Source organism: Budorcas taxicolor, chromosome 19 (genome assembly GCF_023091745.1).
Source record: "Budorcas taxicolor isolate Tak-1 chromosome 19, Takin1.1, whole genome shotgun sequence".
NCBI classification, from domain to species: Eukaryota; Metazoa; Chordata; class Mammalia; order Artiodactyla; family Bovidae; genus Budorcas; species Budorcas taxicolor.
In genome coordinates, this window is record NC_068928.1 from 50,392,353 (window position 1) to 50,665,982 (window position 273,630).

Genomic DNA, 273,630 nt, shown 5'->3' on the forward strand with positions numbered 1-273,630 from the left:
TCATAACTTTCCTTCCAAGGAGTTTTAATTTCATGGCTGCAGTCATCATATACAGTTATTTTGGAGCCCAAAAAAACAAAGTCTGTCACTGTTTCCACTGTTTCCCCATCTGTTTGCCATCTATTTGCCATGAAGTGATGGGGCCAGATGCCATGATCTTCGTTTTCTGAATGTTGAGCTTTAAGCCGACTTTTTCACTCTCCTCTTTCACTTTCATCAAGAGGCTCTTCAGTTCTTCACTTTCTGCCATAAGGGTGATGTTATCTGCATATCTGAGGTTATTGATATTTCTCCCGGCAGTTTTGATTCCAGCTTGTGCTTCATCCAGTTCATTTCTCATGACGTACTCTGCATATAAGTTAAATAAGCAGGGTGACAATATAGTCAGATGTATAGAAAAGAAGTGATAACAAAGAATTCCTGGATTGTCACCCAGACCACCAGATGGAACCCTGCTCCTTGTCATTCTCTGTTTCTTCTGAACTGATAGAGAGTAAGTTGCAGCGTGGTGCCACTTGACCCCTAAATCCTTCCACACGTGTGTCTTTAAAAACAAAGGCATCATCTTCCATAATCAGACATGAACATTGATAACAATACCATTATCTGAACCATATTCTTATTCAAGTTTAGCCAGCTGTCCTAATAGGCTATGTTGTAAATGCTTTTCCCTGGCTACATGGGAAAGGAATGTCTGGACCACTGCCTTGAGCTAAGGATGTCTGGTCAGCTGCAACTGGTAGTGCTTTTAGCCTTTAAATGTCTTTCATGACCTTGGCACTTTGTGAAGGTCAGTCCCATTGGGGACTGTCTTGCTTCGTTAGGATTAGACCAAGGTTACCTACTCCAAGCAAAAATATCACTGAAAGGGTTTCCCATGGGGTACAGCATGGTGGGCTGTCTCTCTCATTACCCATCTTATAACCTTGCTCGCATGATTCAGTGGGAGCTGCCAGCTTTCTCCATAAAGAAGGCAGAGTTATCCTTCTCTCCTTTGTAATCTATAAATTTTTTTGAGAACTTTGAGACTAAGTGAATACTTATATATATATGTATACATATATATGTATATATAAAGACTTTCTGGCCCCAGAAGAGGCTCCAGGCTCACCTTCTATTCCCTGGCTCCTTTCGTGGAGACTAGTATTTAACAACAAAGATCTGGGTGTTGGGTGTGCTCATTGCTACTGGGTTGTTGTTGCTTCTGGGCCCTCTCAGGACAAAGCTAGGAAATATATATACTAATTCATGCATATATATCAATATTTATCTCTGTTTTTAGCTGTATGTGTGCATTTTTAAAAAAAAATGAGTTTTTACTGTTCTCTGATTCCAACTCAATTCCATAGGATTCATTCTCATCTCCCCTTATTTGTAAATTCTTTCCCTGGCAATAAGAAACCTGGCTCTCATTATCAACATGATATTTGCTTAAATGATGTCAGTCCTTTAAGTATTCACCTAGTCTGATTTTAGAGCTGCTAATATACACCCCTGTTAGAAGCATTTACTAACTCATGTACAGTATTGGGTTCATCCATGTGTTGAGCCATAGAGTACTGATTTCCAGTGAAAGTACCAGTTTCCAAAGTTGTTTAGCTAGCCCTTCTCTTCTACCCCCTTCAGAGTAATTTGTACTACAATTAGTTCCTTTTGCTACACTTTGTATTCTATTGTGCCTTTCCTACATATCCTGATTTTTTTTTTGTAATTTACATTTATTACTTGTTATGGAATTACATAGGACTGTGTAATTTTCATAAAAGTTTATATGGTTTACATTAATTACCTGTCATTATTAATGAGTCATTCTGGAATCAACTGACCATTTAGGGGAAAGTGGCAATAATGGTAAAGAACCCACCTGCCAATGCAAGAGATATAAGAGATGTAGGTTCGATCCCTGTGTCAGGAAGATACCATGGCTGCTGCTGCTGCTGCTAAGTCGCTTCAGTCGTGTCCGACTCTTAGCGACCCCATGGACTGCAGCCCACCAGGCTCCTCCGTCCATGGGATTTTCCAGGCTAGAGTACTGGAGTGGGGTGCCATTACCTTCTCCAAGATACCATGGAGGAAATGGCAACTCATTCCAGTATTCTTGCCTGAAGAATCCCATGGACAAAAGAGCCTGGTGGGCTACAGTCCATGAGGTTGCCCTGAGTCAGACACGACTGAAGTGATTTAGCATGTATGCAGCAATAAATAATATATACATCAATAAAGATTTAATGTGAAAATAAGCCATCAGAGTACTGGGAGATAATCTCATTAGTTTAAAATATCATCTTGTCTAAGTTATGCTAGGGTTAATTTTTATGTTATCTGTGCAGGTTGTAGAAACAAATTATACAATGTTTTAGCATGTTAACTAACTATAAATTAGTATCTATATAAAAGTCACCGTGAGCATTCCAGTTTTTTAAATGTACAAATCCATCATTAACAAGCCATTCAAATTACCATTAGTGTTTTCATAAAATTAATATTTTTTTATTTTTTTGGTCAAATAAATAAACATCCAAGAGTCCATAGTGATACTTTAAAAAAATCTACTGTTCACCTCTGGGGATTACTTGGGCACTAATTCATTCTAAAAATTGGCCAATAAAAGGAAAGAAGCAAATATTTTTTCTATACAAACTGTAGTTTGAAGGGATTAAGTAGCTGATGACTGGAGGTTTTTTAAAAAGAATTCCAGCTAAGGGACTTCCCTGATCGTCCAGTGGCTAACACTCTGGGCTCCCAAAGCACGGAGCCTGCCTGGGTTCCATCTCTGGTCAGGGACGTAGATCCCACGTACTGGAACTAAAGATTCTGCAGGACACAATGAAGATTGAAGGTCCCATGTGTTGCAGCTAAGATTGGGCGCAATCAAATAAATAAATATGAAAAAAAAATCCAGCTAAGAAACACAAAAGTGTTAGAAAAAAAAAATCACCATTTTGTGATGCCTAATAAAATGACGCGTGTTGGGAAGAGTCCTCAGCAGCTAATGTGACGATAGACAATAGTGGGCCAGGCAGTCCCAGAAGCCTACCATACCTCACTGCAGGTAGGACCAGCAGAGTGTCCCCTGAGATGAAGCACTGGGAAGCCCACAGCACTTCCTCAAACTGACCTGGAGCTCAAATCCCCTGAGATGTAAGGGGAACAGAAGACACACCACACTACATCACACCCGAGGATTCACCTGGCAAATCCACAAGTGCCCACGGGAACTTCTCACCACGGGTGTCCTGGCTTCCTCCCCACTGAAGTGCCACAAGCATAGAAAAGGAATCAAAAGTGAATGTGGTATAATAACTATATAAATTGATCTTTGTCCTTTGTTCCTAAATCCTTTGAGATTTCCTGAGTGATAGGATCATCTTTTGTTTTTCATAGCAAGGCCTTTTCAATTTATGTTAATGAATGACTCTTGGTGGGCCCCTATGCAGTTTTAGGGTGGGTGCTGGTTGACAGAGAGATGTAGGTTTGGAACTCTCAGCCCCACCCCCTACCCTCTGACCTCTGCAGAGGGGAGAGGGGATGGAGATTGAGTTAATCACCAGTGGCCAATGATTTAATCAATCATGCCTTGTACTGAAAAACCTCTAAACCATGGGGTTTAAAGAGCTTCCGGATTGGCGAACACATCATAATGCTGGGAGGATGGTGCACCTGGAGGCAGCACAGAAACGCCAGCAACGTCCCCACCCCATGCCTTGTCCTAAGCATCCCCTCCCTTTGGCTGTTCCTGAGTTGTATCATTTATAATAAATGGATACTTGGAAGTAAACTATTGAACCTGAGGAAGCAGTGAAGGGAACCTTTGAATTTGTAGTCTGCTGGCAAAAAATGTGGGTAACTCATGATTGGTGCCTGGAGCTGGGGCAGTCTTTGGAGTGAGCTCTCAGCCTGCAGGGTCACTCCAGTTAGCAGTCAGAATCTCACTGATGTGTGGCTTCAGACAGGTATGAGAATAAGCCTCTCAGTGGCACATCATCCAACTGTGTGGTGTGGCCTCCATCTGGATCCTGATGTGAATAAACCAACTGAAATGAGAGGGTTGTTTTTGTTTTTCCTTCTTAAGGTATTTTATTAAGTATAGTTGGTTTACAATGTTGTGTTAATTTCTGCTAAACAGCAAAATGATTCTGCTTTATATATGTATTGTTGTTGTGCCACAGGGCTTGTAGAATCTTAGTTCCCTGATCAAGGATTGAACCTGGGCCCTCAGCAGTGAAACTACAGTCTTGGGGGGCACAGTGGTAAAGAATCTGCCTGCTGATGTAGGGGACAGACACCAAAGACGTGGGTTCGATCCCTAGGTTGGGAAGATTCCCTGGAGTAGGAAATGGCAACCCACTCCAGTATTCTTGCCTGGAAAAATTCCATGGACAGAAGAGCCTGGCAGGCTACAGTCCATGGGGTTGCAAAGAACTGGATGTGACTGAGCAACTGAACATGCACAACCACTGGACTGCCAGGGATTTTCCTATATATTCTTTTTCATATTCTTTTCCATTATGGTTTATTATAGAATATCGAATATACTTCCTTGTGCTATACAGTATACAGAATGCTATTTACCCATTCTATCTGTAGTAGTTTGCATCTGTGAATCCCAAACTCCCAATCGACTCTCCTCGACTCCCCTGAGACAAGAGCTTTGAGATAGAAAAATTGAACATGACCTATTAGATAGTATTAGGAAAGCATTGTTAATTTTGTAAGCAAGTTAATGATACTGTTATGTTAAAAATAACATAAAAATTTCCCAGTGGTCCAGTGGTTAGGATTCCATGCTAATGCAGGGGTGTGGGTTCCATCCCTGGTAGGGGAACTAAGATCCTACATGCCACACAATGCACCAAAAAAAAAAAAGGCTTAGGAACAAATTTAACGATAAAAGTACAAGACCTGCACACAGGCACACTGAAAACTATGAAATTCTACAGAAAGAAACTAAAGATTAAATGGATGCCTGGGGTGGGATGGCGGAGGGATATAGCATGAAGTAAAGTGAAGTCACTCAGTCGTGGCTGACTCTTTGTGACCCCATGGACTGCAGCCCGCCAGGCTCTTCAGTCCCTGGCACTCTCCAGGCAAGAATACTAGAGTGGGTTGCCATTTCCTTCTCTAATGCATGAAAGTGAAAGTGAAGTCGCTCAGTCGTGTCCAGCTGTTAGCGACCCCATGGACTGCAGCCTACCGGGCTCCTCCGACCATGGGATTTGCCGGCAAGAGTACTGGAGTGGGTTGCCGTTGCCATTTCCTTCTCCGGGAATTAACCATAGTGGAAAAGAATATTATAAATAATATATATATATGCATACAACGCAGTCAAAGAGTCCCTGCTTCCACTACAGGGAGCACAGGTTCAATCCCTGGTCAAGGAACTAAGATCCAGTGTGCCATGCGGCTTGGTAAAAAAACAAAATTTTTTTTCTTTAAATAAATAAATACATGCATAGAAATCTCATGTTTTGGGTTGAAACATTTAATATTATTAAAATGGCAACTCTCCCCAAATTGCTCTATGCTGCTGCTAAGTCACTTCAGTCGTGTCCGACTCTGTGCAACTCCACAGACGGCAGCCCACCAGGCTCCACCGTCCCTGGGATTCTCCAGGCAAGAACACTGGAGTGGGTTGCCATTTCCTTCTCCAATGCATGAAAGTGAAAAGTGAAAGTGAAGTCGCTCAGTCGAGTCCGACCCTCAGCGACCCCATGGACTGCAGCCTTCCAGGCTCCTCCGTCCATGGGATTTTTCAGTGTAATGGAGCTTCCCAGGTGGCTCAGTGGTAAAGAATCCGCCTGCCAATGCAAGAGACACAGGTTGATTCCTGCCTTGGGAAGATCCGCTGGAGAAGGAAATGATAACCCATTCCAGTATTCTTGCCTGGTAAATAGCATGGACAGAGGAGCCTGGTGGGGCTATAGTCCATGGGGTCGCAAAAGAGTTGGACATGACTCAGCGACTAAACAACAATCCCTGCCAGTAAGTGCTTTTGTAGAAACTGAAAACAGATTGTAAGATTTATATGGAAATTCAAAGGACCTCGAATAGCCCAAAAGAATTTTGAAAAGAATAAAGTTGAGAACCTACACTGCCAGGTTTCAAAACTTACTACAAAGCTATGGTTATCAAGAGGTTGTGACATATAGGTTACAAAACAGAACTGAGTCTATAAATAAAGCCTTAAGTTTGTGAATAAAATTTCAACAAAGGTGCCAAGACAGTTCAGTGGGTGAAAACTATTAGTCTTTTCAACTCTTAACTCAATTATACACAAACATTAATTCAAGATAGAGTGTAGACTTAAATGGAAGCTGAAATTGTACATATAATAGAAGAAACTATAGGAGAAAACCTTCACAGTTTTGGCTTTGGCAAAGAGTTCTGAGACACAGCATCAAAAACATGAGCCATGAAAAAAAACTGATGTTAGAATTCACTAAAAGGTTGCCCCTTCAAATGATGTCATTAAGAAAAACAATGTTGGGCTTCCCTGGTGGTCCAGTGGTTAAGAATCCACTCTGCAGTGTAAGGAACCACAGTTCTATACCTGGGCAGAGAAGATCCCACATGTCATGGAGCATCTAAGCCAGTCTGCCGCAACTACTGAGCTCACGTGCTCCAACTGCTGAGGCCCTCGCGCCTAGAGCCCATGCCCCCCAACAAGAGAAGCCACTGCAATGAGAGGCCTGTGCACAACTAGAGAGTAGCTCACACTCACCACAAGTAGAGAAAGCCCGAGTGCAGCAACCAAGACCCACCACAGACAAGAATAATAATAAAAATAAAATAAATAAATATATCTTAAAAAGAAAACACAAAGAAAGACAATGTCAAGTAACAGAGATTCATCTGACAAAGGACTCCTATCCAGGACCCATTAGTGGCCTTACAACCAAATAGAACAATCAAATTTTTAAATGGACAAAAAACTTCAATTGATGTTGTACCAAAGAAGACTCTTCATCAAGGAAATGCAAATCAAAGCCACAAACATCATGTCCCACCCACTAGGACAGCTTTAATCAAAAACATAGACAATGCCAAGTGTTAGCCAGGGTGTGCCCAACTGGAACTTTCCCACACTGCTGTCAGGATTGTAAAATGGTACCTTCCTACCTTGGAAAAGGGCTTTCCAGTTGGCGCTAGGAGTGAAGAACCCGCTTGCCAATGCAGGAGACATAAGGGCACAGGTTCAATCCCTGGGTTGGGAAGATCCCCTGGAGGAGGGCCTGGCAGCCCACTCCAGTATTGTTGACTGGAGAATCGCATGGACAGAGGAGCCTGGTGGGCTATATAGTCCATAGGGTCACAAAGCGTTGGACACAACTGAAGCGACTTAGCACGCATGCACACACCTTGGAAAACATGGGGAAATCCACTCTTGGCAATCTACCCAAGATAACAAACAAACCAAACATTCATGCAAAAACAACTGCAAATGTTCATAACAGACAAAAAGGAAACCAAAAGTGCAGCAACTGACAAGTGAATACAAAACAAAACATGCTATACTTATACAACAAACAGGACAAAGTGCACATTCTACACTATGGATGGAGTGCGAAACCTTAGGTGAAATCACAAGACACCAGAAGGTTATGTCAGGCGAGTGTATGCTCCTGGGTTTTTGTCTCGGCACAACAAAGATTGGAGTGAGGGACATTAAAGCCCCCTCGGCGTGTCACAGCTCTCGGGTCTTGGACAGATCGTGTTATAGCTCTTAGACAAATCTGTTACAGCTCTATTTTATTTAGAAGATAGCAGGTGGATCCATCCTCGAAGAAGAGAAGAGGGTGGAGGAGAGTGCCACCGTGCATGCGGTGGGTGGGGGGGGCAGGGGTAGAGAAAGAGCGTGCACACCCATGAGAGAGAGAGAGAGAGAGAGAGAGAGAGAGAGAGAGAGAGAGCGAGAGCGAGAGCCCTTTGGCTCCTCTTTTTCTTTTTGTCTTTTTCTTCCCCCTGGGCCTGCCCTATGCAAATCGGGCTTAGTCTGGAGTGCTGTTCTCCCTGCAGTCCTCACTCCGGTCCTCGGACTGTCCTTTGACCTTCTTCTGTTCTCTCTTTGCGGGCTTTTCCCTTCCTTGTCTTTTAGCTGCCGCCATTTTGGGCTCCTTTTCCCTATTCTACCTGTCTAACAGTTATATTTTGTGTAATTCCACCAACATGAACGGTCCAGGGAAGACAAATGTACAGATGCAGAAAGCAGGACAGTGGTTGCCAGAGTCTGCGGGGAAAGAGGGCTTAGAGTAGGTGTCGACTACAAATAGTGCAAAGGAAACTTTCTTGGCCTGAGGGTTATGCCCTTCTACAAATTTACTAAAAAATAATTGAATTGTCAACTTTGAACTGATGGATTTTGTAAATTCTACCTCAGTAAAGCTGACTGTCTATGTCATTAAATATTTTCATTTGAATAATGTAAAAAGTTTAAATTAATCACAGATCTTTTAAATTAATACATTTTATTTATTACAGTGTAGATGCTCTGGGTCTGCTCAGTGATCTACTCTGCTTTTCAGATCCTTGTTATGAAAACGTTTGATACTGTGAAAATGCTGAAATAAATGTCCTTCTGTCTGGGACTTCCCTGGTGGTCCATTGGCTATAAGACTCCTTGCTCCCAATGCAAGGGGTCTGGGTTCAATTCTTGGTCAGGGAACTAGATCCCACAAGCCACATCTAAAAGAACCTGAACACTGCAAGGAAGATCAAAGATCCTGCAGGTCACAGCTAAGATCTGTCGCAGCCAAATAAATATTTTTTAAAGTCCTTGTAAGTAAATCTTTGCACACAGCCACAGTTCTTTCCTCAGAACACTGTTAGGGTTCAAGGTATACTTTCACAGCCCTCCCCAGCCTGGGTGCTCTGGGTATGGCCATGCCACGTCAGGTCACATCTCTTGAGATTCTTTGCTAATCTGACAAAAGGTTCAAAACAGTGTCATCCCTCTCCCCCCTAGAAATGTGTCACATTCCAAAAGGGTCCAGCTCCTGCCAGTCCAACCTGCACCTTCAGAAAGGATGGAGGGCAGGGACACAATGTCAGTACTGGGGGTTGTGCTGCCATCCAGAGACAGTTGTGGGAGACTCGAAGGACCAGTGACCCTGGTCTTTCAACAAGACACTGCAAGGAGCAGAGACGAGGATCCTATTATGAAGATATGAGCACAACTAACGCCATGGACAAAGCTCTCACCAAAAGTAAAATAATTCAGTACAGTCGAGGAAAATAATATTTATATCTTTAGTGATAAATTTGTTGGATTTCCCTGGTGGTACAGTGGATAGGAACCCCCCTGCCAATGTAGGGTACATGGGATCAATCCCTGGTGCGGGAAGATCCCACATGCTGGGGAGAAACTAAAGCCTGCGTGATGCAAGTACTGCAGACTGCACCTACAGCCTGTGCTCCCTAACAAGAGAAGGTGCCGCAGGGAGAGGCCCATGCATCACAACCAAGAGGAGCCCCTGCCTGCCACCAGAGAAAGCCCACAAGCAGCAATGAAGACCCCGTGCAAGCAAAACTAAATACATATAATTAAAAAAACCAGAATTTGTTAATTTTCTTGATTAGTATTCCAGGTACTTACTGCTCTATAAATTACTACAAAACTTGGTGTGAAACACACATTTTATTATGATCACAATTCTGATGGTCAGGGAGTGAGATGATATGTTTGCCTCCTGCCACAAAGCAGGTCTTCTGGGTCTTCAGCCCCCATTTTCAGATTGAGAAAAGCCACACCCCCAGATTCATCTTCACCTGAGTCCTGACTAGAAACCATGATGGGATGAGACTTTGAGGGGTCCTGGGAGGCAGTGCATGGTAGAAGGCCACACATCATGCTTTGCTTGTCTTCCCATTGAGAAGTAGGATCTAATCTGTTATGAAGTGATTTCTGTTATGATTCCTACTCACCTTGTATGAAACTCGTGGGATTTAAGCTATGTGAAGATACGTTAAGTAGTTAAAAATGGAGTCACACTGGCCAATGTGAACTTCTATGTTAGTTGTTTTGAAATGTCTGCTGTAGCACTGTATCTTAAGTGATAAACTAAGAGTATTACTTTAGATAAGAAGCTTGAAGGATGATGTATGTCACTTGAAGAAAAAGAACAACTGTTAAAGAGTCAAGACCCCTCCCCCTAGGGTTAACTGCTGCTCCTTAAGAGACCACTAAGCCCAGTGACTTTGAAAACTCTTCCCCGGAGGAACCTACTCCACACTCTTGAGAGCTGTTCCAGCTATTTCGGACACTGCCAGAGGCCCTGCTGGAGCAGAAGGCAACTTCCCATTCATGTTTGCCTTGAGACCTATGGCCCCGGGACCAAAGACGCTGCTCTTGCTGACAGGCCTCCATTTCAAGCTTCTCCCTGGAGTGGTTCATTACCCCTTTGTCCCTCCTTTGTAATTGTATGTAATAAACTGAGTGATTTGTGAACTGAATGTTGGCTACTGTTTCATATATCTCTATTCCTGATTCTCACCTGCTCTTACTGCTGGGCCCTGCCCTTCCTTCAGGCACAGAAAACAGGTTTCTTGGAACATTTGTTTTTGAAGTCCCAGTGGCCAAAATTCCACAGGAGCCGTGTGGGAAGTCCTTGGGTCAACAGCCCGGGCTGAGCGCTATGCAACGCGGTCATCTTTTTATTGTTGTTTTCATTTTATCACCTCAAGCAGCATATGGGATCTTAGTTCCCTGACCAGGAATTGAACCTGTTCCCCCTGTAGAATCTTAACCACTGGACCACCAAGGAAGTTCTGGAGTGATTTGTTACATACATGGGATGATGGTACCGCTGTTATTAACTCCCAAAGGACCTTTCTACTTAGAATATTGTGTGCAGAAATATTTATGGTAGAGGTAACATTTGAGATTTGCTTCAAACTTACTCCTCGTGGTAAGGAGATGAGGGCACACATGGCACAGGGTTGGAGACAAGCTGGAGGGCACCTGTAGACACTGATGGCAGATACTCTAGGCTTCATATTCCCATTCTTTCTGCCTCCATCCATGTGGTGGGCCACCTCCAAGACGGCTGAATGGCCCAGCTCATCTCCTTGTCCTCATGTTCCCATGCTCCCCTCCAGCACTGTACTGGGGAAGCTCCACATGCCCAGCAGAAGAGCAGAAGCAACGGCACCTCTGATACTAGGTTGTGAGGGGCACTGTGGCTTTGTTTTGCGCACTTGCTGTTTCCCTGGCTCGAATTCTCTTTCTGAGGCCTCACTCGGGGAAAGCCAGCTGCCTTACAGAGAAGCCAGAAGCTATGGGCAGCAGGGAACTAAATCCTCCAGCCAACAGCCTGTGAGGATCAGAGCCTCCTGCCCACAGCACGTGCATGAGCTTGGAATGCCTGCAGATCCTGAAACCAGGGCCCTGGCTCACAGTTCAACCACAACCTCACTAGACTGGAGCCAGAACCACCGAGCGGAGCTCTCCCTGATCCTGGGTAAAGACAGTGTATGTTGGTCGTTTCAAGCTGCTAAATTCCAGGGTTATGTTTTTACACAGCAATAGGTGACTAATATAACAGAGTTAGATAGTTTTCAAAAGGCACTTGGGTTATCGAAAAACAAACTTTTGCTCAGTCAGCGATTGGGCAATGTAGCAGGACGCAGGATGAGTGCGTCGGGGACTAGCCGGGCGGTTTTCAGGTGCGCCAACAGGAAGCCTCAAAAGTGCGTATGGAATAAATACAAGATTGGAATGCTCTGCCTTTGGCCAACTCAACTTTCTACATGTTAAGCTGACCATGGGACTCTTAATTACAGAAAACTCGCAAATATTCCCCCAAAGTTAAGACATTTCCAAAAGATACCAAGGTCAGTATTTCACATTAGGTTCTGTGACCTAAAACGCCCCCACCACGCGCAATCCAGGGGTGTGTGTTTGTGATGACTCGGGTGTGAAGCATTTGAGGTCTTGCACTCCGCGAGGAGGAGGCGAAGGAAGAAGAGATGCATGCTAGACTGGCGTTGGCAGCGCAGGCTCCGCCAGCCTGGCTACAAATCATAGGCCCGGCTTGGCGCTGCAAAATGCTCGCTGGTTGAAGGCGTGGGCATGTGTCCGATAGTCGCCACGCCTGGTGGCGTCTGGGCTAGGAGCTCCCAAAAGGGCGACCGCATGGTGACTTGGGCTGGAAGGGGAAAGGCCTGGAGAGAGCTATTCGGACACCTGTGGATGAACGTCCGACGATAACTTCCGGGAGGGCGGACATCGGCGAGTGGGCGCGAAGGCAGCCTAAGGCCGGACAGCTGCCACTCGCTGACCTCGGCTACTTGATGGGATCGGCTGTGCCGGCTCGTCCCCGCGGCGTGATGGCAGCGGGCCCTCGAAGGGAGAGATGCCCGCTGACGGAGACGCACCCGTGACACACGCGCGTCCCAGCACCTCGCAGAAATACCATGCCGCGCTCAGGTTTCCCGTGGCGCTCAGCGAGACCATCTCACTTCCCCGCCCCTTCAGCTTGCCGGCAGACTCCTGAGGATACCCGGGACTAAGAAAAGCCTGTGGCAAAGAGCACAGGAGCCCCAACCGGCCAAGTCTCCTCTGCCGCGCTGCCCAAACGGACGCGCCCACGAGGCCGGCCCGCAAGATGGCGGCGGCGCGCTGCCGGCAGCCCCTCGCACATGCGCTATCCGCGGCCCGCCTGGCGCGAGCGGAAGTCGCGTGACCCCGGAAGTGGCCGGCAGGGCGCGCGCGGGCTGGGCGGCGACGTTCGTCATTCTGTGCGGGAGGGAGCGCGAGAGCGGCGCGGACGATCCTCCGGTGAGTGCGGGCGGCGAGGCCAGCGAGCGCGGTGGGCACGGCGGGCGAGGCGGCCGCGGGGAAGGAGGCCGGGGCCGCGCCTTTGTTCTCGCTTCCCGCCCCGCCCGCCAGTCCCGCTGAGGGAATCTGCGCAGGGCGGGGGCGGCATTGACAGCGGGCGGCGCCCCGGGCGCAGGGCGGGCCCACGTGCGATCGGGGGCGCGGGGATCTGGAGGCGGGGGCGCGAGTGCCGCGGGCGGGAGCCGGGGTCTGTGCAGACCTCTTTTGTGGTCGCTGCTCGTACTCGGCAGCCCCCTGCTTGCTGGTGCGCGCGGACCAGGGCCAGGCGGGACGCCTCCTCCCCTGGGAGGTGAGGTCCCTGCGCCCCACCCTGCTTGCCGGGCCTCGCCTGGCCCAGATTGCAGGCCCTGCGGAAGTGCGGGCCTCGCCATCGCACTTAAATGATTTTGTCGCCTGCGGCCGCGCTTGAGTGACGTTAAGGCGTGAGCCTTCTAGAGGAATTTCAGAGGAAGCTGCAGGGAAGCTTGGAAAAAACGAGCCGGCCCCACCCTGCCTGTGGCGGCCGGGCGGTTCCGGGTCACCAGCGGCCCTTTGTAAGATCGGGTCCTCACGCACGTCCCGACATTGGCTGTCTTTACTGGCAACCGGTGGCCCTGACCCACCTCCCACACCGCCGGGTCTAGTCTGAGTCGCTTTCAGATACTCCTGAGGGATTCTACGGGGTGCGACGGTCATCCTTAGCGAAGGAAGTCCTGTGGCTGCCCCATCACTTCTCGCTTTGACAGCATTGCTCTGGGCTCTTCTGGGGCCCGGGCGGAAGGAGGATCTTGAGACTACCCATCACATGGCTGCAGTGGTTGTCAAATTCTAGGTCACAGACCCTCACAATTAGAGATTGGTTTGTCGGACAGGTAGGGTCTTTTAGGCCATTTTAGGACTTACCTGTGGGACTTAGGCTAGCCCCGTCATCTGAGCTCTAGGGGAGACCTGTGTTTGGGCTGGAGGGAGACATGACTGACCCATGTCCTGCACAAAGGCCTTGGTTTGTAGCTGGGGCGTTTTGAAGGAACAGGCTGGTCAGAGAGAACCCAGCAAGAGGGTTTCCTTGAGGAGAGGGCCTAGGCAGCTCAGAACAGGAAGCAGCACTTGGTCCTGGTGCTTCCTGGTTGGACCCAGGTGCTGCTGCTTCCTGGGCAGCAGGGAAGCTGTGCCTGCTTTCCTTTCATTTAGCTCTGGATGCTGGGGTGAGGTCCTGTGAGGTGGGCAGGGCGAGGAGGTGAGTGGCCCCTTTGGGCTTCAGGAGCCTGTGTCTGGGCCTTTTATGAAGTTCTGGCTGTCACTGCCTTCCTGTTAGAGAACGCGCACCTCCCCTTGGGCCCAGGTTGGGGGCTTGGCCACTTGCAGAGAGCCAGTGCAGACCACGTGCAGGTCCTGCAGAAGGGCAGGTGGGGACACACTGTGGGTCCCTCCAGGCTGCCGCAGCCCCTGCTACCCTGGTCACAGGTGTCTCACATCCAGCTAGAGGTGAGTATGGCTGAGCAGGAGCCCACAGCCGAGCAGTTGGCACAGATTGCGGCAGAGAACGAGGAGGACGAGCACTCGGTCAACTATAAGCCCCCGGCCCAGAAGAGCATCCAGGAGATCCAGGAGCTGGACAAGGACGACGAGAGTCTGCGCAAATACAAGGAGGCCCTCCTGGGCCGCGTGGCTGTGTCTGCTGGTAAGTGGGCCCCGGTGCGGTGTGTGGACACCTGTCGCTTTTCTGGGTGTCCGCCACTATTTCCCCTGCTGGCGGAGCTCTAACTTGCTGTCACTCTGCAGACCCCAATGTCCCCAATGTTGTGGTGACCCGACTGACCCTGGTGTGTAGCACTGCCCCGGGCCCCCTGGAGCTGGACCTGACAGGTGAGTGGCATCTCCAGGTTCCTTGCTGGGGCTGCCTGGCACCCTGCTAATTCCCCTAAAAATAATTTGTTGAGGTGCTGGCGCCCTCTTGTGGGGAGCCTAGGAAGTGCAACCAAGTGATTTTAATAAGGCTCTGGCTTTGGTGTAGCCTGGGATTGGAGGGTGGGGTGTGTGTGTGTGTTTTTGGTGTGGCCTGGGATGCCGGGGGGGTGTGTGTGTGTAGAGGGGCAGACGGGGCACCCCACCAGGGCCGGAGCGGCTTCCCCTACCTGAACCTCCTAGTGTGGCGTTCCTCTCAAACGCAGGTGATCTGGAGAGCTTCAAGAAGCAGTCTTTTGTGCTGAAGGAGGGTGTGGAATATCGGATAAAAATCTCCTTCCGGGTAAGGAGGAGGCTCGGGGGGATGCTGGGGGCTTGGACTGGAGAGTCTGGCTGAGCCCCGCTTGGGTGCCTCCTTGCAGGTGAACCGAGAGATTGTGTCCGGCATGAAGTACATCCAGCACACGTACAGGAAAGGCGTGAAGAGTGAGTGCGGGGGCACCAGGAGGGAGGTGGCCACTGGGGGCTCAAGGGGCGCCGGGAGGGAGCGGGGAAAGGCCCGCCTCAGCTCCCTGACGGACGCCCTCCCTGTGCCCGCAGTTGACAAGACTGACTACATGGTGGGGAGCTATGGGCCCCGGGCGGAGGAGTATGAGTTCCTGACGCCCATGGAGGAGGCGCCCAAGGGCATGCTGGCTCGAGGCAGCTACAACATCAAGTCCCGCTTCACAGACGACGACAGGACTGACCACCTGTCCTGGGAATGGAACCTCACCATCAAGAAGGAGTGGAAGGACTGAGCCGGGAGGCGGGCAGGGCGGGCGGACGGAAGGACGGACGCGCCCCACCCCACCACCCCATCCCCCCGACCCCAGACCAAAGTGCTGACAGGGCCCGCCCACGCTGCCACCACTGCCCCTGGGCTGCCTCCTGGCTGGCCTGTCCCTCCTCCACCCTTCCAGCCCGCTGGCCCCAGCCTCCTCGGTGGTCTAGTGTTGTTGCTGCTTCCGCCTGTGCTGTGGGGAGGGAGGCCTCGACCTCCCCTTCTGTATCCCTCAAGATTCCCCCACTGTCCTGACCCTACCTGAGTCCTTGGCATAGGAGTCAGGCATCGCAGTGGGGCTCAGGGTGCTCAGGTCCCCTGGGCCTTCTCTGGTATGTTACCTGGACTCCTGTCGCCCCCTTCCTGGTAGGGGTGGGGTGTACTGCGTGGGGCCTCGTGGGGCCAGTTGTCCTCCAGCTTTCACTTCTCCCCGGTCAGTCCATCCATCACTGTCAGTAACGGTCTAACCATGATGCCTTAACATGTGGAACGTGTGCTGTGGGGGCGTCACTAACCTCTAACCCTGTGTCTGCATGAGCATGTGGTGTCTCCCCCCCAATCCCTACCCCGTCTGTGATCCCCGTGGCCCGGGAAGGCTTCTGGGATGTGCTGGTCCCTAGTCTGCCCTGGCCTGTCCAGGCCCGCGGGGACAGCTCCAGGGGCTTGGGAAAAGCCAAATTGCCAAAACTCAAAAGCGGCCTCCAGTCCCACCTGGGAGGCTCGGTGTCTTCACGCCTCTGCCTTCTTTGTCCCAGTGGGCAGTGCCTAGAGCCCACGGCCCCAAGAGAGAGCCCTCGGCAGACAAAGCCAGTGGCCGAGCCTTACTTGTCCCTCCTGGCCTGCCGGCCTGGAGTTGTGTGCCTGGCCCGCCAGTATTTATTGCCTCCATATGTGCCGTCCTCTGGGCCCGCTGGCCTGCCCCTCTGCCCCTGGGCTCGGTGCCACCATCCCCAGCAGGCCCTCCCTGGACCCAGCCAGGACAACCGTGGGACCAAGCTTGCACCGCTGGAGCCGTCCCCTCTGCCCCCACCCCACCCGACCCCACCCTCCCTGGTCAGGCCCGGGCCTAGAATGCACAGGAGCCTGTCCCTGCTTCTCCTTTTCTGACCGGGAAATAAACTTCCCCCTAAGGAGCCAGGGTGTCTGCTGCTCATCTGGTGGGGAAGGGGAAATGGGGACCCTATTGCTCTGCTTCCCCGGGGCACTGCAGGAGGGCCAGGGGCCAGGCGCAGTCACCATTGTCTGAGGCTGGTGAAGGAGAAGGTTTACAGCCCTTACTCAGACACATCAGCCCACCAGGCTAGTGCTGTCCTTTTGGCTGGGTGGGTTCTGCCAGGGAAAGGGGGCAGGGACGGGTCCAGTGGGGCATCCAGTGTCCAGGTGACTCCTGCACGCCGCTTGTGGGCCCTGTCTGAGCCTCTGGGAGGGAATGGTTCCAACCTCAGAAAAGGGGAACCATGCGGAAGACTTGGGAACAAATAGAATGACTGGGTCCCAAGGAACCCAGAACAGGAACTCAACTGAATGGGAGGGTGGAGAAGTTGGCAGCAGGGCCAGTGGAGAGGGTGTCGTGGAAGACCAGAGGTCCAAAGGTGGGATTGCTGAGGTGGGGTGGATGGGGGGAGATGGGGACCCTTGCTGCACGGAGGCGCAGAAGAGTGCCTGGGGAGCCCTGAAGGACCGACTACCACCACTGCCAGTCCCACTACTTGGCAGGGTCTCTCCAGGACCTTGGGGTGGCAGGGATGGTGCTACCTCAGCATCACCCCCAAGGGCACCCAGGAACTGAGACACCCCTTACCGACTGAAGGAGAAGGCAAATAGGAAACCCCAGTTCCATCCAGATAGAAGGTTGAGTCCAGAAACCCTGTTTCAGGGCTCAGTGGCAAAACGTTTAGGGTGAAATCTCCCTTTGTGCTCAGCTGGTGAGAAGAGTGTGTGCCACACCTAGGCTGCTGCTGTCTGTGTGCCCGCCCTGGCCACGCCTCCCAGAGGCTGCCACTTTTCCCAGTTCTTAGCAGCAGGGTGAGCCCTTGAAGGATTTATTGCCAGCTGGAGCAGACCAGGAAGTACCCTTTCACTCCCACCCCCCAGCCAGTGACCACATGCCATGCCAGGATGGCTCCCACAGGGCTGGTTACTGCCTGGCTTTCCTTACCCCATGGCCCCTGTGGGCTTCTGGAGGTGGGCCCCTGTGCTGGGTACCAGCACAAACTGCCACTTTCTGCAGCAGCTGGCCCAAACACAAATCCAAGAGTCACAGCCACAGGGGACAAAGACCCTAACCAACCTCTCCTGGGACCACCAGCCTTAGGCAGGGTAAGACAGACTGCACAGCCCAGGGTCCCCAGGCCCAAGGCCTTTCTCACAAAACTCAGATGCCCCTACCTCTGAAACAGCCCTACCTTTGGATGTGAAAGGCTTCCAGGCAGCAGCTATAGTCTGAGCCAGCCAGAGGAGCCCCAGGGCCAGCCAGAGCCCCTCCAACTCTCCCAGTCCACTTCCTAAAATGTCCAGTGAAAATCTTCAAAGCTAGAGTTAACCTGTGCCGTCAGCAACTTGGTTTATTGGGCAAGGGCTTTCAGAGGCTCTGGCAGGCCAGAAGGGCTAGTAATACTGTCTTGACTTGGATTTTTCAAGCTTGATTTTGATTTGTGAACTCAGACCCCAAGTGCCAGGTTGGACAGGCACCCTGCCAGCAGCCAGGACTTTGTTCTTGTTCCTCCCCTGGTGAAGGCTAACATGAGGTGGCACCTGTAGGACCTGCATGACGTGTCTCTTGGGTCCCAAGTCTAACCTGATCCTCCTGGTTCCACCCCAAACCCGTTTGTACAGCTCAGTGCTCCTGAGCCTGGCCTCCCCGCCCTTATGAGCCAGCACGTGTGACCCTCTCCACTCCCTCCTGTCTATGGCACTCAGTCATCCCCAAGCTTTTGGCCCCTCAGCGATCCCCCACAGGGACCCTTTTTCCACTGAGGAGTGTGGCGACAGGCACCAGATCAGCGCCTTTCATGTGACTACTCACCAGTTATTGCAGCTTACTAGAATCTTCACACCCAGCACTGTCATGCTTTACAATCCAAGTCCGTTTCAGTCTACCACGGCCTCCCTCACCACTGCACCTGGTTCCTATGTCCCACCTGTGTCCCAGCTCACCTGTGTGCAAACCTTTGCAGCCCACAGCACAGCCCTCAGCCCCATGCTGCTGCTCCGTAGTAGAAATCTGCAAGTAAAGAGGATTCCTGGGTGTTAGTGAGCTTGCTGTTAACTCAGTACCTCCAGTTGGGTTGAAAAGGAGTTGTTTTATTCTGAGAATGCGCTTTTTTTCCCCCCCCACACCATGTGGAACGCAGCATCTTAGTTCCCTGACCAGAAATCCAGTCTGTGTCCCCTGCAGTAGAAGCCTGGTCTTAGCCACTGGATCACCAGGGAAGTCCAGAGAACTCTCTTTCTTTTTTTCTTTTTGGAGGGGGATATGCATTTATTTTTAATAATAAAAAAAATTTCCCCTAACAATTGAGGGCCATGACTCATTCTGTCAATTCTCACACGTGTAGCTGCCTGGACCTGGGGAGGAGGACTCACAACTTTCTCAGGACATGTTTCCTGTCCTCCCTCCACAGGGGACGTCAGCCTCCAAACCAAGGTCAGCCTGAGGTGTTTGTTTTTCTTCCAACTTCAAGGGCCAAAGCCAGAGAGAGCTCCTCCTAACTAAAGGAGGACCTTCAAATCCTTGAGAGGGTGTCTGAGTTCCGCATGGCCCTCCTGGACAGCAGGGGTGACCACGCCAGCATCACCACACCTGGCATGTCTGGATCACCTCCTTCAGAGCCTTCACCACCTCCATGCTCTTGTCCTTCATGTCCAGGGCGAGAACTCTCCAGCTTCTTGAAACACAAATGCCACCAGGTTCTTCGCGAAGACACGGATGAGAGGCTCATCCTTCCCGAAGAGGACTTCTGTGGTCAGCACAAGCTTGCCGACGTCACTGGTCACACTGCTGGGTTCCAGGGAGACCCATCTTCCCCAACTGGGTCACCACCACCAGGATGTGACTGCTAAACGCTGTGTAGACCCCCTGGGTGGGGACTCCACACACCATTGCAGTCTTCTGTTTGGATATCACCGATGGTTTACCTTCCATAGCTGAATCTGCTCAGTGGCACCCAGCTACCCGCCACACTGCCCGCGTCCACCTCGCCCAGAGAACTCAGAGTAGTCTTTATCAAAGCGCTTGATCACTCAGTTGTTTAACCAGTGAGCACCTTCTCTGGGTGTGAGACCCCTGGAGGTCATCCTGAGCTGACTGTGCTGGGTTCAGAGATGCCAGAGCCACAGCTACCAGGTGGGTAGGCTCTGCCCTCCAAGGACACACTTAGTTCGGGGCACTGGTATGAGTGACCATGGCTTCATCACCTCTTCCTAGAGTTGCCCTTGAAAGGCCTGTGAGTGGCCTTAGGAAAAGACACTAGCCCTTCCTTCAGGGCCAAGGCCTGCAAAGGTGTACACTGAACCTGGCCTATGTCCTGGGGGACAGGCTGCACCCCTGCACCTCACCCAGCTATTTACCAACCCCAGAAACGAGACTGGGGCTACCGCCATACCTGGCCTCCCTCCCACTTTGGGGGAACCCCACTTCCCTGCTCCTGTACAGGTCAGTGCACAGGCTGATTCATGATGGATAACTGTGCTTTGAGAAGGTACATCAACGCAGACAAAGTGTGGAAGTATCATGCCCCCGCCCACACCAGAGCCCTGGTGAGGCCCTGGTCCTCACCGAAGGATGACTTGGCTGTGTCCATCTGGCTGCAGAATAGTGGCCCTGTCATCACCTGCATCAAGATGGTTTTGACCGGGAAGTTCAAATTGAACCACAGTGAGGCTCAACCATCGCCAGCAGCTCAGATCCTTGCTCTTCTGCATCTGGTCTGTTCTTCCCTTGGTTCCAGTAGTCTCAACTATTTACCACATGCTATGAGGCCAAGCTCCCTCCAAACTGTCACCAAGTGTATCTTCATTCTGTTAGCTGAAAAAACTATAAAGTCCCCAAATTTAGGTATCTAAACTCAGATTTCATGAGTGCCTCTGAAATCGAGATGTGGTACAAAGATCCCTTGTCTCAGGCCCCAAATTGTGGTCTGTAAAACAGTCATGGCAATCACAAAAATGTGGGAAGATTGGGCAGGAGACATGAGACAGTTCCCACCGGTTCCCAGAGGGCAGAGCAGGCCTGTGATGCTTATTATGAGCCCTGCCTGCTGCTCAGTGGGCCAGCACCCAGGCCAGAACACGGAAGTGGGGTGGAGGCTGCAGACACATTATTCACAGCCTTTTGTTTTTGGAGGCCCAGCTCCTGTAAAGTACCCCCCAGGAGGTACAACCACTTCCTCCTGACTCTTGCTCTCTACTGGCACTGGGGGAGGGGCACAGAGAACCTGGTCTTGACCTTCCAAAATTCATATTCTAGAAGGAATACTACATAGGATGTGAGAACACATGCCCTCAGGAGCAAGGTGTCAACAAATGCAAACTCTATAAAGTACAAAAGCATTCTTTTTCTGCTTTACCATTTTTAAAACCAAGATGTTACTATAGCCAATGTGTACATTTAATGCAGCAGTGCCTCTCTCCTGCCAAGTTATTAAATTGATGATGAGTCTTAGTGGGGGTGGCATTTCACAACCGAAGAAGTGAACACAAATGGAGAGGAGAGCGTCCACGGGGTTGGGGGTTGGGCTTTGAGCCTTTGAGGGGAAGCCGCTGCTCCGTCCAGAATTGCGCCGCCGGACAGAAGCTAACATTCCGGCCACGTATGTTATTTGCTCTGAAGTCACATTAAAGAAAAAGAAATCTGAAATTTTAATACTTTCACTTAACCCAACAAAATATTCCAACGTATCCATACAAAAAGTCATCAAGGAAATATCGTACACTCCTCTTCCATCCTCAATCTGTGTGTTCACTGTGTGTTACACTCACTCCGGGTCACACTGCCCGGTCGCATTGTAGAGCTCGGTGATTGTGGTCGCTAGCCAACCCCGTGGCGGACGGCGCAGGTTTACCCGGTCGCCTGAAAGCTTCCTGGAGGCCGCTTCGTGGGAGGCAGCCGGTAGGGAGGAAGGGAGGTGCCCACACTGGACGGTGCCGGACCGGAGCCTCTCACCAGGCGAGTGGCCCCATTCCGGGCACAGCTCCGGTGGACCTTGCTGGCTCCTACATCGCATTCCGCCTGGGGCCGTCCCCGGCCCCCCGCGCGCTGCCCCTGCGACTCGCTCTGCCGCCACCGAGTAGCGCCCTGGCCACTCAGGGAGGTCACCCCGGCTACGCCTGCACAAGAGATCAGCCGCCACGGCAGGCGCCGCACGGGCCTCACGCGCGCCGGAAGCGCGTCAACCCAGCTTCCGGCCTGCAGAGCTGGGGGGGCGGTGTCAGGTGGGGATACGCGGTCCAGTCAGAAAGCAACACGAGGGGTTTCGGAGGCGCAAGCGTGGCTCCGCCCCTCAGCTGAGAAATCCTCCCCACTGCCACGTTCGACAAAGGATCGCGCGGGGAGCGCGCACGTCTTGGCCAATCAGGAGCCACAGAACCCGGGTCCCCGAAGGTAGCAGCCATTCCAGGCCCGGGGAAGGTGTATGAGAAAACCACCAGTCACAAGTCGAGAGAGAGAAAGTTCTTCTCCAGGAGCCAATGAGATGCCGGGAGAGAGTGCGAGCGCGAGCTCCTCGACCAATCCCGTGCGAGGGCGAGGGAGGTACTTGTAGCAATTCCGAATCCGGGGCCGTGACTTGTGTGGGCCCCCAATGCGAGTGCAGCGGAGGCGGACTCCGGACCCCCCAGGCCAATCGGAGGCGGGCAGGGCGGGGGCGCGCGCGGCGGCCGGACTTATAAGAGCGGGACGGGCGGCGCGCGCTCTCGTGGCCTGCTGTCCTGGCGGCGCCAACTGAAGCGCCGCGCCTGTGCCGACATGCTGCGCCGCGCTCTGCTCTGCCTGGCCCTGACCGCGCTATTCCGCGCGGGTGCCGGCGCCCCCGACGAGGAGGACCACGTCCTGGTGCTCCATAAGGGCAACTTCGACGAGGCCCTGGCGGCCCACAAGTACCTGCTGGTGGAGTTCTGTGAGTGCCTCCAGCTCGTCCATCCGTCCGGGCCGGGCCTCGCGGCCACTCGCGGGATGGAAACGAAGCAGGGACAGAGGAGGGGCCAGGGGCACCAGGGTGGACTAGGGGACGGAGGGGGGCTGGAGGATGGGGGACCTGGGCGCCCTTCCCCACGCTTCCTTCCCTGGCGCCGCCAGAGATGGGTTGGAGTCTAAAGGGGTGTCAGCGGGCCACCCCTAGACAGGCTGACTTCTATCCCCTGGAGAGGCCCATCTGTAAGCGGAAACAGCTCACAGACCTGCTGTCAGCGTCCTTACGCAGCCCGCGTCCTGGGGGCATCCCTCGTGCCCAGCTGGACCTTGATGACCGAGGGCAGACATCCTGCCTGACGTCCACATGGCAGGATCCCTCTGTTCGCCTAAAAAAAGTAGGGTCGACTCTATGAACTGCCACAAATACGAAGGACTATGCAAGGGGTAGCCTCTGAATTGCTCACCTGGACCAGTTCCTGGAGAGCCCTACCCCTGCCCACACCACCGTTCACCAGGGACAGCTGTCTTCTGATGAACAGTGTTGCCCACCAGAATTCAAAACCTTTGTGTTCGTAAGTGTATGAGCCCTGACTATCTCAGGTGGAAATCACAGCTGCTAACCTGAGTTGAGAGAGAATCTAAAGAACTTGTGTTAGATGTGAGTCTCTGGCTGGTGTGCACAGATGTGTGTCTCACAGTTATGACTTGTCAGTAAATATACAGCAGCCATGGCTTTAGCTTTAGCTTCTTAATTTCTCTGGTTCCGAAAGGGAAATTATGGGACCCAACTGCGTTAACTGCCTGCAGGTAGTAGGAAGTTATTAACCATCGAAGATGAGGGAGAGTCGGAACTAATGGTTTGCCTTTCATGCCCCCTATCCGATACTGCTCAAGAGTATCCACAGCCCCTGCATTCTGAGGGGTTATCTTGGTACAGAAATAAAGATTTCATGGAGGGAGGTACCAAAGGAAAAAGGAAGGGAGGCAGTGGAGTGGGTCAGTGCTGCTTTCTAGGTCTTGCTTTCTCTCCCAGACGCCCCGTGGTGTGGCCACTGCAAGGCTCTGGCCCCGGAGTATGCCAAAGCAGCTGGGAAGCTGAAGGCCGAAGGTTCTGAGATCAGACTGGCCAAGGTGGATGCCACTGAAGAGTCTGACCTGGCCCAGCAGTATGGTGTCCGAGGCTACCCCACCATCAAGTTCTTCAAGAATGGAGACACAGCTTCCCCCAAAGAGTACACAGGTGAGAACGTGGCACCGTCCTTTCTTTCCCGGTAGACAGGATCTTGGAAGATAACAGGCATGGAGAAGAAGTTGTTCTCTGACTGGGTTCTAGGGTCTAGTTCAGCCTCATGGTTGTATGAGGAACATTTTCTCATGTGGAGAGGGTCATCTCACAAGGTGCCTAGCCGGCTGAAGCTGGTCCTCAGGTTGACCAGTATGGGGGTGAGGGGAGGCTGAGCAAGTGGAGCAACACGTTTCAGCCTTTGTTCACTCTCTTGCCTGCCACCACGGCAAGTGTGAGGGCCTTTCACAGAGGAGGGGCAGACAGAGATCAGCAGGTACCAAGCTGGGGCTTGTGGCAGTTGTATTAGAGCTCAAATCCAAGCCCAGCTGCACTGGCCCCTCCCTCAGTCGCTGCTCAGCCGCCTCCCCTGTGTAGCCCAGTCGGTACTGGTGACAAAAGGGGATTCTTTGTCTGTGAAACTGGTTCCGTGGCTTATCCGCCCGAATCCTTTCAAGCAGCCCGTCCTGTTCATTCTGACGTCAGCTCTGATCTCAGGCTGCTGTTCTGTTGCTCCCACTTTTGCTTGTGTTCACTTTTGGAATGGGAGTGCCATATGCAGAGTAACCACAACCCTGTCACTAACACTGAGGTCTTGTAGATGAGAAAATCCTTTCGGACTCCCCCGTAACTGATAGCACAGCTTTTATTAATTCTAGGCAGAGTCCTTTTAAATGTGAGATTTGGCAACCCTATTCTAGGTCAGACTATGTAGTCACACGAGGGGATAAAGGGCAACTGGTCTCAGTCTTGGGAGGAGCAGATTTTTTCCTTCTCATTTGATCTGCCGTGATGGTGTGCATCGGCTGATCTCTTCCTCCTGCCGGTCCAGGAGGTGTGTAGGTTGAGGACACCTGACCAGTCCGGGTGCACGAGGCAGTAGAGCCCAACCTGCTTTTTCAGGGGGAAGCTGGTCTCGAGGCTGTCTTGCTAAGCAGCCCTTTCTTCCAACCCTACCACATCGCTAAATGAGACAAAGCCTAGTGTGAGACCACTGAGGGGGAAGTATGCGTGTGTTTAGTGAATTTAAATATCAAGGAAAATTTACAAGATGCAAAAGTGTTAGAGGGGAAAAAAAGGTGATTTATGATCTGTTATCCAGAGGTCACTGCTGCCTTCCCCTTCTTTAAACATATTCACGATTTGCCATATACACATACAAGCCTTTTTAACTTTGGAATTCAGGTAGGTATGTAGAGAAGATGCCTTTCCTATGGCAAGGTGGTGTTTTGCTCTGGTTTTGGCAGAGAGCTCGAATAAGGATAGGTGGGGAGGGTGGGTGCATCCCTGATATCAAGTGGACCCTGCCTGTGTTTGGGCGCAGCCGGCCGAGAAGCCGATGATATCGTGAACTGGCTGAAGAAGCGCACGGGCCCTGCCGCCAGCACGCTGTCCGATGGGGCTGCTGCAGAGGCCTTGGTGGAGTCCAGTGAGGTGGCCGTCATCGGCTTCTTCAAGGTAGAGGCTCGTTAACTTCACCCTGGGTCTTCTTCCCACCGCCGTGACCTGGGCACTGGGGTGTCCCCCATTGCTAACCAGGGCAGGGGTCCTCAGGGTTGGGACGGTGGCCACCTCTGCTTCTCTCCAGGACGTGGAATCGGACTCCGCAAAGCAGTTCTTGTTGGCAGCAGAGGCCATTGATGACATCCCGTTTGGGATCACATCTAACAGTGACGTGTTCTCCAAATACCAGCTGGACAAGGATGGGGTTGTCCTCTTTAAGAAGGTGAGTGCGCTACCACCGCCCCCGCCCCCCCACCCCGGGGTGGGGAGTTGAAGTTCCGGCTGGTGTCGCCTTTGAGGACCTTGCCCAGGTGGCGCTGGCTGCTGGACTGCGGCCCGCCTGTTATCAGGGCCCGTTTTGCAACGTCAGGTAGTAGGAGCCTCTTAGACTGTGGCCTTCAGCCCTTCAGCTGTGGGCCCTATGTCCAGCTTCTGTGTTGGCCCCATTGCGATGTTTTATGCAAGCCAAGTAGCTTCAGAGGGTTAGCCTTTTAAAGGAAAGCTGTGGTGAGACAGACGTGATGAAGTTTAGCATTTTAACCACTTTTAAGTTTTCGGCGGCATTCATTACATTTGCGGTACCGTGCGGCTGTCACTTTTGTTTGCTTCCACGGTGGGGTATTAGTGGCATGTGTTCCCACTCTGTTGCAAACTGGGCCTCAGGGCTCCTTTGGGCTTCCGCAGGCTCCCCTGGCCCCATGTCTGTTACGCTTGGTCATGAAGGGGCCGTGTGTCTCTTGACTTCTCCACACTCTTGCTGGGACACAGCTGGGATTGGTGTGTGTGCACAGCAGTTGGTGGGTGATCGGGGTCTCTTTTTTATCTTAGCCACCAGATAGTGTGTCTGGGGCTGGCCAAGCATGCATGGCCACCCTTGGGACACAGCTATCCCCGGATTGGGTACAGAGTGGAGGAGGAGGGAAGGCTATAACGGGGGGAGCTGGCGCTGGAGGTATATCTTCAGGGAGAGGGGCTAGACCTTGGACTCCTGTCCTGTTTTGTTCCCAGGGTTAGAAGGTAGTTGTAGCATTACAGCAAAGTGGTAAACTGAGTGATGAGAAAGGATACAGTGTTTGGGAGGCCCAGTCCCCCCGCTGTGTGCACTCCTGGATGGGGTACTGCTGAGCCTCTAGCACCTGGGGGTAGGGAGGGCAGCCCTCCCAGGTGCACTGGGTTCTGGGGTAGCTTGCGTTCAACTATTTCTGAAGTCCTTTCCTCGTCCTCAAAACAAGAGGTATTATATACATTCTCTTTATCCTCACCCCATGCCTTAAAGGGAACAGAATTGCTGAATTAGTTAATTGCCTTCCCAAAGGTACCCAGGAAACTGTTATTAACAGCTGATTAGCAGAAGACCCAGCCAAATTGGATGGAGTTGAGTGGAATGAAGGTCCTGGGGGCCTTGAATAGAAAGTCTTGTGTGCGTCCTGCAGTTCTGGGTGAAGGATGGGGAGATTCAGGCCTGTGGTGCTTGCAAACCCCTTTTCATCAGCTTGATCCACACCGTCCTTTTCCATTACTCTTGAGATCTGGAGTGGCACTTGTCACACTGGATTGATGCTGGTTCTGGTGATCACATGTCCTTGGAGGTTAAGAAGGATGATTCTTTGTTCTACAAAGACTGTAGTCATGGTTGCTCGTCTCTTCTCGGCCTCAAGTCTCTGGTATCTACGCAGGGAGAAGCGAGACAGTGAGGGGGGCTTCCTTCTCCCACTTGCTGGCTTCTGGCAGCCATGCTGGAATGTCATGCTCCCTTGAGCAGTTGTGAGCAGGAGCCTGGCAGAGCCCACGGGCTTTGTGCTGAGGCGTCAGTTGGGGTCACAGCTGCAGTTGGGCAGACAGCTCTGTGGATGAGAGGAAGAAAGTGCAGATTCCCCACTGGCCCACTGGCCCCATTCTCTGCCTTTACTTGCTCCTTCAGGCTGTTGCCTAGTTCCTCAGTGTGAGCAGGGTCTTCTGTGTGGGCAGCCTTGAGAGATGGGACTCCCAAGAATGGCCAGCTGCCATGTGCAGCTCTGAGTCCGAGTCTCAGCTTGGGTCTGTTTGGACCACTGGTTTGAGAGCTGATCGTCCTGTGTCTTTGTTTGGTGTTTACTTTATTTTTCTCTTTCATCTTTCAAGCCAGGGGCTTAAGAGTCGGGGTGGGACCTTATTTTTGTGACATATTCATTGCAGCCTGGTGGGGTGGCTTCTGCCCAGGGCCCCAAGACCTCCTGCAGCTGTCCCCAGATAAACAAGGGCTGTTTTTCACCAGAGGAGACACTGAACACAGTGTAAGGTGCACCGTTAACCTCGACCAAGGTTGTGTCCCAATAGAGACATGGCGGTTTTGGAGGAGCGGGGATGGCTGTCTGTTAGCCTCTTAACAGGAGATCCTCTTTATGCCTGATGGAGCCTGGCCATGGCCAGCCTCTTGCCTCCATGTCCTTGTCTCTCTGCACCTTCCCATCACGGGTGTGGGGAAGGCAGAGCCAGCTTCAGCTCTTTATAAGGGGGTGGGGATGGGAAGTGGCTAGTTACTTTGGGAAAATGCAGAGGGAAATGGCCAGGCAGGGAACGTGAGTGGTTTCTCACTACAGGTCCCATCTGAGTTCACACAGGTGACGGGAGGCCCAGGCTGACCAGCTGCACAGGCTGAGGCACCGCTCAGCTTCCTTGAAGGGAGCTGTGTCTGCCCACCCATCCGGAGCTGGGGCCACACCTCTTAGCTCTGTGGCCTCAGCCTTCGCTTTTTGTGGCTCTGGGACTTTGAAACTCTTTTTAAATAGATTATTGAAGTTGCCAGAAACCTTTTTTTTGGTGTGGAATGCCTACCCATTTTTATTGTGTTAGACGTGTTAGAACTGAGAAATTTAAAAAAAAATCCTGTTCGTTCTAAGATGACAATAATAAATATTACATGTTACCAATAGAGACGTTTTTTGGGGGAATTCCCTGATGGTCCAAGGTTAGGAATCCATCTGGGATTCAATCCCTGGTCGGGGAACTAAGACCCCACAAGCTGCATGGTGTGGCCAAAAATAATAATAAACATTTTTATGAAAATTAATTTTTTCCCAGACGATGTTTTCGTGGTTAGGGTAGTGTTTTAGATTTCTGCTGGTCTCTAACGTCTGTCCGAACAGAAGACAGCTGGGTTCTCCTGTTTGCCTTCACTCTGACGCAGTGTCACACGCCGTACTGCATACTCTGGGGGGGAATGCATGACACGGCACCTGCCGTCTGAACGTGGTTGTGAAAATCAGTCTGACCTTGCGGCCGCCCTGGAAGGGCCTTGGGTCCACAGGGCTGAGGCCCACATTTGGAGGGCTGCAGGTTTAGGGACTTGGCAATGAGGGAGTTCTCTGGCACCCCACCCAGGACGTGGGCTCTCATGGCTTGTCAGGAACGTGCCGGGGCAGGGTCTGAGCCAGCTGCTGCAGTCTCAGCCTGTGGGAGGCTGCCTGCTGGTGTTCATGGGGAGCCTCCTCCTGGTGGTTCGCGGTTCGTGGGGAGCCACTCCTGGTGACCTCACTCTTGCCTGGTGCCCAGAGGATGTGTTCAGGCAGCCATCACCTGGTTTTTGCTTTGGATGGAGACGTATGTGTCCTGCCGGCATCCCCCCACACTGCTGTCACAACCCATACAGGAAAATGAGGGCGTAGACTGCCTTCCTGGCCATGGTCAGCTGGCTAGGGCCACAGGGGGCTTTGTGGAGAGCCTTGGCACCCACGCCTTTTTCTGTCCACAGTTTGACGAAGGCCGGAACAACTTTGAGGGGGAGGTCACCAAGGAGAAGCTTCTGGACTTCATCAAGCACAACCAGTTGCCCCTGGTCATCGAGTTCACCGAGCAGGTGTGTCTGTGTTGCTGATTTTGCCCCGGTTGGGGAGGGTCCTGACGTTTGGTCCTGGGGACCCTGACTTACAGAGACCAGGTGTGTGGTGGCCAGGTGTTTGGTGGCCTGGGGGCCAAGGAGAGAATAGCCCGTGTTGATAGCTTGGTCTGTGTCTCAGACCAAGTAACCTGTGTTTCCAATGTAGACAGCCCCAAAGATCTTCGGAGGGGAAATCAAGACTCACATCCTGCTGTTCCTGCCGAAAAGCGTGTCTGACTATGAGGGCAAGCTGAGCAACTTCAAAAAAGCGGCTGAGAGCTTCAAGGGCAAGGTGTGTGCTCCCTGTGGTCCGCAAGCAGCTCGGCACCCCCAGGTCAAAGGCTGATCGGAGGGTTCCTTCCGCCTTGGGACAGCCTGTTTTAGTGTGGGGTCCTGGTTGTTGGGGAGTGGGCGGCAGGGAAGTATAGGGAGCCCTCATTGCGCAGTGCCATCAACGTGCCTTTTCTCTCCCAAGATCCTGTTTATCTTCATCGACAGCGACCACACTGACAACCAGCGCATCCTGGAATTCTTCGGCCTGAAGAAAGAGGAGTGCCCGGCCGTGCGCCTCATCACGCTGGAGGAGGAGATGACCAAATATAAGCCAGAGTCAGATGAGCTGACGGCAGAGAAGATCACCGAGTTCTGCCACCGCTTCCTGGAGGGCAAGATTAAGGTGCACACCTTGTCTGGGTTGGGGCACATAGAGCAACTAGGTGGCAGAGGGGTCCCCAGGCAACTGCGCGTGCCTGACTCTTCTCTACTCGCCCTCCAGCCCCACCTGATGAGCCAGGAGCTGCCTGACGACTGGGACAAGCAGCCTGTCAAAGTGCTGGTTGGAAAGAACTTTGAAGAGGTTGCTTTTGATGAGAAAAAGAACGTCTTCGTAGAGTTCTGTAAGTGAGGCCCTCCACTCCTCTGGGCTTGCTGGGGCGGGGCACTTCCCGGCCCAGCGAGACGCAGAACGGCTTTCTTTCAGATGCCCCGTGGTGCGGTCACTGCAAGCAGCTGGCCCCCATCTGGGATAAGCTGGGAGAGACGTACAAGGACCACGAGAACATAGTCATCGCCAAGATGGACTCCACGGCCAACGAGGTGGAGGCGGTGAAAGTGCACAGCTTCCCCACGCTCAAGTTCTTCCCCGCCAGCGCTGACAGGACGGTGCGCCCACTACTGAGGGGAGTGCAGAGGCGTGGGGGGGCTGTCGGGGACCGCATCTCAGATTTCATCTCCCCTTCTTGCAGGTCATCGACTACAACGGGGAGCGGACACTGGACGGTTTTAAGAAGTTCCTGGAGAGTGGTGGCCAGGATGGGGCCGGAGATGATGACGTAAGTAGTCATTGGACCTGGCGGGCTGTGGGGCGTGCTGCCACGCAGTGCTGCACGGGGTGGGGGGCGGGGTTGGAAGGGTCTTTAGGCGCCACTGTTGGCTCAGGAATCTTCGCAGACACATCCAGCACGTTCTCTGTCGGCTGAGGTGCTCTGCTCGGCGTGAGCTCGGTCCTCTCCACATCAGCTGGGGGGAGTGGAGGGGATGGCAGAAGTGCGCCTGAGCCAAGAGGGTGGGGCTGGGTCAGGTGGTGGAGGGAATGGTCAGTTCAGGCCACAGGGTCCACCCAGAAGTGCAGGGATGTGGGACGAGGGGCAGACCTGGCTGCAGGGCACACTGGGGGCAGTGAGGACCGCCAGGGCGGCGTGCGCTCCTGTGATTGGTGGGCTGTCACCAGCCCCTTGAGCTCCAGGACTTGAGGGGTGGACATGACACACCAGTGGCTCTCTGCTCAGTCTTCATCCTTGTGCCATGGATGGAGTAGGTCCAAGCACTCACCCGCTCGACAGCATGGGGTGAACTCCCAGGGCACCAGTTCTGCTTCTACCCTATATTGTGGGCAGGAGCCCCCATACCTCGCTGTCGTCCGGAAGCCCACCCCACACATCCACGCATCTGCTCATAGAGACCACAGTTGGCTGCTTGTGTCTGAGTGCCAGACTGGTCCCTCGTGTCCTCACTGTGGGCTGGAGGCCTCAGCAAGCTGGCCGGGCCTGGACTTCTCACATCCCTTCCTTGCCATCATATGTCCCAGGATCTAGAAGATCTCGAAGAAGCAGAAGAGCCTGATCTGGAGGAAGATGATGATCAAAAAGCTGTGAAAGATGAACTGTAACGCAGAGAGCCAGACCTGGGCACCGAACCCGGCACCTCCCAGTGGGCTGCACACCCAGCAGCACAGCCTCCGGACGCCCGCAGACCCTCCCGGTGAGGGAGCGTCAATTGGAAATGCAGGGAACTTTTCTGAAGCCACACTTCACTCTAACACACGTGCAAATCTAAACCCGTCTTCCTTTGCTTTTCAACTTTTGGAAAGGGGTTTATTTCCAGGCCAGCCCAGCCCATCTTGATGGGCCTTTTTTTTTAAATCGTGATGTACTTTTTTTGTACACGGTTTTGTCCAGAGTGCTCGCTAAAATGTTTTGGAATCTCACGCTGGCAATGTCTCTCATTCCTGTTAGGTTTATACTATCACTTTAAGAAAATTCCGTCTGTGGGATTTTTAGACATTTTTGGACGTCAGGGTGTGTGCTCCACCTTGGCCAGGCCTCCCTGGGACTCCTGCCCTCTGTGGGGCAGAACCAGGCAAGGCTGGACGGGTCCCTCACCTCATGCGGTATTGCCATGGTGGAGCGTGGCTCCTGCATCGTTTGATTAAATGGAGACTCCAGTCTCTGTTGCAGGCCATTCCCCCCACCATGAGCAGAGGGTGTGGCTGGGCCCAGGACAAGCCCAACAGCCCCCTCCGTCCCCAAGCCAGGGTCCTTATTGCTCTGTGATGTCCAGGGTGGCCTGAGGCCTGCACCAGGCAGAACTGGGACCCTTCGTTTCCAGGCTGGGAGACAGCCAAGGATGCTTGAGCTGAATCACATGTTGACAGTTCTTCAGGCATTTCTACCACAATATTGGAATTGGACACATTGGCCAAATAAAGTTAAAATTTTCTGCCTTTTGTCGTCTCTGCCTTACAACTTCTAGGTACGGGGATGGGGGTTGGAATTCCGACATTCTAGGGAGAGGAGGTGAGCTTGGGGCTGCTCTTGTTGAGCCATCTTTTGGAGCGTGGCAGACACTCAGAAGCATGTACACATCCCATGGGCGTGGAGCTGACACCACGAGTCACCTAGTGCATGTGGTCGGGGTAGGGGGAGGGCTGCCTCCTGGCCCTGCTCCTATGCTGTCCCGCTGGCTCACCTGTGATGGGGGTCTGCAGCTGTACCTGCTGTGGGCACCCAATGGTCAAAGCATGGATTCTGCTGACATGCTGTGTCAGGACACGACAGCAAGGGGAGCACAGGTCTGTTGTGCAAGAGTACCCCCTGCCCCCGCAGCCTAGAACCACTGCAGCTTTGGATGAGAAATTGGGGCTGTTCAGACTTCAAGAATGCTGTACTCAGAGACTTCCCTGGTGGTCCAGTGGCTAAGACTCCGAGCTCCCAATGCAGGCAGCTTGGGTTTGATCCCTGGGGAGGGAACTAGATCCCACAAGCCACAACTAAGAGATCCTGCCTGCTCCAACTAGGGTCCAGCATAGCTGGAGTAAATAAAAAATTTTTAAGTGCTGCTTATCACTAGACCTTTGTGTAAAAAAGAATCTGATGTTAAGAGAGCCAATCTCTTAGTTTTTAAAATGTAATTTGACTCCTTAGAGCCTCTGGTTATGCATAATTTGTATAAGGAAGAGTAGTTCAGCTGACCTTTCCTTCCCCCTGCACCCCCCAGACTAAAACAAAATTCAAAAACCATGACTCAAAGCTGTAATCCTGGCTACAGTGGCTCATGGCACCTGAACCTGGCCTGGGGACACCTCTTGGGCCTTGGGGTTCCACGAGGGCTCTGAGTGGGACATCCACAGGGGCCAGCAGGGCTCGGGTGGGCATCAGTCCCCAGCCAGGGGACCTCTGCCCAGGGCAGGGTTTCCTGTCTGTTCTGTGCACATGTCTGTAGGCACAGTGGGACACTGATGTCATTCTTGGAGGGAACGGGTGGAGACCCAGCCCACTTTGGGAGGTCAAGAACAGCAAATGTGGCTAGGTCTCCAAGAAGCCCAGGCTGTCACTCCACATGCTCCCATCAGTCCCTCTAACATGCTGCCCAAGTAGGAAGGATGCATGCCTTACCCGATTTGCAGCCTCTAGTTCTGATGCTGCCAGGGCCTTGGAGATGGCTGGGGCATGTCTGGCAGATGTGACTGTGAGACTTGCTATGAATGTGGTTCCCTCGGTGGTCTCAGTCTGCGGGGAGGTGTGTGTGTGTTATTTCCCCCACGACCACAGCTATGTTCCAGCCAAAGGCCTGTGTGTCTGCTCTGTGCCCTCAAATCCCAGGGCTGCTCTCTTCTCCCACCTGGGCATGTGATATACAGCTGGCGTTCAGCAACAACCTGATGTTAGCACCTTGGGCAGCAGCAGCTAAGCCCCAGCTTGTCCACACACTCCTGTCATCCGAGTACTGCTCCCCAGCTCAGCCCACAGCGGGGCTCCCTTCCCTGGTTCTCAGGTGGCCTGTGCTGGGGCTGTTCCAGGGTCTGTGTGTGTTGTGCCTCGGTCCGGTCCTGCTAACACGGTGAGACATGTATTCGCAAAGTAGTGAGCTCGGGCACTTGGAGGTTCTGTGGGAGATTTCCGGGGAGATGTTAGCCCTGCTCTCCAAAATGGGAGAGGGTTCCCAGAGGTACACGTATGGATTCCCGAGAAGGGGATCCAGGATGGGCTGAGAGCCGGGCTGTCCGGAGTCCCAGCTGCGAGGGGTGGGCTATGCCTAGTGATGGACGCTGGTGACCCCGCTGACCAGCTCTGCAGAGCCTGGCCTCCGCGCAGAAAGTTTGGGAGCAGGCACTGCTGCCCAGAGCACGTCGTCATGTCATGTGCTCCTAGCAGGGGGAGTGAGTCACCGATACCTTTCCCCTTTTGCCCAGGCAGCTGATTAGCACATTCCTGGGTCTGGGATTGCTGGGAGGCGGCGTTGGAGTCCCAGACCAGGCAGGGCTGGTGGATTAGCAAGGTAACTTTGTGGGCTCTGGGGTAGGCAGTCAGGGCTTAACAGCCTAGGGCGTCCCAATCTCTCTTCCTCTCTCCAGGTGGTAGGAAGCGATTGGCCTGGAACCTAAAAAGCAGCTGCTGGGCCTGTGTACTGGACCCCGAAGGTCTGGCTTTGGCATCTGCCGGGAGGCGGCCGAATGGGCCCGCACAGACTCCCCTCCAGGCCCCTGGCTTGCTTTCTACTGGAGGCAGACCTCTGCTAGTTGAGTTTCCTCGGACTTTTCAAAGTGAGCGTTTTCCATTAACTGTTTCGGTTTGCATCAGTTCTCCTGAAAGCAGAATGTTCAAGTTGTGCAAACCAGGTCACTTGACAAGTTCACATGGGCAGAGGCTCAGGGACAAAGCTGTGTAAATACAGGTTTGGTGCTGGTGTGGCTGTGAGAATAGCAGGTTAGACTGCTCACAGCTGGCTTCTGCCAAAAGTTGCTACAGGCTGTGTCCATGGCTTTGAGGACATGTTTCCCAAGTTGTCACCAGAATGCCTTTCAGGCATCTGTGCCTTCTCTGATCCAAATATCCAAACAGAAACCCCACAGCCCAGATTCTGAGCTCTCTCAGCTCACCTCTAGCAGGATAGAGTGGGAGGGTCCTTCTTGGGGTCACTAGTAGGCCCACCCTGGTTGGGCCTATGGTTTGGCCTATCTGGCCTGAAGCCTGTCACTGGTGGGAAAAACCAGGCTGTTGGTGGCAGCTTCTTCATCCAGAGTTCTTTCATTTGATCCTCTGAGCATGGCAGGCAGACAGAACTTTCCACAACAGCAGAAAAGGCAATCTTCACATCAAAGGAAAGTTCTGTCTCTGTGTACAGCATGGTATTCTGTCTCTGGGCTTCGTGTAAACACGCTGATAGAAACTGTAGCTGCTCATAAGTGACACAAGTGACCAAGAGTTAGGATCGCCCAGCACTACACTCTGAGCCCGAAATGCAGGAGCCCTGGGAACCACCCCTCCCTTGGGGCCCCGCAGGGCCTGGGCCTGGGCCTGGCGGAGTTTCCCAGGGAACATCAGCAGCAGAGGCAGGAAGAGAAACCCCATCAGGGCAGTGCAGTGTTCTCGGCAGCATTTGGCCCAGGGCTTTGCACCTGGAGTGTTGATGAATTTGTTGATTTTGTTGGAACGAGATCAACATGGAGGGGCAAGGGCTTCTTATAACCAAGTTCCTGTCCCCTACTACAGACTGCTGGCCCATCTCCAGCATCCAGGTCTCTTGCCAGCATTAGGGGCCAAACTGCGCCCCTCAATATTTATACGCTGAAGTGTTAACTCCGGTACTCCAGCATGTGACCTTATTTGGAAATGGAATCGCTGCAGATGTCACTGGTTAAGATGAGGTCAAACTGGAGTAGGGTGGACCCTACTCCCTGGACACCAGTAGGCTGGTGTCCTTATTAAAAAGAGAAATTTGGACTTCCCTGGTGGCCCAGTGGTTAAGAAACTGCCTCCCAATGCAGGAGACACAGGTTCAACCCCTGCTCTGGGAAGATTTCACACGCAGAGGGGCAAATAAGCCCCGTGAGCCACAACTATCGAGCCTATGTGTTCTAGAGCTCATGCTCTGCAACAAGAAGCCTCTGCAATGAGAAGCCTGTACACCACAATGAACAGTAGCCGTCGCTCACCACAACTAGAGAAAGCCAGCGAGCAGCAACAGAGACCCAGTGAAGCCAAAAATACATAAATAAAACTTAAAAAAAAATTTTAATAATATTTGGTTGCACCGGGTCTTCGTTGTGGCATGTGGTATCTTCTATTTCCTTGCAGCATGCAGGATCTTTCCTCATGGCATGTGGGATCTAGTTCCCTGACTAGGGATAAACCCAGCCACCTGCATTGGGAGCAGGGAGTCTTAGCCACGGGACCACCAGGGAAGTTCTGCACTTTGATTCTAATCCGGGAGGTTTCCAAGCAGAAGGGCAGGGCCACTGAAGCCCATGTTTTGGGAAAACTGCCCTGAGAGTGATACAAGCCATGATAGAAAGTGACAAATGACAGGGAGATGGGTTGGGCTGGGCCTTCTGTACAGCTTCTCTGTGTTCCCTCAGGTGTGGGGAAGCATCCCCTTGCCTTCCCAGTGGGCAGAGGTAGCTGTGCTTATCACATATCATGCCCTTCTCCTCAAGTTCTCGATACGGAGGGAGACCCTGGTCCTCAATGACCTTGGTTATCTGTCTGCCTTGCTTATGGGCCTTGCCCTTCTAGTGCTTCTCCTGCCCTCTGTCAAGCACCTTCGAGGTCCAGTTGTGGGGCAGGGAGCAGTGGCCAGGAAGGATCTGACCCCTTTGGCCAGGCACAGCGACAGGTGGGCTGAAAGATGAACCACTAAACATGATCCTGAGGGCAGGGCTGGAGCGGCTCAGTTTCAGCCCCTCGGGTGCGAGCATGACTGCGCAGCTTTATATAGCTCTGCCGGTCCTATATAAGAAGAAGGTGCCCTGGCCAACGGGAGCACGGAGAGCATTGTGGCAGCGGTGCTAGAGGTCACTGTCAGTCAGAAGAGCCTGCACACAGTTCGGGTCCGTGCACCTTCCTTCCCCGAGCAGGAGGGTCCCCACAGGGGTGGCCCAAACCATAGCTGCCAGGATGCCCAGCAGAACAGCCCGCTATGCCCGCTACAGCCCAAGGCAGCGGCGCCGGAGGCTCCTGGCTGATCGCAGCGTGCACTTCCCTAATGACGTCCTGTTCTTGGACCACATCCGCCAAGGCGACCTGGAGCAGGTGGGGCGCTTCATCCGGACTCGGAAAGTCTCCCTGGACACCATCTACCCCTCGGGTGAGTGCCTGCGGGGCCAGTGAGGCTCTGTGGGGTGGCAGGGGAAGGCCTGAGCCTTGACCCCTCCTGTCCTGTCCAGGCCTGGCTGCCCTTCATGAAGCGGTGCTTTCTGGAAACCTTGAGTGCGTGAAGCTGCTAGTCAAATACGGGGCAGACATTCATCAGCGAGACGAGACAGGCTGGACACCCCTGCACATCGCCTGCAGTGACGGATACCCTGATATAGCCAGGTGAGAGGGTGGCCTCAAGGATGTAGTCCCCCCAAAGGTGGCCCTGCTAGTGTAGCTAAAAACCCTAAGGGCTTCTGTAATCTCCTTTCTGCCCTGTTGCCTCCCAAGAGCAAACTGCAAAAGTTAGCGAAACTTCCAAAGGGTCGGTTTCTTTCTCCTCACCTCACCTGGAAAGAGAAAAAACAGGTAGATCTCAGAACCGCAGGCTGCTACCTTCAGGCAGAGGTGCGCATTCTCCGGGCCACATTCCCTCCTCAACCAGGGCTGCCCTTTGCACCCAGGTACCTCATTTCCCTGGGGGCGGACAGAGAAGCGGCGAACGACGATGGAGATCTGCCTTCAGACCTCATTGACCCGGAATTCAAGGACTTGGTGGAGCTATTCAAAGGGACTAAGATGGACTGAGCCCAGCCCTGCCCTCCCAGGGCGCTAGCTCTGCCTGGAGAAGTCAGGTGCCCATCTCCCCCGGAAGCCAGGAGTGCCCCACCAGCTGGGCTATGGGCCGGCCAGACTGGCCGGGACCCCACACAGGGGCAAAAGCCCTCCCCTCTCCCAACCGCGGCCTGGGTTTTTCTTCGGGTGAATTTTTTTTTTATTGCTATACTTTTTACTTTTTCAATAAACGTGATTCCTAAGCCCGTGGTGATGGCCTGATTACTGGAGATCGTCCTGTCCCAGTCCTTCGGCTCCGCTTGCTCTGGTGGTCAGCGGACAACCGCCGTCCACTCTGGTCTGGGGATCCTGCAGCGCCGGAGCAAGAAGCTAGAGTCTCGCGGCTCCCGACCGCCGGTCCCTGCCGTCCATCGATCCCGCTACCCCCAGGCCCTGTCTGTCCCAGAACTCCGACCCCGCTGGCCCAGGAGACTGGCCTCGACATCCCTCATCCCGGGCTGGCAGGAACTCCAGGAACCCCAGACCCCAGCCTCTCGGCCCCAGCCCCTCGGCCCCGGCCCTCAGTCTCCGCCCCTCCGCGCGCCGGCGGTCACGTGACCTGCGCCAGTGCGCGTGCGCGGCGGCGACGCATCACTTCCGGCCGGGCCCCTGGCAGCGGCGGCGGCGGCCGAGAGGGCGAGGTGAGGCGGTAGCGGCGGGGGCGGGGCGGGCGCGGCCCGGACCCGCCCTGGCGCGGCGGCCGCGAGGGGAGGGCCCCGGGCTGGGTCGCGGGGTTCCCGGCCCGCCGCGGCGGAGGCTAGGGAGGGGCGCGGCGAGGCGGGGCGGGCCCGCGGGGCAAGGGGCTCAGAGGGAGTAGCGGGCCGCCGTTCTCCGTCCCTGAAGCTGCCGCCTCCTCGTCGCCCGGGGAGCAACCCTGACGATGCTTCCTGACTGCGAAGCGCGGCCGGCCGGGTTCCCGCGGTTCGCCCTCCGCCGCCGTCCCGCGTATCCCACGCTCCTGATCTCCGAGCCGGGCGAGGCAGTGTCAGGGCAGGGAAGGGGATAAAAGGCTGCCAGTCCTCGGGGAGCTCACCGGAACCCCGGGGGATGCCGGGGTGGGCGGGGACCGCCATGGGAAGGCCGCGAACGAAGCAACCCAGGTTTGTGAGAAACTTCAGGTAACGCGGAGGCGCACAAGTCGTATCCCCCACCTGCCTCCTAGGAAGACTTCCCAGAGAAGATGGTCTTGAGCCGGGCCCCCAGGGCCAGGGCGATGATTTTGGGCAGATGGGACATTTTGAGCAAAAGCCTTTGAGGTGTCAGGGGGAGTGTCCGGAGCTTTTAGAAAGCAGTGCGGGTAGGGAGGGAAGGGTCAGGCGCCAAGTCTTGAAGGAGAAGGTTTGATTTGGGTTGAGTGGAAGGGCTGGCGAGATTGCCAAGTGAGGAAGAAGGGGAATGCATACATTGGGGTTTGTTGCTTGGGAGGGAAGCTGCTGCTGTCACCAAGGAAAGAGGGAGAGGGGTGGTGCAGTGCTTAGAGGCTTCACCTGGGTCTCTTCAAGGGTCGCCAGGCCCATTTGGTGTCTAAAACAGCAGTGTCCTGCTGGTACTTGCTTGAGTGGTTGATTGCCTTCTAAAAGTCTCATTGGTAGAAACTGGGCTGTTGAGAGCCCCAGAGACACAGAATATGAAGGGGAAGTGGAGCCTTGAGAAAATTTGAGTACCTATCAAAATTTTTAAAGTAACACAGAGTGGCTGCAGTTGCATCATTGATTCTAACTCCGGAATATCCATTGTCACTTTTCCAAACAGCAGAATATCATCTCACCTCCTGCCTTTAGACATATGGCTGTGTGTGGGGAAAGAGTTCAAGACTGGCAGTCTGGAGACTGGGCTTTGGGCTCCCTTTCCCGCATTCCTCCTCCCTGGCGGTCTCTGAAGCCCTTTTTTCCCCATGAAAGAGCAAGGTGCTATATAGATCCATCCAGGAAGAGTCCCTCCCTGTCTCTAAGCAGAACCACATTGGTGCCAGGGGTCTGGAACCTGCCAGGGGTACAAGCAAAGGCAGAGGCAGTCTCTGGGGTGCTCAGGGCAGCTCAGCCATCCTAGCCTAGCCCTGATTTCTGTGGCCTGGGAGGCTGAGAGGTTGGGAGTCTCTTGGGGCCCAGACCCCTCTCTGCTGAGTGGCAGGTTGCTTCATCCGCTAAACCTCCAAAGTGGGGTTTATTGGTGTTCTCCCTGGCTCGGTGCACTGGCTGCGCCACAGTTGGCCCTTGGCTGCTGCCTCTTCACAGTGTCTCATGTTTGTGGGTCTACACCATGCCTGAGGAAACTCTGCATTCAGTTTGCCCAAGGCTGTCCTGGCTCACACTTCATAATCAAGAGCAGCCCTTTTACGCTCAAAAATGCCCAGTTGCATGATACATTCCTTCTATGATTGCCCTATCCACTGTCTCGTTGGATAAGCAGCCAGAGAGATTTTGTTTGAGGTTGTGGCCTCATGTGGCTGTACTTGGGTCCCTTTGAGCAGGAAGGCCTGGTGAACCTTTTTGGGGGTTGTTTTGGCTCAGATGGGGATTCCATGGCCCATAGAGGGAAGAGACCTGCCCAGGGGTGACAGAGCAGCGATGGATGACCCCCAGTCACGGAGTGGTTCTGGACCCTGCCGGGTGCTGAGCATGTAGCCCACTGGCTGCTATGGTCTAGGCTGTCGTGGACAACAGTCAGGGCCTGTGGAGTACACCAGGGGACTTTGTGTGGTTCTCTGTGACTCTGGCAGCAGCAGAGGTGACTCTGTGGCTCAGACTGGGTTTGGGATGGGCTGGGAGCCCAGTAGCTGGTGACACCCACACCTGGTGAATTAGATTATGGCCAGACTGAGGGCTTGATGGCAGTAGAAGGCCCTGGTAGTGTCCGAGTGGGGAGTGACGTGGGTGGGGGCAGGTTTTGGGAAGATCACGCTGGCATCACGTGTACTAGGGATGGAGAAGGGTGGTGCAGGGTGCTGTCCCGACATGAACTGGAGAGTGAGCAGTGGATGTCGGATGGGTGGGAATGGGAAGAAGCAACTGAAGAGCACATACACGTAGGTGGAGGCTTGGGGTCTGTGGGCTGAGGGGAACCTCTCTGCATCATCAGATCTGAGACCTCAGTAGTGTGAGCTGGGCCTCACAAGCTCCACCGAGCATGAAAAAACGGTGCTAACCTTTGTGCTGGCAGTTGCCAGATACAACCTGATTTCAAAGCTATTAAAAGGGTAAAAAAGTTTTTCAGAGTTGATGGGATGTAGTATATGTAGTGAGGTTTTGAGCTCCAGTCTTCAGGAAATAATTGCCCCTGATAATCATGGTAAACAAAAGTCGGAAAGCAAACAAGAGGAGGGAGATGTTTGCAGAAGTAGATACTCCCTCCCCACTGGCCAGATGGACTGGAAACTCCAACCTCAGGGGACTCTCGTGGCCTACTGGGCCTTGTTAGGTGTCCCTGGCGCTTTTCCAGGCGTGCCATTCTCCCCAGCCTGCTGGTTGCCTGGCTCCTCTGCAGTCACCTCTGTAGAGGCCCTGCTCAGCACTTTGCTCAGACAGTAAATGTGCTCGAGTTTCCTTTTGCTTCACGACACACAACCACTGTCAGCCCAGGCCTCACGCCTCTCTTCACAACCAGTTGTCAGGGACGGGCAGTCTTGGCTGAAGGTCCACTTCCTCCCCTTGCTCCGCTGAGCCCCTTCATGCTAGGTCATTGGAGATTTTGTCATGGTGGCTCAGCGGTCACCTCTCTGCCCTGGCCTTCCTTGAGTCCAACTGCCCTCTTAGACATCTCCTCCCTGACCTTGTTTGGTCTCCCTTGTCCACGCCTTTGCGGCTCGGCCCTCTCCACTGGACAGCCGTGTGTCCCCAGGCTTCTGTTTTTAGCATCAGTGGTATGATTTGCCCGCCGTTGCCATGGCTCATACTTAGAACTGTCACCTCCCAGGGCGGAAACAGGCCCAGTGTATATGGGCCCCTTTCAGTGGTTCTTCCCTCGGCCCAGACAAGTGCTGTTTCTCTGGTTGCTCCTGTGGACCTCTCGGTAGCCACCAGGCCCTTTCCTTTGGGTACATCCTGGAACTGGAATAGCTGTCACGGGGCTTGCATATTTGTTAGATTTTTCCAGGAAATTTCCTTTGGGGTCAGCATGGGGGGCCCAACTCCTTGGAGGAGGTGATGAAGGTGAGCGAGTGCAGCTCACTGTCCCTCTGTCTTCAGGGGAGCAGCAGGCCCTGGCCTCACGGGAAGCTGCTGGTACACTCAGGTGAAGCCCTTGGTGTCCCTGCATCCTGCAGGAAGCAGGGTATCCCTGTGGGCGGGGCGGGGCCAGCCTGAGGTCCTAAGGAGAAAGGCCCCTGGAGGGAGGCCGAGCTGCTGGGAGAAGACGGAGGACTCGGGGGTTCCTCATGAGTAGGAACCAGCTGGTAGGATGGTAGGACACAGGCCATTAAAGACAGACCTGGTTGGGTGTGACCTCCCCCATGGAGAGGAGGCAGACAATTACTCCTTTTTAAAAAGTCCTTTTACTCATTCTTCAAGTCCCAAGGACATGAGAGCCTGCGGGTGTTTTGCCCCTGGCCAAGGTACTTCCTGGCCGCTCTGTCCAGGGCACCAGAAACCTCGTTAACTCAAGTAGCACATCTGTGTGGACAGGTGCCCGATGACAGGTACATAGCTCCACGGCTCGTGGGGCATTCTAGCCTCTGGTCAGGAAGCACAGCCGGTGGGGGCAGCAAGGGGTGGGTTCCCACTGTGGAGACCGAACGCTCCAGGGGCCTGGGGCCCAGGCCTTGGGAATGCGGAGACCAAGGGAAGCAGGTGAGGCACTCAGAGAACCCCAGAGCCATGTGTGCGTGTGTGTGTGTGCAATCAGGGCAACAGGAGCTGGAAGGGGCTGGCCTCTGAGTTAGGCCTGAGACTGAACGGGGGCCCTGGACCAAAGTCAGGCACCCGTAAAGGCCAGGCAGCCCTCAGGCTGTGACCAGAGGAGGCCAAGGCCGAGGCTGCCCTGGAAAGAAGAAGCCCTGGAGTTGGGCAAAGCTGGGAAGGCAGGTACCCTGAAGAAGTGGCCCCCGAGGTCTGAGAGCACAGACTGCAGGAGGGATGAGGGGGCCTGGGCAGGAGGGGCCAGCCTGGGTTGGGCGGGGGCTGGCTGATCCTCCAGGCGCCTCCCTCCTGTTGCTTAATTGAAGCCTCCCACCTCGTTGTACTGCCAACAGCCCCTTGAGACGTGAGTGTTCTTGAGCCCCTTCAGTGTCCCCAGGGCACCCTCAGGCCAGAGAAGGCTTTCCCTCTGTGCTCTGGTGTCTGTGGGACTGGCGCCTGGACAGGAGAATCATAGGCAGTGAGATCCCTCGAGTCCAAGAAGGGAGAAGTCCCTTTGTGAGGAGCGGGGCCCCTCTCCTGGGAGGGCGTAGGCTTCTATGTGCCCCCTGGGAAGCTGGCTTTATGCTTTGTCGTTACTACCTCAACTTGTAGGCTGTTTTACCTGTGCAGATTTTTTTCCCCAGCTGGGCTGTGCAGCATGTGTGATCTCAGTTCCCTACCAGGGATCGACCTTATGGCTCCTGCAATGAGAGCACAGTGTCTTAACCCCTGGACTGCTAGGGAAGTCCCCCTGTGCGGGTGTTTAGATGCCAAAGGAGCCAGAGAGCAAGTATCCACTGGGTCTCATCTTCCAGGCTCTTCAGGAGGGGCTGTGGCTACATGCTCTGAGCATTCTGGGGCCCCCAGACTCCAGGGCTGGGGAGGGGTGGCACTTGTGCTCACAGGCCCTTCCCAGGCTTCCCCCATCCCCAGCACCTGGGGTTGGCCTACTCTGGGGCAAGGCCAGGCCTGGGACTAGCCCTGTGCAACTGGCTTCCTCACCCTGCGGTGTGTGTCCTCACCCAGAGAGGGGACTTTGTCCAATTGGGCAGTTTTGAGAGTGAGTCTAAAAATAGACCCCCATCCAGGGCTGTCTGGTTCCTGGGCTAAAAGAGCCTGTAAACAGGACACACCCCAGAGTCTCAGTCACTAGGATTGGCCTGATGGCTTCCTCCAGGCTCACAGCCCTCCCTCAGCCCTCCTGTCACACCCTGGGGACCAGGAACCCGGGCAGGCACTTTTCCCATTGGGAAGCATATCCCCATTTTACAGATAGGAAACTGAGGCTCAGTGGAAGCAAGCTACTAGGTCCTGTAGGCCGTGAGGGCACTGGACGACCGCAGGCCTTTCCTGCAGCCCCGCGCTCTATCAGGAGTGGTGTTCGGAGACTTGAACTGGGAATATCAACAGGGCTTCCCGACCCTGGGGTAGATGTGTTCCCTGGGCCGCGGTGGTCTAAGCACGGGGTCCACTTGGAGCTCAAGCTGCTGACTCGGGCCTGTTGGTGGCCCCTGGCTGCATTTGGCTAACGGTACTGTACCCTTAGCCAGCTGGATTGTGGCTCGACCCTATCTCCTGGAAGGCAGGGAGATCACAGTTAAAGGGAAGAGGCAAATGCCCCCACGCCCTTCCCATCCCTGGACCTTTCTGGAGAGGGTGGCAGGGTGGCCTCTATCCCACTCCTATGTCATGGGGCTTCCCTTCCAGAGGCCGAGGGGATCCGGCAGTGGAGTGCGAGGACCAGACACCCCAGCGATGACCAGGTGGGTCTTAGGTAGTGGAGTGACCTCCAGGTGTGGGGGGGTCCTGCCCTGTAGCCCCTCCTCACGGGCCGGGCTCCCCCCAGTTCCCCCGTCTCCAGAGTTGTCTACAACGGCAAGAGGAACAGTAGCCCCCGCTCTCCCCCCAACAGCAGTGAGATCTTCACCCCAGCCCACGAGGAGAATGTGCGCTTCATTTACGAAGGTACACGGGGTGTCCGCAGCCAGCCCCCCTGAGCCCCTCCGCCCCCTGTACTCCTGTGGGGTGTGGAGACCCAGTTCTGGTCATGGGTGTGCATGGTTAGCACTATGGTGTTCCTGAACGGCAACACCCCAGAAGAGGCAATGTGAGGAGTCAGTGGTGTTTGCTTGGGAAGAGGGGTGCCATGGAAGATGGCGCACCCTGGGGAACCTGGGGTGTCTTGGAGGTGGTGTGGTGGAGGTGTGAGCACATGTGCACAGCATTTGTGCTGGGAGGTGGGGGACGGAGGACGTGGGAAAGATGGGGTGCCCACCTGGAGGAAGTGCTGTACCCTAGTGGGTCTCAGAAGCCTCTGTGACTGCAGCTCTGGTCATGGTACCATGAGGCCGAAAGGGGCATGGCTTGGGCAGGGCTCCTTGAGGGAGCAGGGTTTGTTGAGGACAACTTCAGGTTAGGAGCAGGCTGGACTTGGGGGCCAGAAACTGTTGAAGTGGGAGTTTGGGCTCGGGGGGCCTGCGGGGCCACTTGGAGGGGAGGGACAGGGCAGGAGCGGGTGCCATCCGCTTGGACACTGACGGGGCTGGATGGCAGGCCCAGGGGTAGGGGCTCTGACCGCCCCTGCTTCCTGCAGCCTGGCAGGGTGTGGAGCGGGACCTGCGCAGCCAGATGTCGGGCAGCGAGCGGGGCCTGGTGGAGGAGTACGTGGAGAAGGTCCCTAACCCCAGCCTGAAGAGTAAGTGGGGCTGCCCTAGGCGGGAGGGGCCGACCAGGAGGGCAGGAACGCCCACCCACCGGCTGCTTCCAAGACAGCCTGGTGGGGTGGCCTGGATCCCAGGGCTTTCAGAGGCAAGGGCAGGACAAGGGACAGACCCTGCCTCTCCACCTGCACCTACCACTGACCATCTTGTCCCTCGGCAGCCTTCAAGCCCATCGACCTGAGCGACCTGAAGCGCCGGAACACGCAGGACGCCAAGAAGTCCTAAGGCGCGCCAGTGCCCCTCCCCCGGCCTCCGGGAGATCTGGGTGCAGCCTGCCGCTGGCCACCGCCTCTCCTGTGGGCTCAGCTCCTGGGAGGGGGAGGGGGCCTTGCTCCCAGTGGGCCGAAAATCCCAGGACCAGGACAGGCATGATTGATGGCCAAGGCCTGCCCCTCCTCCCCGAGCCTTTCCTTTCCTCTCGGGGTATCTCAGGTTACCCCTGTCCCTAGGAGGGCCTTGGCCCTGCCAGCCCATGCCTGCCCCCCCGCCCCCGGGGGCCTGGCTGGACCTTTGGAGCTGCTGGTCCTGCCTGCCCCCAGGGCCTCGACCCTGATTCTTGTCACCTTCTCCTGCCTCCACCCCTGACCCCTGGCCACTTCCAGGATCAGGAGGGAGATGAGGGGCCTCCTTGTTGTCTCCTGTGCTGTGGGACTGGGCTGGTTTTGTCCTGAAGTGGCCAGGAGCCAGGACAGGGTGGTCCCACCCACACCCAGCATGGGTCCCTCACCGACCCCTGCTGGATCTGTGGCTGTGGCATGGGGAGCATCTGACCCCCCACCCCACTGTCCATCCTGGCCCCTTCCTTGTCAGCTTCAGGATGACACCAGCTCTCCGGGCCTGGCACATTGCTGGGTGTCCCCTCCAAAGGTTCTAGGCAGCCAGGTCTGGCCCGCCCTTGGGAAGGGGCGTGGGGCTGGGCTGAGCTGATGAGGCTACCCAGTGGGTCCTGCTCTGTGTGGTGAGTTGGGAGGGTCTTCAGGGCCATTTTTTTTCTTCCTGTGCCCTGCAGATCCAGGTGTCTGACTGGAACCTGAGGACCAGTAAATAAAGGCGGGGTGGCATTGGCTTGGCAACTTGGTCTCTGAGGCCCCTGTCTTGGCTGCCCACACGGGGCTGGAAGTCCAAGGCCCAGAAGTTCCGTCTGATCCCTGGGCTCCACCAGGGGGCTTGGGCTTCTGGAGGGCAGTGGGAGGTGGAGGTGGGGGCCCTGGAGGTAACACATCCCTCAGCAGCACTGGGTCCTCGGGGGGTGGCCTGTCTGCTGTCCAGGGAGGGTGGCTGCTGGACTTGGAGAGCCCCAGTGCACTTGATCTTCAGACCTGGATGTAGCCCTGGCAGACAAGCCAAACCGGAATTTATTTCGGGAACAGCCTTTCCTGTTAGAGTATTCTGGGGCCCCGGCGGCCCCACAGGTGGCTCTGGGATACGTCTTCTCCTGGAGGGGGTTCCCCAGGGATGAGGGCACAGGAAGGATGGTTCATGCAATAAGCAGCAGCCAGTGAGCGTTGGCTGGTGCCAGGCCCTGAGCCAAGTTCCTGTAACCACACAGGCCTGCTTGCTCCCCAGGGACCTATGGGGCATCCTGCCAAGGGTTTGAGTGCCTGCTGGGCTGGGTCACCCACACAGCCCCCGTGCCTGTGGCTGGAAGGAGGTGGGTGTGGCCTGGCTGGGGTTCAGGGCCCTGTGGCCAGAGGCTGAGTGGGCGCACGGGCACATGTACCCTCCACCCAGCATGTCCAAGACCACTGAGGATGGGGTGATGGTCAGCCAGCAGAGATCCCCCGTTGGGGAAGGGGAGGAGTGGGCCTGAACCCAGCCAAGCCACTGCTGCACGTGTGGCATTGAGCAAGCTGCTGAGTCTCGAAGCCTCAGTTTTCTGAAGTGGAGGTTAGCGCCTTCCTCTGGGTGGCTGCTGAGTGTGAGGGCCTGCTGCCACGATAGTCACCTCATGGATGCTCTTGACAGGGCCCTTGGCCCACGAGACTGCGGGGGCCTGGACGTCTGCCCTCCTGCAGCCACGGACCTGGCCATGCTGTGACTCCGGGACATGTAACACTGCTGTGCTGCCTGTTTCCTGTTTAAAGTGGGGATTTGGGCTGTGGCGACTGGAAGGCCTCCCCCTGAAGGGGTGTTCAGGCCCCCTGGCAGCACACTGGAAACATCTAATACGTTGCGTTGGTTAAAAATCGACCCGACCTTGCTCCCAGCCCTCTCTGGGTCATCATCCGTCCTGTGGGGTTGGAAAGTGGGAATGGTGGCACCCCGGGCCCCCAGCCTCTGGGCCTCCGCTGTCTATAGCCACCCTCCCCGGCCTCGCCTGCCAGCACTGATGCTTTGCCCCTGTGTGGGTGGGCCCATGGGACAAGCCTCAAGGCCTTTTCATTCCTGCTGTCCCTGCCAACTTAAGGTTTTCTGAGAAAGAGGCCCAGGCCTGGAGTCTTCAGAGGTGGGAATGTGGTTAATGGGCCATGCCAGGGTTGCGGGGGACGGGTGTTGAACTCCGGGGCAGTGGTAATAGAATCCTCACCAGCACGGTGGGCTGCCTGGTCGACCCTGAGTGGCTGGAGACACCTCCCCTACCATCAGACAGTGAGGGCAGAGGAGATGAGGGAGTGTCCTGGTGGATGGGTTACCCACATCTGCATCACGTTCTACCCTTGGCAGTGCCACACACATCTCTCTCTGCTTTTATTCTGTGCTGGCAACTTGGTCGGGGATGGGGTTATTACCATGAAACCTCAGGGAGGGGGCGATTTTATTGCCCTGATCGTCCATATGAGGGAATGGTGACCTGCTGTAGGAGACTGGCCATTATCTGATTTTTAAGCTTGTTTATCGAAATCTGAGTTTAGCACGTACTTGCTGAGCCATGTACTCTGAGCATGTTCGTGTGTATTGAGCATAAACAATTCTCCAGTGTCAGGTAATACCCAGTCCATAGTCCCCTACTGTCGACAATAATGTATTCCTCGAGGGTTATAGACTCAGAAAGGCCAAGTGCCTCAGCTGCATCAGCCTGATGGATCCCTTCAGTCTGTCTTAGTCACAGTACTGCCTCCTACATTTTCCCTCCGTTTATGATTGAAGACTCCTTGGATACCTGATGTTGGAGTTTCCCAAATTCCGGTTTTGGCTGGTTGCATCATTGTAGTGTTAACAGGCTCCTCTGTTCCCTGGGTTTCTGTAAACTGAGGTGAGACAGACATGATGGGATTCATTGGAGCAGACTTCGGGTGTAAAGGGATTGCTCTGACTGCTGTTGAGAACAGGCCATAAGACTCAGGGTAGAAGTGGGGAGACCTGTTAGGAGGGCTACCTCTGGTGAATTGGAGGAGGAAGCAGCTGGGTAAGGGGGCAGGTAAGGAGCGTAACGTGGGCAGTGGAATTCGAGATGCCATTGGATGTCTTATGTAGAGGTGCCAAGTGGGAAGTTGAGTCTAGTGTGGATCTGGAGGGGCCACAGGTTGGAGATAATAGTTGGGAGTAATTTTAATGTTGATGAAGAAGGGAGAAGGGTAGGACCTGATACCGAGTCCCTGCGTTCAGGGAAGGGAGGAGGAAGCAGGATAGGGGACTGAGAGCAGTGGAGAGCAAGGTAAGAGAAAGGGCGGCCAGGGGAGGGCCCAGGACTGAAGGCTGCTGCAGTGTCCTGGAGGAGGCCCAGGCAGGCAGAGAGTTTGGCCAGGTGCAGCCCTCAGACCTCTGACTCACCTAGAGGCAACCACTTCCAACTTTTCTGCTGATACTTTTGTATTTCTGTTTTTCAATATCATACATGAACTGTGCTTCTTGGTTCTCCCCTTTGCTTCTTACCCCCAGCCCAACTCATTTGCATGCGTGCATGGACTGTAGCCCCGTCCTCTGTCCATGGGATTCTCCAGGCAGGAATACTGGAGTGGATTGCCATTTCCTTCTCCAGGGGATCTTCCCGACTCCAGGGATCAAACCCACTTCTCTTACGTTTCTTGAATTGGCAGGAGGATTCTTTACCACTGGCACTACACACGCTTTTACCATCCACTGTCCTCCCTAGATAGTTTTTTTTTTCTCTCATAACTTTGGTTACATCAGTGTTGAGTATTTAAATTATGATGTCTATGTGTTCAGAGCTGAGCCATGTGGTAAACTGTTATTTCTGCTCAGCTTTCTGTTCTTGAAGTTATTAATTGCCGCCTTTTTTCATTTGCTTAGTTTTCTGTGTACTAACACTAAAGACCTGAACTCTCCACCAGGTTATCTAAATCTCTTCTCAGTGTGTTCAGTCACTTTAATCCCCTTGAGGTGTCTCTCCTGTAAACTTGGCCCTGCTTAAGGCGGCCTCCCCCAGTGACCCACTCTGCCTAGCACACTAGTGCCATCCTGGGGGTGCCCATCACTCCCTTAGGTGTGATCTTTATTGTAGTCCCTCGGAGTGCTACACACACACACACACACAAACACACACACACACACATGCTGGGTAGTTCCCATGCTTTTTTGGGGGGGAAGGACGTGAGATGAAGGGCTCGGGTGGAGGTGGGAAGGGAAACAGAAATGGCGAAGGGGCAGAGAGCCTGGAATGTTCATCTTCCTGAATGCAGGGTGATGCTGTGTGGGTGCTGGGCCCTGCTTTGGAAAGTGGGTTCCCCCACTGGTAGCCCCTCCACCCCGTCTGCAGGGCAGCCTGGTCAGAATCGATGTTTATTGGCTGGATGAGTCCAGCCCCTGCCCGGCCTCCACCCCATCTCCACCCTTGACTTCACCAGCCTGTTCCAGTTCCCTTGGGGACAGGGACAAGGTGAAGGAGGACAAGGGCAGAGGGAGTCAGGATGGGGAGGGCTGTCAGGAGGCCCCTGGGTGAGTGGCACACCCCTAGGGCAGTCACCAGCCCTGAGCTCAGCTGGCGTGAAGGAGAACTTGTGCCCTCCCTGTGCTAGCTTGTGCCCACAAGGCTTCTGGGCATGGAGGACGGGTAGGGGCGCCCCCGTGGACAGGGGCTCAGAGGCATGCTAGAGGTTGGGGAGCCTGGGACAAGCAGTAGTTGAAGCCTCAAGGTCAGGGGTCTCAGGTCCTCAGAGGTGCAGCCAGCCACGCTGCCCTGCAGCCCCCACCAATCACAGCAACGTCTCATCCCACCTGGGCCACAGGAGAGCCCAGTCCACTGCAACGCACTTTCTGCCCTTCCCTCCCTGCAATATCCCGTGGCAGGAGGTCAGGGTCCCCCTCAGGAGGGCCCCAGTGCCTGGGAGGTGAGTAATTCTATTTACCTTTCCTGAGAGGCCTCCTGTCCTTTCATTTGCCCCAATTAACCCAGCTTTGCCTGAGCAGCTCCAGCCCACGTGTCTGGGCGGGGACTGTGAACACCCCCTCCCCCAGGTACCAGCAGTCACTTCCCACCAGCTCCTAGAAGCAGGGCCACCTGGCTGGCACATTTGGCTTCTGCTCTTGGCTCCTGCTGCCCATTCCTCTCTTGACAGCACCCCTGCTCCTCCCTTCTCCACACCTCCCTGCACTGGGCATCATGGCGCCAGCCACAGGGGCAGCTCGTGAGGCATGACCATAGTCCTGATGCTCCTGCATTTGCCGCTACCCTCTGCATCAGGTGCACTGTGCCCCAGGGGTCCACAGCTTGCACTCAGGGCGTGCCCATCTTGACTCTGCATGAAGATCAGCCCTCACTGACTACCAAGCAGCGTGCCCACCCACCACACGACAGACAACACCCTCGTGCACAGCTGTCCTGGAGCAGCAAGGACTGCAGGGACTTCCAGTGAATTGACTGTTGTGTTGTGCCACAGTCAGGAAAACAGCAGTGTCTGCACTTGGATGGTCTCAATTTGGGGCATTCATCTCTCCCTGCTTCAGCTGGCAAGGTGGACTGCGATGCTGGGGTGGAAGCAGAGACCAGTAGAGGACATCCAGTTCTGGCCTGTCCAGTGATGCCCTCACTGGACCTGAGTCCAGCCCTGGCTGCGGCTCCAGCAGGGAGCCAAGATGTATTCATGTGGGGTTGGTAGGACTGTGATGTCAGTGGCTCACCCCTAGGCCGTCAACTGCCTTCATTTCTCTCTGCAGGCGAATGGTGACCCTCCAAGGGTGGGGGAGCCAAGACTGAATGGGCACTGTCCACTCTGGCTGGGGGTGGGGGTAAGCCTACCTAAAGTGGACTGGGGGCAGCACATGCAGGTGGGGCACTTCCAGCCACCACTCACATCCTCAGGGGTTCCAGCTCCAATTCACCGGTATGATGGGGTATCGAGGAAAAGTCTAGAGGGGGTGAGCCCATACGGGCTGTCCATGGCCACTCCCTTCTCATGGGGAAGCCCTGGGCTCAGCCGGCCCTTCTCCAGCCCAGCTCTCTACCCAGGGTGTACACAGAGCTCTTTATTGTTGGAGGACACATTTCCTTGAACGTGGGCACGCTGACACCCAGGATGACAAAGGGGCCCATGTTCGCAGAGGAGCTTTCCCACCACACGCCATCCCCCACCCCTGGGCACAGAGCAGGTGCCCCTCAGACCACGACACTGGGGAATGTGTGGACAGGGGTGCTGTCTTGCTTCCACACTCTAGCCTCCGTTGGACATCAGTTCCAGATTTCTGGTGATGGCCTCTCTGGGCCTCTGAGTCCAGCCCCAGCTGGAGTTCTGGGGGCTTCACTGGGGGTTTTCGGCCGATCCGGGAAGGCCACCAGCCAAGTGGGTCTCGGTAGAGGGGTCCTGGCTAGTCCCATTGCTGCCACTGCCCCTTGCAAGCAGCAGCTTCTCACTGGGGGGGCCCCCGAGGGGCCTGGTCGTGTGGCTACCAGCATGGCGCTCCTCCTGCAGTGCTTTGCCCTCACGCCAGCGATGCCAACGCCGCAGCAGCTCTGACTGCACCTGGGGTGGGCAGGTGGGTCGGGCCATACCCAGGGCCTGCCCCTGCCACCCTCCCAGGATCCCCAAGCTGCCAGCTTTGAAGGGCAGTGTGGTGCCCTGGGTATATAACCAGACAGGCTCTGTCCCCACAGAAAACAGGACATCTGGGAGCCTCTCCCTCTCTAGGTACAGGGCTGAGGCTGACCCAACTTGGCAGGCCTGACACCCAGCATCCCAGCAGCTGAGCCCAGTGAGTGCAAGTGGACACAAGGGGCTTGCACACCTGAGGGGTAGGGTGAGGGTGTCTACACTCCCCCTGACACCGCCCCCACCTCGCCCCCCGCCACCTACCTCCTTGTTGAGGAAACAGTAGAGAATGGCCACCAGCAGACCCTGGGGAGAGGGGTGGGGTCAGGGCCGCTCAGGGCCTGGGCTTTGGGCGGTTATGGGGCAGGAAGGCACCTGGAAGGAGCTGAGGAAGAGGTCGAAGAAGAGCTTGGCGGAGCGCAGGGTGCCCTGGGCGTGCTCATCGGTCACAAAGGCGAACACCACCTCGTGGACTCCCAGCAGGGGGATGAGGGTCAGTGTGGACTTCGCCAGCCTGTGGGGGTGGAACCTGAGCCACCTGGCCCAGGCCCTCACCAGGGCTCTGGTGCCCCACACCCACCTATACCCCCTCTGGCCCCCAGGGGTGTCCGGGTCTGTAAGCCGCCTACCCCCCCACAACCCCACACCCACCGGAATTTGTAGTCAGTATAACGCATCTGGTGGGCTCGCAGCTTGGCCACCAGGAGGTGAAGGATACGGATGAAGATGAAGAAGTTGATCTGTGTGTGGGGGACACAGCTCAGGACAGCCCCTGGCCCTGACCTATCCCTCCTGGAGGTGGGCTGGGCAGCCAGCCAGGCCCTGGCTTCCGGGGCCTAGGGCTGTGGGCACCCACTCAAGGATGAGAAGCCTGGCCCGAGGCACAGGGCGCCGGCCAGTGTCCTGGCAGAGTGCCAGGTCTCCCTCCCTGCCCACCCAGGCAGGGTGCCGTCTGTATCCTTGGGCTGTTGCAGGCCGATGGAGGAAGCGGGAGGCTGGCGGCGGGGGGCGGGGGGGGGGGGGCAACTCCAGCAGCCTCTCAGCCCTCCCTGTGGTGCCAGCAGGTGCCCTGTTTCCTCACCACGATGGCCAGGAAGACAGGGAAGCGCAGAATCCACCAGAAGGCCATGTTGTCATTGCTAGTCCAACACCTACAAGGCAGGGACTGCTTGTGTCCTGGCAGCCTCCCAGTGCACCACCCCCCGCTCCCCGCCCCCGCCATCCCATAGATTCTGTGGGATCTAATTAGTGCCTCAGGAAAAGAAGGGAGATAATGACCAATGACCTCTACCAGGGGCGCCAGGTTTGCTTACCACCCCCCACCGATGCTGGCCAGAGGCCCCCGAGCCGCTTTCACACCCTGAAGCCACATGGCCATTCCCCGCGGGGCTGGGCTCACCTCCCAGCCAGCAGAGGTGAGCCCCTCTCCAGCCCACCCTCAGTCAGCCGATACTCACTGGATGTTCTCAAACAGACACTTCACCACGGCCCAGGGGATGACGAACAGCATGGGGGCACCTGTGGCGGGGAAAGAACAGCTCTGGTCCCGGGGCCCTGCCTGCCCTCACCCCTGACCCGCGCACACCAGCCCACTCACCCCAGCCGATGCCCAGGTAGAGGGGGAAGCAGCTCCTCTCGGGGACGGCGGCGAGGCTCAGCAGGCTGTGCAGGTACACGCCCTCCACCAGCAGCCAGCAGTAGTTGGCCACTACGCCATACTGCATGAACACCGCGGCCACCCGGCAGCCGGCCACTGCCTGGCCGCGGGGGCAGCGTGAGCACAGGCCTCCCAGCCACCTACCACCCCGGAGCCCAGAGGCCAAGAAACCGGGCCCAGGCACTCACCCCATCACTCAGCCAGACGCTCACGCTGATGTCGTCCCCGATCCTCTGGCTGTAGCGCGTCTTGAGCAGCGTGTCGATGACCAGCACGGAGCTGGCCTTGAGCATGAAGGACACGAACAGGTTCATGTGGATGTAGTTGCGGGTGCAGTGCAGCTTACTGCGGGCACGGCGAGTTAGTCCCTGCCCCCTGCCCACTGTGGCCCCGCCCCCCCACCCCCGTGCGGGTCAGTGGGTGTACCTGAGGCCCAACAGGGTGGCGAGGGCCAGGAGCAGAGCCCCCAGGGACAGGGAGTAGCCCACCGTGTACATCACCTGGAAACTGCTGTACATCTTGGCTACCTCCTTCTGCAAATGGCAGTGGCCAGTCGGGGCTGGAGAGGGCCGCCTCGCCCGACCCCAAACCCCACCCCCACGCCGTGGCACCCACCGCGGACTGACCTGGACTTCAAGCTCCTCATCGTCCATCTGGCACTGGGAGGCATCTCGCCACGGCTGCCCCCGAGGACCACGCACCCACTGCCCATCGGGCCCGCACCTCTTGAAGACGAGGTGGTGCTGCACTGGGAGGGGCAGGCTCTGGTCAGCGCCCCGCCCCCACGCTCGACCCCCTCGGCCGACCCCCCACATCCCTCCTGCGGTTACCTTTGTGGTACCAGGGCAGGTACCAGGGGCAGGAGATGTTGGCCGTGGTGTTGGGAGGGGCATCCGGCCAGCAGGAATATTTGTCAAAGGTTCTGTTACAGACAAGCTCTGCAGAGGCAGGGCCGGGTTACTCCTCAGCAGGGCCTGGCACCCACGGCCCCTGTGGCACGCTCTCTGCTCCCTCCAGTGCATGCTGACCATCCTGCCTGCCCCGGACGCCTCTGTCCAGCCCGGTCCTAAGCTCCAGCTGTGCCTGGCCACCTCCCCTTGGATGCCCCGCCTCTCACCCTGGGAGTCTCCCCTTCCTAGTGCCCCTCTGGCAGTACTACTGTCCCTGGAGGCTGAACCCCAATTCTGTTGCCATCCTTCTGGGCCCAACACCAGCCCCCTTCCTTGTCCAGACAATGGCTTGGCTTCCCAGGCCGCTTCTCCTGCCCTAGTCTCTCTCTGCACCCGAGTGATCTTCAGAACTTGTCCAGAACACTGGTGCTGGGTCTGCCTGAGCACTCTAAATAATGGCCCATCTCCCTGCGCGTCACCAGGCCTGATGCCCTCTGCCTGCCCCTCCCGGTTCACTTCCCCCACACACTGCCTCCATGGGAGCGAAAACTGTCCAGGCCTCAGGCGTGGAGGGCTGGTGCCCAGCAGCAGAGGAGGGTGGTGAAGCACCCCAGTTCTGGGGCAGTTCTTCCATTTCTTAGACACCCTGATCTGTAGCCCTGGGCTAGTCACTAGCTCCTCTGTGGCTCAGTTTCCTCACTTGTAAATGGGTGGGTGGGGGTTGGGGGCACAGGGCTTTCCCATGAGGAGGGCACTGGACTCGGGCCGAAGACAGGGCTCACCAGTCGGCGGGGGCAGCAGGCTCAGGTTGTGGAGACACTGGTCACCATAGAGTTTCCACTTCTCAAACAGGAAATCCATCACCTGAGCGGAGGGGGTCTCTGGCTGCGGGGGTGGGTGGGGAACAAATGGATGGACAGAGCTGACAGACTGGCATCAGCACAGGGAGCAGGCAGCCTGGTGGGGGTCTGGGGCTGGGTGGGGGACGGGCAGTGCTCACCTGGCAGGCCAGCAGCAGCAGCAGGAAGAGGTGGGGGTAGCGTGGCTGGAGGGGGGGCATGCCTCTGGGCAGCTGCCCCCCACATCTGGCTGGGGTTGCACAGCTGGGACAAAGAGGTCCTCACGGGTGCACGCTCCTCTGGGGTTGCGAGTATCAGAGCAGCAGGGTCTGTGCGGTGGGGGGCAGGCTCTGGTGTGAAGAGGCGCAGCTGGTTTCTCTCGTGATCAGCAGGGTGTCCTGCTTGCCTAAAACCACCCCTCCCTCAGAGTCTCCAAATCCTACTGATGGAGTGGGAGCTGGGAGGGAAGTGATGCAAGAAGTGGTCACTCTGCCACTTGGGGGTTGGGGTCTGGCCCCGTGCCTGGGGGTTTGGCGCCATCCCCCAAGGGGAGCTGCTTTCTCACGGCCCGTGACTGTCTGTCTGGAGGCTGGGCCGGCCCCAGAGCCCCTCCCCTCCATGCTAGCTAAGTGATCGCAGTCCTGCCTGGTACCAAAGACGTCAGGAGGGGAAGCAGCCTCCCTAACTGCCCACCTCCTCCTTCAGCCCTTGCTATCCTTCCCACTATTCTTAGCCCCTGGGAAAGTCAGTTTGGCAGGCCCGGGTAGGGTGCCGGGACCATCCATCATCACTTAGTCCCCAGGGATGTGGTTACTGAGGTGGCTCTGGGCCAGGTTCCAGCCTTGCCAGGAGCCAGAAGTGCCAGGCATATGCTTAAGGTGGTCCCTGGCACAGGCATACTCCCTTGCCCAGGACTGGGGTGTCTAGGGGCTTCCTTGGACCCCACCTAGGACTCAAGACGGGCTTCCTGGGTTCCCTGGGCCATAGCATGCAGGCAGCCGCAGTGTGTTCCTTTAAGATGAGCACTGCCGGGCTGCTGGGGGCTCAGACGCAGGACCGCTGCCCTCATGATTCCTGCAGTGGGGGGCCCGAGGTGCCTGGTCCTGGCCAGAGCCACGCTTGAGGCATCAGCAGCCCCATCAGGCATTGTGTCACTGCTTCCAGAATCCGTTTTCTGCTCTACTGAATTCCACAAGGGCAAAGCGAGAGGCTCCCTTACGCGAGCCCCTCTAGGGCTGTGGATGGGCCCCTCCCACCAGGTACCCTGCCACAGAGTGAGCATGTGGTGGACCGATGGATGGACAGATGGACGAAACTGGCTGGCTGTAAGGCAGTGCCTGGGAGAAGCCAGGGAGGAGGTAGGGAGGAGGGGCGCAGGCTACGACCGAAGGTGGCGGGTTCCCGGACAACCCTGGATCTCAGTCTCCTCCCATTGGAGTCCAGATGGGCCCTCAGGGGGCCAGTTCACGTGGACTCTCCTGTGATTCACTCCTCACCCTGCATGGGACGCCATGTGGTGGGTCCACACAGACTGCCGTGGGGCTCCTCACCCTTGGGCCAGGGTGTGGGTCAGGCCTGGTGAGGGAGGGCCCAGGAGTCGCTGGTCTGCAGGTCCTGGTCTAGGTGAGGAGCCAAGGTTTAGGGCTGCTCTGGAGGAGCTGGACCAGAGGGCTATCCCAGGGAGCAGCCCCCCAGGCGGGTGGAAGACGAGGGGCGGTTCAGGTGTCCCTAGCCCAAGGGGCCTTATCTCCTGATTCTTATCAAACAGCCTGCTGCCCTGCCCTTGCCCACCCAGGCCACAGAGCCTGCTGTGTGAGGCCCTGCTGCGGGAGAAGGGGAGATGGGTGGGCCGGCCCAGGGAAACAGAGGCAGCCTGGATAACTAGAGGTTGGAGTGGCGGGGGAGGCAGAGAGTGACAAAGGATGGCTGGGGCGGAGCGGGAGGTGCACAGCAAGCAGGGGACAAGGGGAGAAAAGATACCGCCCGATAAGCTGTCCCAGCCCAGAGGCCCTGCCTCCGGTGGTGACGGGAGGGCAATACGGCCGGACTCGTCCAGTGAGGAGCTCCAAAGCAAGATGTTGGCCCCATCAGAGCCCAGCTTGAGGGTGGGGGGTGGCCCAGCTGTGCCTTGACTTTCCCATCTGAAAAGTCAAAGTTCACCTTGCTGACTTCCTAGGGCTGTTAGGAGAGCTCAAGGTGGGCAGGGCAACAGCTGGGCCAGTCTGCCTTCCAGGTAGGAGTCAGTCTGGGAACCACAGAGAGAAGCAGAGCCCCAGGGTAGAGGGCAGGGAAGGATGGGCTGCCCTGGGGCCCCAGCCAGAGCAGGGGAGGGCGGAGGGTGATTCTCCATACCCTTTACTGTGGTCTAGCACATGGGGCTGGGAATCCTTGAAGATTCATGCCACACAATTCAGTACCTACAGATCCCAGGCTGGGTAACCAGTTCAAGGCACCCAGGCCCCAGGGCCCTAGGGATCAGGGCATCAGCACCCCGCCACCAATTTAAGAGGAGGATGACCGCTGTCATTAAGACTCTGATAGAAACACAAGAAGCGGCAGAAACGGATGAGGCCCCTCATGCCTTTCAGGGGGAGTACGGGCAAGATTTCAAGGCACCTCTCTGCATGAGGGCTGGGTACGGGATGACTTTCAGCTGTGTGCAAGGCTGAGGTCCTGAGGTCCCTGCCCTGAGCGCCCAGGTGTAAGGCTGACCCCACAGGAGAGGGGGACACTGCGGGGCCCAGTTCTGGTCCTGGGACCAAGGGCAAATATCAATAATTGAACTTTTCAGAGCCTCGGATTCCTATTTGTAAAATCCTTGGCTCTGCATCACCAGAGTAAATGAGCTTTGCCACTTGAAGAGGAGGACAGAGTATCAGGTCCAGGCCCCCTCCCTACCGTGGGGGGCACTGCAACCCCAGAGGCAGCCTGCCAGGCCCAGGGATAAATATTTGTTGAATGAATGAGGACTGACACCTGGATGCAGAGGTGCCCCTCCATGCCTCCCATTGGCTGTGGCATCAGGCAGGGCTGCTGTCTTCCACCTTATTACTCTCCTGGCACGGCCCGGGAGCCAGTGGGGGGTGGGGGACTAACGGCAAGGGACCAAGCCTTCTCCCTTCACCGACCTGGAGGCCCGGCTCCCTCTCTGGCCCTGGACTGCACCTGCCCAGCACAGGTAGCTCAGGATTAGACACTGATGAGGTGGGACGGAAGGCCAGGTTTCTCCCAGCCCCAGCTCACCCCCTCCTCTGTTTCCCAGCCTCCCCCACTCCACAGGCTGAGGGGGGGGCATGTGTTCTGCCCCCTGCTTGGCAGAATGCACCACTCCTGGGGGCTCAAAGCTCAGCCGTTTCCCCAGTTTCCCTTGGGGATGTCCCAGACTCCAGACCTGGAAGTGGGGAAAACACCACCCCCCCACAGAATGGCTGGGCTCCATGAGGTGGGCACTGGTCACCCCAGCTTCTGAATGGGGCCTGCCAGCTTCTGATGAGAATGGGCTTGGTGGGTGTTTGTGAAACCAGAGCAAGTGGCAGAAGGTCATGGCCCCAGGGTGAGATCAGATCACCGGCCACAGGTTGTTGACAAAGCCTGATTCCTGCGTCCTCTCCCACTCAGTGGGGGCAGGGCGGGCCTGGAAGTGGGCCAGGGTGCTACTGTCCCACCAACCCTCATCCCCCAGCACAGAAGGGTGGACAACATCCCGAGGGGTCCCTGGAGAATGCAGGTGCTCAGACATCAGGAGTCAGTGGGTTCCTGGTAGGGGCAGAAACCCTGTGGCCCTTCCTGTGCGTGGGGGCTGCCCAGTGAGGAAAGGGGAGATTGGGCAGTGCCCTACCCTCTCTGCGGATCAGAGTGAAAAGTGTAGGCTCCGCAGATGAATGTGTCAGGCTGGGTGCTGTCGCACCTCGGCCCCTCCGGGGAAACCCGGGTAACCAAGACACTGCTGGGCAGTTTTGGGGAGCAGCCGCTGCTGGAGTGAAGCAGGGCTGCCCAGCGCCCGTCCCCACGCCTTTGGGGGTGTCTCCGGGGTTCTGTGTATGCGCAAGGAGGGGAAAAGAGGGGTGCTGGAGGGAGGAATCGGGAATGGAGGGAGGCAGCAGGACACAGCGCCCGGCGGCCACAGACACCCCACTCTTTTCCCCCACCCCGGGACGCGCTCCCCGGGGGAGGAGAGGACGGAGGAAGCGCTGAGACCCTCAGCCCTCCGGGTAGTTCGGAACCAGGTTGACCCGTCCGAGCTGGAAGGGCGCATCCTGGGGTTGGGAAGGGGGTGTCCGACGGATGAGGAGGGCGATACCCGGGACTCGAGACCGCCCACCCACGAGAGGGGTGCGCGCCAGCCAGTCCCGCGCTCCAGCCTTCGGCCCCTGGCCGGGAACTTGCCCTCGGGCCCGTCCCAGGTGCTCACCGCGGGCCGCTCCAGCCTCTCCGCGCTCTCCGCCGTCCTCCGCGCGCACGGGTCGGGGGCCCGCAGCCGCTCGGCCCCGCAGCGCTGCCTGATCAGGGTCAGCGCCGGCTCCGCGCCCGCGCCCGCGCCCCGCGCCAGCCGCACGCTAACTTTCCGGCGGCGGCGACGCTGGGCGGCGGCGGAGGGGGAGGGAGGGGCGGGGGCAGGAGCAGCCGGCAGGTGGAGCGGCGGCCGAGGGTCCCTCCCTGCCGCTCCGAGCCCCTGCCCGCGCCTCCGCGCTCCTGCCGCGGCCGCGGGAAGCGACTCGCCGCCCCGGAGCCCCTGCCCGACAGACCCCTCCCTGCGCGCCGGTGCCGGCACCTGCCTCTCGGACTCCTATACTGCGGGACTTTCCCCGAGGACGCCGCCCCGCAGACCTCCCCACCCAGAGCTCAGTGGCGAGACCCCCGCCCGGGGAACCCGGGCGGGCCGATTGCAGCTCCCAGCCGGGAATGGAGCGGTGGACGAACAGGTGGGATGCGTGGTAGGCGCGCGACCAGAGATGGGGGCTGTGGCCCCCTGCCCCTTCCTCTCACTTCCTCCGCATTCTGGGCCCTCGCCGCTTCTTTCCCGGGTGCTGATTGCGGGAAGGACTGATGCTCCACTTAGCCCTCAACGTGGCTCCTAGGTGACCCTTCCAGCGCCCAGAGCAAGCTGGATTGTAGCGGGGGCCAAGGCCCTCCACGGCCCGAGCCCACGCCAGGCGGGGAAGGGTGGCCCCTGGGATGCTTCTTTAAGCCGGGTGTCCCGAGTCTTCTCCCTTAAGCCCCCTCCAGCGCAGTTCATCCAACAGCCCCCAACCCCACCCTCTTCACCAAGCCGGCTGCCCAGAGTGCCTGGCCACCGCTTCTCCTGCTTGGAGAGGACAACTCTGCTGCTTCCCACAAACTTCTCCTTCCTAACGCCAGATCCCAGATTCACCCTCCTGCTGATGTCCTCTTCTCCCCTGACCCCTCCGGTCTAAAGCCAGCCAGCATCTCAGCTGCTGCTTTAGGACCCCTTTCACTTCCTCACCTGCACCCCTACACACACCCCAGCGGTCAGTCTCCAGTGACCTCAGTGTCACCAAACCTCATGGACACTTTGGGGCCTCATCTATGCTGGCATTTCAGGATCCGGGGACCCTGATGGTTCATGCCCTCCATGGAACGTTCTCCCATGGATATGGTTTCCAGGCTGGCATTCCCATCACCTCCTCTCTGCACTCTCCTCCTTTTTCCCTTGGACAGTTGCCTGTGTACCACCTGGGTCTCCTGGTGTTCACACTGCTAGATGCCCAGAGCCACATCAGGACCCCTCTCCACTGGCCCGCTGCTATTTCCTGGATGCACTTCCTCGGCCCACCCACCAGCTGGACACCCGGCAGGGATCCTGAGGTTTCCAGCCCATCATCAAATCCTAATTCTCCCTCTCATGTTTCTCTGGAATCCACTGTCAACTGCTGTCCTGGGTGCCTTCCCTGACCCACTGGGTCAGCTCTTTCTTAGATACTGTCCTTTATCTTTGGGGCCCTTCTCTAAATTCTACTTCTGTTTGGGGGTGGGGGGACACTGGAGCATATGGTTCTCCTCTACCCATGGCTCCCCCACCCTCCAGCCCCCAGAGCTGAGCTGAAGCTGGTCCCAGCACCCCATGACATGCCCACAGGTGGTCGGTGCTTGGTAACCTGACCTCTACACACCTGCCCTGCCACTGTCTGAAGGCTCAGGATGGAGGAGTATTACTGAGAGTGCCCTCCAGACCTCCATTCTTACCAGCCCACCTGGAACCCTGCCCCCAGAGCAGCCTGTTTTGGTTCAGGCAATGGCCAGAAGGCAAAGGTCAGAAAGTAGAGCTCTGCTTGCATAGGGCTGACTGTGCGAGCGCTGGGGGCAGGTGCTGGGGGCGGGGAGCTTTCTGAGACGGGTCCCAAAAGACCACCATCCTCCATGCTCTTCCCCCCTTCTCTGGCACCTCTCTTCCAGCTCTCCTCTGACCTCTCTGGGGGTGGGGCACCCATAGGGACCACACTGGTCTGAGTAGGTGGAATCTTGCTTGTGACCTTGGGTTCCTGCCTCACTGTGAGCCGGATAACTGGCACCACTCTGGGTGTCTGTGAGGCTCAGGGGAGAATCTAGAGGTTCTTCCTAGATGTGGGATTAACCTGAGGAGCTGGGAAGGTCATCCCTGCTGTGTGATCTTCAGAGAGGCCCTCTGGACCTTATTTTCCTGAAGATGTTTCGGTTGGGTGGAGGCCCGGCAGTCTGGGGGGAGCTTCTGGGTGCCCCCAGTTGGGTTCTAGCAGGAAGAGATGAGAAAGAATAAATGTAGAGTGTATGATATGGGGGTGGGAGGGCATACCTGAAATGTATGGACACAGTGGGGAGCAGGAGGCAGAGGGAGAGGAAACAGATGGGGGTGAGGGCCCCTCCCTAGGCTGGGCCACCTTTATTTACATAACTGAATTCATAAGACATAAATAGACCAGAAACTGGGAACGAAGGGGGCTGGGCCTTCCCACGGAGTGTTGGAGGTCTGGGGACTGAGGAAGGGGCCTGTCTACCACTGAGTCCCTGAGAGTCCCGTTGGCGCCTTGGAGATGTGGTGGCTCCCATGTGCCAGGGCAGGCGGGGGGCGGGGGCCTGCCCTCTGCAGCCTCGGGAGTGCTGTCCCCTCTGTCTGTGCTGTGGGCTCTGGAGGCACACCCAGAGTTCAGTTTAGGCATTTGGCTGAGTGGTATGAGCTAGTACTGTCGACGAAGCAGACACCCCAACCTCAGGTTCTGGCAGGAAGATGCTAAGTGGCACGGGGTGGTTCATGGCCAGGTTGGGTGGTTCGTGGCCAGACAGGGTGGTTCTCGGTAGAAACCCAGGGCAGAGGGACCCTGGACTTGGGAGCTGCAGAAAAGGGGGCAGAGGGAAAAGAGATGGTACCCCCAGAGAGACAGTTGTTAACGTCACAGGGTGGTTCCTTTCAGATCTCTTTACTGTGCCTTAATTCATTGCTTTTGATAGAGTTTTATGTCAAGGTATCCCCGCATAGCTGGTAACATAAGCATTTCCCCATCTTCATAAGAAGTCCTCTCAACACCATGGTATGTGGGCACTTAGTATTCCATCGTGTGGGTCTGTCAGACTTTACTCAACCATTCACAGGATATAGGAATCAAAAAGGGAACAGTCCAAAGCTGTTTCAGGTATGCCCCCCTACCACTCCAGGGAAATGAGCCCCAAACTGCATCCTGGTGCCTCGCTCAGACATGCTTGAGAGATGGAGAACCAACAGAAAAGAGGACACCAGAGGAAACAAGAGCTAATTCAGGGATCAGAAAAAAACTTCAGACGATCTTCCTCAGATAGGGAAAGACAAGCCATCCATGCGACTAGGAGAGGGCACTGCGGAAAACAGGAAGAAAACAAGAAAGAGTCCTTGAAAGGTACAAAATAATACCTGAAAACTTAAAAATTTGGTAGAAGGATTGAAAAAAGGAGATGAGGAAATTTCACAGAAGAAAGAACAAAAGTCAGAGAGACAGAAACTAGGAAAGAGAAGATAAGGGATGGTGGAGGATCCGTATGGAGGGTCAGAGGGACAGAGTTTCCAAAGACCAGCGGAGGAGGAAGACAATTGTGAAGAAATAATACTAAGTTCTTCCTAGAACTTTCGTAGTGGAAAAGTCTGCCAACTACCTGGCACAATAAAAACAGCAAACCAGCTAACGGATTAAAAAATTCAACCATGTTACATCCTCATGAAGTTTCAAACGTCTCAGAATAAAGAGAAGATATGGAAAGTTTCTAGAGTGTGAACAGAGGTCTCCTGGAGATGGGCGCTGCTCAGCGTGGCATCAGACCTGTTGGCTGCAGCTGAGGGAGCCACGTTCCCAGTGACAGGATTTCTCACCTCACGTCCTTGCACCAGGACCACCATCTTCCAAGTCATGCCACAGGTTGCGAGGGCAGAAATAGGACATTTCTAGACACCAGAGGACTCTTAACTTCCCATGCAGTTCTTCTTAAGAAGCTCCAAGCTTGAGCCACCCAGCATGGAGTGGGGCACCATCCAGTCAAGAAGACACTGGATTTTGAAAGCTTAGTATAAAAATAGAACATAAAGTGTCATGAATCGTGTGTGCTGGTAAATGTTGAAGCAATCCTCTTCCTGACAAATTGGGTTAAAGAAAAGGTATTGTTGTTAGTCACTAAGTCGTGTCCAACTCTTTTGTGACCCCATGGACTGTAGCTCGCCAGGCTCCTCTGTCTGTGGGATTTCCCAGGCAAGAATACTGAAGTGAGTTACCATTTCCCACTCCAAAGGATCTTCCCAACCCAGAGATCGAACCATGCCTCCTGCATTGGCAGGCAGTTTCTTTACAACTGGGCCACCAGGGAAGCCTTCATTTCACCAGTTCCTTGTCCTTTTTAAGTGTGGTTACAAAATGTTTGAAATGACATGTTGGTTCACCGTTGTGATGAAAAATATTTCTGTTGGCCAGCACTGTCTAGAAACACCAAGAAACTCTATCAAGAAGGAAATGTAATCATAGCCTCAGGTCACCCACCGACCCTTTCACCAGCAAAATTTCCACAATTAGGGTACGAATGCAGAAGGTCATGATGCCTCTGGATTGAGGTGGGGGAAGGGGGCGCGAGGGCCCTGTTTGGGGTGCCGGGAAGTTGGGATAATGCTGTACAGAGCAAATCAAGGCAATCCAGACTATCGATAGAGCACCACCTACTGTGTCTTGGATGCTGGGAGACGGAGGGAAGCTGACGTCTTAGGAGAGGGAGGCGGACAATACACAACCCAGCAGATCTGCGTGTTCCTGCTGTGACGTCAGGTTCTGATAAAGAAAATACTGCAGATGAGGAGATAGAGTGAAAGAATGTGGTTACTGTAGATATTTTCTTCTTAAAGTCCTGGATGTTCCCAGACCTTGCCTAACCCTCCCCCTAAACTTCCCACTGCTCCAAACTGGGTGTTTCTCCCTTAGTTTTCCATACTGCTATTGCACAAATATAAAAATGATGCTTGATATCTGTGGCAGGTTTTTTTTTCTTGTTGTTGTTGTTGAAGTATTGTTGATTTACAGTTCCATGGCCTGTTCTTAAAACACCAGTTCTGATATATCTGTTTTTCTGTTCAGCAATATGCTTTTGAGCTGTATTCGTGCTGACCCGGGTGGGGGAATGAATATTTAGTAATTATTTGAGGGGATCACAATGGAGTTCTTTACTTAAACCCTGTAGACATGTAAACACCTAGGAAAAACTCAATTCTCCCATTTTTGGTCTAATATATTAAAAATAGGGACTTCTCTGATGGTCCAGTGGCTAAGACTCTGTCCTCTAATGCAGAGGTTTGATCCCTGACCAGTGAATTAGATCCCACATGCTGCAACTAAGCATTTGTACACCACAACTAATGATCTCATGTGCTGCGATGAAGATCGAAGATCCCGAGTGCTACAATTAAGACCCAGCGTGGCCAAAAGGAAATAAACAAAATTTTTAAAAACACTGGGGGTGGGCTACAAAAGTGTACTATAAAAATACACATAGGACTTTTTTGTTGCCCCTAAATTCCTTCATGACCCCCTGTAGTCCATCCTCACCCTCCAGGCTCCTGGCCATCACTGACCTGATTTCTGGGCCTGTGGGTGTGCCTTTCCAAGAATACATATAAATGGAATATGCAGTCTTTTGTATCTGGCTTCTCATATATGGCAAAGTTTTTGAGATCCACCAGTGATACAGCCTGTAATAGTGGTTACTTCTGTTTGTCGCCAAGTCTTGTTCCACCGGATGAGTGGCCTGAGATTTGGGTTATCCATCCAGTTGGTGGACATGGACATTTGGGTCGTTCCCAGTTTGTGTGTGTGTGTGTGTGTTGGTTGAACTACATGGCATGAAGGATCTTAGTTTCCTGGGACCGAACCCACGCCCCTGCACTGGAAGCACAGAGCCTTAATCTCCATGGAAGTCTCGAGTTGTTCTCAGATTTTGTCAATTCGTCTCCCCTAAACGGTTGTGTGCAGATCTTTATGTGGACATGTGTTTTCATTGCTCCGGAGGAAATACCTTGGGGTGGGATTGTGGTTCCCAGGCCCGTGTCTGACTTTGTAAGAAGCCTCCCAGCTCTTGTCCTGAGCAGCCTCACTGTCCTGCATCGCCAATGGCCTTGAGGGGGAGCTGCCATCGCTAGGCCCTCAAGCTCTTCAGGGGTTTTGAATTGTCGATTCTGATTTTCCAGCCATTCCACTTCCAGTATGTTCCAATGCACGTCCTTCACCAGATGCATGTTTTGTAAATATTTTCTCCTGCTCAATGACTTGCTCTCCTACTTTCTTATTTGTTCTTCAGAGAGCAGACGTTTTTTAATTTTGTTGAAATCCAAATATCATATTTTTGTTTCAGGACTTGCGCTTCTTGTGCCCCATCTGAGACATCTTTGCCTAATCCAAGGTGGCTAAGACTTTCTCCCATGTTTTCTCTGTAAGATTCGTCGTTTCAGCTCTTACACATTGATCTATGATTTATGGTAAGCTATCCTGGCATGCGGTACAACGTGAGTTTGTTTGTTTGGCAAATGCACCCAGTTGCTCCAGCTCCATTTACTGAAAAGACTGTCTTTCTTCACTGAGTTACCTCAGCGCCTTTGTAAAAGAATCTCCTGACCCTTACTGTGGGTCTCTTTCTGAACTCTCTTCTATTTCATTGTTCTCTGTGTCAATACTACGCTCTCTTGGTTACTGAAGCTTTGTAGCATGTCTTGGAATTGGGTACTGTGACTTCTCCAGCTTAATTCAACTCTTTCAAAGATGTTTTTGTACTATACGTTCATTGCATTTTCATTTGAATATTAAAATCAGATTGTCAATTGCTACCAAAAAAGCCTACTAAGATTTTGACTGAGATTCAGTTGAATCTATACGTTAAGTTGAGGAGAAAAGACATCTTAACATTGAATCTTTCCAGCCACAAACAGGATGTATCTCTTCATTTATTCGGGTCTTCTTTAATTTCTCTCAGCAATGTTTGATCATTTCCAGTACACAGGTCATACAGATTTGTTGTTGTTGTTGTTGTTGTTAGGAAGAGTATTTCATGATTTTTGATGCTATAGTGAAGGATAATTTTGTAAAATTTCTGTTTCCAGTTGCTTATTGCTACTGTATAGAAATGCAGCTGATGTTTGCGTCTGCTAATTTTGTATCCTATGACCTTGCTAAACTCATTTATTAGTTCTACTTGTGTGTGTGGATTCCTTGGGTTTTTCTATGGAGGTGACCGTGCAGTCTGTAAGAAAGGATGTTTTCTTCCTTTACAATCTGTGTGCCTGGTTATTTATTTTTTGGTAACTTATTGTACAGGCTGTGACCTGTAGTACAACATTGAGCAAAAGCGATCAGAGCTCATATCCCTGCTTTATTCCCAATTGTTGGGAGAAAAGCATTCAATTTTCCACCAGTAAGTATGATGTTATTTATAGGTTTTATAGAGTTGCCCTTTATCAATTTGAGAATGTTTCCATTCACTCCTAGTTTGCTGAGAGATTTTTTTTTTTAAATCATGAATGAATGTTTAATTTTATCAGATGTCTTTGGTTTTTTGTGAGATTTGTCTTTCTCTATTGTTGTACTGAATAATACTGATTTTCAAACGTTTACCAACCTTGCATTCCTGGGATTTCATTTGGTCATGAAATAGTCTCCTTTTTATGTATTTCTGGGTTAGATTTGCTGACATTTTATGAAGAGCTTTTGCATCTGTGTTCGTTAAGGATTTTAGTGTGTAATTTTATTTTCTTATAATAAGAAAATTGTCTGGCTTTGGTATCAAGATGATACTGGCCTCATAAAATGAGCTGGTAAGTACGCCTCCCTCTTCTGTTTTCTGGAAGTCTGTATAGAATTGGTATTATTACTTCCTTGAAGTGAAGTGAAGTCGCTCGGTTGTGTCCAACTCTTTGCGACCCCGTGGACTGCAGCCCACCAGGCTCCTCTGTCCATGGGATTCTCCAGGCAAGAATACTGGAGTGGGTTGCCATTTCCTTCTGCAGGGGATCTTCCAGACCCAGGAATCGAACCCAGGTCTCCTGCATTGCAGGCAGACGCTTTAACCCCTGAGCCACCAGGAAGCCCATTACTTCCTTAGACAGTGATAGAATTCATTTCTGAAGCATCTGGGTCCAGATTGTCTTTTTTGTAGGAAGGTTTTTAACTACACATTCACTTTTTAAAATAGACATAGTGCTGTTTCCCTAGATATTGCCCCATTGCTGTTTGAAATTATTGTGCCGATTTTTTAGTATCTCTAGCAGGATTTAGGGTTTCCCTGGTAGCTCAGATGGTAAAGCAGGATTTAAGACTTTCTTTTGCTGGAATTCCCCAGCGGTCCAGCGCTTAGGACTCTGCATTTTCGGGATCTCAGTTCCCTGACCACAGGTTGAACCCCAGCCACAGCAGTGAAAGTCTAGAATCCTAACTATGCGGCCACCAGGGAACTCCCAGTATTTTCTTACAGTAAAGGAAAAAGGTGTTGGGTCACTGTTGGTGGAAACATGTCTGGAATGGAGTGGAGCCTTCCTCCTGGGGCAGGTCTGAGCTGAGGCCCCTCCTCTCCGAGCCTCCTCTCCTTCATCCTCCTACCTTTCTGACTTGCCAGCTCTTCCTCCCCTAATCTTGATTTTGATTACAAGAGAAACTCTTGCAAGTGGACTTTGCCGGCCCTGCCACTCTCTGGCCTCAGCGGTCTTCCCAGGTCTCACTGCCGTGCTAGCAGGTGGTCACTGGCCTAAGCGCCCCTCCAAGCCTGCCCATTCAAACAGCCATGAATCCGGTGGAGGCTGCCTCTCCTTGCCCTCCACGAAGGCCTCCTCTGCCTGTTGGACACCATGGCTGCCCTCCTGCTGCCAGGGACCACCCTACTCCGAACTGACCTCCAGTCTCCATCTGTGACCTCCAGATAAACTGAGGCTGGGGTGGCCACTGTGCACATGTGCCATGCCCAGACCCCACCTCCAGAGGGCAGGGGGTATGCGGAAAGGTGTGGAGGAGCCGGGAACAGGGAGAAGCTAGGCTCACCATAACCAGCCACAGTCACCCCCAAGTCTAGACAGCCTCTAGGGCACCCAAGACCTGTCCCCACTCACTGCCCATCTTCTGGGAGGGTCAGCTTACCCCTAGTCCTTTGCAAGTTGGGCCCTAGGCCAATGCCCACCCACATGCTTTCTTTAAAAAAAAATTTTTTTTTAAATTGGAGTAATGTTGATTTACAATACGGTGCTAGTTTCTGCTGCACAGAAAAATGAATCAGTTATACCTACATATATATCTACTTTGTTTTTTTAGATTCTATTCCCATATAGATATAGATCCCATATAGATCTTTACAGGGCTTCTTAGGTGGGGCTAGTGGTCAAGAATCTGCCTGCCGATGCAGGAGATGCAGGAAATGCAAGTTGGGAAGATCTCCTGGAGAAGGAAATGGCAACCTGCTCCAGTATCTTGCCTGGAAAATTCCATGGACAGAGGAGCCTGGTGGGCTATAATCCATGGGGTCACAAAGAGGTTGATACGACTGAGTGACTGAACACACACAGGTTTTCACAGAGCACTGAGGAGAGTTCTCTGTGCTACGCTGTAGGTTCTGTATATTTTATATATAGTAGTGTGTAAATAGTCCAAGTAAGTAAGTGTTAGTCACTCAGCCGTGTCCGTCTCTGTGACCCCATGGACTGTAGCCTGCCAGGCTCCTCTGTCCAAGGGATTCTCCAGGCAAGAGTGCTGGAGTGGGTTGTCGTTCCCTTCTCCATGGGATCTTCCTGAGCTAGGGATTGAACTTGGCTCTCCTGCTTTGCAGGCAGATTCTTTACCATCTGAGCCACCAGGGAAGTCCATCTCCCAGTCTATCCTTCCCTCTTTCCTTTCCCCCTAGTAGGGACAAGTTTGTTTTCTTTGTCTCCCACATGGCCTCTCTGAATTCTCCCTGGAGGGTGGTGGTGGGGATCCGGCCTCTTTAAGAAAAGGTAACTGAAGAACTTGAGCGGCCTGGGGACCCTCAGCCAAGGTGAGGGCAGAGGAGGCCCAGAGCCCTCTGTCTTGACCACATGGGACACTGGACCTAGAGAATAGTCTCTTCAGAGGGCTGGGATCCCCACTCCCATTTTACAGATGAGGAGCGTGCGGCTCTGGAAGCCAAGTGGCCAGTCCAGAGTCTTCAACCTGGGCTGACTGAGGGGTGCAGTGTCCTCCCTCCATGGCTGTCGTTCTCTCCCCAGGTGACCCCTGCCCTCTGGGTGCTGGCCTCTGTCTTGCTGGCTGACTCTTGCCCTGAGCCACCATCAAGGTCTTCAGGCTGAGCAAAGTCACATTAGGTGGCCTCCGGCATGGCTCAATCAAATCAAATCACTTAGCGCAATGGGAGCAACAGGAAGGGGTGCCGGGGCTGCGGCCCCTGACCCAGGTGCTCAGGGGGAGGGGGGCAGACAGGCCCAGGCCCCCATCTGGGCCATCAGGGCGGGATGCAGAGCACAGGTGAGGTGGGAATGGAGGAGGCGGGACCCAAGGGATCCTGCAGCATGAGCCCAGGCCAAGTGAAATGGAGAAGGGGGTGACAAGGAGGCTGGAAAAGATGGAGAGGGGTCCTGCAGGGCTGGGGGCCAGAGTGTAGGGAATGAAGCCTGGGGTTTTGCTCGCGTCAGACTCGCCCCAAAGCGTAAGCATGTATGGATTGTCCTCACTTCTTCCCACCACACCGTGTTCTTACAACCTCCGATGGTTCCCCTTTGTCTCCAGGGCTGTCCCCTTCCAGTGGTGCAGACTGGTCCACAGGCTGGCCCAGCTGGCCTTCCTTAACTAGCTTCCCCAGCCTTCGGTCACCCATCCTCCCAGCTGGCCCCAGAGCTCACCTGCAGTGGCTCCTCTATGCCACGGACTTCCTACAGAGAAAATCTGATGTCTTCTCTGAGTGACGGCCTCAGCCTCTGAGAGGTGAGAATTGATGGAACCCTGGAGCAACAAAGCTGGGGTTTATCCACCATTCCCATTCCTCAAGGCGGCTGGTGATGGGGTCGTGACAGCTGCTCACCTAGGGTGGACTGGCCTGAGCCACGGGTGTGCAGGGGCACACTGGTTGAGCCTTGTCTTCAGCATCGGAGTGATGCGGGGGAGGGAACAGAAGTTTTAAGGGTTGGACATCGAGCGGCCTGAAGCCTCGAAGAAATCTCTGGTCAGCCAGCTCAGAGCCACAGTGAGATCCAGAGCCCTCTGTTTCCAGCTGAGCTGTATCCCTCCAAAATGTGTATAGTGGCAGAAAGCAAAGAGGAACTAAAGAGCCTCTTGATGAGGGTGAAAGAGGAGAGTGAAAGAGCCAACTTAAAACTAAATACTAAAAAAACTAAGATCATGTCATCCAGCCCCATTACTGCATGACAAATAGAAGCGGAAAAGGTGAAAGTAGTGACAGATTTCCTCTTCTTGGGCTCCAGAATCACTGCGGATGGTGACTGTAGCCATGAAATCAGAAGACGACTGCTTCTTGGCAGGAAAGTGATGATAAACCTAGACAGTGTGTTGAAAAGCAGAGACATTACTCGGCTGACAAAGGTCTACATAATCAAGGCTTTGATCTTCCCAGTGATCACGTATAGTTGTGAGAGCTGGATTGGAAAGAAGGCAGAACACCAAAGAATTAATGCCTTTGAACTGTAATGCTGGAGATGACTCCTGAAAGTCCTTTGGACAGCAAGGAGATCAAACTAGTCAATTTTAAGGGAAATCAACCCCGATTATTCACTGGAAGGACCGCACTGGAAAGCCTGTTGCTGAAGCTCCAGTAGTTTGGTCATCTGATGAGAACAGACAACCCATTGGAAAAGTCCCTGATGCTGGGAAAGATTGAGGGCAGAAGAAGAGGGCGTCAGAGAATGAGACGGCTGGACGGCATCACTGATACAATGAACAGGAACTTGGGCAAACTCCGGAAGATGGTGAAGGGCAGGGAGGCCTGGCGAGCTGCAGTCCATGGGGTCGAAAAGGGTCTGACACAACTGGCCTACGGAAAAACAACAGCAGCAAAATGTGCATGTTAAAGTCCTAACCCCCAGCACCTTGGGATGAGACTATTTAGAGATGGGGGTTTTCAGAGGTAATTAAGGTAAAACGAGGCCTTCAGAGTGGACACTAACCCAATCTGACTGTATCCTTATAAGAAGAGGAGATTAGAACACAGACACACACAGAGGGTCGCCCATGTGAGGACGCAGGGAGAATGCGGTGCCTGCATGCCCAGGAGAGGTCCTAGGAGGAACCAGCCTTGCACACTTTGGTGTTGGGCATCCAGGCTCCAGACTGTGAATTTTAATATATAAATATATATATTTGGCTGCACTGGGTCTTAATTGCAGCATGTGTGATCGTCAGTGTGGCACTTAAACTCTTAGTTGTGACATGGGGGACCAGGGATTGAACCCAGGCCCCCTGCACTCGGAGTTTAGAGTCTTAGCCACTGGACCACAAGGGAAGTCCCACAGACTGTAAGTTGATAAAACTTCTGTAGTTCAAGCCACCCAGTCTGTCCAGCCGCTATGGCAGCCCCAAGACACTCATAGAGCCATCGTGCAGTACGTAGTCAACAGCTCCCAAAGCCAGAGGGCAGGTTTGCAGGTAGTCTGGTCAAAGACTTGATTCTGAGGAGGTGTGGGGCCGCAAAGGAAGGACGTTTGTGCTTCACCGTCTCCTGGGCCAATGTCAGGACCCATAGCAGAGGGTGGACCCTGCAACCCAGATCGGGTGTCAGGGTGGAAACCCTCAGCCCCGGAACTCAGACCTTCCGAAACTGCTGGCAGCAGAAGTGGCCACAAGCCTGACTAGAGGAGACCAGCCTCCCGCTGCCCAGGCCACACAGGCATCACCAGGTAGGTGTCCTTCCCCAGGTCCGCCTGCCACCCCTCCAAGCCCCTGACCGTCATGAGGGGCGAGTCTCGTGTGGCCTGATGATGGGCAGAGATGGAGTATTTTCCAGGGAGCTGTGGCCAGGCAGGCATGTACCAGTAGGACCCGGGAGCAAGGGAAGTGGATATTGAGGATCTGGGCGGGGAGGGGTGGAACTTGCCTGGGGAAGGGGAAGGTACCGATAAGGGTATTTTCCAAATCCTGGCAAGGACACCTGGACTGGGTCCTAGGAGGCTGTTGGAATGGCTCGTGGGAGACTGATGACAGAGTCCGGGAAACAGGAGAGCTGGGGGATGTATTTGCAAGAGGACCTGCAGCTGACAAGATCAATAAGGAAAGCCCTGGGAGGAGCTCCCAGGCCCCCTGGCATGGCTGTCACGTCCTTAGGTCTTTGCTGGGTGCTGGCTGGACACAGCGGCTCCTTCCTCGGCGCCAGAGCAAGATGGCAGCCAGTCTTTAATGTCCAGTCTCACAACGGACATCCTGTCACTTTGTCACCTTCTAGAGGCAAGTCGAGTCTGCACTCAGGAGAGAGGACTTCATAAGGGCGTGGATGACAGGGTAGGGTCCTGGGGCAGTTAGAGGAGCCCCCTCAGGGAGTGGGGGTGGGCAGCCCATGAGGGCATTGCTTCACTTTTATCCCCTAGAAAGGTCAAGGGTGGGTGACCCTTCCCTGACACTCCAGACCCGAGCCTCGACCCAGGACAGAGGAGACCACTCAGATATCTCCAGAGTTGCAGATGAGGGTGTTGACCCTGAGACCAAGACACGAAGGAACCATGAGGCCTCCCTGTTGGGTGGGGGCATCCAGAGTCTTAAAGACCTAAGACGCAGCCTCCTTAAAAAGTTAGACATGGAATCACCATGTGATCCAGCAAGTGTATTCCTAAAATAACTGAATATGGGGCTTGAACAGATATGTGTATGTTCATGTTCATAGCATCACTATTTAAAAAAAAATATATTTATTATTTATTTATTTTAGTTTTTGGCTCTGCTGGGTCTTGGTTGCTGCATGTGGGCTTTTTTTTTTTTTGCATGTGGGCTTTATCTTTATGTTACTTGTTATATTTTATTGTATTTTACCACAATGAAAAAAATTTTAAGTCTTAAGATGCAGGGAGACTTGTACATGTCATACCTTTTTTTTTGACTCTTAAAAATTTTATTTATTTATTTATTTTATTGGAGATAATTGCTTTACAGAATGTTGTTATTTTCTGTCAAACCTCAACATGAATCGGCCATAGGTGTACATATATCCTCTCCCTCTTGAACCTCCCTCCCATCTCCCTTCTCATCCCGCCACTCTAGGTTGATACAGAGCCCCTGTTTGAGTTTCCTGAGCCATACAGCAAATTCGTACCCCAGTCTAATTCCGGGGCATGACTGCCGCCAGCACCAGCCGTGAACTCAACCAGACAACCAACTCGACCAAGCGACCAAGCTGGGGGCCTGAGCGCAGCAGCCCAGCAGGCTAGCTCCTCCCTCAGCCTCCGCTGAGTCCTGCAGGCACCCACCCAGGGAGCATGCTTCCTGCGTCCTCATCAGAGGGGAAGTGGTGGCATGTTCCCCTGCCCTGGGGCCCTGTCTCCTCGGCTGCTGCCGCCAACTCTAATATTGGGAAACAGGAAAGATGTTTCCGGTTGTGAGCTGGAAACTCAACTGGCTGGCTGGAAGGATAAATGGATGGAAAAACAAAATGCTTTAGGGTCCAGCCTGACCCTGACCCTCACTGGGGCCTGGTGGACCCTCTGGAGGAGGTGGCTTGTAGAGCCCACAGTGACCAGACCTCCAGGGATGATGGGGTCCGGGGCTGAGCCTGGCCACTGGGACCTGTTGTGGGAGGTGAGTCCCCCCGCCCCCACCAGGGTGCAGAGTGTCCCCAGATAGCTAACCACTGCTGCCAGGTGTGGCCCCTGTAGTGGCCCTGTGTGGCAGTGTGGGCAAGGGTGGCTAGTCCTCCAGTTCCCCTCACTCGGGGCTCTGTGTTGGTTGCTGGAAGAGAGGGAGCCCCACCAGGGTCCTGGGCTTCCTGGTCACCCTCCTAGTGTCCGGAAAATAAAGCTGGGCCCAGTTGGCTTATGTGGGGAAGGAGCTGGTCGCCCACAGGGCAGAGAGGGGGTTTGGAGGGTGAAGGAAGGATGCAAAGACCTGGGAGACCACACCGGAAACTTGACCAGGCCCCTTTCAGCACCCCTTCACTGTACCACGTGTCCAGTGCCCCCAGGGCCTACAGTAATGGCTTTCCTCTGAAGCCCTCTCTCCTCCCAGCCCTCCCTTGTTCCACTGGAACCCCACCATCACATCCCAAAATTATTCACCAAAGGCAGCCAGAGCCTTCTTTCCACACTCTGCCCCCAAGCCAGCTGGGATCGAGACCCTGCTGCAGAACGCCCACTGTCCCCAGCAACATTCAGAACAGACAGATACTCCCCGCGGGACAGACTGGCCACAGGGTCTGGTCTTGCCCCTTACCTCTTTCCCAGCCAGCTCTTAGACCACACGAAATGGCTCTGCACTCTCCACCCAGTCACCCACTGGCTCTTCCAGGCTTGATCGTGGTACCCTGAGAGCCCTCGTGGGTTGCCCTCCCCCATCCTGCCTGCCCCCTCCTCCGTAAGTAAGGCTCTGATGTCTGAATCCTCTCTCCCATCAGCCCAGTAGCCCACACTGGGCACTGGCGATGCTTGTGGACTGTCCGGCCATGGACCTGGGTCATATCCCCTCTCCCTAAGGCTGGCTGAGTTCCAGGAAGCCTGAGGGTCTGGAGGAGACCCTGTTCTGAAACCCGAGTTCTCCTCCCACCTGGGCCAGGCCGCTGCCCTCTCTCTGAAGGCGCTGGGTTTTACCCTGGCTTTGATGGGATCTAGACCCTCGCCTTGTGGAGTTTTGTATTAATACTTTCTAGACCACTGCTGTTCCTGGAAAACATTCCAGCCAACTTTTCCTTTGGTCACCCTCCTTTCAACTTGGAAGGCAGCCTGGCAAAGGGGAGCCCCATTAGCCCCTGCTAGGCAGCAGTCCCCCCCATCATTGGGCCTCCCTACACCTCCGGCTCCGAGCTCTCCTGGCCATAGTGTCACCAGGCTGCCACCCAGCGGCCACTCGGGGAGTGGCCAGCTTTCCATTTGGCAACCAGCCTGCTGGGTGGACCCACCCAGGCCCAGCCGCTTCTCCTGTCTATTTTCTCCCTCACCCACTCACTCATCTCGTTCACTCTTTCATTCACTGAGCAAACCACAGGGAGCCCAGCTGAGCCAGGTCCCAAAGGACCTCATGGCTGGAAAGACACAGCCAGAGAAAGTGCTCAGCCCTCCTCCCAACGGACTGACTTTCTAGGTGGGACACAGATGGGGTCCAACAACTGGGGATGGTGGGATGAATTGGGAGACTGGGATTGATATACATACACTGAAAACGAAAAAGTGTTAGTTGCTTAGTTATTTCCAACTCTTTGCGACTCCATGGATTGTAGCCAGCCAGGCTCCTCTCTCCATGGAATTCTCCAGGCAAGAATCTGGAGTGGGTGCCTTTCTCTTCTCCAGGGGATCTTCACGACCCAGTGTTCAAAGCTGGGCCTCCTGCATTGCAGGTAATTCTTTACCATCTGAGCTACCAGGGAAGCCCCATATGTATACCGCCATGTGTAAAATAGTAGTGGGAACCTTCTGTATAGCCTAGGGAACTCAGCTCGGTGCTCTGTGATGACCTAAAGAGGTGGGATGAGGGGGTGCGGCGGAAGGGAGGTCCAAGAGGAAGGGGATATATGTATACATATAGCTGACTCAATCCACTGTAAAGCAGAAACTAATACAACATGGTAAAGCAATTATACTCCAACTTGGAAAAAAAAAGAGGCAACACTTTTCTGGTTTTCACGGCTCAAGGAACCCTGAGCAGCAGTCTCCTGAGACACCCTCTATAAGGCAGCGCAGGAAGTCCTGTCTGGGAACGCACAAGCCCTGGAAGTGTTTGGAGATGGTGGAGCTTCAGGGCAGCCTGAAGAACTATGACCCTCAGAAGGACAAATGCTTCCCAGGCACTGTCAGGCTTAATGCCCCGCTTGTGGTGTCCACTCCCCGCCCCAAGTATGTGTCCTGGGGCACCAGCAGCACTGTGATAAGGCCAAGGCTTGGATATCCCCCACATGGACAGCAAGGTGCTGAAGAAACTCAACAAGAGCAAGAAACTGGTCAAGAAGCTGGCCAAGAGGTGTGATGTCTTTCTGGCTTCAGGGTCTCTCTCTGATTAAGCAGATCCCATGAATCCTGGGCCCAGACCTGAGCAAGGCTAGCAAGTTCCCATCCTTGCTGACCCACAGTGGGAACATGGTGGCCGAAGCTGATGAAGTGAAATTCACAATCAAGTTCCAGATGAAGAAGCTGCTGTGTCTGGCGGTGGCTATTGGCCAAATGAATCTGACAGATGAGGAGCTGTGTACAACATCCACTTAGCTGTCAACTTCCTGGTGTCATTGCTCAAGAAAAGTTGGCAGCACATCAGGGCCTTGTCCATTAAAAGCACCATGGGCAAGCCCTAGCAACCTGTACTAAGGCACAGCTTAATAAACCATACTCCACACACACACACACAAAGAGGCAAGATTGAAACTTCCATTGAATTTATGTCAGAAAATACTTGAGATTGGTTGAACTACCTCACAATAAAAATTAAACCCATCAGACTGAAAAAACAAAAGCAACCGGGCAGATGGCAGGTAGGATGCGGAAGTGGGGGGGGCGCTCCTTCTGTCCCAGCCTCACAGATTCTACCTGTCATTCTGCCTGGGGCTACGTTGTGGGTGAGAAGATGCTACTTCTGTGAGAGTAGTGGCCTCCTCCCCCCGGGATGTGGCCCCAGTCAGCAGTGGACTGCATGTTTCCAGGGGGTCCCCCACTCCACCCAGCTTCTGCATTTTTAACTTACCTGCGAGGACTGTCCTTTTTTGTTTTTTTAATAAATCATTCTTTATTTTTGGCTGCACTGGGTCTTCGTTGCTGCTCGCGGGCTCTCTCTAGTTGTGGCAGGTGGGAGCTACTCTTCACTGCGGCGTGTGGGTTTTAGGGCTCATGGGTTTAGTTGCTTTGTGGCCTGTGGGATCTTCCTGGACCAAGGATGGAACCCGTGTGCTTTGCATTGGAAGGCAGAGTCTTAACCACTGGACCATCAGGGAAGTCCCTGTTTTGTTTTTGAGTCCCTGTTTGTTTGTTGAGACGTAATTCATATACCATATAATTCACTCATCCGAAGCACACAGTTCAGTGGTTTTTAGTGTGCTCACAGCCATGCAGCTGTCACCACAGTTAATTTTTAGAACATTTCATCACTTCAAAAGGAAACCTCCTGCCTTCTAACCCCAATCCCTCAGCCCTCCATCCCTCCCAGCCCTAGGCAAGTGCTAACACACTCTCTGTCTCTGAGTTTGTCTGGCTCTTTTCACTGAGCTTAATGTGTGCCAAGGCCTTTGACTGTGCGGATCACAATAAACTGTGGAAAATTCTGAAAGAGATGGGAGTACCAGACCACCTGACCTGTCTCTTGAGAAATCTGTATGCAGGTCAGGAAGCAACAGTTAGAACTGGACATGGAACAACAGACTGGTTCCAAATAGGAAAAGGAGTACGTCAAGGCTGCATACTGTCATCCTGCTTATTTAACTTCTATGCAGAGTACATCATGAGAAACACTGGAGTAGAAGAAGCACAAGCTTCTTCAAGATTGCCGGGAGAAATATCAATAACCTCAGGTATGCAGATGACACCACTCTAATGGCAGAAAGTGAAGAGGAACTAAAAAGCCTCTTGATGAAAGTGAAAGAGGAGAGTGAAAAAGTTGGCTTAAAGCTCAACATTCAGAAAACAAAGATCATGGCATCTGGTCCCATCACTTCATGGGAAATAGATGGAGAAACAGTGGAAACAGTGTCAGACTTAATTTGGGGGGGCTCCAAAATCACTGCAGATGGTGATTGCAGCCATGAAATTAAAAGATGCTTACTCCTTGGAAGGAAAGTTATGACCAACCTAGACAGCATATTCAAAAGCAGAGATAGTACTTTGCCAACAAAGGTCCGTCTAGTCAAGGCTATGGTTTTTCCAGTGGTCATGTATGGATATGAGAGTTGGACTGTGAAGAAAGCTGAGTGCCAAAGAATTGCTGCTTTTGAACTGTGGTGTTGGAGAAGACTCTTGAGAGTCCCTTGGACTGCAAGGAGATCCAACCAGTCCATCCTAAAAGAGATTGGTCCTGGGTGTTCATTGGAAGGACTGATGCTAAGGCTGAAACTCCAGTACTTTGGCCACCTCATGCGAAGAGTTGACTCATTGGAAAAGACCCTGATTATGGGAAGGATTGGGGGCAGGAGGAGAAGGGGATGACAGAGGATGAGATGGCTGGATGGCATCACCAACTCGATGCACATGAATTTGAGTGAACTCCGGGAGTTGATGGACAGGGAGGCCTGGCGTGCTGCGATTCATGGGGTCGCAAAGAGTCAGACACGACTGAGCGACTGGACTGAATTGAACTGAATGTCTTCAGGGTGTAACTGTGTTTTAGCAGGTGTGAGGGTTTCATTCCCTTTAAAAGCTGGGTAGGTCCACCTATTGAATGGATGGACCACGACTTGTTTATCCCTTCATACACAGATGGACTTTTGGTGACTGTGATAGGGCGGCTGTGATCACCCATTTAGCAGCCTTTCATGTGGACACGTCTGCATTTCTCTTGGGAATAAACCCAGAAGAGGAATCGCTAGGTGACATGACAACTCTCAGGGCTTTCCTGGTGGCTCAGCTGGTAAAGAACCTGCCTGCAATGTGGGAGAATTGGGTTCAATCCCTGGGTCAGGAAGATGGGAATGGCTACCCACTCCAGTATTTTTGCCTGGAGAATTCCATGGACAGAGGAGCCTGGCGAGCTATAGTTCATGGGGTCCAAGAGAATTGAACACGACTGAGTGACTTGATACTTTCACTTTCATAGCAACTCTTAGTGACTAAACAGTGACAACCATGGTAACTCTATATTTAACTGATGAACTGCCAGCCCTGAGAATCCTTTAATATCCATGCCTGATCCAGTCACAGCCCTGATCAAGGCCCTCTAACAGTGTCTGACCTCATAGCCCAGGCCCTGCTGGCCCCCCTTCTGCCCTCCACCCTCCACCCACTGGCTTCCATCCTGGGACTCAGCCCCCAGGCTCCTGCCCACTGCAGGGGTTTGGCAAGCACCAGGTTCTCCACATGGAGCTCTCCTGCCTCCCTCCTGCTTTTCTTCGGTCCTCCCAGAATTCCTCCCAGAAACACAGGCAGGCTCCCAGAAGTCCTTTCCTACTTTGCTTCCATGACGTTTATGCAATTAGTTAATTAGAATCCACGTCTGGAGGCACCAGAAGCGCAAGTACTCTGTGTTTTAAAGTAGATAATAGATTGTGGGACTGATTACAAAACCTAATACAATTTTTTTTCATGGAAAAAAAAGCACACAATAGATGTTTCAAATCATTCAGTAGAAGAAGAAATTCTTTGAGCAAAAGGCCATCCAGACTTGTTTTAATTTCTAAATAGGATTGGGATGGGCTGAGCTCCTTTTTGCCCGCATAACATTCTGCAGTCCTCGGCTCTTTTCTGGTAAGAGTATTTTGGTTTCCCTTTGGGGTCTCTCTCCCCACTCTTAGTCTAGGGGAGGTTAGAAACCCAGACTTGGCCAGCCAGTCTGTCTTTGGCAGCTGAAGTTGATTCATGGAGACAAATGGCTCAGGTGGGGGCAATGAGAAGTCACCCAGGCCTGCTCTCATTTTCTCCATGGAGATGCTGAGCTGGCACAATGTGGCCAGGATTTAAGGAGAGACTGCCCAGGAATGAAGCCATGCGGGGAAAAGTCAGACTGAAACAGGAAGAGAGATGGATGACACACCTGGATTAAGTCATGCCTTATGTCCAGGTGAGTCAATACATTCCCCCATGCATAAATCAGTCTGAACTGGGTTTCTGTACTACGTAATCAAAAGATTCCTGGTTAATGCAGGGTCTTCATGTGTGTGTGCTCAGCCACTTTAGTTGTGTCCAACTGTTTGTGACCTTATGGAGCCCACCAAGCTCCTCTGTCCATGGGGATTCTCCAGGCAAGAATACTGGAGTGGACTGCTGTGCCCTCCTCCAGGGGCTCTTCGCAACTCAGGGATTGAACCCGTGTCTCTTCCACTGTAAGCAGATTCTTTACCACTGAGCCACCGGGGAAGCCCAATGCAGGGTCTACAGCCCAGAAAAATTTTGTAATCTTAGCCCATTTTCCTATCAGGTGGATTTTTTTCTTAGTGATTTGTAAGAACAATTAGTATATTAGGAACTTTTTACCATATACTTTGCAAAGGTTTTCTCTGATCTGTTTGTGCATGTTTGTATGTATTTGTTTATAGAAGGTTTTGCCATGCATAATACCAAAAATTGTTGTATGATCAAATGTCTGTCTTTCCTCCCATAATTTGTGGTCTTTAATTTTACTGTATCTTTTTAAGGCAATGCCCTTTATCAGATCAACAAGTTGTTGTTCTACTACTGGGTTGCTAGATGATTTTTTAAAAATCACAAATGAGTGTTCAATTGTTTCAAGTCCTCCTTCTGCAGCTGTTAAGATGATCATGGATTTTGTTTCCCTTTAATCTGTAATGGGAAGTACATTCATCAATTTCCTGACATTGAAATCCCACTGTAAGCCCAACATGGTCAGAGGTCTAACATTTTTTGTTATATAGCTGACTTCAATTTATTAACAGTTTCTTTGGGTTTTATGCATTCACCATCAGGAATTAGATTGGTCTTTTATCTTTCGTTTTGGAGTTGAGATCATGCTAGCCTTCCATGATTTTTTTTTAAAACATATTTTTGGCTGTGCCAGGTAGCATGAGGGGTCCTCTCCCATCTGAGGTCAAACCCATTCTCCCTCTTCATTCCCCCTCAAAGTTGAGAGTCTTAATCACTAGACCACCAGGAAGTCTCTGCAATTTTTAAGACAAGGAGTTTTCTGTTCCACGATCACAGTAAAAACTCACCTGTGAAACCAGCCATATCTGGTGTGCTTGTGTGTGAGTTTTGGTCAAACACTGTGGCAGTAACCGAAGACCACGTAAATGAGAACAAGAGAGGCTATGTGCTCACCGTGCTCTGATAGGGAAGTGGCCCCCTCACTTGCATGCTGGAGAGATTCAAGGCAGACAGAGGAGGGGGCAGCTCCATCGTGAAAGGGGAGCTCAGGGGGCTCAGGTGCACTCCAAAAGGGACTATGGGCTTGAGGAAGCTGTGGGTGGCCAACTGGAGGTGCTGCAACCCATCTGGTTGGTTACAGCAGCGTACTTGACTTTCTCTGGTTGGTCCTGAGCCGGAAGTGGAGGCAGAAATTAGGGAAGCTGGCAGGTATTGGCCAAGTCCTGGCCGTTTGGGGCTGGCTGAGTTCTGTTGGCATATCTAGTAGCTGTGTGTGTGTGTGTGTGTGTGTGTGTGTGTGTGTGTGCACACGCTCGCATTCTCAGTCGTGTCTGACTCCTTGCGACCCCCTAGACTGTGGCCTTCCAGGCTCCTCTGTCCATGGAATTTCCCAGGCAAGAACACCAGAGTGGGTTGCCAATTTTGCCTCCAGAGGATCTTCCCCACCCAGGGACTGAACCTGCGTCTCTTGCATCTTCATTGGCAGGCGGATTCTTTACCACTGCACCACCTGGGAAGCCTGCTACTAGTCATGGTCCCAGTATATTCAGTCTCTCTGTGTTTTCGTAGAATGCTACCCATTTCTTTTTCCCTTTCAAATGTATTGGTATCAAGTTGTTTGTAGGATTCACTAATAATTTCAATATCTAATATTTCTTTTATATGTTTTTCTCTTTCATTGCAGATTCATGTCTTTTCTCATTGTCCTTGTTGGACATGTTAGTGGTATGATGACATGACATGTCTTTTTAAAGTACCAGTTTTTAAAGTTAATTAATTTATTCATTTAATTTTGGCCATGTTGCATGACCGGTGGGATCTTTATTCCCCAACCAAGGATCGAACGTGCATCCCCTAAATTGGGAGCGCTGGGCCGCCAAGGAAGTCCCCTAAAGTACCAGTTCTGAGTTTTTGTTAGTCAATTTCCATTTCTTTCCTTTCTGTTCTTACCTTTGGTACTTCCTTCTGCTCTCTGGGATTTACTCTGCTCTTTTTGTAATTGCTTAAATTGAATACTTACTTTTTTTAACCCTTTCAGTTTTGTGATAAATGCTTTTAAGGCTATAAGCGTCCCTTCTACATGTCATATTTTCATTGTTGGGCAATTCAAAAATTTTCAGTTTCCATTGTGATTATCTCTTTAGCAGCTGTTATTTAGGAGAGTGCACGTCTTAGTTTCTAGGAATATGGCATTCTTAAAAAAAATCCAAACTCTTTTTATACAAAAAGAAAATTTAACTCTAGGAGGGTTTTTTTTTTTTTTTTGGAGTGTTCTTGGGATTTTCTACATTGAGAGTCGTAACATCTGAAATAGGGGCAGTTTTATTTCTTCCTTCTCATGTATGAATGCCTTATATTTTCTTGCCTTCGTTCACTGGCTAGAAGCTCCCTCCAATCCTACACTGCATAAGGATGCTGAGAGTGGACAGCCTTGCCTCATTCTAATTTACAGGGAAAATATTCAGTCTTTCACTATTAAGTATACAGTGTTAGCTGTAGGTTTTTGCATCTATATCATAAGAGAAGTTTGTCTCCCGTTTTCTTATTTTGTACTGTCTTTATTTGGTTATGGTATCTGGACAATACTAACTTCACGAAATAAATTGAGAGGTATTTCCTTCTCTTGTTTTATGGATGAGATTGTGTAAATTTTTTCTTTACATGTTTGATAGAATTCTCCATGAAACCACCTGGGCTGTTTGGGTCTTCCTTTGGGAGAGCCAAACCTTTGGGAGATTATGGATTCACTGTCCATAATAGTTATGGGGCTATTCCCACGATCCATTCTAAACTGGACAAGTTGTGGCAGTTTGTACATTTTCTAGGACTTGTTCCAGTTCATCTGAATCATCACCTTATGCTTTACAGTTGTTTGTAAGATTCCCTTACCTCCCATTTGGTGTCCGCAAGGTCTGCAGTGAGGTCCCCATTTATCAGTCTTGCTATGAGTTTGTCATTTTGATTAATCTTTTCAAAGAAATACATTGTTTCATTTTTTCTATTTTTTGTCTATTTACAACTTAATTGGTTTCTGCCTTTAGAATTTCTTTCTGTTTACTTTCGATTTATTTTTGCTCTTTTTCTAGTTCATAAGGTGGAAGCTTACATTTTTTTTATCTGAAAGATGCATTCTTTTATAGTCTTTTCTCATATAAGCATTTAATGGTATGAGTTCCCCTCTAAACCCCGTGTTTGTTGCTGCCCAGACATTTTTAACATTTTTATATGTTGTATTTTCATTTTTATTCAGTTCAACTTATTTAGTAGCTTCCCTTGAGATGTCCTCTTTTGACCTGCTGATAATTTTGACATGTGTTTTTCCCAAGTGTTTGGATTTTCTTGGTATCTTTCTGTTGCAGACGTCTAGTTTGATTCCACTGTGGTCAGAGACACAACTTCTATGATTTCAGTCCTTTAAATCTGTTGATGCTTATTTTCTGGCTACCATGGGATATATTCCCTGGGTATTTTAGCAAAAGGTGAGTTCCGGTGATTCCTGGTGTCTTGCTGTGACCACAATCATATGGCAATTAGAACTCTGTGTTGTGTCTTGCTCTTGTGGGTGAATGTCCGATAAACGCCAGTTAGATTCTGTTGGTTGATAATATTGAAGTCTTTAACATCCCAACTGATTTTCTAGATTTCTATCAACTACTGAGAGAGGGGTGGTGATGTCGCCAGCTATAATTATGGATTTGTCTTAGTTTTAAAAATAAGAGTCTTCAGATGACTAACTTTTGAGTAAAAGAGCAGATGACAAATTTTATATAATAAATATGAGAGAACACTATTGATGTAAAGGTTGTGGAATAGAGCCCAATTCAGTCTCAGAGGAAAAACTTTATAGCCTTAAATGCATAACTTAGCAAACGTGAATGATTAGTAATTAATCTAGTGATTAAAAGAATATTAAGGAAATATAATGAACACTATGCCAATACCTTTGACAAATGCCTTGAGAAACAAATTGCCAAACTCACCAAATAAGAAGGTAACCTGAATAGCCCTCTATCTCTTTTAGAAATGGAACTGTTGGTTTAAAATCTTCGCTTGGGAATTCCTTAGCAGTCCACTGGTTAGGACTCTGTGCTTTCACTTCTGAGGTTAGAGGGTACGATCCGCGATCGGGGAACTAATATTCTCCATGCCAAGAGGCTAAAAAAAGGGAGGGGGTAGTGGAGACTTAAATAAAATAAAATAAAAATCTTCCCACAAAGAAAACTGAAATTGCTTGGTGAGGTTATGTTTTTAAAAACTCAATAATAAGAAAGCAATTTAATTGTTTAAAAAAAAAATTGGTCAAAGTGGTTGAAAAGACACCTTACCAAAGAAAATACATAGATGACAAATAAGTAAGCCCATGAAAGATGGTCCACATATTTAGTCATTAGGAAAATGCAAGTTAGAACTACAATGAGATCCCACTCCATAATGTGAAAATGAATTCACAAAATGAATATGAAAAATAAAAAAATAATCTGACTCTACCAAGCACTGGAGGGAGTTGAAATTCCTTTACTACTGGTGGGTGAAAATGGTACAACCACTATGGAAAACAGTTTGTCACTTTCTTAGTGATTTTTACCGAGAGGAATGAAAGTACATACATGTCCATACAAACACTGCAAAAATCTTCATAGCTGCTTTGTTTGTAATATCCCAAAACTGAAGACAGCCCTGCTGTCCGTCAGTGGGTGAGTAGGCAGGCACACTAAGGTCTCTTCATCCGTGCAGTGGCATGGTCCCTGGTGTGAAACGTCCTGAGCAACTTAAATGAATCTCAGAGTTGTTATGCTGAGCAAGGAAATCTGACAAAAAGAGAGCATGTTATGTGTTTTCATTATATGAGAGTACAGAGTATAGAGGTCCATAAGAAATCCATGAAATGAATCTCTAGACATCTACAACCTGTCAGTGATTGTTCGAGGATGGGGAGGGCAAAGAGGGGCCAGAGGAAAATTTGAGAGCAATGTTTGCAATCTGGCCTGGGGTGACAGTTTCAGGGTGTGTTGTCTGCACAAACTTCTAAAATTGTGTGCTGCAGTTGTGCACGGTTCATCACGTTAGGACGAATCACACGACAGTGAAGCTGTTGACCTCTCAGGTGGCCTTCTGGAACATCGGCTCTTGGGAAGGTCCTTCTGGAACCCAGTAGCTGTGCTGTGGGAGGCCCAAACCACAGGGAGGCCACTGAGAGGCCCTGTGGTCAGCGACTGGCCTCCATTGGCTCCTTCGTGGGAGCCAGGTCTCAGCTGTGTCACTGCAGGCCCAGGGCTAGCAGCTGGAACACCTTGGCCAGCAGGAGCTGACTCATGGAAGGCGGGGAGGCCTCTGCTCCTGGCAGTCGGTGCCTGGTCGCAGGCCCTGAGCCTCTGGGGCAGGGGGGTCCGTGGCCACAGCCCTGCTTCACGAGGCTGCCCAGGAACTCCCCACCCTGGGCACCAGCCTGGGACTGGGCAGCCAGGTAGCTCTGCCCTTGGCTCCACTGTCTTGGGGCAGGTCCCCTGGGAGCCCCTGGGCCAGGATGGAGGGAGGTCAGCCACCCAGGAGCTCAGGGACTGAACTATATCAGAGCAGGGGGGCCAGAAATAAGGCAGGGTCCAGACAAGGGGCAGACTGACCTTCAAACAGGGTGCCAGAAACAAGAAAGAAAGGCAAGGGGTGGTGCAGAAAAAGAAAGGAAAGAAGAAAGTCTGCAGCCTGGGTCGAGCACACCAAACACCCAATCTGGGGAGTTAACCCAGTGGGGCAAAAGGCATCAGAGAGAATTAGAGGAATCACTCCAATTAACCATCTGCTCTCAAAGAGGATGGGACACACCCATGGGGGAGGAGGTGGCAGAGGGAACAAAGGGCTGGAGGGCATGGGGTGTGACAGCAGGTCACAGACTAAAAGCACCCGGACAGAGCAGAGAAGAGGTCAGAGGTGACCCTAAGTTGAGGCAGAATGTTCTTAAAGGCACAGCAGAAGCCAAGCGGGGATGTGGAGGAGCTGATATTACAGACCAAGGGCACGCCTGGCTCCAGGAACTTGGCCAAGTTGACCCTGAGGCAAATAGATCCTGGTTGTTACTGACGTTCAAGGCCAAAGAACTATTTAGGGTTCAACCCAGAATGAGGCTGTCACCCAGAGAGGGTGGGGAATCAGGTCAGCGTTTACAGGGGAGGTGGCATCTGGAAGCTTACAGAAGTTAAGCTGTGGTTCAGGAGTAATGAGCAGACCCCAGACCTCCAATCCTACCCAGCCTTTCTGGGAAAGACCACCCACAAAAGAAACCCTGGCAGTCTAGACAAGCAAGAAGATTGCTAGAGAGGCCAGGGAGAGGGCAGGGCCTTCAAAAGCCTCCTTCAGGAGGCCAGGACAGCCCCTCTCGGTCCTGGACACTGGATGGCCCTCCAGGCCCCCCAGGGAGGGTGAGGGGACCTGGGTGTCCTGGAGCAGAATCAAGACCAGGGCTCAGCTTTTACAAACAGAACGGAGGCAAACCCTCTGCACGACAAAATACAAGACACAGCCTTGAGTGTTAAGACTTCGATGATGTAAAACTATTGTGTTGTTACCAAGTCTAAACTCGTACTACTGGCCTCCTGACAGGCCAATAAACAAGAGACAAATTGTTGGGGCAAGGAATATGACTTTATTTGGAAAGCCAGCAAATTGCCGAGATGGTAGGCTCATTCACCCCTCCCCACGAAGAACCATTACCTGAGTTAGAATTCAGGTTTCTTTTATATTAAATGGGAAGGGAGTTAAAGTCAAACATTTCCTGGTTCCCATCAGCCTCTGGAGGGGGTGTGTTCATTTCTTTCTCCCTGCAGTCATTCACAGGTGGGCCTGGTCAGGATATTTCTTGTGAACTAGGAAATGGCAATCCACTCCAGTATTCTTGCCTGGAGAATCCCATGGACGGAGAAGCCTAGTAGGTTACGGTCCACGGGGTCGCAAAGAGTCGGACACAACTGAGCGACTTCACCTTCACCTTAAGCAAAGGTATTTTAGCTTAATGCTCATTACCTGGGAGCTGGGCCAATGCATATAATTTGAGCTTATAGGCAATATTCCTTTAGCGATTAACTTGTAATAGAATACAAGGTTCTTCTTCCCAGTTACTGTGGCTGTGAGGATGGGACCCAACAGGATAGGCGTCCTCGAGGGTCACAGGTGCGGGTAAGGAGAGGGCAGGTCCCATGCCCATCAGCTGAGAACGGGTCCTGCTAAGGGGTCCTGTTGGCCACAGAGCATAGGTCTGAGCTCTCAGGACAGACTCCCGGCTTGTAGCACCGGTAGGATTGGCAATGTGGCCATGGGGACAAGCTGTATACACACCGCCCCCCTCCACCTCTGGGGTTGGGTGGTCCAGCCAGGCTGCTGCCCGACCCCTGGGGATGGGAGGGCAGCTGTGGGAGCCGAGCTCAGACTGGCCTCCCAGAGGTGGTACTGGGCCCCTGGGTGCTGTGTTGGGTGCCTTCCAGTCCCTCCAGCTTGTCAGCAATTAGGAGGTGGGGAGCGGGTGGTGTCACAAGGAGGGGAGTAGGAAGGGAACAAGACCACATGACTCCACTTTCTGGTGTTTCCATCCTCTTTGGGGAACTAGTATCTCTGGTGGAAAATAAATACTTTCTGAAGACTAGCATTTCCCCCCCCCCCCCACTTCTATTTTTCTTTTTTTTTTCCTGTTATATTCAAGCAAAGTAGGGAAAATACCCAAAGACCTAGTGGCCGTGGTTGTTCTGGGAAGGGGTCAGGGTCCGGGGTTGGTGGGAAGGAAGTAATCCGTCCCCTGAAAACCCTGCTGGGTGTGCAAATTTGTATTGTGGTGCATGGGTTACTTGAAACAACTATTTGTAAACATGCAGAATGACCAGTTTCAGTAACAAGGGAGTGAGGCAGGAGAGACGTGGACAGCCCAGCCTTGTCCCCGGGTCAGCTGGTGGAGGTCAGCTCCCTTCCCAAGCCACCACTCCTACCTGCCCTGTCCGGCCCTCTGTGCTCTTTTAGGCTGATTGCAAGATTTGCACCTCATCTCCAGCTATCCCCAATGCCAGCAGCCTCATTCCAGGATCCAGAATTCCACCAAGGGCTGGATCAACAGGGCTGGAGCAGGATAGGTACTTAGGAGTGTATACATCACAAAGATACCCTTGAGTCCCCAGAGTCCATCACATCAGTGTGGCTCTCTGACTGCTGCCTCTATAGGCACCGCACAGCATTCTTCATTTAATATGTTCCTTGCATGAGTGCATGTTAAGTCACTTCAGTTGTCTGACTTTTTGCGACCCCATGGACTGTAGCCCACCAGGCTCCTCTGTCCATGGGATTCTTCAGGCAAGAATACTGGAAGACTGGCATTTCCATGTATGCCCTCCTCCAGGGGATCTTCCTGACCCAGGGATGGAGCCTGCTGGACGGAGCACTAGAGAGCCTTACTGAGACACAGTCCGGCGTGTCAACAGAGAGACCACAGAGATCAACACAGCCAGACGCCGAAGTGCAAAGGACGGGTTCTAATCAGCACTATGCTCCCAGAGGGGCAATTCCAGCATGAACCAAACTCAATTTCAACTTGTGCGGAGGTGACTGGCATTTTAAAGTGAGAATATGGGAATCGGGAGGGCTGAGAGCTCAGGCAATAGAGTCAGGCAGCAGACAGTTAATAAAGCAGGCAGGAGGCTGGGAGACCCCATCTAGTTCCTTAACAGCACTTGTCCGAAATGAGCCTCTGGGTTCTCACAGAGGCCTGAGATGTCCAGCCTCAGGTGGGCGCTCTAAACAGGACTGGGGTTGCCCCAGGGATGCAGTTTGAGCTGTCAGAAACCAAGTCTTTCTAGGCCTGATGCAGAAGCAGGCTTTGAGACAAGCCTGGGTAGAGTTTAGTCAAGGAGAGAAAATTTTAGTCACCACATACCATACAATCCCTCCATTAAAAGTGTACAATTCAGGGGACTTACTTAGTGGTCCAGCGGCTAAGACTCCGTGCTCCCAATGCAGGGGTGTGCAGGTTCGATCTCTGTTCAGGGAACTAGATCCCACATGCCAAAATTAAGACCCAGTGCAGCTAAATAAATATTTTAAAAGATAAAGTGTACAAGTCAATGAATTTTAGTATTATTCATAGAATTGTGCAACCATCCTATACTCCTACATCTGAAACATTTCCATAACTCCAGAAAAAAATCTGTCTCCGTCGGTAGTCACTCCCAATTTCCCCACCCCACTACACCCCACGCCACCCCACCTCCTGGCAACCACTGATCTATTGGGTTGGCCAGAAAGTTCATTCTGGGTTTCCCATAAGATCAAGCGGGAAAACCTGAATGAACTTTTTGGCCAACCCAATACTTCCTGTCTCTGGATCGCCCTGTTCTAAACCCTGCATACAAATGAAAAAGTGAAGCTCGGTGGCATCTGACTCTGAAACCCCATGGACTGTAGCCAGAATCACATAATACGTTGTCTTTAGTGATTGACTTCTTCCGCTCGGCGTGTTTTCAGGTTTCACCTTTGTTGCAGCGGGGCAGCGTTTCACTCCCTCTTATGGCCAAATAGTATTGCATTATACAAATATACCACATTTGACTTATCTGCTCATCAGGTGATGGGCATTTGGGTTGTTTCCACCTTTTCGTTGTAATGAGTAAAATGCTGCCCTGAAGATTCCTGTGCAAGTTTTTTCGTGGCCAGGTGTTTCTAAGCCCCTGTAGCAATAGGCCCAAACTTGGCCAATAACTGCCAGCTTCCCTAATTTCTGCCTCCGCTTCCAACGCAGCACCAACCAGAGACAGCCAAGTATGCTCCCCTAACGAACCACAGGGGTTGCAGCACCTTGTCGGCCCCCCACAGCTTCCCCACGCCCACAGCTCCCACTTGGGGTGCACCTGAGCCCCCCTCTCGTGATGAAGCCACCCCCTCCTCTGCCTGTCTTTGAGGCTCTGCCAACATGCAAGTGAGGGGGCTGCCTCCCCACTAGAGCAAGCTGAGCACACAGCTCCGCTTGTTCTCATTTTGCGTGGTTTTCATCCATTTCTACCCATTTTATAGTTTCAGCTCTGTGGTCCATTTTGAGGAACGTTTGCCTGTGTGTGGGAGGGCCCACGCTCACTCTTCGTGTGGTTGTCCAGTTGTTGAAAAGGCGTCTTTCCCTGCTGCCTCGTCTTGGCACCCTTGCTCAGACTTCTTGACAATGGACTCCTGGTGTGTAACTTTTTGTGAACTATTGTCTTTAAGGAAGAAAGGTGGAGATTGAATCATGAAATGCTGAGCTTGCTTCCCTGCCAGCGTGAAATCCATCACTTCCTTACCTGGAATCAGGTGACCCACAGGTGGGGCTGCTCCTCTATTTTGCTCACCTTCTCAGGCTGGTTCTGAGCCAACACAGGTGGAGAACTCCCTAGGGAACGACCTCATTTCTGACTTGCCCCTTTTCCTGCTTTCCCCTGCCTGCCTCCCCTCTTGCCCCCATCCAGGAAGCTGGGCCCCTGCAGGGTGGGTAGGCAGGTACTGTGCCCACTCCCATGGCCCACCAGTAAACACTGCATCCCTTCACTATCCTTTGCACCCCGCCCTCCCCAAACCACATGGGGCCCTTCGTCCCCTGACACTGGTCCAGGAAGCGCCACGTAAGCTGGCTGTGCTGGGAGGAGGCTGGTGAAATGCCATCTTCTCAGGCTGCCTGGGCACTCTTGCAGGCAAGTAAAGAGGATCCCAATGCTTCCAATCAAAGCAGCTTTAAGGGCAGAGAATGTGGCCCTGTGTGGCTGTTTCTGAGATTTGCTGTTTTCAACTTGCCAGGGGTCTGAGAAAAGTGGTAGCCTGCCCCACAACCAGTCATGTGCCTCCGCCCCTCCCGCTTCACTTCCTGGGCTCTGGGTTCCAACCACCTCAGTGGGACTCCAGCTTGGGTGCTGGGGCACCAGACTGGACATTCTGTGAGGCTCTGGGTGCTCCGCGCCTGCCCGCCTGCCTGCCCGCCCAGGGCTCAGGAAGTCTGGCCCGCAGCCAGGTGTGCTTCCAGACCCATGGCTGCTTTGTGCCCAACACTGCAGCGGAAACTGCACTCTACACCCAGCACCATCACCCAGAAATGTGACTCTAATCCAGGTCTCTCTGCCAGTTTTAGGAAATTCACAGAGGGAGGGGCCAAATCAGACGGGACAAGCAGCTGGATCCAGGACCTGGCTTCCCTCGAGGAGAGGACGCGGAGGGCACATGCGCCATAGAGACGTGAGTAGACCTCAGCTGGACTTGATTCAAACAAAACCAACTACTTAATGACACGCACATGGTAACCCGGGAAATTTGATGATGGTAACATGGGCCATTTTATGTACAATGAATTATTGCAGTTATGTTCGAATTTTTTAAAGACCGTTTTCAGAGACTTGGTAAGTATTTATCTATAAATGACAGGACATCTGGGATTTGCTTCCAAATAATCCAGTGGTGGGAAAAGGTCTGTAGGGCTTGGAGAACACAGGCCTGGTGAAAACTCACTGCTGAGGCTCGGGCGGGCATGCGGGTGATTTGTTGTTTCAGTAACAGCTTTGTTGTAATACAGTAATTTTCGGGTTACAGAGCTATGCAACCATAACCATGACTTAAAATTTTTTATCTGCTTGAAATGCTCCTCCTTGCTTCATGGCATGGGGTCAGAGGCACTGATGTCTGAACCATCTGGGGCGTTTCTGTTCATTCCCGACTGGGGCAGCAGGAGCCCCAGGGTAGCTCCCACCTGTCCTGGGACAGCAAACGGTCACAGGTGGTGTTTATACCAGCTCCTGCCCCAGCCTGAGGGCCTGTAGCCCACAGAACCTGGGTATGCCAGTCCAGTCTGTGTTTGCTGGATGATAGGCCTATATCCAAAAGGCCAGGGCTCTGACTCAAGGGGCATCTCCAGAGAGACCAGGCTACAGCACTCCCCCCTGCCCCCACCACAGGAACTGTCTCGAGGGGCTTGTAGTGGCAGGTGCCTGCTGGGAAGGGGCAGCCCTGGGTGGTGGGAAGGGGTTGTGGGGGGGGGTCCGGTGACCTGGATCCAGGACCGCAACACCGAGTCCCTCAACCAGCTCCATACCCTGCTCTTCCCTCAGCCCTCTGCCCACAGGCCATCCCAGTGCATCTAGTCAGAGCGGTGGCTTCTCCCCTGCTTTGGCCCCTGCCCCTCGATAAACCCTAGAGCTCTCTTTGAAAGGTGCAAAGGAGGATCTCATAGGCCCTGACCGCGAGGCAGACTGGTTAGGGCCCTGGATGCAGAACCAGACTCAGCACTTCACCGTCCTTTATTAACATCCCTGCAGGGCAATGTGGGACTGCTGGCCACTTGCTGGGGGTGTGGGGTAGTGGCACAGTGCCCATGTGACTGGGGGAGGCCGACAGATGCAGCCCCCAGCCTCATTTGCAGGCTGCTTTGGGCATTTTGGCTGACCAGCTCCTGGAGACCTTGCAGGTGACTGTGGTACAGTCAGCCCCCGTGGACACGCCACTCCCGCTCAGGGAGCCGGGAGGGGTCACTGCACAGCCCCAGAGACAGCAGCCTCCTCCTGGCGCTGAAAGGTTTTGGTGAAACTAATTGTTTAAAGCTGGGCTTCCCTGGTGGCTCAGCTGGTAAAGAATACGCCTGCAATGCAGCAGACCTGGGTTCAGTCCCTGGGTTGGGAACATCCCCTGGCGAAGGGAACGGTTATCCACTCCAGCATTCTGGCCTGGAGAATTCCATGGACTGGACAGTCCATGGGCTCGCAAAGAGTCGGACATGACTGAGTTTCACTTGTTAAAGCCAGTGGGGGTGGGCTGGACCAGGAGGGGTGGGTGGGGTGCCTGAGGGTCACACGCAGGCCCTTCCTCCTGGGTACTCATTCTGCCCTGACCTGGCAGCTGTGGGGCGCAGCTGCCTTAAAGAACATCATGAAAGCTATGGTCCCTCTGCTGGGATGAAAGTGCAAGTGTACACATCATTCAATGGGTGGTGCTGGGGGTTCACACCCCCTACTCCACCACCCGGGTCCTCAGTGGGAGCTCCTGGGGGTCCTGGGCTTCATGAAAGGAAGAGACTTCAGGGGCTGGAGACCCCAGTCCCTAGAAGTCTGCCCAGCCCACCCCTCCCAGCTCCAGGGTTAACTGCCTACCTGGGGAGAGAACACCCAACCCGGGGCCTACACCCTCCAAGAGAGTTACTGCTGTGCACAGGGCGCCGCTGGACACCAGGCAGGGAGAGTCAATGGTGGCAGCGGGAGGTGGAGGTGAAGCCAGCAGCTCGGGAGGGGACAACAGTCACTGGGCTGGCCAGGCAGGCTGGGGTGGGGGTCCTGGGCCAGGGAGGAGGGGGCCGGAGCACAGTGGGCAAGTGCTGGGCTCAGGGCAGTGCTCAGCTGCCAACCCTCCGGGACTCTGGAATAAACTGGCGCAGGGGGCTGGGCATGACCCAGCTGCTCCCACCGCCACATCAGGACGGCACTTTGATGCCAAAGTGCTTGCGAAGCTGTTCCAGAAACACGAATGTGAGCACGGTGTGGGGCATGAGGCGGATGCCAGCAGGCACGAGGCCCTGCGGGAGAAAGGAGGGGAGCATGAAGACAGCTCTGGAGGGAGAGCCCCCCACCCTACACCCTCTACCCTGCCCCCATGCCCCAAACCTTGTAAAAGGCCAGCGGCCCCAGCTTTGCTGTCTCCATGGCGCAGTGCAGAACACCCTGCAAAAAAACACCAAATAATGAAATAAAACGGAAAGCTGCTTCTCGAAAGGCAGGAACCCCCACCACCTCATCTCCGCCTCCCCCGCCACCAGTGCCAGTAGCTGCTCACACTGATAGTGGGCGTAAGTGTGCAGAGCAGCAGGCCTGAAAGTTCAAAGGTAAACACGGGGAGTAGGGCTGGTGGGCACAAAGGTCAAGGGCTGCCCTCGTCCGTTAGCCAGGCAGAACTAGAATTTAAAAGCACACCAGGGCCAGGCTGACCCAACAGGAACCCATGGTTCTTGGCCGGCTGCCACAGACACAGAAGATACCATGCGTAATGGAGGGAGCCCCGGACAGGTGCTTGGCCCCAGGCGCTGGACTCGCCACCCTGCTATGACCAGGCTGCCTCTGTTACCATGTCAAAGAACCTGACTTAAAAATACACTTGGGGCCCAGGCGGCTGCAGGCCTGATGGCAGCTGGGAGGGACACAGCCTCGTCTGTACCCCGGCCCAGGGACACAGGCTCACCTGCCAGCAGCAGGGCGGGAAGCCCACTCACCCGATACTCGCCCTTGGCATTCATCAGCCGGGTCTTCAGCACATCCAGGGGCTGGCACAGGAATGTGGCACATCCACCCTGGAGGGCAAGTTGTCACCAATGGATCTGCCAGGAGGGCAGGAGGGCACCCCTTACCTCCCCTCCGCAGGCCTGTCTGGACTCCCAGGAGGTGTCCCCAGGGGCCTGGGGACAACATGAACAGTCCCAGCCTGGGCTCTGGGGATCCATGGGCTCCTCACACTAATGCAGAGCCCAAGAGGGGCAGCCACCACCCTCACCAAAGCCTCCCACCCTTCTGAGCTCTTGCTCTGCCCAGGCGCCCCCAGCTGTCAAGGCTGGTCAGGGACCCCCCAACTACTCACCGCAATGAAGCTGGCGATAAAGTGCGTGAAGATGCCGTCGGACAAGTAGCCCGTGCTGAGGACCAGCTGCTTGGCTTGATCGTAGCAGGACAGCTGTCAGGAAGTGGGGACGGTCAAGACACGAGGGACAGCTCAGGGGAAAGCAGTGGGGCCCGCAACGACACCAACTGGACGGACCAAGTACCAGCTCTGTGGGTCATCTACAGACACCATACAGGGGCGGACAGACCAGGCCCAGACCCGCCTGAGCCCACATCTGCAGCCCCACGTGTGTTAGTGCCCGCTGCCTTCTGGGCCCCCGACCCCCAGATGCTGCCTGAGAATGCCACCCCAAGCCGAAGTCCTACCTGGCCCACGGTGACCAACATCCCTCGACTGGATGCCATGGTGGCGCCTGAGAACAGCTTCTTCAGACCCTCTGTCGGGGGAAGAGAAGAGGTTGGGTGCCCAGCCTGAAGCACCTCCCCAGCCATCCCCCAAGGCCTGGAGGCTGTCCCAGGCCCCCACCTCCTGTCTTACCTTCTCGGGCCACACGGTACAGGCCGTCCAGGGCGTGGGCATAGCTGCCGGGGGACAGAGAGTGAAGCTCTGACCACAGGCTCCCACAGGAAGGTCCTCCCCACGAAGAGCCATGCCCCCATCACAGGCCAGGAGGAACCCAAAGCATCACACGGCCAGAGGACATCAGCCTTTTCTGAGAGCTCTGAGTGGTCTCACTGCTCAGGGGACCTCAGGGCCTAAAGGTCCCCCGGGTTCCACAGGAAAACCCCCTCACTGGGGGGCTGCCAGCTCCGAGGCTGGTCATGCCTGCAGGCTGTTCCTGAGGGTGGGAGGAAGGGACGCCCTGCCAGGTCCCCTTCCCAACCTACTCAGTCTGCCCTCCCCACGGCCTATGCTCCAACCAGAGAGTGGACAGTGGGATCGTCTGGGGCCACACTTCTCCCTGAATTGGCTGATGCTGGCGCCCAGGGTTTAACTACGGTGTCTGTCCATAAACGGGGTCTCAGAACCCATGGTGTCTCAGATCTCACACAATGATGTTTTTATCACAGAAACAACCTCCCAGCTCCCAAACCCTTTTGAAGACCACATCAGCTTCTAACTTACCCTCCGTGAAGCATGTGCAGGTATAAGAGGGAGCAGAGAGTGACCAGCCCCTGCACCTCCCAGTCCGGCACCAACCCTGGGTCCTCCCACAGGGGTAGGACCCAGAGATGCTGGAAGGCCCCTCACAATGTATGCTTCCAACATCCACCAGCCGCCCCATTGCTCCATGTGACCCCACAGGTGTGGTGGCCCATAGCACTCCCCGCTGGGTCCCGCAGAGCTGCTCAGAGGTCTTCTCAGCCCTGGTCCCCAAACCCGTGGGCACACCAGGTGACTCACTTTCGGCGCTGATTCTGGGGCAGCTTCATGTCATTCTGCATCCTGAAAACAAGCAGAGAGTTCAAGAGGGCAGGGCCAGACACCCCACAGACCCCAGCGGGAGTGAGCAGCTGGCCCTACCCAGGGCTGCCCCATCACAGGCTCAGCACCACCCTCCTGCGCCCCTGACCCCAAGATCTGAGTGACACGTTTTAAGCGGAACACACTGAGACCCTAGTGAGCCAACCTGGCCCCGCTGGGGGACAGCAAAACCCTGGCCTCAGGGCCGCACTGACCTGACGTTGACCATGTCCGCAGGGGTCCCCACAAAGCCGCCGATGCAACCTGGCACAACAGCCAACACATGACCACTGGCAATGCCTCCTGCCTCACCTGCACCACCCCCTCCCTCCTGGCTGCTCACCGCTGATGGAGCCCAGCAAGACCTTCTTGTAGAAGGGCAGGGGGCCTTCACTGCCTTTGGTCACCTGGTCCCGCACGGTCTCGTAGATGGCAAACCGAGTCAGGGAGTAGGTCATCTGGGGAGAAGGGGCCCAGCTCAGAGGGTGCAGGAGGAAGGATGGTGCTGGGCACGCCCACATCCTTGGCCCTCCGGTGCACGGACATCACCATGCGGGCCACAGGGACACCCAGGAACCTTCCAGAGGCCACACAGCCAGCAAGCAGCTGAGCCATTTAAAAAACCTAGGGCTGACTGAGTCCAGGCCCCACCCCGCCTCATCCCCTATCATGTCCCTGCAAGCCTCAGTTTCCCCATCTGTAGGTGGAGGTCTCGGGCCAGGCTGACTCTGTGCAAGGCAGAAGCCATGCCTTGAGCCCACCCCGGGGGGCTGCTGGTCCCCCAGGCCTTGTAGTTCTGTCCTTGTAAGAAGTCTTGAGAATGAGAGTAACTTCCAGGCCTAAAGGGCATCTATGGTGGGCAGGAGGGAGGCCAGCGACCCCTCCGCCTCCGTGGGCTGAGAGTGGGCTCTGGGATCACTCCTAGGGAAGGGATCGCTGGCCATTTGTCTCCATCCACCCACTACCCTGAGAGATGGGGGCCCCCCAGAGGTACCTGTCTGCACAGGGAGGCGCTCAGCCCGTTGTAGAGCGCCAGGATGCCATCAGAGCGCACCACCTGCAGCGCCATGCCCGTCATGCGCATCTTCACCTCCTGCTGTGTCTGCAGGTGCACCTGTGGGGGAGGGTCCCACCACTCAGAGCTGCACCCCGCCTGGAGCCCGCCCTGGCCAGCTCTGCTCTAAAGCCCTTTGCCACAAGTGCTACCAGCGCCTGTACTGAGAGACAGGAAACTGAGCTGGGAGGGACTGGGGGCAAGAAGAGAAAGGGATGACAGAGGATGAGATGGCTGGATGGCATCACTGACTCGATGGAAGTGAGTCTGGGTGAACTCCGGGAGTTGGTGATGGACAGGGAGGACTGGCGTGCTGCGATTCATGGGGTCAGACAGGACTGAGCGACTGAACTGAACTGAAGGAACCAGCTGGGACGTCTGGCGCCAAGCCCTGTTCCACGCCATCACCTCACAGGAGACAACACCAGCCAATATGGGAGCGCAATTCCAGCTGCCCTGGAGCGGAGTCATCAGCCCCATCCTTTAGATGAGGACACCGGGAGACTCCAGAGCCCCACTTGGTAGCCTCCCAAGAGAACAGAATTAGGGGACTCAGAGATGTCCTGAGGAAACAGGGGAGGCTCGGGAGAGGTGGGTGGAGCTCCGTGGGGCACCCAGGGGGAGGGGCACTTCGGAGTCCCTTCCTGAATCACACTCTCAGGCTCTACACGTCCTGCCTGGACACTGGACACGCGGGGGCAAGGTACTGGCTCTGCTGCCTTAGTCTCTCTTGGCTGCGAGCCGGGAACCTAGGGCCTGGGGGCAGGGTGGCCACACAGCAGCACCCCATGCCGGCAAGCCACTGTGAGGGTTCAGCCAAGATGTGGGGCAAAGGCAGAGATCAAGGAGCTTTAAGATACTTTTTTCCCCAAAGACAATGCCGAGAGGAGGCCTCTATGGCTGCCCACACTGCCTGCTGCAGCCCAGCCCAAGGCCATGTGCTCCCTGGGCCAGAGGGCGGCCACATTCCTGTGGCCAGCCACCTCCCAGACTCCCACCCCCACGCTAAGTGTGCAGCAGTAAAATAACACCTGGGGGTAGGGCAAGGGGCAGTGACGCCCCAAGGAGCCTTGAGCAAGGGAAAAGGCTGGCCTGGGGCCAGGGAAGGCTCCAAGAGTCCTTGAAAGCTGTTTCTCCAGTCTGACCCTCCAGGGCCTGTGATGGGGGAGGGGGAGGAGGGCACGGGGACCTGCATGGGCAGAAAGTAAAACAAAGTGCCCATGGGAAAGGTTTCCTCTTCCTACAGGCCCAAAGCACCTAATACCTGGCCCTGCTTGGCCAGGCCACGTCACAGGCCTTGGTGGCTACCAGGAGCCACAGAGGACCCTCCCAGGTCTCTGAAATGCTGGAGGGGCTGCCAGTTTCAGCCCCACCCATAACGTCTACTAATCCTGCCTTTCCTGGTGGCCAGGCCAAAGCTTTAGGGATAGTTGGATCAGCCCAAGACCCAGGTGCCAATCCCTCCAAAGGGGCCAGCGTGGGTTTCAGGCTGCTCTGGGTGGGAATAAGAAAGGGGATGGCCAAATGACAGCTCTTGCCAACAGCCTCCGTAAGACCACAGCCCAGGTACTGTGGCCCAGGGCCCACTTGCCAAAATATGCTTTGAGTTTCTGGCCTTTCTTTGTTGTTTGTGGTGAGTAAGGAGCAAAAAACTGGTCTGCCTCAGAGACAAGGGAAACTCTGTCTTATTCTGCCCCATAGGCTTTTTTTTTTTTTCAAAAAAATGTAGAAAGAGTGTGATTGCTTCTCGATGGAAGAAACAATCACCCTCATTGGGCAGGACCTGCACGCAGGCTGAGACCATGGCTTCCAGATGCTCACCCCCCTCCCAGGAGGAAGCAGCCCAAAGCAGAAGCGCAGGCCACATCCCTCCTCCGTCTACTGGTGTGTTTGGTGGGCACCCACTAGGCAGAGGGAGCGCGTGGTCCTGCTGGGATGCCGACAGCTGCGCTTACTGAGAACCACCCTCAGGAGAGCTGGGAGGGAGACCAGCCCAAGGTCACACAGGTAGCAGAGCGGGGGCCAAGGGGCACCTCTGCCGCCAGTTCCACGCAGAGCCTCCGGGCGGGGGCGACAGCCCGGCCCGAGGCCCTCCCCACAGCCGTGCTCACCTTGAGCAGGTCCAGCGGGTGCGTGCAGCAGGCGGCCCCGCATGACGCCAGCCCGCCGAAGTACCAGCGCGACACGCGCGCCTCATCCGCCATGGCCCGGGCGCCGCCGCCGCCGCCGCCGCCAAAGAGCGCAGGTACCGGCCCCGACCCGGCCTGTGAAACCCCGACGCCGGCCCGGCCCCGCTCCAGCCCCTCCCCTGCCCGACCCGGCCCGGTCCTCGTAGCCGCCCGCCGCGCGTTCAAAGGCTCGCCGGACGCCTTCGCTGCAGACAACCAATGCACCCGCGCGGCCCGGGGGCGGGAGCTAACGGGCGGGGTCTCAGAGACCCCGCCCCCAAGTCCGAGGGTGGGTCCCGAGCCTTAAAGCGCCCGCGGCTCGGTAGGCTAACGCGGTGGGCGCCAGCGAGCCGCCCCAGTGGAGGCGGCTCAGTGGGACCCCCTCACTGGCCGGACCGCAGGAAGCCTACTAGGTAGACCTTCCTCGTTCCTCTCAGGGACCTGCGGCCTCCCCTATGCTGCGCCGGCCAGCCCCCGGGGCGGCCCCGGCGCCTAAGGCACGTCTGCAAAGGTCACGGCCCGAGTAGCTCGGGCGCTCGGCCAGCCCCCACCCCTCCTAGAGGCCTGCCTCCCATAAGCGCCCTGCCGCTGCCGCGGCCCGGAACTTGCCCCCGGTTTCCTAGCCCCGCGGCGCAGGCCGCGGATACGTACAGCTGCTAGGGGCAGCGGAAAACCTCCACGGATCACAACCTGCGGATTACTGGCAATTCGGAGACTAGCCGCCCCGCCTACCCATCCCTCCCGAACGCCCAGCCTTAGGCCAGCTCTGACCAGACAGCCCCCAGGCAGCTACCCTGAGGCGGCACAGAACGGGGATTCTGGGCGTGAGGGCTCGGGCTCCTGGGAGGCAGTAGTCAACAAACTGTCCCGGCCTAGCCGGAGCCGCGCACCTCCCAGCAAACTGGAAGCGCACGTGCGCTTCTAGCCAGAAGGCGCGCCTGCGGGGCAGAGAAATCTGGGTCCCCAGGGCCGCATGGATCTCAGGGAAGGCAGAGCCAGAGACCCCTGCACTAGTAAAGGCCCCATATCCTGCTGTCCCAGCTTAGCCACTGCAGCCCCCAGCCCGAGGGAGAAGGGTGAGGGGCACCAGGGAAGCAAATCTTAGCCCCTGGACCCACGGGGCACCAGGAATAACAAGTCCAGCCCAGCCTAAGCAAACAGGGATTCTCTGTCGGAGGCAAAAGTTGCCAGAGCAAACCCTATTTGCCTAAAGCGGCCTCCTGGAAACTAAGGAAACTGCCTTCTAGAACCACAGGAGGCCTCTGCCCTCTGTCATCAGTTGGGAGGGTGAACAGCTGGCTACAGAGATTTCCAGTCCAGAATTGCCAAGGAGCCTGGGATGGGGCCAGTGGTAGAGGTGTGCTGAAAAGGCAGTTGGAAGTATAGGAGAAATCCTGGGAAAAACAGGAATGCCCCAAGAGTGGGGCACCCTTTTTAGAAAAAGGTGGATTTTGCAAACTATAGGTCTAGGAACTCAAAAAGATCCCCAATTTTCAAAAGGATCCCAAACAGTTGTACATAAATCCGAAGGGATGGGGACTTAGGGCAACAGCTTGGCCTGGCAGCCAGGGATCCCTGTTCAGGGATCTGGTGTCTGTGCTGCAGCGTTTACACTTTCTTGGTTTCCGGGCAGGGAGGATGCAGCCATGTGGGTGGCCTGGCATACGTCAGGGTCCCTGGAATTGGCAGGGAGGAGGAGGTGGGGGTGTCTATGGGGTGAGAGGCACATGGCTAGCTCTCGTTCTGCCACTGCCGTGTCCTCTGTGATCATTTCATGAGCCTGCACGAAGGCCAGCTCCTACCAGGCTCTGAAGGGATCTTCTAAGTTCTTCTGTGGGTGCTAGCAGGGCAACTCAGGATGCCCAGCAGACCCACCTCCCAACACCAGGCCTAAGGGCTAAGTGGGCTTCAGGGACCCAGGGTGATCCCCCGTGGCACACCCAACCTATTTCCAGGTCTGAGACACCTTAGAGCTACCACAGGCTAGAGCAGGTCAGGGGGCGCTGGAAGGGTCCAGAGGCCTGGGCCAGGGGGCTGCCTGAGAAGGGGAGGCTGAGGATCTTCAGCGCCTTCAGACAGGACTGTGAGGTCAGGTGGGGGCACCATGGCAGCATCCTGTGTTTTAAGCAATGCGGGAGGAGTTGGGCTTGATGGTCCCACAGGTAGACACCTTTAGCAATACTACCATGAACAAAGTGACCCCTCCTTGGCGGGTGGGGTGAAGGGAGCCCATGTCATCACCCTACCTGCCCTGGAAAAAGATGAAGGAGCTCAGAGGATAAGCGGCCTTTAAAGGTCACCCATAGGAGGGGAGGTGGGGTGTGACCACACAGGCCTGGGCTGAGGGGTGTTCCTGAGCCTGGACCACTCCCTGCCCCTAGGAAACAGCAGCAGATCAGCAGCCAACACTTTGCCCCAGGTAGCCAGCTGTCCCTTCCGCTAAGTGAAGGCACACCCAGAGATCTGGTGCCGGCCAGTCGTTAACTTCATGGGCCCCAGGCCTGGCTAGTGGGGGTCTCCAGTCAGGGGGCCGCCTCCCCTCTCCTGGGATTCTTCATCTGGGAGCCTGGCAGCTCCTGGACCTATCCCGAGCCATCTCACCCAGAGAGTAGCACTCCCAGACCGAGTGTCCCCTTCTGGTCCCACAAACCAAGGGAGGGGGCTCCAGGTGGAACCTAAAGACCCAGGCCAGAGGGGGTGGGTCCCCACAAGTCACAGGAACTATGGGCCTCCCCAGAGTGGATACTCAAAAAGCCCTGCAGCTGCCTGCCCTCAGCTCCAGGGGCCTCCTGCCATGGGCCAGTGATGGCGCTTCCCCAGGAGAAGGAAGCCAAGGGTCCTTGGAGAAAAGACAGCACTAGGCAGAGCCTGCAAGCTTGGGTGATCACTGCCACCTGTAAACGTCACTCTGGCACCAGGTCACCTCTTCTTACCAAATCCCTGGCTCTATGACAAAGCTCCCTGAGCCCCTCTAAGGGAGCAGTGGACACCCCCCAACTGCTGTAGTCTTGCAAAGCGCACCCTCCTGCCTTCTGTGCCCCAGCTATGGTACACACCTCACTCTCACCTGCCCAGGTCTGTATTTGCTGTTAAAGACCACCAACACTTAAAGACAAGGAGTTCCAAAGGCACCCCCACCAGCTCCCAGGTGAAGATTTAGTGCCAGCCACGCAGGAGCTGCCACCCCCACAAGCAGGACAAGTATGCGTTGGGACCTCAGAGGACAGCCCGCTGCACGTGGTGCCCAACCGACACACACGACTCCACACACAGGGCCTACACAATGCATTTTTCCCGGCGGCCACGGGGGGCGTGTACACTCCTGGTAGATTCTGGAGTCCTTCTCCCTGGGGCTGCACACTCAGTGGCTGCCCCTCCCTCCCCATCTCAGCAGGTCCATCCATCTGTCCCAGAATGGAGTTGGCCTCGTGGTGTGGATGCCCAGTTCTGCTCCAAGGCTGCTCCATCCACTGAGCCTGGGTGCTGGGCGCAAAGCAGGCGGAGCCCCACTCAGGGCCCGGGAACCCTGTCCACAGTCTCCTGGGCGGCTACTCCAGAACCACAGTGCCGCCCACTGCCTCCAGGGCCGCCTTGATCTTCTCGGCCTCGGCCTTGGCCACGTTGGCTTTGATTTCCTGAGGCAGGGATTCCACCAGCTTCTTTGCCTGCCAGAGAGTAAAGTCAGAACCCAAGCTGGGCCTGGGTCAGCCTGAGAGCTGTCAGTGGTGGCGGGAGAGGGCTGTGCGGTACACGGAACCTCACCTGCACGAGGTTGATGCCCTGGACATAGTTCTTGATCTCCTTGATCAGCTTCACCTTGTCCACGGGCTTTGCCTCTGTCAGGCGGACAGTGAAATGTGTCCGTTCTTTTTGTTTGGGGACGTCATCTTCTGCTGCCTGGGGGAGGGAGGGAGGAAGTGGGTGGCAAGGTGAGAAAGGACGGGGTGAAGCAAGCAGATTCATTCCCAGGCCACCCTGTCCTGCAACCCAAACGCAAGACCCAGGCAGGCTGCTTGACAAAGCCTACGATTTTGCCAGGAGGTCACAGCGAGACAAGCGGGCTTAGGCTGCCAAACTGGGTGCTCTCCTCGCCTAATTCATTCCATCTCTCCAGATGCTGCTCTAAAACTACCTTCTGCCCCCACCACCCAGCACTCTAGTTTCCTTGTCCTTTAAAAATTGTACTTTTGAGACAAGGAAAAATGACACCATAAGCAGTCTGCAGATAACACTACAGAAAAGTAGTGCAAGCCCAAGGTTACATACTGATGACAAATGTACGACCAGCTTCAGCTCCACCAGGTGACCAATAGTGGGACAACTGGGCATGACAGAGCTCCAGCGGTGAAGACTACAGCACCCCCAGACCAGGGACTACATGGGCCAACAGCCTGGGGCAGTTCTACTTTGGGTGTGCTGCCTAATTAGGAACAGCACCCCCTTTATTCTTAAAAGCGCTCCAGTTTAGACAAGTTACACAGTAATTCTCTCCTTGCCCCAGATGTTTAGCCTGTATAGTCACCTTCCAGTTCATGGTGTGGGAAGGAGTGTGGACAAGGCTGGTAGCACTATCAGACACATGTGGGATGTGGGACGCTCCACAGGACCCCTGACCTGGTTTCCTCAGTAGGTGATGGCTGGGGGAAGGGGGTCGAGGGCAGCCACCCAGATTTAAGAGGCTTGAGAAACCCAACAACCAAATGCAACACAGAGACCTCATTTGGATTTGAGTAAAGTGACTGTTTTAAAGAAAGTCTGGGACGTTCCTGGTGCTACAGTGGATAAAAATCCGCCTGCCAATGCAGGGCACGTGGGTTTGATGCCTGGTCAGGAAGATTCCACATGCTTTGGAATAACTATGCCCATGTGCCACAACTACTGAGCCCGCGGTCTAGAGCCTATGCTCTACCAACAAGAGGAGTGACCGCAGTGAGAGGCCAGAGCACCACAGCTGGAGAGTGGCCCTCGCTCTCCACAACTAGAGAAAGCCTGCAAGCAGCAACGAAGACCCTGTGCAACCGAAAACAAAACTAAATACTTTTTTCTAAAAAACGGTCTGGAAATGGAACTTCCCTGGTGGTCCAGTGGTTAAAGAATATGCCTTCCAATGCAGAGGACAAGAGTTTGATTCCTGGTCAGGGAACTAAGATCCCGCATGGCTTGGGGCAACGAAGCCCTCCTGCCTCTACAACAGTGCCGCAACTAAGACTAATAAATAAAAAAACTATTTAAAAAAGTCTGGAACTATTAGCAAAAACTTGAAGAGGCTAGGGTAGGAAGCCCTGCTAATTGCATTTGTTGTGCAAACAGCTCCTGGTAACACGAGGAAACACGTGCTTTCAGAGATGGATGGTGGAACACACGAGGCAGAAGAGATCAGAAATCTGTCTCAAGCTTCAAAGAACAGGTGAAGCAAATGTGGCAAAACCTTTATGATTTCTGACGCTGGGAAATGCATATCAATAATTGCGTTATTTCTCCTTGTGGATAAGTCCGAGATATCCATGGCCCTGCTATCCCTCTGCCTCACTCTCATCCTTAGCTCCTCAAGTCTTTCCTCAGTTTCCTTCCCTGCAGCCTTTCTTAAAACTGTAACCCTCTCCCTCCCTTAAGAGCTTCTTCCTTACTCTTTTCCCTTTCTGTTTGATACAAATTCTTTTTTTTGTTGTTTTCTCGCCTTTGGCTGTTCTCCTCCACCACAAACATGGTCTTCATATGGGCAGGAACCTGCACAGTCTTGGCAGGGAAGAGATGCCAGTGAGGGTGCCGGGGTGCCCACAGCCAGAAACCACACAGACCCACAGGCTGTGCCTGGTTGACGCAGGACCAAGATGAGGGATGAGGAGAGAAACCTGGCCATGTGAGCTCAGGCAAGATATCAGCTGGACACCAGAGAAACACCGCTTTATGCACTGGCCTGAGCTCACCTCTGGGGCTGCTGGGGCAGGGGCAGTCCCAGGCACCATGCCACCCATCGGCATCAACCCGACATCTTGGATCTTCAGTGTTTTCTGCAGAGACAAAGAAGGATAGTTTCAGGAGCTGGTTGTTCCACCCAGACATGCTCAGGAACACGCCTGGCAAGGTCCTTGCATTTATGGAGCACACTTTGGATAATTTACCAAACTCCCAAATACCCCAGCAAGGGGCCCCAGAACTCCTTGCCCAGCCTGAGCACTGATACCTTCAGGAGCTCGTTGAGGTCGGAGATCTCCAGCAGCGTGAGGCTGGCAATGTCCTGGACCAGCTGCTGGATCTTGGGGGGGTATTCCTTGGGGGCGTTATCCAGGGGGGCACCAGTGAGGGCCTCCCCCCTTCGATGGCTGCTGCATCTCATAAGCCGCACAGCGCAGACGTGAGGTACCTGTTGCCTGAACCCCATTAAAACAGAGTCGTCAGCCTAGCACAGGCAGGTGACATGGGCCAGGCAGGTAGGTGCCATGAGCTCAGAAGACCTAGCTCCTTGGTCCCAACCCAGGTTCTCAGACTCCAGGGACCGCGTGGATAACAAAAGGGATTTCTCAGCCATTTTATACATTTCTCAAAGGGCCTTGGAAACCCAAATAACTGTTTGCAGACACGCTACCCACGACGTTTCCGGCTTGGATGAACTCTACCAGTCCATGGACGTAAAGCAATTACCTGAATGCATTTTGCCACTCAAACTTTCAGAACCTGCGGTCCCTGGCGGTAGAACGCCACATCAACTCATGGGAGTCCTACCACGCCACTGTGCTGCCGGAGAAACTGAGGCCCGGAGAAAAGCACGGACCGGTCCAAGGTCATCCGGGGCCACCCCAGAACTATCGGCGGCCCGTGAGGTCAGGGGATCGTTAAGTGGGGGGGCCCGTGCCTACCAAGCACGTAGGGACTCGCCGAGTCGGCGGAAGCCCCCCGCCCGCGGGAGCCGCCCCAACATGCACCCTCAGTGCCGGGCCAAGGGCCCCATCCTATCAGCCTGCCCGGCCCTCAGCGGCCCGCAGTACCTGACGAGGCGAAGCGCAGCGGCTCGAAGCCCGAGACAGGGCCCCCATAGGAGGCTTGTGGCCGAAGGCAGCATCGCTGCACAGGAGAGAAGGTCACACGCGGATCCTAGTAGGCGGGACGCTCTAGCCGCCGGGGCCACCGGACAGACGAGCTGGGGAGGACACTCTAGCCACCAGGACGACCAAGCATAGAGTTGGGTAGTACGCTCCAGCCTCCAGGACGGCCGCGCATACAAACTGGAGGAGGACGCTCTAGCCTCCACTCGACTTGCCTCCTCTTGCTCCGCGAGATTATGCAAAAGACAACGGGCGGCGCAGGCGCAGAGCTTCGTTGAGGGGACGGAGGCCCGACGGCGGCTGACCTGGGCCCTACCTGCTGAGGGGCGAATGAAGCCAAGAGAAGACTGAGACCCAGCGCCAGGGTTCGTTCGAGTCGGGGAAGCGGACTGGGCCCTCGATACGCTAGGGACGACGGGCAGGGACCTGACCCTGTTGAACAGCTGCAGCAGTGACCGGGCATATGACGTTTGTGCTGCCGCAGGACACGCCCGGGCATCCCTAGTGCCATTCCTCCTAAAGTCTGTTCCGGGGGCCCGGCCGCCCGTGGCCTGTGGTCACCTGGCGGGAGGGAGCTCCCCGGCCCTCTGGGCCGCCTTCTCCTCGGTCTCCTGTATCTAAACGGATATCTTGCAGGCCAGCTCGGGAGCATATTTGGTCCATCCGTCCTGGCCGCCACAGTAGCGAAGCCGCCGTCCTCCGCCTGAACCAGACCCGCAGCTAGCTAGAAACTCTGCTTGCAGCGTCTGCTAAGGGTTGTGATTGAGCCCGGAAGGGGTCGAGGATGGGGTCCTTGGGAGAATTTGTAAGCCTGGACTCTTGTCTCCAGCTGCCCAGATCCTTTGCACTCTTGCCTCTTAGTTCAGCTCCCAAATATCTGACACATGGGGTGTCCCCAGCCCTTCGGGTCCTAGGGCCTTTGCTCCTTAAATGCAGCAGGGGACATTCCCCTCTCCTGTCCTAGATACCATAGGTGATTTTCTAAGAGCCCAGGGATAAGTCCTAACTTTAGGTACAAGAAGGCTGGGCTTCCCTTTGCCCAGCATCTCTGTGATCCTGAGCCTGCTTTTGGCCTGAGCTCTGAGCCCATTAAACTACTGCATTGCTTCATAGAAGAGTTAAGGGGAGTCACCCAAGAGGTTTGCACACTTAGTTTATGAAATGTACTGAACCCTGGATGTGAGAGGCCATGAGTCTATGTTGTCATAAACATTTTCATCTAGGCTCCAATTCTGACAGTGCAGACTCAGACTAGAGCCCAGGCCCCACACATCTCTCCCAGGAGTCAGGGCAGCTGGGTGGAGAGGGCACAGGTCCTTGGTGCTCAATCTCAGGGAGGAAGACAACCGATCTCAAGGCTGAGTAGCGTGCACCAGTTGAGACTACTGTGGAGCTAGGCCTGGGGCAAGGGGCAGCTGGCCTGTGAGGAGGCACCCACACACCCACCCAGAACTGAAACAGCTGCCCAGCACTTTCCCTCTGAGCAGACACCCTGATACTTGTTGAAAGACATTTTTATTATCACTGTTCCATTCCATCTACTCAGGGCACTGGATAAGATGGCAGCTCAGAAGCAGAGAAGCTGGAGACAGGCCCCACCCTTCCTGTGAGGGCCAAGAGCATCCCTGCTGACAGCCTGGGGGGCCATGCTGGAGAACTCTGGGGAGCACTCACGCTAGTCACAGACCATGGCCTCAACGTCTCCCAGGTGGGGATGGGAGGGCATGAGCTGTGTGGGGCAGAGACCCCACTCTGGCCAGCCCTCACAGAACCTGACATACTGGGCTGGGGGCTTCCTCTCAGGGAAGGTCCTTCCCTTCCACCCTCCTCCCCGAGGCCCAGCCCTGGGGAAAGGAGTCAGACACGGACTTAAGGAGCCAGAGACAAGGATGGGGCCTAGAGGGACCAGGAGCTGGCAGGCAAGGACAAAGATGGAGGAGGGCCAGAGTGAAGGGCCACCCCGCCCACGCAGAGGGGAGAGCGCGAGGCAGGAGGACCGCGCTAGTTAGAGATGGAGGCGGCAGTTTTGGAGAACCGTAGTGTTACTCTAGATGGGGAGCTCCCAGCCGGGGTCAGTCAAACGAGATGAGCTGGGCTTCACTGCCCTGTGCTGGCGGGCCCTGTGCTGTGGGCTGCTGGGCCACTGGGGGCTGCTGCTGAGGAGGGCCGCTGGAGGGCGCCATCTGTGGGAGGACACACAGGCCAGTGGTCTGTCTTCCCTCTCCAGGCCCCAGCCTCCCCATCCTCTACCAGCTCCTCTCCAACACTCCACAAACCAGCCTGGCCCGGTATTTAGGCCCCTCAAGCCCATGCTCCCCTTCCCTTCCTCCAGTCATCATGAACTCCCTGCCCTCTTCCTGTCCCCAGCAGAGCCCACTCCCCAGGCATTCCAGATTCATGTCTCTGGAGCTGAGTAGATGGGACCTTGGGCTTTTAAGTAAACATATGATTTTGACACCCAACAGCTATTGCTACATGTCTGTCCTGGTCCTGCCTGAAGAGCAGCAATCCTGGCCCACGCCAGCCGCACTTCCCAGGACAGCTCCACTGCAGACGAGGGGTCCACAGTGAAGCCTGTCCCGTCATGACCCATGGTGGTCCCAGGAGAGGCTCACCTGCTGGTACACGGGCTGCTGCCCTGAGATATAGGGTTGCTGTGGGGGCGGCAGAGGCGCGTCTTGGCCGGGGAGGGTCGGCATCAGATTCTGTGGACAATGAAACAGCCCCATGCTAAGAAAGCAGCTCTGTAACCGGGTAAATGCCAACCAGTAGAGAGGCACTGGAGGGGACATGGGGCAGTGGGCAGAGCGTGGAGCCTGCCCAGCACGCTCCCACCCCCAAAGGCCCTGCTCCTCCCATCTGAGGCCCCCCGACAGCCTCTCACCTGCATGCTGTAAGGCTGGTAGCCCATGGACACTGACTGGCTCCCCATGTAGCCCATCGTACCAGACTGCGGGGGCTGGGAGATGGCTGGGAGGCTCTGTGGGGCCTGGGAGGCCACATTCTGTGGAGGAGAGAGGGCGATGGGAGACAGTTGGGCCTAGGGGCCTTGTAGGGAAGGGGCAGCCTCCCCACCTACCTGATAGCCCTGCGTGGGAGTAGGCTGGTATGATGAGTAGGCTGGGCTGGTGGTGGGCCCTGTGGGGCCCTGCGGGGCTGCCTGTGCACCAGCTGCCCCTGCTTGGTACATGTAAGCGCTCACCATGCTGGGGTCTGCAGGCAAAGAGAAGAGAGCTCAGAACTCTGAGGATGGGGTAAGGGACAGGGGTTTGAGTTTCCCTTTTCCTTGTGACTTACAGAAATAAGTTTGTGTTTCACATTCTCACAAAATAATAGTAAGTGAAATCAACAAAGACAAGAAAGGACCCACAGAACGTCACACTCTCAGAAGACCAGTCACAGCCCAAACGAGAGGTGGTCTGCAAGATGACAGGCCAGCAGTCTTTGGGAAGTCAGTGTCACAGAAGCCCACAGAACATTCTAAGAGGGAGGACAGCTAAACAGGGGGCGGGTTTCCTGTTGGCACAGGTGAGGCCCTGGGGCCATGTGAGCACGAGCCAGCCGCGGATGCAGTCACACCACGGCCTCCAGGCTCCTCGTCTGGTGCCTTTGCCCAGGCCCTGCGGAGCATCCTGGTTTAGCAAACGCAGAGGCCTCTAGTAGTAAAGGGTGTCATACCCGCCACTCCCCCTAAATTGGGTCAGAAGAGAGTGAGTGTGGGTTGAATGTGGGGAGAGAGTGTGAATCTGAAAAATGCTGTGTACTGCTCAGCTGACTGTTCTGTAAGTTTGTGATCACACCAAAACAACAAGAGGAGGAAAGGGTAGTACTGGTCTGGGGTTTGTCTTGGCTGTTGGCCCCCCAACCCTCCTGCCCCAGCCCACTCCGTTACCTGCTGCGGCTGCTGGCATGCTGGGGTAGGGGCCGCTGGCAGCCGGGGCCGGCTGACTCATGTACATGGTGTGCATGGGCGAGCCCTCCACCGAGCCGGCCGGGCTGAAGGTGCCCGCGAAGCTCGCCGGGCCGGAGGGCTGGTACAGCACGCCCCCCGCCGCAGGCACTGCCTGGAGCTGGAGACAGAGAGACCGCTTTCAGGGCACTTGTCCGTCACCAGGGTGCCCAGAGGGACCGGGGCGTGTGGTGGGTGCGTGCCTGGGCATAGGGCAGGGAGAAAGCTGGCATCTGGGCCCGCATCTGGATGGTCTGCTTCTGCTGCTCCAGGCGCATCTGCCGCTCCTTCTCTTGCTCCTGCAGGCGCTGGATGGCCAGCTGCCGCTGCACCTCCAGGTATTCCTGTGGGCCATGAGGCAGGCGTCAGGGCCGGGCAGGCTGCCACCGCCCCCGCACCCCACGGCCAGGCGGGCCGCCACCACCACACCTGCTTCTTCTGCCGCATGATCTCCAGCTTCTGGGCCAGCTGGATCTGGCGCTGGCGCTCGGCCTCCTCGGCTGCGCGGCGAAGCTTCTCCCGGTGCTCCTCCCGCAGGGCGCTGAGCGCCCCCCGGGCGTCACGAATCTGCGCCAGCTTGTCCTGCAGTCCCTCGTAGTATACTGTGGGGAAGGGGTGAGCTGGGGGGCCTTGGCATTGGCTGGAACACGAGCTGCCCAGCAGTGGGCACTGCTGCCCAGCCCGGCCTGGGAAATGGCAGGGTGCAGCTGGCATAGGGGCTCCAGGGCGGATGGACGCACATGCACAGGTACGGGCACACATACATACACATACACACTCCCTCCAGCTCACTGTGCTCAGTGGGACACCTGCCACTGGGACTCCCTCATGCAGAGCCCAAGGTCCCTCACGGCAGCCCTGCCCACACCACCCCAGGCGCGATAATGCCTGGCCCAGTAGGTACCCACTGCCCCTAGCAGGTGTGGCAGGCCCCTGATGGGAGCCCCCGAGGCCTGGAGGGCCATCTGGGAGGGTGCGCGTGGCACATACGCCTGCGCTCATCCAGCTGGTTGAGCAGCTCTAGCAGCTGGGGGTGCATGGTGTTGATGGACTGGAAGAGGGACAGCACGGCCGAGTCGTTGGTGATGCTGCGGCCCCGCACGTGGTTGCTCTTCATGCGGTTGACGAAGGTGGTGACGGCGTTCTGCAGGGCCTTCAAGAACTGTGCGTGGCTCTCCTCCGACTCCCCATTCTGGTACTGCTGCCAGGGCACAGGGAGTCTGCCTGAGCACCTCCCACACCCCCAGCCCGAGTGGGGACAGGGTCCCTCTATCCGGCTGAGCCAGGTGCTGAGCTCTGAGCTTGCTGCACGACTGACTGGGTCCTCCTGGGGGGTCTGCGAGAGGTGCCCTCAGCACCCAGTTCATAAGGGAGGAAACGGAGGCCCAGGGAGGCTCGGCTTTTGCCCACAGGCACAGCGTGGCCGAGACGAAGCTGTCCTGGCCCTGGCCTCTTACTCCACTGGGCACCAAAGAGCAGAGCCCCAGAATATTCCAGCCTGTTTGGGGTAGACAGCAAGGAGCTGAGCAGAGCCTACAGCCAACCTAGAGACGTTCAATGGAGAGCTGTAAGTGACAACAGCCCACCTCTGGGAGGTCACCGTGAGTCTGGTGCTCTGCACTCTGGGAGGCCAAGTCTGCCCCAGCCCGAGGAGGGAATCATGGCTTACCTCACTAAAGGCAGCTCCGGCTGCAGTTACAGCCTGAGGGTCTGTCTCTGCGAGGGAAGTCTGGAAAAGACCAGACAGTGAGACTCCATCTCTGCCTATCCTGGTGTCCCTCTCCCAAGGGACCACAGTCCGAAGACTGAGAGTGACCCCTTACCTCCACGTTGGCAGGGATTGCGTGTCCCTCCCCAGGCTGGGCCGTGGGCTCTGTCAGAGGCACTGGCGCAGACGGCGTGGGGCTCTTCCGAGCCTCCTCCTGCTTCTTCTCCCAGTAGTTCCGGTTCAGGTACCGCGCAAGCTGCACAGGCAAGAGGGGGTCACTCCCAAGGGCCAGGAGGCAGCGAGGTGAAAGCACCACACTTGGGGTATCCTCACCTCAGGGTCGATGTCCTCAGCCAGAGGCGCCGACGAGTTCTGGGAAGACATGGTGGATATGAGAGGCCACAGGCCGGAGCAGAGGCCTGGATGATATAGCCATGAGTAGACCCTGCAGACTGGCCAAAGCCTGTCCAAGCACCAAGGGGCTGCGTAACCGTAGACGGGATGCAGGGTGCTGCCCCACCAGCCCTCCCACAGAACATAGGGTCGGGTGGGCAACTGGCAGGGCTTCTCTCAGCTCCACCCACAGTGCCCTGCAGGGTTTGCAAATGACTTTCTACACCTCTGCCCCACCTGCCACCTTCCTCCTTTTTACAGAAAGAACTCGGTCCACCTCCAGCAAACAGACCTGTGACGGCCTCACAGGAGGCTAGAAAAACAGAGCACCTTTGACCCAAGGTGTCCCCAGCTCCTCCCGCTCGGGGGGGTATGGAAGACACCGGGGTCTCGACGGTGAGGCCTCCAGCCCTTGCAGTGTCCTCTGCCCCACCGGGGTCCTGACCAGGGAGCTGAGACCTGTGGGCACTAGGCTGCCTCTGCCCCTGCCCAGGAGACTCAAGCATCCCTGCTGAGGCACAATCACCTACCCCCCCATCCCACAGGAAGGGGGTCTAAGCCACTGGGGCTGAGCTGAAGGGCAGGCTCACCACAGGCGAAGAATACAGGCTGCTGGCGGGGGGTGCTGAGGAGGCCACGGGTGTGGGTTCTGCCTTGGGGTACGCAGTATAGGCCGACTTCTGCCTCTGCGGGATGACCAGGAGAAGGGTGTCCGAGGTGCATGCCGCACTTTCCTGAGCACCCCCAGACTCAGCAAGGCTGCCCCCCGCTCACCATCCGCTCCTTCTCCTCGGCCTCCGACTGAGACAGGGCCAGGGCCAGCTGCAGCTCCTCCTCTTCCTGCAGGGCTGTCTCGTCCCTTTTGGGGGGCAGCTGAGGATGACAGGACAGGGTTAGCGGGGCCAAGGGTCAAGGCGCCCCCAGAGGCCCGGGCAGTACCTGCGACTGCTGAGACAGCGGGCTGGTCAGGTACTCCGGGGGCAGCTCCGTCGTTGAGGCCGCTTTTCCCTCCGCTTTCCTGGAGGAGACAGGATGCCATGTGTCACTGGGCGCTATATCCCACCCCCATGTGTTCTTGGAAACAGCCTGGGGCTCCCCTCTGACACCCTCAGGGACGGAAGACGGGGGTTCCACAGACCACACTCCAGAGGAAAGCTGGACCCACGAACCAGTTGTCACCTCTGGGCTGCAGGGCCCTGGGCAAGTCACTGGCCTAAAAGACAGCCCCTTTCCTGGAAATGGGGCTCAAACACCTGCCATGCTGTGGCTTTCCATAGAAAAGACTTCCCAGTGGAGTGGCCTACAGATACCACTTCCCCAGCAGATCAGATCCTATCACTGATGCTGGGAAGATGGACAACATGGGCTCCTGGGCCAGCCACACAGAGCCTGACTGTCACCACAAGGAGACCCCGGACCCAAACCTAGAGATGTGCCTCAAACAGCCTTGGCCCCTCAGTGATGTCCTTGTCACAAAAGAAAAAGACGCTGAAACTTACCAGGTTAGAGAGCTGAGGAGGTGGCTGGGTCCTAACAGGACCGAACCACCATGGGACGTTACTGGGACTTGGGAACCCTGAACAGGGACTAACAACACTGATGCCAAATGCACCAGCTCACCAGCTACCAGCAGGCTCGCGGGAAAAGTTCCCCTTGGGAGGCACACATGGGAGTGGAGGGGAGAGGGACGGGGTGCCTGCGGCTCACTCTTGACTGGTTCAGGATACAAGGTGTGTGTGGGCACAAAAGCCTGGGGTGTGTTTGTGTGTATGTGTGTGTGTGTGTGTGTGTGTGAGAGAGAGATGGAATCAATGGGGCTGCAGAAAGGCAATTCATTGTCGTGGGGTGAGGGCCTGTGTGTGTGTGTGCACGCGCGTGGGGTGAGGGCCTGTGTGTGTTTGTGTGTGTGTGTGTGTGCACGCGAGAGGAGTGAGGGTGTGTGTGTATGACAGAGTCAATGGGGCTGCAGAAAGGCAATTCATTGTCGTGGGGTGAGCGTCTCCAGGCAACTCCTGTGTCTCTTCTCCCAACACTTAATAAACAAACCCGAGCAACTGGCCAGCAGGACTCAGACCTAGGGGCCCTGCCTGGCACTGCCCTAGCTCCAGTGTCCCGGGGACTCACTTGTTGAGCTGCTCGTAGCAGGGCTCACACACCCGCACCTCCTTCTCGATGCCGAACTTGGGGATGGTGGAGTACTTGGAAGAGCACTTGCCGCAGAAGATCTGGCCACACGCCCGGCAGTGGTGCTGCGACACAGGGTGGGTCAGGGAGGCCTGGTCAGCCACTCTTCACGACCACCACCTGCCCAGCACCACCTGCTGCAGGAAGTGCCAGGCCGGGCCTCCCAGGTTGGGGTGGGCAGAAGGTGAGCCTGGGAGGCCACAAAGGATCTGGGGGAACAGGGCACACTCACAAGCTCTCAATTATAGCCTCTACTTTGAGGAAAAGTAGTCAAATTAATAAAAAAAGTTCACAAAAGAACACATAAGCTGTCCTAATAAATAAGTTTTGCTGGACATTGAGTCTGGGGAGTCTGCTCAGACGTCCCAGGCCCCAGCCTTGGCCACGGCTTCAGTGAGCAGGAGGAGGGTCCAAGCCGGACAGGTCAAGTCAGCTGAGGAGACTCAGCCAGGGGGCTACTGGCCGAGGCAACGCAGACCCAAACCCCTGGGCACAGGGTGCTTGCATTCCCCAGGAGTGCAGCCTTGCCTGAACTTTGCCTGAGGGCACTGACCATTGGATACAGACCCCAGATGACCTCACTCCCCACGCCGCCAGGCCCCAGTCCAGAGAGAAAGGGCCTGCTGTGCGCACAGTGGCCTTGGGATGACAGTGGGAGGCTTGGGGTCTGTCCCAGCCAGGCGGGGAGCTGGGGGCCTCCCTGAGGCAGGCGCACTCACCTTGCGGGTCATAACCCCAAACTGCACCCGGCACCGGTGGCACTCCTCGGCATCCACCCAGTCAGGGGCCTGGGGACGGGCAGAGTCAGGTCACACGCCCCTTCCCTCCCTGGCCACCCTGCTTTCCACAAGAGGTGCAGGGACTGCAGCCAACCCACTGCAGACATGACTCGAGGAAGGATCTCCCTCCAAAATGGTCTTTTCTTTCTAAAGACCTGACTGCAAGACTTCCCACAGCTTCGGAGACATGGAAGTATTTAACTGGGAACCACAGCCCTAAGGCACCTTCAACCAGGTTCCTTTCTCAACCTGCAGACAAAGTTGCATATTCTACTTAAAGGGCCTTCTCATGTTGAGGTCAATTAGCAGCTCACCTGCTCCCAACAAGCCCAGATCCCAGGGTCTCCCTTCTGCCTCCTGCAAGCAGCCTAACTCCTGGACCCAGCACCCCGTGAACTCACTCTCTCCGCAGCAAACATGGCATCGCTCTCCTTGAACTCTGGGAAGACGTGTCCTGGAAAAAGGAGGCCCCTGTTACCACTGAATGCTGCCCTGGTGTGTGAGGCCCTCAGCCTCACCTGTCCTTACCCATCAGCCGAGGCCTCCAGCAGTCACATCCCAGTTCTTGGCGTCTGCCTCCCCGAGCAGACAGAAGAGGCCCAGAGCCTGAGGCGGCAGGCACAGTGACCTCACACTGCACAAGGGTGTCTTGGGGCGCAGCTCAGCCAGCCTGCCCCACAGCTGGGGTGGCTCCACGTGGCCGCTCAGTCCTGGGGACCACACACAGAGCCAAGCCTTGCTCCCACCACATCAAGGCCTCGCGGGTCTTTCCTGGGCCTCCCGTCTGGCTCCTGGCCTGCATTCCAGCCAACCACACTTCCCAGAGCTTTTAAACCAGAGCTTTTTCTTTTGAGCCATGGACCCATTGAAATCCCGTAAGTCTTTGTTTTTTGGTTGGGTTTTTTTTTTTTGGCCATGCTGTGTGACTTGTGGGATTTAGTTCCCCAAAGTAAGTAAGTAAGTAAAGTCACTCAGTCGTGTCCGACTCTTTGTGACCCCGTGGACTGCAGCCCACCAGGCTCCTCAGTCCATGGGATTCTCCAGGCACGAATACTGGAGTGGGTTGCCATTTCCTTCTCCAGGGGATCTTCCCGACCCAGGGATCGAACCCGGGTCTCCCGCATTGGTGGCAGATGCTTTAACCTCTGAGTCACCAGGGAAGCATAACCAGAGATCAAATCTGAGTCCCTGACAGCGAAAGTCCAGAATCTTAACCAGTGGACTGCCTGGAAATTCCCTCCGTAAACTCTGGATGTTCTCTCTCATTTCTGAAGTTCAGGAATTGAGAGTCTGAGACCAGCTTATTGACCTGGATGGTCCATCACACAGTGTCTGCACAGTCCTGCCCACCCTGCAACCAACAGGCAGTGCCCTTGCTCCCACTCCGTGGCTCATCTTGGGGTCAGAAGACCTGGCCCTGCCGTGCGGCACAGGTGGGAGAGGACCCAGCCTGCCCTCTCACCCACACCAGGTGGGAGCACCAGGAAATCTTCCAAACATGGCCTGAATCCACCGCTCTCCTTGCCAGAAGCCCAACATCTCTCCACAGGCACAGCAACAGGGAGGCACACACACTGGGCCTGAAGAAGCCTGCCTCAGCTGCCACAGCCCCGCTTAAGACTCTCCAAGTCCACTGGACTCAGAGCACAGTGCCGTCCCCAGCACAGCCTCCCTTGGGCCAACCTGGTGCAGGGCAGCCCCTTAACTCCTGATGGTGCGTCCCAAGCCCGGGACTGGACCCTCTTGCCCCCACCCCCGTGACTCACCTTCCACCTTCATGATCTGGTACGTGTCCTGGACCACCTTGTACTTGGGCTCATTCCGGAAGGCGTGTGCCCAGGCCTGAATCAGGTACAGGATCTTGTTCCGGACGTTTACTTCCACCTGCCTCTGTAGGCAAGGGAAGAAGGAAGATGAGGAGATGGAGGTGCCAAAGAGATATCCCAGAACAAGGAAGCAACTGGCAGACTCCAAATGGAGATGGGGCCATGTAGGGAGCTACTCTCCAGATCCAGGCCTCCTCCAGGAACCCCATCCCCAAAGACAAATCCATTCCCCCGTCTGTCGACTAAGGGCCTGCACTGGTCGCTAAACGCCTAGAGAACCTGGGGAATCCCTCAAGTGAAGGCTCTCCCACCCCTACTGTCTCATCACCACCTGTCTCTCCCCATCTCACCCCTGTGCTCTACAGAACCCTGACTACCTAGGGAGCCCCTCAGCCTGTGACCCACTCTGGACCTGGCTAAGGCCAGCCACCAACAGGCAGAGCCAACCAAGCCTGGGCTGAAGGTGTAGATGCACAGTCAACCAGCTCCCTCCTTCCAGTCATAGGCAGCCCAGACAGGGGATGAATGGCTCCAGAAAGTTCCCCACATACAAGGCCACCACCTCCAGCAGATTAAAGCACAACCAATCCCACTTCTAAAGCTCTCTTGATGATATACACACACAATGCTCAGGACAATGGGTCGAGAAAGCGGCTTCGAGGAAACACCCACCACAGCTCACATGCCAGAGTTCCTGCTCTTTTCTGTAATCTGGGTCCAGGCAGTGGACCCCTCTCCAGATAGCCCCAGCCCTCCAAGGACTCAGACCCCGTGCCGTGTGAACAGGACACGATCATGCCCACACAAAGAGGGCAGGTTCTAATTATTCTTCTGTCACCCAGGACAGAGGAGGGGCTGGCCAGGCCTCCAGTCAGGGCTTGGAAAAGTCCTGCTGTCAGCTCAGCCTCAGATGGGCTCCAGGCTGCGAGGCCCACAGGCGCCCTACAGGCCCAGGTCACAGTGGCGGTGGAGCTGGTGCCGGAGCTGCGCTCCTAGGTTGCCACCTAGGGCGGCCTCAGCTCTACGGGATGCCCTTCACCTCCAAGAATGGCTGTACCACCCACTCTACATCATACGACCCCCTGGTGTCACTGCCCACATCACAATCCCTATAGGTGGGCAGCGAACCTGCCCTGCTCAGAGGACCCCTTGAGGCCCTAGAGGACTTCCCTCCTCTGCCTTGGCGGGTCGGGCGGGGGGCGGGTTCTGGCATCCCTTCTCTGTTGCTGTTCCCCAGCTCTGCCTCCACAAACACATCAAACTCACGTGCCTCCCTGCTCTATGCAAGTCTTTTGGGGACCCCAGGTCTCCACTCACATGCTCTGCCATGGCCACACGCACACTGTTCCTCCCCACCTTCTCTGCTACTCAGTGAGCATCCCCTACCCTTCAGACTCAGCTCCTGCCCTCCAGGAAGTTTTCCTCACCTTGCAGGAGGAGTGGGGTCTTCTCCGCACTCCCAGATGCAGCCCTGCCTAGCTTCTGGGAAGGCCTGACCTCTCCAGGCAGGGATCACAAACACTTGCCCTCCAGCCCTTGGCACTGTTCCTGACACAGGTGCCAGCAAAGCCCCAAGAAGCCCTTGGGGTGGCGCACCCCCACATGGGCCTCTCTGCTCCCTGAAGAGCACCCACCTTCAGCAGCTCCTTCAGCTCCTCCATGGTCTGCTTGTTCGCCACCTCATCATGGACTGTCTGGCCGCAATTCTTGACCACAGACTCCATGACCTGCAGACCCCAGGGCGGGGAAGACTTAAGCTGCAGGTCAGGGCAGGAACTCTCCCTCCTGGACAGGTCCACCTTCCCCACAAGAAGGTGGGCCTCAACAGGGCCCTCAGACCACCCAGCTGGATAGGAAAGCCCACAGAGCAGTCTCCAAGGCTAGCAGCAGCCAGGGCTACACCTGCTCCTTTTAACTCCATGTTTTATCACCAAGGACAGACACTGGAGTCAACCTCAGGGCATACACGTGTCAGTCTCAGGTGGAAGAGTGGAAGCACTGCTCCCAGCCCAGCCCAGCCCTCTGTCCCTGGTGCCTCCACTGTTGGGAGTGCGCCCATCGCTGCCACCCCAACCAGGGCCGACTGGAGTACAGGGTCTGATTACCTCTAGGGCGTACAAGGCCACGTGGGGATTCTTATCATTAACTTTCTTCTTGATGGAACTCACTGCATATTTTGCCCTGACAGAAAAAAAGGCATTGGTAAAAGCAAACAGAGGAAAAAAAGAAAGAAGAAGAGAACTGCTTCTAAGACTGAGGAAAAGCCCATTGGCCATCTGGTTCTTGAGACCCCCTAGGCAAACGTCCAGGTAACCATGCACTCCCAAACTGTATAGAAAAAGTCCTTTAACTGTCCTGAGATCTCAAGAGCCATAGCATACAGACCACACAGTACTCCATCGGGGCCTAACATGCTCAGCTTTCATCAGGGCAGGATCTTGGAAGATGAGTGGGCACCAAGCAGCCCCAGTCCACGGTACGGCCACCCCCCTGCTCCCGAGGGTGCACTTACTGCGTGTCCCCCTGGCGGATCAGGTCACAGATCTGGAGGATGGACTCCCAGTCAGTCTCCAGAAGAAGCTGGCTGGTCGCTTTGTCTAAGGCAGAAACACACCATTACAGGGGCTCATCCTGCTGGGTGATCCCCTAGCTGGATCCCCAGCTCAGCAACAGGCAGGAGGAACTGCCCCCTTCCCATTTTAGACATCTGGACCAAACGGAAAACTACGTGACCACCCTCCTGACACCTGACAATAACCGTGGAAAGCACTGTCCTTCCTGAAAGACACCGCGGGCTTTTTACACACAAGTGCTGTTCCAAACACTTTACGCGAACTCACTCAACTCTCACACAAACCTTAAATATTAGGGGATATTTCCACCCTCTCTGCGGACAAAGAAACTAGGTGAGAAATGAAGAGAGGTAAAGTCACTAGGCCTGAAATCACACAGCTTGCTGGGGTGGAACCAGAAGTCAACACTAAGCTCTGTTGCCTCATCCCTCAGAGTCCCTGGTTTTCAGAAGCTTAGCCTGTTTCTTTAGCTCTCAGCTGTGGCACTGCTGGAGAGACATACAGCAGAGACCCCAGTCCTCTGCCTCAAGTGTTTTGTGGAGTGCAGACAGGATTGACCTGCCAAGGAGTATTCCCCAACGACCACCTCTAGTCTACGTCACTGTGGCCTCAGACACACAAATGAGCAGCTCAGGGGCTGCTCTCCCAGTTCAGTCAAGACCACGGTCCCTGGAGTCATGCAGAAGATCAAAAAGGATTTGACAGTGACTCCTGGATTGATCGCTGAAGGGCTGAACCATCTCATGAGCTGAGTTCCTCAGCCCAGATAATTCAACGAGCAACGAAGAGACCTCATCTGAGGTCCCTCCGAAATCGCATTTGAGGAAAAAGGAGGCCAGGTTCAGGCTGACCATTCCACTACCCAGAGCGCCTGTCCCAAACACAGAACAGTTTCCTGAAGGAGAGTGAGCTTGTCCATAAACATTGATTTTCCTTCCTAAATCCTGTGACTTCCAGGAGGTTCAGAAAGATCAGCTATCCACCCCAACAGAGGAAACGCCTTCTTAGCGCCGGCGCTTCTTTTCGGAGCCCAGTGGGGACATACGGCGCAGGTCTGGATCCCTGGGGAAACAGCGCTCCGAAGAGCTGGCACGTCCCAGGGAAGACACTGCCGGCTCCACCCTTGGGGCCCACGTATGGATCAGAATTCCCAAATCCCACGCAACCTAGGTTTTTGGCGGGGAGAGAGGGCCTACTGAGACTTTACTATTTCACTGACTCATCCATCCTCGTAACTCCGGACGTGAGGCCCGCTTGGCCAGACGCTGGTAGTTACTTCCCCAAGCTCCGGGCCGGTCTCCTGCGCGGACCCTCACTCAATCGGTCGGCGCCAGGCCCTGCGCCCGGGACCGCCGGGCCTTATGTCGCCTGCGCGCCCGCCCAGGGCCCGAGTCGCGCGGCGGTCGCCCGGAAGCACTGGGGGCGGGGGTCTTTCCCACCAGGGAGCGGGGGCAGCGTTACCTAGGAGACGCTCGAAGGTGCCACTGCCGCGCCCCATGGCGACCCGGGACCCCAACCTGACGCCGCGGAGATCCCCACTGCTGGCCGGCGCGCCCCCGACTTCCGCTTCCGCCTGCCTCTCAGACGCGCGCACGCGCACGTCGCCGGCCAGCCCGCGAGCCGTGGGGAGGCGGGTCTTTCCACTCGCCCCAGACGCTGGGCGCCAATTAAACGGCGCCTACTGAGACGGTCAATGTCGGGAGCCAATGAGCTGCCCGGCGGCGGAGTCTATCCAATGAGAGCGGAGCTGAGGGTGGCCCTTGCGTGGCTCACGGAGCTAAGGCTGTCGAGTGGAGCGGGAAGCGGGATGTGTCTCCTCCTGGGGGCCACCGGGGTGGGGAAGTCGCTGTTGGTGAAACGCCTGCAGACTATCCTTCCGCGCCGGGCAGGGGGTTGAGGGGGTCCGGAGGGGCGTGGGGATCCGAGGGGCGCTGGCGGCGAGCGGGGCGGGGTGCGTCGGGGGCCCGCGGGCTGAGGGCGGGGTCCTGCCGGCGCGCCCTCCTTGGCCCCACTCAAGAGTCCTTGACTGCCTCGCACAGTTGAGTTCCCGGGATGGGAAGGGCGACCTGGGCGATCCGCCCCCAACGCGGCCCACGGTAGGCGTCCTGCAAGTTTAGAAGTGGGTCCCCTTGAGATTAGCAGAGCTTTGGGTTCCTTTAAATGTAAGCAGCGGTCTGACTGGTGGGTGTGTTCAAGACACCTTTCCGGAGGTGGTGGGTGTCACCGCGGGGAGCCTGGCTCCGCCGGGACAGAATTCACAGGGCATCCGGAGCCGCCTGCCCCTCACCACTGGTCAGATTGAGTTTGCTGCTCCCCGCACAGGGCGAATCTCTTTGGTGGGTGTCACAGCCAGTCCTGTGGGTCCTGCACCCCAGGGAGCATCTTTAGACCTCCTCCCTTGTGGGTTCTGCCTTAAAGCCTAAACACTTAAGACCTATGTTAGTGGTTGGGTCGCAGTGTACAGGGCTGGGCACATTGCTCTCCAGGAGTTGCCAGTGGGAAAGCGCTTGTGGTGGTCTCTACATCCCGGTTTTTTCCACAGGTGGGTACCAATTTAACGGACATTGTGGCTCAAAAAAAGATCACCATCCGAGAGCTGGGGGGCTGCATGGGCCCCATCTGGTCCAGTTACTATGGAAACTGTCATTCTCTCCTGGTAGGTCCTAGTCTTTTGCTCTTCCTTTGGGGAAGAAAGGTCCCCATTTCAGTGTTGTCTAGTCCCCAGTTTCACTTTGTGTGGGATGGAATTTGGGTTCCCAGGCAGCTATGCTAGTCAAGGAAACATGGCCCAGGCCAGAAGTGCTTCCTTCTGGGACTCCAGCTGCTCCCTCATGCTGCTGGTCCCAGGCAAATGTGAAAGCTCACCGAAGGGTTGCTGAAGACAGTATTTCTTCTCTGCAGATAACTGTGTCATCCACTCACTGTCTTATTGTTCTGGGTGTGTTTGTATGTTTTATGTTTTAATTATGTATGGCCTGGTTCATCCCATCCTGCAAGATCTATGCCCCAAATTCTGGGACACTTCCTTGTAAAAGTAATGGCTACACAAGTAGAGCAACTTCCGTGTAGGTGGAAACAAATAACACTGGTGATTCTTGCATAGCTCGCTCCCCTCTGCTTTTCCTGAAGCCTTCCTTGCTCTTCCTGAGCCAGGCTTGTGATGTGAATAGAGATTTGGCAAGGATGGTATTTCATCCCAGGGGGGCCCTAATCTCCATTCACTTCTTTCCAGTTCATGGTGGATGCCTCTAACCCCACCCAGCTCTCGGCATCCTGTGTGCAGCTCCTGGGTCTCCTATCGGCAGAAGAACTTGCAAATGCATCAGTTCTGATTCTCTTCAATAAAATGTACGTGTCTGTGAGGTGAGCGGGAGTGCAGGTGTGCCCCAGGACGGAGCTCCTGTAGAGGGTAACCAAGAGGGTGGCTCACTGGGGGGTGGGAGGGGCACAGTGATGGCTAGGGTGGGCTTCTGGCAGCCCACTCTGATACGTGCTGCTTTCATTCCAGTGACCTGCCCTGTTACATGACCATAGAAGAGATGAAGTCATTAATCAGGCTCCCGGACCTCATTGCTTGCGCCAAGCAGAACATCACCACCTTAGAAATCAGTGCCTGGAAAGGCACTGGCTTGTCAGACGTGCTGCGCTGGCTCCAGGACACCCACAGAACCAATGGTTGACTGCAGGGTGGAGAAGCATGGCCAGCCTGCTCTGTGACAAGAAGGCAGAGGCGGTACTGCTTGGCCATCGGCTGTCTGTTGCTTTTTATAAAAGCAGGCTAAGCGCTGGAAGACGGGGTTCTGTGCTGAGTTGCAGTGATGGATAAACTGTCACCCAGGTTACAGAAACTCCTGATATCTGCCCTCTGGCTCCAGGATTGGGAGAGGAGGACAGGCCTGCCAGGTGGCTTGTGTCCTGTACCATCCTGGGATGGTTTTAGGGGAATTGTTCCCCTCTCCCCAGGAGATCTGCTTTCCAACCTGTAAAGTTTCTGGTACCTTAACGGTGGGATACCCCACAGACAGCGTCAGGTACATGAGTCAGTGTGGTAGGAAAAACCAGGCTTTGGGTTAGAAACAGTAAACCTTTACTACCCAGAGGTGCCTCCGTGGTCAGGGATCCTGCAGGTAGGCCAGGGTGGAGAAAGGCTCTCATGGAGTATGGGAGGTGCTGGTGAGCTCATGGCCAGACCCTCAGGCCACAGTTCCCCCATGGCCCGCTGTGTTCTCAGCTACGAGAGCTTGCAGGAAACACCTACATCTATTGCTGGTGCATTTGTGTCCTAGGGCCCCTGTAATGAATCACCATAAACGGTGGCTTGTAGCAACATAAACTTAACAGTCATAGGACTGGAAGCCAGAAGTCTGAAACTGAGGTATCAGCAGGGGTGATCCTTTTGGAGACTCCAACGGAGAATCCATTCCTTGCTGTGGTTGCTGCATGGTGTCCTTGGCTTGTGGCTTGCAGGACTTGAATCCCTGACTCTTGTCTTTTTTTTTTTTTGGTTGTGCTGGGTCTTTGTTGGTGCCTGAGGGCTTTCTCTAGTTGCAGAGAGCTGGGGCTACTCTGCCTTGCAGCACATGGGCTTCCGGTTGCGGGCTTCCCTGGTGGCTCAGACGGTAAAGAATCTGCCTGTAATACAGGAGACTCGGGCTCAATCCCCGAGTTGGGAAGATCCCCTGGAGAAGGGAATGGCAACCCACTCCAGTATTCTTCCCTAGAGAATTACATGGACAGAGGAGCCCGGGGGCTACAGTCCATCGGGTGCAAAGAGTTGGACACGACTGAGTGACTATTACTTGACTTTTCTCTTGTTGTGGAGCACGGGGTCTAGGGTGCAGGTTTCTAGGGCATAGTTGTTGCACTCAGGCTTAGTTGCTCCACAGCATGTGGCATCTTCCCAGACCAGGGATTGAATCCATGTTCCCCACACAGGCAGGCAGAGCCTTACCCACTGTACCACCAGGGACATTCTCTGCCTCTGTCTTCACATGATCTTTTCTTCTTATGAGGACGAAACAGTGGTAAAGAATCAGACTGCCAATGCAGGAATTGCAAGAGACACAGGTTTGATCCCTGGGTCAGGACGATCCCCTGGAGTAGGAAATGGCAACCCACTCCAGTATTGTTGCCTGGGAAAGTCTATGGACAGAGGAGGCTGGCAGGATACAGCCCATGGGGTCGCAAAGAGTCAACACAACTGAGCAGCTGAGCACAAACAAGGGCCCACCTTAATCCAGATTGAGCTCATCTCAAAATCCACAGTCACATGTACAAAGATTGTTTTTCCAAATCAGGTCCTCTGTGTAGGTTCTGGAGGTTACAACTTGGGCATACCTTTGGGGCTGCTATTAAACCTGCTGCAGTCTGGTAAGAAATCCTCTGCTTCTGAGTGTGGTTGTGAGTTTCCTACAATACCTTCCCCTGTCTCAGCTGGTGGTCTAGCTCACTGGGTTCCAAGGGCCTTTGGAAGGCCTGCATGGCCTCCTTTAGCCTTGTGGGGACCCAGGGCTCCAACACCCTGGGGTTTCTCTAGGGCAAGAACAGTTCACACTGGCCTGCCTTGGCCACCCCTTTGGTTGTGCTTTGGCCTCACCCACTCTGATCCCAGGGCCAGATGTCCAGGCCCAGAGGGGCCAGGCAGGGGTCTCACTACACACTCCAGAAGAGTGGGCTGAGGGGTCTGGGCTCCAAGTTGACCTACATCCTCAGCCTGCTTCAGTTTCCCCAATTGCTCTGAGAAACAGCTCTCAGATGGAGTAAATACACTCTGTGAAGAGGCCCTGGGGTTGGGCAAGCCATCCTGAAGAATCTTAAAGACAGCCTTCCCGAGACTTGGAGGAGAGAATAGCTGGTTTTTGGAGGGAGCCACTGGCTGGCTGGGTCGGTCTAAGGCCGTCGAAGAGTGCTTTGCAGTGTTTGTAACGCCTGAACATGGCCGCGGTAGAGGTTTGGAGCCCCACTGGGGACCATCTGTGACTGTGACCCAGGAAAGCATGCTGGCTGTGCAGAACGCATCTTCCCTTCTGAGATGGAGCAAGGTTCTGAGCTGTTCTGCTGTCTGGAACCTGAGAATCTGGTGAGGGGCTGGTCATTCTCCCTGGACAATGTGCCACCTGTGCACACTCCCCACTCGCCCAGATTGCAGGGTGAGCTTCTGAATGCTGCGGTCCCACTAGGCCCCGACACCACCCCAAGGTTGGCCATCGGAGGAGCCCATCCATTCTGTGTTCTCCCCACTCTGCTTTCTCAGAATCACCTACAGAACTCGTCGACACAATGGACCCTGGACCCCCAGAGTCCATGTGGATGCCACAGGGCTCCCTGAAGTCAGTACTGAGTTCTCAAAAGTGCTGATGCTGCCCTCTGGTGTCCTCATTCCTAGACTGGCTGGGAGGGTGGGTGGGCAAGGGGGCAAGAGTCCCCCAGGTATCAGCCAAGGAAGGACCATAGCAAAGACTGCCTCCTCCTGACCCCCACGCTAAGAGCAACACTAGTGCCATCACCATTATATTTTTTGTATACATTATACTTGTATGAAAAATAAGTATATAACAATATGTTTAAGATAATTCAGTTGCCCACCTGTTAAAAATGAGTAAAATATTTTTAAAATATCAATAAAGTTAGACAATTTAATGAATCATGACTTTCATTCACAAAGTGAGTTTTTAATATTCAGGAGTAAACTGTCAAGAAACGTATGACATAGATGAAGCAGACCACAAACTAGCCACAAGAAACAAGATTTATATACACAGTAGTTCTTAACTGGGACAGTCTGGCCACCAGTGGATACTCTAGAAATATTTTGGATGGTACAGCTGGGGGTGGGGGCTGCGATCCAGCATCTATGTGTATCTATTAGTACAAACATAGAGAACAGGAGAAAGAATGAATGACATTTATTTTAAGGAACGAGCTCATGTCATCGTGGAGGCTGGCAAGTCCACAATCGACAGGATTGGGCAGCAGGCTGGTGAAGCAGGTTGACGGTATGTTTATAGTCTGAAGGCCATCTGCTCGCAGAGCCTTCTTTGTGCGGGTGAGGTCAGTCTTTTCTGTTATTAAGGTCTTAACTGAAGTCCACCTGTATTATGGAAGGTAATCTGCTTTATGCATAATGTCTACTGATGTTAATCTCTAAAAAACACCTTCACAGAAACATCTAGAATAATATCTGTCCATCGGTAGACATCACAGTGAGTTCCTTGGTCTGATGAAGTGATGGTCAGGTGCCCAAACTGGTGCAAAATCCTCTGTTGTGATTCTTTCATAGTATTCTGAGCATTTGCATCTACCACCAGGGCAGCAAAGCACAGTCCAGAGTTGGCATCTCTCCTTGTCAGAAACCCTTGTAGCCCTGGATTGCTGGCATCAGTCTGAGCTGACCCTGTGCTCAGGGCCTGCCCACCAGTGCACCTGTGGACATCCATGGTCTCAGTGTCTCGCGTTGGCAGACAGAACAATTGTTATCAGCATTTTGGATTCTCAGAGGGCGCAAGAGGTCTACAGGCACCTCAGTGATGCTGTGTATTCCAGCTCTAGACCACCACAATAAAGCAAGTATAATAAAGTCAGCCACACAAATATTTTAGTTCCCCAGTGTGTAAGTTTGAAATATTGTGAATATTGCCAAAATGTGACACACAGACATGAAGTGAGCAAATGCTTTTGGAAAATGACACCTATAGACTTGCTTGATACAGTTATCACATACCATTTTTTTTTTTAAAGTTAGTTATCTGTGAAGCATAATAAAATGAGGTCTGCCTGTTTGTCTATATTCAGCCCATCTCAGTGTTGCTGCAACACCCATGTCCACAGATTTCATGGACCCAGGTAGTTATCTCACAGGAGCACATGGGGTATCTTTGTTCCAGTCACCTTCCAAACCTGGAAAGGGGCTCTTCTGATAGGCACTGACATGTCCTACTCTAACACACCCCTCAAATGGTCATCATTGATTTCCATAGGACTGTGCCCAAATGGACATCCTTAAATAGGCCACTGCCCTCCTGCCTGATATGGCCAGGCCATTAGCCACTACCCCAGTCAGTAAAAACTCAAACATGGGGGCTTCTACAGCTCAGTGCTTCATCACTGCTAGGAAAAATGCATGTAATTTAGCCCAAACAAGCTGGTCCTTTTTTTTTTTTTTTTTTCAAATCAAGAGTTTTTATTGTCTCTTTAAAGGATCACAACTGAATCCATAGAACCATCTGCTATCTTGTTGTTTCTGCAGATCACTGAGATCTTATTCATCAGCCTGCTGAACTGTTCCTTTTTCAGATACATAGATACCATCCAAAAATTTTCTGATATCCTTGTTTTTAACTGTGGTGGCTTGCTGAATCAAAGCAGCTGAATTTGACACAAGTTCAATGTCATTTCCTTCAAGAATCAACTCATCTTTCTGGGCTTGAGATACTGAACAGGCAACCCCTGGCCTCATTCGAACCCTGCGTATGTATTTTTCACCCCAAAAATTTCGGATTTCCACAAGAGAACCATTCTCCTGAATAACAACGTTGATGGGGAAGTGGGCATACACCGACCTCATCTTGTAACAGAAGCCCAGTGTAACACCCTTGATCATGTTCTGTACGTGACTACAGATTGTGCGAACAGTGGCCAGTTCCTTTCTGTTTCCCCACCATTTGTCAACACGGATCCTCTTCTTTTTCTTTCCAAGGAGACTGAGTTCTACATTGATGTGATTGAAGTCCCTCCGCAGGGTGCCTCTGGGGCCCTTCACAATAACTGTCCGTCCCTTCAAGTTAATGTCGACATTTTCTGGGATGTCGACAGTCTGATTGCTGAGAATGGTCTTCATTCTCGCAGTAGATGCGGCAAAGAGCAAGCTGGTCCTTTTTAACCTATTTCAATCAGTCTCCATTTGCTGGTCTTTACGTAGAAGCTTTCCAAACAAAATGCTGTCCATTCAACTTGGAACTGCCGTTCACAAAGTGAACAGCTCTTTGTCGGTCAGTCGAGAGCAGTTTGTAGGGCACTGTCCGAGTGGCTCCCAAGTAGAGCCCAGCACCTCCTCGTGGTCCCAGAGTCCGCCCCGGGTGCAGAGGCTTCCTGCACCTCCTCGCATCCTGCAGGCAGCTTGGTCTGGTGTAAGCCATTTCCACTTCCATGTCTATATGGAAACCTTCTGGGCACTGCCACTTGCATTAGAGTGTCTCTCGACATCGTCCGAGACATCACTGCTATTGGAGCTTAAGATCATTTTATATCCTTCAGTCACTGGGGCAGCTTCAGTTATTGTCAGGTGGCAAGGTGGTAAACCCCCCTCAAGTGGAAGTTCTCCCATCCAAAGTCCCAGCAGCTGCCCCTAGGGGGTTGCTTACAGGCTCTTGCCCTCCACACAGGGCCACCATGGCACCCCACCTTCTACCCCACACTGGGTTCAGCCACCCTTCAGTTCAGTCACTCAGTCATGTCCGACTCTGTGACCCCAAGGACTGCAGCACGCCAGGCCTCCCTGTCCATCACCTACTCTCGGAGTTTACTCAAACTCATGTCCACTGAGTCAGCGATGCCATCCAACCATCTCATCCACTATAGTCCCTTTCTCCCGCCTTCAATCTTTCCCAGCATGCAGGGTCTTTTCCCAGCATCAGGGTCTTTTTCAGCCACCCTTACTGGTTTCCATTTAGCATGTTCCGAAGGGAAGTTATATGCCTTCTGTTTCTATAAGATGAGGTGCAAGACTGCACAACTGCCCTCAGAAGCCAACTGCAAGCCCAGGTTGTTACCTCTGCTCTTGACTGACAGCTAGGCTATAAATCAGATTCCCAAGACCGCCCTCCTCAGGTTCAACTAATATGCTAGAGTGGCTCACAGAACTCAGAGACAGTTTACTTACCAGATCACTTTTTATGAAAGAAAATAACTCAGCCAGATGAAAAAGAGCCCTAGAACAAGGTATGGGGAAAGGGCAGAGTTCCCATGCCCCCTCCAGTGAACACTCCCCATGTTGCGATGTTTACCGACCTGAAAATTCTCTAAACTCTGCCCTTTGTGTTTTATAATTGATTGAATCATTAATTCAACTTCCAAGCCCTCTCCCCTCCCTGGAGTTTGGGCAGTTGGAGGTAATGGGCACTGAAAAGTTCTAACCCTCTAATCACATTGGTTCTCTTGGCAGCTAGCCCCGATGTTTAGGCGGGGTCCAAAATCCAACTCATTGATCTAACAAGAGACATCTTTGTTGCTCTAATCAGAAAATTCCAAGGGTTTTAGGAGCTCTGTGCCAAAAGTGAGGATGAAGACTAAATGTATATTATACATAAATCACACCATCACAGGCCGATTCCAAATTGTTTTTCGGAAGAATGCTGGTCTCCCTATGGATAACAAATCCACTAGGATGGCCTTCAACTCTGTTCATTAACAGGCCAAACCAGGACTTTCTTGGTTAAGAGAACTAGAATAGAATGGGAAACTGTCCTCTGAAGACGTAGTTAACTTGGCAAACCGATTAGCCTGCACCCTAGATGAGTCTACTAAGAAAGAAAAACGAACATTAAAATCCTTAATATTTCAGTTCAACAGGTAAGAGTCCCCTAAGCAAAGTCCTCCCAGCCTTCATCATTATTTTAAGAAGCCAGAACATTGAAAGAAAGACTTCGAGACACCAAAGCGCTCTGGGCATCTTCAGTCACCCAATCCATCTTTCCAGTGTCCTCCCACTTCTCAGTGATGGGATTCCAGGAAATCAGTTTTTCCAAGTCTCCCTCTTAATTGGTTCAGAGAAACAACTCTCCAGACTGGGAATGAATTTTCTATACTGGAGCTACATTCTCAATGCTCAACCCCAGGACTACTGAACAGTCCCTGCCTCAGAGCTCAATTCCCAATTATGGAGGTCTCCAATAAACCTCAGCAAATCAAGAAAAAATGATCCTGAACCCACAACACTTAGTGCTCTTCCAAAAGGAGTGAACAGATCGTGCCCTTACACCAGACTGGTGGTGATAAAGTGAGGGGGCAGGTGGACACGCTGTTTAAAGTGCTGGATATTATGAATCTGAACACCAGTGTGCAGGCTTCAGTGTTCCTTTCCCAAGTAATGAATTCTCAGCAGACGATATCAGGCAATTATGCAGCATTATGTGGGAAGATATTGGATCCAGGGTTGGTGTCACATTCTAAAAATGCAATCCAGAACAACTGTCCACACGGCTCCCTCCCAGATGCTCCAAATTGCCTGACAGACCATTCAAGGTTTGGCAAGTGAGTTTCACAGAGCTGCCCACCATCTCATGGGTATAATTCCTGGTAATGATTGGCAGGGCTTCCCTGGTGACTCAATGGTAAAGGACCCTGCCTACGCTGGAGATGCAGCTTCCATCCGCTGGTCGGGAAGATCCTCTGGAGAAGGAAATGGCAACCCATTCTAGTATTCTGCCCAGGAAATCCCACGGACAGAGGAGCCAGGTGTGCTATAGTCCATGAGGTTGCAAAGAGTCGGACATGACTTAATGACCAAACAGCAACAATGATTTGCATGTATCACTTGATTCATCAGCTAAAGTAATCTTAGACAACCACACAGACTTTGATTTCGTACTTAATGAATAAGGAGGCATTTGTCCAATAGCAAATACTACTACTACTACTTGGATAAACACCTTTGGAGAAGTAGAAACTCAATTTCACAAGATGAGGGAACAAGCACAAATTTCACCCGACTCTCCTTGGCCCTTTGATTTATTCTGCTACCTTCAGGTCTAGGGTCATGGTTTAGAACCATCACACAAGCTAGTTGTCATATATTACTTTCGCATTCTGCTTTGCATAGTTTTGGCTTTTTGTTTCTGTTGTTTTTTATTTTTTTCCCCCATGCTGCATAGCTTGCATGATCTTAGTTCCCCAACCAGGGACTGAACTTGGGCTCTTGGCAGGGAAAGTGCAAAGTACTAACCACTGAACCACCAGGAAGCCCCTATTTTAAAACTTTGTACATGTTTCTTGTCAACCCCCTGCAGAAATGCACACTAAATAGAATGATGGTGACTCAGTGCCTTGAGATGACTGCTGATGCTTGTACTTTCTTTACAAGATATGATTTTAAGAGGGAAAATGGCTGAGAGTTTCTCCTTCTACTTTCCTTATTACTCAAACGTGGCCTCACTCAGTGTCAATCACTATGCACTTTCTCTCTGATGTGGGACACGATGTCCAGGCAAGGTCCTGGCATTGAGGGACAAAACACAATTCCACTAAAACTGATCAGTGATGGTCTCAAGGAAAGACCCGGATCAAAAGGGAGAGGGAAATGCGGAAATGAGCAAAGGAAAGCTCAATCAGAATGGGATCGCGAAGCTCTGAAGGGAAGGCTCTCTCACGCATGCGTCCCTCAGCACCACAGCTCACAGGCCCAGCGGGAAGATTTCCTGACTCAGAAACAAGCTACTCACTGCAGCCAATGGAAAACCAGATCCCTCCTAATTTCCTCCTCAGTTCAGTTCAGTCGCTCAGTCATGTCCGACTCTTTACGACTCCATGGACTTCAGCATACCAGGCTTCCCTGTCTATCACCAACTTGCCAAGATTCCCCAAACTCATGTCCATCGAGTCAGTGAGGCCATCCAACCATCTCATCCCGTCGCCCCCTTCTCCTCCTGCCTTCAATCTTTCCCAGCATCAGGGTCTTTTCCAAATGAGTCAGTTCTTCAAATCAGGTGGCCAAAGTATTGGAGCTTCAGCTTCAGCATCAGTCCTTCCAATGAATATTCAGGACTGATTTCCTTTATGATTGACTGGTTTGACCTCCTTGCAGTCCAAGGGACTCAAGAGTCTTCTCCAACACCACAGTTCAAAAGCATCAATTCCTCCTCCTGCTGCTGCTGCTGCTGCTGCTAAGTTGCTTCAGTCGTGTCCGACTCTGTGCGACCCCATAGACAGCAGCCTACCAGGCTCCCCCGTCCCTGGGATTCTCCAGGCAAGAACACTGGAGTGGCTTGCCATTTCCTTCTCCAGTGCATGAAAGTGAAAAGTGAAAAGGAAGTTGCTCAGTCAATTCATTCTAAAACCTAGTAAAAGCTGACCTTCCCCTTTGTCTCCTCCAACTTGCCACACAGTTTGCTTGTTCTGGTTTGAAATTCTGATTCCAACCAACTCATTTTGGCCAAAGATCTTATTTCATGCTAAGAGTCAACACCCTTAACGCAGGCTGGAGGTCCTGATGGCTGATCCTACCTGGGTTCTATCTCTAGAGGAGACCCGAATCTGGGCTCCATTCCTGAGGGGTGATGCCCGGTTGGGGGCCCATCTCTGAGGGATGATCCCAGCCTGGTCACCATCGCTGATGGGTTAGGTTGGGCCTGGTGACATCTCTGATGGTAAAGCCAGCTGAGCTGACTTGACCAGTTTTTAGAGGCACTCCAAGTGTCTAAGGAAATACAATTTCCACATTTTATGTGACCAAGGGCAAACTTCCTTCACCATGACCTATTTCCTCATTCCCACGTTCATACTGTACTTACAATGCGTCCAGGAAACACCAGTGTTTCTCAGCAGCCCCACCTCACTCTTTGCTCTCACTGCCCTGCCTGTCTCAGAACCTGATTGTAAGAAGGATGTCAGCACTGAACGAGAGATTGCGCTGCCTGCCCCAATTGTCATGTGATGGGGGGTGAGTCCTGGCTACTGCAGCCAGCCAGCACCTGGCCAGCCATGCAAGGGCTGGGGCCACCCACCATGCAGAAACACACCCCAGAGAGTGACAGCCCTGATTCCAGGTACAGCTTCCAGAACTTCAATCTTTTAATTCAAAAATAAACTTCACTGCATAAAATACAAACTTGGGGAAGAGCAAAACAGATCGCATACCACTCCATACTCATTCTCTTGGGCCGCCCTAGCCAGTGCTGAGGCCTAGCACTGACTGAGGTGCCCAGGCCGTCTTTGCTGGCTTGAGGAGCCTGAGCTGTAGAGAGCAAGGCAGCCCAGCGGCTGTCAACCTCCAACAGGGCTATGAGTGCCCTGACCCTGTCCCTCCATGTTCGACTGCTAGCAGCCTGTAAGCCACATCCCCATGCTCTCACTTGTGTCCCACACCTGAGCAGGAGGATAAATCCAGGTGCTCCCTCCTTTGGCACCTGTGGGAGGTTCAAACCTTGCCAGGCCCTGCCCTCAGCAGGAACTCACATGGCTCCTCTGATCTCGAGAGCCCTGAGCTGGGCTCCTGTCCTTGCTGTCTAGCCACTCCTGACCTGCTGGAGAGCCCCACCGTGTCCTCCCCAGAGACCCTGATGATATAAGCACTCAGCCTCCCCAACCGTGGTGTGGGTGGCTTAGTCTTCGCACCCTAACATAAGCTGGGATGGCTCCACCTGCCCTGCAGGGACCATGAGGACATCTAGGTGACCTAGATGCTGACCCCCCGCCCCTGCCCCACACCAGCCTGCTGTCTGGCTTTGGCTCCAGCCGTGTGGCTCTGTCAAATCTGGTAGAGCCTCACTTACTGAGTCAGCAGTGTCTACAACTCACAGGCATTTAGGGACAGGATTATGGGATTGGCCCTCCCTAAAGTGGCCCTGGGTTGTGTCTCAGCCTGGACCTGTGTGTTCAGAACAAAGCTGCATGTGACGCTAGGCTTAAGGGAATGACGTTGACTGCATTTCACCCAGGTGGTGGCTCCATCTAGGGGGGCTCAGGAGACAGACTCTGTGCGAGATATGGGTCCAGCGGATGGTCACTCCTGAAAGAGCAATCTCTAGAGAGAAAAAACAGGAGCCTGCTCCCCCACCTGAGTCCCAGGACATGTCCTGGGAAGGGACTCTCGATTGTAGGCCATCTGCTTGTCCAGCTCCAGCCCAGGTGCAGCAGCTCTGGTCCCTTGTCATTACAGCTGCGTCTCTGGCTTCTTCCCGGGACGGAGGTGGGGTGGCTGTAGCGACTGAGTCCCCTGCCGCTGCTGCTGTAGTCTCTTTAGCGCCCTGTAGGCGTTCACAGCCCGCTCCCTCTCCTCCGCCACAATCCTCTGTCTGGCCAGTGAGGTGGTCAGAGGCTGGGACATACTGCCAGGGCTTAAAAGCTTCTTCAGCATCAGTGATTTCTTGCCAGGCTGAAGAACAGAGAGAGGGAGGGTGAGGCACAGGTTCGGGAAGAAGGGGAGGTTAAGGAAGGGTCTAGGTCAGTCCAAAAGTCTAAAAGTCAGTCCGTGAGAACATGGTGCTCTCCTGTATGCCCTGGACCCAGCAGCATCAAGGGGCAAAAAGGGCAACTCCCCGAACCCCTGCTTACCTGGTCCCTACTCACGCTCATCCTGGGCTTGGCGGTCAGCTCTGGGGGCTGCAGTGCGACCTCACCAAACTTCACCGTGTCTGGAGGGCCAGATGAGCACAGCTGAAGCCTGCTGCCTACACAAGCCCCGCAGCCATGGCACCCAGAGCCAATGTTAGCCCACCCACTGACCCCGACACAACTGCTTCCAGAAAAGCTACCTTGGAGCAGCTCCTGCTCCAGCCTCTCTGCTGCCTTCTCCTCCTTCCTCTGCCGGGCCTTGTCCAATCGCCGCTTCTGGAACCTGGGAAGAGCACAGTGCTCCTCTTACTCCTAAACCCTCGGTTCACAGGACTCAGGAAGAGGCAGAGGTCACCCCTGCTCACAAAGAATGCTCCACAGCAGACCCCAGGGGCCTGCCTCCAAACCCTACGACCCACAGAGAGCACTCCTGAACCCAGCAGACCCTCCCAAAGTTCTAAGTCAAGGGTCCTCAGCATCAGTAGCCCTGGAGCCACGTGACAATGTCTAGAGATGTCCTGGGCTATTACAATGTGTGTGTGTGGCGGGGGTGCTCCTGGCACCTCATGGGTGGAGGCCAGGTATGCTGCTCACTGTCCTACGGGGCATGGAACAGCCCCCACCCCAGAGAATCACCTGCCCCAAGTGTCAACCATGCTGCTGAGTCTCAAGGGCCCTGCACAGTAGCATGTGTGATGTGGCTCCTTACTGTTTCTGGAATCAGCGTCCAATGAGTGCTGGAGATCACTGTGGCTTTTACTGGTACCTGGGACAGGTTTTATGTGATGTAATTTTCATTGGCTAATATGAGTACATGAACTATAAGTGGACACGGAGAAACTCCACAAAGCTGAAAACAATCAAACTTTTATAGCTTTAGGGAAATTTCTTCTTTTCTTTCTTTTTAAATTAAGGCCACACCACATGGCATGCAGGATCTCAGTTCCCCCAAGCAGGGATGGAACTCATGCCCCTTGCAGTGGGAGCACTGGGCTGCCCGGGCAGTCCCTGCTTTCAGAGAAATTTCTGATGAAAGCCTGGCTTGGTTCATGATGAAAGTTTCAGTAGAGGTAGAAACACATTGCAAAAAGCATTTGTTTGCTAAAACCACTGCTCAGCCCCCACCCACAGGCTCAAGAAGGTAGCACACAGCTTATGTCCTAGACTTCTCCAGGGCTGAGAGTAGGGATGGGCAGTTGGTGGTGGGCTTCCTCCTGGTGCCAGTATCTCCACTAGGAAGCTGAGTCTGAGAGGTCACAGAACTTGTCCAAATGACACAGCTATAGGCTCTCAAATCTTTTTGGGGCTGGAAAGGTCAATCCTGGAAACTGACTTCTGTGGGCCAGGCACAGTCCACCTGGTGGCTTGCAAGCACTCCTGGGAAGGAGCCTCACCTTTTTTCTACTTCCCTATAACGACTGGCCTGGAGGGAACAGCTAGCCCTCGCTTGGCTCCTGGATCCCTTGATGCTTTCCACAGAGAGGCACAGACAAAGCTAAGCCTTCGGAGTTCTGGGGATTCAGAGCCTCCCAGGTCAAGAGGCTGAGGTGCAGAGAAAAACAGCGACTGACACCAGGTCCTGCTTGCTCTGAATCACGGGAGTGGGGAGGGTGCCCCTTGGCAACGAGAGGCTGTCAATGTAGAAGACATTCAAGGAACCCCACAGCCTTGCCTCCCAGCCCCTCCAGCCCCCACTCACGCTTTCTTCCGCTCTGACTTCTTCTTGGGAGCAGCCTGCACCTCGGGCTGCCGGTTGGCCTGGTTCTTGCTGAGGAACAGCACATGCTGGGCCTCCTGTTCCATGCGCCGGACATAGGCCCTGTCGGACTCCCACTTCCTCTGCTTGAACTTGGGTATGGCAATGTCTGGTTCCACTCCCTTTGCTTCCTTCTCCAATGTCTTACTAAAAGCTGCCTGGGCTGAGGACAAACGGAGACCTCAGAGAGGAGAGTGAGGAAGGCAGAGGGGTGGACTGGGTGGTGCTGGGCTGGTCACCCATGTTCATCTCCCCTCCCCAGGCTGCAGAAAGGGAAGAGCAGACTCACACGCGAACTAAACAATCTCTAAGATGCCAGCTGGGGGCACCCTGGGGTGGCATCCCCAAAGCTCACTGGCACACATCAAAGACATCCTCTGCAGCTCAGCTGAAAAAAGTGACGAGACCTTAGGTATCCATCACTAGGTGACCAGCTGAATGATTCCCTTTATGTTCATCCAGAGGTGTCACTGCACAGCTGCTGAGGAGAGCTTCATGGAGTTATGGGAAAGGGCATGGAGATCTACAAAATCCACTGGAAGGGAAAACCCAGGACACCAAACAATATACAGAACGAAAGTATAGCTTTTACTAATATGTGAATGTGAAATATGTATAAGACTAACATGTGAATAACTAAAATAGGCATAACATTTCCCCTGGGAAGGTAAAAAGAAGATGAACAGTGATTTCTTTTAGGGGGAGGGAACAGGATTCAAAGACGTCTCACCTCATACCTTTCAGAACTGATTTCACCATATACGTAAGTTTATATTTTTTAAAATAATTTAACCCCCTAAAAGTGCTGACTCTATACGGCATGGTTCAGAATGTGCCATCATCCATCTGGGTCAGTGACCTCCCCTACCCCTCTGCTTCCTCAATTCTTTACTTCGCTATTGATTTGGCAGCCATCTAACCCCCAACAAAAAGACTAAGGTTCACAAAGAAATGACAAAATAGCATTGCTGCAAAATCAGTGTCATGTTTAGGAACACATACACCTATACGTGTACATGAAACACAAACACTCTGGACCCAATTCCCCCAGCATTCAGGGAGAGGCTGACAGGTGGGCACCCTAGCTGGCCTTGGGGAAAGGGGCAGGGTGGGGGTGTGTGGAAATGAGCTTCCTAGAGGGTCTGATCAATTCCCTCCATAACCTCTGGAGACCATCCACTTCTCTCCACCATGACTTCTGCACTCTGGTCCAAGGAACCATCATCATAGTAAGGCTGGCCTGCAGTGTCCTCTCATCCCCTCAATCCTTACATAGCGACCTTTTTCTTCAAGTAAATCTGAACTGACTGTCCACTCTGATTTGTCTCCACTACTCTTGGGGGGCAGTAGTAGAAATCAACACTTCCATCTTAGCCCATGAGGCCCCAGGGGCTCCTTTTGGAGCCTCACCTGAAACCACCTTATCACCTGCTGCCACCCACCGCTCTGGCCATGGTGACACCAGCCTTCAGTCAGCCTTCCACATGCTCCTGCACCGTCTGAACTGCTCGTGCCTGGCAGATTTCTTTTGCCTGAAACGCCACTGAATACTTGTGCAATTAAGTGGATTCAAACACACAAGGCTTTATGGCCACCCAGCATAGGCCTGCAGTTACCCTCTTTCTTCCTCTTCTTGTTACTAATAGGATTTTTCATCTCTTGCCGGCTCCTCATAATCTCTCGTAGCCTGAAAGGAATTTCCTGTTCATCCTGGTTCTTGGGCTTGCAATTCACTTTCTTCTTTTCTTTGCTGTGAAGGAGAACACGGGGGTGAAACAGGTCTCAAGTGGAGCATAAACAGAATCAGAGAAACCGAAGCTCAACCTGGAGAAAGAAACTTCGCAGGCTAACCCTGGCCGCTGTCGTGCGTGCCGCTCAAGGGAGCACGACCTCGTCCTAGCCGGCCCAGAGACTGTCCCTGGACCTCCCAGGACCCTGCGTGGAAGGACCTGACTTCGTCCAGGATGACAAGACGGCGCCCGGAAGGTGACATGTGCCACACCGGAGACTCCGTCACGCCTCTGTCGACCCAGCTGACCCTCCGGGACGCCCACAGCCCGGACCCGGCAGCGAGCTGTGCCCGGCATGCGGAGGGGCGCCGAGGTGTCTTCAGGGCAGTGAGATCCGCACCCACCTGCGCGGTCCCGGCCGTGGCGCCGAGCGCTGCTTCCCCAGCTCTTGCTGCCTCCGGCCCTGCGGTCGCCCTGGTCTCCCAAACCCCGCCGTTCCCGCCGGCACCGCCGTCGCCGCTCCGCGCCGGAGTCCGGCCATCTCTCCAAGCACGGGGTTCACAAGAACAGCCACTTCCGCACTCTCGCGCGGTCCCGCCCCACGCCCGCCACTTCCGCTTCCTGCGCCCATCGGCGCCGTACGGCTCCCTGACGGGTCGGGATTGGCCAGGGCGGCCGCCTTTCACGGCCGCCTGCGGCTCGTGCGCAGTGAGCCAGGCCGCGGGCAATGCTGCTGAGGAGGGTAACAGGGGGAGGCCGGGCGGTGATTGCCGCTATCCTCGGCAGGGCAAGTACAAGTGGGCACGGGGACGGGATATGTTCGGGAGGCTGGGCCACATAGGGGCCGAGGAGCCCCGCTCTTCCGGCCGCTGATCAGATCTCGGGGTAGTGCCGGCGGGTTCTGCGCTCGTTCCCCCCGTCCAGTACCTGTTGAACAGCTGCTGTGTGCAAGGCCTTTGGGGAAACCTCAGTGAATAGGAGCTGATGCTCCTCGCTGGAGAAATTACAGAAATAAAGTTTGGGCCCTTGTTCAGTGCCCTGGAGACAGAGCAAGGGACCAGGGTGGGGGGTCCAGGTGAGGAGAAGGCTGCGCACTGGACCTTGGGAATGACTTGGGCTTCTCCTGTGACAGAAGGAAGAGGGATGAAGAGGTGATGCGATTAGTCAGGATGGTCACGGGAGGGAGATGTGGGAGTACTGGTTGGAGAGGGAGAGGTGGCTGTTTGGCCTGGAGGTCACAAGCCTCCACCTCTGCCACAGTCCTGACCACCAGGCAAAGGCATCTTAGCTGGAGATACAGTCTCTCCACTCACCATCTGCTGGAGTGCCTGCCTAGTGCCAGGCCTTGAACCCAGCCTCTCTCATGAACTTATGGGTCATCCTCGTCCCAAGCGTCAGGTCCATTTTACAAATGGGAAACTGAGTCTAAAGACGAAGTAACTTGTCTAAGGTCATGCAGGAATTAAGGAAGCTGAGAAAGACATGGAGTCCCCTGCCAGTGACAGGAAGCCAAAGTTTACCCAGAGCAGGAGGCGAGTGGGGCCTTACCAGCTTCCTAGAGACTCATGTGCTTATCTGCATCCTTAGTGGCCGCTGTCCAGCTGGGACTGGTGCCAAAAGCTTCCTGGAGGCGGCAACATTCTTCACAGGATCCAAGTCCGTGAAGCCCACAGAGAGTTTGGGAAGAACCATGTGGAAGTGGGGTCCCAAGCAGGTGCAGCGGGCACCAGACAGCCCAAGTCCTCCCTGCCAGGTGGGGGCCCCTCAGGACCCCTGTCCCCACCACCACCTGAGCTCCAGCCGCCCACCAACTGCTGCATGAGCGGCTGCCCCAACTGTGTGTGGGTGGAGTATGCAGATGCGCTGCTGCAGCACTGCCAGGACGGTGGGGAGCAGGCCCTGGCTGCCCTGGAGGAGCACGTGACTGATGAGAACCTCAAGGCCTTCCTCCGGATGGAGATCCAGCTCCGCATTAGGAGAGGAGGCTGAGCCACCTGGCCAGACACCCTCACCCTGACACACTCAGAATCCCGCACCACCACCTTTATCCACGGCCCGTTCGTGCTGCTGGTGTCGGCAGGAGTAGGAAGAGTTGTTCATTGACTTTGCCTGAGAATAAATACATTCTCTGTGGTGGTTAGACAGCAGGCTTTTGTGTCATCATCTGTAGGCTCATGCCATATTATCATATGTCCACGGGGCACCTGCAGCCTTCACCAATCTGTGAAGGTGAAAATAAACCTGTTTCCTTGACTATTCAAGTGACAATGACACCAGGGGCCCCCTTCCATGTCCCAGCATCCCAGAAGTCTCACCCACAGGTCAGCTCTGGTCAGCCACTGTCAGTGATGCGGCAGAGGGAGGACCATCTGGTCCTGTGAGGTGGCCATTAGCAAAGCACTGGTGGGCACAAATGCCCACAGATGGCCTGGGAAGTGTCCCATCCATCCAACTGCAGACTTCCAAGCTCTGATACCAGTGGCCTGGATGGACAGGGTTAAACGAATTTATGCCTATTTTATCTCCTCATTTAAAAGAAAAGCTAGGGTTGTGATCTGACGTCACGAAGGAGTTGAGCTGATAAAACAGGCCTTCCCAGGTAGAGGCCTTCAATGTAAAGCCAGCATTTTCCACAAAGGCAGATCTGTGGACAAAAGAATGAAACGACACAGCCACAAGACATGCTGCTGTGCTAATGCCTGAGGATACACCCAGTAGTGCCAGCTGTCTTGGCCAGCTAATGATATCATCCATAAGCAGTTGTGGTTTTTTCAGAGAAACATGATAGTAGCAATACAGGTTTGTTACACTTTATGTTAGAGACCATTTACTTCAATCATGTCCTACAGATTTGAAAATGGCCCAGGAAAAGATTTCCCTGGAGACAAAAGCACAACAGACCTTAGTGGGCCTGAGGCCCCGAAGAGGTCTACAACATAGAGATAGTTAATCTCAGAGATGTAGGAAGAAGTTTACTATACTTTTCTCAATAAAACATATTTATGAAAAAAAAAAAGAAAGATTTTCTATGTGTATATGAACCTGGGGTTGATCTTTGTGAAGTCCCAGGAGGAGGAAGCTAGGGGAAGGGGAGAGATGTAGAAAATGCACCACTTGGTGGGAACAGCAGGTGCAAAGGCCGTTGGGTGGAAGGAGTTCCTTAGAACACACAGCAGGAGGGAGGGATGAGAGGTGAGGCCACCAAAGTGAATCGGGACCAGGCTACCTGGCTTTGGGGGCCAGAAAGGGGTTCCTCAGCAGTCAGGACTGAAAGTGGAGAGAGGCCTGAGATGGCAGCCAGCGCTGTATCATCTTTGCTTCAAAAATGAGCAGCTTCAGGGACTTCCTGGTGGTCCAGGGGTTAAGACTCCGTACTTCCAATGCAGGGGGCCTGGGTTCAACCCCGGATCTGGGAACTAGATCCCACATGCCACAGCTAAGAGTTCCCATGCTGCAACTTCAGATCTCACATGCCACAACTAGGACCCAGCATAGCAAATAAATATTTTTTTAAAAACAAGCAGCTTCAGGAGAGGCTGGTTGTTCATGATCATACATCCCTTGCCTGCCCTGACCCTGTCCCCAGCGTGTCCTTCCCTTGACCGCACCTGAGCCCCTTCCCCCATCTCGGGGGAGTCCTCGGTAGTGCTACCCAACCCCACAATCTCATTAGTGTGGTGTCAGGCACAGTCCTAATCAGCTTACCCAGCTGCAGGATAAATGCCCAGCCAGCACCCTGCTGAGGGAGGCCTGCCACTCACACCCATGGTCCCCTGAGACCTGCTGCCCTGGAACCAGGTGAGTAGCGACCTTCCCAGGGTGCCTTTCCTGGTGGCCACTTACCCAAGGGTGTTAGTGGGTATCTGCCCAGGGGGTGGGGAGCTGGTGGGCTTTTCACCACTGTCCTGAGGTCTGGGTCTATGGAAAGCCACCCACAGCCCTGTTCAGAGAGGATGCCCAGCCTATCACGTCCTCTGCTCCCCATGTCAGACGGTGGTGCAGGCTGTCCCCCAGGCTAGCAATGGTCTCGGAGCTTCAGGCCACACACACTCAACCAACCTAAATGGGCACAAGCCACAGGCCAGGCTGGAGCCAGGGCAGCTCAGGCAGCGGTTTCCATGGGATAGCATCTGATAGTTGGAGCTCCATCAGGTCTAAGAACTGCCCACACCAGGCCCATGGCCTGGAACTGGGGAAAGGGTCTGGCTGGGCCTACAGTGCCTGGGCCGTGAGGAGTGGGTGTTGTGGGGTTTGAGCTGCCAGGGCCACCAGACCTGCTGCTGTCCACCTTGGACCCAGTGTAGATCTGGCCCCTGATCCCCAGTTCCTCTCAGGCTGATGCTGGTCCCAGCACAGAGGCCAAAACTTAGGGAGGGGAGGTCCACAGCGGGGCCCATCCAACTCTAGGTGCCCTGGTCCTCATGGCCAGGCCTTCCTCACTGGTCTTGATAGAACCAGCTGTCCTTGCCTCCCAACTGGTCTCAGCCCTTAAACTCTAGCAGGCAGTGAGCGGTGGCCCCAGACAGAAGTCAGGCATTGCAGCCCACAGATGGGGGACAAGAAAAGGGGCCCCAAGAGGTGATGCCTGGGGCATCCAGTGCCAGGGTAGCTACGGCTCCTGGCTGTGTCATGTACTTAGCCCCAGAACCTTCTGGGCTCACAGTGTTTCCTGAGAGATTAGAGTCTCCCCCTGGTGCTAATAGGCTTAAAGGAAGGTGAGCTTCCCCTGGCCAAGGTCACCAGGGCTTAGGGCATCCAGGGGGAAGCTCTGGGGGAGAGGAGGAAGGGAGGCCACTCCGTGCAGTGGGTTCAAGGACACCAGCAGGTGATGCTGGCACCTAGCGAGTGGTGGCAGGTGGAGGGGTTATGTTTACCAACAGAGGGAAGATGCTGCTGGAACCAAGGCTACACAGCCCGGTTGGGGGTTTCATTGTGACACAGGCCCCTCCCCTGCCCTCCCATTTCTCAGGCTACTTTTAGGCGCCATTGGGTGCCCAACATGCCACCATAAATGAGGCTTAGTGTTCCACCCCAGAGATTGGGATGGGGAATGCAGAAGGAGGAAGCCACAAGGAGGGTGCCCCTGGGGACCACCCAGCACTCTCACCCCCTTCCCGGTCCTCATTTGGGCCCCAAGTGCAGTTGGCAGAGGCTCCCCGGGTCAGGGGACTGCCGTCCAAGTCCTACTTGGAACCGGTGGGTCTCATATTGCAGGGTTTCCTCTGCTCCAGGGAGCTGAGACCTGCGAGGAGGGTCGGAAGCAGGAGGGCCCAGAGTGTGAGGCAGTCCAGAAGCTGAAGGTCGCTGCGGGATCTCTGCCAACCTGGCCATGAACCTGGAGCCACCCAAGGCCGAGATCCGGTCGGCCACCAGGGTGATGGGGGGACCCGTCACTCCCAGGAAAGGGCCCCCGAAATTTAAGCAGCGGCAAACCAGGCAGTTCAAGAGCAAGCCCCCCAAAAAAGGTGTCCAAGGGTAAGCAGAGCTGTGGGAGTGGTGGCTCTGAGAGGGGGTGGAGGGCCCACCAGCTGTACAGGAGGGAGGGGGGCTGCACTGTGGGTGGGGGGCTGGGTGGGGCCTCAGCCACCCCTTTCTGGTGGAAGGCAATCCCATCCTCCTAAGTGGGTGGGGCAGTTCTTGGGGGCCTGAGCTGGCCTGTCTCAGGGTCCCCATTCCCTGGGGATGGGGAGGGGTGTCCTTTTTAGCTGTTATTGCTGAAAGGTCTGGAAAGCACACCCATCCACGCCGTCACCCAGACACTCAACCAGCACCCCACTAACTGATGTGCATCTCCGCACACGCAGCCCTATCTGTACACACCCAGGACACACTCAGACACACCACGTTCCCAGAAACCTGCACTCAAGTACACGCACGCCCCCCACACCCCTGCTCTCTTCCTGGCCACCGGCCCTGACTGCTCTGTCCTTGCAGGTTTGGTGATGACATCCCTGGAATGGAAGGCCTGGGAACAGGTATGACAACCAGAAGTGTCCACCTAGGTCCCCCTGCTCGCCCACCACCCAGAGGGCTTGAGGCCCAGCCCCCCACCCCAGGCAGAGGGCACCTCCCTCTAGCTGTGCTTCATTCCCTTTCCCGACTGCAAGCTTCAGAGTGGGTTCGTTCCTTCAGTGGGTGCTTGGAGGGGCTGGGAGGAACAAAGCTCTTGCTGTCCCTACCCCAACCCCCTCTCACCAGCAGCAAGGCCCACCTTCCGCCCCACCTCTTCCAGGCCTGCTGCACCCACTCTCTTCCTGGGCAGGGAACCCATTCGATACCCCCCAAAGGTGGTGTGTCCTGAGAGGAGGGCTCTATGCCCAAGGACCTTGTACTCTCACCACTGGGGTGTGGACAACAGGGCCCAGAGGGCATGGTGGCGCCGGGGGCCATGGGACCCTCAACCTACTGCCCCCTTGTCCTGCAGACATCACCGTCATCTGCCCGTGGGAGGCCTTCAACCACCTGGAGCTGCACGAGCTGGCCCAGTATGGCATCATCTAGCCCTGGACCCCCGCCCTTGGCCCCTCTACCCTGCTGCCCGCCCTGACCCCCTGCTCAAGATTCCTGTGAGGAGAGATGTGCCCCTGGGAAGTCCAGAGTGTCTGGATTGTGTCTGGAGACCCTCACAGGGCAGCAGCCTCGAGCCTCCAGGACGCTAGTTACCAGGAGCCCACCACCTCCCTTCAGGACATCCTCTCGGGGCAGCCAGGCCCTGCTTAACTTCCAGAAACACTGGTCCACAGACCCTCTCCTTCCCAGGCTGGAAAGCTAGGGCAGGCCTCCCAGTGGTGTCTGCCACACCCCGCCTCCTGGCCTGCCTGTCTGGGGGTGAGGACGGGGTCCCCTCACTAGCCTTTCCCAACTGAGGCCGTTGGGCCAGCAGGTGGATGGCAGGACAGTTGAGGCCGTTGGGCCAGCAGGAGGATGGCAGGAGTCCTGCAGGCGTCAGACAATGAGAACCCCCTGGACCAGTCACACCAGTAGGAAGCTTGTCCTTTCCAACGTGGCCCATGCTCGCTGTTCTGTTTCAAATAAAGTTAGCTTTGCTCCCCACCACTTGTCTGGGGTGTGCTGTCAGTGGGGACAGGGCCCGAGGGTAGGGTCTGTTCAGTAGGAGTGGATGGCACAGGCGCAGGTGGCGGGGATGGCGGGGCCTCGGCCAGGCTGAGGGGAGGAAACACGTCGGGTGCTGAGAAGGCTCCTGAAGGCTGGATCGGGGCAAGGCAGCCAGCCTCAGGTACTGCAGGGATGGTAGCTCGGGTCAGGGGAGAGAAAGCCTGTTTGCTCCCCACAGGTGAGGAGACGGGTGCAGGGAAACTGGGCCCCCCTGCCCACCCTTAGTGTCCACTAAAGCCAGACAGATGCCCACTAGCAACTCTGCACCTCCACTCCTGACCCCACAGTGGGGCATGCTGTCATACATACACATAGACCTGCACAAAACTGTCCCTACTAGCAGTCACCTTCTGGAAACTGCCCAAGTGCATGTCCACACAGACTGTGGGGCTCTGTTCACACAGCAGAGTGACTGGACGATGACTCTCGAGAAGGGGGCCCCGTGATCCCGTCTATGTGAAGGTCAGAAAAAGCCATGCGAACCTGAAGGTAACAAAGTTCCAACAGGGGTGACCTTGGGGAGGGGACAAAGAACTCTTCTGGGGCTGGAGCTAGACCTGGTAGTGGTGGGGGGTGCACAGGTGTGTCGTTGAGTAAGAAGCCTTACGTGCCCACTTAAGGTTGGTGCAATTTACTGTATGAGTGATACATCGCAATAAAACTTACACTCTGCCAAAAACAAAAAAAGACTCTGGAGGGAGAGGCCTGAGCCTCAACAGACAGGAAAGGGGGAGATGGCCCCAGAGGAGGGCAGGTGCCAGGCTATGGTAAAGACATGGGGCTTCACAGGCTGGGCTTGGAGGTGGGACTTGGAGGTGGTTGGAAGTGGAGGTCAGAGGTGAAAATTGGAAGTGAGGGTCAAGGTGAAATTCAGAGCTGGAGGCTTGGCAGCAGGATTTCATCCAGTTTTCGCCCCCCGCTCTCCCTGCTGGCCAGGTGGCTTTGCCTGGCACCCTCCATGGGAGGCAGATGCTGGCCAGGCCGTCGTCGAGGTCAGCTTACCCTTGGAACAGCAGCGTTTGCAAGCAAGCAGGCAGTGTGAGGGAAAGGGAACCCTGGGAAGCTGGAAGTCAGTAGGCGGAGGTGGCCTGGGGGTTCAGGGCACATGTCCCTAAGCACCCAAGCAGGTTACTCTGACATCTGCCCCGGGAGGGGAGGGGAGGCCTGCAGCCCCAGACCCCATCCTTGTATTCTGGGCTTTTGTCCCCCGAGCTGGTCAGCCCAGGACCAGTTTGGCAGAGGGCGGGACACCGGGTCTGGGGTTCCTATGGACAGGCCCCTACTCCCTGCTGCCCCCTTGTGGACAGTCAGGGCCCTCACCAGCTGAATGGCCAGCAGGAGCTCCAGCCCTTGGACCAGCACGACCGCGATGGCATAGCAGCCCACAGTCTGGATGTTACTGCGCAGCCACCGGAGGAGCGGGGGGCCACAGCCCTCGAGATGCACCACCCTCTGGGCCGCGTCCTCGTCCAGGCCCAGGGCCCCGAAGCCACACTGGTCATTGACAGAGGCTCCACCTTCCCAGGGGTCAATGCAGCAGGAGGCAGGAAGGCTGCAGGCCTGGACTCCAGGGGAGCTGCAGTTAAAGTACCTGCAAGGGCACACAGTGTCAGCCTGGAGGGCAGGTCCCCTGGTCTGGGACCCCAGTGTGAACTGTCTCTTTGTGGTTGCTTAGTCACTAAAGTTGTGCTCGAGTCTTTTGCAATCCCATGGACTGTAGCCCGCCAGGCTCCTCTGTCCATGGGATGCTCCAGGCAAGAATACTGGAGTGGGTAGCCATTTCTTTCTCTAGGGGACCTTCCTACCCAGGGACTGAACTCGTGTCTCCTGCATTGGCAGGCAGATTCTTTACCACTGAGCTTCCCAGAATGTCTCCTACCCACCTCCAAACTTCCATGGCCACACACACGCATAGGCACGTAGGCATGCATGTGTGTATGATGCAAGTACAGAGGCATGACTGCACACACATATGCGTACAGCATGAATCCACACTGGCATGCAAGTATAGAGGCACACACATCACACCTGTGCATGCTCGCGCGCACACACACAATATCCAGTTCTCTACAATTCATCCCGCACCAGGCAGGCCTCTGCACGTGCTTCCTGGCTAGAAGGCGCACACTGCACAAGACAGATGGAGGGAGGCCAGCGTTTGATGGGAGCTGGAAGGAAGACGGCCTCGCCCCACAGATGCTGCTGAGTTGGTCTGAGCAGCAGGGTTGGAGCCGGAGAAGGTGGGTTGAGGACTGGCAGAGGCTTCTGTAGGGGTCAGTGGGTTGTGGTGGGGGCGTGAGGGGCTGCACTGGACAGCGACAAGGGACAGGAGGCTTGGGAGGAGCTCACAGGGCCTGGAGGGAGTGTCGCTCTTATCACCTGCTTCAGGCAGCCTCAGGTGCCCCTGGCTTTGATTAGGCATCTAGTCAAAGCGTCCAGGGCCCTGTGAGCTGCAGGCTCATCCCTCACCGCCCCCCGCCCCATACAGGCACAGTCTCATCTCCTTGAAGAGTGGGCTTCACTAAGGCCGGGGCTTGGAGAACGGTAGGCTGGGTGAACATAACATCAGAAAGGGCTGCCACCGACCCAAAGCCACAGATGGCCACCCAGTGAGAACAAGCCTTGCAAGTGCTTCTAGGGCGCCTGGTACTCGGAAGGAAGGGCTCAGCACGTCTCAGGGAGGCTTGGGTAAGTGGCTGGTTTTCAAGAGTCTCCATGTGACTCTAAACACACGCACGTGTACACACGCACGTGTACACATACATACACACACAGTAGAGGGAAAACCGTGGAGTCATGGTCTGGAGGGATGTCTTGGATTAACCTAAAGTGAAAGTGAAAATCGCTCAGTCGTGTCCAACTCTTTGCGACCCCATGGACTACACAGTCCATGGAATTCTCCAGGCCAGAGTACTGAAGTGGGTAGCCTTTCTCTTCTCCAGGGGATCTTCCTAGCCCAGGGATTTAGCCCAGGTCTCCCGCATTGCGGGCGGATACTTTACCAGCTGAGCCACAAGGGAAGATGGTGGTGGTTTAGTCACTAAGTCATGTTTGACTCTTGCCTGCCAGGCTCCTCTATCCATGGGATTCTCCAGGCAAGAATACTGGAGCGGATTGCCATTTCCTTCTCCAAGGGAAGCTAGATTAACTTAAAAGTTATTTTCAACTGACACTGAGATGTCTTGTATGATATCCTCACTGGAAAAAACAAAACAACAATCTCCAAAAATGATTTTCTATGTCTGCCAGCTGAGTTTCTCTGTTAACATCCCTGCATGACCACGTGGCCCTGGCTGGGCCCGAGCGTGTACATGTGCAAATGTGCCTGCATGAGCGTGTGCACACGTGTGAGTATGTATGGGTGAGGAGCCTGTACAGGTGAATGTGTGTACAAGTGAGTATGGGCATGTGAGTGCGGCCCGGCCCCTCTCCAGCCCTCCTCCCTCGTGGGCTCCAGGACTCACAGGTTCCGCTGCCAGTCCTGGTAGGTGGCCGCCCCGCAGCACTGCAGCCCCAGCTGGACTTGGTCGATGAGGAAGCACAGGTCTGGGTCGTCTTGGTAGTGGGTGATGGCCAGGCGCAGGACATGCTCCAGGCCATCCTGTAACTGGCCCCAGAGGGCCACCACCAGCGCCCCCACTGCAGCCTCCAGCACCAGGAAGGCAAGGACGCCCCCGGAGAAACAGCGCAGCAGAAAGGCGTTCTCGCAGAGGGCACCCAGGCAGCCCGCCAGGCTCACTGCGCTGACCGCCAGCCCGCCCAGCACCAGTCCCAGCATGGGGTCTGCAGGCAGGGGGGACCCCCAACTACTCCCCAGAGACCCCTTGACAGCCAGGCCCCAGAGCCCGATGGCCAGGGCCAGCAGGCTGAGCAGGGAGAAGAGGAAGTTGGACAAGAAGAGCAGGCACTTGAGGCAGCTGCTTTCTGAGGGGAGCAAGCAGGCCAGGAACCCCCCAAGGCCTGCCCTCCAGGCCGGGTCCTCCCAGGGAGCTGGTCCTGGGCGACTGGAAGTGAGGGGGCTGCTCCCGGCGAGGGATGGTTCCTGACCTCCAGCCTCCTGCAGGGGAAGGAGGAACAGTCCCTGTAACACTCAGCTGGGAGCAAGGTCAGAGCCTTCGGGGGAGGAAGCTGGACAGCGGAGGTGGAAGGGGGCGTTCAGAGATCCTAGAAGCCCGGGGACATGGGGTGTGGCCAGGAGACCAGGGCTCTGTGGGTGCAGGGCCTCCCAAAGACTCCACCTTGCCCTCCAGGAGGACACTCAGCCAAGTTTGGGGCCCTGGCCTTACCCAGGAAAAGAATAATGGGGTGCTAAAGGTGGGGGGTGGGGGGCCAACCCTCCTATCAGTTCCCCATCAGAGGCCTGAATCACTGATCATGAGGTTGGGAGAAGCTGCCAGTTTCAGCGATGGAATTTTGTCCCTTGACGGACAGTCTCCACCTCAGTTCTGCCTGTTCCCCAACCCCTCCACTGGCAGGCAGGTGTGGGAGGGCTTCTGCCCCCTTTTTGTAGGGGAAGGGGCAGCAGGCCCTTGAAGTCTGGCTGCAGGAAGAATGAGGAAGCTAAGACCTCAGGCCTGGGCAGAGTCCCCAGTATCCCAGGAAGAAATGAGCCCTTTACTCCCCACCTGTCTGACCACATCAGAGCAGAGGAAAGAGGGGTTATTGATCAGCATCCCCCAGACCTCGACAAGTCAGTAAGAGCAAAAGGACAAGCTGCCGATGACATTGCCTTCAGCCCCTTCTGCACCGAGCCAGAGCTCACCCTCCCATCACCTAGATCCACAGGGAGACCTGCCAGATCTCTTGTCTAGGGGCCATACGGGGCTGAGTGGATGGCAGCAGGGAGATGAGAAGGCCGATGGGGGCTGGGTCACAGGTGAGGGGGGCAGGGAAAATGTGGGGGTGGCCCATTGGGTGATGGTCCCTGGGTGTGTGCTATCCTTGGGGTGTGGATGCACCCCACGCCATGTTAAACACAAGGGCAACGCTGGGTCACCTTTCAGGGTCGAAACAGGGTGCTAGGGGTGGTTAAGGCACCTGATTAGTAAAGCCCCACCCCAATCTTAGCAGCGGGGCATCCGTCTCCCCAGTACACAGCAGGGCTCTGGGTGGGGTGGGGGAGAGAGAGCACCCCCAACCCTGGCAGTCGCCACAGCATTGCTTACCTGGGACAGCAGGGGGCTCCTTTCCCCCTCCTCCATCCTTCCCCAGGACAGGTGTGCTAGACCCTGCTGGCTTCTCTGGCTGGGACACCAGGCCAGTGTTGCCTGTGGCCCTGGCCGCTCTGTGAGCTGTGAGCCCCACCAGGATGCCGTGGTCACGACCACATCATGTGAGGAGTCATATTTTAGGGCTTAACACAGCCTCTGCTTGTCGAGATGCAGAGAATTCTTCCTGAACCCAGATTCTTGGCCTTGCTCTGTGCAGGCATGACGTGGGAGCTGTCAGGGGGCTGGCCTCGTGGTCATCGCCAGAGGGTCCCAGTGTGGACAGCCTGGCAGATTCAGTGCTGCCCCTCAGCTCAGCTGGAGGATCAGATCCTGGGCACCAGTAATAGCCTGGGAGACCAGCCCACAGCTAGATGCCAGTTTATCCTCTGACTTCTTCACTGAAAGAAAGAAATTAAATATATACAATGAATATGAGTTTGAGAAAACTCCAGGAGATAGTGAAGGACAGGGAAGCCTGGTGTGCTGTAATTCATGGGGTTGCAAAGGGTCGGACACAACTTAGCGACTGACCAACATAATTATATACATACATATATAAATATATACATATAATTACATGTGTGTGCGTGTGTGTGCCTAGTTGCTTCAGCTGTATCCAACTCTCTGTGGCCCCATGGACTGTAGCCCGGCAGTCTCCTTTGTTCATGGGATTCTCCAGGCAAGACTACTGGAATGCAGAGCCTTTCCCTTCTCCAGGAGATCTTCCCGACCCAGGGATTAAAGTCCAGTCTCCTGCATCGCCGGCAGATTTTTTACCGTCTGAGTCACCAGGGAAGCCCATAAGTATATACAAATGTACGCGTGTATATTTGAAGTGTCTTTTCATTTTCACGCATCACTGGGTAAATTACATCCCTCTTGGTTTTAAGGTACCCGGGATCCCTCACCCTCTGAGTTTCTCAGCAGCAGGACTTTGTCAAGGTCACTATTGGGCCCTAGAGCTTGGAAGGACCCTGGCCATGCAGCAAGGAACAGACAGAGGTGTGCTCCAGGCTCCCTGAGCCTGCATCATCTGCCTTCTCACCCTGCCTGCCTTGCTTGGATGCAGTAGGAAGACTGGCTCAGAGCGGGACCCTACCCCCCACCAACTCTGCAAGACCCTGGGCATGAACCTCCATACCTCCTGAGTCCAGCTTATGGCGTGCATGAGACTGTGATGTGTGTGGATGCTGCTGTTGGCTGCTGGAGCCCTGAGACCGTGGAAAACAGAGGCTGCCAGGAGCCCCTCTGCAAACACGTTTGCATGACAGGAGAAAGAGTGGTCTCTGGGGGATTTGTGTGCCCTGTCCTGTCTCTACCGTCCTCCCCACTCCCTTTCTCAGCTTCTTCTGTTTGATGTTTTAGCCCATCTCTTTTCCTTCCTCACTCACCACTTTACAATCCAGACACTTGGGCTGCTTGCTGGGCCCTGATCAGCCTGGCACTGATGTCCCCTGTCCTATGCCATCCCCTGAAATGTCTTCTTGGTGTCCAATTCCAGACTAGTATGGCCCAGGGAGCATTTTTTATTTTTATTTGCTTTATCTTGTTCTTTATATATATATATATATATACACACACACTTTATTTATGCTTGGTTGCTCTGGGTGTTTGTTGCTGTGTGGGCTTTACTCTGGTTGCAGCAAGCAAGGGCTACTCTCTAGCTGTGGTATGCAGGCTTCTCCTTGCAGTGGCTTCTCTTGCTGCACGGGTTTCTCTGATAGCTCAGTTGGTAAAGAATCCACCTGCAATGCAGGAGACCCCTGTTCGATTCCTGGATCAGGAAGATCCCCTGGAGAAGGGATAGGCTACCCGCTCTAGTATTCTTGGGCTTCCCTGGTGGCTCAGCTGGTAAAGAATTCGCCTGCAATGCAGGAGATCTGGGTTTGATCCGTGGGTTGGGAAGATCCCCTGGAGAAGGGAAAGGCTACCCACTCCAGTATCCTGGTTTGGAGGATTCCATGGACTGTATAGTCCATGAAGTCATAAAGAGTTGGGCAGGACTGAGCAACTTTCACTTTCTCTTGTTGCACAGGAGCACAGGGTCTAGGACATACAGGCTTCAGAAGCTGTGGCTCCCAGGCTCTAGAGCACAGAAGTTGCGGCACGTGGGCTCAGTAGTTGTGGCTCTCAGGCTCCAGAGCACAGGCTCAATAGTTGTGGCACACGGGCTTGGTTGCTCCTCGGCATATGGGATCTTCCCAGACCAGAGAGCAAACCCATGTCTCCTGCATTGGCGGGTGGATTCTTTACTACTGAACCACCAGGGAAGCTCCCATCTGTGTTTTTGCTTCAGGTTCCTCACTAGCTGCTCCCATAATGACTACTCCTTGGAGCCCAGCCTAAACTCTGGCAGAGGGCCAGCTGAGTGTTAAGCCACTGAATTTTGGGAGGGTTCATTACACAGCAGTATTGTGAGCACAAATGACTGACACAGAGTTTATTCTGTCTGGGACTGGTCTGCAGTACAGAGCCCTGCAGTACAATAGTGACGAAAGTTGACGATCCCCCATCATTAGGCGCTTACATTCAAGTACAGGGGAAGTCAGAGAGTATGTGGAGAAACAAGCAAATATGTGCTGTTGTATATGGTCACGAGTGTCATGAAGCAAGGAAAGGAAATAGTGGTGATGTTGTCTTCTTGTATAAGGCGATCGGGAAGGCCTCACTGTAAGGCTCTGGTTCCTAGATATACACCCAAAAGTACTGAAAACAGGGACTCAAACAAATACATAGATATACAGAATCATAGCAGCCAAAAGCTGGAAACAACGCAGGCCTCCATCAATGAAGAATGGACAAATAAAATGTGCTCCATACATGCCATGGAATACGTGTGCATGTGTGTTTAGTTGCTTCAGTCATGTCTGACTCTTTGTGACCTTATGGACTGTAGCTCACCAGGCTCCTCTGTCCAGCAGAGGATTCTCCAGCAAAAATACTGGAGTGGGTTGCCATGCTCTCCTCCAGGGGATCTTCCCAGCCCAGCAATCAAACTGGTATCTCCTGCAGCTCCTGCATTTCAGGCAGATTCTTTACCACTGAGCCATCAGGAAGTCTACCATACTCAGCCATAAAACAGAAAGAAGCTCTAACACAGGCTACAATATGGATGAACCTTGAAAACATGATGCTCAGTGAAAGAACTCAGACACAAAATCCACATATTATGTGATTCCACTTGTAGAATAGGTAAAGCCATAGGGACAGGAGGTAGGTTAGTGGTTGCCAGTGGTTGGGGAAGGGGGAAACGGCAGCCACGGCTGAATGAGTGTGAGGTTTCCTTTAGGGGTTGATGAAAACTTTAGGACTAGATAGAGAAGGTGATTGTTCAACATCGGGAATGCACTAAAGGGCAGTGAGTTTTCCCCTTTAGAATGGTTAACTGTAGGTTCTGTGAATGTCATCCCAATTTAAAAAAAGAAAAGAGGGACTTCCCTGGAGGTCAAGAGGCTAAGACTCTGTGCTCCCAATGCAGGGGGCCCAGCTCCGATCTCTGGTCAGGGAACTAGATTTCACATGTCACAAGTAAAGAGTTTACATGCTGCAACTAAAGATCCTGGCATGCCAGGATCTAATATCCCTGGTGCTGCAATGAAGACTCAGTACAGCCAAATAAATAAATAAATATTTTAAAAAAATTTTTAAAAAGGAAAAGAACAGAACAAGAGGACTGAGAAGAAGCTGAAGGAAGAGAGGGAACGAGCCTCATAGATTTTCTTGGGGCAAGGCCCCTGTGAGGATGACTTCAGGAAGGTCACCTGGGAGTGTCTCAGGATCCAGACCTGCAATGGAAGCAGCATGGCACAGGCGGAGGGAGAAGGTGAGCAATCAGACAATCCCAATAAAGGCCTCAGGGATCCTCGCAGCTGGGATGGCCTGCAGAATTGTACCAGACTGAGACATGGGGCTGGGCCTTGCTAACCATTGCCGTTATTGGGCATGAGCTGCCTGGGGGAAGGGACTGTGATCTGGAGTAAGCTAAGTCCCCAAAGGGGAGCTCAGCCAGCGCTGCCAGCAGCTTTGGTCCTGAGTGGGGGTCTGGGCAGTGCCCTCGGCACACGCCAGGCTGACGTGCAGGAAAAGCGTTTCGGGCACACGTAGTACCTTAGGTGGGAACAAGCCTGGAAAGTCCAAAGAAGCATGGCTGTCTTCAAATTTTTCTCCGAGTGAGATGAGGAGATGACAGGTGTTGAGTAAGGTGCATCCAATTTGACAAAAGAACCACTCAGGCTGCTGTGCTATGGGCAGAAGGTCAGGGATAGGATGGGAGCTGGAGGTCAGGCCCAGTGTAGCCAGACTGTGGCTCATCTCTTCCTCAGAGAGGACACGTCCGGCATCATCAATTACTGCATCAGGCTTCCAAGCAGGGCCTCCGGAAGATGGTTGTCACCTCTCTGGCTCCATCGCAGCCCTGTTCCAATATTGGGTAGCCTTTGGATGAAAGTGTAGTTACCACCACTGTTATGGGCTGAACTGTGTCCCCCTCCAAATTTCTATGTTGAAGTCCAAACCCCAGGGCCTTAGAATGAGACTTCGAAGGTAAGGCCTTTAAAGAGGTAATTAACTTAAAAAATCAGGCCATTAAGGCGGGCCCTCCTCTAATGTCCTTATAAAAAAAGGAAACTGGGACACAGAGAGACTCCAGGGATGCACTTGTACAGAGGGAAGACACAGGACGAGGACGGCCATCTGCAAGCCAAGGAGGGTGGCCGCAGAAGAAACCAAGCCTGATTTCCGACTTCTGACCTCCAGAACTGTGAGAAAATAAGTTTAAGCCACTCAGTGTGTGGTATTTTGTCATGGCAGCCCCAGAAATAGAACTACTAGTATAACTTTAAAACTTTAATGTAATACCTTCACAGTCACACAATGGAGATTAAAAGATAAGCGGTGTAGAGTAGAACAGCATGTCTGTCAATGCTTGGACGTGACCACACTAGGAGACATCACCACCAGGACACAGTTTTGTCCTTCTGTGTAAGGGATACAGTCAGTATGAGAAGCAAAAAGAGGCCGTCCTGTACAAGAAGAGCAGGACAGGGTGAGAAAGCAGGATGCGTGTCAGCAGGATAAAAACCACACACCTTGCCCCTTGATAGGAGCAACCCTATCAACTCTTCTGCCAATGTCTGTCCCGCCTCCAGCCCCCTCATGGCCACCGTGTTCTGCCCTCTGAACTAAATAAAGCCTCAGTCTCCCCAAGGGTCTCCCTGATTCTCCTCCTGCACGATTCTCCATTCAGTTTCTAGAAGAATCCTACAATGTTACACAGAGCATGCTTCCTCCACTCTCACTTCCCCAAAGACTTCCCTAACACACTTAGAACAGAATTTCCGTGTGACCAGCAAGGCGCCCAATTCGAGCCCACCGATCTCTGTCGGTGGATGAGATGCGCTCTGATGCGTCCATCTGGGCTGCAGCGCAGCGTCTCTCCACCGCGTGGTCAGCTGGGGGCGCCCCTCCACGCAGAGCCAAGCGCGGGGCCGCCCTGCGCAGGCGCAGGCCGTTGGTGGGGCCGGAACCTGATTGCGGGGCCGGAACCTGGTTGCGCGGCCGCGCGGCCGGGGGAGCGCGTCGGGTGAGGCACAGGACGTCGCGGCGGTGGCGGCCGGGCGGCGAAGCTGGAGCGGCGGTGGCGGCGGCGGCGGGAGGCCGGGGCCGGGGCTGAGGCCGGGGTCGGGGCTGCGAGGCCCGTGGGGCGGCAGGCGGCGGCAGCCCGGGGCTCGAGCCCGGACACGGGAGCGGCCACCATGGCCGAGAGCATCGTGAGTGGGGCGGCCGGGCGGGAGGGCGCCGGGATGAGGCAGCATATTTGCCGGCGCGGCCTGCGGAGAGGCGCAGCGGCCCGCCCTCCTCCTCCTGGGCCGGCCAGCCGGCTGGGCTCCCGGCCTCCTCTCAGCACCTCCCGTCCCCGGCTGGAGTGGGAGGCCGGGCGGTCTGAGGGTGTGGGCTGTGCCGGCCGCTCTGTTCCTGGTCGCGGGGTCTCGCCGGGCGCGCCTAGAAGAGGGGCTCCGGGTTGCCGGGGTCTACGACCCCTCCTCGCCTCCTGTCCGTCTTTCCTGCCTCCTGCCGTCGCCCCAGTGACTGCCTTGTCACAGGTCACTAAAAGAGCATTTTCTACAAATGGGGACCCCTCTCCCCGCTAGAGGAAGCTGCGAAGAAGGGAGACGGTGGACTGGCGGTTGGCAAGGAGACCTTGACAGCTACCTGTCTGTAAAGGGCTGTTAAAAGATCTCATTTTGTACCCAAAGTTAGATATTAACACACGTCCCCCTTGAAGTTTTTTTTTTTTTTTTTTGAGTGAAAATAAGAAAAAACTGGCCGTCCCTTAACTTGAGAAAAGTTCCTCTCAGAAGTCAATGTAGCCGGAAAAAACTCAACAGACCAGCTGGACAGAAGAATTTTTTGGTGAACTTTAAGGACCACTTGGAATTTCCTGGGGGAAGCAAAAGCAGTTTGGGGTGGCAAGTCATGTTCAGAACTTGGCCTTGGGAGGGCCTCGAACAGTTTTGCCAGGTGTTGGGAATAGCACGCATTCTCTCTGGATGGTCAGGTCTGCAGGAACCTCCAGCTCTGGGACTTTCAGACTTTCCCTCTAGTGAGTCCTAACTCTGCTCTCTATTCAGGGGCCCTGGCTCCTTCTCCGTGTTCCCCAGCCTAGAGATGAGCAGAGGGAATAAATGGCCCAAGAGAAATGAGCAACTAACTCGTTTTAAAATAAGACTTCTCACCAATTGTTGGTAACTCATCCTAGAAATAGGTTAAGAGTTAGCACTCAAATATGCTTCCAAACTTTCTCTTTACTGTAGTATTTTTAACTGAATTGAAATACCTGTGGATAAGTGAGTTTCAGAGAAAGCCACTTTTGTATCTGTGTATAAGGCAAAGCTCTAGTTGATAGCATGGATCTCTTGCTGAATTTCTCACATTGTGAGGAATTGAAACAGATCATTCTGAAATTTACTTCAAAAGTTTGTTTACTTATTTAGAAGAAGTCTTCTAAAATTTTTTGTGGAAAAAATTGATTTTTATCTCACTAATTCTTTGACTCCCCCAAGAAGTATTCTGGGCTCACTTTCTCATAATTAGGGAGACCTAGGTTACCAAGAAGTTAATGTGTCTCTGTTGCCTGGTTTGTCTTTTCTTGTGTATTTTACTTTATAGCCTGTGTTGAAGGCCAGGCCATAACTTCCCTCAGTATAAGTTATGTTTGTCTTTCCGAGTTAAATACTGAGCTTAGCTTGGAGACCTCAACTTCTGTGTCTTGTTGTAAACAAACAAGTAGAATAACTTCATAAGCTTTGGAACTCTCCAGAAACATGTAATCCTGACCTTTAACTCCTCAAGTAGAGTGTCACGCTCTTGGTCCTATGTGAACATTCAAAGCCACAGTCACTACATCCCTCAAAGAGAAGCAGGGCACTTGACTGCTTAACCTGCCTCAGTATTGGAGACATTGCAGAAACAAATAAGTGGGAGGTTACCTCATGTCCAGGCTGTGTATTAAAACATTTTTCTAGATCTTGAATCTAGAGTATGCTAGAAATCAAAAGTCAAAAGACTTTTTGTTTGTGGTACACACAGATGAGTGAGAAAGTTAAACATGTTATTGAGAAGCAAAAATAAAATACACTCTTAACAATTGGGATTTCATAAGGACTATTCAAAACAAAATCTTAAAATTGAATACAACATGGGGGAAAAACCTTTTCAGTTAAGCAAAAGTTATTCAATCCCTGGGTCAGGAAGATCCCCTGGAGTAGGAAATGGCAACCCGCTCCAGTATTCTTGCCTGAAAAATTCCATAAATAGGAGCCTGGCGGGTTACAGTTCATGGGGTTGCAGAGTCCGACACAACTGAAATACACACACACAAAATTTACTAGAAAATGAGAAAGGACTTCCCTGGCAGTCCAGTAGTGGAGACAGGACTCCTTGCTTCCCCTGTAGGGGGTAGGGGTTTGATGCCTGGTTGGGAAAGTTCTGCATTCTGAGAGGTATGGCTGAAAAAACCAAAACAGGGAAAGACAGAGGCAAGTTATTTTTTAGGAAATGTAGGAATAATTTAGGAAATCTAAATTATTATTATTTAAAGAATATTTGTTTATTTGGCTGCACAGAATCTTAGTTGTGGCATGTGGGATCTAGTCCTCAGACCAGGGATCGAACACCAGCACCCTACATTGGGACCCAGCGTCTTGACCACTGAACCACCAGGGAAGTCCGTACATTAGTCTTAATTTGATAAAATCGACCAGATCGAAAGCCATTGTGGCATTTTGTCCTATGTCAATGAAAGCCTTTCGAAAACAATTGCTTATGACATTTCTCATCTGTATAGTGTTGTTTTGAATACAATACACAGTGCAGTGTTGCTGAGATGAAGAACATGAGTACTTTCCGGCACATTCTGTTCGTGGCTCCTCCCGTCCCTCAGGTGGTTGGAACATCTCTGTCTTGCTCGTGGCAGGGCGTGCCTTTTCATGCTCCCCATTGAGGCAAGACCTCGGATGGCTGGCCTGGACATAGCTCACTTTCACTGGGCTTCTGTCAGGGTGAAAATCAAATCTAGAAAGTGCTGCTCTGTCCAGCTGTCTTCCAGACCTGACAATCATTTCATGGCTAGCCATGAAAATATTTAAAACCCTGACAAATTTTACCATGGTATTAAAATCTTATTTGTCTTCTTTTTATTGAAAGTAAATAACAAATTAGATTTCCTGCAGTCCTTTAATGTTTTTAGTTTAGTTTTTTTTTTTTTTTTCTATTTTGGCCTCATGGCTTTCGGGGATCTTGGTTTCTAAGCAAGGATTAAACCTGTGCTCTTGGCTTTCACTGCGGGTCCTAACCCTCGATAGTCTGCTAAGGAGTTCCATATTGAATTCTGTGATCTTTTAAAAGTAGTCTGAATGGATCTGGGAACAAAGTTTTTTTAAAACAGCTCAATTGTTCATGATTCTTGTTTTTTTTTTTCCTGCTGATTAAAAAAAAAAATTTGGGTAAACATGAAGAGAAAAATTTGATCTTTCAGATATATTCTTTATAAATAATGGTTAAAAGTTGAGGTTGTAGGAATTCCCTGGTGGTCCAGAGGTTGAGACTTTGCATTTTCACTGCTGAGGGTGTGGGTTCAAGCCCTGGTTGGGGAATTAAAATTCCACAAGCCATGTGGCATGGCCAAATACCTTTTTAAAAAATTGAAGCTGTATTTTTCTGAGTGAAATGATACGAGTTGACTATTAGGGCAGCCCTCTTAGGATGCCTTCCCCTGTGCTGATGACTCTCAGACCTCTGCTTCATCTTCTAGAAACATTGGGTTACAATACGCAAGAGGAAAGGTGAAGTTTGACTCTTAAGTTTCAGTGACTCATGCCGAGAGACTGCAGATGTTAGTTTCAGTAATAGGTCAGGACCTTCCAAGTCTGCATAGTAACCACCTTGTTTCATTTACCATAGATAATACGTGTCCAGTCCCCAGATGGGGTGAAGCGGATCACGGCAACAAAGAGAGAAACAGCTGCAACATTTTTGAAAAAGGTACCTGTGGCTTGGGTAATTGACCTTTCTTCATCCTCCACTGTTGTTCCCTTCCTAGTCTGTACCTTTTCTCTTTCCCTCATTTTCTTGATTCCTCCCCACGCCCAAGTTTAGTCTCTTGCGTTGGTTTTCTCTGTCCTGATTGGTGGGACTGATACAGAATCAGATGTGTCTCAGCTGACCACTGCTTAGCGTCGCAGGACTGAGGGCCCAAAGGTCAGTGTAAAAGGATTTCCCAGGAGGAATATTTGTGAGTGAAAAAATCAGAGAGTGAAGAACTTAAATCATTCTTCAGCAAAGGGGAGTTATTAACATGTATAGAATGATCCCACTTTCTTCTTAAAAACTTAGGTAAAGCGCCATATACAAATCTGTGATGTGAGAATGTGGTTTAAAGAGTATAAGCCAGACCTGAAAGGGGTAGCTCCGGAAGAGGATGCCAAAGGAAGGAGAGTGGCTTTTGCTTGATGCTTCCTTCTAGAGGTCGGCAAAGCATGGTTCATGGCTGGCCGCCTGTTTTCATTGGAACACAGCCGCACTCTTTGGCTTATGTACTGTCTGGCTGCTTTTGAGCTCCAGGGGCAGAGCTGAGTAGTTGTGACAGATTGTATGGCCTGAAAGCTGAAAATATTTACTGCCTGGGTCTTTACAGAGAAAATTTGCCAATCTCTACTTTTTACATTCTTTATTATTTGAATTTGTTGTAGATAACTATTAACTTTTAATTAAGAAAATCACTTTTCATAAGCCAAAAAAAAAAAAAGGTCACAGACGGTTAAAGCCAGAGGAAATTTTCAGTGTCAGGTAGTCTGATCTTTTTGTTTTCACAAAGATGGAAATTGAAGTCCAGGGAATAAGGAGATTTGCTGAGGATTACAGTGTGATCTGTTAAGGAAGTCATAGTACTTACCTGAGAAGTTTGGTCTCTGAAAAGTAGTTTCTATTCTGATCCCAACAGTGCTGTTTAAGCAACCGTATTTACAAAAACAACAGAAAAACGACCCAGGTGCAACAGACAGCAGAAAAGAGAATCTCTGTGTCTTTAAGGACTTTTTAATATCCTGCGTGTGTGCTTACTTGCTCAGTCATATCCAGCTGTTTGTGACCCCATGGACTGTAGCCTGCCATGGAGTTTTCCAGGCAAGAATAATGGAGTGGGTTGCCTTTTCCTACTCCGTTTTAATATTTTACTCTTTGCTTTTTTAGTAGCAGCTGACCATTGTCAGCTCACACGTGGTGATGGTGCTGGGATATCCTAAAATCTTGAGTTCTTGAGAGATCGTCTGAGACAGAGATGAAGCATTAGGTAGCTATTGCTTGGACAGTTATGGGGATAAACGTGAGATTAAGAAGACTGCCTACAGTTGTTCTTTACTTTTCCGAGTCTTTGTTATATGAAAATTTGTTACATCTCTAATAACCATGTAGAAATATGATTTTGTTTTTAACTTGAGGTTTTTGTGCTTGGCATCAAATATAGAGTTGTTGGACAGGTTAAATTCAAATGATTTAAAAGAAACCTAAAAATACAGGATTATTCTGACTTTTATTTGCCTCAGAAGTATCCTGAAATCCTAGTGCTCCCTCTGGGTATTTACTTGTTGCCTTGCATAGGGAATATAGACACAATAGCTGTCACTGGATGTGGGTGGAGTCAGGGAGGTACAGTTTAGTGTTGACCTAATTTCTGAAGCCATTATCACCACAGTAGTCATTGCTTAGGAGAAATTTGCTTGGGAATACTCAAAAACAAACATTTATTACGCTGAGATGTTTCCCCTCAAGTGAAAATCCTTTCCTCTGATTATGCAAATGATATGGATTAATTACAAAAGCCTCGAACAATACAGGGAAGTATAAAGAAGCAGTAAGAATAACTCACAATTTTACTAGCCAGAGGTAACTGTTACTATAGCATGTCTTTATATGTACACGTGTGCAGGCATATGTGCACACACATTCCTGTATATGCATGTACATGTGCTTTCACCAAAATAGCGCACTATACTACTGCTGTATTTCAAATCTGAGGTTAAGGAGAAACATTTATGGATCACTAAAGAAAAAAATGGAGAAGGAATTGGCAACCTACTCTGATACTCTTGCCTGGAGAATTTTATCAGGAGCCTGGTGGGCTACAGTGTGTAGGGTTGCAAAGAGTTGGACATGACTGAAACAACTTAGTACAAAAAATGAAAAAAAAAAAAACTGGCCTGCCTGCATTTTAATTTATATGTAAAGTGCTTTTTAAAGACTGATTTGGAAATAATGTATTTTAATCATGTATCATGGATTCGTAAAGAGGAAAATCCACCTGGAATTAATTGGATAGGCTCTCCTTGTGACCTCACATTCAGAGTCCAACCTTCCTGAACCATTTTTTGACTCAGGTGACCATGTTATATCTTATTGAAGGGGTCACTATCTGCCCTGTCAGGAAGATCAGTGAGCCAGCCACCAACGCCTGTGTTTCCGGTGCTGGTGCTTGGATGCTCTCCACCTTACCGACAAGGCTCAAGAACCAAGATCCCTGTTTCTTCCTTGATTGATCATTGAATGGATTGTTTGATGGCAGTGTTGAGGGGTGATGGTTGTTTAGCTGTCTGGGTGACAAGTTACATGAGTCCAGGCAGTGACCCGTATGTCAATCCTCCTGCCCTGCAGGCAGAAGAAGTAAGATGCACCCATTCTAGAGAAATTCACAGCTCACCTTGTGATCATTTGTAACCTTTTTTCACTTCACAATAGGTTATGGACATGACTCTATGTCAGCAAATGTAGATTTGTATCTTTTTTTTTTTAACTGTGATAAGAAAAATAACATAAAATTTGCCATGCAAACCATGTTCAAGTGTATAGTAGCATTAAGTACATTCATGGTGTTATACAGCCATCACCACCATCCATCTCCAGAATTTCTTCATCTTCCCACACTGAAACTCTGTTCCCATTAAACACAAACTTTTCTCCCCGCCTCCCCTTCAGCTCTGGTAACCACCCTACGTTCTGTCTCTCCAGGTGTGTCATATGAGTGGACTCATACTGATTTTTGATAATTAATAATTTGGCTGTGCATTTGTGCCCTGTAAGTGGGCTTTGAAATGGCCTTCCTGTCGCCTCACAAACTTGCCTGAAAAGTATGTTAACCACTGAACTTTGTTGGCTCCAACTTCCCATCCCCACACTTGATACCCTTGATCCTGATTTAATGTGTGGCATTATGCTCTCTAAGGAAATTGGTTTTGTAAGTGTAATAAGACATATTGCAATGAAAATCTCTCACAGAATCTTGAGTCACCGGATCTTTTGAGGCCACCTAATGCTTCTCCCTGAAGAATTCCTTCTCTGTGAATCACTAGACCACGACCCCTCCAGGACAGGCTCTTGTGGCTGTCCTGCTTGGCAGCATCCTTCCTCATCTCCAGAATCCCAGGGTTTGCTTCTGCTGCTGTCACTTCGCTGAAAGGGCCCTCACTGAGTCACCCCAGATCCTACCTCTGTCCTTTTTGTTGGCTGCACCTTGTGGCTTCTGGGATCTTAGTTCCCCAGTGAGGGATCAGATGTGCACCCTCAGCCATGAAAACGCAGAATCCTAACTTCTGGGTTGTCAGGAAATTTCCCTCAGTCCTTTCTTAACCGACCTCTTAGCAGCAAGTGACTGCTGCTGATAAATGTATTAAAAAAAATTACACATTTTTTTTACCTGTGAATTAAAGTACCTGCCAAGAGATGCTTGAAAAATGTGAACAGTCAAAAAGACTGATGGTGAAGCAAATACCCAGGTCTGGGTTGGGGCAGTGGCAGCCTCCAGGAACCATTGGTCAGCCTTCCCACTTCTCAGCCTGTCACTCTTCTCCTGACCTGATGGGAGCTGCTTCCCCACTTTTCTGTGTTTTACCACCTCTATGCATTTCTAAACCCTAAATTTTAGTTTTGGCTGTTTTTGAACTTAAATCATGCCATGTATTCTTTTTTGTTATTTTCCATTATAAACGTTTGTATTCATCTTACACAGTACCATGTTTCTGGTTTTATTACAGTAGTCACACATCAAGATTATCTCAGGTTTGAAATGAAGCTTTTTTTCCTGGCTGCACTGTGTGGCATGTGGGATCTTAGTTCTTCTTCTGGGGACTTGTGCCCTTTGCATTGGAAGGCAGAGTCTTAATCACTGGACTGACAGCAAAGTCCCAGTTTTTAAGATTTTAACTGTGCTCTTGTAAGACTGCTAAGGTTTTTTTGTTTTTTTTTTTTATGCTTGATGTCTTGTGTTCGATTTCTGTATCTTTAGATAAAGAATTCAGAGTTGGCAGAAGCAGTTATTTTCACAGGAGCACCATACAGAACCTAGTATATATATTTCTGCATCTCCCCAAAGTGGGATTCAGCATGTGTGAAGTAATGTTGCTGGCTGTTGTATTTGAAAATACTGCTGCTCTTGGTCCTGATAGAAAGCACAGTTCTCAGTCATGTGGTCATAGGGATTTCCCTCTGCCCACAGGGCTGCCCACATGATACCCTGCACCACTTCAGAGATTGCCTTACATCCCAGGGGTGCTATCCTAACTCACACAGGAACAATGTTCCTGGTGCAAGACTTCTCTCTTATTCTTGGCAATAGCTTGCAGTGCTCTGTCTATAGAAAAACTATGGTTTTGCAGAACAGATAAAATGCCACAATTTGTTAATTTCAGTTTATCGCTTTCAGAAAAAGGTCAAAGTCTTTAGTCTTGCCTGTTTCTTTGTCTTTGGCCACACTGCGCAGCATGCGGGATCTTAGGCCCTGACCAGGAATTGAACCCATGCCCTCTGCGTTGGGAGCATGGAATCTTAACCCCTGGACTGCCAAGAAAGTTCCTGGTCCTGTTCCTGACCAGCACTGTTGCTCTCTCAGGATTCTCATGGCAATTCTGTGATGATTGCCTGTTGTGTGATTTGGAGTTCTTATCTTTGTGTGTCCTCTGCTTCTGAGTTTCTGTCTGGTGTTCAGCCTGAAGAACGTCCTCTGGCATTTATTGTGGTGGAGGCTGTGGGCAACAGGTGCCCTTGGGTCTTGTCAACTTGAGAATGTTTTCATTTTGCCCTTGTATTTGAAGGGTATTGTCTCCAGATGGAGAATTCTGAGTTGACAGATTTTTATTCCTGCCTCAGCACTTTAAAGATGTTGTTCCATTGTCTTCTGTTCTCCATTGATCTTTGGTTTTTAGCGGTGTGATGACAGTGTGCCCAGACATAGTTTTTTCTTTATTTATCCTATTTTGGTTTTGCTGAACTTCCTGGATTTGTTACTCGTATGTTTTTCATCAAATTTGAGGGTTTTGGCCATTCTTTCTTCAAATATTTTTCAGTCCTAGCCTTAGTCTTTTCTCTGGAGGATCATTTGCTATTGCTCTGGAGGTTCCCTAAGGCTCTGTTCATTCTTTCAAATCTGTATCTGTAGATTGTAATCTCTATTAACCCATCTTTAATTGACTTTCTTTTGTTGTTTTGTTTTTGTCATTTCCCTTCTGATGATAAGCCCATCCAGTGAATTTTCTGTTTCAGTTGTAGAATTTCCATTTGATTATATTTTATAATTTCTGTTTCTCTGCCAAAATTCCCTGTCTCAGATGACACTAAGAGTTGAGCTCCATGTCTTGGCCCCAGACTTGAGTTTCCTCATAAGAAAGCAAAATAACAAGAGGTATTTGTTTAGCGAGGAGCAGTTTCTAAACTCACTAGGAATGTCTGATGTATATATGTGGTCAGAGTAGTGAGACTTAAATATTTTGGTATGTTATTTGCTGTGCTGTGTGACTTGTGAGGTTTTAGTTCCCCAACCCAGTATTGGACCCAGGTCCTTAACCCTGAAAGCTCAGAGTCCTAACCACTGGACCATCAGGGAATTCCCTTAAATATTTTATTAAATCTCTGTTGTTTGGGGCTTGTTTTAGGTCGCAAAGGAGTTTGGCTTCCAAAATAATGGCTTCTCAGTTTACATCAATAGAAACAAGACTGGAGAAATAACAGCGTCATCTAACAAATCCCTCAACCTGCTGAAGATCAAGTGAGTGCCCGAGGGGAGAAGATGGGGAGTGGGGAGGGCATGCTGGCACTAGTTACCCACCCGAAGTCACTAAGTTCTCCCATTTCCTTCTGCTACTGTGATTACGGTCTTGAACGCGGACCAAAGTGCAGGTGACCATGCTCCTCGCCAGGTGTTTGGCAGCCATGCCGAATCTACAGTTACTGTCGAGCCGATCTGTGTGACTTGCAGAATTCAGGGGTATGCTTCACAGAGGAGGAGTTACAGTGAGTGTGCAGCTGCACGCTTAGCTGCTTCACTGCAGAGAAGGACCTTGAATGTAACTCTGTGTGTAGTTCTGCCTTGAGACCTGCTTGGTAGGTCTGTGTTGTATTTCTTGCTGGCAAGACCCCTGGAATGCCTTAGAATTGATGGGTAATGTCAGAAGAAGTTTCTTGAGTGCAGAGACCTCTTCTGTTTTTTTAGTTTTATGGGAGCACAACCATGTCCATTCATTTCTATGTTTTCCTGCTGCAAGGGCAGGGCTGAGTGATTGTGACAGAGGCTGTCTGGTCTGCAAAGCCAAAAATATTTTACTGTCTGGCCCTTTATGGAAAAGCCTTGCTCACCCCTGTCTGAGCTGTGTGGGCACACCTGCTCATGGATTAGTGAGTAGAACCCTTCAGGTCTTTTGCTGTCCTTAGGTAGTGGGCAGGGAATTCTCCTGTTTGGGGTACAGGTAGCCTGGCTGCTGTGACCACTGCTGAGGGTTGGGCTGGGCTTTGTTGGTACTTGGCTGTGTGCCTTTTACCAGTCAGAATAATAGGCCGTCTTGGCAATCTGTGTGGTCCATTTTAGATTCACAATTAGTGTATCTTAGGGGGAAAAAATGCAATTTTAACATGAATTTATTTGTTCTTCATCAGATACTTATTTAACACCTGCTCATTGCCTGCTGCTGTGATGATGTGAAGTCTTGTCTTGTGTATATTCGTTTCCAGTGGTTGTGGGCCGACTTTCCTCCCAGCTTGCAAAGGGTTTCCACATCTTGAGAATCACTTCTTGTGGGTGTTACTTGGGTTTGGACTCACACCCACTACTCCTGGCTGTGTGCCTGAATAGTCACCCAGTCTCACTGGGCCCCTCCACCCTTGTCTGTTGGTGGGTGGGGGGCCTGTACCTCCGCCACATGTCTGGTTCCTACACGGGACAAGCACTGTGGAAGTGGCAGCTATGTGTCTCAGAACTATTCTGACAGCTGGATGCCAGGAAAGGGGGGCTGCAGAATGAAGTACCCTTTAGGCAAAGCTGTCCACCTGCAGTGCGGTCACACTTGGAGGGCGTGTCTTTTTGGGTGATCCTAGAGCGCGTCTTTTCAGTGATAATTGTGATGCTTGCTGAGCAGCATGAGAACCACGTCCTGTCCCTGCTCAAGAGTTACCTGACCACGTCTGTAAGAGTCGGTCACCCAGAGTTCCTTGCGAGTCTCACTCCACTGCCTTTGTTGCCATTTTCACAGTTCAGTTGGCTGTTCTAATTCTCTTATTCATTTGTAGGTTCTTTTTTTCCCCCTCTGGCTGCTTTCAAGATCTTCTGTTGGTCTTGGGGTCCTGTGGTTTCTGTTTGATCTGTCCAGGTGTGGACTCGATGGTTTGTTAGTTGCTATGTTACATCTACCTGATGTAAAATGTATTTTCTGTATCTGCAGGTGAGGTCTAGAGAATTCTTCCCCATTATCTCTTTAAATAATACCTCTCTTTCAATCTCTCTGTTATTTCAGTTGATTACATTTTTTACTTTTTCCTATTTGATTTTTTTCAGCCCTGGCTGTTAGCTCATATGCTCACAGGGGCTTCTTCCCAGTTCCTGCTCTGCTCTCACGCTGGCCCCCAGGCTTCCAGTGAAGACTCCTGGGTTCCTTGGGGTTCTGCCTTGGCCTGTCACACACCTGGTGCTTCCCTCTCAGGTCCTGAGGTGTCTGGAGTCTGTCTTGCCTGAGTGTATTTAGGGTTTGTGAGGATCCTGTTGCACTATTGCTGGTGTTGTCTAGCCTGTTCTAAGCAGGGGATTTGGGAAGAACTGCTAAGTCTGTGGCCCCTCTGCCCACTCTTGGAGGCCCTGGTTATTGCAGATAGCCTCTTATTGCTCATAATTCTTCATTCCATTTCCAGCTGACATTTCCTTCATAAGTACATATTCTTTGTCTGGAATCCCACACCTGAAGTCTTCGGGTGTCTAAATCTCTTGATTGTTTCCTGCCCTTTCTTGGTCCTGGTGGTTTGTTTCTCTTGTACATTTGGTGACCTTTTCTTGAGAGCTTATATTTGGCCAAACTTAGTCTTAGGGAGCCTGAAGGATCTGGGGTTGTTGGCTTTCCTACTGAAGGAAATGGCAACCCACTCCAGTATCCTTGCCTGGAAAATCTCGTGGACAGAGTAGCCTGGTGGGCTGCAGTCCATGGGGTCGCAAAGAGTCTTACTTACTGAGAAGCATTTGTTTTTGTAAGCACAAGGGGGCGTTGTGGGCTCAGCACTCAAGTTAATTTCTGTCTTTGGTTTCTTGAACCAGGTAGCATCCCTAATTGTACCCTGGATGCTTGCAAGAGCAGGCCTTTGGTTTCAGACTCTCAGACAGTTTTGCCTACAGCGTAGTGGATGGAGGCAGATGGGATTTCTCTTTGGTCTGTTTTGTCAGCTGGTAGGTTTTTTCCCAACTGTTGAGACATCTTCAGACATCTGGCCCTGTGTGGCATTTTGGGCTCAGCAACTCGCTTTGGTCAGGCAGGCTCAAGGCCTCACCTCTGTCACCCAGAAAACGACTATAAGCCAACTTCAAGGTTCCCATCATGAGCTGGCCATAGGTTCCCTCACTATTCTTATTTGAGCTGCTCTGGGTTTTTGGACCCTTGAGAGTTCCCTTCTTTAGAGCTCCACAATGCCTTTTAGAGTGTGTTTGTTAAAACTGATGGATAGTTGAACCAAGTATCCTGAACCTGGAGGATGTTTAGGAATATCTCATTTGCTGTTAGACATAGACATCTTCAATTACAAGTTGGCAGTCTTATCACCCTAAATTGTGAGAGGAAAAAGAGGGCCAAGCAGACCCGTTGAAGAGCTGCAGCCCAGCCTCCCCATCCTGGCTTAGGTGCCTGTTTTCTTTGTTGGTTGGTTGGAGGCTGCAGGTTGTGCTTCCAGTCTTGCTTTCTGCACGTGCCTCTTGTTGAGAGCAAGGAAATACTTAACCCAGTGATGGTGCTACAGCTTTTCCTCCCAGACGGGTTGGCTGATTGTCTCAGGACCCGCAGTGCTCCCAGGTGGGACTGTTCACTGGCCTCAGGCATGGTGGTAGGTGGGCAGTCAAGCTCTGCCGAAGTCTGCAGTGGGTCTGATGGGGAAAGGACACTGTTTATATTGAAAATGATCAAAAACCAAATATTGCCCTTTGCAGTGTGAATCATGGCAGCCTTTGTAGAAAGTCTTTTCATACTGTTCATGGGGTTCTCAAGGCAAGAATACTGAAGTGGTTTGCCATTCCCTTCTCCAGTGGACCATGTTCTGTCAGACCTCTCCACCATAACCCGCCTGTCTTGGGTGGCCCCACAGGGCACGGCTTAGTTTCATTGAGTTAGACAAGGCTGTGGTCCTAGTGTGATTAGATTGACTAGTTTTCTGTGATTATGGTTTCAATGTGTCTGCCCTCTGATGCCCTCTTGCAACACCTACTGTCTTACTTGGGTTTCTCTTACCTTGGACGTGGAGAATCTCTTCACGGCTGCTCCAGTAAAGCTCCTTGGACGGGGGGTTGCTCTTCTTGGCCGCCACCCCTGACCTCAGGCGTGGGATAGCTCATGGAATGAAGCAGGGCAAAGGCTAATAGAATTTTGCCAAGAGAACGCACTGGTCATAGCAACTACCCTCTTTCAACAACACAAGAGAAGACTCTACAAGTGGACATCACCAGATGGTCAACACCAAAATCAGATTGATTATATTCTTTGCAGCCAAAGATAGAGAAGCTCTATACAGTCAGCAAAAACAAGACTGGAAGCTGACTGTGGCTCAGATCATGAGCTCCTTATTACTAAATTCAGACTTAAATTGAAGAAAGTAGGGAAAACCACTAGACCATTCAGGTACGACCTAAATCAAATCCCTTATGATTATACAGTGGAAGTGAGAAATAGATTTAAGGGACTAGATCTGATAAATAGAGTGCCTGATGAACTATGGACTGAGGTTCGTGACATTGTACAGGAGACAGGGATCAAGACCATCCCCATGGAAAAGAAATGCAAAAAAGCAAAATGGCTGTCTGGGGAGGTCTTACAAATAGCTGTGAAAAGAAGAGAAGCAAAAAGCAAAGGAGAAAGGGAAAGATATAAGCATCTGAATGCAGAGTTCCAAAGAATAGCAAGAAGAGATAAGAAAGCCTTCATCAGTGATCAATGCAAAGAGACAGAGGAAAACAACAGAATGGGAAGACTAGAGATCTCTTCAAGAAAATTAGAGATACCAAGGGAACATTTCATGCAAAGATGGGCTCGATAAGGGACAGAAATGGTATGGACCTAACAGAAACAGAAGATATTAAGAAGAGGTGGCAAGAATATACAGAAGAACTTTACAAAAAAGATCTTCATGACCAAGATAATCACGATGGTATGATCACTCACCTAGAGCCAGACATCCTGGAATGTGAAGCCAAGTGGGCCTTAAAAGGCATCACTACAAACAAAGCTAATGGAGGTGATGGAATTCCAGTTGAGCTATTTCAAATCCTGAAAGATGATGCTGTGAAAGTGCTGCACTCAATATGCCAGCAAATTTGGACAACTCAGCAGTGGCCACAGGACTGGAAAAGGTCAGTTTTCATTCCAATCCCAAAGAAAGGCAATGCCAAAGAATGCTCAAATTACCGCACGGTTGCGCTCATCTCACATGCTAGTAAAGTAATGCTCAAAATTCTCCAAGCCAGGCTTCAGCAAGATGTGAACCGTGAACTTCCAGATGTTCAAGCTGGATTTAGAAAAGGCAGAGGAACCAGAGGTCAAATTGCAACATCTGCTGGATCATCAAAAAAGCAAGAGAGTTCCAGAAAAACATCTATTTCTGCTTTATTGACTGTGCCAAAGCCTTTGACTGTGTGGATTGCAATAAACTGTGGAAAATTCTGGAAGAGATGGGAATACCAGACCACCTGACCTGCCTCTTGAGAAAGCTATATGCAGGTCAGGAAGCAACAGTTAGAACTGGACATGGAACAACAGACTGGTTCCAAATAGGAAAAGGAATACGTCAAGGCTGTATATTGTCACCCTGCTTATTTAACTTACATGCAGAGTACATCATGAGAAACGCTGGGCTGGAAGAAGCACAAGCTGGAATCAAGATTGCCGGGAGAAATATCAATAACCTCAGATATGCAGATGGTACCACCCTTATAGCAGAAAGTGAAGAGGAACTAAAAAGCCTCTTGATGAAAGTGAAAGAGGAGAGTGAAAAAGTTGGCTTAAAGCTCAACATTCAGAAAACGAAGATCATGGCATCTGGTCCCATCACTTCATGGGAAATAGATGGGGAAACAGTAGAGACAGTGTCAGACTTTATTTTTTTGGGCTCCAAAATCACTGCAGATGGTAAGTGCAGCCATAAAATTAAAAGACGCTTACTCCTTGGAAGGAAAGTTATGACCAACCTAGATAGCATATTGAAATGCAGAGACATTACTTTGCCAACAAAGGTCCGACTAGTCAAGGCTATGGTTTTTCCAGTGGTCATGTATGGATGTGAGAGTTGGACTGTGAAGAAAGCTGAGCACCGAAGAATTGCTGCTTTTGAACTGTGGTGTTGGAGAAGACCCTTGAGAGTCCCTTGGACTGCAAGGAGATCCAACCAATCCATTCTAAAGGAGATCAGTCCTGGGTGTTCTTTGGAAGGAATGATGCTAAAGCTGAAATTCCAGTACTTTGGCCACCTCATGCGAAGAGTTGACTCATTGGAAAAGACCCTGATGCTGGGAGGGATTGGGGGCAGGAGGAAAAGGGGACGACAGAGGATGAGATGGCTGGATGGCATCACTGACTCAATGGGTGTGAGTTTGAGTGAACTCTGGGAGATGGTGATGGACAGGGAGGCCTGGCGTGCTGTGATTCATGGGGTCGCAAAGAGTCGGACACGACTGAGTGACTGAACTGAACTATTGTAGAAAGCAGTACATCAGCAGCTTTAAGAACAAATAAAACTCCTAAAGTCTAATGTACCTTCTCTGGGAAATCTGCCCTGCGGCCGGGAGACTGTGCCATCTCTTGGTGGCATGGTGGTGGCAGGTCTCTCAAGAGCCTTGCCTGTCATGTGGGAGCAGCAAAGCGTACTGTGGGGTGGCTTCACCGCGGAACATTGACTAGATGCAGACCATTTTTGGAGGGATTGTGTGGGAACAGCAAATGCAGAAAGTGTGTGTCTAATCATCTCAGGGCTGTACATTAGTGACATGCATGTTAGGGACACATGTGTGGATGTAAAGAGAGAAGTGAAAGGAAGATGCCCCAGGGAGGTAAATGAGGGAGCTAAAGAGAGGGCCGTGGAAGGAATGAGGGGAAGTGGGCGCCAAGCAGAGAAGGAGGACGAGGGTGGAGGCTGTGCTGCTCCAGTGTCTGCTGAGGTCGTGCGTCTTCTGTGTGGAACTAGGTGTGTCTGTGCCTGTGGAGCATAGATCCTGCAGTCTGGTTGTAAGGAAGTTATGTTTCAGTCCAGAGAGCCTGCTGCTGGCCTTGATAAGGTGAACAGGCACAGAGGAGACAGGAAAGGAGCACTCTACTCTCTTAAAATGGGAAGCCTTGCTGTCTAGGCTGTTGGGGTGGTTGGTGTTGGCTGTTCGTAGGCATCAGAGGTTTTCACATGAGTTGATCTTCTGTGCAGCTCAGGTTGTGGAGAAAAGAAGATAGCCTCAACTTAACATTTGTTGTTTGAACAGGCATGGAGATCTGTTGTTCCTGTTTCCCTCGAACCTTGCGGGACCATCATCTGAGATGGAGACGTCAGCCCCTCAGGGGTTGAAGGCCTGTGGTGCTCCCAATGTGGTGGAAGATGAGATTGACCAGTACCTCAGCAGGCAGGATGGGAAGATCTACAGGAGCCGCGATCCGCAGCTGTAAGTGCCCTCGGGGCCACAGGGTCAGTCAAGTGAAATGTCTGTAATGTGTCCTGATGAAGAAATGTAAGTTTCGAGTTTGACCATCTATTTTCAACTTACATCTCACTTAAGTTATAACTGTGAGGTTTTTCTCATTGTTTGAATCTCAAACTGTGTTCCACATGTATTTTAAACGTTTTAAGTGGTGAGAACTAAGAGATTTGAAAGAAGGGAAGAGCCTTAAACCAAGTCCTCTGTGTGGTGTGCCCCTGAAATACCTGGATGCACGTGCAGAGTGGGCTTTAGCGAGTGTGATGGGATGGAGGGGGTGGGACCTCAGCACCTGCCGGCACAGGTCCTCATTCACATCGTCTGGTTTAATTCTCATGGACGATGCTCAACCTCCCATACTCAGTGCGCTCTTTCCGTTCTTTTAGGAAATGTTTCATTTGCTAAAGGTGCTGCTCCCTTCGGAATGTTCACTTTTCATTGAGGATTGTATAAAGTGCTTATGCTTGTGTACGTTTGTTTATTTTAGATTTTTGGGTGTGCTTTTTAAGGAGACTAGTTAGAAACATCTGAGTTCACGCTCTGATGTAAAACTGAGTGAAAGTTGTCTCTGCAGTGGAGTGTGTAACTGCATCACTCTGCAAGCATGGCATTGAGATATTGGAATTCAGCATGCTGCATTAGGAACTTGTATGTCTCCGATCAGAGGGCCCCAGAGAGTGCTGAGATGAAGTTGGCATGGAACCACTCTGTGGCTGTGGCTATCAGTTAGCTCTCCGCCCCCATTTGCATTCCTCCCAGGGACCCAGGGTTGCTCCCACCCTGATCAGTGTTTGTGAGGCCTCGTTAGAAATCTTTTTCAGAGTTCACGTGCCTCCGTGTGCATTACCTGGAATAGCCTGCCTGTTGGGAGGTCCAGGCAGTTTTTGCTCTGAAATACAGAGCGAGGTGCACCTGAGAGCTCGCCCCGTGTGGACAGTGCTATGACTGCACCCGTCAGCAGCCTCGCCACCCTCCCACACCCCCACTGTCCTACCTACCCTCTGCAGACTGAAACCCACAGAGCCAAGTGATCCTTTCATCCTTTTTCCCAAAATGTGCGTGCAGAGTGGGTGTTTTCCACACTTGAGCTATTTATGTACCATTTTCAGGGTTTTTGCCACATCCACATACCAACTTTCTTAGTCTGTACCTAACATTTTTATTTAAATTGACTTTAACTTCATTCACTTTTCTTTTTAGTTTGTGTCATTTTAAGCAGTTAATATCCATGGAATCACAGGTTTGATGCACAGGTCAATAGTTTTAATACACACCAAAATATTAAACTGTTAGAAGTTCTTCACCATGTACCATTTCAGATAATTTCACGTGGGTGGGGCAGCATTTCATTAGGTATGACGTGCATTGTGAGCATCAGCATGCAGGGAGGCGGAAGAGCACGTGCTGACGCTGTGCGTTTCTCTTCCCTGTGCTCTAGGTGCCGGCACGGGCCTCTGGGGAAGTGCGTGCACTGTGTTCCTCTCGAGGTGAGAGTCCACGCAGAGGGAGTTCCCAGGGCTGTCTCCACACCTCTGAGTCCCTGGGCTGGGTTGGAGTGGTTCAAAGAACTTGTCTATTTATTGCCCTGGGCCTCGTATTCCCCCTAGTGCAGGCTGCACTGAGAGGATGAGCCTTTATTTATGGGAGTGACCTTCTGGGTGGATTATGAACAGCTGGAACAGGGTATTGCTGTGATAAAGGGGCAGCATTTACACTGGGTTCCCTGGACAGTCCTTTTAAAACCTGACACAAAGCTGGGCCTGGCGGTTTTTGTGTTCATCATCGTTTTGATTTACTTTGCTCTGAATCTCACGTCTCTACTGATTTGTCCTGGTGAGATTGAGAGTTACCATAATAATGCTGACTTGTGACTGGTTAACACTGAATTTATGGCAGGAAGGCCAACCTGATTTTCTTCATGAGGCTCCTCTTGCTTCATCTTGTGGCTTTTTTTTTTTTGCAAAATTTACTTGATACTTACTTGACTTACATCATTTTATATTTAATAGAGATTAATTTTAATCTTTTAAAGATAACTGGTACACAGAAAACTTGGTTCTGACCTAGAACAATAGTGAGGACCCAGCACCAGTTCTCCCTTACTGCCCACCGGCCTCAGGGCTTGGCAGGTGGAGGCTGTGGCCGTGACCCCGGTCGCAGGTGCATAACTCTGTTGACGGTGTGTTTTGGCAGCCGTTTGATGAGGACTACCTAAACCACCTGGAGCCTCCCGTGAAGCACATGTCCTTCCACGCCTACATCCGGAAGCTGACTGGAGGGGCTGACAAGTAAGCAGCTTGAATGTGGGGGTGGCACCCGTGTGGCTTTGGGGCACAGAAGTTAATTTTCTGTCACTTGCACACGTTGCTTAAAGCCCCTTGGCATATGAGTGAGAAAAGTTAAGATAAGAGTCTGGGCATGCATTGTCTGAATTTGTGAATCTTATTCTGATTCTAGAAGAGGAAACAGGTGGGTGGAGACTCTGGTACCTGCTGTAGTCCGCAGTGCCCAGTGCATGGGCAGAGGCCCGGCTGGCAGTGGCCACTGTGAAGGCCCGGGGGTACCTTGGCAACCTTCTCTCGGGTATGCTGTGTTCTGGCAGCTAGTTGTTTGCGAAAATGGATGAGATGAGGCATGACAGTGGCCAGTCCTGTGTCTGTGGAGTCTGAGCCCACCTTCCCTCTGCTTTTTGGAAAACCTGAATCACCTCCCCTCAATCCTCTTGGCTCCCCTGTTTCATAGCCCCTGTCATCCTTTTGCCCTGGAGCCTGCCTTGTTAGCAACTCAACTTCACAGCCATAGTAAGGCCGAGGTAGGGTGTTATCCCTGGCTTGGCCTCTGGTGCCTCAGCATTGCTGTCTGCAGGCTCGGCCAGGCGGGCAGTGAGGGTGCAGACGGGCAGCAGGGACGGCTGGCTCTTAGAGAGCAGCTGTGACAGTGGCAAGCTGAGAGCACTTTGATTTCTTCTGAATTACATCAAGTCATGCAGCCCCATCCTGCTGATGTGTTCACCTCACCAAAAAGGAACGGACTTCTTACTAGGATTTTATGATTCCTGTCTGTGCAGCAAGAGGAGACGGTGGTTGAACCCAAGTCAGCAACATTTCATGAAGAATGTCATGTTCGCCTGCTTGTAGTTTTTCTCCGACAGCCTGCTGACATCCTGAAATGACTTAAAAAAAAACTTAGGCCAGGGGAAAAAAAATCTACCAGAAGCCTATTCTTGCTTTGTCCGTGGGGTAAGCTCTGAGGCTGTCTGGACCAGAGCACGAGTGTGCTGAGGTCTGCTGGCCTTTTGTCAGTCTAGGTCAAGGGCTCGCTCATCGCTGTCGTTAACACGTAACCTTGGTGGTAACCCTTGCTTCCAAGTGCCATCATTTTTGTGATGCCACTGGCTTGTGGGGACAGTGCTGATCACTGGGCTGTTTGTGAACAGGAAAGCGACGGAGGTTGCAGGCACTCGTGCAAGCTCACCCCAAGTCCACAGTGGGGCCCAGGACTTCCTCACTGACCAAAAGCAGAGTGGCGATATTTGTTATGTATCCTAATCACATTTTTTCTATGGATAAGAATTCTGTACAGAAATCTTAAGTACTAGACTCATTACGTAAATATTTCTGTTAAGTCGATGAAATTTAAAAAGAGTTTCATTAAAAGAGTTTCATTTTCTCTCAGAGGCATAGGTTAAATCTAGATATTCAGCAGTACTCTTGAAAATCTTCATAGATGTTAGTGATAGTGAAAACAAACTGTTTTTGTCAGAAATAGTTCTGAATCCTGTACAGTCTTGAGTGTACCGGACAGAAGCTAGAACTCCATTAGAATAAATTTTAGCACATTTTCCCTGCTGTTGCTACCACGTGCTTGGCTCCTAAGAACTCTATTCAGGAAGTGTAAGGTATCTTACATTTTATTTCCAGCCTCCTGCTAAACTTTTCACCATTGTAATGTTTAATTAAGTTGCATTTTCTTGTTCAGGGGGAAATTTGTTGCCCTGGAGAACATCAGTTGCAAGATTAAATCAGGGTGTGAGGGACACCTTCCATGGCCTAACGGCATCTGTACTAAGTGCCAGCCAAGTGCCATCACGCTGAACAGACAGGTGAGATGTTGTCTGTGTCCATCTGGATGCAGAAAGCAGTATATTTGTGTTCATGGCTGAGGAAAGATCTCTAGCTCCTTCAAGCATAGAGGGTAGCCTTCAGTCTTCTGTCTTGTTGGCTTGTGTGGAGGCAAAATTTTCTTGGTGATTGTTTAAAATGCTCAGTGGTTGTGACTTTGCCTTTTAAGAAACTGTGGCTCTGGAAGTTGGCTATGGCTCAACTATGAACAGAACTGTCCTGGGACTAGCTCAGGACATCTTTCCAAGCCAGGTTAAGGAGGGAACTGGGCTCAGGAAGGAGCCTTGGCTCAAGAAGGAACTCAGGGAAAATTTTGTGTAGTTATTCTGGCTTTTTCCACTCTTATCGTCCAGCCCTCCAAGAATAGCTCACCTCATCTTTCCCTTGCCACTACCAGCCTGTGTTTAGCTGCTTAGAATTCCATAATCTCCTGGACTGTCTGAGAACCTTTCTCCTTTTCTTTCTTTCCTTCCTTCCATCCATCACTCTAGTTCTCTTTTTTTCTTTCTGTCTTAATTTCTTTTTGAAAACTTTTTTTGATTTAGAAAATGTGAAAACCTGCATTTTAGGTGAAATCCCATGTGGGATCGAACACTTCCCCCCTGCAGTGGAAGTGCAGAGTCTTAACCACTGGACTGCTAGGGATGTCCCCCAGTGAGATAAATTTGAATTAATTTATTGAGGAATCCCACCATTACCCCTTCTACCTGCTAAAATCTGAAGTAGTCTTAAGGGCAGAGCACATTTTTAAAGTCTGTGTGTTTAAAAAGCTAGGTAAAAGATACTTATGAACGGTTTGTGCTAAAAGAATTATTTTTTATCGAGTGTTTGAATTTAACCTATTGTTGTTAACTCTACAGAAATACAGACATGTGGACAACATCATGTTTGAGAATCACACAGTTGCTGACCGCTTCCTTGACTTCTGGAGGAAGACGGGGAACCAGCACTTCGGGTACTTGTATGGACGGTACACGGAGCACAAAGACATTCCTCTTGGTATCAGGGCTGAAGTAGCTGCAATTTATGAGCCTCCTCAGGTAGACGTGAACAGGATTTACAGTCTGTGGGTCTCTATTGCTTTATTTTGACGGCTCTATGGGATGCCTTTTTCAGATTGCTTGTTGCTTTTCTTATTGCATCATTTGCCACAGTCTGTAGACACTCAGACACACTCAAAAAGAACATTTGGAGAGTAAGAGCATAGCCCGTAAATATTTCAGTGTATGTTTCCAAAGAATAAGGACACGTTCTTATATAACAAGTGCATTGAGCAATTTAAGTAAGTTGAGCTTTGATACAGATCTAATCTGCCATCTTATTCCACTTTTGTCAGTTTCCCCAAAAGTGTCACACAGTTGCTCTCTTCTGATTCCCTGTCTCCTCTGCTCATGCCTACAATCACCTATCCTAGGAATTATGAAATTAGAGTCACAGAATTACTCTAGTTCTTTATCTTATGCCACACATGTAACTTACTAACAGTATCAAGATTACCACTGGTGTAGGACTGAAAACAGTTTAGAATTGTTTAGGTGGAAGGGTAGGGTTCCCTAGGGTATATCCCACTAGGGACCAGCAGTTGGTTTCTGTGTTTAAAGTTGCCTGGAAGATCTTCTCTGTATGATTATGTCACCAACAGGTTATAACCAACATTTATGTTCATTTGATTTTCAGTATTTAGGGATTGGTTTTATATATATGTATTTAAATTTGTTGTACAATTACATAAAACTTCGATATGGTTGTGTGATATGTATATGTAATATATTGTTTTATTATATGTAATAAGTTTACTACAGAAGTGAAGACTGGAACTGTATTACATCCTGGTTTATGATGTGTTGAGATTGTTAGGAGAGGGTCTTATTCCTGCAGGTTACTGTGATGCAAAAACACAAAAATGCAGTGCGTTGAGGCATGAACAGAGGAACAAATGGGACATAGTAAAGTTAGGCTGAATTAGGTGGTGGGTATATAGGTGTTCACTACTGATTCTTTAAACTTTGTTGTATGCCTGAAATTTTTTATTTTAAAAAATATTGGAAAAGAAATTTGCATGTTTGCAAAGTGAGATCTACAAACAGCATCTTCCCTTTCATCTGATTTCCTCCCTCCCCTACAGGTATCCCTCACTTTAAACAATTTTTGGCTTAGATCTGTAAAGTTTGATTTTTTTTTTTTTTAGTATAAGTGGGTACATAGATACTACTGTCTTCTCCTTTCTCTCTGGTGGGCATCATGCCATACACTTGTGTAGACATACTCTTGGTATCTCTGCAGGAGCCACACACCTGCACAAGGCCTGCAGTTCCAGACCCTGGTTTATTAAAAAAAAAAGTGAACCAGTCATGGCTCCTTACCAGTCAACAGGATACTCACTTTAGGTGCCCTTTTGTTGGCTTAGAGCGTGTTTATCTTCTGTGCTCTCTTATTCTGCCTTGCCCGTGAAGCTAAGCACTGTCCTTGTAGAAGTTGTGTACAGGTTTTCCAAGGCTGTTTTTTCTGGGAATGAGTGTTACTTTGTAACTCTAACCTTGCCTAATCTAGCCAAGTTTACTTGGAGTTAAACTGTTTATCCAAGGGAGTTTTGAAACTAACTTCTGTTCCAAACAAAGGAACCTTAAGGTGTAGAGAGCCTTCTCTAGCCTTGTGCTGTGTTCTGGAGATCTTGCCATGACTGGTTCATTTTTTTAAATAATAAGCCAGGGTCTGGAACTGCAGGCCTTGTGGCCTGTGCAGGTGTGTAGCTCCTGTAGAGATATCAGTTCTTCCCTGGGTATATTTACACAGATAGTGTGTCGTCTGCCCCCTTGACATTCTTGTTACTTTTTGAGAGCCACAGAGGAACTGTCGGACCAGGCCTTCTGTGATGGTTCACTTGTAAGGAGATGGAAGATGGCAGTAGGTGCTCACCCAGGAGACCCTGCTTGTCCAACCCTTCAGGTGCTGAATGTGCTCTGTAAGCAGGATCTGCTTTTGGAAGCACATGATGTTCCAGTTCAGCTTTGAGGAGGGTCCTTTATGATGTTCCAGTTCAGTTTTGAGGAGGGTCCTTTCATGAAGTATTTTAACAGTTCTGTTTAGAGTATGATTGAACAAAAAATGGAATCAGAAGCCTTTGGCGTCGAAACTACTCACAGCATCATCAGAGCTCCCAAATTGGGGATCCTGGAGGTTGAAACATGTGACCTCTAATAACCTCCAGCTCATTAGAAGTTGAAGCTCATGATGCCACGTCATGAAACAAAAATCCTTAGGTTTGTTCTGAGTTTGTACTTTGAGCTGTGCTCTGGATGTAGTAATCATCTCCATATGGGTCATACCCAGCAGCATAAAGTTCTTTTGTTATTTTGCCAGGATTTGACTAATTTACAAGGATATACCCAATTAGCATAACTCAATTTGGAATTACCTTCACTTTCCTGTTTCATAGCTGTGTCTTCTGCTCAGTATGATGCTTAACTTATGAGCTGCATTTTGGTGCAGATTAAAGATTTCAGTATGCTTTGTCTGCTGCAAGAAGTGGAGTCCTGTGGCCAGTGTAGGTTGCCTGTGAGCCAGCCCAAGCCCCCCACTGCCCCAAGCTGAGTCAACAGGATACCCACTTCAGGTGCCCTTTTGTTGGCTTAGAGTGTGTTTATCTTCTGTGCTCTCTTATTCTGCCTTGCCCATGAAGCTAAGCACTGTCCCTGTAGAAGTTGTATGCAGGTTGCTAAGCACTGTCCCTGTAGAAGTTGTATGCAGGTTTTCCAAAGCTGTTTTTTCTGGGAATGAATGTTACTTTGTAACTCTAACCTTGCCTAATCTAGCCAAGTTTACTTGGAGTTAAACTATTTATCCAAGGGAGTTTTGAAACTAACTTCTATTCCAAACCAAGGAATCTTAAGGTGTAGAGAGCCTTCTCTAGTCCTGAACAACCACACGTTTCATGTGGAGCTGCTAACGTGAACCAGCCTGAATATTGCCTCTTCCATGTTCTCTGAATCTTGATTAAAAGCAAAGCCGAGCCCTGGAAGGAAAGAGCCTGGAGGGCTTGGCTTGTGGATCTGATTGAGCTTTTTTTGCTGTTGAAAATCTCCTGTTTGGCAAGGGAGATTGGTGCTCCTTTGTGACAACCAACCAGAAATGGAGCAGAGCTGCTTGCTGCTTTTCTGAACTCCTCCTCTAAATCCGCCTTCTCTTTAATACCCTCACAGATTGGTACACAGAATAGCTTGGAGCTTCTTGAAGACCCAAAGGCCGAGGTGGTTGATGAAATTGCTGCCAAACTTGGCCTGAGGAAGGTACTGAGACTGTTTTTCCTTGAGGGAGGACCTGGGCTCTGTGTTGGGGACATCTAGGTGTGTCACGTAGCCAGGGCTGATCCGGGACTGAACCCCCAGCTGCTCAAGGTCAGATGCAGGCCCTGCACATTTTGAAGCCTCGCTTGTATTTATTGGGTGCCTAAAAAAGGATGCCAATGTAGGGACTGTTATATGTAAATCTACCAGACATACTTCTTACAGATTGCCTCAAAGTGGGCCAGGAAAAGCAGCAGGAGCAAGACCCCTACTTCTGCTGCAGGGGACCTGACACCAGGCTCTGTGTCCCACCTGCCTGCTAAGGCACATCCTTCTGGGTGTGAGCTCTCCCTTCATGTGTCTGTCTGTACCGATCATTTTCTCTCCCCTGCACTTGGAGATTCTGGTGGTTCCTCTTCAGTCCTCATTGAACCTCCTGTTTGTAATTGAGGCATCTGAGCATATAAGCCTTGCTAGTTTTCTGGGCAGTTAGAAGACAGAGGGTTTTCTTTTTGAATCTGTTCATCTAGTTTATCTCACATCTTTGGTAGAGTTCCTAGGAACTATAAAGATGACTTTTTATAGATAATGTTGAAATGTGAATTTGAACACATCTTAAAAATTCACTATTAATAGCTACGTAAGTTTTATCCTTTGTTTCCTAATCAGTTTAGACAGAGAGAAATAGACTCTGTACAGATAAATGGGGGAAGACTGGAAATGTGCCTTTTAACCCAGGAATGCTATGGAGCAAAGTTACTACTTCATTTTAAGAAAAAAAACTCCTGTTGTTTCTAACAAGGAGTCAGTATCATGATTTAGGGGCATATTTTGGTTTAAATTCTGAAAGTTTCTCATGTTGAAAAGAGAAATCAATGTTTTTTTTTAAACCCATTTTTGTTATAAATGTTTGGTTCGTGGTAGAGTAGAAGATCATGAAATTACTTAAATGCCTTTCTCCAAACACTAATTCCTTAGCCCTTATCTCAGCTTGATTTTGATTCTGTTTTGTTTAATGGTTAAATTACATTTATCCCTTAAGTCTCATTTTCTCCATTGCCATCCTCCTTGGGAGTTTTGTTCATTTGGACATTTTTAAAGAAAACGAAAGCCTCTTGATTTGGCTGGTCATGTCTGCAGGAGATGGAGTTGAAGAGTTTCATGTCAGGGTTGTACTGGAGAGGGTCACAGACACCAGGTCACTTCTTTGAAGGACTGAAATGGGTGTGTATCTGGATTCCGTCGCCGCTCTTCGACCTCCCAGCCAGGTTCTGGTTCAGGAAGGGTAACCAGCTGTGAGATTCATGGGCACAGGAGGGCCAGGGTTCACAGAGCACATGGACAGGCACTGTTGCTGTAGCAGGACGTGCCAGGAAGACTGACTATGCCGAGGTCTGGGATTGGCGTTTCAGATCCGTGTACCTTCAGATGCTTCCTTCAGCCCTGCACTGGCGCTCAGAGAAGCAGCTGGGTGAAGTCTCTGTTGTGTGTTTTCTTTTATTTTAAGTGCATTCTCTAGGGAGTATGTTCTCCTGTCTGGAGAAAGCCCTAGCATCTGGAGCGGCACTGTCTGTATTTGCTTGCTCGTTGTTTCTCCAATCCCCTTTTCACTGATACTCTGTTAGTTTTGTCCAGCCCAGAGTCCCCTGCACCTAGTACAGTGCTGGGCCCAGAGATGGCGCTGAGTCTTAGTTTCTAACACATAAATGAGCTTTGCTCCTTTGCTCTCGTCTCCACCCGACAGCATCAGGGGGAGGACAACCAGTGTCAGCTGAGTACTGCTTGAGAACCCTGGTTTGGACAGTGGCTTAGCTGAGGAGCTGACTCACCCAGAAAGAAAGGACTGACTCCCAGGAGTCTCCTCCCTGGGCAGAGGCTAGAAGGCATTTGTCATCTGCTTCAGGGAGAGACTCAGAAGGTATTTTTCTCTCTTATGCAGGTTGGCTGGATATTTACAGACCTTGTCTCAGAAGATACTCGGAAGGGTACAGTTCGATACAGTCGAAATAAGGTGAGGTGGGGTGGGGATGTTTGCTTGGCGGGACCTTGTTACAGACCAGCTCTGGGCTGCACTCTTGGGTATCCCCGCACAGCTTACGTTTTTAGAACACATTATTTTCAACACATTGTTCTTGGTAAATTAAGGCTGAGTCTGTTCATTCTGTGTTGGAAATCAAAACCCTCCTTACCTTTATAAAGCTCTGCCTTTCATAGGTCAGCCCATGAGGTGAATTGCCCTGTGCTTCTGGCCTTACTGGTTACAAGTGGTTTTCTGTGAGGGGTTGGTAACAGGAAGTGTAGGTACTTGTTTCACCGTAGTTTGTGACGTGTCATAGTTTAGTTCTTACTATTTTCTAAAGAAGAAACAGAAGCATATTTTGACATGATGCTGTAGAACTTGATTTGCTGGTTCTCTTTTCTTAGGACACCTATTTCCTGAGTTCAGAAGAATGTATCACTGCAGGAGACTTCCAAAATAAGCATCCCAACATATGTCGATTATCTCCAGATGGACATTTTGGATCCAAGTTTGTTACTGCAGTGGCTACAGGTATAAATGGAGGCAGAGTTATGTTATAACCATTGCTACCCTGTCAATAGGTTTTGTTCCTCTTTGCATTCTTTTTTAGGCACTTTTTTTTTTTGCCTCACCCTGGTACCAGGCCTGAATGGATACAGGAAAGAAAGGATTAAATCATGTCAAGTCTGTGTTTAGCCTGCTCTGCTGCCCAGTTGTTGGTTTAGTCACCGAGTCATGTCTGACTCTCTGCAACCCTGTGGCCTGTGACCCCGCCAGGCTCCTCTGCCATGGGGTTTTCTCAGGCAAGAGTACTGGAGTGGGTTGCCATTTCCTTCTCCAGAGGATCTTCCCAACCCAGGGATCAGACTTGGGTCTCCTGCGTTGAAAGGTGGATTCTTTACTGGTGAGCAACCAGAGAAGCCCTGCATTGTTAATGTAGTTACAATAGATTTTCTTAATGGGCCTGTGAGACATGAAATTCTTCTTTCTGGTTTGTGGCAGAAATCCTGAACTCAGCGTTTCCCCAAACTGTTAATACTAGAATCGTGGCCTCTGGTCCACTGTCTTAGCCTTAGTCCAGGTTCACTTGGTTCTAGATCAGAGTTCTAGGCTGCCTTTGCCCCTTTCTAGTAACGAAGGATGGCTCTGGTTAAGTAAGAGAAAAGGAATTTACTGTTTCTGTTACTTGTTTGTTTATGAGTGGAAGTGTCAGTTTAAGAAATCTTTTCCATAAAGCTTTTATTGGGAGTGATGAATGTGTTTGTGATATTGTGTCTGTTGTATTACATGCTACATATATGTCATGAAAGTTGCTTGGTCATGTGCAGCTCTTTGTGACCCCACGGACTCTACAGTCCATGGAATCCTCTAGGCCAGAATACTGGAGTGGGTAGCTTTTCCTTCTCCAGGGGATCTTCCCAACCCTGGGATTGAATCCAGGTCTCCCGCATTGCAGGCAAAATCTTTACCAGGTGAACCACAAGGGAAGCCCATATGTCATGAATACATAGTAATAAAAGATTATGGCCTGTAAAAAAGTGCCATCAAATCTATAATACACTTGAGATGCTGTCCTAGAAAAAAGCAAAGTATAAGACCACATGGTTCAAAAGGAGTAGGAATTTGAAACTTGGAAAACCAACTCTTAAAAACAGTCTCTTTGGTCAGTTTATTAAACACTAACCTTGATCCTGTGAAGCCTTGAGTTCTTCCATCACAGAGGTGATAATCCAGTTCGTTCATGGCTATCACACTTCTTCTAGTTTAAAAACCCAGTTTACAAACATCCTAAAGCATATAAATAAATATGTGCTTAGTCGTGTCCAACTCTTTATGACCCCATGGACTGTAGCCTGCCAGGCTCCTCTAGCCATGGAATTTTCCAGGCAAGAATACTTGAGTGGGTTGCCATTTCCTTTTCCATAAGTAACTATATCCCCTATTAATCCCAGTAGAGCCTGTTACTACTGCCATGGGAATCATGAAGGAAGACATCTTTCATGCTGTCTGAAGTTTTAAGATCTATTTGATTTGTGATCCATTTAGAGTGACAGGCACCTTCTCTTTGAAATGAATGTACTTTGGGGCACAAGAGGCTATGGCAGCATCATTCACATGTTAACGTGAATTAATGGGGTCAGTTGCTTAAGGAAGTGGATGGGAGTTTGGACAGGGATTAGTGCAAACACTTAATTCTGTAGCGTAGAGTCCTTCTACCAGGGCCTCATGGGGGCAGGGAACCTATTGTGATGAGAACACTCAGGGCAGCAGGAGCCAAGGGGGAGAACAGAGAAGAGACAGGTTGTACATTATCAGAATTTTGCCAAGCCAGCTTTCTGTTTGACACAGGGGAGGAAAGTATTCTCTTTCTACTCCCTACAACACATAAACCCCCACTCGCTTCATTTAGGCTGAGATTCTGGGTCTAGGCATTTAGGCCGGTGGTTCTCAAACCTGTTAGACCTGATACCTGCTCTTTAGTACATTTATGACTCGTCTTTACTATCAGAAAGTAAAGTTCATAGGTAATATACCAGCCTACACACCTGATTCTAAAAAGAAAGCAGAGTCGTAGGATGACTGTAGCATTAAGGAAAAATAATAGTGAAGGAACGTGTAATAACAGTACACTCCATGAGCCAGCAAGTGCTTGGGGACAGCACTGTGGAGGGCTGCCAGCCTTGTGGGCTGGCCGTGTGTAGGCATCAGTGACATGGTTCCTAGACATTCAGCCAGCAGCCCTCCATAGAACTCTGAGCCAGGCAGGGTCCTTCCTCAGCTTATACGGTATCCTGTTCATAGATGATACGCTGTTAAAGCTATGAGTGTTTATTTCTATGGTTGTGTATAAAATGCAGTTGATTCTAATCCCCGGTCTCCACAAATGCGGGTTTTGCCTACAGGAGTGTGCACAGGACAGTTCAAGGCCAGGTGTGATGTGGCGCGGTTCTTTGTCATGAGGGACTCCCGTGAACACAGCAGGACATCCGGCACCTTTGACTCTAGCCTGCTAAAACTAGCAGCTCCCGCCCCACCCTGCCCCACTTCGTTAAGAAAAACAAAAGTCACCTCCGCAGATTTTCAGAACTGCTTCTTGTGAGCACTGTTGTTTCAGGCTTCCATGGGCTCCCATGGTAACCTAACCCCTTTAATTACTGTTTTTATAGGGAATTATTTGAGCCCAAAGAACTGGTACCTGTTTAGAATTATAAATAGTTTCCAAGTCAGGAGCTGCCTGTACTTTCAGTTATTGAGTCATACCTGTTGTTGAGAATTTGGAAATTACAGATTGTCCGTGGAATTTTTGCATCTGAAATTGGCACTTTACTGACAGGTTTTAAAACTGTAAGGTAGTAAATCACTTACAATAAGATCTGCAGTTAGAGTCCTTTCAGATCTGGGCTGAGTTGTCCTTCTTGGTAGTGCTGGGAGATGCTCAGATGCGTAATTTCTCTCCCTTTCCCGGGGGTGGCGATGAGTGGTGTTCCTTGATCGGTACCTTACTCTGCTTTTATAAAGAAACTAAGTTAGAGATGTTGAGAACTTTTTTTTTTATAATTCTCCAAAGCTATCGCAGTTGTCAGGGTGTGACCCTGATTCTGGAGGGGAGGAAGATGGCCGAATGATTGGTCCTGCCTGACCTCCTCCATGGGTTTTACCCTCGTCTCAAACTGTAACCCTGCTGCAGGTTTCTGTGGAGTAGGACCTGAGAAAGGTTAGAGTGGAGGGCAGGGCTTGGCACAGGGAGTATGGCCTCCTAAGTGCTGCGGCAGGGTCCACGCCTGCCTCGCAGATGTGCCAGCTGTCCAGGTGTGTGAGGTCAGGACTGCCCTCGGCAGTGTGCAGATAACTAGCGTTGTATTTGCTAGGAAAAGTTTCTGTCTTCTCCCATTCACTCCCATCTGTCTCCCTGCATTCACTCAAGAATGGAATTTGCTGGAACATGGGGCTCTGTTGTTCATATCCCTGTGTTACTAAAATCCAGGAGCCCAAGCGTGCTTTTGGATGGGTGTTAGAGAAGGTTTAACAGTCATACCTCCAGTTCTGAGAGAGCATGTCGCTGGTGGGCCTGTTTGAGGAGCTGCAGTGGCATTTCCACAGCCTGTGTTCAAGGCTTTGTGCCCACAGCTCTTGTGAAGCTGCAGTCTAACTTTTTTGATTCTACCCAAGACACATACACGGGAGTTGGTTCTGCAGATCCGAGATGAAGAGTGACACTTGTTTTGAACATCCTCCAGTGGATTCTCACTGAAGGTCTTTCTCTTGCAGGTGGCCCCGACAACCAGGTCCACTTTGAAGGGTACCAGGTGTCCAATCAGTGCATGGCGCTGGTCCGAGACGAATGCCTGCTGCCCTGCAAGGATGCCCCTGAGCTTGGCTATGCCAAGGAGTCCAGCAGCGAGCAGTACGTGCCTGATGTGTTTTATAAGGTAAAAATGCGATGGTACCAGAAGAGAGAAGTGGATGGAGAGCAATGTGGACGCTGACCTGTCCTGGATGCTACTAATTTTGGTGCATTCTGGCCATGGGTCCACCATGGTCATCTAGAGGCCAGCTTGTGGATAAGGAATCTACCTTTTCCAGGGCTTTTGTTAACTATGCAGGATTGTGTGGTGTCAGGGCTTATAAGCAGAAGTGGGGATGCTGCGCCCTGGAGTTGGGGTGCATAACAAGTGAGACCGTTGCAACACAGACTCTTTCAGTTTTTGAAAAGGAGAATTGGTGCCTGTGGGCCTCAGCAGGAATGAAGGTTGGAGCTGCCTGGCAGAAGTGAGGCTCTCCTGAGGAGACCCAGTCATCCATTTCTAAATCTGTCTCCTGTGAAAACTATAAAAATGACTTTTATTGAAAACTGTGGGGACTTCCCTGGCGGCCCAGTGGTTAAGACTTTGGGCTTCCATTACAGGGGACACAGGTTCCATCCCTGGTCCGGGAGCTGAGGTCCTGCATGCTGTATGGCGTGCCACACCCCTCCCCCCTCCCAGAAAAGAAAGCTGTGATCTGGTTTGGATAGTCAGCGTTGGGTGCTTCCTTGCAGGCTAGGGACCTGGTTCCCGCCTGCCTCGAGGGAGTTGTTCGTGGTCACAGTCCGGCTCTGTGCCTGTGCCCCGTCCTGGGCAGACGCCAGTTTCCATCCGGCACTGCTCTTCCCGGAGGAGCCTTTATTTCTTGTGGTACAGGGCTGCTTCCATATGTCTGAGAAGTACTTCGTCTCCATTGCTGAAGGACGTTTTTACCACGTAACAAGTTCTAGGTTCACAGTTCTACTTGTGGTCTCACTGCACTTGCTGGCCTCAAAGACTTGCTGGCAGAAGGGGCCTGGAACCGAAAATAGGCAAGCAGTGAAAGCCCAGAGAGAGTGATGATCCAGTTTCTTTAAAACGATTTGATTCTTTTAGCATTCTTTTTGTGTCAGTGTGTGCAGTGACTAGACACTAAGCAGTGTCTAGTCATTGTTCTGTTTGTTTTTATTGTTCCAACAAGGCTGTATTTTTAAATAGCTTTATCAAGATGTAGTTTGCACATCACACAGTTCACTGATTTGAAGTGCCCAGCTCAGGGGCTCTTAGGATATTTGCAGGGTTGCGTAGCCATCACCGCCGTCTAATTTTAGAACAGTTTTGTCCCCAAAAAAGAAGCCCTGCATCGTTTAGCAGTTACAGCCCAGTCCTCCCAACACCTGACAACCACTGATTTGCTTTCTCTGGTTTCCTTGATGGAATCCTACAGTGTGTGGTCTTTTGTGACTTGACTTTTCACCACTTACAGTGTCTCATGGTTCATCCATGCCTGCAGTCTGCAGTGCTTCATTCTTTTCATTGCTGAATAGCATTCAGTGCCAAGGACACACCCCACTACCTATGGGACATGTCAGACACCCAGGAGAGCACCCAGAGCTGAGGGGCTCCAGGGCCTCATCCTGGTGGTGACTTGAAGGCTAGACAGTGCATGATTGTGACAAAGGCTTCACCTCCTTGGGGATTAGAAGTGGGACTGAGACTGTCTGAAGCTGGGTCTTTCCTGCTGTGGGCGTTTGTGGCAGTGGGTGACGAGCAAAGGAAAAATGCAAGGGCCTGAGGGTCTTGTCCCTGCCCCTGGTCTTCCCCTCAGCTCTTTGGAATGAAGGTCTGCCTTCTACTTCTGAATCCCAGCTTCTGCATGGTCTGAGGGTAGTGGGGGCGGGGACTGTCATTGTGCCAGGAAGACTGGGTCAGTATGGTAGCAAGCAGCTTGTCTTGGCTCTGTAGCAGCCTGTCAGGAAATGCTCGCTGAGCAGGCAGGCCTCGATGCTGTATCTGCTCCTTTCGGCTGGTGGCAGTGGAGAGACACAGTGAGGCTGGCCTGTGATAGCTCGCTCAGGCATCGCCTCAGAGTGGAACAATAAGGAGCTCTGCGAAAAGGTTCTCCATGTCATTCTTGAAACATTTCCAAAGAGTCTTGATTAAGAATCTGTTGTCTCTTCTCTCCTGTGGTGTTCAGTAACAATTTCTGGCTTGATAACACAGATTTTGCCTGTACACAAATTCTGTGTGCATCAGGTACTCTGAATAAATACTTTTAAACCATTATTAAACATTCACACATCAAAATCACACCATGCTGGGGACCACTGTGAAGGTTTAATCTTCTCCCCAAAAGTTCCTGTCTTACAAGATATGTTTGTATGGCACGTTTCGGAATGCAGAATGACTCACTTATAGACCCTAAGACCTGGTGATCCTGCTAGTTGTGGTCCTGAGCCTTTTGGGGACAGCTTGCCAGTCTGGGGACAGTGATGGGGTCTGGTGTCTTCATGGAAAGCTGTTCCCTGTTAGCTGCAAAAACCTGTGAAGCCTGGTGCACTGTGTATGTGGACACATTGCTCCAAGGTCATCAGGCTGCCATCTCTTTTGTTTTTTTCCAGAATTTTAAAAATTATATACTGAGTAGATATAAAAGATTATTTAAAAAACATGTTTAAGAAATTTAAAAAAGCAGAAATACCAATCCCCAGAATTAAGAACCAGGACGTTCCTGTGGCCTCTGAAGTTGCTGGGTCTTCCTGTCTGCTTCCAGAAGGGGTGCAGTATGACTTCCTTGCTTTTCTTCCAGTTTTACCTCCTATGTATGTTTTCCTAAACCAGGTACTGTGAGTTTTACATGTTGCTGCACACAGTAGACCCAGAACTGTGCTCTTGTGTCCTCCGAGCCAGGCCGTGTTCCCTTACCCTGGAGCAGCCTGAGACCTACCTGTGTGTGGCCATTGTGTTGGCCCGAGTCCACCATGAGCAGAATGCCACGCGAGGCACCGTGCTGCACAGCCTTGGGCCCGGGTCCTGCTCACCATTCGGACACCCATGGGGCGTTTTCTTGAGCTATCACTGTGCCATCCTGATCATAAGTGAGGCCAGGCTCCCGTTCCTCTGTTGGTTTGCTCCGTCCTGTCTCCTGTGCTGTGCTGGTTGTATCTGTTTCCTGTTCCTCCCTGGGTGGTTCAGTCTCTTTTCTCCCTGCCTCTGACCATGTCAGGAGTGTGACACCTCTGCCTCTTCTCTCCCATGGTGTCACTGAAGCACAAAGCTTACATTTCCATGTGGTCACCTTTCTACGGTTTGGCATTTTGAATCATAAAATCTGTTATCTTGTCTTCTCTAAGGTTGGTGGTTTTGAGTTTTAAGCCCACCTAGGATTGCTTCAAATGTGTGTTCCAAGGTAGGGGCCCAGTTTTCCTCTTAATTTATTGTAGCCGTATTCTGTCTGAACACCATTTATTGGGAAAACTGTCTTTCTCTGTTAATCTGTGGTGCTTCTCCATTAGCAGTCGTCTCCGTGACCGTGGCCTCGCCTTTGTCCTCCCTTCTGTCCCCTGGCCGGTGTTGCTCAACCAGCACCAGCACTGCACTGTCCGACTCACTGTAACTTCACTCTTCCTCAGTCTGTTGCAGCCCCGCCCTGCGGACCAGCCTGCAGGTTTCACCCAGATGTGATTCTCTCTCTCTCTCTCACACACACGCACACCCGCACGCACACACACAGACACGAACGATACCTTTGACGTCTCTCAGAAAGTCGGGATTTTTTTCATTGAAGGTTTGGTCCATTGTTTGTTAGATTGATCCTGGGTACTTCATACTTTCTGCATACTGCAGTAAGCACCGGCTTGGCAGTTCAGCTCTCTGTTACTTGTTCCTCTACTTTGTACGTGTGTTCTGGGTTCTCTGCATTATGCAGGAGTTTTGATTCTTCCCTTCGTTTTGGCTCCTCGTGCTGGCGAGGGCTTTTGGAAGTGTTGAGTAACCAGTGCTTTTGTCTGGTTTTTAATTGTAAAAGGTGTGTTTTCAGGATTTCATCATTAACTGTGAGTTTGCTGTGGGGCTTTTTTGTGTGTTGTTTCTTTGTACCCTTTATCATGTTGGAAATTTGCTGTTTATTTCCATTTCTTGTTGTAAGTTTCCTCCCCTTAAGAAGAGAGCTCCTTTTGTCCCGGAACATATTATTTCCTTAATCATGCTGCTGTTTTCTTAGATTGCTTACATGCCCGTTAGTGAGAGCAGGCTAGAAGGGCTTCTCAGAATTGTTTATAGCCCTGTAGGAGTTGAGACACTCATTTCTCATACATTTCAGGAAAATATCAGTTTGAGCAAAGAGACCTATGAAAGCAAACATTTAATCCTTTTAGTCCTCCTGTGGGCTTTGGGGTTGATTTAAAATATACCTTGTAAACAGGACACATACCCGTGTTTATCTAAGGTTGTTCATCATGGTGTTATCTGTGGTAACAAGAACTTAAAGCAATCTAAAAGTCTAGTAATGGGAACATTAAATTATAATACATCTATATGGTGGGATATTCTGTGATCACTAAAAATGTGTTTGAAAATTATGTGAAGATACAGGATAAAACTCATGAAGTAAAATTTAAAATGTATCTGTATGGGACTTCTCTGGTGGCTCAGCAGCTAAGACTGTGCTCTCAGTGCAGGGGGCCTGGGTTCAGTCCCTGGTCAGGGAACTAGATCCCACATGCCACAACTAAGACCTGGCGCAGTTCAATAAATAAATATATTTAAAGAATAAAAGGTACCTGTATGTATAGTAAAAATCCCAACTGCTGTAGATGTTGGTGCGTGTATGTACACACATTTGTATGCGGGTCCGCACAGAGGACAGGGCTGGAGGGCTTGAGGGTCCACCTTTGTCTGCAGCTCTGATCTGTTTGTCATGGGAAGCTCTGTGGAGCCACTGAAAGAATGGCTGGGGAGCACCTCCTGTCATGGTGGGGAGAGGTGCCCGTGTCTTGAAGTTGGATGTGGTGGGACAGGAAGGAAGGCGAGAGGTGCCAACCAAGAGTGCCTCTTCAGGGTTATCTGCCGAGACATCCCAGATTAAAGCCCTGGAAGTAGAGGAGAGAAGGTGGGCTGTTCAGTGGACAGGGAGGGTCTTAGAGACCCCAGGGAATGCTGCTCTTAGGTGGCTGCCCAGGCAGGGGGGTGGCAAGGTCGATCCTCCCGGCTTGAGGTGGTTGTGGCCTCAGTGATGAGGATCTGGAAGAGCTGACAGGTGGCTGCGGTGGGGAGGAGAGAGCACACAGGCAACTGGGTGTCATGGCTGTGGAGGGGATCGGCATGCTCTGGGGGCCTGTGGAGTCCTCTCTGTCCCACCCATCATTTACCCACCTGTCCTCAGCCCAACATGGGTTTGTCGTAGCATCTGGCACTGACTAGCTGTGCTCTGTGACTCATCGCGGAGCTCACTCCATGTGTGTTCAGAGTTACTTAGGACATTCCGAGCAAACTACCAGCATTGTTTTGTCAAAGGTTAACCTATATTTCAGGGGTTTCATGCGGTCTTCCAGAGCTCCCCCGAGAAGGCTACAGCAGGCTGTGCTGCAGACCAGCCCTGTGCTCGTGCGCTCGCCTGCCTGGGCCCTGCTCTCGGGACTCCATGCTCTGCACTCACTCTGCCCCAGGTCTCTTGTGTGCATTGCTGTTTTCTCTGTGAATTGCCTCTCTGTGCCCTGAGGTATTCGTAAAGCGATTCATCATTTTTGCATTCATTTATGAGGGGTCTTTATACGTAAACCCTTTGTCATATATATCATTTCTTTAACTTTACATACAGAGGAAGTTCTAACATTTTCTGATTCAGAGATACCTTAATCTTTTTAAATTGTAATTCCTGCTTTTGTCATCATACTTAGCTAATTCTTTACTTAAAGCTATCTATTTACTTACATTTTGTTTCAGTGCTTTTTGATTTAATTTTGCATTGAGATTTGTAATGTTTATCCATTATTTACCTATTTATTGTAGTTTCATAATAACAGTTTTATATTTGTTAGGGCGAGACTCTGCACTATTCAACTTTTTAAAGCAAATGTTTTATCTTTTGCCTATTTATTTATTTATTTGTTGCCTATTTATTTTTAAAGATTTCTTTTATATTTGGCTGTGCCACTTGGCTTGCAGGATCTTAGTTCCCCAACTAGGGATTGAACCTGAGTCCTGGCAGTGAAAGCACCAAGTCCTAACAACTGGAGTGCCAGGGAATTCTAAACGAATGTTTTCATCACAGGAGATTATGTTTGCCTCCAGCATTATTCAGGAAAATGTATCAAGGAACCAAGAAATTGCCAGCAAGAGCAGAAACTGAGCAACAACATACCAGTATAACATCCCAGTCTAGGGAGAAGGATTTTGTGGTCTCAGACCTGTGAGCTTGGCTTTCGTTCTTTCCATTGAGCTGGAGATGACAAGTCTGTGGTCAGATCCCCACAGGGGTGGAAATGGAGCTGGACGTGCACACCCTGGGTGGCAGGGCTGCGGAAGAGCAGAGCCCATGAGTCCTGGAACTGAGATCTGGAGTCTAAAGTGGACACAGCTGCTGTCTGTCCCCCCTGCCCTCTGCCCCTCCTGGCTGTTAGATCTCGGGCAGAGCAGCTTGTCCTCACACCCGTTTGTGCCCTCCGCATGCTCTGGGGCCTGCTGGCTGCATGCACACGCTGTCAAGCCTGGACCAGGCTCTGCTGGTCTTTTGCTTCTAACAGGTGCTCTTTAGGTGCTTATCAACTGGACTGCTTCCTAAATGGTGATTCTTTAAGAGACTTTGTCCTGAAAATGTTGTTTTTTCTTACTTTATCCTGTGAAGTCTCAGATCAAGCTGCTCGTTTCACTTACTGTCTTCTTGCAAGTTCTTTAAGGAGAAAAGCATTACCTGAAGGATTTCATTCACCTTTTCCAAAGCAAGCTGGTGCCACCCAGTAAGTGGACTTTGCTGTTGTCCTGGCACAAAGCCTGCTTGCCTCTGAGCTAACACAGACAGAGATCCCTGGATTTCTCATTGACGTTTCGTAGACATGACCGATGGGAGGTAGCAAGGCGTCAGGGACCTCGATTTCTGACTCTCCCAGTGTCTTGCTCCAGGTAGAGATAAAACTGCTGACACTTTGGTGGCTGCCAAACTTAGGATTAAGATGTCTTCCTCCTAGTGTATTCTGCCTGACATTTGCTAACGCCCATAAAAAGTAATTGCCTTTTAAAATGGTGTGTGGGGCTAGGGCTTGGCTGGCAAAAACATTTGCGTGAAAGCATGGGGGAGAGATAGAAGGTACCTGCTTTTCCTCCGGGGAAGAGAGGGGGATGCAGCACCTTTATTTTCTTGGGGAGCAGAAGGGTACAGTGGGGTAGTTAAATCTGAAAGAGAATCGCATGACACAAAAAAAAAGAGAGGGGGGCATTTAGCAAGCAATATCCCTAGAGGGGAAGATTAAAGCGAACAGGTGCTGTGAAAATGTCTCTGCATATTAGAGCTTAATTAGATTTGAAGATGAATTCCAGACGGGCTAATTATGTGTGAGTTGTTGCAGGTTGTTTCTTGTAGGGGCAAGCATGTATTTTTGGAAATGGTGATGTAGTTTGATTGGGTTTGATTCCTGCCTCCTACCATGTTTCCTCCATTGAAAAACTACCACTTTGGGGGCCCAGGACCCATTCAGCAAGCCTCATGTCTTGTGCTGCCAGTGTCAAAGCTGATAGAGCCACCGAAAGCCAGGCCTACTTCATATGCTGCAGCAGTGAGCGTGCGGAAAGACCAAGGACTCTTGCCCAGGTGGAGGGGACAGGATTCTAGCTTCCGAGGAGAGCAGACAGACAGAATGGGCATTGTTTCCAGGAACCTGTCCTCTGCTGGTGCTCTTACTCCCTGTGTGGCTGGCTAGATGTGTTTGAACCATTTTCTGGAAGGGCAGAGGGGCACATGCTTGCTAGCAGCTCTCTGGGTTGTGAACTGAGAAAAGGTAGGGAAGGTGTGGGTAATCTGAGATGTGCTGTGGACCAAAGAGTTTAATATCTGGAAGAAAAAAAAGGACCAGGGCCGCATGGAGCCTCTAGACTTCTCGTTAGGATAACAGACTTGGTTTAACGCAGGACAGCCTGTGAACGTTGTCTCAAAAGACGGCGTGGGCCTCTGACATCCCCAAAAGGTGTGATGTGCTGGGGTGGCACTGCGTCACCTGCATGCCCCAGGGAGGTCTGCTTGGCATCCAATAGGGTTTGAGAGCTTTAATAAACATAAACTTTTATGTAAGGTCCCATAATTGGAAATTATGGATGTCTAATTTATATATGACTCAGTGAATGATTTATATAATGTTAAGTGATGAGTTAGATAGAAAATATGACCCTTTCTTGCGGACTCTTTAATGAAAAGCGTTGGTTCTTATGAATTTATTTCGAGAGCTCTGTTTGAACTCAGCATGTTTGACATAAATCAGATCTAATTGTCATTTTATGATTAATGAACATATGCTGGCCATTTTTCCCCGTAATTAAACTTTATATTCCGTGCATCTGACAAAGCAAAACAAGTTTAGACTTTGACAGATTGGCGGTGGGGTTTTCATGTTTGCGTAGTAGTATGTGTACTCGTGTGTGTGTGTGTGTTTATTTTGTTAATGTGTAAGGATTAAGTTTCCATGAAGTTGGGTTTTCAAAGTTGTGAGGGAGGTTGTTAAGAGTTAGCATTCAGATGTGAGACTGGGAGAGCTTATAGAGAAGGCGGGGGGCACAGATGTGGCCTGGTGGCGGGGGGTTGTTTCCAGGAATCTGTCCCCAAGGGAGCTGGGGTCCATCTCCCACCGCTTCAGCACCAGGCTGGGGGGCGAGACACCTGTGGCTGAGAGCAAGTCTACTTTCTTGAGTCGTGGCCTCCAAGAAATGCTGGAAGGTGGAGTCATTGCAAAAATGTGCCCATTTCCTTCTCTGCTTTTCAAACACTTCAACAGGAATTGTAGTAATTTAAGGAGTGAGACAAGCATGTGGACGGAAAACCCATCACAGGTCAGCACTCACACCCTGGACCTTTGTCTCCTGTTTCAGGACATAGACAAGTTTGGCAACGAGATCACCCAGCTGGCCCGCCCCTTGCCTGTGGAGTATCTGATCATAGACGTAAGTGTGTGTCATCTCCCCGAGGAGGTCAGGACGGCTGGGGGAGGCCTTGCGAGGGCGCCGCTTGAACATCTGCCCCTCTGCCTGCACAGAATAGCCACCCAGAGATGTTTGAGTCACTGAGCTTCTGGCATCCCTGAAAAGCTAGAAACCTTAAGGGCTTTTCATTTTTTATTTCCTTAAAAACAGCTTAAGGGGTTCACTTCTCCCAGCCTACAGTGCAGCAGAGGACTGCCGACTAGGCCGAGCAGCCCCAGAGGTCAGCGAGCCTCTCCCTGGCTCTGTGCGCAGGTTCTGCCCTGGCCACAGTGGCTGCCACAACGGCCGCCACAGCCAGGCTCATGGTGGGCTGCTGCAAGTCGATCCTAGGGAACACAGCCGGACTCTGCCCTTGAGTGAGGGATAGCACGGTCTCTGGGAGGGCGCTCTAGGAGCCAGGAAGGCTCCTGGTTACTGGCACACCTTCCCCAAGCCTCGGCTCCTTTCTGGAGGCTCCTCACGGAGATGTGGTCACGGGCAGAGGGCAACACATGCTGCAGGACCGGAGCCTGATGCACTTGCTGCAGTCAGCGCTCTGTCCACAGGGTACAGGAGGTGGCTCATTTCCTAACTGCTGCCTGCCAGGATGAATTCAGGCTGCATTTGGACAGGCATGTGATTCAGGCTGTAAAGTATCATTGCATTTGGAGCAGCGGGTCCCTGTGAGCCGAGCCCGCCAACGCTCCATTCCAACTGACAGCTCCCGAGAACATATTTATTACCTAGGCCATAAAGGCATCTGCTTTTTAGACTACCTAGGGTGTAATTAAGATGAAAACAGATTGATAGAGCATACACTTAGGGGGAGTCTGCGTGATTTAAAGCCAGCTTCCTGAGGTCTTCTTTCCCAGTGGCCTCCCCACCCGTTCCCTTTCACGAAGGAGCTAAGCTCTTGCCTTAGTGCTGTTGCAGTAGCGTTTGGTTGATGGGGAAGCATTCTACCCTGTGATACTCACGTGCTCTCTTGCTGTGGAAGGAGGTTGGAGCAGGTGTCCAGACAGGCGTGCTCACTCCTCACCCGACCCCACACCCCCACCTGATCAGCACATTCAGTGACTTTAAATGAGCCTCGTGGCCAGGCGGCCGTTCAGGCCTTCTGTGGAGGTGCTTCGCATGTAGGGGGGTGTCTGCCAGGCAGGCTGGGTGGGGAGAGGGTTTGAGCACAAAATAAAGTGCTTGACACCCTGCATCCTCTCCCCTGGGTTTCTGGGATAGTCAGACTGCTGTGTGAACTTGGCTCTGAAGTTCTCCAAGGGGCAGTTACAGGTCTAACAAATACTTCCCTTAATTCTACATTTACTTACTAGTGGGTTTTCTGTTGTTGCTGGTCCACTCCTATATCTGCCTTCCAAAGGGAGGGCTGTGAGCCCGCCACAGGCCTTGTCTCTGCAGTGAGGTGGCCCCTCCGCCATCTCTAGAATCATGACAGCAGCTGAGACTGAGCCCCACATGTGCTGCCCATTCTGCGGGCTCCACACGTCTGGGCACACTTGATCCTCACACAGCCTTAGGAGGCATGGGCTCTCCGGTCTCCGTATCTCTCAGATGAACCAAGCGAGGCCTCACAGGAGGACTTGGCACTGTGCTGAGTTCACACCCTGTGCCTCGAGGCCACGTGGTCTCATCCATAAAAGGCCAGCAGGGCTCGAGTGAAGGCGCTGCTGACGGCTCAGCTCACTGTCACAGCGCTGGCACGGGCACAGCGGGTCCTGGGCCAGCCAGCCTGGCACAGCTCGCTGCCTTCACTGATGCAGAAAACAGGCCAGAGCCACATTTTCATTCTTTAGAAATAGTCCCGAAGGAACCAGAATAGCTGTGCTAAATCTGGACGAGGTGTAATCTGCTGCTAGTGTCATATTGCAGGGGAAGAGCTGCGTCAACCAAAAGATGGCTGATGGTGGTGCACACTTTGGTGTGTTTGGGGGTGGGGCACCTGCCAGGAGGAATGAGAAACTGTATTTGTATTGATTTTTTGCACATTTGCCACTGTCCCTGTAGCTTCTATTGATTTTGAATTTTAAATGCCCTCTCTTCGTTTCTGAAGCACGTCTGAGGCACTGCAGGGCTTCAGCTCCCCTTTGGATGCAAGCTCCTGACTCCAGCCATCTTCAGGGGAGAGCCATGCCCTGCATCTCCCCAGCCTTGCTTCTCCTTGCACTTGCCCTCCAGACATGGTGGTCGGAACAGAGTTGGCTCCTGAGATGGCGCTCATGCCTCTGCTCTCTCCCGTGGCCCACCCTCTAGCTCCCCCTTGGCAGCAGGAGAGCAGCTGAGAGGCCGTTCCAGTGGAGATGGAGTTAGGAAACTGCCCACGGGTACCACAGTCTTACCAGCTATGAAAAATGATTCTTCATTTGCCTCTGAGAGTCACAGTTTCAGAATTTTCATTTAGGGGCTGTCCTAAGAGCTAAGCATCCCATTCAGTGTAGAACAGTTAGGACTTTGCTCCTGTGAGCAGCTCGGGGCTCCAAGGATTGGTGTGCTTAGGGCCCACATCCCTGTTTACGACACAATTAATTTATCATGGGTTTGTGTTTTTGTTCATTAGATCACAACAACTTTCCCCAAGGATCCAGTTTATACTTTTTCTATTTCACAAAATCCATTTCCCATTGAAAACCGGGATGTACTGGGTGAGACACAGGTAAGCTCTTTGTCTTTAGAAACATAATTTAAAGTCGCTGCTGCTTGTTTATCTAGTGTCACTATTATTTTTCCAGAAAGTATCAAGGTTTCTGACTCTGCTCATTCGTTCTTGTGACAAAGCCTGGTTAGGCTTTTTTCTAAGATACTGCTGATCGCATGAGCCCTCTCCAGGGCAGGGGCAGTGGATGAGCGTAGAGGCAAATCCCTCTAAGTCCTCAGGCCTGTGGATTTGCCGGAAGGACCATTCTCAGGGGGCCTGTTTTATCGGTCACTTCATGTCCTCTTCCAGCAAGGTTATTGATTGTTGTTAAGTGCCGTCTTTTGTGGCGGTGTCTTGCTTTGCTGTGTGCTCTGCCCCCTACCTCGTCACCTTGCCACGTTTCTCTGGCACCATCCAAGCCATGGGGCCTCTTGTGGCCTGGCCACCTCGGCTCTCACCTGCACATCAGGCTAGTCAGAACTGCCATGACTGCCTTGTCCTCACGTCAGTGGCCTGTGAGCACACATCCCAAGTTGATCACAGGCACTGCAGAAAGGGGCCTGGTTAAAGAATGTCTGCATTGAGAATTTCTTCTGAAACAGTGACTCGTGTCCAGCACCTCTCCGATACTTTGGTTTCCTCACCGCCCACCTGGCCAGGTGCTGGTGGAGGAGCAGGGCCACTGACTGGGGTAGCACCCTTGAACGTCCTGCTTCAGTCCCATTGAAAGTGTTAGTGTCATATAATCCCCCCATCCCTCTGCCCCAATTCCTGTTCCTCACCGCTCTGCTGCCCTGGTCAACAGTGCACCCGGACAGACAGGGCTTCTTGCAGCACCACATGGCCCTTCCCACTCCCACTCCTCCCCAGAGGTGAGTTTGAATGTGTCTCACAGCTGGGTCAGTACTCTTCGATAAGTCAGATGTCCCGAGTGTTTTCCTGGAAGTTTTCCTCTGCAGCTGCGTTCCTCAACCCCTGGCTCCCAGTAAATGGTTCTAGAAGGAGAGGGGGTGGGCCATCCCTCAGCGCTCAATGTGCTCAGTCTCGTCTTTGTAGGACAGTGGCTCTCCTCCAACTCTGACCTGGGACCAACGGGTGCTTGTGTCTGTCTCCTCCTCCTCCCCCTCTTACCTGGATCTCTAGGATTTCCACAGCCTGGCCACCTACCTGTCCCAGAACACCTCATCTGTATTCCTGGACACTATCTCGGATTTCCACCTCCTGCTGTTCCTGGTCACCAACGACGTCATGCCTCTGCAGGTACGAGCCAGGTGGGCTTCTGTCCTCAGACTGGAGCACTCTGGGCAGCACCGGAGCAGCTAAGGCCCCCTTAACCTGTCCTGTGGGCAGCAACTTTGCACAAGGGCCTGGATAGGTGACTTTCTCAGTTTTAGAGTTTGCACTAGAATAGCTTGTTCAAAAGTGTCTGCCCTCCATGACAGAGGACAAATCATACGGGACGCAGAGGCCACTTAGCTTCTAAGGGAAGCATTAGAAATCCACAGTTAAAAAATTCCTGTTGGAACAGTTTGAGAACCCCAGCCTCTGCTTCTTCCTGATCTCCCCTTCTCCCGACTCAGCTCTGGTTTATCACCTTGGCCCAGAAGGTTGGCCAGCATCCAGGCCCCAGGCGCACAGCTGCACAGTTGGCGTTTTTAAGACATACTTTGTGGGGAGATGAGGGTGAAGTGTTACAGATGGCAGCTGCTTTCTGAGCAGCACAGGAGCAGCGGGTCCAGTCAGGAAGCCTCTTGCATGGGTTGTGTTGTGGCTGTCCTTTTACTTTGGCCCTTTTTCTGCCTGAGACCCAAGGAAACGCATTTCTACAAGGAGACAGAATAGAAGGGCGAGGCCCCTTCCTCCCACTGCTTTTCTGTAGCTGTTCTTGTGTCCTGCTGGGTTGATCTTGTGTTTGTTTTTGTCCAGACTGCTCACTTGTGATACTTGACACTGGGCATCCTGAGGCTTCACACTAGCTTTGCCTTCCCTGTTTAGCCCAGAGAGTTGCAGCTCCAGTCCCAGGCTCAGCTGCTGCCTGTCCGGTTGGGAAGGTGGTGAGAGCTTAGGGCCTTCTCACTGGAAACTGTGCTGTTGTTGCAGTCATCTGTTAGGAAGCATTTTCTGAAGGTACTGCCTGAGAGGCCCTGGAAGGCTTTGTAAGTTTCTAATTATAAACACTATTCAGTTCTCTGCACTTTTGCCCTGGAGTTCTGGGTTGCGAAGCGCACTGAGATATAGACGCGATGAAGACAGAGGACTGAGGGAGGCGAGAGGGATGAGGGTGGGCCTCATGGCCACGGGGCTCCTGCCTGTCTGCCCAGGCCCTCAGGAGAAGGCCTGTGAGCTGTGACTGCCTAGGGGGTGGGGCAGTCAGCCCAGGAGAGAGCAGCACAGTGTTCACCTTGGGGCTCTCTGGGAAGAATTTACACTTTAGCTCGATTTAGCACTTGCCTTTATAGACTAAGTGTGTGTTGTTTCGCGTTTCATGTGACAGCCTGGGAGATTTTCACAATTCTCCCTTAAGTGTGTCTTGATATTGGGGAGGAAAAGCTTGTGAGCAAGTCTGTCCACTGTCAGTGAAGCGAGTTGGAATCTTTCTGGCTTCTTGCAGGACAGCATCAGCTTGTTGCTGGAGGCTGTGAGGACCAGAAATGAGGAGCTTGCCCAGACCTGGAAGAAGTCTGAGCAATGGGCCACCATTGAGCAGCTCTGCAGTAAGTGTCCTCCCCTCCTGCAACCCCCATGACCAGGGCTCAGACTCCTGCCCTTCAGGGCCCAGTACTTCTTCCTGGGCCCTGGAAACCGGACCCCAAATGTATCCTGATGGCATCGTGGGCAGTGGAACAAGCACAGACAGACCTTTGCTGGGGCCCACAGGTGTTTTTATCACTGTAACATATGTGTTAAGGCCACACATTTTGGGTACACAGTTCTATGGATTTTTGTATGATTCTTTAAGCATCTTAGGAGTAGTTTGAAAGCCATTGTTTTAGGTGAACAGGAATTTCACACTCACCTAAGTGCTGAGTGCAGAGAGCTTTTGGGCTCCTCAGGCTTTTCTGTTCCCCTTTCCCCATCAATCCTCAGAGTATTCTTGGTGGAGAAGGAGGAAAAGAGAATAGAATTAGGGGATCTTGTGTCTTCAGAGTGAGAGCCTCCATCCATCAGCCTCCATCCAGCTGCTCCCATAATCCCAGCGCCCTCGCCAAGAGCTCGAGAGGGTGGTGACCCTGGTGGCCCTTTGCCCTGTGGCTTTGAGAAGAACTGCAGTGCCCCCTGAAAACACACCTGAAAGTACGTATTAAAAAGTGTTTAAACATTTTCTCAATCTGGAGGGCCAGAGTTAGTCAGGAAACCCTCAGTGGAACCCAAGCCACAGGGAACCCCGTGGGGTTCTTACTTTCTCTACACTGAGTACCTGGAAGTTCAGGGGTTGAGGAGCCTGGGAATTCACCGTGTTACTGTTCTGTTTAAGTTTTCTTTTTATATGATTCTGACAGCCAAACGGTAAAAGAGCTGGACGTGCCATCTAATTCTTGCCCTCACGTTCTGAAACAGAGGACCCAATGTCGTCACCAAATTCCTACAGCGAAGCCCATGGCCTCATGTCCTTGGGTGGACAGTGTGAGGTGCTGGCCAGGGTCTCAGCTCCTGGTCCGGCTCTCCCACGTACTGGGCTCTTCCAGCTCCTGGTGTTATTCTTCAGATGCCTCACACAGAAACATTGGCTGCAGCGGCTTTAGTGGTTTGGAGCCCTCTCTCTAAAAAGAGAGCTCTAAAAAGAGCACACAGGGAAGCTGGGAAAGGAGAGTGGCTTGACCAAGCGGTTTTCCTAGATAAGCACTGGCCCAGTTGGGAGAAAAGAAAACTAGATCAGGAAAGGATTCAGTCTGAGCATGTGGTGTGCCTTGCCATCCTCACTAGAAACTAATGAAAAGCTAGTGACCCCATAGGAGCTGGGTCCCATTGGCTCCACGCCTCATACTTACGGTGGGATGAAACCCAAACCTATTCAAGCATCAGTCTCACAGCAGCAGGATGATATGGTCTGGACCCACTGCCTGGAGCCTCTATTGGGAAAGTGCCTGTCACTTTGCTAAAATGTGCTGTGTGGTTGTCAAATGCTGTCAACAGATACACTACTCAAAGAACTCTGCTCACTGCACAGGGGTTGGTAACGTAAATTAGCAATGGAGTACCCTTTGCAGATGCAGGGTCACAGAACACGAGCGATCTCGGGACACAGTCTACCGGTGCCATGTAAGAGCTCTCTGCTGAAAGCTGACACTTTGCCAGAAGAGCTAAATAGATCGTAAAGAAATACCATTGTTCTGGACTGGAAGGCAAGATATTTCTAAGATGTCAGTTCTCCCAAAATTAATTGGTACAGTCTCAGTCATCATTCCCCTTAGACATATTTATTTTGCAAGGGAAGAGAGGGGGGAAAAGTTGTAAAATTTATCTGGGGTGCAGAGGGCCTAGAAAACAATCATGGAAAAAGAAGAGACTTCTAGGTGGTCCAGTGGCTGCTGCTGCTGCTGCTAAGTCACTTCAGTCGTGTCCGATTCTGTGCGACCCCATGGACAGCAGCCCACCAGGCTCCCCCATCCCTGGGATTCTCCAGGCAGGAACACTGGAGTGGGTTGCCGTTTCCTTCTCCAATGCATGAAAGTGAAAAGTGAAAGTGAAGTCACTCAGTTGTGTCCGACTCTTAGCGACCCCATGGACTACAGCCCACCAGGCTGCTCCATCCATGGGATTTTCCAGGCAAGAGTACTGGAGTTGGGTGCCATTGGACTCTGCATTCCCAGCGCAGAGGGTCCAAGTTCGATCCCTGGTCAGAGAACTAGAACTGCAGCTAAGAGTTGGCATGCCACAGCTAAAGATCCTGTATGCTGCAGTGAAAATCGAAGGTCCCACGTGCCACAACTAAGACCTGGTGCAGCCAAGTAAATAAATATATTTTTAAAAAATGAAGCTGGAGGATGTGGACTGTCTGTTTTCAATAGTAAGGCTGCCATGGTTAAAACAGGGTGCTGTTGGCATGAGAATAAATAGGCTGATGGGCCAGATGGAGAGTTGAGAATTGGGTGATAACAAGGCACCTGAATGATTACGTGAGATACACCCTTTTTAGGAAAACATGTTGAAGCAAATGGGTATCTGTGGGTAAAATGAACTTGGACGTCTGCAGTACACCTCATATATAAAAATCAACACAGGATTTCCCTGGTGGTACAGTGGCTTAGAATCTGCCTGCCAGTTCAGGGGACACAGGGTTCAGTCCCTGGTTCAGGAAGATTCTAAATGCTGTGGAGCAACAGCCTGTGTGCCACAGATATTGAAGCCCATGAGCTCTAGGTCCGGAGAGCTGCAGCTCCTGAGCCTGTGTGCTGCAACAGCAGAAGCTAAAGATTTTTTTTTTTTTAATCAAAGAAACAAAAAATACAGGCTGGGACATTAGGTCTATCACAGGCTGATAGACCTAATGGTAAGATCTACAACTATAAAGATATATGTTAAAAAAAAAAAGTTGAACATGTTCAGGACCTTGAAGGCAGGACAGAAAAGCACTGACTATAACATTGGTCAGGTGGACTTTATCAGAATGAAACACTTGGGCTCGTGAAGAAATGTCTAAAACTTGAAAAGGCAAGGTACAGACTAGGAGAAGATAAGCCATAGAAGATGTTCCACAAAAAGAGCTTCAGTAAGGTCACCATCAGTCATCAGAAAAGTGGAAAGTAAATAAGCTGCCATTACACGCTGTGAGATCAGATGCAGACACTGGCTGCATGGCGTGCTCACACACTCCCAGAGCAGCTGGAGCCTCTCCCACGCCCTGGTAAGGATGACCCAGCCAGCCCACTGCTACCCGAGAGACAGGCAAACACAGATCTGCACGAAGATTTGTGTTAAGAATATTCATGGCAGCTTTGTTCACAATAGCTTAAAACTGGCAATGACCCAAGTGTGCATCAGGAGGCAGACATAACCAGAGATGCTCTTCATACCACGTACTGCTCCTCAGCAGTGAAAAGGAAGGACCCATTGACACAGCTGGGTGGGGGCAGTGGGCAGGTGCGTGAGTGGCCACAGCCGGCAGCTTCCTGCTCAGCAGACAGCAGCTTTCCTTAGCGGGCTCTGTGTGAGAGAGAGCAGGGGACCCAAGGTGGGGGCTCTCAAGCCGCGTTCGTCCACGCCCATGGCAGTTGCTTTTCAGGTCCACTCCTGTCCTGATGAGCAGCCGTGCAGAACTCTCAGACGGGGTGGGGCATCTTCCCTGTGCAGAATGGATGAATACTGCTTCTCTTCTTGCCCCACAGGCACAGTTGGTGTGCAGCTTCCGGGCCTCCAAGAGTACGGAGCCGTCGGGGGCTCCACACATGCCCCCTCGTCTGCCATGTGGGCCTGTCAGCACTGCACCTTCATGAACCAGCCGGGCACCGGCCACTGCGAGATGTGCAGCCTCCCCAGGACCTAGGGCTCCCGGGCCCTGCTGGCGGGACTGGGCCCACCCCAGCCCTCTCGGAAGCCAAGATTGTTGTGACCGTGCCCCACCTCAGCAGCCCTGAAGGCAAGGCGGGGGCGGCTGCCCTGGGGTCTCTGACCCAGGAAGCTTCTCAGCACCAGGCTTCCCTGGAGAGGGAATCAGGCTGGTGCTCTGCGGGCTAAAACCAGTCTCCTGGTGGAGGCACGGTGTGGCCTCACCCGGCCGCCCCACAGCAGCCCCCACTGTGGTAGAAGGACTAGGTGCCTCTGAATCATCACCTGGAATCGAGGGGGTGGGAGGGCTCGCTGCCACCATCCAGCTTTCTTTTTCCCTTCCTTGGATGCTTTTTGTTCCTGCTCCTCCCATGTGTTTGGTTGGGAGCTCTTGGTGACCTCTGTACCCTGATGCTCTGGGGCAGACCCTGCCTGTGAGGGCCACCTCTTCCCCTTCTGGTAGCCATCATGCAGTGGAAATGTGTGGCCACGGGCTTATGGCCTCCTGTCAGCCTGGTCTGCAGGTGAATCTGCTGCCCACCCTTTCCTGCTCCCACCCAGCGTCCATGGGGGGTTTTAAAGTCTGCTTTGGTTGTAATAACAGTTAATCAGTAATTCCTGCCCAGAAGACTTTTATTTATTTTTTTTTTAAGAAAAACTGCGTAAAAGGGGAGTGAGAGAGACTAGTTTCCACCTTCGTCCCTCCTCTAATGAGTTCCTGGAGGTGTGTGCAGCCTGGGTGAGTGGACGGGGGACCCACAGTCAGGTCTTCTCACAAGTGAACCTCAGTGCCTGAGACTTTCCTGCCAGGCCACACGGCTGGCACAGCTGCAGACCCAGGACCAAGCAGGAGCCTGGCAGTGTCCCTCACTGAGCAGGCAGCCCCTCAGGCAGCCAACACTTGACCAGGCCTGCGTCGGGTGAGCTGGGTGGCCCCAGGCAGGGCCGGAAGCTCTGGTCCCTTTTGTCCCCACACCATTCCTTCTTGTCCTGCCTAGACCCTGGCCTCTGACAAGGCGACATTACAAGCCAGGTCAGGGAGTAGGAACCTGGTTGTAGAGGGCTGTGGAGCTGCTGCTGGGTTGTTGGAAAGTGGGTCCTATGCTGAGGTGTGGGTCCAGGCCATCCCAGGACAAAGGTGGTCAGACCTTGGACATGCTCTAGGGTCCCGCATTTCTTCTACAGCTGGGTTCCAGTCTGGCCCTTCCCCAGGAGCTGTGGATGTCCTGATGCCTCTTTGCCTTAAAAAAAACCCTGTATCTCTGAGCTGCACTGCACCCATCCCCAGGAGAGGTGGACCCAGACACAGGCTGCTTGAGGACTTCATGTCTCTGTCCTAGGGCAGGACGCAAATCTCTGTGACCCTCCCTCACCCTTGGCCTGTGAACAGAGCACATCTGGGTGTTGTGTTCACTTGTGGCAGGGGTGTGCCTGGCACCTCCGGGTTGACCTGGCATAGGACACTCAAGTGGCCAGTGGGTTGGACCTATTCTAGGGGCACGAAGCGCAGAGCCCCGTTTCCCCAGCTCATCTGTGGCCGCCGGCCAGAAAGCTGGGCACATGTTCTGGCCCAGGTCACCTGGTCCTTTGATCAGACATGAGTCTGCAGGGGGAGTGGGAGCGCACTAACCTCAGGCCACGCAGTCCCCGCCGCTCCTCCTCCACCTGTTCTGGTCTTTACCTTCTCTCCGACCAATATCCTGCTCGCCCTGAAGTTCTGGCATCTGCATAGTTCATTTCCGTCTGTCTTTTAGCTAAAGAAAAAGTGTTGTGATTTCTCTGCTTCTGGTTTTGAGTCACTGTTTGTTCAGTAATGCACTTTATTGTCCAAAGACAGTCAGGGGTCAGCATAAGGAGTGGGGGCACCCTGCCAGCAGACTCAGGCCCAGGCAGCTTAGCCATCTCCTTTTACACAAGGGAGGGGGCCCCCAGCCCCACCTGCATCCTACCTGCCCTCATGTGGACACACCCTCTCATGCCACCAGGCACCATAACTCAGCGAAGGGTGACGAGGTGCCCAGCCTCCACTGACCAGTCTGCTCCCCGTGCTCCCACTTGGGTCTTGCAGGTGTGTGTTGGTTGGGTTTGCAGTAGCGTTGCCTGGACTCCAGCCCTGCAAGTGAACCAATAAAAGCACCTGAAGCGACTGTCAGCGCCCCGTTTGTCCTTCCTGGGCCCTGAGGCCTCTCCCTGCCCTGATCTTGACCTGCCTACCTTGTCGGGTGACTTGATGACTTCCTCTCCACACATCACTGTCCTCTGCTGATGTGTTTAGAGTGTGAAGGATAGAGACCCCCCTCCTGCCCAGGTTCGTCAGCCCTGTGCTCCCAGCATGATGTCCATGGGAAGAGCAGAGCCTGGCCGCCTCTGTGCCTTTCCTGCACCCTTCCCACCATCAGCCATGTGGCTGCTCCTGGCCTTTGGTGGGTCAGGTGCAGGCAGCCAGGCAGCAGGTGGAGGACAAAGCCCAGAACTTGCACAGATGCAGGGGGAGCAAGGCCTGGAGAGGACATGCTGCCTGGCCTGAATTACTTGTCGAGCCTTCACACACACCTTACAGCAGACTGTCCTTTGGCCACCGACTCACTGCTCCTTGAACACATACATAAGAAACGCCACCACTGATGTTCAAAGGGCCCTAGGGTGAGGCAGGCCCAGCTTAGCTTCTGGACTGGGGTGAGTGGGCTCATCGCCCGACTCCAGCCCTGTCCCTGAGTTTACCTGCTTTTACTGGCAGTGTTCTGCCTTCTGCATGGCTCAGGCTGCTGACCTTGTTGGTTCTATGAAGTAACGAGGTTCTGGAATAGCCCCCTCCCCTCGAAATCAAGCAAATGGAAGGTACTGCTTTGCTTGGAAATAGAACTCAGGGTCCTGCCACCCCCTTTCTTGGCACGTTCAACATGGCATTCCATGTTGCTATGGGAAGCAATTGGCACTGCCTGTACATGCTGTGTCCTGTCCCCCCCGACCACGCCCCCAGTGCTGTCTGTCAGTAGTTTGTCCTTGGAAGATGATACAGCTTCCATGTGGCATAGAGACCAACTGACTGTCCACAGCATGCTCTGCTGTCTCACATCCTGCCACAGGCCTTCCGGGGACACCCACATGAGGGGTCTCTGCTTTTGCATCACCCCTTGAGCTGGCTAAGCCCCTTGCTCATGTCTACCCTCCAGGGCGATCAGCATTCAGGGACCCCTCACTGTTCAGGATAGACTGTTGATGGTCATAAATCCTAGTATCACAGAGTGTGGGGTTTGCCTGGGTTTGGGGCCAGGAGCCTGTTAGTCCTCCAAAGCCGAAGGGAGTGGGGCAGAGCAGTGACCAACTTCGCAGTGACCAACTTCACAGTGCCTGGCCAGTCGGGGCTGAAGCAGGGTGGTGAGGCCTGACTGGCTTAGCCCATCTCCTTGCAGTCCACTTGCCCATATGGTCATTTTCTCTGGGACAATCTCAGTGTAGTTCCCTTGGTGTTGGAAGTCTGGGAGGATCAGAGTAGAAATTGGTATGGGCATGTCACCCACAAGGATTGGTGGTCATAACACAAGCCAAGAACAGGTTGCACTTGCGGGGGGGGGGGGGGGTCGGGTAGAGGAGGAATTCAGAGTCGTGTGTGTTGAGAGGAGTCCTCACTTCTAATTCCAAAAGCCAAGTGGGAGCTGGTCTTAGAGCAAAGGACAGACTGCATATGGTGTGTTCATGCTGGGTCCAACCCAGAAGCACAGTGGCTGTCCACTGCCCTAGGGGTTGAGCACCAACCTCAACAAGGGGGATTAGAACTTGTGCCACTGGTTTCTTGTTTCAGTAGGTAAATCAGCATTGGTGAGGTCAGCTTAACTCAAGCCCAGAAAACACTTGGCTGCTGGGCCCCTTCAACTTGGCCTGTCTGGCCACACCCCCGCAGATGCCTCTTTCATTCATAGATGTTTGGCCTTGAGAGAACTGTAACTGAGCTATCTGCAGGCATCTTTCAGTGTCACTCTGATCTCGGTCTCTATTCAGAGAACTCTTGGGCCATCTGATCAGACCCTTCCCCAGAGCCGTGGAGGATAGGGTTAGGGAGAAGAGGTGTCTTGCCCTGTCTTCACCCTGACCACCAGGATGACTGCTGGTGAGCTGTACCCGCCCCCCTTACCAAGGCCTAACCAGTGATTTTCTTTATGGTCTTCTGCCCTCAACCCAGAATTCCTCTGGCTTACCCCTTTTCCCCACTGTCCAGTCAAACCAACACACCCACAGGCAGTTAAAGCATTAGGGAAGAGACCCGTCTGTCCATGTTAGATTCAGAGGCGGCAGTGTCCTGGGGACGGGATAGGCGTGGCTGTGGCTCAGTAGCTCAGAGGGAAGAGACCCCGGCTGCGAAAGTGTCAAGACCTGTCGCTGCCCGCCCCCTTCACAGGCCCAGCCCCAAAACGCTAGACAGTCGCTTTAGGAGCGGAAGAGACTGTCCGCTCGGAAGAGACGTGCTCTGAGGGGTCGCCGCCCCCGTGTACTAGCCCGGGTTCGAGAGCCTGCCCGGCCCTTCGACTTCGGGCGGGCCCAGTGGAGCCCCCGAGTGGAGAGGAGTGGAGAGGCGCGTTTGGCTTTAAACACGTTGGCCCTTTGCCATACAGCTCTGTGTGCGCTAGCTTTATCCGGGCGGCCTGAGGACTCGGCTCCCGCTGACACGCCCCCGAGACTCGGCGCTCAGCGGCCCCGCCCCCGGCCCCGCCGTACGGCGGAGGCCGCGCTACGACCTAGACGGCCGTAAAGCGCAGGGCCCCGCCCCCTCGGCTCCCGCGCCGCGAGGCCGAGCCCCCGCCAGTGGCCGGGCTCCAGGGCGATCCCACGATGGCCGACCCCAGGCCGCGGGTCGAATACCTGGCGGGCTTCTGCTGCCCGCTCGGGGGCCTGGCGGCGGGCAAGCCTCGCGTGCTGTGCCACGGGGCGGAGATCTTCCTGTCCACTGGGAGAGAGCTGGTCTATGTCTACGACCGGGAAGGGCGGCTGCTGATCGTGAGCACCGGGCACACCGGGGAGGGGCTGGGACTGGGGGCCTAGGGGCTGGGGGGCTGGGGCGGGAGGGATCCGGGGCCCTGGAGGGGCCAGGGTCGGGCGTGGATGTTCGAGCGGCCGGCGCATTTGAGGAGTTTGTCCTCTGCTTCACCTGAGCCCCCACGCCCCTGACCCAACACTGTCCTTCTCCCCGGTCGTCCAGGCTGTGTACAAGTTTCCCGGTCAGGTGTGGCACCTGGAGCTCCTGGCCCTTCACAAGGTGCTCTATGTCCTGTGCGCCCAGAGCGGCATCTATTGCTTGTCTTTGGACCAGACGACCAGGTGAGGCTTGGTCGCTGGCGGGAACTGCTTTGGGTTGGGCCCACACTGCCCTCTCCCAGGTTGAGGCTGACATGCCCTCAGATGGGCTTGTCACTGTTTCTGAGTGGTAGTACTTCCCTGCCATCCTCAAACACTGCCCCTGTGACCTATATAGTCTGGTCACCTCTGGACTGGGTTCAGAATGAGCACTCACCACAGGTGAGGACTCAGGGGCCTGACAGTTCTGCATTGTTGAGAATTTTCTGTCGAAACCCCATTTCTGGAAGCCTTGATGCATGCTGTTATGCATGTGTCCCTGGGTGACCGGGGTGGGGGAGAGCATTCCCTGGAGCAGGTGGGAGGCACTGTGGCATGCCAGCTGCTCCCTGCTGGCAGCCTCTGAGATCGCTCCCTGTGCAGACCCCACACCCGTCATGTCAGTGGCAGGCTGTCCTGAAGGGAGCCTGTGAGCACTGTAACCGACAGTTCCCTGGGTTCTACAAGGTCTGTGAGCCGAGACAAGGAAGATGGCGGGGACGACCAGGACAGTGACGATGGGCAGGTCGGTGAGCCCCCTGTCCCTGTGATCCACGTGGACCCAGAGTCCTGTGTGCTCCCGGATGCCTCGCTGCATGCCTTCACCGTCCTTGATGATGCACTCATCACCTTGGCACTGGGCCCCACCCAATGGAAGATGCAGCTGTTTGAGCGTCCCTCTCCAGGGGAGGACCCCAGGCCCAGAGGCCAGATTGGTGAGGTGGACTTGTCCACCTGCACCCCCCCAGCTGAGAGCCAGGGGGCGTCCGCAGCCCCCTGCTTCCTCCCAGTGCTGTGCTGTGCATCACCGCCTGGCTCCAGGACCCCACTTGGCCACTCATGGAGCTCTGAGGGGGTCATGCTGGAGGGGGCCCTCTTTGGGCTACTCTTTGGAGCTGATGCCGCCCTCCTGGAGTCACCTGTGGTCCTCTGTGGGCTCCCTGATGGCCAGCTCTGCTGTGTGATCATCAAGACCCTGGTCACCTCCACGTCAGCCCTGGGTGATCCGAAGGCCCTTGTCAAGATCCTCCATCACCTGGAGGAGCCTGTTGTCTTCATTGGTGCCTTGAGGACAGAGCCGCTGGCCGAGGACATGGAAGACATACACTGCGACTGCTTGGTGGCCCTCGGTCACCACGGCCGGACGCTGGCCATCAAGGCCAGCTGGGATGAGGCAGGGCACCTGGTGCCTGAGCTGCGGGAGTACAGCGTCCCGGGGCCCGTGCTCTGCGCAGCCTGCGACAGGAGCAGCCATGTGTACCACAGCACCTCCGCAGGCCTCTGTGTAGTCGACCTGGCTCAGGAGGGTTCCCCCTTGGACCCCACGGAGAGTGACGGGGCCCCAGGAAGCCTGCCCCCTCTACTGTATCCAGACAACTTGGGTATCTGCAGCCTCGTCACTCTCTGTGTGTCATCGAGCGTGCCTGAAGGTATGAGCCACGGCCGAAAGCTAAAAACCAAAGCCGCGGTGGCTGGTGGAGCCCCCGCCCTGGCATCTCCTCCCTGTGAACTGGCCATCTTCCTCTCCCTACCTCATTCCTACTCTCCTTAAAACCGCCCCTGGCAGCCCGACCCTCCGCCGGCACAGCCTCGTGGTTGATGCTGGTCTTGGGGTCCTGTGTGGGTTTCGGGGTGGGGTTTGTGCCCCTCTGCACCTGGGCAACCCTTGGTAAGAGCATTTTCCCGTGACAAGTCTCACATGGCAGGTGGTCCAAGGGAAACTCAAACTGGTTCAGGTTAAGCCTTTACGTTTCTCCTGAAGGCTGGAAAACATTTGTTCCACTTACCAAGTGGCCTCCAAGGAGCCCACCCTGCCCTGAAGGTGGGGGGCAGGGAGGGGGCATCCCTGAGCTCTGATATGTGTGTTCTCTCTGGACAGAGCCAGAGAGGGTTTCAGCCATGTCTGCCCAGTAGTGGGGGGAGGGGTACAGCCGCCCTCCCCACACCGTATATTCCCCTTAAGATGGCCCATGAGTGCACTGTAAGGCCTGCCGTGGACCATACCCGACAGGAAAGAAATGCTTTCGATGGGAAGAAACTGCTGTCTCCCACAGGGAAAGAAGGGCTGCCTGTAGCAGGCAATGGGGGAGCCATACCTCTGGGCAGGGCTCAGGGCCTCAGTGGTACTGGACCTGCAGAACCAGTGGGTCGCAGGAGATGGAACCTGTTTCCCAGGGAGCTTCTGGTGTCCAGGAGTGGGAACAGAGGCAGAACGCTGCTGGGGAGGCGGCAGGCTTCCAGAAAGGCCCCGGCAAGTGCAGACTGGTCAGTGAAGGAGGCCTGGGCCTGAGTAGCACTTACTTCTCTTAGGAAATCTCAGAGCAGCTCTACTCAAGGCGGAGGCTGTTGAAGGGGGTATGCACCCTGCTAATTCGATGGCCCTCATCTGTTTCCTTTTAGTCCACGTACAAGGTGACGCCTCTGCTGGCTGACCCCCTGCCAGGGAGGCCCCTCCCTGCCTGCCACCCAAGCCCTGCATGTCTTCTCCTGCAGGGGGTGCCGAGCTCCTGGCCCTGTCTGCCAAAGGCCGGCTGATGATCTGCCGCCTGGACCCACATGATGAGGCACCTCAGCCCTCCAGAGTGACCTCAGCAAAGGCTGGCCAGAAAATTAAGCAGTTGTTGTCTGGAATTGGCACCGTGTCTGAGAGGTGAGCAGTGGGCTGCGGCCTGGGCAGAGGCCGGCATGGCAGCCAGGAGGTGTCCAAGGCATTGGCACTGGCGCTGGCACTGGTCCGGACAGGGCCTGTGACTTTGCCTCTGACCCCCGAGATTGCCCCAGACATCGTGGTGCCTGGCCAAAGGTGATAGTAAAGGCCAGCGCAGACACCAGGCCCCTGTGGTTTAGGACCATTTCTAGGGTGCATGCCACCCTCTGGGCTGTCAACGGTGGCTCTGCAGAGGAGCATCTGGGCCAACTTGGAACACGTCAGGGAGCACAGCAGGGATGGCCAGCCCCACCATGGGCACCTCCTGGCCCAATGGCCCAGTTTGGGGTATAGGCTCCGTGAGCCCAAGGGGCGAGGCCAGGCCACCAGGTCCAGGCTGCCTCAGCTCCATTCTGCGCCCTCTCTTCTCTTGTTGCTGGAGAGGAGGGTTGGGTTAGACAGTCATGTGAGAAGGCCAGGAGCTCCTGAGGTGAAGGCTTCTCACGTTATGCTAAGGAGGAGTGAGGTCTGGGTCTTCCCTCAGCAGCCACGTCTGTTTCCAGAGTGTCTTCTCTGAAGAAGGCAGTTGACCAGCGGGACAAGGCCCTGACCTGCCTCAACGAAGTCATGAACGTGAGCTGCGCCCTGCTGTCAAGCCGGGAGGGTCCGCGGCCCATCTCCTGCACCATCAGCACCACCTGGAGCCGCCTGCAGCTGCAGGACGTGCTGGTGGCCACCTGCCTGCTGGAGAACAGCAGCGGCTTCAGCTTGGACCGGGGCTGGGCCCTGTGCATCCAGGTGCTCCGCAGCTCCCAGGCCTTAGACCTGGACTCGGCTGGCTCAGCCGTCACCTACACCATCCCTGTGGACCAGCTCGGCCCCGGCGGTCGGCGCGAGGTGACGCTGCCCCTGGGCCCTGGTGAGGACGGTGCCCTCGACCTGCCCGTGACCGTGTCCTGCGCGCTCTTCTACAGCCTCCGGGAGGTCGTGGGCAGGGCCCTCACCCCCCGGGACCCTTTCAAGGACCCCCCTTCGGCCGAGTGCACCCCCATCGTCCTGCCCGAACAGGATGGTGTGTGCCTGCCCCTGAGCGAGCACACGGTGGACATGCTGCAGGGCCTGCGCTTCCCCAGCCTGGGCGTGCCCTACACGCAGGCTCTGGGCCCTGCCAGGGACCCCATCCACACCTTCCTGGGAACTTGCCGTGTGCCAGGCAGCCAGCCGGCGGGACCTGAGTCCCTGCGGGCCAAGTACCTGCCCCCGTCAGTGGCCACCATCAAGGTGTCGGCAGAGCTGCTCAGGGCCGCCTTAGGGGACAGTCACACAGGTTGGTGGCACTGACTGGCTTCAGGCAGCCTCGGGGCCCTTCCTCCCTCCCTTGGAATCCGGCCAGCCTCACTGGCGCACCTCTCTCCTCCAGGCGTGTCCCTGGGCTGTGCCACCCTGCAGTGGCTCCTCGCCGAGAATGCTGCCGCCGACATCATAAAGGCCCAGGCGCTGTCCTCTGTCCAGGGAGTGGCCCCCGATGGCACCGATGTCCACCTCATCATCCGAGAGGCAAGCAGGGGTCAGCTCTCCTGCCCCAGGGGGAGACGTTGGCCTCGACAGCAGCAGTTCTGAGTGGTGTCCCTGGCCGCTCAAGAGGAATCAGATTCTGGGGCCCACCTTCCAGAGAAGTCCGACGCACTCACGTCCGAGAGGCAGGCTGTGATGGGGTGGCCTTCGTAGGGCTGAAAGCTGCATCAGCCTCCCAGCCAGGTCTCCATGAGGCCCACCCTGTCCAGCGCTCCCCATGCGTGGCCCTGGCCCTGCGTCCAGCTGGAGTTCAGAGAGGCCCAAGCAACTCACTCACTTGTGCCGCCAGCAGCAGCACAAGCCCTCCAGCCCCTGAGCCACGCAGCCCCCAGAGCCCCAGGGTGCTGGGCCCTGTCACAGACACCCCACCCAGGGGCCACTGAGACACTGAGGCGGGGCTCAGTTCTCTGGGTGCAGTCCTTGCACACACCTTCCTTCCGGAGACCCTCCTGGCAGCCTCGGGGTCACATCCAGCTGACCCTCGTACCGCAGCATTGGTGGCTGTGACGGAGCATCCCGTGTGACCCAGCATACCCCTCTGAGGGTGGTGGGTGGAGGCTGCCCACTGACGGCCCTTTCAGGTCCACCGACACTAGGCAGCATCCACGTTGGGTGTCCCGGGGGCCTGGTGGTGGAGAGGGTGGGGTGTTCAGCCATCCCACAGTCCCAGAAGGAAGAACTTCCAGGGACAACATCTTTCCTAAGGTCCCTGGGGTCTTGCCTTGTGTCCTGGCTATCACCCATCTTTGCCAGGTTTTATCTTTGGCTGGAGGGCACTGGGCAGAGATCTCCGTTGCCCAGCCCCCTCCCTGTTTTTTTACAACCTGACCTTGCTGTCGGGTGACTTGGAATGCACAGGGTGGGCCCTGGAGGGGTTGGGGCGTAGGCTCTCCTTGGTGGTGCAGCCACAGCCATCACTGCCTTTGGTGTACGTGCCACACACCTGGACTCAGAGGGAGCAGGGCTCTTCCTGGATGGATGTTTCCAGATGAGCAGCTTTGCTGTTGCTTGGCTAGCTGGTTCTTCAGGTGGAAACTCGTGCTGGGTGTGGAGATCGAGGCCTGGGGCCCCCCAAGCTTTGCCCAGAATGGGATGTGGAGGGGCCACCCAGGCCTCACGTGCCTCAGCCAGCTCAGATGCTCCCACAGGCCATGCTGCCCTCGGGCCAGACGAGGCTGTGGAGAGCCAACGAGGCTCCTCGTGCGTTGCAGGTGGCCGTCACCGACCTGTGCCCAGCGGGCCCCGTCCAGGCCGTGGAGATCCAGGTGGAGAGCTCCTCTCTAGCCAACCTGTGCAGGGCACATCACGCCATTGTCGGGCGTTTGCAGGTCTGTTGGCCCTCATGGGCTTGCCTGGGAAGTCTCTTGTGGAATGGTGGGGACACAGGACCTTGGTGGCTTGGCTTCCTGCCTGGGGTTGCAGATGAGCTTGGCCAGCTGGGAGGTGGTGAGGGACTTGTCTCTCACCCTCCTGGCAGTAGCCCCCAGTGGTCCATGAGCACACGTGGTTACAGGGAGACAGTCCACCTGTGACTTGTCAGCATGAAATTTCCATACAGTAGTGTGGAGAGGTCCGGCTCGGGTCCTGGGATAAAGTGCTTGTCGGAGCTTCCATATCTTTGCCAAGAAAGAGAGAGTTGGCAGCCAGCCCCTCACAAACACACAGCCCTGGGGGCCGCTTACTGCCGCTTCGATGCCTTGTGGGGCTACTGGGGCCACGACTCTAGGATCTGAGGGGAGGTCTTTGTGTCCCCCAGGGAAATCTGTGAGCTGGTGGCTTGGCAGGCTGGGCCCAGGGCCTGCTGGCCCCTCTCCCGCCTGTTCTGTGTGCGTGGCCTCGGCTGCACAGAGCAGGCTGGGTTGGCAGCTATCAGCCGATTCCCATGCTTTTCCTTATATGTGGGCTCTGCGGCAGCCTCACCTGGGAACTCACCAGTGCGCATGCCCAGACCCCACCCTAGCCCCCAAGAGTCGGAGAGCTGCAGTCCAAGTTCCAGCAGGGATCCGAGGCTGCTGTTCAATTAACAGACCCACCTGTGTGCCCAGGCAAGCCTGGGGGCCAAGCCCTGACCAGAGGTCCCCCTCAGCCGTGCTGTGACAGCCCTGCATGGCACAGCCATGGCTTCACACCCGGGTTCAGGGATCTGTTCTGTCCCCAGAGCGGAGCTCCCACCCTTGCATCCCTCCACCCCAGAAGGTGCCACGTGGTTGCTCTTGCTGGGCCTGAAACGTGCAGGGCCGTCTGCAGACCTGCCGAGTGTGGCAGCTGATAGGTGGACAGTTGTGAGAAACTGGGGCGGTGGGGAGCGTGCTGACCAGACTTCCCACAAGAAAGGGAGTTAGCATCCCAGGGCTGCTAGGACCAAGTGACCAAGTGCCACGGACGGGACACAGTGGGTTCAGTTTGGAGGCCGGGTGTCTACAGGGTGATTCCTTCCGAGGCCTCTCTCCTGGGTGTGTGGACGGCCAACTCCTCCCCAGGGATCTTCCCTTGGCATGTCTGTGTCCTAATCTCTTTTTAGCAGGACACCAGTCCTGTGGGATTAAGGCCCACACACCTGACCTCATTTTAATTTGATTATCTATAAAGACCCTCTTTCTCCAAACACCATCACCTGAGGTGCTGGGGGCTGGACCTTCCACGTGTGAATCTGGGAGGCCTGAGTCAGCCCCTAACGGAGTGCTGCAGGCACTCCCCTGATGGGAATCTTCTCGTGGGCTGCAGACCTCTGCACTCCGTCTGCCACATCATGCACCTATGACAGAATGTTCTTCATTCACTTGGCCACTCAGAATTTGGGGGACCTTGTCAGATGTGTAGTTTCTGCCTCTGGTGGCACCTCCTGCTGTCTCTCGAGGTATTGGGGTCTCTTCTCAGTTCTTTGCCCCAGAGACCAGTGGGAGCCTTGCTGCCTGGATCCATCTGGGAGCATCCTCCCTGGGAATCAGGAAGGTTACTTCCAAGTAAACGACCATCAGGCTGGGGCTCTCGTGGAGCGGAGATTAACTAGAGGCAGGGAGGCCTGATGGATGTCTCAGCTAGCGGGGAGGGCTGCCTGGCTCTGCGGGCCGGTGCCAGGAGCCCTAGGCTCTGTCTGGGGACACACGGGAGGGGCGCCCTCTCCAGCCACTTAACCCCTTGTATCCCTCCAGAGGCTGGTGGTGGAGCAGGCCGCCCGGGGCTCCAGCCCGCCTGATCTCCGCCTGCAGTATCTCCACCAGATGCAGGCCAACCACGAGGTGAGGCCCTTTGGGGGTCTGTGCCCTGAACCTTCTACCCGCCGGGGCTCCACTGGGGTCACACACACAAGCACCTGCGTATCGCCCAGCTTGGCAGGGCCTCCCAGTCCGCTCAGCCCAGAGTCAGTTCTGGGCTCCTGTTGCAGGGGCGAGAGGAGGGCAGAGTGGGCACAGTCACGCTGCTCTACCTTGGCCAGGACATTCCTGTCCCCTGGGGACGGGGTCTCCCCTCAGCCCAGCCACGCCTCCTGTCCCGAGGGGTCATCATGTTAAGGCCACAGAGGAGTGTGTTTCCTGGGCCACCTGCCACAGCCTGGGTGGGATCTGAGTGGTGGGTGTCCCCCTTTCTTGGAGGGGCCTGCCGACGTGCCCGGTAGGAAGGTGGTCCCTAGCTTGTCGCCACCTGTCCCTTCCTGTAGACACTGCTGCGGGAGGTGCAGATGCTGCGGGACCGGCTGTGCACGGAGGATGAAGCCAGCTCCTGCGCCACCGCCCAGAGGCTGCTGCAGGTGTACAGGCGCCTCCGCAGCCCCAGCCTCCTCCTGCTGTGACGCCAGGTAGGCCCCGCCCTGCCCGGGACACCGGCAGCCCCCTCCCCAAACCCCTACCCCGCCCTGCCCGGGGCCTTCCCGGCCTCTGAACCCTTGACAGCTCGCGGTATCTCCATGGTTTTATGGAGATAACCTGGCTCCTGACCCAGGAGGCACTTGGCCTGGTTACAGCTGGGGAAGGCCTGGGGTGAATGCAGCCAGCCCCCCAGACAGCCACCTGGTGCCCCCCGGGGTGGGTGTGCTCAGAGGAGGCGGGTCATGTAACCGTTGCATCAGGATAGCCAGGCAGTCCGTGACCCCACTGGGCCGGGGGCCCGCTCGGCCTCCCATATCGCTCCTTCCTTTCCCCCAGCAGCTGCCACAGCCTCTGCACTCAACCTCCACGCCGCTGGGCCGCCGCCCACCCAGAACGTCGGGGCTGGATCACCGACGTCCCTCCGCTCAGAAGTCGGGCCTGGCCATGGGGTCTAGACTCCAGAGCAGGATTGCTGCTGCCCTCGCAGCCTGCAGGGGCCCCGGAGACAGGGCTTCGGGGTTGAGACTCAGGCAGGTGCGTTTCAGCGGTTGTCTGGTTCCCACCATGGTGCCCAGAGCCTGGGGCTGCCCCTGTTAGCAGCACCACTCGCCTTCCCATAGACCTCTTGTCCAGCACTGTCCACACCTGCACAGCAGGCCTGCTCTGGGTGCCTTGGTTCTGCTTCTCTGCAGTTACTGGGGTCGCCAGGTGGGAGGGTGCTCCCTGTGACCAAAGCACAAAGACTCGGGGTGGGGGTGGGGGTAGGGGTGGGTGGGGTTTTTTCCTGCAGGTGCCCTGTGGCCACAACACTCAACAACTAGATGCCTCTGGCCGGGGCCGCACCCAGCGCCCAGCACTGTGCGTTGTTTCCAAGGGTCCCTCGGGGCCGACAGCAGCCCTGGGGTGGCTCCGGTGCTTTGTGGGAGGGTGGCTCTCCCCCGGGACTTCACACGGTGCTCTCCTGCTGTGCATGCAGGGCCTGCGGGGCACCCCGCCTCAAAAAATGACCCTTTCTCTTGCTCTGCCTTGTCCTGGGCTGTTTTTTTAAGCCTCCTCCCTGCGGTCTGGTGGCAGCTTTGACCTGGATTCCTGGGCTCACCGCAGCTCCAAGCCCCCGCCAAGGCTGGTGGCCACTGCACTCCCCAGAGGAGCCTTGAACTGGCCTCTCTGGGGCCCTCAGGCCAGTGGGAACCCTCAGACACTGGGGTGAAGTGGTCCCTGCAGGGCCATTTAGGTCATGAGGGCCCCTCCCCAGGAGGACCACGGGCACCTCCTCGTCGTCCTCCATTGAGGGAGAGGGGCGGTGGTGTGCTCCAAGTTGGGATCTGGGGTCATCACACAGACCCAGCACTGGAGTGTTCTTCTGAGCAGGAGGGAGGACGGGAAGGGGTCTCCGCCCACCCAGTACTGTCCTGTGCCTCCTGTCCCCGTGTGTGCTGGGAGCAGTGTAACAGTTGCCTTCAAGGATGAGCAAGCAGTTGGCCTCTGGTCCCTGCTGGCTTGGGTGGTCCTTACACAGCCTGGAGGGGAGCTGTGGCCCAACCAGGGAAGGGCCTATACCCCCTTAGTGGCTGTTTCTGAGGGTCGTCTTTCTGTCACTTCCCGGGGGGGGGAGGGGGGGTGGAGGAAGTGGGCAGGCCAGCCCACAGGGACCCGCAAGCCCTCTTCCCTGCCTCCCGTCTCCAGCCACTGCCCTGGGCTGCACAGACTCCACTCAGCATGTCTGAGGCCAAGTACCCTGTCCAGCCAAGGTCAGCAAACAGGAGACCCTCCTTGGCGCCCACTGGAGCACTTGAACAAGGGTGCCAAGAGTGCCCAGCAGGCAACCCTCCTGTCTCCCAGGCCACCAGGGGGCAGTGCAGACCGCACACAGGGCAGTCCCCTTGTCCCCTCTGGGCCAGTGTCCATCAGAGCCCACCTTGACCTGTTGGCCCACGTGGGACCCAGCTTTTCTTCATCCCTAAGGTGAAGGGAAGCGGTGAGTCAGGGAGCCAGCCAAAGCGGGGCCCTGGAGAGGAGTCCCAGCTGCCCCCCTTTCCCAAAGCGCCTCACGCTGGCCAGACTCACTGGAAGGGGTGCTTCAGGCCCCAGGCAAGAGTGGGTGGGGGCTGAGGGGAAAGGTCGCTGAGGCCCGTGGTCTCCCCTACTTTTGCTCAGGCTGTCCCCTCAGCCCTCCAGCACCCAGTCCTTAAGGCCTAGGCCAATCCCAGCGGCACACCTCCCACCCCACTCCCACCTCCCGTGGTCCAGGTTGCCCAGCACCTCCAGGAGGTATTGGCCTGGGTGGGGGTCCTTGGCGACTGGGGTGTTTTGGGTGCCAGCTGGTTTGGGGAGACCTGTGGGTGAACCATGGGCCTTGTCCTGGTGGTCCACCCTTCCTACGCTGGGTGGCAGCAGGCCAGTGCACAGGCTGAGAAGCGCCCTCTCCCCCATGGTTGGCTGCACATAACCCTCTCTGGGAGGGGTGGAAGTCACTCATCAGGTGCTTCCAGGATTCCCTAAGACCCTGCCCCTGGGGAAGGGAGCAGTGATGTGTGCTATGAAGACCCTGAAGACCCTCTAACCTACCTGACTTGCTGGGGCCTGGGATGAGGCTCCTCCCAACTATCCCACTCCCATCCCTGTCCTGCTGAGTAGAATGGGGGTCCTCTCCCCACCCCCGCCCCCAAGCTTGGGGAGGAGCTATGTGCCAAGGAGTGATGCAGACAAAAGAAGGCCCGGGACTGGCAGTCCAGGAAGGGGTCTCCGGATGTTCAATGGGCTGGAAAAGCGCCAATCTTGGATGTTCTGGCGGTCGAGCGACCATCGCAGGAAAGGCCCAGAGGGCCTGCGGCGGGTGGATGCGAACCCTTCCCCACGCACCGCGAGCGGCGCCACCGACCCGCGAGCCGCTGGTCACAGCCATGGTTTAATGGGGGACAGACGGCGGCGCTCAGTATTCCCAGAGCGCAACCCCAGCCGGCGCGTCGGCGTCCGCGCGCAGCAGCCCCGAGGCGCCGCCACGCAAGTACTTGCCACTCCGAGCCCGGATGGCCAGGCGGCCGCGCTCGCGGAACTCGAACAGAAAGTCCTCGGCGCGCTCGCCGTCGCTGCACACGCTGCCGTGGCTGCCGGTGTGCCAGAACCCGCCGCCGCGGCCTGGGGTGGGCCAGAGAGGGGTCAGCAGGTGGCTCGCTCCCCCATCCAGGCTGGGCACAGCCCCCCACTCTCTCCGGGACCCCCCTTCCCGCTGCTCCCCAGCCCCATCCCGCCTGCCGGCACCTCGGATCTGGTACGCGCCGTCGCTGAAACTCAGGTGGAACACGTCGTAAACCGAGCGGTTGGTGTCCAGCTGGTTGGAGCCACGTCGGTGGCAGACGAAGCCGTCCAGACCGCGCAGGACCAGGATGGGCCGGTTGATAAGCTTGAGCGTGAACTCCTCGTCCTCCCCTGCTGGCGAGACAAGGGCTTGAGGGACCTTCGAGCAGCCCCACGAGAGCGCCAGGCCAGGACCTGCCCCGCTTGTGTGCCTGGATCTGCCCACTGCTTATGTGAGCCCCTGGTTCCCCAGAAGTGCAGCAGTGATCGGGGTGCTCTGGATCTGAGCCCCCACATCAAGAGCAATGGGCTGGAACAGGAAGTACGACTCTTTTGTCGCAGACAGCAGCAGCTCCATGGGGAGGGAGAGGGCCCAGCCCTGGGTGGAGACAGGGGCTGAGCTGGCACTGTCCCCAGGCAGAGCGCCCAGCCCCAGGCTCCCCAGGGCAGGAGGGGTGTGCTCACCTACAAAATCGCTGATGGCCGCCAGCTGCCCATTCTTCTTCATGCACACATAGCGCCCGTTACTGGCCTTGAGGGCCACCCGTCGGCCCCGCCACTCCATCTCAAACATGGTGTTCTCAGAACTGGAAGGGGCAGGTCAAGGTCCCCTCAGAGAAGCAGGACACGGGGACTCAGGGTCAGACCTCCCGCATCCCCTTCAAGTCCAGGACCACCCTCTCAAGGCACTTGACTTCCACTGCTACACCCACCACCATGAAGAGCTGCCCTGTGAGCTAGCAGCCTTCTTCCCTGGTTGGGCGGCTGTGTGGTCCCTATGGTTGAGGTGGAGGTGGTGATGCCTGTGGTAGTGGAAATGGAGATGATGGTGGTGGTGGTGATGGTGGAGGAGGTGGTGGTCACGGCCACGGAAGTGGTGTGTGTAGAGGAGGTGATGGTGATGGTGGAGGTGCAGGGGGTCACAGAGGTGAGGATGATGCACTCACACTTGTGTAGCTGTGGCCTGGATGCCCCCATGGGTGACCAGGGTCCAGTAGCCCCCAGTGCTGGAATAGAAGGTGCACTTCTTTGTCTCCTGGTCAATTTGCATCAGGAAGGTCTCGTGATCCAGTTCTTCATCTTGGTTGGCTGAGACATTGACCCCTGGAGGGAGGAGATGGGAAGCCCCTCACGCCTCACCCTGGGTGGGGTGGGGAGCAGAGGGATGGGAAGGCATGCTCTTGGGGCATCCCTGAAGTCAGCGGGGGTCTCATCTAGAACCCTTTGGACTTGAGAAGATTTGGAGTTGTGCTCCAGCGCCGTGCAGGCGCATTGTGGATGCACTCATACCGCTTCCTAGAGGCCGGGTTTCCAGCACAGCCCCAGGAGCCAGGCCCTTCCGTGCCGCCAAATCCCCTGCCTCAGCTAATCAGCAGGTAATCTGCTTGCTCCTGCTCTCTGGACCCAGGACTTACAGCAGCCTCTATTTATAACTCCTCCCTAAGCTGCTGGGTGGACACAGCAGGGTCCCTGTCCTTCCCTAGCATGGTTCAGGACACAGCGGGGTCCTGGGATCTGCTCCTGGGCACTGAGCTGGGACTGGCCCGCTGTCATCTCCTCAGCCCCTCATGCGCAAGTGTGTGGTCTCCCAGGACCCTGGAGGGAGGGCAAAGCTACTTGGGACTCTGCTTGGGAGGGAGATGAATGGGGCATCTGTGACCAGGGTAGGGAAGAGCAGTCAGGCAGTGGAGTTTCCCTGGTATCTTCCCATAAACCACATCCGTGTTCCATTGCAACTGGCAGATCACAGAGCTCCCCTGAGGCAGAGCCCCAACAGCTCCAGTGAGCAGAGCAGAAGGGAGTGGGGCATACCCCCATCAGGGCTGAAGTGTCAGGGCCACATCCTGTCCTGCCCTGCCCCCTGGGAAGGAAGTGGGGCAGCACACTGGGCCCAGACTGGAGGGGGTGCCCATGGCTTTGTCCTGTTTGTCCCCCAGACTGGAGTCTGTCTCCCTTCTTACACAGATCACTGATCAGACCCCAAGAAAGTGACCCCTTCTCCTTGCCGACCCCACCATCCCATCAGCAGTGCTGCACAAAGTGAGCTCCTGCTGCCCCCAGCCTGTGGTCAGCAATAACAAAACAATGGGCCTTGTTCTCCAGACGCTGGCCCAAGGGGAGCGGTGGACAACAAAAATGGTATGTCCAGTGCCCATGACTGCTGGGGTTTTGGCCAGGGATGGCCTCCCTGAAGTAGGACCTGAGAAGGTGAGGGAGCCATCCGACAGGTACTAAAAGGAGGAGTGAAGCCAGGGGTCTGAGGCTGTGGCTGCAAGTTTTCCACCCCCATCTCTGAGGTCAAGCCTCTCAGTGTCCCCAGCATCTCCTTCCACACACCCTCTCCAGACAGGATACAGCCCAGGGGCTCGGTCTCCCACAGCCGGCTGCTCCTGGGACCCTGATCTTGCAGCAGCAGGGTCTCATGGAGTCTTGGCTGGTGCTGGCAAAGAGTATGGACCCTACTGTCCCAGGAGGGATTGATCAAGTGGTGGATGTGTGAGCAAGAAGGGGTGTCTGAGAGCATTTACAGGAGACCTATTCTTACTCCTGCAAAGCCACAAGAAGAGCCAGTGCCCCTCTTCCCTTTGGACTTTGTTCTGTTTGGACGTGAGGTCCCAGATAGTAGCAACCATCTTGTAACCACAGGGGCACCAGTCTGAGGGCAGAACTGTCCTGGGAGAGCAGTTCCTCAAAGAGGAAAAAGCAGAGGACTTTGGAGATGCCACTGAGCTGGATGTGGTGCCCGTTTGGGACCGTACCACCCCTGTGCCTCCAGACCTCCACTTAGGCAAGATATTAGCGTCCTCATGGCTTAAGCCAATAAGCAGCCATTGTTACTTGCAGCAGCAAACACTGCTTGTTGGGCAGCCCAGCAGCAATGTCACATGAGTGAGGGCTGGCAGTGGGCATAGCAGAAACAAGCAGACTCTGGCTGATGGAGGTTGGGAAAGGAAAAAAAAAATCAACAGCAAAAGCCAATTTGCTCACCAACACCCTGGCCTGGGGGAAGGAGACAAGTTTGGGGGCTACCTGGCCAGCAAAATGACAGGGACCAAGGAACCACCAGCCCTCCAGCTGCCTCAAAACCTAGCGGCACTATCCCCCCCTCAGCCTGAGATGCCACACTCTGCTTCCCTGAATCACTGATTAGCAAAGTCAACATCAGAACATCTCAGGGCCAGGTCTGATGCCCTCAGGCTTATGCAAGGAAAGCAGGGAGATGAATGTAGGTACCTCTGGCCTCACAGTGGTGGTGGTGGGGAGGGGGCTGAATCTGTTCCTTTGTGGGGCAATTCCCCCATCAAAGGGATCAGGTCAGATGCAGGGTAATCCAAAGAATGAAAAATGGTTTATACGGCTACCATCCCCCCTCACCACCACCACCATCACCATCACTACCATCATCTCCATCACCACCAATACCATCACCAGCAGGACCACCAGCACCATCTCCATCACCATGGCACCCTTACCATCACCACCACTGCTTGTAGCACCACCAGCATCACCACTATCCCCACTACCACTTGTCTCACTCACAAGCTGAACAAGGACAAATGCTTTGTAGCCAGCATTTCCTTTGACTCACAGAGACAGCTTTCCCCACTACTGCCCACCTTTTACTGGCAAACCAAGCATATGGGTCTTGGTCAAGGCCAGAAAGCAGTGTGGCCAGACAGTAGGACCTGTGACGGGAAAGAAAGACTGGGGCTGTCTGTCCTCCCTTACACCCCAGGGCCCAACCACACTCCACAAGGATTCAGGGGTGTTTGCTGAATGCCGGTCCCTACTCTGCACTGGCTTGGAAGATCCAAACGACAGGCAGGAGCCCCTAGAGCCACAGCTGGGCCACCCCTCTATGTGCTCAGGACTGGGACCAGGTGGCAGCAGTGAGCCGGGTCCGGGTACACCCACCCCTTCTGGGTGCACAAAGCCAGGAGTCCAAGTGGCATGGAGCCACTCTGGAACCTCACTTTCCTTGAGGGGAAGTAGGAGCTGTCCATGTTCACCCCACAGGCAGGTGATCATGTGGAGAAGGGCCCACGGGTCACATGAAGCAGGTGACCGATGATCGGGGACTTGGGGGGAGCCATGCGACACCTGCTGAACAGAGAGTGTCTCCCCACCAAGGAGCCCAGGCTCTGGAGGGACCGCTTGCATCTCCCTGGACTGGAAGGGCCCCCAGGACCCCGTCCCACTCTGTTCCTGCTGCCTGCCTTCCCTGCCCTTGGTCACAGCCCCAATTTCCTGTAAAGTTCAGAAGTGGGGTGATGGAAGAAAAGGGGAAGGGTGGTCAGGGGGCAGCCCGGTGTGGATGGGGCCTGCCCTCTTGCCCCTCATCACGGCGAGCCTGTGCCTCAACCACCTCCACCTGGGCGCTGCCCATCCTGCATTCAGCAGCTGTCCAGCGGGCTTGAGGCTCAACAGGGACCCCATACCTGACCTATAGCCCACTGTATTCTACAAGTGTATTCTCACCCCTCAACCCGGAGCCACTCGCTACATGACCCTACACACACGCACAGGCCCCGCACCCCATTACCTTGCCGCACAGACACGTAGCGGTGGTTGGCGGCCACCAGCACCACCTGTGGGTGACTCTCCTCCAGGTCGAAGAGCTCATCCTTGCCAGGCCGTGTGTTGCGGCCCGCCCTGAGCGTGCCCGCAGGGCCCACGGGTGCCAGGTAGCGGCCATCGCAGTCCTTGAAGGCCAACTTGCCTGCCTTGAACTCAAGCGTGTAGCAGGCGCGAGCCTCGGGCTCCCAGACGAGGCGGCCGTCGCTGCGCAGGTAGCGGCTATCACAGGACTTGAGGCAGTACTGCCGGTTCTGGAAGATGAGGGTGACGAGCGCGTCCACACCCCAGGGCGTATCACTGTCTGCTGCCATCTCGTCCTCCCGCGGGCACAGGTGCGCATAGCGCCGCCGGCTCACGCTCAGCAGGTGGGCCTGCGGGTGGATGGCCAGGTGCACTGTCCATAGCTCGGCCGGGGTGATGGCCATGGCGAAGCAGGACAGCTGGTCCTCGGTGCCGCCGAAGAAGCGGCCATGCGGCTCCGACTGCAGCACCCAGCGCCCGTCGGGCTGTGGCAGGACCAGGAAGCGGCAGTCACGACCCGGCCGCTCCGCCTCGCAGGCCACACGACCGTCCTCCTCGGCCGACAGGTAACGGCCCAGGTGGCTGCTGCGAAACAGCACGGCAGTGCCCTCCCCTGGGTCTGGCTCCAGCACCCACATCTGCTTCCGCTTGAGGCTGGGTGCTGAGGCATTGACCTTGAAGCCAAAGCTCTCAGCCGTCAGGTAGCGGTCAGTGTCATTGATGAGGCCAAACTGGATTTTCAGCACCTGGTGCAGGCCGTTGGTAGGCATCTTCGGGCCTGGCTGAGGTCCCCGACGGGGGCCCGGGAAGCTCTCTCTGTGCTCACGGCCCCTGAGGTCCCCTAGAGGCCCGGCTCGTCTGGGTTGGCCAGCGGCCCCCAGGCCTGGCTGGCGTCATGGACCCGCTGCCTTCTCAGAAGCTGCCTCTGACCAGCAGTGGCGGGTCCGGGGAGCTCTTACATGGCCAGCGGGCAGCAGAGGGCGGGTGGGAGGGCGGATCAGAACTGTGCCGGCTTAGGAACAGCCTTTCGTTACCCCAGCTTGGATTTCAGCCACTCCCGGACTGCCCAGGGGCCAGAGCCCGGGGCCGGAGAGGCTGGAGAGTGCCACTCGCCGCAGGGCTGACCACCTCCTTGTGCTCACTGGCGGCTGCCCGGCTCTGGCTCCGGTGCTGTGCCCCACCCTCTGGACACCCACCCCCCAGTCTTGGCCTCTCTCCTTGCCCCCACCTCCGGGCCCCCAGACCCACTGCACAGACTCGCCAGCCCAGCCCAGCTCTTTCCTGGGGTAGAGAAAGCTGCCTGGTGGAAAACTTGCGTGTGGCCGCAACCCGATCGCAGCCCTCCACCCTCAGCCGCCAGATCCAGTTACCGCTTCTCTGATTCCTTGCTGCTACCCGGGCGGCTGCGGCTGAGCCTTGCATGTCCTCCTCAGCAGCCCCTGGGTCACAGCCTGCAGCCCCAAGTCTGATGCTTCCCAAGGGTGGCCTGTAGCTGGGAAAGCGGCAGGCAGGGCTGTCGGTGCCAGTGAGCGGGCCAGGCAACCCCCTCATCCTGGCACTCGTGGCACCCAGATCCATGCCAGGTGTGAAGAGGCAGCTTCTCAGCCAGATTCACACTGTCTAGGCAGCCTGGCTCTGCTGGGCTCCGGGGGGAAGGGCCCTCGGTTTGGGCTGAGATGGCAGCTGTGTGATGGAGACAGTCATGCCCACCTCGCGGGCTGCACAGCGGGAGGGTGGCCTGGGAGCACACGCGGAGCAGGCGTCATCCCGGGCAGCACGAGGAGGTGGCAAGCCGTTGGACTTGGGGTCACAGGGCCAGGCTCGGACCCGACCCCTGTACCCTGAGCAACTCTCAGGGCCCATGAGGTTGCTCTGTCTGCCGTGGGTGGGCTCTGGTGAAGCCAGCCTTGATGGATGGCCCTGGGGACCCCTGAACTGCCACTCACACTGCATAGAGCGACTGGCCTGACTGTGGGGTCCTTGTGGGATCCTTAATGGGCCGGGTCCCACGATCACATAGGGCAAAACCTTCCCAGCAGAAGGATAAGGGCAACAGGCTAGGAGAAGCCACAGCTGACTACCTCTGACTCTGGTACCTCCCAGCTCAGTCTCTGGGGTCCCACCCTGTTGTACCTCCCCAAACCCTGAGCCTGAGGAGGCTGTCTTAGGGGGCTGCGGTGGGCCTGCTCAGCTTCGCCCCGCCTGTCTGTCTCTTGCACCTGCCTCAGGGGCCAGGAGCCAAGTAGTGAAACCAGAGCCACCTGCCCTGGGCCCAGGCCAGCCTTGGTGTCTTCTTCCTCATCACAGCGTGTGACCCTCAGGCCTCCCTGGGGACCAGGAGTGGGAGCCACAGGGCACTTCCAGCCTTGGCCTCCTGAGTCTTGCCCTTGATGCTCCAGGCATCACCCCTCCATCCCTTTCAAGGCCATATGGGGGTCCAACAGAATGAAGGGGCCTCGGGTTGGGCGTGCAGAGGCCCCAGGAGGTGGGTGGGGTGGGTGGGCACATGGCTCTGGAGTCCTTCCTCCATGTCCCCAATCCCGGGCAGTGACCTCCCCAGGCATGTGCACACTGAGCAAGAGACCAGGAGACCTGACCCCTTGCTTGAGGGGTTCACACTGGGGTTCAGGGAGATAGGTCTGCACACAAATCCCCATGAGAGCATGGTGTATACTGAGCGAGGAACTGGTCTTGGCTAGTGTCGTCCACCTCTGTGGCCCACGGGGGTTTATGGGACACTGACTGACTAGGCTGTGTGCCAGGCACCCCATGGTAGGGAGATGTAATCTGGGGTTGCACCCCCTCCGCAGAGATGATGCCCACATGAAATCACCCCACGTTCCCAGGGGACTGCATTGCCCAGCCCTTGATGCCAGGGAAATGTCCTGGTTTGGCCGTACCAGCCGTGATGCTGTCCCCACTTCAGTTCCCATGTGTATGGGCAGCCTGAGGGGCAGCTGTGCCCGTGGCCACCCCAGGCATGGGCACTGTTCTCTCCTTTTGCACTCCCAACTCCCAGCCAGCCTTCTGAAGGAGCCCAGCCGGGCCCGATTAGCACGACGGCCTCATTAACGCTGACTGATGCTGGCAGGGCGCTCATGGGCATCACGTGCCCTGCAGGAGGAAGCCCAGCTACCAGGCGCTAAGCAGGCCTGGCTCCAGGCAGCCTCTCAGCAGCAGAGCCAGAAGTGCCCATGGCCTCTCAATTCTCAGGTCCCACAGGCCCAAGTGGGGGTAGGGTGGGGCTCCCCAGAACTGATCCAGGGGCGTGAGCCACCAGGTGGCGTTTCAGGCCCTGGGGGCTGGGGGGGTGGGTTCTGAGAGGCGGGCCTTCCAGCACAGGCTTCCTTGGAGGGAGCGGGATTGCACAGATGGTCCCTCCTCCCTCCCTTCCTCCCTCCCCCAATCAGGATCTCAGGGCCTCGCCCAGCTGCCTGCTAGGGTCATGGTTCCTTTCTGGATCCCCTGCAAAGCTCTGGCACACAGTAGGTACTTAATAACTGCCTGTGGATGTTTGATGTGGATGTTCCTGTGTGATGGGCCCAGCATCTGCTGATAGGTGGGCAGGATGCCTGCAAGTCTGGGTGTGTGTGTGTGTGTGTGTGTGTGTGTGTGTGTGTAGTACACACAGGCAGGAATTGGGCAGAGTGGTCCACAGCCACCTGCTGGGTCAGCCCCAGCCCAGAGATGCTACTCTGGATCCCAGCCTCAGAACCCCCTCGAGGCTGCCCAGCAGGGTGACCAGGCTGTGGGTGGCCTAAGGGAGTTTGTTTCAGGGGCACCTCTCACACCGGGGCAGCATCCGCAGGCAGTGGGGAGCACCCTTCCCACAGAACCCCATGCCCCCTGCCAGAACTTGTCCACACAGCCACCCACTTGGGGCACACAAATGTGCCCACCACTGCCCTGGCCAGCCTGCGCCCTGGGACATCCAAGGTCTCTGCCACTCTGGGAGCCCCATTCACTTACCCTGCTCACTTCTGAACCTGACCCCGTCCCTTCCCATGGGTGGGGGCATGAACCCAGTGTGTGCTCACCACCCTGAGCTGCCATCTGCAACCAGGACCAGGCCTGAGCACAGATGTCAGGCCGCTTAACACACCAACTTTAATATGTTTGACTGGAGGAGGGCGCCATTTCCTGCAACGAGCCATGCCTCTGGCCCCTACTACTGGGAGTGGCCATCTGCAGATGGGCACAGCCAGATGGGCCCTTCGGGCCACAGCTGGGCCCAGAAGGTGGGAATGGCCTCAGCTATCAGATGCCCCCAGCAGACAAGGCTGGGGCCAATCCTTGGCCTCCTGCCCCCCTTAGTGTCCAGGTGGGACCAGGAGCATAGAGGGCCTTAAAGCCCCCTAGACCCCTAACATTCACCCGGAAGCTCTCAGGAAACTCTTCCTTTCCTGGAATGCTGGGGATTGGGTAGTCCTAGCCATTGGAGGGACCCCCCCTCCCACTCCCCGTAGCCAGGCCCCTCCGGGGCTACCAGGGAAAGCACCCCCACCTCTGCACGTCTAGACAGCCAGCCCTTGATGCTAGAACCCAGCCTGGGCTCCTGCCAGCACGCTGCCTGCTGCCATGGCAACCAGCGTGTGCGCCAGGCTCAGTGCCCGGGCAACGCTGATGCTGGTGGTGTGAGCTGGCACAGGCGGTGTGTGTGTGCAGGCTCGGGGAGGGGGCCGTCCCTGCCTCAGCTGGCCTGGAGCCCTGGAAACTGGGAAATGGCCCAGGATGGGGGCCAGGGCAGACCCACCGGCTAAGGAACCTCCACAGTCGCACCTTCCCCAAATCAGGTCTGGACTCCTGGAGCTGAGCAACAGCAGAAGGCCCCTGCCCGCAGGGCAGTGAGTCTGGGAACTTCTCCTCACAGAAGAGACCACTGGCGCCTCACCCCAGAGCCTCAGCCCCAGGCCTTGGCCAGCTGCTGCCCTAGGTGTTCTTCTCCCCCCGACCCCAGGCACACCATCCCTCCCATGCCAGGCCTCTGCCGTCCCTCCTTAACCCTCTGCCCCGGACTCCTTGGCCCCACAAGGTGAGGGCCGTTCTGGTGGTCCAGGTGCCACTGGGCACATCCCGAGGCCCTGATTTCCTCACTCCTGGGCCCATCTGGGCCCATCTGGGGTCCAGCTCGGCAGGCGCCCAGGGCCCAGCCTCCTGCATTGTTCCTGAAACAGGCCTACAGCTTGGTGTCCTCATGATTTTTTCATGGCGGAGCTCTCCGCTGCCCTGCAGTTCCACTTACACGGGCGGGTGGGGGCCTAGGTTGGTTTACTGGAGGCCTGCTGGCGGTTTAGGGTGACAGCTCCCCTCCGCAGGGCGGAAGGGAGTGGGCGCCCACATCTCAGACTGCACCGTGTGGGCAAACACTGGGGGTGCCCAGCCTGCTCCACCCACCACCATCTCTTAAGACCTCTCACCTCCCCCACAACCCCTCCTCCCAAGACCCTCATCTACACACACACACACACACACACACACACACACGCACACACGCACATACATGCACCCACACACACACCATTTTGGCGGTTCCACTTTAAGCAGAGACCAACTGGCTGGGCTGGGAAGACCCCCACTTGGGGCTGACAGGGTACGAAGTTGGTGAATCTCCTGGTTTTTGTCTCCTGTAAAGCCATAAGGTGGGGGGCTGGGGAGAGGTGGAGACAAGGGCTATATCTGGCAGGAGAGGGGAGGGAAAGACCAGAGGCCTCTGGGCTCCAGCAAGGCCAAAAGTTTCCAAAGGGACCACAAGGACAGGATTGAGGGCAATGACCACTGGGCAGTCTTCCAGCACTCACACCTCAGGACCTTTTCACAATCTTGGAATAAGAGGAGCACTCACATTATCCGAGTGAGTCCCGGCTGTATGGGACTGAGTGAGGACCAGGTCAGCTTCATCAAAATACGACTGCCTACTGCCCACCTGGGTTTCCAGACACACCAGTGCCCAAGGTGTGTCAATATTTGGCATGGACAGTCAGGAGCTCACAATTTTGCAGGTGACCACAGAAGCCTCTGCCCAGACTCTGCTCGGTTCCACCTTCACACAAACACACACACAGACGCCTGCACACAGACACCAGTTCAGTTCAGCCAATCGGTTGTGTCTGACTCTTTGTGACCCCAGCGACTGCAGCATGCCAGGCCTCCCTGTCCATCACCAACTCCTGGAGCTTGCTCAAACTCATGTCCATCAAGTCGGTGATGGCATCCAACCATCTCATCCTCTGCCGTCCCCTTCTCCTCCTGCCTTCAATCTTTCTCAGCATCAGGGACTTTTCAAATGAGTCAGTTCTTCACATCAGGTGGCCAAAGTATTGGAGTTTCAGCTTCAGCATCAGTCCTTCCAATGAATATTCAGGACTGATTTCCTTTAGGATGGACTGGTTGGATCTCCCTAAAGTCCAAGGGACTCAAGAGTCTTCTCCAACACCACAATTCAAAAGCATCAATTCTTTGGTGCTCAGCTTTCTTTATAGTCCAACTCTCACATCCATACATGACCACTGGAAAAACCATAGCCTTGACTAGATGGACCTTTGTTGGCAAAGTAATGTCTCAGCTTTTTAATATGCTATCTAGGTTGGTCATAGCTTTTCTTCCAGGAGCAAGCATCTTTTAATTTCATGGCTGCAGTCACCATCTGCAGTGATTTTGGAGCCCAAAAAATTAAGTCTCTCACTGTTTCCATTGTTTCCCCATCTATTTGCCATGAAGTGATGGACCAGATGCAATGATCTTGGTTTTCTGAATGTTGAGTTTTAAGCCAGCTTTTTCACTCTCCTCTTTCACTTTCATCAAGAGGCTCTTTAGTTCTTCACTTTCTGCCATAAGGGTGGTATCATCTGCGTATCTAAGGTTATTGATATTTCTCCTGGCAATCTTGATTCCAGCTTGTGCTTCTTCCAGCCCAGCATTTCACATGATGTACTATGCATATAAGTTAAATAAGCAAGGTGACAATATATAGCCTTGACATACTCCTTTTCCTATTTGGAACCAGTCTGTTGTTCCATGTCCAGTTCTAACTGTTGCTTCTTGACCTGCATACAGATTTCTCAGGAGGCAGGTCAGGTGGTCTGGTATTCCCATCTCTTGAAGAATTTTCCACAGTTTGTTGTGATCCACACCATCAAAGGCTTTGCTGGAGTCAACAAAGCAGAAGTAGACGTGTTTCTGGAACTGTCTTGCTTTTTCAATGATCCAACAAATGTTGGCAATTTGATCTCTGGTTCCTCTGCCTTTTCTAAATCCAGCTTGAACATCTGGAAGTTCACGGTTCACGTACTGTTGAAGCCTGACTTGGAGAATTTTAAGCATTTTTTGCTAGTGTGTGAGATGAGTGCAGTTGTACGGTAGTTTGAGCATTCTTTGGCATTGCCTTTCTTTGGGATGGGAATGAAAACTGACCATTTCCAGGCCTGTGGTCACTGCTGAGTTTTCCAAATTTGTTGGCATATTGAGTGCAACACTTTCACAGCATCATCTTTTAGGATTTAAAATAGCTCAACTGGAATTCCATCACCTCCACTACCTTTGTTCATAGTGATGCTTCCTACAGCCCACTTGACTTCACATTCCAGGATGTCTAGCTCTAGGTGACTGATTACACCAGTGTGGTTATCTGGGTCATGAAAATCTTTTTTGTGTAGTTCTTCTGTGAATTCTTGCCACATCTTTGTAATATCTTCTGCTTCTGTTTAGGTCCATGCCATTTCTGTCCTTTATTGTGCCCATCTTTGCATGAAATGTTCCATTGGTATCTCTAATCTTCTTGAAGAGATCTCTAGACTTTCTCATTCTATTGTTTTCCTCTTTCTTTTCATTGATCCCTGAGGAAGGCTTTCTTATCTCTCTTTGCTATTCTTTGGAACTCTGCATTCAAATGGGGGTATCTTTCCTTTTCTCCTTTGCCTTTAGGTTCTCTTCTTTTCTCAGCCAAACACCCATGCCAAGGCCAAATCTATCTGCAGAGGCTCAGGCCATCATGAAAGAATCATGTCCAACAATCACAGGCACTTATTAAGTACCTACTATGTGCCAGAAACCTTGCTGGGGATCCAAAAAGAACTAAGCTCTGTCTCTGACTTCTAGGCCAAAACAGAAATGGTTCATTGCCTGGTCCTACAGTCAAACAGGCTCTGCACATGGGCACCTTCATCAAATGGTTCCCATGAGGACCGTGCCAAGCCACTCAGCTTGAGGCATTAGTGCTGGTCTGCTTCTGATAAAAATCTTCTCACCTATAGGTGATATGCTAGAGAAGGCAATGGCACCCCACTCCAGTACTCCTGCCTGGAAAATCCCATGGACTGCGGAGCCTGGTAGGCTGCAGTCCATGGGGTCACTAAGAGTCAGACACGACTGAGCAATTTCTCTTTCACTCGTTGGAGAAGGAAATGGCTACCCACTCCAGTGTTCTTGCCTGGAGAATCCCAGGGATGAAGGAACCTGGTGGGCTTCCATCTATGGGGTCCCACAGAGTTGGACACTACTGAAGCAACTTAGCAGCAGCAGCAGCATGGGTGATATGCTATAAATGGTACAGAGAACAGGAGTGAGGCTCTAGGGATTAAGTGTGTCATAAGTTAGGATAACTAAATGCAATACAGATCCTGGATTAGGTCAGGAAAAAATTCTGTGTAGGACATTATTGGGATAACTGTCATCACTGAAATTTAGATTGCAGATTAGGTGAACTGTGTCATATTGATGTGAAACTGCCTGATTTTGGTTGCTGTACTGTGGTTATATGAGACAATGTCCCTGTTCTTAGGAAAAAGACACTGAAATATTAAGGAGTAAAGGTCAGAATGTCTGAGACCAACTCCCAAATGGTTTAGAAATTAAAAGAGGCAAATAAAAAGAAAATAAGACAAGTGTGACAAGTGGTAAAAATAATTAGTGTGTCTGAAAGTGTCTCAAAAAAAATTTTTTTAAACCATAATAACTAATTTTAAATCCACTGTAGGGACTTCCCTGGAGGTCCAGTGGTTAAGAATTCATGCTTCCACTGCAGTGGGCATGGGTTCAATCCCTGGTCAGGGAACTAAGATCCACATGCTTCACAGTGTAACTAAAATAAGTAAATAAAATTAAATTTCACTGCAGGGTCAGAAGTCAAAAAACATTACAGGAAGTTAAAAAAAAATAAAGAGATAGAAGAAAAAATAGGATGATTAAAAGATTCAACCAGGAGGTATGACCAGTCTATTAATAGAAAACCCCAAACCAAAGAATAAAAAAAATAAAACAGGAAAGAGGGAAAATATGAAAGAAATAGCATGAGAAAATTCCGAAGAACTGAAGGACATTGAGGGCCTAGGGCTTAGTAATGGCCAAGACAAGAATGAGAAGTCTTCAGTACTGGTACCCCAGAAATCTCAGATCAGCTGGAAAAAAAGGGGGAAAGCCTAAACTCTTGTGCATGCATGCTAAGCTACTTCAGTCGTGTCCTACTCTTTGCTACCCACCAGGCTCCCAGGCTCCTCTGTACATGGGATTCTCCAAGCAAGAATACTGGAGTGGGTTGCCATGTCCTCCTCCAGGGGATCTTCCTGATCCAGGAATCGAATTCACGTTTCTGAGTCTCCTGCATTGGCGGAGAGCTTCTTGAACACTAGCGCCACCTGGGAAGCCCAACAAACTCTTGTGGAGAACCCCAGAAAACCATGGACTCTGGGTGGGGCTCAAGTGACAACCATATCCCAAGAGCAGCAGTAGGAAGAGCCAGGGAGTCAAGCCTTCCAAGCCTGAGGGAACATAGCATTTCTCTGGCCATCCAGTGGAGAAGAGTCCATCCTTTCACGCAGGGGGCGCAGGCTTGATCCCTAGTCAGGGAACTAGGGCTTCCCAGGTGCTAAAGGACCCGCTTGCCAATATAGGAGATAGAAGAGATGCGGGTTCGATCCCTGACTCTGGAAGATCCCCTAGAGGAGGTCATGGCAAACCACTCTAGTATTATAGGGTTTCCCTTGTGGCTCAGGTGGTAAAAAAATCTGCCTGCAATATGGGAGACCTGGGTTTGATTTCTGGATTGGGAAGATCCCCTGCAGAAGGGAATGGCAACCCACTCCAGTATTCTTGCCTGGAGAATTCCATGGACAGAGGAGCCTGGCAGACTACAGTTCGTGGGATTACAAAGAATCAGATACGACTGAGCAACTAACCGGGAAATAAGATCCTGCATGCTGAACATTCATCCAAAAAATCTGAGGGAACATTTACATCTTGAAACTCCCTCCCTTGTTCCCAGGTAGGTAACACACAGGCACCTGCAGATATGCCAACTTGCTCCTACTTACAGGCCCTAGGCCTGCCCCTTCCCAGCCCCACACTCAGTCTGTGTCTGGGCAAGGTAGGGAAGAAAATGCTGTGGGCAGGAGTGGGTCTGTGAGCCTGCTCAGTACTGCTAAACTTGGCTGACTCCTGTGGGTCAGGGCTGCTCCTGGGGGCTGGCTTTCTGAGACAATTCACTCACACAGGCCCTGGTGGACACACAGGTAGGGTGACTCATCTGTCACCCAGGGAGGCAGAGGTGCCGCTCTGGCCACCTGCCCATGGGCGTCCTCTGTCCTTCCCCAGGAATGACCTGACCCCAACCTGGCTCTCTCTGCCCCCTACCTATCGACTTTCAGGGAGACCTCGTGAGTCTGCCCTCAACTCCCTCCCTACCCACCCACCCCAGGGCGTTCTGGGTCTTGCTGTTGCCCTGGTGTGGCACTCCAGGTTCCCTAGAGGGTGCACTTCCACCAGCTCCCACTCCCACCTTCCTGGGGCTAACCTAACCCCAAATGACCTAGCCCCCCAGCTGACAGCCCTTGCATGGCTTCTGGAGAAGTGGTTTGAACACACACCCCTTCCGCCCCCAACCCTGGCCTGGCCGTGCCAGCAGGATGTGTGTAGTTGGGGGAGGGGCTCAGAGTCCCACCCCTCCAATCATCCTGTGTGTTCTCAAACCAACCTCAGCCTCTCTGAGCCTCCTCCTTCTCTCTGAACTGGTTATCTAAGGCCATCTGGCCAGGTGGCCTAGCTGCTGAAATAACCCAGCGTGTCCAGTGAGCAGACAGTATGGCAGCTGCCATCTAAACCAGCTGTGTATTCAACAGACACACTCAGGCCCAGGGTCCGCCCTAGCTTTGGAGTCCCTCTGTGGGTGCTGTCTGCTCCCTGAACAGAAGTTACAGGGACACAGGGGTGGGCTGGCCCTGCCTCCTGAGTGGTGGCCCTGGCCCTCCCTTCTTCTGTTGCCCTGGGTACAGGCTGACCCCAATCCCACCTTGTCTCCGTGCGTCAGTACTGACTGGAGTCACCGGCCACTCCCAAGCCGCTCCCTGTCACCCTCGGGCGGCAGTGACTCAGCGGCCACCGACAGCGACCTCCCCAGCCCGGGTGAGTGGCTGCCGGTGTTGTGCGGGAGGCCCGGGCCAGCCGGGTGGAGGTTTAGGGTGGGGCTGACAGGTGCGGCCCCGACTCACCCAGTCCTCGCTCGACCCGGGGCACTTTGCCGCGATAGCGGGATCCACCTGGCGGCCCACCTGGGAATGACAGTGACCTGTTTTAGAGCTGGAAGCTCCGGGCCGCCGCGACCGGCCAGAGCGCCATCTCCTGGCCCAAGCCTCCAAACTCGCGGCTTACAGGGGATGACCCGCACCCAGCCCGTGACTGATCCGGAGAGGTGAGTGTTGCGTGCGGGCACTGGCGCCCACCTGCCCAGTCTGCAGGGCCACGCGTGCGGTGCCCTGCCCGCACGCCGTTGCGGAGATGCGGGTTGAGCGGTGAACGGGCGGCCCCAGATCTGAAACCCGCTAACAGAGGGGGCGCAGAATGGCCGTGGGTGGCAGGGTGCCCCAGGCTTCCGGGTCCAGTTGGCGCTGCTTCGGCGGCAGCCTCTTCCGCACTCTCTCCGCCTCCCGCTGGACCTAGCTTCTCCCGGGACTCCGGCGCTGACCCCAAAGGGCCCAGGGAAAGCCGGTGCTGGGGCTGGGGTCAGGCTCCCGGAGGTGGAGGCGAGCCGGGGGACAGGGAGGGACACGCTAGGACTCGAGGCCTGGGACCCGCCCCGGGACCAAATTAGGACAAGCGGCCCTGGGCCCTGCCAGCTAGAGTCCAGAGTGGGCGGGGCCGGAGTGGGCTGGGCTGGGCTCTATAGGCCCCGCCCCCGGAGCGCGGCTTCCCCGGGAAGTCTGAGCCCAGGAATAGGGGTGCCGCGAAGGCCTGGGTGACCCGACACGACCTCAGCCCTGACCTCGTCCCGCACCACTCTGCGCACCCCAGCTGCAGCCTTTGGTGCAGTGGAGGGGAGCAGACAGAACCAGACCAGCGGCCTCCTCCCTGTGTTTTGCCCTGATCCGCCTCCCAGGGGTGGGGACACCTGTTGGGACAGTCCTGACCTAGTCCAGCTCAAGAGAATTCGGCTGGCTGGGCGAGCTCCCCGGAGCCTGGGGCCAGAGCGAGAGGTGCAGGAGGTGGGCCCCACCCTTGTTGCCGGCAGCCCCATGCGCCTACCAGCTGCATTACTGGAAGAGGGTTCCTGGGGGTAGTCAGGCCTTGGCTGGGTCTCCTTTCCCTCTCAGCTCTAGAGTCATATTCTGCACAGCTGCTCCCCTGTCCCCCTTCTGACTCTCAGGGAAGGCCCTTCCCTCCAGCAGGGCTGGCTGGAAACCCTCCCCCTCCATTCCTTCTTCCCTCCCAAGTATAAGGGGACACCAGCTACACCTTGCCTCAGGAGAACCACACTCTGGGGCCAAGGGTGGGGACAAACTGAATAACAAGCATTCAGGTGGGAGGTGGGGACTTGTCCCAAAGCCAGGGGATGACCTGGAGGCCTGCAGAGGCAGCAGCCAATGGGAAAATCTTTTTGGGCAGATGCTGGTCTTGGGCTGGAGGGCTGTGAGTGGGTGGTGTGTGAGGTGAGGGGGTGGAAGGGTCAATCAGAGCTTGCCATGAGAGCCTCCAGCAACAGGGTAAGGGGCTGAATTTCTGTCTCAAGGCAGTGGGTGGCATGGGGGGGCAGGGTGATGGGATTTGTAGCATTAATTGGAGGGAAGCAGAAGGCTGGCAGGTGGACTGGACAGACACAGGACCAGGATGTGCAGAGTGCTATGGTCTGGCAGGCACCCTGGTTTCTGTCTTTAGCCACATGCTGAGGTAGGGCTATGATGAAGCAGCTGGAAGCCCAGAATTCTGGGTATAATCCTTGGTTCCTTTTGGCAATTTGTGGACACAGCTCACTAAGAGTAAGAACTGTGCAGACATGAAAAGTCCTAACCATAGGGAGCAGGGTTCACATGGGTGGGCAAAGTGTGCTCTTGGCATGTGTGCAAGCAAAGGTGAAAAGCAGACTGTGACCACTTCTGGACCTCTGTGCCAGGCCGGCAGGCTGCTCAGTGGTGTAGAGAGCATTGTCACTGGCCCTGGAGGCCCAGGGGAATGAGGCCTGGGGGTGCACCGTTGGAAGCAGAGTGCGGAGACTGCTGCTCCAGAGAATCTCAGGTCTGACACATGGAGGTGCTGAGTGAGTACATCTTACTCATCAAAGAAAACTGAATGCCTGGGGACATTGAGGCCAGAGGTCTGGAAAACCTCAGTAGTGAGGCTTGGGGAAAGTTCACTGAGCCATCCAGGGGCATCCTGTCCCCAGACCTATGTCCAGTCCAGGAGGGCCACCACCCTCAGAGCCTCTGGTGGGTCAAACATCACTCACATCACTGGCCCATCTTCTTTACAGAAATTGAGACCCAGAACTCAGGTCCGGACTCCCAGCCCAGTACTCTTCCAAGGGCCTCCTCGGTTCCCATTGCATCATAGTGAGATGGGAAGCTCCCAGAAACTCCAGCAGGGCCTGTCTGTAAGATAGCTGAAGCTCTCCACTGCCAGAGCAGTGAAGCCCTGGCCTGGGTGTCTCTGTGTACCTGACCTCCCAACTTCATTGAGGGGGGGACACCCTGTGACCCTCAGTTTACCTGCCTTATGCAGCAACAACTGGATGACACGTGAAGAGGCCTGGCCCAGTGCATCCTGGCACAGGACAAATGGCAAGGATGAGCATACAGCACCTGACAACTCACCAATGCCTGAGTACCCAAGCATCTGGCCACCATGGAGGCTCCACAGGGCTTGGGGCTGGAGCCCTGGGCTCCTGGGGTGCCTTGGGACAGCTGGACTTTGCATGCCTGTCTGTAAAGGGCCGGCAGAACAAACCCCTCTAGACACCTAGACCAGAGACAGAAGTATGTGGCCTGACTCTTGTTTATTGATCTGAAACTTAGAGGTAGGTGGGCCAAGCCAGCAGGAACCTGACTTTGCTTACCAGGGCAGTCTGGGGACCCTTGTTCCAAACAGACAGAACCACTCCAGGGGCTGTGCCTGTTGCCATGGGAGCCAGCCCAGCACCCTGGAGAAGGCTTTATGTGATAGAACACTCATCTTGCATTTGACCCACAAGCCTAGGAGAATAGGACAGTGAGCTGAGGGTAGGAAAACTTTGTGGTTTTCCTTGGATTTTTTTTTTTTTTTTTGCCATACTGTGGCACACAGAACTTCCCTACATGTCCTGTCCAGGGATTGAACTTGTGCCCCCTTCAGTGGAAGCACAGAGTCTTAACCACTGGACCACCAGGGAAGTCCTCCTTGGCATTTAAAAAATGAAGTTCTTATTATGAGATAATTTTAGACTGACACAAAGGCCCCAAAGTCAGTATTAGCATTTCTGTAGACTTTCCACCTGGTTTCCCCTAATGTTAACATCTTACACAAGTCATGGTACAACTGTTGTACTGAAATTGACTGGTACTTAATTCATTAAACTTCACAGACTTTGCTCAGATTTCACGGGTTCTTCCACTACTGTCTTTTTTTGTTGTTTTTTCCTGTTCAAGGATCCAACTCAGACTCCCACGTTGCATTTGGGGGGAGGGGAAAGAAAGGCATTCCTGGCAGGTGGAGTGGCACAGGCAAAGGCAGAAAGGGGGACTTATTACCAAGTCCCTATGCTGCCTGGCAAGTAACTGGCTAGTGGGAGATGTCGAGAGGCGGGAGGCAGGGGTTGGGTGATGGGCTGCAGGTTACGCTACCAGGTGCAGAGGTGACCCTGATCCTGTGAAGGATCCCTGGAGGCTGGAGCAGGGAGACTGACAGACTGGTGTGGCTGTCAGAGAGAAAGAAAAGAAAGACCCTGAGCTGGGGTTGCCTGGCCGTGCCCCAGGGCTGGGGAGGCCTGGGGCTAAGTCAGTCTGGCCACACTTCCTTGCAAGGTGATGCCACCTCCCTGCACCAGTGTCTTCTCAGCCGTTAAATGGCCACAAGATGAAACGAGATGCAGCAAGCACACGATAAATCCACCAAGCCCAGCACCGAATTAAAAAAAAAAAATCACATCATTCTCTGACCACCCTCCATCCTCACGATAGAAGGACACACCCGCTTCTGGGCAGAAGTGCAGCTGCTGTCTCTCGCTCCTCCTCCCAGGGCCTCCCTGCTCACCCGAGCCAGGGGCTGCCACATTCGTGTGGTCCCCTCCCAAGGGATTCCTGGGCCTCTCCATCTTGAGGGAGGAGGGGGCGGCCTTGCGCTTCCAGGAGCACAGCCCTGAGATGACCTTGGGCGAGGCCTCGCACTGCCAGTTGCAAAACAGAAAAATCACAGCACAGAATGCGGCGTTCCCCAACCCCCTGCGCAGGGCTTGGAGGTCTCTCTGTGGGGCTCGGTCCCTGGACCCGCAGCGTCCACTTACTGCTGATTCCGGGGTGGGGGTTGCTTCCCAGGCGAGGGGTCGGCCCCTCCACACCCTAGCCAAACCTCCAGCTCCTCTTCCCCACCCCCCCACCCCCGCCCGCGCCACCTGACCTCTGGGGACACGCGCACCCCACCCTTCGCTCTCGCGGCCGGGTGTGACGCGGGGCGGCGGGGGCTCGCGGACCCGCGGACAGGGTGGGAGCGGCGGCGGCGGTGGCGGGCCCCCTCCCCGCCCCTTCCCCTCCAAGGCGCCGGGGCCGCCTCGCCCCCGCCCGGGCCGCCCGCCACCGCCCCTTTGTCTCGCCGGCCAATCCGCGGCCTCCTTGACTAAATAAGGCGAGGAGCGCGCCCAGAGCCCCTAGTCCGTTACTTCCGCCCCCCGCCCGGCCGGTGACTCAGGGCCGGCGGCGGGCGGGGACAGGGCTGCCGGGCTGCGGCTGCCCGGGCGGCGGGTGGGGCTCCGGCAGCGCCGAAATGGCCAAATATGGCCGCACTGCGCGCCGCCGCCCCCCACCTGCGCACCTGCGGCCGCACCTTGACCCCCCTCCCCCTGCCCCGCGCCGGGTGACACAGCCGCGGAAGTGGAAGCCGCTCCCCCAGCTCATCCCACCCCGCGCCAGGCCGGCTGAGAGCGCCCCTTCCCCTCCGCCGCTGGCCGGCCCTGCGGGTGGGGGGCTGGCTGCCTAGGGTGGGAGCCCCCGGGAACCCAGGCCCGGTCCCACTTCCCCCCACGACCCTTTGGCTTGTGCATCCAGTGCCCTTGCAAAGTGGGGAAGATGGCAGCGGGGAGGGGGGGTGGGGAAGGGGACAGAGTTCCAACGGCCTCCGCCCCCTCCCCATCTGTCCTACGAAGCAGCCCGGGCGCACCAGACAAAGGAGTGCCGGAGGGAACTGGAGTCCGGGGAGGGGAGGCCTCCGGGGAGGGGAGGCCCCCGCAGACGAGAGCGCCTGAGTGGAATGCGGGGTAGGCGGACACTGGGCGCGACGCCTTGGACGATACTGGAAACTCCCACTGGCCATGTGTGACATCTTGGGACCCCCTCCCAAGTATTGCAGTCATCTTCACACACTCCCCCACTTGGGGATTGAAGGCCCCGTGGTTGTGCCCAGGGGCGCCTGTAAGGGTGGATTTTTCTGGAGGGAGACTTAGCCCCAGGTTCTCTCTTGGGTGGAGCACACACCTGATGGACAGCAGCCTTGCCCTGCGCCCTTGCAAAGTCTTGGGAGTCGGGAACCCAGCTAGGCCTGGCAGCAAGGGTGCCCATAGGCATGGCTTTGGCATCTGGGTGACTGCAGTCCGCAGGTGAGCTGGGCACCTGCTTTACCTGCCTAGCGCAAAGGTAGATGTGGATATCAGCTAGACGCCAGACCTTGCCCAGCTCTTTGGGGCCCGCGGCCCCGCCCCCCATCAGACGCCAGCCCAGAGCACCTGGACCTTGGACGAGTCCCCAGACTCACTCTGCCTGGCACCACTGCCATCCCTCTTGGCCACTGCTCTTCCCCATATCTCCTGTGATTGTTTTCATTCATTACTGAGCAATCCTGAAGCTTACAAGTCCAAGGAAACCATGGTACCTAGTTCCCTCTAGACATAACCCAAATACTGGCGGCAAAGGGGGTCATCAGGACCCTGCCAAAGGTGACAAGTCTTCAAGTGCCACCTCCTGGGAGAAAGGGCACGCCCTGGACCCGGGAAAACCACAGCCCCAGGGCAGCAGGGGTCCAGCTGTGGGACACAACTGAGCGACTGTACGCACACAGACAGACAGACAGACAGACACACACACACACACACACACACACACACACAACTTAAACAGAAGAGAGGGTGCCACCTTCAAGTTTAGCGGGGGAGTTGACCGTTTAGGCAGTCAAGACTTCTTCCCTGCCTGTTTCCCTACAAAGGGAATTAAAATGAAAGGTTATTAAAATGAAACAAAGCTCCACCCCCTCCCCAGAGGGGACAGGGTGACCCCAAACCCAGAGTGGAGCCCCCGCCTGGGGACAATCGGGCCTGCGGTTTGAGGGGCAGGATGCGTTGGGTGTGGTAGAATCGGGCCAGTCTCTGTACTGTCAGGGACCACGGTGCCTCAACTCCGACGCTGAGGCCTACGCGGTCCTGGCTGCGGTGGAGGACGAGCGGCTCCTTCCCATCCAGACAGGGTCGAGGTCACGGCTCCCCAGGACTCCCCTGGAACACCGGGCCCACAGTGCCGCAAGGGAGGCCGGCCGGGACCACCACCCTCCCCTCCCCCAGCCCGGTGCCGGGAACCCGCCTTGATGGCCTGCAGAGACTAGGAGGGGAAAATTAAAGGGGGCGCGGGGAGGAAAGCCCACCAGCGCCGCTAGGCCGCGGGTACACACCCTGTTCCGGGTGCCGCCCAGCCCCGGGCCAGGCAGTTTCGGGGTGCAGCCGGGCCCTCCCCCACGGCGCGCGACAGTCCCGGGGCGGGGCCCCCAGGTCAGCTCCCGGCCTCCTCTGCGACCACCCCTGCAGCCCCCCGGGGGCGCCCACCCATCCTGCCCGCGCGCCGGTCAGTGCGGGGTCTCGTTCTGGGGGTCTCCAGCGCCCGGGGGCAGCGCGGGCGGGGCGGTTGGGGGCGGTGCGGGCGGGGGGCGGGACCGGGCGAGGGGCCCCACGTGCCCCTCTCGGGTGGGCCAATGGGCGCCCGGCGTTCGGAAAGATCGCCATATATGGACATGTTCTGGGGCCGCGCGCGCCGCCGGTTCGCGCGCGCGCCCCGCTTCGCTTAAATACCGGCGGGGGAGGCCGCGGACGGTCTCACTCGCCGCAGCCGGCTCGCGTTCCGTGTCCTCTCGCGCTTCTTTGCTCGCTCTTCCGCACCCCGCGGCCCGTTTCCTCCATCGGTAAGCGACCAGGCCTAGGCGGCCTGCCCGGGTATCCGGGCCCCCGCACCCCTTCGCAGTTCCTTTTTCTACTCCCGGCCCTAGAGGCCTGGCCACTTCGACCCCGGGAACAAAGGGTGGTCGGGTGGGGTGGGGTGGGGTGGGGTGGGGTAAGGTGGGGTAAGTGGGCTGGGACGCGCCCCAGCTGGTTCGGGGAGGGCGCTGCGGGTGTGCTGCTGGGGGAAGGGGCAGGGTGAGTCTGGGCGGCAGTGTAGAGAGCCCCCGGTCTCCTCTCCGCGGAACGACGTGGGAGGGGGCGTTACATAAAAGCCGGCCCCGGTTCCAGGCGGTTACTCTGCAGCCGGGTCGAGGGGAGGTGGAACGCCTCGCGAGGAGGGCCTTTGCCGGGGCCGTTCTCTGAGCGTCAGGGCGCGCCTGAGTGGGTCTCATCTTTGAATAGATCGCCATGGAAGAAGAAATTGCCGCCCTCGTCATCGACAATGGTTCTGGCATGTGCAAAGCTGGCTTTGCTGGGGATGACGCCCCCCGAGCCGTGTTCCCGTCCATCGTTGGGCGTCCCCGACACCAGGGCGTCATGGTGGGCATGGGGCAGAAGGACAGCTACGTGGGCGACGAGGCCCAGAGCAAGCGTGGCATCCTAACCCTTAAGTACCCCATCGAGCACGGCATCGTCACCAACTGGGACGACATGGAGAAGATCTGGCACCACACCTTCTACAACGAGCTGCGTGTGGCCCCCGAGGAGCACCCCGTGCTGCTGACGGAGGCCCCTCTGAACCCCAAGGCCAACCGTGAGAAGATGACCCAGGTAAGCACAGCCGGGTGGGTTGAGCCGTTTTATCTATTTCGCTAATCATTTCATGTTCAGTTTTGTTTTCTGAAATTCAAGTATTTCTTTCAATATTTCCAGGGTTCTGTTCTTCTCCTGGCATTTCCTTCCTGAAGTCTCAAGGTTTCTTATTTGTGTTTCTGCTTGCTTCCTTTTCTTTTCTCCACACATCACATTTGTGGCATGCTGGCATGGTGTGAGAGCATGGGGTGGCCCCGAGTCCCTTCCTCTGACTAAAGGAGCCTTTTGTCTCCTGCAGATCATGTTCGAGACTTTCAACACTCCTGCCATGTATGTGGCCATCCAGGCTGTGCTGTCCCTGTACGCCTCTGGCCGCACCACTGGCATTGTCATGGACTCTGGGGACGGGGTCACCCACACGGTGCCCATCTACGAGGGGTACGCCCTCCCCCACGCCATCCTGCGTCTGGACCTGGCTGGCCGGGACCTGACAGACTACCTCATGAAGATCCTCACGGAACGTGGTTACAGCTTTACCACCACAGCTGAGCGGGAAATTGTGCGTGACATCAAGGAGAAGCTCTGCTACGTCGCCCTGGACTTCGAGCAGGAGATGGCTACTGCTGCGTCGTCCTCCTCCTTGGAGAAGAGCTATGAGCTGCCCGATGGTCAGGTGATCACCATTGGCAACGAGCGGTTCCGGTGTCCCGAGGCGCTCTTCCAGCCGTCCTTCCTGGGTAGGTGTCCGGCGGGCAGCATGACTGACCTCCCTTTGAGGCTGCCGAGGGTCAAGGTGCTTTTCACCTTGAACGTGGCATCTCTGAGGGTGAGCTTTGTCCCTTAGGTATGGAGTCCTGTGGCATCCACGAGACCACCTTCAATTCCATCATGAAGTGTGACGTGGACATCCGAAAGGACCTGTATGCCAACACGGTGCTGTCTGGTGGCACCACCATGTACCCTGGCATCGCCGACAGGATGCAGAAGGAGATCACTGCGCTGGCTCCGAGCACGATGAAGATCAAGGTGAGGCAGAGGCGGCTGTGGCCTTGGGCCCAGGGGCCTTGCGGCTAAGATGGTGCCACCCACTAAAGCCCCATTCTTGTCATTTCAGATCATCGCTCCTCCCGAGCGCAAGTACTCGGTGTGGATCGGAGGCTCCATCCTGGCCTCCCTGTCCACCTTCCAGCAGATGTGGATCAGCAAGCAGGAGTATGACGAGTCTGGCCCCTCCATTGTCCACCGCAAATGCTTCTAAACGGACTGCGAGCAGATGCGTAGCATTTGCTGCATGAGTTAATTCAGAAGTATAAATTTGCCCTGGCAAATGTATACACCTCATGCTAGCCTCATGAAACTGGAATAAGCCTTTGAAAAGAAATTTGTCCTTGAAGCTTGTATCTGATATCAGCACTGGATTGTAGAACTTGTTGCTGATTTTGACCTTGTATTCAAGTTAACTCTTACCTTGGTATATGTTTAATACCCTGTGCATATCTTTGATTTAAACCCCTAGTTATATTTGGCTCTCTCACCTCTGTAGCTGAGGTGAGACTGTTATGGAAGAGAAATCCAATGGCTTGATAAGAATCTGGGAGACTACAAGTCTCTCAGTCTGTGCAGGGTATTAATGTGTCAGAGCTGCCTATTCCAGGATTTCTCTAGAGGCTGGCAAGAGTCCTGAAACAGTTGTCATTTCTGTCTTGGCCGGTCTTACACGGGGTTGGGAAGGTCCAAGCCGTAGGACCTGCTTTTCCTTTCTTACTGAAGATTTCCCACCAGAACACCATGGGCTTTTACTTGCCTTGAGTTGGAAACAGTTGCATTCACACCTGTAAATTTATTCATCCTTTTAATTTATGTAAGGTTTTTGTACGCAATTCTCAATTCTTTTAAGAGATGACAACAGACTTTGATTTTCTACTGTCATGTGAGAACATTAGGCCCCAGCAACGCGTCATTGTGAGGAAATAAAAGTGCTGCAGTAAACCGATCAGTGCCTGTGTTTGATCAGTGGGGAGTGGTGGGTTGTGTGGGGGTGTAACAGCCTCAAGCTCAAATTAGGCAACAAAAACTGGTTTCTCCAAAACCAGAGGTGAACAGGGGTCCTGTGAGCATCTAGAGTCTGTGTCAGATTGGGCTTCCAGGGAAAAGGAAAGCTTGGGTGGGACTAGGCCCCCAAGGGGTCTGGGAGGAGGGCAGCATCTTACACTTCTTTGGTGTAAACAGGCGCTCCCATAGAAGCAGGAAGGGCGTGACTTTCTCAGCACACAGGTGGTGGGGAGGCGGTGCACTGTCAGTGAAACAACCATGGGGTTGATTAGAGCCTTCTTGCTGAGCTGTGGAACCTTCAGTCTGCTGATAAGGGTCACCTGGTGGGGTGAACTTGACTTGGGCTCTAGATTCCTTGACTAATACCCCAAAGCTTTCCCTAAGGGCAGGCAGAGTCCTCCACAGCTATTTCAGATTTTCAAATTTGGCAGGTTGGGTCAGACCTAAACTGATTGAAAAAGCTTTTAAGGGTTTGGAAAAACATGGTTTAGGTATCCGGAGATTGCTGTTGGGAAGCAAGTTTCACTTGCGGGGGCTGATAGTCCTTTCTAGTTTAACCTTGTGGGTGGGGAGGGGCTTCCAGGTCCAGGGGAGGGGGGCCTTGTTAGACTGGGTCAGGAGCAAGGGGCCCTAAGAACAAATGACTGAAGATGGGGAGTCTCTCTTGGGAACAAAAATGTGGACCCTGCCAAGCCCAGACATCCAATTGCTTTGCTCCTGTGCTCACAGCAGCCCTGTGACCACTCATGGAACACAAGAGTGATGGGTCAGAAATGACTCTTGCCCTGGGCAGCATTCCGCTTTCAGAACAAGAAAATCTGATTTGAAGCCTGATTGGATTCAGGGAACAGGATAGACTGGACTCAGGTGAGCGAGGTGGAGGAGAAAACACCTTTAGGAACAGGGAGGAGCAAGGTGACCTGGGTGACCACAATCCCAGCTCCATAAACCCTTGCATTGGGCCCAGCGAGCATGGCCCTCTACTCCGGGTCTCTGTCCCCTCTGCAAACTGGAGAACAGTGCCTGCTCCATGTGGAGGCCAGCCACCATCCCCATGCGTGGAAGGGCCACATGTCGCCTGCCCTTCTGCTCTTGGATGTAGCAAGATTTCTGCAACACAGAAGACACTGGCCTTTCTTCGTGGCATTCTGGGCACAGTTACCGGATGTCAAACCCAATCACTGTACCCACTGGAGGAAGGAGCATGGCGGGGAAGCCTGGCCCCTGGCGCCGTTGGCTGGACCTGTTGGAGAGCTCAGCACGGTGCCATCTGTGAAAAGAGACTTCACCCCAGAGGGAGGCCCTCCTCCAGCCTCTGTGGAAAATCTCACCTTTGTCAGCTCTGCCTGCAGAGTACAGCAAAATGCTACGCTTTGCACAGGAGAGGAAGCTGGAGGAAAAGATGGACTAGTCACTATGACTTTGGACACAATTTGCTCAAACCAAAGCAAGAGGTGGACAGCCCTGCCCACTTCTGTCTCTGCCCCTTTTTTGAGGCTGCATCAGGATTTAGCTGTGTCACTTGGGCCTCTCTGGTTGCGGTGCATGGTCTTAGCTACCCCTTGGCATGTGGGATCTTAGTTCCCTAGCCACCGACTGAACCCACATCCCCTCCACTGGAAGTCAGATTCTCGACCACTGGAGTGCCAGGCAAGTCCCAGCTCTGCGCACTTATACAGGAAGAAGGAGCTCTTCAAGGGAGAACGTCATTAACAAAGCCAGCCGGCACTTGGAATGCAGCATCTTTGAAGTGGGGAAATGGGATAAATCTGCAGACCACAGACCTGCAGGGGACGTGGGTTTGATCCTGGTCTGGGAACTAAGGTCGCACATGCCACAGAGCTACTGAACCTGCAAGCCACAGCTAAGACCTGATGCAGCCAAATGAATATTTAAAAAGACATAAAGGCTAATTAAAATATATATGTATATATATCTCCAGACCACGGAAGGACCACAGATGAGAGAAGAACATTCTGATGGGCCACTTAGGGAAGGCAAGAAAACCTCAAAGACTGATGTCTTAATGCCAATTAGCTTAATGAATGGAAGCTTCTGGAAGGGCTGTCCCCTCAGAGAAACACGTCCTGAGTAAATCTGTGAGCTGAACCCTTGAGAGGCTCTTCTTCTCCAGGGCCCCTGGTGTCCTGATGCTGAGACAGGTGGAGGACAGCAAGTGACGCAGGAGGTTCATGGGTGCCCAGCCTTCCTGTGGTGTGAGGAGCCCATCCACGTGCCTGGTGGATGGTCAGTGATGATGCCAACTCAAAATTAGCATCCCCTGGCAAGAGGTGGATGTCGTGTTTGTCGGATGCAACTTCAAGTTCAAGGCCCTTTTATCATGAATGGTCAGTATTTGAGTAGAGGATGGAAAGTGTTTCAAGGAGGGAGTTGCAAGGATTCGCACTGGAAAGACTAGTCTCTAATGACTTAGCGATTGTGGCTTCCCAGGACACTTTTCTGGTTAGAGGCACCAAACTTCAGCCCTGGGGAGCTCTCCATGGGGTGTTCCTCCTGAGAGGCACGTGAGCCACCCTAGCTGGGGCTGCCTGCTGTACACAGAGCCCCTGGGGGGCCCACAGCCCCTTGCAGCTGTGCTGGTCTGCAGACTTCACCCTCATCGACCAGTGGCCATTCAGATTTTTTTCCTGATGGAAGTTCCCTTTCCTCTTTCAGCTTCTTGCTGAGGCCTTAGGGGGTGCCCTCCAGGGGGACCTGTCTCAGTGCAGGGTTCAGAGGCTGCCCCTCTCTGGGGTCTGTTCAACTTCCTACCCTATTGATGGTGAGTTTGACCCTGGACACATTTTTAGACAATGAAATAGGAGTGAAGGGGCTGGAAGAACCTATGTAGGGTGGACCTGCTCTCTTTTCCCTCTGCTCTGGGACCACAGTGTTCCAGAGAGGGGCTTTTGCATTAGCCTGGAGGCCTGAGAGATATCATCAGTGCTAACGTGTTCGGACATAGAGCTTGAGCAAGAAACAAATCCTTACTGCTGTAAGCTGGTGAGATTACAGAATCACTGGTTATGCAGAATAATGAAGCCTCAGCAGTCTGATACAGCATCACTGTATACACGCGTGGCTACCCCTAGAATTGTGCAGTGCGCCACCTGTGCATCTGTACCATGAAATCCCTGCACAGCCCTGCCGCACCCCTTGTACACCTATCCTACCACTTCAATGCCTGTGTTACCTGTCTCCCTCCCTGGTCTGTGAGGTGCTTTTGTTTTTAAATGATGGTAAATATACACAGTATATAAAATTTATCCTTTTTACAATAGCATTAAAAAGAATACAATACTTAGGAACTAACTGATTTCCCCAAGGAGATGAAAGATGTGTCCAATGAAAGCTACTAAACATTGCTTAAAGAAATGAAAGAAGACACAAATACATGGCATGTTCATGGACTGAAAGACAATATTGTTAAAATGTCAATATTACCCAAAGCAATCTACAGATTCAGTGCAATTGCTACCAAAGTCCCAATGACAGTTTTTTTCAGAAACAGAAAAATCCATCCTAAAACTAACATAGAATCTCAAGCGCCCCGCATAGCCAAAACAATCCTGAAAAAGCATAGAGCTGGAGGATGAACACTTTCTGGTTTCGAAAGTTAACTGCAAAGCACAAATAATCAAAACAGTGTGGTTGGTTCTGGAATAAAGACAGACATAAACCAATAGGAAGAGCCTAGAAATATACCCTCCCATATATGGCCAAATGATTTTCAACAGGGTTGCTAAGACCATTCAGTGGAGAAAGTATATTCCTTTCAACAAATGGTACTGAGAAAACAGGATCCTCACATGCAACAGAATGAAGTTGGACCCTTACCTCACACCAAAGATTACAAAGATTAACTCAAAATGGATTAAGGACCTACATGTAAAACTGAAAACTACACAACTCTCAGAAGAGAACAGGACGTATGTGTGAAACAGATCGCCAGCCCAGGTTCGATTCATGAGACAGGGTGCTCAGGGCTGGTACACTGGGATGACCCTGAGGGATGAGATGGGGAGCAAGGTGGAATTGGGTTCAGGATGGGGAACACATGTACACCCATGGCTGATTCATGCCAATGTATGGCAAAAACCACTCTACAATATTGTGAAGTAATTAGCCTCCAATTAAAATAATTTTTTTAAAAAAGAGAACAGGACAAAAGCTTCATGACGCTGGGTTTGGTGTGCACACGTAATATATATAAAACCATCTGTATCTGTATTAAGTTAAGCATGAGCTCCTACTGATGTCTCGAACTCTAATCGTTACCGCTGGATCAGTCTACTCTTCTGCCTTCATTTATCTGTAACCTCTTTCTCTAACAATGAGCAACCTAGATCCCAGCATCCATCATGCTGTGCTGTGCTTAGTTGCTCAGTCATGTCCAACTCTTTGTGACCCCATGGACTGTAGCCCGTCAGGCTCCTCTGTCCAGGGGTTTCTCCAGGCAAGAATACTGGAGTGGATTGCCACACCCTCCTCCAGGGGATCTTCCCAACCCAGGGATCAAATCCAGGTCTCCCATATTGCAGATGGATTCTTTACCATCTGAGCCACCAGGGAAGCCCAAGAATACCGGAGTGGGTAGCCTATCCCTTCTCCAGGGCATCTTCCCGACCCAAAAATCAAACCAGGGTCTCCTGCATTGCAGGCAGATTCTTTACCAGCTGAGCTACCAGGGAAGCCCCAGCATCCACCATACATTCATTTAATCATCAATTCCAGTGTGTATGTACAGGCAGAATGGAGATATTGCAGGTCCAGGCCACCAAATAAAGAGAATATTGCAATAAAGTCAGCCACATGAATTTTTTTCTTTCCTGGTGCATATAACAGTTATGTTTAGGACTTCCCTAGCAGTCCAGTGGTTAAGACTTTGCCTTCCAATGCAGGGGTACACGTTCAATCCCTGGTCGGGGAGCTAAGATCCCACATGCCTCATGGTCAAAAAAACAAAACCTAAAACAGAAACACCATTGTAACAAATTCAATAAAGACTTTAAAATTGGTCCACATCAAAAACATCTTTACAAACATGTTTACATTATACTGTAGTTATTGTGACATATGTTAGTCACCCAGTCTTCTCTGACTCTTTGCCCGGCAGGCTCCTCTGTCCATGGAATTCTCCATGCAAGTATGCTGGAGTGGGTAGTCATTCCCATCTCTAAGGGATCTTCCCGACCCAAGGATTGAACCCAGGTCTCCTGCACTGCAGGCAGACTCTTTACCATCTGAGCCACCAGAGAAGCTTCAAGTGTGCAATAGCATTGTCTTATAAAAAAAAAAGTGTGTACCTTAATTAAAATAATACTTTATTGCCGCTGCTACTGCTGCTAAGTCGCTTCAGTCGTGTCTGACTCTGTGCGACCCCATAGACAGCAGCCCACCAGGCTCCCCTGTCCCTGGGATTCTCCAGGCAAGAACACTGGAGTGGGTTGCCATTTCCTTCTCCAGTGCATGAAAGTGAAAAGTGAAAGTGAAGTCGCTCAGTCGTGTCCGACTTCCCGACCGACAGACTGCAGCCTACCAGGCTCCTCCATCCATGTGATTTTCCAGGCAAGAGTACTGGAGTGGGTTGCCGTTGCCTTCTCCGATTTTATTGCTAAAAGATGCTAACTATCATCTGAGCCATTGGTGAGTTGTAGTAGATCACAAGATCACAGGTCACTGTAACACATATGATAATAATGAAAAAGTTTGAAATATCATGAGAATAACCAAAATGTGACACAGAGACACGAAGGGAGCAAACGCTGTTGTGAAAGCGGGGCCGACAGACTTGCTCAAGGTAGAATTGCCGCAAACCTTTGATTTGTAAACAATGTGCAATAAACTGAAGCTCAAAAAAAAAAAAAAATAGGTCTTCCTGTACAGTATACAGGTCAGGAAGCAACAGTTAGAACTGGATATGGAACAACAGACTGGTTCCAAACAGGAAAAGGAGTATGTCAAGGCTGTATATTGTCACCCTGCTTATTAACTTATATGCAGAGTACATCATGAGAAATGCTGGGCTGGATGAAGCACAAGCTGGAATCAAGATTGCTGGGAGAAATATCAATAACCTCAGATATGCAGATGACACCACACTTGTGGCAGAAAGTGAAGAGAACTAAAAAGCCTCTTGATGAAAGTGAAAGTGAAGAGTTAAAAAGTTGGCTTAAAGCTCAACATTCAGAAAACTGAGATCATGGCATCTGGTCCCATCACTTCATGGGAAATAGATGGAGAAACAGTGGAAACAGTGTCAGACTTTATTTTGGGGGGCTCCAAAATCACTGCAGATGGTGACTGCAGCCATGAAATTAAAAGACGCTTACTCCTTGGAAGGAAAGTTATGACCAACCTAGATAGCATATTGAAAAGCAGAGACATTACTTTGCCAACAAAAGTCCGTCTAGTCAAGGCTATGGTTTTTCCAGTGGTCATGTATGGATGTGAGAGTTGGACTGTGAAGGAAGTTGAGCACCGAAGAATTGATGCTTTTGAACTGTGGTGTTGGAGAAGACTCTTGAGAGTCCCTTGGACTGCAAGGAGATCCAACTAGTCCATCCTAAAGGAGATCAGTCCTGGGTGTTCTTTGGAAGGAATGATGCTAAAGCTGAAACTCCAATACTTTGGCTACCTCATGCAAAGAGTTGACTCATTGGAAAAGACCCTGATGCTGGGAGGGATTGGGGGCAGGAGGAGGAGGGGACAACAGAGGATGAACTGGCTGGATGGCATCACTGACTCGATGGACATGAGTTTGAGTGAACTCCGGGAGTTGGTGATGGACAGGGAGGCCTGGCGTGCTTCGATTCATGGGGTTGCAAAGAGTCGGACACGACTGAGTGACTGAACTGAACTGAACTGAACTGTACAGCGTTTCAGAATTAACCAGTACCAGCACGAAACAACTTTACCAACTACAGTATGGGGCTATGTGCTGTTCTTTTGCCTTTAGTCTTAGGGATCCTCCCATTCCCAAAGTTACCTAGGTCAGTACCTTTCCCTCACCCACTTTAGTGAGGTGGGTTCATCCATTTGTAATTGTTACCTTCTTTTGCCACATTCTGCCTTCCTTCCTGGGGTCCCTTGATTTCCTAAATGTTTTTTAAAAATAATTTGATTAATTTGCTTATTTATATATTTATCTTTGGCTGTGCTGGATCTTCACTGCTGTGCCAGCTTTTCTCTAATTGTGGCCAGTGGGGCCACTCTCTGCTGCCAAGAACAGGCTTCTCATTGTGGTGGCTTCTCTTGCTGCAGAGCTCGGGCTTGAGGGCTTCAGCATTTGTGGCCCAGGGGCTCAGTAGTTGCAGCTCCCAGACTCTAGAGCACAGGCTCAATAGCTGTGGCTCGGGGGCTTAGTTGCTCTGAGGCACGTGGGATCTTCCTGGGTCAGGGATTGAACCTGTGTCTCCTGCGTTGGCGGCAGATTCTTTACCACTGAGCCATCAGGGAAGCCTTCCATTCCCCTATTGAAAGACATCTTGCTTGTTTCCAGATTTTGGTAATTATGAATAAAGCTGCTATAAGCATTTTTTTTTTTTTTTTGGAGATTTTTGTGTGAACATGTTTTCAGATCCATTAGGCAAAAATCCTAGGAGTATAACTGCTGGATTGTATGGTAAGATTGTATTTATCTCTGTAAGAAACGAAGTGAAGTGAACTGAAAGTTGCTCAGTCGTGTCCAACTCTTTGTGACCCCATGGACTATACAGTCCATGGAATTCTCCAGACGCAATACTGAGTGGGTAGCCTTTCCCTTCTCCAGGGGATCTTCCCAACCCAGGGATCAATCCCAGGTCTCCCGCATTGCAGGCGGATTCTTTACCAGCTGAACCACAAGGGAAGCCCAAGAATACTGGAGTGGGTGGCCTATCCCTTTTCTAGCAGATCTTCCTGATCCAGGAATCGAACCAGGGTCTCCTGAATTGCAGGCGGATTCTTTACCAACTGAGCTATCAGGGAAGTCCCTGTGAGAAATGGCCAACTTGTTTTCCAAAGTGGCTGTACCATTCTGAATTTTCCGCTGGCAATGAAGGAGAATTTCTGTTGCTCCACATGCTTGCCAGCATTTGGTGTTGTCAATGTTTTCAAATTTTAGTCATTTGTTAGATGTTAGTGGTCTCATAATGTGGTCTTAATTTGCATTTTCCTAATAAATAATAATGTTGAGCATCTCTTTATGTGTTTATTGGTCTATTCTATGTCTTCTTTTCTGAAGTATATAGTCTATTCTTTTGCCCATTTTTATTGAGTTGTTGGTCTTTTTATTATTATTCAGTGGTAAGGGTTCTTTGTCTATTTGGACACTAATAATTTATCAGATGCATATGTTGCAAGTACTTTATCTCATTCTGTAACTTGCTGTTTCATTTTTTAACAGTGTACTTTGAAGAATAGAACTTTCAAGTTTTGTTGACGTCTTATTACCCATTTTTCCTTTTTCATTTTTGGCTGCACTGAGTTCAACCAGGGATTGAACTCGGGCCACGGCATTGAAAGCCCGGACTCATAACCACTAGGCCACCAGGGAGCTTCTACCAATTTTCCTTTTATCATTAGTGATTTTTACATCCTACTGTAAGGCCATCAAGATTTTGTCCTACTTTTTTTTTCCCCATAAGTGCTAGAGTTCTAACTTTTACATTGAGATCCATGATTCATTTAAAGTTGATTATTGTGTGGGAATTCCCTGGCAGTCCATTAGTTGGGGCTCAGTGCTTTCACTGCCATGGCCTGAGGTTCCATCCCTGGTCAGGGAACTAAGCTCCTGCAAACCATGGTGCGAGGCAAAAAAAGAAAAGTTGATCACTGGTGAATGACCATACGGTAAGAGTTCATTTTTTCCCTCAGAGATATCCAGTTGCTCAAGCACCATTTGTTGAAAGGATTTTCCTTTCTTTATTGAATTGCTTGATATGTGTCAGAAATCAACTGACTGCGTGGGTCTACTTCTGACCTCTTTACCTTGTCCCATTGACCTATATATGCATCCTCCTCGGACCAAACTCTCTTGATTATTTCAGCTTTACATTGTCTTGAAATCAAGTAGTGTATGTCCTCCAACCTCGTTCTTCTTTCTTAAAATTGCTTTGGCTGCTCTAAGTTCTTTTGCATTCCATATCCATTTTAGAATCAGGTTATCATTTTCTATAAACAAAAGCCTCCTGGGATTTTGATTAGGGCTACATTAAATCTATAGTTCAGTTTGAGAAGAATCAACATCTTAGCAATACTGAGTCCTCCAGATAATGAGTGTTTTCTTTCCCTCCATCTATGTAGGTCTTCTTTCATTTCTCTCAGTTAAGATTTTATAGTTTTCAGTTGACAGGTGTTACATAGCTCTAACTTATTCTTAGGTATTTGATGTTCTGGGCTATCCTTGTGAATGATCTGGTTCTTTTCACTTTCCAGTTGCTCACTGCTAGTGCGAGAAACAGTGACAAATGATTTTTGCATCTGGTCTGGCATCTTGAGATCTTGCTAATTCACTTGTTAATTCCAGAAGCAGGCGTTCTACACACATGACCAGATCCTGGTCATGAACAAGGAACGGTTTATTATTACTTTTCTTTCAGATATGTTTGCTTTTAATGATTATTTTTGTCTGATTGTACTGGCTATCATCTCCAGTATGATAATTCAACAGACTGAACAGGAGTGATAACAATAGTTCCTTATCTTAGAGAGAAAGCTCTCAAGTCTTTCATCGTTCAGTGTGGTCAGCTGTGGGTGTTTCATAGATATTTTTTATCAGGTTCAGGAATTCCCCTTCTATTTTTATTTTGATATGAGGCTGTTTTTGTTTGTTTGTTTTAGGCTGCACTGTGTGGCTTGCAGGGTCTTAGTTTCCCAACTAGGGATCAAACCATGCCCCCTGTATTGAGAGTGGGAAATATTAACCACTGGCTTACTGTGGAAGTCCCATGATTTTTTTTTAATCAGAAATGGGTGTTGAATTTTGTCAAATGATGTTTCTGCCTCATTGAGAAGATCAGTTTTTCCCCTTTATTCTGTTATTATGATGAATTACAGTGATTGATTGTTGAGTGTTAAACCAGTCTTGTATTCCTGGGCATAAACCCCACTTGGTCGTGATTCTTCTGTCTATTGTTGCTTTAGTTTGCTAGTATGTTAAGTGTTCCTGTATCTGTGTTTTTAAGTGATATTCATGTGTATACACTATTCTTTTCTTGCAGTATCTCTGCCAACTTTTGGTGTCAGGGTTTGTGATTTTTCTCTTTTTTTTTCTTGATCACTTTTATTAATTTGTCAGGACTGCCATAACATATTACCACAGACCAGGGGGCTTTACCAACAAATATTTATTTTTTCACAATTCTGGAGGCCGACAGAATGAGATCAGGGTTCTGGCAGGGTTGTTTCTCCTGAGGCCACTCTCTTAGGCAAGTAGATGGTCCTTTCCCTCCCGTGTGTCCTCACTGGATTGTCCTTTGTGGGTGTGTCTGTCTTTATCTCTTCTCATAAGGACACCAGTCACTTTGGATTAGGGCTCATCTACATGACCTCATTTTAGTTTAATTACCTCTTTCAGTTCAGTTTATTTCCGTTGCTCAGTTGTGTCCAATTCTTTGTGACCCCATGGACTGCAGCATGCCAGGCCTCCTTGTCTATCACCAACTCCCGGAGTTTACTCATACTCATGTCCATTGAGTCGGTGATGCCATTCAACCATCTCATCCTCTGTCGTCCCCTTCTCCTCCCACCTTCAATCTTTCCCAGCATCAGGGTCTTTTCCAATGAGTCAGTTCTTCACATCAGGTGGCCAAAGTATTGGAGTTTCAGCTCTAGCATCAGTCCTTCCAATGAACACCCAGGACTGATCTTCAGAATGGACTGGTTGGATCTCCTTGCAGTCCAAGGGACTCTCAAGAGTCTTCTCTAACACCACAGTTCAAAAGCATCAATTCTTCTGCACTCAGTTTTCTTTATAGTCCAACTCTCACATCCATACATGACTACTGGAAAAAGCTTACCCTTTACTAGACGGACCTTTGTTGGCAAAGTAATGTTTCTGCTTTTTCATACGCTGTCTAGATTGGTCATAACTTTTCTTCCAAGGAGTAAGCATCTTTTTATTTCATGGCTGCAGTCACCATCTGCAGTGATTTTGGAACCCCAAAAATAAAATCTCTCACTGTTTCCCCATCTATTTGCCATGAAGTGATGGGACCAGATGCCATGACCTTTGTTTTCTGAATGTTGGGCTTTAAGCCAACTTTTTCACTCTCCACTTTCACTTTCATCAAGAGGCTCTTTAGTTCTTTTTCACTTTCTACCATAAAGGTGGTGTCATCTACATATCTGAAGTTATTGATATTTCTTCCAGCAATCTTCATTCCAGCTTGTGCTTCTTCCAGCCCAGCATTTTTCATGATGTACTCTGCATATAAGTTAAATGAGCTCTTTAAAGCCCCCCATTTCCAAATACAATCACATGCTGAGGTCCTGGGGGTTAGCACTTCAATAGACGAATTTGAGGGGGGACACAATTCAGCCCGTAATAGTATAGCTAAAGTTTTATCAAAGTTATTAAAGTTCTCAAAGAACTAGCTTTTAAAAAAGTGTTTTACATTTTTATTTATGTATTTTTGGCTGCCTGGGTCTTTGTTGCTATCTGTGGTCTTATTTAGTTGCGGTAGGCACGGGCTGCTCTGAGTTGGGTGGGCTGGCTTCTCATTGCGATGGCTTCTCTGCGGAGCATGGCATCTCGGGTGCACAGGCTTCAGAAGCTGTGGCACACAGGCTTAGTTTCCCTGCAGTTTGCGGGATCTTCCTGGACTGGGAATTGAACTTGTGTCCACTGCACTGGCAGGCGGATTCTTAACCACTGGACCACCAGGGAAGTCCCCAGACAACTAGTTTTTACTTTCAGTGATTTCTCTCTCCTGCATATTCATTTTCTATGTCATTTTCATTGATTTTTCCTATTTTCTTTGTCCTTCCATTTTGGATTTAATCTTCTCTTTTCTGCGCCTTAAGATCATTGATTTGGGGACTTCTTTTAAAAATATAAACATTTAAAACTAAAAAAAACCCCAAAACTGTATGTATATCCTCTAATCACTGTTCTGGCTGTGGCCCCAAAATGTTGATACATTGTGTTTTTTCCTCTCTGTGATTTAGTTTGGATAGTTACTATTGTATCCTCCAGGTCTTTGGTATTTTGTTTTGTTTTTCTGCTGTTAAGTCCATGTGACTCATTCTTCTTTCTTTTTCTAAACTTCATTTTATTTATTTGGCTGCACAGGGTCTTCCTTGTGGCATGTGGGATCTAGTTCCCTGACTAGGGATTGAATCTGGGCCCCCAGCATGGGGAGCACTGAGTTTTAGCCACTGGACCCCCAGGGAATTCCCTATGGGATTCATTCTTAATTTTAAATATTGTATTTTTCAGCCTTGGAAGTTCCATTTGGTTTCTTTTAGATCATCTCATTCTCTGTATTATGTTCATGTTTTATTTTACATTTGTGAATGAATATGTAACATCTCTTTTAAAATCCTTGTCTGCTAATTCCACCATCTCATATCTGGGCCTGTTTCTGTTGACTGGTTTTTCTTTGGTATGGGTCACATTTCCCTGCTTCTACATGTCTAGTGGTTTTTCATCCAATGTTGGACATCGTAAGTGTTACATTATTGAATCTCTGGATTTTATTGTCCTTTTTTTTTGGAGTATTGAATTTCATTCCCACAGGAAGTCAACTTACTTGCAGAGAAGTCTGATCTTTTGGAGGCAATTTTAAAGCTTTGTTAGGCTGAGTCTAGATAAGCCTTTAATTCTCATTTAACGCTACTCCTGGTGTGACTCTTATGGGATCTCCATGAAGGGCCCTAGATGCTTAATAATGAGGTCTGTTGGGAACCCACATGTGTCTTGGTCTGGAGCTCTGGGAATGGTTCAGCTTCACAGCTCTCTGGGAGTTGTTCTTTGCTGAGTCTCACGGGGTTCCTGGCCCACATGCACAGTTTAAAATTCATAATTAGGGGGACCCCTATGTAGATTTCCAGAGCTCGTTCTCTGCGCAGTCACCTCCTTAGACACTCTGCTTTGCACATGCCAAACATTTCAGCCGCTCCAAACTCCAGTCTCTGTGTCTCAACTCACATGACCTCTGCGTTCTGTGCCTCACTCCAGAAAGTACCTCTAGACAGAAAGCCAAGATAATTGTAGGGCTCACATCTGACATTTCTCTTCCCTAAAGGATCACAGACCTGGAATGCCTACTGTCCAATGTCTAAAAATAGTTGCCTCATGTTTTTTCTCTCCAGTTTTCTAGTCATTTATGGCAGGAGAGCAAATCCCAACCAATTATCCCATGATAGCCAAAAGTAGAAGTTATATGTTTTGTAATATATATATATTGACATATTTTTAGGCATAAAGGTTATATTCTTCCATGATCTGATTTTTATTTATTGACATGCTAGTGACATCTTTCCATGTCAATATGTTTGAATGTACCTTCTTCATGGCTATGTAGGATTCTGCTATGGAAATTCATCATTAACTACCTCTCTTTGGCATTGTTTGGCACTGAATGTTCAAACTACTGCAAAATTGCACTCATCACACACGCTAGCAAAGTAATGCTCAAAATTCTCCAAGCCAGGCTTCAGCTGTATGTGAACCATGAACTTCCAGATGTTCAAGCTGGATTTAGAAAAGGCAGAGAAACCAGAGATCAAATTGCCAACATCTGCTGGATCATCAAAAAAGCAAGAGAGTTCCAGAAAAACATCTACTTCTCCTTTAATGACTATGCCAAAGCGTTTGACTGTGTGGATCACAACAAACTATGGAAAATTCTTCAAGAGATGAGAATACCAGACCATCTCACCGTCTTCCTGAGAAATCTGTATGCAGGTCAGGAAGCAACAGTTAGAACTGGACATGGAACAACAGACCGGTTCCAAATCGGGAAAGGAGTATGTCAAGGCTGTATATTGTCACCCTGCTTATTTAGCTTCTATGCAGAGCACATCATGCGAAATGCCAGGCTGGATGAAGCACAAGCTGGAATCAAGATTGCTGGGAGAAATATCAATAACCTCAGATATGTAGATGACACCACCATTATGGCAGAAAGTGAAGAAGAACTGAAGAGCCTCTTGATGAAACTGAAAGAGGAGAGTGAAAAAGCTGACTTCAAACTCAACATTCAAAAAACAAAGATCATGGCATCCAGTCCCATCACTTCATGGCAAATAGATGAGGAAACAATGGAAACAGTGAGAGACCTTATTTTTGGGGGCTCCAAAATTACTGAAGATGGTGATTGCAGCCATGAAATTAAAAGATGCTTGCTCTTTGGAAGAAAAACTATGACCAACCTCGGCAGCATATTAAAAAGCAGAGACATTACTTTGCCAACAAAGGTCTGTCTAGTCAAGGTTATGGTTTTTCCAGTAGTCATGTATGGATGTGAGAGTTGGACTATAAAGAAAGCTGAATGCTGGCTGAAGAATTGCTGCTTTTGAACTGTGGTGTTGGAGAAGACCCTTGAGAGTCCCTTGGACTGCAAGGAGATCCAACCAGTCCATCCTAAAGGAAATCAGTCCTGAATATTCATTGGAAGGACTGATGCTAGAGCTGAAACTCCAATACTTTGGCCACCTGATGTGAAGAACTGACTCATTGGAAAAGACCCTGATGCTGGGAAAGATTGAAGGTGGGAGGAGAAAGGGATGACAGAGGATGAGATGGTTGGATGGCATCACCAACTTGATGGACATGAGTCTGAGCAAGCTTCAGGAGTTGGTGATGGACGGGGAACCCTGGCGTGCTGCAGTCCTGGGTTCGCAAAGAATTGGACACAACTGAGCAACTGAACTGAACTGAACTACCTCTCTACTGGTGGCTACTGAGGTGGCTTTAAGATTGTTACTAATTCACATAACACGGTAATGGGCTTTCTTGTTTATGCATCTTTGTCAGCTTGTCTGGAAATGCTCATTTCCTCAAAGCTCTTGGCCAACCAACCTCACGCCTTCTTCAAGGGTATTTGCATTTTAAGACTTTCCCTAATTTTCGTGGGGTAATTTCTGTTTAAATCTGGAGACTCAGTTGGCAGGGGAGGTCCAAGAGGGAGGAAGTATAAATATACACCTAGCTGACTCGCTTCCTTGTTGTTCAGTCGCATTCAGTGGTGTGCGACTCTTTGCGACCCTATGGACTGCAACTGTCCTTCGCCAACTCCTGGAATTTTCTCAAACTCATGTCCATTGAGTCGGTGATGCCATCCAACCATCTCATCCTCTGTCATCCCCTTCTCCTCCTGCCTCCTTCAGTCTTTCCCAATCGCTTCATTGTACTAACACAATATTGTAAAGCAACTACACCTGAATTTTAAAAAAAGAATAAATACAAAGAAAAATGTGGAGACGCTTTCATATTTCCAAATCATTCTGCCAACTAAGTTCAATCAGGCAAGTCTTGGGATTTCCCTGGCAGTTCAGTGGTTAAGATTTCATGCTCCCAATGCAGCGGCCTTGGGTTGGATCACTGATCAGGGAATTAAGATCTCACACACCTCGTTGCAAAAAAAAAAAAATGTGGGGGCAAATCAGGCAGGCCTGTGTAGCTGGTTTCTTGATGTCAGTAAATAATACTTTCTCAGACTTTGCCAAGACAACCACAGGCTTATCTGCTCTTTTCATTAACCATTTTAACCCAAGCATCTCCCTAGATTATTAAACATTCTTTGTAGGGATGTCTGGGCCAGGATTCACATATTCTCCTCTTTGAAAAAGGTGGTTGATGCCACTGATTGTGGTTATAATCCACCCCATCGTGATGATGTGTGTGTTAGTGCTTCCCCATCACTCTACCATCCTAGAGAGAGAGATTACCTAACGTGAAACCACTGGGCCAAACCTGAACCCTAATGCATGGTGGCTAATGTGGGAGCCATGGATGGTGGGAGGCCACCCCAACAGGCAAGAAGCAGCGAAGACAGGAGTTAGGAGCATGGCTTCAGTGCCAGTCTGAGCACCTGAATCCCAGCTCTGCCACAGCTGTGTGATCTTAGGTGAGTTCCTAGGCCTCTCTGAGCCTTAGTCACCATGGTAACACTGGAGTATCTACCTTGCAGTTCTATGGGGACTGTTGTGTTAACCTGTTTAAGTGCTATTATCTAGCCCCTTCAACACCCTCTCCTTCTGATGTAAAACAGACTGAAAATTGAGGCTGCCTGCTCTGAGTCAGTAACATTTATTAAGCACCCACTGGATGCCTGGTGCGGTTCAAGCAGGTCCTTGAACTTGGGTAATGCCTGCTGCAAGGGGGTACCTGACTCCATGGTGGAGAGGGAATGCCTGCGCAGGTATAAACTCCCTGGAAGGTGGACAGGGGCAGGGCCTTGCAGGGCACAGGAAGGTTGAGAACTTTCTGGGCGGAAGGAACTCCATGTGCAAGTATGCCAGGATGGAGAGCTGATCATAGAGCTGCCCAGTAGCCCCCAGGGAATGGGGACTTGCAGGGCTCTACCCAGGGCTCTGATGCCAAATCCAGGCTCTACCCTCTGTCCTTTGTCAGGAAAGGAGAGCTGTGTAGCTACAGAATCGCTTCCTCTCCCTCCTTTTCTGTTTTCATAACCAGCTCATTAAGGACGCCAGGCTGTCTGTGCCGTCTGCTGCTTCTGGGGGCAGGTGGGTCTTCTCTCCTGGGTAACCAACTGTCCCCAAACTCGGCGTCTTAAAACAACCATATCCGGAGGTCAGGAAGCAGCCTCCTTGGGTGGTCCTGACTCAGGGGCTCCCACAAGGTTGCGGTCAAGCTGTGGTCTGGGACCATGGTTTTTGAAGACTCAACGGGGACTGCCAACAGCTCACGTGGCTGTTGGCAGAAGCCTGTGTTCCTTGCCGAGAGGAGGAGGTGATGGAGAGAGCCATGGTCTCACAACATGCTCTCAGAAGCGCTGTTGCTCTGCCCTCCTCTGCTGGCTGCCAGACCTGCCCTGGTCCAGTCTGAGTGGGGCTGGGGCCTTGAGGACCTGGAGGTGGGGCCATGGGGCCACCTTGGAGGCAGTCACGGCTGCTGTCGCGTGTCTGCCCATCTGTGAGTTTTGTTTTGTTTTTTTTTCGGCCACACCACGCAGCTTGTGGGATCTTAGTTCCCCAGTGGAAGTGTGGAGTCCTAACCACTGGACCACAGGGAATTCCCTATGTGTTTATGTAGAAAGGTAACTAGCCAGCTTTATTGTTAAGATGCCTTAAGTCCACCTGAAACAGGTTGAGGCTTTTCTGCTGGCATTCTTCCGGAATCCTTTCTTGGGACATTCCACAGGCTCAGATGGCCTCAGCCTGTCCAGCGTTGACAAAGAATTTCCTTGGATTCCTTCTCCAGATTTATTTTTGCTGAAAATATTCATTGGCTCAAATAAATCCCTTTTTGTGATGCTCATGGATCTAGTCTGTCTTGATGATTCAGGCAAAGGAATAATCCAAAGTGTCCCCGCAGCCTTGTCAGGCCCAAAGAGGGGTCAGCACTCACCAGCCCTTCCCCAGCCTGAAGTTCCCATATCCCTGGGAGGCATGGACCAGAGAGGCCTGGGCCAGGACTGCCACCTGGCAGGGGTCTCCTGAAGTCTATAGGTGTCCGCAGCTATGGGGGAATAAGCCAGCTACCAAGGACCGCACTGGCTCTGATGTAAGAGCAGGGGGAGTGGCCCAGAGCCAAAGCGAGGAGCATGCAGGAGAAGGGACCGGGCCTTCAGTGCCGGGGACCCCTGACATCAGACAGCCGGGCTCAGGAGATAATTTGTCTGTTCTCTGCCCCACAAGGCCCCTGTGGAAATCAAACAAGCAGTCTGGCCCATTTTTAAAGATAAATTAAATGCATCAATATAAAAAAAACGTCAGGCAGCAACATGGAAGGGAGAGGGTGGGGAGGTGGATGGAGCCGTGTGATTTATTGGCTCTTTAATAAGCATTTCTGGGGCTGTTCTGGCAGCCTCGCACCAACCACAGGGTGCCTGGGGGCCCCTTCACTGAGGTTGTGAACACAGCCAACACTCAGGCTTGGCATCTACTGGCCAGGCCAAGAGGCGTGTGTCCTTCCAGCTGGTGTCTGGAAACATCAAATACAACGCCACTGGGGAAGAGATGAGAAGGAGTAAGGGGTGGGCGCCCTTCCGTCCTGAGGGAGGTCTCACTGGCTACCCAGGGGCCAGGCCAGACTCTCCTGTGTGGTTACTCTTTGGGGCCTGAGCACAGCTCCTTCCTCCTCCTTCCTACTTTGGGCTTCCCCCAACCCCCATCCTTTCCCCTACCCCCGCATCCTACCAACACCAGCTACGACCACCCTGAAATGCTGAAATGTTTGCCAATCTGGTAGGTGAAAAATGACACCTCCTGGCTGTTTGAATGTGCATGTCTAATTTTTGGAGGGTTGAAGCGTCTTTTCATTTGTTTGGGGCCTTTGTGGAATGTCTTTATCATAACTGTTGCCTATTTTCCATTGAAGTACTGCTGTTTCTCCTCTATGGTTAATAAAGACTCTCTGCTGTGTCGAGAATGTTATCGCTAATGTTTCTTCGAGTATGTTATACACAGTGGCCTGGCCTATTGCCACAGCTCTGGTGTGTAGCTGGGAGGAGGGTCAGCCTTGATCTGAAAGGTGGTCTGCAGATATTTTGGATTTATAATCACTATTTTATTGTCAACAAATACTTAGAGAGAGCCTCCTGGGGGCCAGGCAGGATATAGCCGGAAACACAATGGCAGAAAGAACTCACACCCTAGTACGGGGAAACAGACTCTTAAAACAAGGAAACTGCTTTGCATTGGAGGCGGATGCTAGCTATAGAGAAGCAAAGCAGGAACTGGGACGGAGGGCACAGGGACTGGGGCGGAGGTGAAAATTTTAAGTAGGGGGTTAGAGAGCCCTCTGAGAAGACAACATTTGAACAAAGATTAAAAGGAGGAGATGGAGGGGCAAAGAGAGATGGACAGTGCGAAGGCCCTAGGGGTGAGTGCAGGTCTGGGTGAATTCCAGGAACTATAGGGAGAAGCTATCTGGAGTCGGGTTATGAGATGCTGGTGGATTCGGCAGGGAGTTCAGATGATCAGGGCAGCGGGTTCTCTCAGGGCTCAGTGAACAGCTGGAAACAGTGACTTACAGGGGTCTAAGGATGTTGAGGCAGATCACACCCAGCGCTGGGTCCACAGGCCCTTGGGAGGACCTCCCGGTCTGTTCTGTTCTCCCTACTCTCTGGGAGTTGGGGTTTCTGATCCCTACCCAGGAGGCTCTTGGGGAGCAAACACCCAGGCCAGGTGACAGGAAGGGTAGAGACATGGCGGTGATGGATTTTACCATCACATGTCCCTGCAGCTGGGGGCTGGGGGGCACTGTGCACAGGGGCGAGGTGCTGCCCCCCGGTCTGTTCCCAGGAGGGAGTGGGAGACAGCACCTGCTCACCAGCCCTCTCATTCAGCCCCTTCTCCTTTCTGGAGGTGCTGCGGGCCTGGCCTGCCTCATCGGGGCTGCTCTGGAGCCTCAATCTCGGTCATCTAGGGGTCGGTCACATGCGAGGGGCTGAGGCTTCCGATCCCTGCGGCCTTTGTGCAGAGCTCCGCCTCGGCCACCTGCGCTGGCCTGGGGCGGAAGCAGTAGCACCCTCCCTAGGTCGCGCTGAGCGATCCGGCCGGACGGGTAGGGAGGGGGCGGGGCTTCTCCAGGGGCCAGGCTCCCCAGGGAAGGGACAAGATTCTGTCCAGGTAGAGCCCTGATCCCCCGAAGGCCCTTCAGAACCCGTGATATGTTATCTCCCCAGAAGAGGGGCGGGGTCGCGGCCGCCCTTGATTCTATTAGTTATTCCCCGAAGCAGAGATGACTTAATGAAAATTCTCCTGAAGCCTTTTCTTTTAACCTTGCCGCTCTGCTGCGGGGCAGGGGGAGGGGAGGGAGAAGGGCGGGGAAAAGGGAGGAAAAGGACGAGGGGAGAAGGGAGAAAGGGCGGGAGAGGAGGGGAGGGAGGGGAAGCCCGACGCGGGGGTGGGGGAAGGCCAGCCTGAAGACGGGACGGGGGTGCTGGGAAGCAATCGGCCACCGAGAGCCCTCGCCACTCCCAAGTGCGGCCTCCCCACGACCGCACGCAGGGCTGACAGGGACCCCCGCCACTGCGGCCTCGGGGGCCCAGAGGCTCCTTTGTCTACGGATAAAGGGACCCCTCTCGCAGCCAGATGTCGCCCACGGGCTCTGAGGGGGCCATCTCATAAATTCTGCGTCTCCCTTTTGTACTGAAGCGTTTATTCTCTTACAATAACGACAGTTCTGCGGCAATAGGGGCTTTCACCTCCCGATCCTAGTTGAAGGGACCGGGGGATGCGTGGGTTGCGGGGCCTCGGAGAGGGCAGGCGAGCACCGACCATCGGTCAGGGCAGGGGACTCTGCACGACTGGGGAGGGACGGCGCATCTGCAGGATCCCCTGCTCGCGCTCCCCGGGACTAAAGCCGGGAGGGAAAACTGGTTCGCACGCGGCACGAGAACCCTACCAGAACCCACGGGGTCACTGCGGCGAGCCCCCGAACGGCGGGGGCGGCGCCGCGTGCTTGGTTTAGCGCGCGTGCGCCCGCTGCAGCGCGCCTGCAATAGGCGCCGGGAAACCGCCTCTGTGATTGGTCCGAGCGATTGTGCTCTTGGCCAATGGGTGCGCGGCTCCCGGATCGCCCAGCCGCAGGGGCTATGGCAGGAGGGCTCGGGTGTTGGGTCTGATTGGAGCCAGCTGTATGGTTTCCTGGGGTCTCTCTTTAACTTTCCTCTGCCGCCCTTCAGTAAGGGAAGTGAGCCCACGATTCTCGTCGACCCCCAACCCCCCGCCCCGCAAGTAATGGACCTGTGCACAGAATCGAAGTCGGCTCGACCTGAAGCCCCCGCCCCACCCAGTGCTGGCCGGGAGTTGCCCTGGGCCTTAGAAAGTTGGTAGACGAGACATTTCCAAAAACCAACAGTGTCACCACAGATTACCCGTGGTCTTTTCTAGGTGGTGGAGTTGGAGATGAATACAAACTTTTTCTTCTCTGTAGCTTATACATTGTTTAATCTGCCAGGCTCCTCTGTCTATGAGATCTCCCAGGCAAGAATATTAGAGTGGATTGACATTTTCTTCTCCAGGGAAATCTTCCTGACCCAGGGATTGAACTGGCATCGGCAGGGGAATTCTTTACCACTGAGTCACCTGGGAAGCTGGCTTACAAATTAGTTTCAACAGATATGTTTTGTATTGAAAATATTACTTTAGGACTTTACTGGTGGCGCAGTGGATAAGAATCTACCTGTCAATGCAGGGGACATGGTTTTGATCCCTGGTCCGGGAAGAGTCCACATGCTGAGGAGCAAGTAAGCCCATGCACCACAACTACAGAGCCTGCATGCTACAACTAACTGAAGCCTACACACTCTAGGCCTGAGAGCCATAGCTATTGAGCCCTGTGCTGCAGCTACTGAAGCCCGTGCCCCTAGCTAGAACTCATGCTCTGCAATAAGAAGTCACCACAATGAGAAGCCCATGCACCACAACTAGAGAGTAGTCCCCACTCTCCAGAACTAGATAAAGCCGGAGTGCAGCAATGAAGTGCAACCAAAGATAATTTTAAAGAAGAAAATATTACTTTAAAAATTTCTTTTAATGATGATGAAAGGAACAAGTGTTGGTGAGATTGCAGAGAAATTTGAGCCCTCATACAGTGCTGGTGCTGCTGCTGCTGCTAAGTCGCTTCAGCTGTGTCCAACTCTGTGCGACCCCATAGACGGCAGCCCACCAGGCTCCCCCATCCCTGGGATTCTCTAGGCAAGAACACTGGAGTGGGTTGCCATTTCCTTCTCCAATGCATGAAAGTGAAATGTCAAAGTGAAGTCACTCAGTCGTGTCTGACTCTTAGCGATCCCATGGACTGCAGCCTACCAGGCTCCTCCATCCATGGGATTTTCCAGGCAAGAGTACTGGTGTGGGGTGCCATTGCTGGTGCAGCCTTACCTAAAACAATTTGTCCATCCTCAAAGAGCTAAAGATAGATTTCCTTTCACTTCTAGGTACACACTCCTCTTGAGCAGTGGCTCGAACAAACGAATACTTGTAAGTCAATGTATCTTGTAACATTATCACAGTAGGGAAAAGGTCCATCAACAAATGAATGGATATAATATGGTTTATCCATATAAAGGAATATTATTCAGCCATGAGAGGGAATGAAGTTCTGACACACACTGGAACATGGATGGACATTGAAGACATTATGCTGAGTGACATACTGAATAGTCAAGTGAAAGTCACTCAGTTGTGTTTGACTCCTTGCGACCCCATAGACTAGCCCACCAGGCTCCTCTGTCCATGGAACTTCTCCAGGCAAGTATACTGGAGTGGGCAGCCATTCTCTTCTTCAGGGGATCTTCCAGAACAGGGATCGAACCTAGGTCTCCTGCATTGCAGGCAGATTCTTTACCATCTGAGCCATCAGGGAGAAGCACAAGTATTGTATGACTTCATTTACATGAAACACCTAACCTTGGCAAATTCAGAGAGACAGACAGTAGATTAGAGGTTATGAGATAGGGAAGAATGAAGAGTTATTGCTTAGTGGGTACAGAGTTTCTCTCTGGGATAATGCGAAAGCTCAGGAAATGGATAGTGGTGGTGGTTACTGAACACAGAATGTACTAAATGCCATTGACCTGTATACTTGATAATGGTTTTAAAATGACAGATCTTGTTATATATACTTACCACAATTTAAAAAATTAATGATGCAACATCCCCAAACCATGGAATCGTACACTTTAAAGGGGCAAATTGTATGGAGTATGCGAGTTATATTCGAAACAGTATTTGCCTTCTCTTTGCTCTCAAAGTGCTCTGGGCCTGGGTGTGGCAGGATTTGAGTTTGGAGGTATTGATTACTCCTGGGGAGGTGGGGGTGGCTAATACCCCGATGCTTTACCTGGTGTGTGCGCTGTTCCTCACCCCACCTGGTGAGCTATGAGGAGCAGAGTGCCTCACGGGGCAGCTCCCTTTTTGGTTCCCAAGTTATCTGAGATCCAATCAAGAATACGGGGCGCCGAGAGCGTCCCCAGGTTGGATCCCCTACAACCGGTGCGCCCCA

General features: G+C 53.1%; 18 protein-coding genes and 2 pseudogenes across 28 annotated transcripts; 11 read left to right on the forward strand and 9 right to left on the reverse strand.

Moving 5' to 3' along the window:
* The first annotated feature begins 12,688 nt into the window (after window positions 1-12,688).
* On the forward strand, window positions 12,689-15,728 carry ARHGDIA (Rho GDP dissociation inhibitor alpha). Its single transcript, XM_052657321.1, has 6 exons — window positions 12,689-12,775; window positions 14,279-14,495; window positions 14,597-14,680; window positions 14,986-15,062; window positions 15,142-15,205; window positions 15,320-15,728. Exons 2-6 carry the CDS (start codon window positions 14,306-14,308, stop codon window positions 15,517-15,519), a joined length of 615 nt encoding a protein of 204 aa, XP_052513281.1. The 5' UTR covers window positions 12,689-12,775; window positions 14,279-14,305; the 3' UTR covers window positions 15,520-15,728.
* Window positions 15,729-19,098: 3,370 nt separating this feature from the next.
* On the reverse strand, window positions 19,099-20,926 carry LOC128065231 (proteasome assembly chaperone 3-like; annotated as a pseudogene).
* A 1,540-nt stretch (window positions 20,927-22,466) lies between these two features.
* On the forward strand, window positions 22,467-32,313 carry P4HB (prolyl 4-hydroxylase subunit beta). The gene is made up of 11 exons (XM_052657044.1): window positions 22,467-22,657; window positions 23,705-23,911; window positions 25,278-25,411; window positions 25,542-25,679; window positions 29,187-29,291; window positions 29,479-29,604; window positions 29,788-29,988; window positions 30,088-30,208; window positions 30,292-30,473; window positions 30,557-30,643; window positions 31,399-32,313. Exons 1-11 carry the CDS (start codon window positions 22,507-22,509, stop codon window positions 31,477-31,479), a joined length of 1,533 nt encoding a protein of 510 aa, XP_052513004.1. The 5' UTR covers window positions 22,467-22,506; the 3' UTR covers window positions 31,480-32,313.
* Window positions 32,314-36,834: 4,521 nt separating this feature from the next.
* PPP1R27 (protein phosphatase 1 regulatory subunit 27) lies at window positions 36,835-38,040 on the forward strand. Its single transcript, XM_052657060.1, has 3 exons — window positions 36,835-37,175; window positions 37,255-37,405; window positions 37,687-38,040. The coding sequence occupies exons 1-3, from the start codon at window positions 36,986-36,988 to the stop codon at window positions 37,808-37,810; spliced, it is 465 nt and encodes a 154-aa protein (XP_052513020.1). The 5' UTR covers window positions 36,835-36,985; the 3' UTR covers window positions 37,811-38,040.
* Window positions 38,041-38,633: 593 nt separating this feature from the next.
* Window positions 38,634-46,455, forward strand: MCRIP1 (MAPK regulated corepressor interacting protein 1). Of its 2 annotated transcripts, XM_052657063.1 has the most exons (5): window positions 38,635-38,937; window positions 44,377-44,432; window positions 44,516-44,634; window positions 45,263-45,364; window positions 45,550-46,455. In XM_052657063.1, the coding sequence occupies exons 2-5, from the start codon at window positions 44,425-44,427 to the stop codon at window positions 45,612-45,614; spliced, it is 294 nt and encodes a 97-aa protein (XP_052513023.1). In that variant the 5' UTR covers window positions 38,635-38,937; window positions 44,377-44,424; the 3' UTR covers window positions 45,615-46,455. The 2 variants fall into 2 exon arrangements, with proteins under 2 accessions (XP_052513021.1, XP_052513023.1); XM_052657061.1 differs by having other exon boundaries at window positions 38,634-44,432.
* A 5,284-nt stretch (window positions 46,456-51,739) lies between these two features.
* Window positions 51,740-60,165, reverse strand: GCGR (glucagon receptor). Of its 7 annotated transcripts, none has more exons than XM_052657943.1 (15): window positions 57,679-57,860; window positions 57,195-57,317; window positions 55,860-56,048; window positions 55,642-55,744; window positions 54,800-54,907; window positions 54,596-54,717; window positions 54,396-54,499; window positions 54,158-54,314; window positions 53,910-54,069; window positions 53,770-53,830; window positions 53,394-53,463; window positions 52,964-53,052; window positions 52,688-52,826; window positions 52,577-52,618; window positions 51,740-52,246 (listed from the first exon to the last, which is right to left on the reverse strand). In XM_052657943.1, the coding sequence occupies exons 3-15, from the start codon at window positions 55,917-55,919 to the stop codon at window positions 52,025-52,027; spliced, it is 1,437 nt and encodes a 478-aa protein (XP_052513903.1). In that variant the 5' UTR covers window positions 55,920-56,048; window positions 57,195-57,317; window positions 57,679-57,860; the 3' UTR covers window positions 51,740-52,024. The 7 variants fall into 7 exon arrangements, with proteins under 7 accessions (XP_052513903.1, XP_052513899.1, XP_052513900.1 ...); XM_052657939.1 differs by having other exon boundaries at window positions 54,396-54,502; XM_052657940.1 differs by lacking the exons at window positions 57,195-57,317; window positions 57,679-57,860 and adding an exon at window positions 60,110-60,165 and having other exon boundaries at window positions 54,396-54,502.
* Window positions 60,166-74,467: 14,302 nt separating this feature from the next.
* LOC128065465 (60S ribosomal protein L10a-like) lies at window positions 74,468-77,625 on the forward strand (annotated as a pseudogene).
* Window positions 77,626-94,600: 16,975 nt separating this feature from the next.
* Window positions 94,601-100,634, reverse strand: SLC25A10 (solute carrier family 25 member 10). The gene is made up of 11 exons (XM_052658010.1): window positions 100,493-100,634; window positions 98,322-98,441; window positions 97,671-97,785; window positions 97,543-97,591; window positions 97,268-97,309; window positions 96,401-96,444; window positions 96,229-96,299; window positions 95,882-95,974; window positions 95,520-95,597; window positions 94,918-94,974; window positions 94,601-94,829 (listed from the first exon to the last, which is right to left on the reverse strand). The coding sequence occupies exons 1-11, from the start codon at window positions 100,583-100,585 to the stop codon at window positions 94,728-94,730; spliced, it is 864 nt and encodes a 287-aa protein (XP_052513970.1). The 5' UTR covers window positions 100,586-100,634; the 3' UTR covers window positions 94,601-94,727.
* Window positions 100,635-103,600: 2,966 nt separating this feature from the next.
* On the reverse strand, window positions 103,601-107,703 carry MRPL12 (mitochondrial ribosomal protein L12). Its single transcript, XM_052658198.1, has 5 exons — window positions 107,536-107,703; window positions 106,734-106,920; window positions 106,477-106,560; window positions 104,312-104,446; window positions 103,601-104,214 (listed from the first exon to the last, which is right to left on the reverse strand). The coding sequence occupies exons 1-5, from the start codon at window positions 107,607-107,609 to the stop codon at window positions 104,098-104,100; spliced, it is 597 nt and encodes a 198-aa protein (XP_052514158.1). The 5' UTR covers window positions 107,610-107,703; the 3' UTR covers window positions 103,601-104,097.
* Window positions 107,704-109,070: 1,367 nt separating this feature from the next.
* Window positions 109,071-122,580, reverse strand: HGS (hepatocyte growth factor-regulated tyrosine kinase substrate). Of its 2 annotated transcripts, none has more exons than XM_052657168.1 (22): window positions 122,466-122,580; window positions 120,944-121,028; window positions 120,537-120,612; window positions 120,066-120,158; window positions 118,372-118,495; window positions 117,007-117,059; window positions 116,546-116,614; window positions 115,767-115,891; window positions 114,582-114,660; window positions 114,417-114,515; window positions 114,233-114,328; window positions 113,583-113,621; window positions 113,365-113,505; window positions 113,211-113,270; window positions 112,532-112,739; window positions 111,971-112,143; window positions 111,745-111,885; window positions 111,485-111,662; window positions 110,672-110,805; window positions 110,477-110,596; window positions 110,208-110,297; window positions 109,071-109,775 (listed from the first exon to the last, which is right to left on the reverse strand). In XM_052657168.1, exons 1-22 carry the CDS (start codon window positions 122,500-122,502, stop codon window positions 109,665-109,667), a joined length of 2,331 nt encoding a protein of 776 aa, XP_052513128.1. In that variant the 5' UTR covers window positions 122,503-122,580; the 3' UTR covers window positions 109,071-109,664. The 2 variants fall into 2 exon arrangements, with proteins under 2 accessions (XP_052513128.1, XP_052513127.1); XM_052657167.1 differs by having other exon boundaries at window positions 112,532-112,742.
* Window positions 122,581-122,811: 231 nt separating this feature from the next.
* Window positions 122,812-127,385, forward strand: ARL16 (ADP ribosylation factor like GTPase 16). The gene is made up of 5 exons (XM_052657950.1): window positions 122,812-122,872; window positions 123,042-123,100; window positions 123,547-123,660; window positions 124,237-124,352; window positions 124,513-127,385. The coding sequence occupies exons 1-5, from the start codon at window positions 122,812-122,814 to the stop codon at window positions 124,682-124,684; spliced, it is 522 nt and encodes a 173-aa protein (XP_052513910.1). The 3' UTR covers window positions 124,685-127,385.
* Window positions 127,386-129,161: 1,776 nt separating this feature from the next.
* LOC128065001 (60S ribosomal protein L9-like) lies at window positions 129,162-129,878 on the reverse strand. The gene has a single exon (XM_052658060.1). The coding sequence runs from the start codon at window positions 129,838-129,840 to the stop codon at window positions 129,262-129,264; it is 579 nt and encodes a 192-aa protein (XP_052514020.1). The 5' UTR covers window positions 129,841-129,878; the 3' UTR covers window positions 129,162-129,261.
* A 4,890-nt stretch (window positions 129,879-134,768) lies between these two features.
* On the reverse strand, window positions 134,769-140,303 carry CCDC137 (coiled-coil domain containing 137). Its single transcript, XM_052658197.1, has 6 exons — window positions 140,159-140,303; window positions 139,641-139,774; window positions 137,968-138,187; window positions 136,469-136,551; window positions 136,269-136,348; window positions 134,769-136,089 (listed from the first exon to the last, which is right to left on the reverse strand). Exons 1-6 carry the CDS (start codon window positions 140,293-140,295, stop codon window positions 135,868-135,870), a joined length of 876 nt encoding a protein of 291 aa, XP_052514157.1. The 5' UTR covers window positions 140,296-140,303; the 3' UTR covers window positions 134,769-135,867.
* Window positions 140,304-140,429: 126 nt separating this feature from the next.
* OXLD1 (oxidoreductase like domain containing 1) lies at window positions 140,430-141,901 on the forward strand. The gene is made up of 2 exons (XM_052658565.1): window positions 140,430-140,541; window positions 141,342-141,901. Exons 1-2 carry the CDS (start codon window positions 140,482-140,484, stop codon window positions 141,741-141,743), a joined length of 462 nt encoding a protein of 153 aa, XP_052514525.1. The 5' UTR covers window positions 140,430-140,481; the 3' UTR covers window positions 141,744-141,901.
* Window positions 141,902-145,083: 3,182 nt separating this feature from the next.
* On the forward strand, window positions 145,084-146,255 carry PDE6G (phosphodiesterase 6G). The gene is made up of 3 exons (XM_052658670.1): window positions 145,084-145,229; window positions 145,689-145,729; window positions 146,179-146,255. Exons 1-3 carry the CDS (start codon window positions 145,084-145,086, stop codon window positions 146,253-146,255), a joined length of 264 nt encoding a protein of 87 aa, XP_052514630.1.
* A 1,743-nt stretch (window positions 146,256-147,998) lies between these two features.
* On the reverse strand, window positions 147,999-152,071 carry TSPAN10 (tetraspanin 10). Its single transcript, XM_052658641.1, has 3 exons — window positions 152,036-152,071; window positions 150,335-150,927; window positions 147,999-148,461 (listed from the first exon to the last, which is right to left on the reverse strand). Exons 1-3 carry the CDS (start codon window positions 152,069-152,071, stop codon window positions 147,999-148,001), a joined length of 1,092 nt encoding a protein of 363 aa, XP_052514601.1.
* A 5,666-nt stretch (window positions 152,072-157,737) lies between these two features.
* On the forward strand, window positions 157,738-209,590 carry NPLOC4 (NPL4 homolog, ubiquitin recognition factor). Its single transcript, XM_052657418.1, has 17 exons — window positions 157,738-157,848; window positions 161,540-161,620; window positions 167,554-167,666; window positions 174,597-174,773; window positions 176,245-176,293; window positions 177,000-177,094; window positions 178,785-178,908; window positions 179,788-179,967; window positions 183,127-183,213; window positions 185,150-185,221; window positions 185,635-185,761; window positions 189,500-189,660; window positions 198,586-198,657; window positions 201,245-201,340; window positions 202,466-202,582; window positions 203,934-204,036; window positions 207,649-209,590. Exons 1-17 carry the CDS (start codon window positions 157,834-157,836, stop codon window positions 207,804-207,806), a joined length of 1,827 nt encoding a protein of 608 aa, XP_052513378.1. The 5' UTR covers window positions 157,738-157,833; the 3' UTR covers window positions 207,807-209,590.
* Window positions 209,591-212,635: 3,045 nt separating this feature from the next.
* FAAP100 (FA core complex associated protein 100) lies at window positions 212,636-221,893 on the forward strand. Of its 3 annotated transcripts, none has more exons than XM_052658205.1 (10): window positions 212,636-212,800; window positions 213,003-213,121; window positions 213,605-214,566; window positions 215,630-215,786; window positions 216,347-217,110; window positions 217,204-217,340; window positions 218,570-218,686; window positions 220,511-220,597; window positions 221,017-221,154; window positions 221,501-221,893. In XM_052658205.1, exons 1-9 carry the CDS (start codon window positions 212,636-212,638, stop codon window positions 221,146-221,148), a joined length of 2,640 nt encoding a protein of 879 aa, XP_052514165.1. In that variant the 3' UTR covers window positions 221,149-221,154; window positions 221,501-221,893. The 3 variants fall into 3 exon arrangements, with proteins under 3 accessions (XP_052514165.1, XP_052514166.1, XP_052514167.1); XM_052658206.1 differs by having other exon boundaries at window positions 221,504-221,893; XM_052658207.1 differs by lacking the exon at window positions 221,501-221,893 and adding an exon at window positions 221,425-221,497.
* Window positions 221,894-224,096: 2,203 nt separating this feature from the next.
* FSCN2 (fascin actin-bundling protein 2, retinal) lies at window positions 224,097-229,830 on the reverse strand. The gene is made up of 5 exons (XM_052658588.1): window positions 229,005-229,830; window positions 225,409-225,565; window positions 224,927-225,048; window positions 224,426-224,593; window positions 224,097-224,302 (listed from the first exon to the last, which is right to left on the reverse strand). The coding sequence occupies exons 1-5, from the start codon at window positions 229,828-229,830 to the stop codon at window positions 224,097-224,099; spliced, it is 1,479 nt and encodes a 492-aa protein (XP_052514548.1).
* A 17,726-nt stretch (window positions 229,831-247,556) lies between these two features.
* On the forward strand, window positions 247,557-250,446 carry ACTG1 (actin gamma 1). Its single transcript, XM_052657045.1, has 5 exons — window positions 247,557-247,663; window positions 248,103-248,471; window positions 248,752-249,190; window positions 249,298-249,479; window positions 249,568-250,446. The coding sequence occupies exons 2-5, from the start codon at window positions 248,109-248,111 to the stop codon at window positions 249,709-249,711; spliced, it is 1,128 nt and encodes a 375-aa protein (XP_052513005.1). The 5' UTR covers window positions 247,557-247,663; window positions 248,103-248,108; the 3' UTR covers window positions 249,712-250,446.
* The last annotated feature ends 23,184 nt before the right edge of the window (window positions 250,447-273,630 follow it).

Excerpts from the sequence above, each read along its gene's own strand:
- ARL16 (XM_052657950.1), top strand. The coding sequence starts at position 122,812 with ATGTGTCTCCTCCTGGGGGCCACCGGGGTGGGGAAGTCGCTGTTGGTG. Across the intron at positions 123,661-124,236 it reads GAAACTGTCATTCTCTCCTG|TTCATGGTGGATGCCTCTAA; the intron begins GTAGGTCCTAGT and ends ACTTCTTTCCAG. Across the intron at positions 124,353-124,512 it reads CTGATTCTCTTCAATAAAAT|TGACCTGCCCTGTTACATGA; the intron begins GTACGTGTCTGT and ends CTTTCATTCCAG.
- PPP1R27 (XM_052657060.1), top strand. The coding sequence starts at position 36,986 with ATGCCCAGCAGAACAGCCCGCTATGCCCGCTACAGCCCAAGGCAGCGG. Across the intron at positions 37,176-37,254 it reads GGACACCATCTACCCCTCGG|GCCTGGCTGCCCTTCATGAA; the intron begins GTGAGTGCCTGC and ends TGTCCTGTCCAG. Across the intron at positions 37,406-37,686 it reads GGATACCCTGATATAGCCAG|GTACCTCATTTCCCTGGGGG; the intron begins GTGAGAGGGTGG and ends CTTTGCACCCAG.
- FAAP100 (XM_052658205.1), top strand. The coding sequence starts at position 212,636 with ATGGCCGACCCCAGGCCGCGGGTCGAATACCTGGCGGGCTTCTGCTGC. Across the intron at positions 218,687-220,510 it reads CCATTGTCGGGCGTTTGCAG|AGGCTGGTGGTGGAGCAGGC; the intron begins GTCTGTTGGCCC and ends GTATCCCTCCAG. Across the intron at positions 220,598-221,016 it reads AGATGCAGGCCAACCACGAG|ACACTGCTGCGGGAGGTGCA; the intron begins GTGAGGCCCTTT and ends CCCTTCCTGTAG.
- GCGR (XM_052657940.1), bottom strand. The coding sequence starts at position 55,919 with ATGCCCCCCCTCCAGCCACGCTACCCCCACCTCTTCCTGCTGCTGCTG. Across the intron at positions 54,908-55,641 it reads CCTGCTGCCCCCGCCGACTG|AGCTTGTCTGTAACAGAACC; the intron begins GTGAGCCCTGTC and ends CTGCCTCTGCAG. Across the intron at positions 53,831-53,909 it reads CTACCTGGGCATCGGCTGGG|GTGCCCCCATGCTGTTCGTC; the intron begins GTGAGTGGGCTG and ends TCCCCGCCACAG.
- ACTG1 (XM_052657045.1), top strand. The coding sequence starts at position 248,109 with ATGGAAGAAGAAATTGCCGCCCTCGTCATCGACAATGGTTCTGGCATG. Across the intron at positions 248,472-248,751 it reads ACCGTGAGAAGATGACCCAG|ATCATGTTCGAGACTTTCAA; the intron begins GTAAGCACAGCC and ends TGTCTCCTGCAG. Across the intron at positions 249,191-249,297 it reads CTTCCAGCCGTCCTTCCTGG|GTATGGAGTCCTGTGGCATC; the intron begins GTAGGTGTCCGG and ends TTTGTCCCTTAG.
- HGS (XM_052657167.1), bottom strand. The coding sequence starts at position 122,502 with ATGGGGCGCGGCAGTGGCACCTTCGAGCGTCTCCTAG. Across the intron at positions 116,615-117,006 it reads CCATGTTTGCTGCGGAGAGA|GCCCCTGACTGGGTGGATGC; the intron begins GTGAGTTCACGG and ends GCCCGTCCCCAG. Across the intron at positions 111,886-111,970 it reads TCATGCGGCAGAAGAAGCAG|GAATACCTGGAGGTGCAGCG; the intron begins GTGTGGTGGTGG and ends CATGGCCCACAG.
- NPLOC4 (XM_052657418.1), top strand. Across the intron at positions 185,222-185,634 it reads TTCGATACAGTCGAAATAAG|GACACCTATTTCCTGAGTTC; the intron begins GTGAGGTGGGGT and ends CTCTTTTCTTAG. Across the intron at positions 189,661-198,585 it reads TGCCTGATGTGTTTTATAAG|GACATAGACAAGTTTGGCAA; the intron begins GTAAAAATGCGA and ends CTCCTGTTTCAG.
- FSCN2 (XM_052658588.1), bottom strand. The coding sequence starts at position 229,830 with ATGCCTACCAACGGCCTGCACCAGGTGCTGAAAATCCAGTTTGGCCTC. Across the intron at positions 224,594-224,926 it reads GGCCATCAGCGATTTTGTAG|GGGAGGACGAGGAGTTCACG; the intron begins GTGAGCACACCC and ends TCTCGCCAGCAG. Across the intron at positions 224,303-224,425 it reads CGGCGCGTACCAGATCCGAG|GCCGCGGCGGCGGGTTCTGG; the intron begins GTGCCGGCAGGC and ends GGCCCACCCCAG.
- SLC25A10 (XM_052658010.1), bottom strand. The coding sequence starts at position 100,585 with ATGGCGGATGAGGCGCGCGTGTCGCGCTGGTACTTCGGCGGGCTGGCG. Across the intron at positions 97,310-97,542 it reads GCGGACATGGTCAACGTCAG|GATGCAGAATGACATGAAGC; the intron begins GTCAGTGCGGCC and ends GCTTGTTTTCAG. Across the intron at positions 96,445-97,267 it reads CCCCAGAATCAGCGCCGAAA|CTATGCCCACGCCCTGGACG; the intron begins GTGAGTCACCTG and ends GTCCCCCGGCAG.
- TSPAN10 (XM_052658641.1), bottom strand. The coding sequence starts at position 152,071 with ATGGAGGAGGGGGAAAGGAGCCCCCTGCTGTCCCAG. Across the intron at positions 150,928-152,035 it reads GGAGCCCCCTGCTGTCCCAG|GAGGCTGGAGGTCAGGAACC; the intron begins GTAAGCAATGCT and ends CTTCCCCTGCAG. Across the intron at positions 148,462-150,334 it reads CAGGACTGGCAGCGGAACCT|GTACTTTAACTGCAGCTCCC; the intron begins GTGAGTCCTGGA and ends GTGCCCTTGCAG.
- LOC128065001 (XM_052658060.1), bottom strand. The coding sequence starts at position 129,840 with ATGAAGACCATTCTCAGCAATCAGACTGTCGACATCCCAGAAAATGTC.
- PDE6G (XM_052658670.1), top strand. The coding sequence starts at position 145,084 with ATGAACCTGGAGCCACCCAAGGCCGAGATCCGGTCGGCCACCAGGGTG. Across the intron at positions 145,230-145,688 it reads CCCAAAAAAGGTGTCCAAGG|GTTTGGTGATGACATCCCTG; the intron begins GTAAGCAGAGCT and ends CTGTCCTTGCAG. Across the intron at positions 145,730-146,178 it reads AATGGAAGGCCTGGGAACAG|ACATCACCGTCATCTGCCCG; the intron begins GTATGACAACCA and ends CTTGTCCTGCAG.
- MRPL12 (XM_052658198.1), bottom strand. The coding sequence starts at position 107,609 with ATGCTGCCTTCGGCCACAAGCCTCCTATGGGGGCCCTGTCTCGGGCTT. Across the intron at positions 106,561-106,733 it reads ACCTCAACGAGCTCCTGAAG|AAAACACTGAAGATCCAAGA; the intron begins GTATCAGTGCTC and ends TTGTCTCTGCAG. Across the intron at positions 104,215-104,311 it reads AGGGCATCAACCTCGTGCAG|GCAAAGAAGCTGGTGGAATC; the intron begins GTGAGGTTCCGT and ends ACTCTCTGGCAG.
- OXLD1 (XM_052658565.1), top strand. The coding sequence starts at position 140,482 with ATGCTGCTGAGGAGGGTAACAGGGGGAGGCCGGGCGGTGATTGCCGCT. Across the intron at positions 140,542-141,341 it reads TTGCCGCTATCCTCGGCAGG|TGGCCGCTGTCCAGCTGGGA; the intron begins GCAAGTACAAGT and ends CTGCATCCTTAG.
- ARHGDIA (XM_052657321.1), top strand. The coding sequence starts at position 14,306 with ATGGCTGAGCAGGAGCCCACAGCCGAGCAGTTGGCACAGATTGCGGCA. Across the intron at positions 14,681-14,985 it reads CCTGGAGCTGGACCTGACAG|GTGATCTGGAGAGCTTCAAG; the intron begins GTGAGTGGCATC and ends TCTCAAACGCAG. Across the intron at positions 15,063-15,141 it reads GGATAAAAATCTCCTTCCGG|GTGAACCGAGAGATTGTGTC; the intron begins GTAAGGAGGAGG and ends GCCTCCTTGCAG.
- MCRIP1 (XM_052657061.1), top strand. The coding sequence starts at position 44,284 with ATGCCCCCACGCCCTTCCCATCCCTGGACCTTTCTGGAGAGGGTGGCA. Across the intron at positions 44,433-44,515 it reads GACACCCCAGCGATGACCAG|TTCCCCCGTCTCCAGAGTTG; the intron begins GTGGGTCTTAGG and ends GGCTCCCCCCAG. Across the intron at positions 44,635-45,262 it reads TGTGCGCTTCATTTACGAAG|CCTGGCAGGGTGTGGAGCGG; the intron begins GTACACGGGGTG and ends TGCTTCCTGCAG.
- CCDC137 (XM_052658197.1), bottom strand. The coding sequence starts at position 140,295 with ATGGCCGGACTCCGGCGCGGAGCGGCGACGGCGGTGCCGGCGGGAACG. Across the intron at positions 136,552-137,967 it reads AAGTCAGAGCGGAAGAAAGC|GTTCCAGAAGCGGCGATTGG; the intron begins GTGAGTGGGGGC and ends TGCTCTTCCCAG. Across the intron at positions 136,349-136,468 it reads GGAGCAGGAGCTGCTCCAAG|ACACGGTGAAGTTTGGTGAG; the intron begins GTAGCTTTTCTG and ends CTGGCCCTCCAG.
- P4HB (XM_052657044.1), top strand. The coding sequence starts at position 22,507 with ATGCTGCGCCGCGCTCTGCTCTGCCTGGCCCTGACCGCGCTATTCCGC. Across the intron at positions 25,680-29,186 it reads GGGTTGTCCTCTTTAAGAAG|TTTGACGAAGGCCGGAACAA; the intron begins GTGAGTGCGCTA and ends TTCTGTCCACAG. Across the intron at positions 29,292-29,478 it reads TCATCGAGTTCACCGAGCAG|ACAGCCCCAAAGATCTTCGG; the intron begins GTGTGTCTGTGT and ends TTTCCAATGTAG.